General features: G+C 41.3%; 2 protein-coding genes across 3 annotated transcripts in view; one reads left to right on the top strand and one right to left on the bottom strand.

The window, feature by feature from the left end:
• Positions 1-58,470: 58,470 nt before the first annotated feature.
• On the bottom strand, positions 58,471-200,331 carry jmjd1cb (jumonji domain containing 1Cb). 2 transcript variants are annotated; one of them, XM_077625940.1, is made up of 32 exons: positions 199,854-200,331; positions 155,735-155,926; positions 147,054-147,167; positions 135,216-135,321; positions 134,978-135,102; positions 134,704-134,847; positions 128,490-128,531; positions 123,195-123,459; positions 120,684-121,214; positions 120,278-120,611; positions 111,980-112,503; positions 111,555-111,862; positions 111,273-111,470; positions 108,682-108,854; positions 108,391-108,541; positions 93,037-95,389; positions 90,504-90,705; positions 87,073-87,287; positions 83,060-83,212; positions 82,462-82,551; positions 80,868-80,992; positions 78,637-78,859; positions 78,313-78,518; positions 74,812-75,159; positions 74,567-74,735; positions 74,383-74,473; positions 74,121-74,251; positions 72,243-72,365; positions 71,804-71,943; positions 68,717-68,893; positions 68,481-68,612; positions 58,471-59,789 (listed from the first exon to the last, which is right to left on the bottom strand). In XM_077625940.1, exons 1-32 carry the CDS (start codon positions 200,007-200,009, stop codon positions 59,697-59,699), a joined length of 8,334 nt encoding a protein of 2,777 aa, XP_077482066.1. In that variant the 5' UTR covers positions 200,010-200,331; the 3' UTR covers positions 58,471-59,696. The 2 variants fall into 2 exon arrangements, with proteins under 2 accessions (XP_077482066.1, XP_077482065.1); XM_077625939.1 differs by having other exon boundaries at positions 111,555-112,503.
• A 5,415-nt stretch (positions 200,332-205,746) lies between these two features.
• The window catches only part of reep3b (receptor accessory protein 3b), a 29,116-nt gene continuing 7,516 nt past the window's right edge, over positions 205,747-227,346 (top strand). Inside the window, exons 1-6 of the mRNA XM_077625524.1 lie at positions 205,747-206,062; positions 211,019-211,091; positions 213,113-213,189; positions 214,836-214,956; positions 215,046-215,159; positions 219,672-219,837. Of these exons, the coding sequence (XP_077481650.1) occupies positions 206,031-206,062; positions 211,019-211,091; positions 213,113-213,189; positions 214,836-214,956; positions 215,046-215,159; positions 219,672-219,837 (583 nt within the window). The 5' untranslated portion in view covers positions 205,747-206,030. The remainder of the gene's footprint in view (positions 206,063-211,018; positions 211,092-213,112; positions 213,190-214,835; positions 214,957-215,045; positions 215,160-219,671; positions 219,838-227,346) is intronic.

Below are 227,346 nucleotides of genomic sequence, written 5' to 3'. Positions count from 1 at the left end.
TACTTTTGATGTAAACACTGCACTATAAATACCATTCATATCCCCTATCCAGTCTGTTTTCCATGTCTCCCCCCCACCAACACACCTGAATCAAATAATCGGGATTAGTATGAAGCTTCTGGACACCTTGCTTCCAGTTCTACGACGACTGGTTAAGTCTGGCTTCTGCACCATCGGGGATTGGGTGCATAACCTCGTTACAGTGCTCATCAGTCAGTTCTGCTGAATTCCATGCTGGCGGTGTTGCTCAGCGTGTTGGCCGGTCCGTAATTGGACTTTCCGCTTGCTATGCCTGGGAGCCCCTTCTTTTGGCCCCAGCGGTCTGCTTCTGCCCCCGCTCTCTGCTGAGGGCACCCATTCATGTCTCAGCGGCTGTCGGCTTGGGCCACATGCCTGGTGGCGAGTCTGCTATTGGGTCCCTCGTCGGGTCCCTTGGGGAGTCAGTTCGGTTGTGCAGTATTGCAGTCTATATCGGCTGTCTGACGACCTTGTAGGTGTTTGGCCCTTGGTTCAAGCACTGGCCTGCGATGTCCATTGGGCCAGGTTGTTTAGTATCACTGAACTAAGAATGTCCACGACTCTGAATGTTTCAGTTTTCAGAATGTTTTTCACGTCCCGCACGGTCTGCGAAACAGGGTTTTTCCCTGCTATGCTACCAAGGATCACAGCTGGCAGTTTAGGGTGCTCTCCTGCAGACTCTCCCTGTTTTCTAGTGATTTTTCAGTTTGTTAGGGCTGCTCTGGCTTACTGCTTAAGTCAGGCTTGTTATGTTTGTGGGCAGAGGGTCCCAAAGCGGGCACTAGGGCAGCTGATATCGTGGCAACCAATGTTCCCTCTAAGCTGCGCGCGTGCGCAATTGCGCACTACTCTCGTCTTCTCTGCGCAGCAGCAATCATATGGCGCGCAGTAAAAAAAAAAATCGGATTTTTTTTTTTTTTTTACCCCATGATGGCGCCGTTTAAGCGGCAGCCAGTGGCAGTAGCTCTGTCCACTCTTATGTTTTTCGTGTTTTACAGCATGTTTTACATGAAAGATTAGAGGGAACATTGACATGCACCTGATTGTGGCAGGTGTGATACTGGTGTGCCCATAGCGAGCAATGATGATGTCGTGACCGGATGATTCGCCCTAAAGACGTTTCGCCGACGGACGTTTGACAGACGGACAGGTCGCCGAATGAACGTTCGTTCAAAGAGCGTTTGACGATTAAATACAAATACTAGTATTTGTTAGTTTAATGATTAAATACAAATACTAGTATTTGTTAGTTTAATCATTAAACGCTGTTTTCAGCTGGATTTGACCGAATTTGAGAGCATTTTGAGCCGTTTGCCGAATGGACGTATATAGACGTTTTTTTGCCTCCATCGTGATATCATCGCGACATTTTACCGAGGAATTCACTTCCCTGGGCTCGGTTCTAATGTCCAAAGAGCTCCAGTAATTGTAAATAATCATTAAATGCTGTTTTAGGATGGATTTGACCCGATTGCTGTCATTTTACGGCTCGGTTCTGCTACATCTGCCCACCCAAGAGTGCTTATTCCTGGGCTGCCATTGATGGTAGACTAACATTGATTTTTACTATAATTTGGACAACACCGGCGGCGGGCCGGATTAAAAATCCTAACGGTCCGTATATGGCCCGCGGGCCGAGGTTGAAAAACTTGTACACACAGGATCCGGGGCCGGGGCGAGCGCGCGAATCCCGTTTCGGCGAAACCTCCGTTCGGCCGAATGAACGTTCGGCGGAACGTCCATTCGGCGACCTGCCCGTCTGTCAAACGTCCGTCGGCGAAACGTCTTTAGGCGAATCATCTGAGTACCGATGATGTCGCTCACACTGGTACTCAGTGCGCTCAGGGAGGTTGTCTTTCTGCTCAGACCAACGAAAAATTAGAGGGAACATTGGTGGCAACTTTTCTATATTGTAATGTGCCCACACAGAGCAAAGGCACAAGGGAAGGAGCATAGGCAGTTTGGTAAGGGGGTCGAGAGCCATGATTTACGTATCGAAACACGAGCCAAATGTCCAAGAGGCGTGGGCATAGACGTGGTCCTAGGACAAAAACAAGAAGTCAGAGATCAGGCAAGGAAAACAAGAAGTAATGGAAGAAGGCAATGACAGTAAACTGATAGACAAGCCATCGATGATGGTCAAGCTCTGTGTGGCTTAAGTAGGTCCTTGATGGTGAGGAGTCCCACCTGGTGTTGATCGACCCATCTGCTGCTGAACCTGTAACTGGATGACAGGCGCACCCACCTACCTATCTAGCCCTGGGGCTGACAGGGTTAGCAAAAGTGTTCTGAATACAAATAACCGCCGCGCGCTGTATGATATCAAATCAAAAGCCTTTATTGTCATCATACACAGCTGCGTATAACGAAATTGGTGGTGCTACTCCACAAAGTGTGTTTTCCCAGTAAGAAAAAAAACATAAGTAATATAAAAATATAAAAAGTCACATCCTGGCAAAGTCAATTCTAAAATATTGCATAATCTAAGATATTGCACATTGTTATTGCAGACCCCGAAGTTATTGCACAGAAGGGATTGTGTGTCGTGCTAACGCAAGTCCGGAGTCCTGATGGCTGTGTGAGAAAAATTGTCCTTGAGTCTATTTGTCCGTGTCTTGTGAGACCTGTAGCGTCTGCCAGAGGGCAGCAGCTGGAACAGGTTGTGACCAGGGTGGTCTGGGTCCCTAACAATGCTGAGGTAACGAGGGCTGGCAATGTCATCCAGTGAGGGCAGAGAGCAGCCGATGATCTTCTGGGCGGTGTTGATCACTCTCTGCATGGATTTTCTGTGTGCTGCCGTGCTTCCAGCGTACCACATTGTAATGCAGTATGCCAGGATGCTCTCCACAGTGGCTCTATAGATGGTTACCAGAAGCTTAGTGTCCAAGTTTTTCCTCCTGAGTACCCTAACGAAATGGAGTCGTTTCTGGGCCTTCTTCACCACTGCCGTGGTGTTGGTAGACCAGAGCTTGTCCGTGACGTGGACCCCCAGGAATTTGAAGGACTGAACCCTGTCTACGCATACTCTATTTATGAGTGGGGCCAGATCTGTGCTGCGTTTGCGAAAGTCCAGCATTATTTCTTTAGTTTTCATGGTGTTTAGTGTGAGATTGTTCACCGAACACCACGAAGACAGTTTGTTGACCTCATCTCTGTAGGCAGACTCATCCCCCCCTGAGATGACGGGTTGGGGGGTTTAAGGAGTTAGACTGGTGGGTCGGTGTACAGTCGTATGTGTTCAGGTGGTATAGAAGAGGACTCAGTGCACAGCCTTGAGGGGAGCCAGTGCTCAGTGTAATGGAGGAAGAGAGGTGGGGACCAAGTCTAACAGTTTGTGTACAGTTGGTTAAGAAGTTCTTAATCCAGCAGCAGATGGAAGAGGATATTCCAAGGTGGGAGAGTTTGTCAGCCAGAAAGGTATTATAGTGTTGAAAGGTGAGCTATAGTCAATGAAAAGCATCCTCACATAGTTCCCATGGTGCTTCAGGTGGCTCAGTGCTGTGTGCTTGGGCCATTGTGAGTGAAGTTTCCTCTTTTGCCCAGATGGCTCGCCTGGTCATCAAGGTCATTTTGGGGAGGTCCGTTCTGGTCCCTCTCTGACCTTCTTGTTACGGTGTGTGCTGGACCGAGCCACCCACACCCCTGTGCTAGAGCTGATGCAGTGCACAGGAAGGAGTGCTTCCCATGCCTGCAGGGAAGACATGGGATGGTGCCGATGTGCAGCTTTTCTACCACCAGTGGGGCATAAGGTCTGCTCAGCTGCTGGTGATCCTCCTGGTGTGAGCAGCCGCTCGTCTTGTTGGTCTGGTTGAGTCTTGTGGATGTCCTGTCCCACCGTCAGTTCGGCGGGTCGGGGTGGTTCCTCTGACCCGATATATTGTAAACAATTCCATGCACCGTCGACTGCCCAGCGGTCGATCCTTGGGCCTCCTGTGAGGCGTTCCCCTACCCTCTCTGGTTTTTCATGGGTATGGAAGTCCTTACAATGCTTTACTGCCGCTTGGTCGGCTCCGGCTGGCGTGGAAGAGGGACTCAGCGGGGGACCCCTTCTGAACGACTCGCCTGTACGCGTACTCATCATTAATGTGACTTAGTCCCATATCTAAATAAAACTTGATTGCGCTGAATAGAAGTGTATACGCGTACAAGTGACCTCTAGTCTAGAATTTGAGGAACACAGTCTGCGTGAGACTTTCAAGTATCTCGATAACTGCTGTTTTTTCGTTTTTTGAATTATTATTTGTCCGCTGGCGGCCAGGCTAAAAAAAAAAAAGAAACGAAAAATGAAGAAAAAAATAAAAAACAACCCCAAAAATACATTAATTTGAAATACAAAGAAGAAGAAAAAATAATAATAACCACAGAAAATAAATTAATTTGAAAAACTGATTTTTCAAAAAATAATTAATTAAATAAACAACTCCCAAAATAAATGATTTTGAAAAATGGCAAGGGCTTTTTTTAATTTTAAGGTGAATGCAATAAGCTTCCATACCAATTGCTTTTATGTCTTAGTATTATCACAACTTTTATCATTTCAAGTGGAAGGGCGAGATTGAAACGGCTGCACTAGTTTCGGCAAAATGTGGTATGAGAGCCACTTTTCAAGTGTCCCGAGGCTAGGAAAAGATCAAGAAAATCCATATAAATAACGGCCCGACTGACATTCACATTGAATTGCTTACTGCTTACTGTGCTATAACCTGTGGCAACATGGACCTGGAGGACTACCAGCTGAGTTGGGCGGACGTGTAGCAATGACATGTCAAAATCTGGACACGCGGTATTCTCACAGTGCACCGCAAGCCTTATTTATCATATGAAGAGGACATAAATGATTGTGCGCATGCATAGGTGTGGCAATGTTGACAGATTGGGCAGGTTCCCGCCGAACTGAGTGGGTTATATTTACGGTGTGATTGAATTGAATTGAAATGAATGCTACAAGTATAACGAGATTTAAAGCTTTATTACAAAGACAGACAAATAAATTATAACAATTACTAAATACAGACACTCCTCAACTTACGAACGCAATTGGTTCCGAGCGATTGTTCATAAGTTGAATTTGTTTGTAAGTTGATTTAGTGCTATATTTTGTATTATAATTTATGTTTAAGGCCTATATAAGTATATTGAAGGTTTATATAAGTGCATTTGTATGTTTAAGGCTTGTATAAGTAACACGCATTGGTTTGTACTGAAAAAAAAAAATTAATAAAATGGAGAGAATATGTACAGTACTGTAGAGAGAGAGATAGATTTATGTATTAGAAACTGGCCAAAAGAAGCGACCTAATGACGATTGCACAGTTTTCTTCTTTTTTTCATCATAAATGATGCAGTAGCACTGTATGGCATCATTCAATTGATTTGCAAACTTTGTGCAACGTTCAATATTTGGGTCCTGCTGCTCGATCTTTCTGTTTATAAATGGTACTGAATGTGCAACGCTCACCACTCTCACGCGCATCAAGCTTCGTTATTATTGCCACTCGTTTCAAATGAAATGGCTTGCCTCTTCCTTGCAACTCCCTCAATAGAAGCCTTTAGCTTTTTACCAACCATATTCAATATTGGATGCATGAGATATTTAATGATACAAATGAAAAAGGTTCTTTGCACACTGGAGATACATTCACGCACTTCCGCATTGCAACGAAGAAGAAGGTAGATGCTGGGTGAGCTGAGCTCTCACAGCGCCAGGCGTCGGTATTAGCGGCGGAAAGAAGTACTACTCTGAAAAAGACGCGAAATACAAAATTGGACTTGCGAACATTTTTGGACTTAAACGCAATTTGCAGACATGTTCGTATGTACCGTTGTTCGTAAGTTGAATGTTCGTAAGTAGGGGAGCGTCTGTAATCAATAAATAAGTAATAAAGAATAAATAAATAGTCAACACAAGTAGTCAGAATATATAAATAACAACAACAAACAAACAAACAGACAACATAAATAATAAATAAATAATAAGTAATAAACAAATTAGTAGCCAACATTGAATAAGTGGTCACAAACTAAGTTGGTCGGCGGCCCGGTGTCTAGCGTGGTTAGCGTGGTTAGCGTGTCGGCCTCACAGCTCTGGGGTTCTGGGTTCAAATCCAGGCTGCGTCCACCTGTGTGGACTTTGCATGTTCTCCTGCATGGGCTTTCTCCGGATACTTCGGTTTCCTCCCACATTCCAAAAACATACATATTAGGTTGATTGGACACTCCAAATTGCCCTAGGTATGGGTGCGAGTGTGAATGGTTGTCTGTCTCCTTGTGCCCTGCAATCAGCTGGCCACCGATTCAGGGTGTTCCCCGCCTCTGGCCCGAAGTAGCCCGAATAGGCTCCAGCACCCCCGCGACCCTAATGAGGATAAAGCGGTTCAGAAAATGAGATGAGATGAGATAAAGTAAGTCTTGATTACTAGTTTAGTATGGTGACGGCACTTGGGAAGAAACTGTCATCGAGTCTATTTGTCTGTAGCAGTTGCCAGCAGCAGGTTGAAGAGGTGGAATATGTATTTTCTTTTATGATGCTTTTTGCCCTTCCTTTGCCCACCGTAATTTGTAGATGGTGGAGAGGGGAGGTAGGGGGCAGTTGATGATCTTTTGAGCAGTGTTGATCACCCTCTGCAGTCTTTTCCTGTCGGCTTCTGTGCAGCATGAGTGTCAAACTGACACAGTGTAGGTCAGCAAGTCCGTGCACTAATGGTTGGGGAACTCTGTTGGAGTTGTTGTTGTTGTTGTTAGGTCACCTCAGACGCCTGAGGATTACCCTCAGCAGCGCTAGAGCTGCCACTGGAACGCTGATTAGTACATCCAGGGAGTTCCGGAGGTGTGGGGCAGTGCGAATATCTCCGGCTGGATGAAAAACGTAGGGTGCTACGTTCCTGGGTGGCAGCTCTGGGTGGTTTTGTTGGATTCGCAGGCCGCGACAAGCGGCCTTTCAGGAGACACCTCGTGTTGTCTTCCCTCTGTTGGAGTCGTCCAGCATTGCCTCCATGGAAGACTTCCATTTCTATTCATGACTTAATTGGTAGGTGGTAAGTCAATACAGCAGCTTTGGTTGAGACAGCTTTGACCTGGCTCGGATGGGCAGTGGAAGAAAATTGGCATGAACGATTTAGAATGGGGGCAGCCCGGTGGGGTGAGTGGTTAGCGCCTTGGCTTCACAGCTCTGGGGTCCTGGGTTCAAGTCCAGGTTGGTCCATCTGTGTGGAGTTTGCATGTTCACCCTGGGCCTGCGTGGGTTTCCTCTGGGTACTCCAGTTTCCCCCCACATTCCAAAAACATGCATGGTAGGCTGATTGGACACTCTAAATTGTACCTGAGTATAAATTGAAGTGTGAATGTGCATGATTGTCCGTCTCCTTGTGCTCTGCGATCGGCTCGTCACCAATTCAGGGTGTCCCCCGCCTCTGGCCCGGAGACAGCTGGGATTCGCTCCAGCACCCTCTGCGACCCTAATAAGGATAAAGCGCTTCAGAAAATGAGATGAGATGTAGAATGATGCACCCCTTGCATATTGTGTGATGTAAGAAGTATACTCCTGCTGCTGGCCCTGCCCACCCAAGAATAAAGCCACAGGGAGGACACCCATAATACCGGTCTTCGCACATATCCGAGTTTCTGGCACATACTCCCTGTTTTCTACAAGTGCACAAAATATATTTAGACTGGTTGGGTGAACTCCCATTCCCTGTTAAGTACTTTGCTGAGGAAGTACAGCTTGTCATGGGTTTCACCGTGTGCGGTCGTTTGTTCGCCGTGCTTTTGGTTGCCGTCTTTTGGTCGCCGGTCTTTTGGTCGCCCGGACCCAATCAACGGGCGACCAAAAGACCGGCGACAAAACAAGGTAAAACAACACGGTCTACGCATCAATAAAAGCCAACAATGGCCCTGAGCAGTTTCACTGAGCGGACGTGTGAGTGTATAAGAGTTTGTATGTACATGAGTTGTCTCCTTAGGAAGGGACGTCAGTCAGGGTCTTAACAAGTTCTCCAACAAAACACAATAAAAGTACGGGAAATTTTGAGCTTTTCTTTAGCCTAATAATTAATAGGGCATTAAGTATGACTAAATAATAATTTGCAGTTTGCATTTAGGGAATTTGAGCAACGATTTAAAAGGTAAATTATCAATAACCTTCCGGGCGACCAAAAGACCGGCGACCAAACGACCGAGTACCGGGTTCCACAATCAGGACAAAACCCACACTGCTCCTAAATCTGAGACTCAACCTCCAGACAGACCTTCCTCTCCAGTAACCACGAGTAGCCCTTACCATGGAGATTAAGGTGTGTTATCCCTATATAGTGGAACACAACCTCCAGTCCCCATTCTTACAAAAAAAGACCACCACGCCATTCAAACATACAATAGGCACTGTCCCCAAAGTGCACACATGTTGAGTGGCGTGTCAACCAAGACAACACCGCAACACCCAGAGATGTGAAAGCCTGGCTCAGACTACACAGGCTTTGATAATGGTGCACTACTTTTCCTTACTGAGACAGCGAATGACGGACGAGAATTTCTTTGAAGCCCCTTGGAAGTTGTTCTCCAAGACCTCAAAAAACTCATCCCATGCTCCAGTTTTTGCCTCACTGACCACCAAGGACCACCCATCAGCTTCTTCCAGAGGCCCACAGGTAAAAAAAGCCTCACAGGACTATTTCTTTAGCTCCACAGCACCTATTAATAGCAGCAACAGGTTCGGGTATTGCGACCATGACAGACACTCTCCAACAATCCCCCAAAAGACTGGATGGTGGGTAATCTGAATTGCTGTTTTATGTTTAAGCACAAACAACAGTCAGGACACGTCCTCCCATCCATTGGTGAAGGGGGGCTACTCTCTCCTCCACCTGAGTGAACCCCAATGTACAGGCACCTAGCTGGAGGACAATGAGTATGCCCACAACCGCTTAGCACCTGTCACTGTGGGAAAATCTTGATTGTGGGAGTATCCAACCTCTCTCAAGACGTGTAGTAACAGAGCCCAAACCGTGTGTTGAGGTGAGCCTAACTATATCCAGTCATAACTCCAGGGACATTCCAAGTTCGCAAGAGGCATCTTCTGTAGCCATGGATTGGACCGTATAGTGAGTCCATTGGAATGGGCACCTACCCACATTGCCTTTTTCATGCTTTGCAAGGGGGGGCTTTTAAACCCTATGCGCGTAAAGGATCCCTCCTTCAAGTCTGGCTTTGTATGGCGGCCCTGGTAACTGCTTTGTGGCTAACGATCTTACGAATATGACAATGACAATACGAAATCCCACACATCTTTTGGTCGAGGTACTGTTGCTTGTCATGGAGTTAACATAAGACAACCAGGCAGCATGCATGACCAAAAAATTATGCAACACATAATTTATCTTCCAATTGAATTTTTTTGTTCATATTTTCACTTTTTCTCACTGCACAAAATGTTCAGTTTTGCACACTTCCTAATATCAAGCCTGCATGCTCAATAACTTGGCGTCCTTAAAGCTATAAATGTTCCCACAGACCACTGCTATCAACAAGAATCAAAAGTGGGGCCTTTGATCCAGCTCCCAGTTTTTATTTGGCACCGATAGAGACCGCTTGACTGCTTGACTTAATAAAGATAAAGAAAAGGAGTGGCCCTAATGTGTTTAAATGGCAGTGGCGGGCCGTCAGGTCCTTCAAGGCCTTCTCTGCTGGTCTAAGAAATATCTGAATAATATATTATATTTTGTCCATCAATACTTATTAAATAATTCCAAATTGTCTGTTATCTTCCTTTCATTGCTTTTCCCCCTGGTTGCACTGCTTCCACATGTGTGTTTTCATATTGAAGCATTTAACCAATCACATTTCAGCCATTATTTGTTGCCAGGGTCAGAAATCTGCCTCAAGGCCTTCACAATCAGTTCAGCAGGCTCTGCTGCATTAAACAAGCGTCGATAAGACTGTTGCTTTAACCAATCAGATTTCGAGTTGGCAACACCACAATGCCTTGTCGCAGGCGTAGGGATACGTCATTGCCTTCTCGCAGGCGTAGGGATACGTCATCGCTTTCACCAACTATGATTGGCTAGTAATTAGCCAGAGCTACCAAACTGTATCTGGAGCTAGCTGCACAAGCAAATATATTGTTGTGTTGATTTAAAGCCATTTTCAAGACGGACTATGCCAGAAATACGACAGGACAGGCTCGACTTTCAGCATTAGCTTCGATGGCAATAGAAAAGGAGGAAGAAAGAAAGGAGGATGGATATTGTGTACAGTTAAAAAAGATTTTTGGTGAGTAAAATATGGCTATATTCCCAAATAATATTTCAATTGCGGGCCCGGTTCTGATATCCAAAAATTTACCCCATTTTAGTGCAATTTTTGCCGTTTCGCCATTGACGTCCATCGCTGTCTTTTCCCGGGAAAATCACCCCCGGCCCGGTTGTAATGTCTGAAAAGCTCCGGTATTTGTATTTAATCAATAAATGCTGCTAGGAAGTGGATTTGACCCGTTGAAGGCGCTACGAGAAAATGCACGGAACTCCACTGAGTAATACAATAGCTCATAGTGTAATAATAACAGTTCATATAGAATTATGATTTAATTGAATTAATGAAAAATTCATTTTAATTGTGCTGACAAGAATTATACTAGGCAAGATACCTCGGGCATTACAAAAACAAACTAAGAAAGCCTTTAAGGGTTAAATTAAGCAGGACGTTTTTTTTCTAGTATTTTTAAAAATATTGTATTAAAATACATTACTAAAAATCAGTGTTTTTCCCACGATGCTTATTTTACTCAAACATCTGCCTAATTAACTCACGTTTGAGTCAAATGATGAATAAAAACTCTCCATTGTTTTTTTCTTTCTCTAGACATTAAATGAGCAATGGCAGTGTGATAGCTACTGGTCATGTCCAGTTTGAAATCACACTACCACGCATGTTTTTCAGTACCAATACAAAATGCATCTTACCAGAGCATAAATATTTTACCTAGAATGCCATCAAAAAAGAAACTGAGATGCTTAATGAATTAGATGTGTTTTGGTTGTGTTTTGTATGCTTTCAAATGACCTTAAACCTTGTTTCTGTTAGATTGCCACATACCCAGGCCCACCAAAGGCATCCTCACTGGATAATGTGCTTTGGGCTTATTCTCAAGTTTTTCTTTTCTTTACGATGCCATTCTAAGTTAACACCTCCCCTCCTTCCACTCCATGACTACCTAGCATTGTCCTCTTGTCCATGGCCTATGTTTATTACGGTCCTTCTTGCAATAATTGGATCCGCAAATGTTGAACTCTTGTACTTTTGTAAGTCATTTGGATACGAGTTTCAGCCTAATGCCAAAATTGTGACTGTAAATTGCACCTGACACCTTTATGTCCTGCTATCCTATCACCGGTGATCCGGGCCTTAAACGATGCAAGTGAACTTTTCTGAACTTTGCCTCTAATTTTCTTTCTTAAGAACACCAGTTTCCTTCCATTGTTCCCTTTTGCTCGGTGAACACAAATATTTGCAGGGCATAACCAGTTTTGTCAAAAATTGTGACTATTGTCATGACTTTACAACTTAATGTGAAAGAGCATTAGGAGTATCTTTCTTTGAAATAGGTCAAGAGGCCTGGACATGGTCCAACACAAATCATTGTAAAAATTTTCTGCTGAACCACTAAGTTACTATGGGTGGTAGGACAATAGACGCAAATGAAATAAAAGAAAAACAAAATGCTCTCAGATAAATACAAACCTGGTCACACATTATTATTCAAAGGTGTCCGTATAAAGAACCAAAAATATAATGTACATGCTCAGGCATGTATCTAAAGTTCCCTTCTGATACATTAAATCTAATCTCAGGCATTTATGACATGAGAATACCTTTGAATCTACTAATCTCTGAATAACATGGTAGGTGTAGGTTATTTCTGTTGGGTATGGGTGTAAGCATACTGTTTGTTTAATGTTTAATCTCTAAAATTATTCAATTGGATATACTAAAGAAATAATATACAGTATACTGCCTAAAATCATGTTTAAATTTACCAGGAAGTTTTGCAATAATAAACTGGGATAACTATGTTGGGGATAAGTATCAATAATATGTTATGAAAAACTTTTTTGTTTATTTGTATCCTAACACAATTTCTTACAGTCTCTTTTTTTTTTTAGTTCTAGTCGAAGACCAAAATGAAATTAGCGGTGTGTGCGGACAATTTAGCAAATTGGTCTGTTTACAATTTCAGTAATTGTAGATGAACATGAAGAATTATAAAATATTTAGAATAACAGGAATCATTTCACAAAAGTTTTTAGTTTTAGTTTGTCAGCCTCAACAAAGGTAAACATTAAGTAGAGAATATGATAGCGAATCTTTGGATAAATATACCAGCTTTGCCAACGCTACAAAGTCTGGTGTCAATGTATTTTGATTCAAGGGCCTTCGATTGATTTAATGCGATATTTTGCACGGCGGCCCGCGGCAGCTGAGTGGTTAGCGCGTCGGCCTCACAGTGGGGGACCAGAGTTTAAATCCAGGTCAGTCCACCTGTGTGGAGTTTGCATGTTCTCCCCGGTCCTGCGTGTGTTTTCTCCGGGCACTCCGGTTTTCCTCCCACATTCCAAAAACATGCAACCGCTCTATCCTCACTAGGGTTGCGGGGGTTGCTGGAGCCTATCTCAGCTGACTTTGGGCCAGAGGCGGGGGGCACCCTGAATTGGTGGCCAGCCAATTGCTGGGCACAAGGAGACAGACAACCATTTACTCACACATTCATACCTAGGGGCAACTTAGAGTGTCAAATCAGCCTACCATGCATGTCTTTGGAATGTGGGAGAACATGCAAACTCCACACAGGTGGAACGAACAGGATTTGAACCCAGGTTCCCCATTGTAAGGCCGACGCGCTAACCACTCATCCGCGGGCCGCCCCGATCAAAAACTGGCTCATACTTTTTTTAAAATCGTATCGTATAGCATTTTAGGATAGAACGATAGATCTGAATGGTTTTTAATGCTGGAAAACATTTAATATGCCACAGAGAAGTTTTATAATTCAGTACTTTATATGGATGTTACCCTTTGTAGCAAATTTGTTCGTGTAAATATGTACTTTTATTTATATTATTCATTCAAAACTTAACCATTTAATAAACAGAAGAAACAAAAAAAGGCTATAAATAAATTCCATGAAAATCCTTTCACTGAAAATATCTATCTGAGAGCATTTTTAATATTTTAAGCAGTTTTTTTCCATATGTATTTTTAAAAGTAGTGTTAAAAAATAATTTTGTGGTCAATATCGCCATGATTGAATTAGTGTTTGTTTGGGTAGAAATATGTTTCACGAAAGAATATTTTCATAGAAAATGCAAAACCAATGCTTTAGGTATTAGAAAAGTAGATAAATTAAAGAAAACGTTTGCATACTAGAAGGAACTTGGCAAAGATTGTCATTTGCTTTTTTGACCATGAGGCAGTTCAATAAAGCAGAAACATGTAATACGTTAATTGTATATTAAAGATGCCCTCTTGTGGTTTCCCACAGTTTGCAGTTGACCGCTTCAGCAATGGAGTTGTTGAACATAGTCCAATCAGACACAATGTCCATCGTAGTCACCAAGAAATGGCATAAGTTCTGCCAGAGGTGGGAGTTAGAACTCCCGCTGACAGGGGAGACTGCCAAACATTCCTAGCAGGCTCTCACAACTATGTAAGTGATAACATCTAATGCATGAACGCAGGCATTGATTAAATGAAAATAACTAACGCTTGCACTCATTTGCACGTATTTTGGGGTATTTAAAGTGTGTCACACTAACCACTCTCGACCATGTTGCCGAATGGGCCATTGCCAACAATCCTGTCAATAAAACAGTGTTACTTCCAGAGTTACCAGCAACACAGCTTTGGTATAGTGCTGACTTCAATGTTTTCGAGACTGGTGGTTCTTCTCAAGCACCCACTGGCATAGATGTGGAAGATAGCCGTTCCCAAAATGTGTCAGAGAGCTGCTTCTGACCAGGCAAGCGCTTGTAACTCACCACTAGTGTCGAATCAGGAGTGGAGTGCGTGTAGAAGAAGCATCAATTGTAAGTTGTAAGAAGTAGAGGAAGTTGATCGACGAGCGTCACTGATGAACCAGCCTTTTTGCCACATGTTTGTGCCTTATTTCATATATACTCAGCTTTACATTTATTTATTCAACTTTGGTGAACTGATTACTACCAACCAATGTTCCCTCTAATTTTTTGTGTCCGGGCAGAAAGACAACCTCCCTGAGCACACTGAGTACCGGTGTGAGCAACATCATCATTGCTCGCTATGGGCACACACCAGTATCACACCTGCCATAAGCAGGTGTACCTCTACTAGACATAAATGATTTAGTAATAATAAAATGTAATGATTAATATCTATGAATGGGCGGCCCGGCGGATGAGTGGTTGGCGCGTCGGCCTTACAGCTATTTAAAAAAATGGGATTTTATTTTGTGCGCTCCATATGATTTGCTGTGCGCAGAGAAGACGAGAGTAGTGCGCAATTGCGCACACGCGCATCTTAGAGGGAACATTGCTACCAACACAATTTTCTTTTCGAGTAAATCAAAGGGTAATATTTACTTCTCTCTGATCGGACCTTTAAGTTCATAATTGATTTAAAGAAGGGAGCAAATATTTTCAGTAATATAGCACATATATGTAATTAAGGGTGATATTGTGTCTACAAGACTCACAATTTGGTGATGTCCATGTCCTTTGTAAATCAGAAATGTAATAATTGCAGAGAATTAACATTGTATTTAGTAGAACAAAAATCGAGTAAGTACAGTGGTACCTCGTCATACGACCGTTCATCATACGGAATGCTCGTCTTACGGGGGAAATTTCGATCGAATAATTCGCCCGTGATGCGGTCAAAATTTCATGATGCGACCAAGCCAGGTTGCCATGGCATTTTTTTTGGCATATCTTTCGTGTATAACAATATTTACGAGCACCGGATGAGCTATTCAGACCAGGAAACGCACAACGCGCATGCGCGGGGAAAAGAGGGCTTTCTGGGTAATGAAGTATACTCGTGCTCGCAAAAGCATCCCCGGTAGCAACTCTATCATAGGCGCCGTTCGAGGGGGTGCGAACACAGATGCTACAAGCTAAAAGGGAGCCGCTAGCCAGCGCCCCCGAAGCTCCCATGAGCAGCGGTGCGATCGCTGATAAGACTGCTGCTCGTTGGCAAGTGGTCGTGCGTTCTCCGATTGTGAGAGACATTTGTGTGCATCATTTTCGGAATATTTTTAAGGGAATAGTACGACAGCAAACAGCCCATTGATAGCGAACGTGAGGGTGGAGTGTTTGTTCTGTTTACGAGTGCGTCGTGTGGAAAACAAACCGAAGCCCCCCGCCCCTTTTGTGCGTCTCTCTCTCCCCTCGGCGAAATCCGCCCAATTTTAGTTAGATTAAACACTTTATTTCTATTAAACCACTCGTTATTTATTACTTTGTCAATATATGGCGAATTATAAGAAATAAAACATTTTTTTCAATCCAATATCCTGTTTTTGGTGTTTTTTTCAGAGAGTTGGAACGAATTAATTTGTTTCCCATTCATTTCAATGGGAAACTTTACCTCGAGTTACGAGAATCTTGTCATACGAGCTCAGTCCCGGAACGGATTAAGCTCGTATCTCGAGGTACCACTGTAAAGAGATTTGACTACTCAGAAATATCAACATTTATTATTGTTGTGGGCGTAGGCTGAGGGCCCCAAAACAGGCTATCATGTTGATGGAAATAGTTTATCAGGATAAGCCGTAAGATAGTAACCAGGTATGGAGTTTCGGAGGCCTTTTTGGTACGAGGCCGAGGTACAAGACGGGAGACGAAGGCGACATGATATGAACAGTGGTCAGTGATCCCCAAATTCAATGGTCAACAATGCAGCAAGGTACAGACAGTAAACTGAGAGATAGCTCCAACTGGCTTTAGGAAAGGAGGTGAAAATGATTGATGGCACATAACATTGCTCTATACACACCCATACATACGTCCAGCCCGGGGCCGAACAATTATACATTTACTGTGTTTAAGGGCCTGAAAAATTGTATTAATATTTTAGGATTTTGTAATAAAAAAGAAACACTTCAGGACAACCTTAAAAAATGAGTTAAAACTTTCTTAAAGTTGTTGACAAAGTTTGAACTGGCAGGATTTACACATCTACAACACATTGTAATGAGAGTTTTATGGAACAATGATAGTTCTGTCGGTCCTTACTAGAGAAATCCTCTTTGTAACTGCTTTCAGAGTCAGCAAGGATTACAGGGTGCAGATTTTCCTGACTGTCGATTGCCCTCAGACATACTCTGTCAAGTTCAAAAGTTCAGCACAAACATGAACTCATGTCAAGGGTGCCTTGAAGCTAGATGAGGAGGCCAACAGACAAATCTTGGTATAAAAGAAGTTGATATCAAGGTGAGGGCAATATGAATGAGTTGTTAAAGATGTAATTGTCAGTGGAAAAAACATTAATGCACACTGTACAAGGGAAATACATGAAGATCGTGATCTGCACATTCATGTGCAAAGTAAGATATTTCTCCATGTCTTGTGAGACGCGATATTGCTCAGGTTTTCTCAGATAATAAATAAAATTTAATGTGAGCTGTGCCAGATGGTTTAATGTTCTTACTATGTATCTTTTAAATAATTTATTTTAACTTCTATTAGGTCGAGTGGTTAGCGCGTTGACCTCACCCTCCTGGGGTTGAGGGTTTGATCACCGGTGGGTCCTCATCGTGTATTTACAATTTCTTCCCGGCCCTGCATGAGTTTTCTCCGGGTATTCCGGTTTCCTCCCACATCCCCAAAACATGCATGGCAGGCTGGTCGAACACTTTAAATTGCCCCTAGGTGTGAATGTGAGCGTGAATAGTTGTCTGTCTCCTTGTGCCCTGCAATTGGCTGGCTAATAGGTCAGGGTGGCCATAATTAGCTGGGGTAGGCTCCAGCGCCCCCTACAACCCTTCTGATGATAAGTGGTTCTTAAAATGAAAGAATGATTAATCGTAAGTAGTGCCTAAACACGTTAAATACATTTTGCGTAATCCTCCTAAAATAACACTTGCAGAGTTAAGATGTTGTACTGCATTTGTAGGAAGCTAATATAAATTAAAGGAAAATTCCTTCTCGATAGGAAACATTGTGTGTTGCTGGAAATATGTCAGAATTATCTTTTCACAGTGGTTTAAAAAACAAATGACTTGCAAATTGGCAAGAAAGATTACAAGCATTTAACCCAACTAGATTGTCACAGATGGAAATCCCTAGTGAGTTCCAGCCTTCCTGGATGATGTCTGCGTTGGTTTTCTGCAGGTACTCCGGTTTCCTCCCACATCCCAAAAACATGCAGTATTAGGCTGGTTGTAGATTCTAAATTGCACCGAGGTATGGGTGTGAATAGTTGTCTGTCTCTTTGTGCTTTGCGATTGAGTGTCTCCTGCCTGGTGCCCATAATTGGCTGGGATAGAGTCCAGCAACCCTGAGACCAGGGGTGGGAAAACTATTCCACAAAGGGCCACAGTTTCATTCCAACCCATAAAGAGGACACCTTTTTACCAATCTAGTGTCCTACAAGTGCAATCAGTGGATTGCAGTCAGGTGCTTCTTTTTTTCTGCAGAAATTTAATTGGTCAAAGTATCTGTATTGCATCGATTGGAAAAAAAACAGCACCCATAGCGGCTCTCGAGGACCGGTTTGCCCACCCCTGCCTTAGACCCTTGTGAAGACGGAAAATAAATGAATTATTATCCATATTAACATGATATTAAGTTAATTTTTCAAAATGAGCAACAGTTGAATAATGAAAGAAATATTCAAACTTTGCTGCGATCATATTAGACTTTGCTGAGCAGGTGATAAGGCCATAAGGGTCATGTCACTAAGACTTTACCAGGTTTACTCACTTTATTGTGCCTTGGAACCATCAAACATCTAAAAGACAATCAAACAGAAAAGACAGACAATTGCTGCTGTTGACGTCTCCCCAACGTCATTTACATCCAAAAAGTCACACCCTCCCTCATAAAAATTAATAGGTTAGCATTCACTCACATCTATTTTAATGTAACTCAATTTCAAAAGCACATCTCAGAATGGTCACCCAAGTGTATAAAATAAGTTTGTTTATTATTTTCCTGTATAACCCATTTCTTTGTGTGTGTATTAGAGTATGTGTACATGCAGACCCTCACATATAGCACTGTATATTATCTGGTGGTGTGCTGAGAGGCCACAGAGAGGACAGAGGATCTGACATGTCTATGTTACATTTTGATGCTTTGATGAGGATAAAAGAAGGGGAAAAGCCTTGTCAATAAGATGACCCCAATTTAATGGTCCATCAGTCTTGGTGACTGACTAAAAAAAATAAAATCTACACATACTTTTCAGGCTTTGGCCATTAACTGATTTTCATGCTTAGGTTAGATAATGTATATACTCTATACATATATACTATATGTATGTATGTATGTGTACACACACACATATATATATATATATATATATATATATATATATATATATATATATATATGTGTGTGTGTGTATATGTGTGTATATGTATATATATGTATGTGTATATATGTGTATGGGAATATATATGTGTATGTGTATATGTGTGTGTATGTGTATATGTCTATGTGTATATGTGTGTGTATGTGTATATGTGTGTGCATGTGTATATGTGTGTGTATATGTATATACAGTTGTGGTCAAAAGTTTATATACACTTGTGAAGAACATGATGTCATGGATCTCTTGAGTTTCCAGTTATTTCTACTACTCTGATTTTTCTCTGATAGAGTGATTGGAACAGATACTTCTTTGTCACAAAAACATTCATGAAGTTTGGTTCTTTTATGACTTTATTATGGGTTAACAGAAAAAGTGATCAAATCTGCTTGGTCAAAAATATACATATAGCAACACAAATTAGCAATTTTGGTGACTTAGAAAGTTGTGTCAGTGAAATGAGCTTCATAGCATGGCCTCTTAACTTCTTGTGAGTGATTATGAGTGACTACAGCTGGTGACTTCTCTGAGGCCATTTAAATAGGGCTCATTGGATGCAAACGCCCACAAACGCTACAATGGGAAAGTCAAAGGAGCTCAGCATGGATCTGAAAAAGCGAATCCTTGACTTGAACAAGTCAGGAAAGTCACTTGGAGCCATTTCAAAGCAGCTGCAGGTCCCAAGAGCAACAGTGCAAACAATTGTTTGTAAGTATAAAGTGCATGGCATGGCACTGTTTTGTCACTGCCACGATCAGGAAGAAAACGCAAGCTATCACCTGCTGCTGAGAGAAAATTGGTCAGCAGAGTGAAGATTCAAGCGAGAATCACCAAAAAGATCTGCCAAGAATTAGAAGCTGCTGGAACACAGGTGTCAGTTACCACAGTCAAGCGTGTTTTGCATCTCTATGGACTGAGAGGCTGCTGTGCAAGAAGGAAGCCCTTGCTCCAAAAGCGTCACCTTAAGGCTCGACTGAAGTTTGCTGCTGGTCACATGGACAAAGATAAGACCTTCTGGAGGAAAGTTCTGTGGTTAGACGAAACAAAAATCGAGCTGTTTGGCCACAATGGCCAGTAATATGTTTGGAGGAGAAAAGGTGAGGCCTTTAACCCCAAGTACACCATGCCTACCGTCAAGCACGGTGGTGGTACTATTATGCTGTGGGGCTGTTTCGCTGCCGCTGGAACTGGTGTTTTACAGAGAGTAAATGGGATAATGAAGAAGGAGGATTACCTTCAAATTCTTCAAGATAACCTAAAGTCATCAGCCTGAAGATTGGGTCTTGGGCGCAGATGACCCCAAACACACATCAAAAGTGGTAATGGAATGGCTAAATCAGGCTAGAATTAAGGTTTTTGAATGGCCTTCCCAAAGTCCTGACTTAAACCCCATTGAGAACTTGTGGACAATGCTGAAGAAACAAGTCCATGTCAGAAAGCCACCAAATTTAACTGAACTGCACCAATTCTGTCAAGAGGAGTGGTCAAATATTCAACCAGAAGCTTACCAGAAGCTTGTGGATGGCTACCAAAAGCGCCTAATTGAAGTGATAATGGCCAAGGGACATGTTACCAAATATTAGCGCTGCTATATGTATATGTTTGACCCAGCAGATCTGATCACTTTTTTCTGTTCACCCATAATAAAGTCATAAAAGAACCAAACTTCATGAATGTTATTTTGTGACACAGAAGTATCTGTTCCAATCACTCTATCAGAGAAAAATCTGAGTTGTAGAAATAACTGGAAACTCAAGAGAGCCATGACATTATGTTCTTCACAAGTGTATGTAAACTTTTGACCACAACTGTATATTTATGTGTGTATATGTGTGTGTATGTGTATATGTACGTGTATATGTATATGTATGTGTATGTGTATGTGTATGTGTATATGTATGTATATATATATATATATATATATATATATATATATATATATATATATATATATATATATATATATATATATATATATGTCTGTATGGGTGCATATATGCATGTGTGTATGAATATATATATTTATTTCATGCAACACACTTATTTATTTATTTATTTACTTATTTATTCCCTATTTATTTATATGTAAAATTTATTTTCCTGTGTTTGTGTTCTTACCCTCTTGCTGCTGCGACAGTGAATTTCCTGAGTACGGGATGAATAAAGTTATCTAATCTAATATTGTTTTCCAACCACTGTTCCACGGCAGGCAACCAGGCGGATGAGTGGTTAGCGCGTTGGGCTCACAGCTCTGGGGTTCTGGGTTTGAATCCAGGTCGCATATTCTCCTTTGGCCTGCGTGGGTTTTCTCCGAGTACTCTGCTTTCCTCCCACATTCCAAAAGCATGCATTGTAGGCACTAAATTGCCCCGAAGTATGAGTTTGAGCGTGAATGAGCATGAGGATAAAGCAGTTCAGAAAATGAAGGAATTAACGAATGTTCCAGGGCACACTCGTGTCGCGGGAAATTACCAGAAGTCATATAATATTCCGAAGGGAAAATCTTAATATTATGAGATTAAAATTGAACGATTACGAGGTTCAAATCAAAATATGATTAACATGTAATCATTGAACTGAACTGTACTCCGCGTTTTCACCTTGACCTCCACGGAGGTGAAAATGGACTGGGCGCCACATTTGAAATGTCGGGTTTAGTGTTTCCACACCCATGCAGAAAATTTTGAGACAGTTAATCATGCAGTAGAGTGAAAAATCTAAACGTATCACTTGCCTTAATTCCTATGAGTCGTGTTTCCCAGTCTATAAATTGAAGCATCCTTTCTCGCTACATGAAACAACAGTTTTTTTTTCATGAATAATCTTTAAAACCTTGCAATGGGTTGAATCAGCAAAACATTAACTGCAAAATAGCAAAGAATTAGAATATTGGCTTGTTGTGATGAAAAGTATATCAAATAAAACTGCTGAGCTTTGTCAGAGGCCCAGAAAAAAAGTAGGTTGGCTGGTTCAAAAGTAGATCTTGAGCAAAAAAAAGATTAAGCACCCATACTTTACTCTGTATATTAGCAATATAATGTCATTTTCATCAAAGCTTTCATCAACAGAATCTAATACCTACAAAAATAGTCATTCAAGTCCGCAGACCCTGAAAAACTTCCTATTTATGTAGCAAGTAAATTATATAATTGCTTTATATCGAGATTGGGGGTTCAATCCCAGGTGTGTGGTGACTTTAAATATAACCAAAATATTAATACAGGTGTTGATTATTTTCATTTAATCAATGCCTGAGTTAGCACATTGGATGTTAGCACATACGCTTCACAGTTCTGGGATCAAGGGTTCAGCACCCGGGGGGCTACCTGTGTGGAGTTTGTTGACTCCATATTATTATTTCTAATAACATTAGAGGTTGCCAGTTTGTTTCCCTGCCCTGGTGACCTCGCCTCAGTAACACTGAGCAAGGCACTCAATCTTTATGTTGCTCCTCATGATGTGTCATCAGTACCTGAATGACAAAATAGTATCAAAGCGCTTTGACTATACAAGTCCATTTACCATTTAACAGTGGCGGTCCGTGCATTTTCTCGTAGCGCCTTCAACGGGTAAAATCCACTTCCTAGCGGCATTTAATGATTAAATACAAATACTGGAGCTTTTCAGACATTACAACCGGGCCGGGGGGTGATTTTCCCGGGAAAAGACAGCGATGAACGTCAATGGCGTACCGGCAAACATTGCCTGAAAATGGGGTAAAATCCAGCCAAAAACAGCATTTATTGATTAAATACAAATACTGGAGCTTTTTAGACATCAGAACCGGGCCCGGAGTATCATTTCCCCGGGGAAAAAACAGCGATGAACGTTGATACGTCCATATACGTCCATACGCGAAACGGCAAAAATTGCACTAAAATGGGGTAAAATCCACTTCCTAGCAGCATTTAGTGATTAAATACAAACACTGGAGCTTAAATACAAACACTGGAGCTTTTCGGATATGAGAACTTGGCCCACAATTGAAATATTATTTAGGAATATAGCCATATTTTACTCACCAAAAATCCTTTTTAACTGTATACAATATCCATCCTCCTTTTTTTCTTCCTTCTTTTCTATCGCCATCGAAGCTAATGCTGAAAGTCGAGCCTGTCCTGTCGTATTTCTGGCATAGTCCGTCTTGAAAATGGCTTTAAATCAACACAACAATATATTTGCTTGTGCAGCTAGCTCCAGATACAGTTTGGTAGCTCTGGCTAGTTACTAGGCAATCATAGTTGGTGAAAGCGATGACGTATCCCTACGCCTGCGAGAAGGCAATGACGTATCCCTACGCCTGCGAGAAGGCAATGATGTATCCCTACGCCTGCGACAAGGCATTGTGGTGTTGCCAACTCGAAATCTGATTGGTTAAAGCAACAGTCTTATCGACGCTTGTTTAATGCAGCAGAGCCTGCTGAACTGATTGTGAAGGCCTTGAGGCAGATTTCTGACCCTGGCAACAAATAATGGCTGAAATGTGATTGGTTAAATGCTTCAATATGAAAACACACATCTGGAAGCAGTGCAACCAGAGGGAAAAGCAATGAAAGGAAGCTAAAAGACAATTTGGAATTATTTAATAAGTATTGATGGACAAAATATAATATATGATTCAGATATTTCTTAGGTCAGCAGAGAAGGCCTTGAAGGCCCTGACGGCCCGCCACTGCCATTTAAACACATTAGGGCCACTCCTTTTCTTGTTAATGTATGTGAATGCTGAAGTGAGTGAAGCAATAGATAGTCTGCCGTAATTAAGGTAACATACATACTATCTTTATGGGTAATCGCGTGAATGTGAGTCTTAAGATTTCTGGTTGACACTTTCAACATTGGCACAATATTTTTTCTTCCTCTGCTCAACATCAAATTTATACCTGGCGAGTGGCAACTACATTGGAGAAAGGGAATCCTGACCACAATCGTTCAATGAAAGCACATTCCGTTTTCACACACGCACACACGCACACACACACTTGTATCTTCCTTGTGGTGAGATGAGCCAAATTCTTGTGCAATTCAACACTTGCTAACAGGACCAAACAAGAGACATAACGTGTGCACACGCATGCACTAACACAAAGTCACATATAGGTGGAAAATCGACCGCATGCTTCTAAAAATTACCATTTGTGTAAACATGTTTTTCCTCTATTTGACTTGGTGTATTCCCACAATTTATCATAGTTACAAGTTGGCGGTTGTCACTGTCCTGATTATTTTCAGCAGTTAGATCTTGAGTAAACATTTTTCTCTCCAGCATTTAATTAATTTAGGTCACCTAGTATTTTAAAGATCATTAATGATCATACTATCAACAGACCAATGCAAATGCTTAACATTTTGAATTATTTACTTAAACCCTCAATCCAGGAACTATGACGCCAACGTGCTAACCACTCACTCACCGGGCTACTACACGGTTATCAAATTATGACATTTAGAGACATAGTGTGTGTGCATGTGTATATATACACAAGTGGGGACATGCTAAATTGGTTTCCAGCCAATGAGATGAACAACCATTCACTCCCACACTCACACCTAAGGACAATTTAGAGTGTTCAACCAGCCTAGCGTGCATGTTTTAGGATGTGGAGGGAAACTGGAGTACATGGAAAAAAACCCATGCAGGCAAGCAGAGTACATGCAAACTCCACAGAGTTGTTGGAAACTACCGGGAATTGAATCCATGATCTAAGAAACTATGGCCGTGTCAAAGGGAGGCCAAAATTTTGCACAAAGTCAATTCATTTTCACTAAAAATGAATGCTGACACTTATTGAATGGATACATTCTGAAGAAGCGATTGCATCAGTGAGCACTTCACCACCGATGTGCTAAATTTCACTTGTCAATTACTGGTTCTGTGGCTGTGGTGTTTGCCACAAACATCTATTGTGTCAACAATTTTTCCTAGCAATAAAGTGTTGCTCATCAGATAGGACACCTTAGTTAACAAGAATTACGATTTCCATCTTAGCTCATCCGCATGTTTTATGCATCAAAAAGTTGAGTGAGAGTCAACTCAGCGCCACCTCATGCCTTTCATTAGTTGGCCTGCACATGCGCATTGCTCATTTCACCATGAGGAAGCTGGATCCATCTCCATTTGTCTGTGTCGCAATAACGCTTGTTAAATTTCACCACATGCAGAATGGCTTAAGGCAGTAGTTTTTATACACCGGGATGTTGCCTCACTGCGGTTCGTGAGGCATTTGTTACTGGACCGCGCAGGAACAATCTCATCTCATTTTCTGAACCGCTTTATCTTCACTAGGGTCGCAGGGTGTGCTGGAGTCCATCCCAGCTGACTTGGGGCCAAAGGTGGGGGACACTGAATTGGTGGCCAGCCAATCACAGGTCACAAGGAGACAAACAACAATTCACGCTCACACTATATAACTAGGGGCAATTTAGAGTGTCCAATCAGCCTACCATGCATGTCTTTGGAATGTGAGAGGAAACTGGAATACCCGCAGAAAACCCACGCAGGCCCTAGGACAGGGGTAGGGAACCTATGGCTCAGGAGCCACATATGGCTCTTTTGATGTTGCATATGGCTCTCCACTAACCAGTGAGGTAAACTATGGAAACTGCCGGTGAGAAAGCGCAGGAATAGGAGCGTTACGTTGGTATTATGGCATTGACACTACCCCCAGCGCCTTATAATCATTTTTTTTTCATTACACTCTTTTGCATGGATTTTCTCATTGATACTCATTGATTAGCAACAACGTAACAATGTTGTCAAAATAATTCAGAGACTTTTTGTACTTTAAAAGTGGTGAAGTGACTAAAAAAGGCACACATTTTCATGTATGTTGACTTTTAAATTCGGAGCATGGCTCTCAAGGATTAACATTTAAAAAATATGAATTGTTTATGGTTCTTTCCATCAAAAAGGTTCCCCCTAACCCTAACCCCTGCCCTAGGAGAACATGCAAACTCCACACAGGTGGACCGACCTGGATTTGAATCCAGGTCCCCTACTGTGAGGCCGACGCACTAACCACTCAGCCGCCGGGCCGCCGCGCAGGAAAAATAAATACCTATGTATAATTCGCGTTCTACAGACTAATGCTACGATGATTTTATTTGGAAAATATTGCCTGTGCTTCCAGACACGTCCAGGTTCTGTCGTGTGATAGTTTACTCCAAAAAGAAGGCCAAAAAATACAGAGAACATTAGAAAAGTTAAAAAAAAACTGTTTTTTACGTGTATTTACAGTAGCTGTGGCTCTCCACCACAACTAAAAAGCTTATTGGAACAGTACCAAGGATCCTACTTCATATACACGTTCAAATTACAACAAGTGACAAGTCAAATGTCAAGTCGGGTGAGTTTTGCCTTAAATGTTTTTGAGGGAAAGACTAGAATGTGAGCGAGAATGAAAGCACTTTCTGAGGGCAATTAAATCAACAAATGAAAATGCAAGTTCTTCGTAATGGTTGCATCATCCTTATACTCATGGACAGTGCAACACAATTGCTGAAGAGGATTAAAACGTCATGACTATTTGAGAATTAATCCAGGTTAATGAGTCTTGTACCATAAAATCTTCCACTGATTTAGCATTATAATTACACTTTTCTGTCATACTCTAAATGCAAGCTGTGAAAATAATGCTAATATTTTTCTGGTCCATGGAGCAAAAAAAGCTGCTGGAGATTCTCTAAGAGACAGCTGACATTTGCCAATTTTAATGACAAAGCAGTGAAACTACAATTTGTCACTGTAGGGAATGCACTCAAATACAGCGATCTTTCATATTTTGTGGTTAATGAAAAAATGCAAAAGATTGACGTAAACAGCATGCATTTACATGTATTTGTACACATTGTATACACATAAACTGTACAGCAGGGTCTCCAACTTCGGTCCTCAAGGGCCCCCATCCATTCTGTTTTCCATATCTCCCTCCTCTGCCACCCCAAAATCAAATGATCAACTAATCAGCTATCTGTCCAGGACCTTGATCATGATCCTGGTTATTTGATTCAGGTGTGTTGGTGGAAGGAGACATGGAAAACAGACTGGATAGGGCCCCTTGAGGACCGGAGTTGGTGACCCCTGCTGTACAGTATAGTACAACACGCACAGGGAGTAGGACTGCACCAAACTGGTATTTCACGGGTCGTGAAGCGTAGTAGAACCCAATTACAGGGAAGCAGGCAAAGACGGAGAGGCCAGAGTTGATTTTCTTTTTTTTAACAAAAACTTCGCAATAATAACCAGGATACAAAACTCAGGACAAAGTAATAAAGTAACTATGAGGAAAAACTTAGTAGGGGAAGGAAGGAGACTTGGACATGAGCATCGCAAGCGCAGACGATCCGATAAAGGACTGACAAACACAGGGTTTAAATAGATAGACATGGGTTGATGAGACAATCAGAAACACCTGGGCCACACAAGAGGCAGCAGGGAGCTACACCAGGGGCGAGGAAACGACAGGTAAAGTCAATGGGCAATCACAGGGAAAGGTCATACAAACACTCCTGTCACGCATTAAAACTATTTGGGCAAGAGACCCAGGTATTCTATTTTCTGTGTCTCAGGAGCTGAATGGAACGGTTGAGAAGGGAAAAAATTGTAAGTCAGTGTTTTTTTTCAAAAGTTCCCCGCAGTGTCCATATATTTTGTTTCAATACTGTGAAAACCATAATACTTATGGGGTCTTTAAAAAAATGTTGCCTGTGTTCCAAAAAAAATAAAAAAATGTAGGCGATGTTTTTGTTTATAACACACACACCCCACTTTCCAAATCACATGTTCTCTTGATTCATGGTTGTGATGTTGTTAAAAGATATTAAATCAAGGGCCTAATATTTTCATTGTAGTTCTATTAATAGTAACTGAAGGGTCAACATTCTGAATCTTAGCTGCCCATTAAGTCTCCTAGGAGAGGAAACTGAACCAAAAACTGCTTCCAGTGATCGTGACAGCACCTTGCACATAGTAAGTATTGCCCACTGGTATATGTCTATGTAAAGGATTTTGGGTCAATATAAAGTGCATTGGACACTGTGATGGTGTAGATTAAAGTTATATAAATACACTCCATTTAGTCTTTAACAAGTAAAATATAAGTATAGTGAGATTTAGGAGGATAGCAAAAAGTGACAAAATGCAGGAAGTGGAAGGGAAACATTTGTATCGGGCTGTTCTAGGTGAACCCGTTTGTCACAGAGCACGTGTGTGAACTATGGAAAAACTAGTGACCTTAAATGTTTCACAGAGGTGTGTCAACAACAACAAATATTCTTTCTCAGTGCGGAGTTGCGTGACAGTCCCTGTCTTCCGTCATTTTCTTAGTCAATTTCAGCGTGAATTTTGACCTTTTTATGAACTGTTTTTAATACTTAAACTCAGAAAACACGATGCACTGAGGCCTCTAAGTGGTGAAGGATTACATATATATATATATATATATATATATATATATATATATATATATATATATATATATATTATACATATATAATATGTACACATATATACAGTTGTGGTCAAAAGTTTACATACACTTGTGAAGAACAATGTCATGGCTCTCTTGAGTTTCTAGTTATTTCTACAACTCTGATTTTTCTCTGATAGAGTGATTGGAACAGATACTTCTTTGTCACAAAAAACATTCATGAAGTTTGGTTCTTTTATGACTTTATTATGGGTGAACAGAAAAAAGTGATCAAATCTGCTGGGCCAAAAATATACATACAGCAGCACTAATATTTAGTAACATATCCCTTGGCCATTTTCACTTCAATTAGGTGCTTTTGGTAGCCATCCACAAGCTTCTGGCAAGCTTCTGGTTGAATCTTTGACCACTCCTCTTGACAGAATTGGTGCAGTTCAGTTAAATTTGATGGCTTTCTGACATGGACTTGTTTCTTCAGCATTGTCCACAAGTTCTCAATGGAGTTTAAGTCAGGACTTTGGGAAGGCCATTCAAAAACCTTAATTCTAGCCTGATTTAGCCATTCCATTACCACTTTTGATGTCTGTTTGGGGTCATTGTCCTGTTGGAACACCCAACTGCACCCAAGACCAAATCTTCTGGCTGATGACTTTAGGTTATCTTGAAGAATTTGAAGGTAATCCTCCTTATTCATTATCCCATTTACTCTCTGTAAAGCAGTTTCATTGATAGCAAAACAGCCCCACAGCATAATAGTACCACCACCGTGCTTGACGGTAGGCATGGTGTACTTGGGGCTAAAGGCCTCAACGTTTCTCCTCCAAACATATTGCTGGGCATTGTGGCTAAAAAGCTCAATTTTTGTTTCATCTGACCACAGAACTTTCCTCCATATCGTAGTCCATGTGATCAGCAGCAAACTTCAGTCGAACCTTAAGGTGCCGCTTTTGGAGCAAGAGTTTCCTTCTTGCACGGCAGCCCTCAGTCCATGGAGATGCAAAACACGCTTGACTGAGGACACTTTGACACCTGTGTTCCAGCAGCTTCTAATTCTTGGCAGATCTGCTTTTTGGTGATTCTCGGTTGAATCTTCACCCTCCTGACCAATTTTCTCTCAGCAGCAGGTGATAGCTTGCGTTTTCTTCCTGATCGTGGCAGTGACAAAACAGTGCCATGCACTTTATACTTACAAACAATTGTTTGCACTGTTGCTCCTGTGACCTGCAGCTGTTTTGAAATGGCTCCAAGTGACTTTCCTGACTTGTTCAAGTCAAGGATTCGCTTTTTCAGATCCATGCTGAGCTCCTTTGACTTTCCTATTGTTCTTCTTATTGTGGCCATGGGTCAATTGTCCGGGATATATTCGAGGGATTACTGTACGTACTTGCCTGACTAAGTGTGGGATGGAAACACGTCAGGTAACAAAATGACCTAAAAAACACGGTTGTCTGTTCTGAACAAATCAGTCAAACTATGATTTTTTTTCTTGTTTTTTAAAGCATGAGGACAGTTGAACTTGTTGATTAAAGCTGGCTTTACCATGAAGTCAGGCAGCAGCATTCCCACACAAGATGATGATGATCCACACAATCAGTTAGTCTTTGAATAAAAATGTCCGGGAAGGCAACTGCTTCCAAAAAAACTTGTTGCGGCCTGTTCCGGCCGGGTCGCAGGCAGACCTCGCTCGCCGCCAGCATCCACCGCTGGATCGCCGGCCAAAGTCGCGGGCATGCGCCGCCGTGCAACGATGTCAGTTCACTGCCCGGACTTAAATGGAATATCAACTTCCACCGCGGCGTCCCGCCATCCTTGCCGACCGGCCATCCTCGCCGGCCAAAGTGATCTGTTTTCGGATAAGGCCATCCATAAGGCCATCTGTCCAGCATAAAGTTGCCCGGGGTTCGCATTCCTCCCCAAAAAAAATCCCCCTTTGCTGGTACCCTCTGCCCCCCAATTTGCCGAGCAAGTTTTTTTCAAATAAGTAGTAAGATCGCAGGAGGCTCGCAATTCTGATAAAAATTTCACCACACATGGGCTCCCGGCCGCTCAGAAAGCTCTATTTTCAAAAAATATATATCAGTTGAGTCACTTTGGCCTTCTTCTGTCTTCTGCCATTTTTCTAGTGGCAAGCAGAAGACAGGGAAGTGGCTTCCGCCTGCGAGTTTCCGCGTGGATTTTCAAATCTTTATGAACTTTTTTTCAGGAAAAAAAATCTGCGATGTAGTGAAGCTGCGAAAGTTGAAACCGCAAAGTGAAGAAGGATCACGGTTTCATACCTGTCAACTTATACGTTTCTCCCGTATTTTATACATTTTTGGATCAATTTAAATTGTGTACGCCGTATAACAACTTTTGTACGGGAGTACGTTTTTTGTAAACCGATCTCGTTTTACCCATTTTGGCTCCAATCTGGATTGTCTCAGTCACTGGTTACAGAGTAAAATGTCCTCGTCGACTGCTAATAGTCATGCTTTAAGGATGATATGCACACGCGCACTAGGCTTTCACACGTCCGCCTTTTCACCGTCAGCAAACAATGTACCCAGACAGTCAAGCTGTCAGCATCATACAGCGACATCTACAGAATCTTGAATTTAGTGCATACTGATTGGGGACCACGACTACTTTGGAGAAAATGTTAAACTATGCGAGTAAATATGTGCCGCGTTGCATTTGTACGGGGCGGGCGGCCCGGCGGCTTGGGTGGTTAGCACGTTGGCCTCATACTCCTGGGTTCAAATCCAGGTCGGTCAATCTGTGTGGAGTTTGCATGTTCTCCCGGGCCTGCATGGGTTTTCTCTGGTACTCCGGTTTCCTCCCACATTCCAAAAACATGCATGGTAGGCTGATTGGACACTCTAAATTGCCCCTAGGTATGAGTGTGAGCGTGAATGGTTGTCTGTCTCTTCATGCCCTGCGATCGGCTGGCCACTGATTCAGGGTGTCCCCCGCCTCTGGTCCGAAGTCAGCTGGGATAGGCTTCAGCACCCCCCGCGACCCTAGTGAGGATAAAGCAGTTCAGAAAATGAGATGAGATGAGACGTATTCATCCATGTCGTAAATTGTAGCCCAGGGCATAAAGTGTGTGAGCTGTAACAACATGGTGAGGCTGAATCTACCAAATGAATCAGGCTTGTCACAGATAGAATGAACTATTGCCCTTTAATGACCACTAAATACAGATTATCAGGACAGAGGCTGACCACAGGCCTCTGTGTGTAAATGTAGCAGTGCATATATTTGAAGAACCTCATTAATACTTGAAATAAAAGCTTCGTAAAGCCCGGGATTGTGATGGCTCTGAAAATAGCCATAAAGGACTGTTTATCCATACAAATGAATTACATTCTTCAAATTGAAATTGGATCAATGTTTTTGAACTGTTAAATATGGTTCTACCTTTTTATCAATAATGCACATAGTTTAGGATATTTTTTTTCTTTGGGGTCACATTTAGTATTTTGCGTCTGATTTTCCATCTGGATCTCTCAACAGTCCATTCTTCTCTTCTCATCTGTCTGTCCTTGTCTTTGCGAGACAGCAGTCACCTTTTAGCCTGTGGAACGGCTCGAGCCTCTGTCCTACCTCCCACTGAGATGACAGGAAGTGTGTCTGGTTGGCCGTTTGACATCCACAAAAACATGCAGAAAGAAAGAAGACACCCTTTCTGGATTTTCACTTGCAAGCAGGGTGGACATTGAGGACTGCTTGTGGAAATTCCCAAAAGACATTCTGCCCTTTCTTTTCTTACCTACATCCATGTGGTAAACAAACAACCCCCAACCACAAGGATCATAAAAATATGGACTGAGGAGACCAGCATGGTACTCAGGGACTGTTTTGAGACCACCATTGGGAGGTGCTGTGTGATTCACATGGGGAGAACATTGACAGCTTGACCCACTGCATCACAGATTATATAAACTTCTGTGTTGAGAACACTCTACCCTCCAAGAAGGTCCGATGTTTCTCCAATAACCAGCTGTGGGTCAACCCGGAAACAAAGGCCCTCCTGAACAACAAGAAGACGGCTTTTACCTTACCTGGGGACAAAGAGAGGCTAAAAATGGTCCAGAAGGAGTTGAGGAGAGGGATAAGGAGGAGGGAGGACAGCTAAAAGAAGAAGGTGGAACACTAACTCCTGAGGAACAATGCCAGGGAGGTCTGGAGGGGCTTGAGGACAATCTCCAGCCATGGAAGCAACAGCGAAAGGGACCCGGAGTCTAGAGACAGTGGAGAATTTTGTTTTACAATGGTTGACCACTGTGTTAACTTAACAGTCCCCAATTTCAGATCCGTTCCTATTTAGTTCAAACAAACACAACTAACAAAAGCAAACACTGGAAAATATCGGTTTGTGGATTTTTTTTTCTATTTTCAAGGCAATTGGTTTAGTTAGCAGCACTTAGTAGGGACCTTCCCACTTTGGATCAAGTGCTTCTTCTTTATGCTGCGGATGAGTACCCAGTCTTTGGTTCTTGTTGAGGAGCACAGTCTCCCTCGAGAAGCTAAAGTTCTGTCAGGAATGGAACAGGTGAACAAAACGCAAACACTAACAGTCATCTGACCTCTGGGCCGACAGCAGGCCCAGGAACAGAGCTGGGATAGGGTCCAGCACCCTTTGCAGCCCTTGAGGAAAAGCGGTTCAGAAAATGAATGAATGAATGAATCTCGGTGGTCAGCCGATAAAAGGACACAAGGGGACTGACAACCATTAACACTCATACCCAGGCGCAATTTAGTGTTCATGTTACGTCCACGGGAGACGTCGAGGCGAGGTAGGAAGGATTAGAACCCAATCGTGGGGAAGCAGGTGAGGATGAGGAAAATTGTGCTCATAACCAAAACTTTAATAAGTTAGTAGGGACCTTACAAAATAACAAGGACTTGGGAAACGAAACATGAAACCAACATGACATAAACTCAGTGGGGTTTAAATAGGCATATCAGGGACTAATTTCGAATCACGCGCAGCTGCGGGAACACAACGGCAAGGCAGGAGGGACAAACGAGAGTCGGGAAAAACAATAGCAGGCTGCTCCTAACAGTTCAACCAGCCAAGCATGCATAATATTGGGTTGTAGGCGGGAACCGAAATACCTGGAGAAAACCCAAGAATGCTAGAGCACAACATGCATACTCCACACGCTAGAAAGTCAGAACCCAACTAGGACTGAACTCTCATAAGAACGTACATTTCACTCGCCCGGGACAGAACAGGGAATGCCTTCTGCGCACTGAAGACACTCCAAGTCTCTCCAATCCTAGCGAAATTATGTCCTTGGAGCCAATCCTAAAATGAGTTAATTCATACACAAAAACCAACTACTATTTTCCTAAATGTTTAGTACAAAATTGAATTGTCTCACGTTTCTGCTTTACCATGTTCATGTTCGATACCATTAAAACCAAAATCTTCTTCAGATTCCTCTTACTGCCCAGACAACCGCCGGACCAGCCAGAGAGCTATTTTCTCGTGGGCCAGACCAGACGAGCGTCAAATCAGCCAGCCCTTCGCTTCCTTGTGGGCTGGATCGGACAACCGCCGGACCGGCCAAGCCCCCGCTGCCTGTAGGTCGGACCAGACGACCGATGAATCAGCCAGCCTGCTGCTTCCTCGTGGACCGGACCAGACGACCGCCAGACCGGCAAGACAAGACCCTACGTGGGTCCCACCACGCTTCACGCTCTGCAAAACATAATATTTGTGAAGTTTCAACACACTTATGTATCGAAACAACACGTAAATTGAACGATAAATGGATTTGTTGCATATTGCATCAAGCTTACCTCCAGCCCGCAACAGAGAAACATCTACACCTTGAATAAACACATTAATTCCCCTTAAGCATCAAACATCCCATGATTCCTATTTAGAACACCTGGTGCCTAATTCTTTTCTGTCTCTCTCAAAAACATTCTCACAAAGTCGCATGTAGAGAGTAAAACACAAAAAGTAGAAACCTGCTCGCCTGTCATTTATCGTCTCTTACATAAAAAAACAGTAGGGGTGAGTGACCACTCGGCCCCAGCCTGTTCGCTAAACACTTCCGACAAACAATCAATTCCTATCCGGTCTCCAACAACACCACACAATTTGCCGAGACTCAATAAACTTAAAAATAATGCACAACACAAACTTATCACATAGCAAATAGCTCAATTTTTTCTGTACACGTTTGCTTCAGCAATGTTTAAAGTCAATTGTTGTATTGTTTTCAAGGAAGGGATCTGTCAATGTTTTTCTTTGAGGACTACTAAAGACTGCTTTCTACTTTCTGACACCCACATAAGCACTTGCACAGACCGTCTTTACTTTAACCTGTCAGCATCCTTGCAAGTCATATTCACATCACACGATTACCCACCGAACCACCGACACCTTAACATTTTTGAAAACACCCTTCCATTAAACACCAAACAATCCACTGCTTGTATACACTCCACAATGCTTTTTCATCATACATTTCTCTTGCTCGCTGATTAATTCAAACTTTTTCGTCTAACGCACACAATTAAGCATGGGTAAAAGAGAAAAAATGACAGGGGGTAAGGCTCAAGGCCCAGTTGTGATAGATACAAAAACATAGACTAGGATACAAAAAATCAGAAAAAAACATGGACACAGGACGGTGACCCAGAGGTTTTAGTACTTTTAACCAATCAACACAAGAGAATTAAGTTATGCCTTACTCTTTATTTTTGCTATCATACAGATTTTCTGTCTTCATAACCACTTTTATAAATTTTCTTTTCATCTCTTTCGTGCTGAATTTACTTTAACCTGCACGAGCATTTTTTTAAAGTTGGCCAGTGAAATCATATTTCATTTACTACAAATAAACAATTTTTTAGAATCTATTTTTGACATGCGTTCATTTTTTTACAACTTCTAACCTCTACATATTAGTTTGTGTTTTTTGTCATCCTAATCAACAGTTTTGCTATTTGATTTCCACATTTTTATGAGTCAGTGTCTTATTTTTTTAAGTGTCTAAACCAGGGGTGCTCATTACGTCGATCGCGATCGCCCATTCAATCTCCAAGGCACTAATGGTAGATCGCCTGAGAGTAAGGCTTCAGTATATTGAGTGTAAAAAAATTATAAAAATGTCAAAATTCACGCTGAAATCACAACCGAAAGAAGGGACATGAAAAATGGCGGAAGTCAGGGCCCCGCTTCTTCTTCGGTGCTGAATTGGGAGGCAGTCAGCACCAATGAAGAAGATATTTCATCGCAAAAGAATGACGCACCGAAGTAGAAGAATTTCATCCGGCGGTGTGTGCGCGCCACCTTGAGCGAGGTCTACCCCAGCCGGAACAGGCAGCGACACAGTACATCATCCCAACACGCGTGGGGATGCTGCTGGCTGGCTTCATGGCAAAGCCAGCCTTAATCAACAAGTTCGACCGTCCTCATGCTTTAAAAAAACAAGGACAAAGCCTTGCTGTCTGTCTACTGCATGAGCAACCAGAAAGCCTGGATCAAGAAAGCCTTCATGAACTGTTTCATCCCGAACGCAAAAGCTGTACCTCGCTGAAAGGGGATCCCCTTCAAGGACTTGGATTAAAACTCCCATTAACCTGTTGTTTCGGCTTTATATCAAGCGGAGAGGAACTATTTTCACTATAAGTAGAGTATTTACATTTTTTATACAGAAATTATTTAGATATGAATACATTCTTTTTTGGAACCATTCAGCCATGCCTACGCTGTCATACACATGGGACTAGCTGTTACAATACGCAGCAGAAGGAGCAACACCTCAATGCTGCTGGAAATTCGAAGCCGGACAAAAGCGACACTTCAGACCAACCATTCCAACATGGGATAAGATGGAAGAGCTGTCAGCGCTTACAGGCCGTAAACAGAGTCGAGGGGTTCTACTCTGCTACTGTTGATTCTTCAGCTCCAGACTACTGAGGAACTGTGCGGATAAGCTTGGAAGAGTGACTCTGCATATTCTCTACCTCGGTCACAGTCTGCAGAAGTTCCCCATCTTGGGGAAGACTTTCTGTGTGTGGTTCCAGCTTTATCCAACTCTACAATGTCTTTTTCTTGAGTCTTTATCCGTTTTTTCTACCGCAACCAAGATGGCGCCGCTCAATTGGCAGCCGGTGGCGGTAGCTCCGTCCGCTCTTGCTCGTTGTGTGTTTTTGCTGCTTTTCTGTCATAATGATTTGATTTGGTGATTCTTAATGATCCCATATACTATGCTTTGCTTTGTACTTTGTGATTTTGCTTTGTTGTTCTGCGGCCTTTGCAACTGTATTGTCTAACTTGTAACTATGTGTAACTATGCCTTTCCTGTAGTATTTGCATTCTCACCCTCTTGCTACTGTCACAATGAAATTTCCCGAATACGGGATGAACGAAGTTATCCAATCCAAATCCAATCCAATTACAGCGTTTGCATATACTTATAACTAATATTTAATAATAACACTTCTTGATAATTGTACTTGGGGGTTTCCTCCGGGTACTCCGGTTTCCTCCCACATTCCAAAAACATGCATGGTAGGCTGATTGGACACTCTAAATTGCCCTTAGGTATGGGTATGAGTGTGCATGGTTGTCTGTCTCCTTGTGCCCTGCGATCGGCTGGCCACCGATTCAGGGTGTACCCCGCCTCTGGTCCGAAGTTAGCTGGGAAAGGCTCCGGCACCCCCCGCAACCCTAATGAGGATGAAGCGGTTCAGAAAATTAGATGAGATGAGACACTCTATATACTAAAGAAAGAGCGCAAAAGAGATGTTTGTAGATGGCAGTTCATGGTACATACATTCATTTGAATAATTTCTTGGCTTACCAAACGATTCTATGTATTGACGTTGCAAAATAGGGGTGTAGTCAAGTTTATTTTGATACTTAAATTTTTCAATATGTAGGCAAAGCATTCCTAACAAGGCAACTAAAAAGTGTTAATATTGTTGATATAAAGGGAATACATTGAAATAATTTGGAAAATTGACATGTAGAGTATTGTTTAGCCTGGTTGTTGCATTGATGTCAATTCCTGGTGGGTTCTGATCTACCTGTGTGGAGTTAGCATGTTCCTCTTTTCTGCCTGTGTGGGTTTTCTTCAGGTACTCCGGTTTCCCCCCACACCCCAAAAACATGCATGATAGGTTGGTTGATCAATTGAATTCTTCTTGCTAATGCGAGCAAGAATGGTTGTTCATCTCACATATTGAAGCACATATTAATGAACATATTTATATTCATGTTAATGAGCATATATATGTAAATATGTAAGATTGTAGCCGAGGGCTAATTTCCATATTTTAGTCCCTTGTGCAGGTTGAAGATAAGCGATGACACATACTGGACACACATACGCACACGTAGCACAGTTTTAGACAGCGTTGCGATCGCAATTTTGTTCGTCTAACAACCAGGCTTCAATATGATTAGCGAAGAGGTTCAGAGATAGGAGTTCACGTATGTTAATTGGTATGTATTAAGTTCCAGGTATGTGCGGCACGGACAGAGAAGGTGCTTTGGCTCAATGCACTCTTTTTGAACGGAACTACACAGTCATCTGTAGAGCCAGCCTTTGTTGATGTGTTGGAATTTTTTGGGGATAAAATCTCGCAAAGGAGCAGGAGCTTTGTGTTGGCAAAGGTGGCGTCTGCATATTTAACAGTATTGTTCCAGTTCAGGTGTTTGTCTCATCTCATCAGTATTTTTTTACTATCTGACAGTGGTGGTGCGTTTTTGGCTATCTGTCCAATACTTTCAAAGCTTGCTTATAAATGGTTTCAATTGGTTTTAGTGTTGTTTTGCAGGCTGATGACCAACTTGTTAGGCAGTAGGTCATGTGTGATTTGATCATTCTGTCAAAATATAATTTTGCTGACTCAGGTTTTAGATTGTTTCTAATGAACCTAAAATTGGCCAAATTGAATTTAAATTTATTTTGCGTGTTTTTATCTGTCGTTTAAAGACAAGTTGAGGGTCAACAGTGATTCATAGGTATTTAAATTAACTAATTACTAACCCTAACCCATTTTAGACATAAATAGATAGGTAATAAGTAAGTTAATAAATAAATACATGAATAAATATATAAATAAATAAGCATGTCTCTGAAGTATATATATGTATATATATATATATATATATATATATATATATATATATATATATATATATACACACATACGCATACACACGTGTATACATACACCCATACATATACATACATACACATAAATGCACATGCATGCATACGGTAGGTCTTAACACTCAGCCATTTTTTTTGTTAAAGAGCCTGACAGCTGATGGGGGAAGGATCTGCGGAAGCGCTCCTTCCTGCAATGAGGGTGCCGCAGTCTATTGCTAAAGGAGCTTCGGAGGGACTCCACAGACTCATGCAGGGGGTGGGAGGTGCTGTCCATGATGGACATCATCCTGGTCAGCATTCTCCGCTCTCCCACTTCCTCCACCGAGTCCAAAGGACAGCCCAGAACAGAGCTGGCCCTTCTGACCAGCTTATTCAGCCTGTTCCTGTCCCTCTCCGTGCTTCCGCATCCCCAATAGAGCACTGCATAAAACACTGTAGATGCCACCACAGTGTCGTAGAAAGTCCTCAGCAGTGTCCTGCACACTCCAAAGGACCGTAGACTCCTCAGTAGGTAGAGGCGGCTCTGGCCCCTTTTGTACAGGGCATCTATGTTATGTGATATGTTATGATGCTATGATATGTTTAAGTGTAGGATTTTTCAAGCCAGTTATTCACGCTCATCATTGCATCTGTGAGTTCCAGAGCAGCATGTTTTTTGTCTTTCGCGTGGATGTATAGAACGGCATCATTGGCATACATTTGGCAGGTGACAGTTGAAGAACAACAGCTTGGCAGATCATTTATGTAAAGACTGAAGAGCAGTGGGCCCAGCACTGACCCTTGCAGTACCCCAAGATTGTTATTCCACGAAATAGATTTTGTGTTTTGTATCCTGACGCACTGTATGAATCAATCCAATTTAACGTGCTTGGTGAGAAATTAAAATTAGACATTTTTTTGTCAGCAGTATCTGTTGGTTGATGGTGTCAAATGCCATTTTGAGATCAATGAAGACCACACCAAAGAGCCTGCCTTTATCTAGTTTTGATTTTATTCATTCATTCATTCATCTTCCATACCGCCCATCCTCGAAAGGGTTTCGGGGGTTGCTGGAGCCTAACATAGCTGTCTTTGGATGAAAGGCAGATTACACTCTAGACTGGTCGCCGTCAGCCGTAGGGCACACAGACAAATGACCATCCGCACCCCCAATCATACCGCCACCAGCGGGAATTGAGCCCACGCCTGCCCGCACCGAAGTCTACACAACGAGGCAGCCAGTTTTGATTTTATGTTTTCTAGAAAGAAGCAAACCGCCATTTCGGTAGAATGATGTTTTCTCAAGCTTAATTACAGCTTAAATGTATCCGGGTTTTTCCTCACTAAAAACCCTGGATGACCAGTGAGACGCAGGCACTCATCAAATGCCGTAACACTGCCTTCAGGTCAGGGGACAAGTTACAATACAGCGCTGCCAGAGCAGACCTGAAGAGAGGCATTAAAAAGGCCAAGCAGCATATACAAGGAAAATAAAGGAGCACTTCACAGAAAATAACCCAAAGAAGATGTGGCAGGGAATACGACACATTATCAATTACAATGACAATAATGTGTCTGTTAACGGAGATGCCTCACTAGCAGAGGAACTGAACCGTTTCTTTGCCCGCTTTGAGACTGACAAATCGGATTCAGTCTCAACACATCCACCACCCTGCAGCAGTACACTGAAGCTTCAGGAACATGGATTGAGACAGGTACTGCGGACTGTGAACACCAGGAAGGCTGCTGGCCCTGACGGAGTACCTGGGAAGGTGCTCAAAGCCTGTGCTGACCAGCTGACTGGTGTTTTCACAAAGATTTTCAATTGTTCCCTGCAACAATCCATCATCCCATCCTGCCTGAAATCTGCCACCATTATCCCTGTCCCTAAAAAGCCAATCATTGACAGCCTGAATGACTATAGGCCTGTTGCACTTACGCCTGTGATCATGAAGTACTTTGAAAAGTTGGTCGCTCGCCACATCAGGGATACAATCCCACACTCAGTTGACCCTCACCAGTTTGCTTATAGAGCAAATAGGTCCACTGAGGACGCCATGGCCGTAGCTCTACACAGCACTGAGCCACCTGGAGTACCATGGGAACTACGTGAGGATGCTTTTCATTGACTATAGTTCAGCCTTCAACACTATAATACCGGACATTCTGGTTTACAAACTCTCCCACCTTGGACTATCCTCTTACATCTGCAGCTGGATTAAGAACTTCTTAACCAACCGTCCACAAACTGTTCGACATGGTCCTCACCTCTCTTCCTCCATTACACTGAGCACTGGCTCCCCTCAAGGATGTGTACAGAGTCCTCTTTTGTACTCCTTGTACACATACGACTGTATACCGACCCACCAGTCTAACTCCATCATCAAATTTGCCGATCACACCAATGTGGTCGGACTCATCTCAGGGGGGATGAGTCTGCCTACAGAGATGAGGTCGACAAACTGTCTTCGTGAACAATCTCACACTAAACACCACGAAAACTAAAGAAATAATCTTGGACTTTCGCAAACGCAGCACAGATCTGGCCCCACTCCTCATAAATGGAGTATGCGTAGACAGGGTGCAGTCCCTCAAATTCCTGGGGGTCCACGTCACGGACAAGCTCTCCTGATCAACCAACACCACGGCAGTGGTGAAGAAGGCCCAGACACGACTCCATTTCCTGAGGGTGCTCAGGAGGAACAACTTAGACACTAAGCTTCTGGTAACCATCTATAGAGCCACTGTGGAGAGCATCCTGGCATATTGCATTACAGTGTGGTATGCTGGAAGCACGGCAGCAGACAGAAAAGCCCTGCAGAGTGATCAACACCGCCCAAAAGATCATCGGCTGCTCTCTGCCCTCACTGGATGACATTGCCAGCCCTCGTTACCTCAGCATTGTTAGGGACCCAGACCACCCTGGTCACAACCTGTTCCAGCCGCTGCCCTCTGGCAGACGCTACAGGTCTCACAAGGCACGGACAAATAGACTTAGGGACAGTTTTTTTCCCACAGCCATCAGGAGTCTGAACTTGCGTTAGCACGACACAATCTCTTCTGTGCAATAACTTCGGGGTGTCCAATAACAATGTGCGATATCTTAGATGGTGCAATATTTTTGAATCTACCTTGCCAGGATGTGACTTTTTATATTTTTATATCACTTATTTATGTTTTTACTGGGGAGACGCACTTTGTGGAGTAGAACCACCAATTTTGTTTTATGCAGCTGTGTATGATGTCAGGTCCACATTGAACATTCAACAAGGTCAAACACAAGTAAGCACACCAAGACAGATGGAGTGAGATTTTAACGCTTCTGCAGAAGGGGATCACGGAGAGAAACAGACAGAGAGTTACTCCGGTCAATCTCTGACTGTTTCCGCCCGCCAATCTCCGACTCCCCCTTCCGTATCAATGGGTTTTATTAGAACAAGATTGCGTGACATACAAAGTCTTTATGACAATGATGCAGGGCTATGACAAGGATACAGGGCTATGACAAGGATGCAGGGCTATGACAAGGATACAGGGCTATGACAAGGATGCAGGGCTATGACAAGGATACAGGGCTAAGACAAGGATGCTTTTATAACTCGTACTGAAACATTCTTTTTGTTACACAAGAAGCATGGCAGTAAACATGTTAATACATTTCATATATGATGACAATAAAGGCTTTTGATTTTGATTTTATTTGTTAAGGGTGTATGGACTACTGGTAATGTGATCCACAATTTGCTCCGCTACTATCTTTTGCAAGACTTATAGATCTGTAGTTGGTTATTGCAGGGTTCCCTGATTTAAGGACCATTGTGATAACTTCCTGGGTTCAGGGAAGAGACTGTCATTTATGGATTTGTTTACAATAGTGGTTAATGGAGCTATGAGAGATTCTTTGTGGTATTTCAGAACTATAAATCCATATTAAATGCATCTTTTGCTTTAGAGCTTTTGACACCAGATACCACTTTCTCAACTTGTGATTGCGAAACTATGTTAAGATTAAGAATGGGTTCATTGGTGTTTAGTGGTTGTGGTGGATTATATTCTATTTGAGGGATGCTAGGTGTCAGTTCTTTAACAAAGTCTATATAATAATAATTTAAAGTTGTAGCTATGTCCCTTGGATCACAGATTTTTTCCTTCAATTGTAGTAGTCCCTTTATTTGTTTGTACTTTGAAGCATTTGCTACCATTTTTTAGAAATATTTTTCCAGAACTCTTCAATGTTCCCTTGCACTGTGCTCATTATGTTTATACAGAAATTTGATTTTGCCGTTCGAATTTCTTTTTGTTTCCCATTGTTCCCATTTCAGGGTTTACCCTGCCTACTGCCTACAGTTTGGATAAGCTCCAGCACCCCCACAACGCTTGTGAGAATAATTTCAACACAATCATTGGTGTTGATTGATTGACCTTACTGCTTTGGTTCAACGTTGGCACAGACTTCAGGAAGCAGCTGGCACATATCACTGAACATTGAGGCCCTGCCCACATTGGCCAAATGTTTTGTGTGTGTATGCGTTTGTGTGTAAGCTATTCAACAGACGGAGGATGGCAATATTTCTAGAGAATACATCTCAAAACACTGTTGTGTTCTTTCCTTTCTTCAATACATATTACCTCCTCCTGATTTCAGGCCTGTGTTATCCATCAGTCCATCTGGGCTTTCTCTGTCCTCTGGTTTACCTCTGTCCCTATGTTACCTTTGTCCAGGGCTATGTAGTATGTCAGGCATGCAGCATACATCAGCTTGTGTTTGTGTTGTGTGTGCCAGTTTACGAGAGAGTGGGAGATAGTAAACTATGATTGAAACATACCACTTAATGTGGGTTAGTTGGGTTTCTGTCTATGCATATTTAGAACATCCGTTACTTTTATTTAATTATGTGTATTTTATTGGCATATATGTGATAGCTGTTTAAGACAGCAGGATGGCAGCTCTTCACTGCTCAACCCCTGCTGTGAACCCTGATGATTATCACATCCTTTTCCATCCAGCTTTTTGTGTGCAAACATGCTCTATTTGCTATATACATAGTTGTTTTCAAGGGTTTTTCTCCATATTTTATTTTTTTCCTCTTAAATTCGGACTCCAGCTCTCAAACCTTTTTCTTAGAACATGCAAATTTCCCACAGTGAGGACCCCCCTGGATCGAACCCTCAATCCCAGAACTATGAGGCCGATGCGCTCACCACTCACACAAGTGTATATATTAAACATTACACAGTAATATGGATATGTAAATATCTCCATCTCATTTTCTGAACCGCTTTATCCTCATTAGGGTCGCCGGGGGTGTTGGAGCCTATCCCAGTTGACTCCAGGCCAGAGGTGGTGTGAATCGGTGGCTAGCCAATTGTAGGGCACAAGGAGACGGACAACCATACACACTCACACCCAAACCTAGGGGCAATTTAGAGTGTCCAATCAGCCTTCCATGCATGTTTTTGGAATGTGGGAGGAAACCGGAGTACCCGGAGGAAGCCCCCGGCCTCTGGCCCGGAGTCAGCTGGGATAGGCTGCAGCACCCCCCGCAACCCTAATGAGGATAAAGCGGTTCAGAAGATGAGATGAGATGAGATATAGACAATGGAAGCCATTAAGTGACATTAATAGGGTTGTCATTATAGTTTGTCGACCATACGCTGGCAACTCGCGCATATGGATATCTTTAGGAGAAATATAACATATCTGCTAGATGTTGCAACGTTTGCTTTGTCCATGCATACAATATGATGCATTTAAATGAATTCAGGCTGGTTACGTTGTGACTCAACAGACCACCAGGGGACTGGTGAAAATAATACTGCGCCCACACGGCATACAACTGAGATGGTGGACTCGAATACGTGAACAGGGGTCCTCCTGTGTACAATTTGCTGGACGCATTGTGCGCAAGACTTCATAGTATCTCGAAAACTGGTGCTTGCTCGTTTTTGTTTTTGTTTTTAATTATTTTTTCCCCGTTGGCAGCCAGGCTCAGGAAGAAAAAAAGAAAAACAAAGAAGATAAAAATTAATTTAAAAAACAAACTCAGGAAAATAAAAACGGAAAATGAAGAAAAAAAATTAATTCAACTAACAACCTTGAAAATAAATTACTCAGAAAAACAAAGTAAAAAAATTATTTAAAAAAACATCCTATAAATAAATTGATCAGAAAAACGGAGTTGGGAAAATATTGTTCAAAAAACAACCCCAGAAAATATTTTTTTTCAGAATATGTAATTTTCAAAAATAATTCAGAAAAAATAAATAAGTTAATTAATTTGAAAAACGGTCAGGGCTTTTTGAAAAGGGGAGTAGTTAGTTGATAACCATACTTCACCATTGATAAGCATACAATTTTGTCACTATTGTATTTTAAATACTCAACCATTCACTGAATGACCAAAACGAACGTTGGCCAGATTACATTTTGGATACCAGATCCAGGTCACATCTCAACACAACCTGATGGATCTTAATGATGCCTGGGGATTTGTTGCTGGATTTTGTCTTCTGTTCCAGACAGTTTTCAACAGGCTACAAATTGTAATAACTTTTAGGATTAGAATTCTACTGAAAACAAAATAAATAAATCGATAAAATACATTCATTTATTTTCCATATCACTGGAGCTTATCTCAGCCAACTATGGGCAGCAGGCAGGGGACACCCTGAATAGATCGCCAGCCAATTGGTGGGCACAAGGAGACAAAAAACAATCACTCATAGCTGAAGAAAATTTTGCTTACGATTAGCCTGGCATGCATGTTTTTTGAATGTAGGAGGAAACTGGAGTACCCGAGAAAACCTATGCAGGTCCGGGGGAAATAAGCAGACTCCACCCAGGAAGGTTGGTGGATTCCAACGCCACATGGAGTCCAACCCTTAATCTCAGAACTGTAAGGCGGACCTGGTAACCATTCTTCCACCGAACCGCCTAAAATATACTAATAAAGCAAAATAGAAAAAATAAAGGGACCCAAAGTGGTTTATCATGATGCATGTGTGATAGATGCCACTCGGGAGAAAAGCTCTGAATGTAACGCTTGATGGGGGTGGAGAATATGTGAAAAGAGCCCAGCTCTATAATCTTATCTAACCTATGGATACGTATATAAGAGTTTCTACTTTACATAAAATCCAACAGAAAATGTAAAGGGCCATCATTGTTTTGGTAATGCATTTCAAGGTTAATGTGTTACTCTCATAATATTTTCTTTTTTCAGTTTTTTTTAAACTATGATGGTCGTTGCAAAAGTAATATATTTAGCTCTCTTTTGCTGGGGAGCATAAATGGTGCTATTCCGTCGACTGTTTGGACTCCACCTCGTAGTCGTGACACCAGGTCTCATCACCAATGATGATATGGACCAAGATTCTGTCATCTTCGGATTAATACCGATTCAACAAGTCCTGATGGACATCCCGTCGGTGGCACTTTTGGTCCACACACTTTGCTGTATCCTTGTGCAGTAACACCAACTTTAGACTCTACTAATTTATTTAAAGTTATCCGCTGGTCAGTGCAAATGAGTTGGTCAAGGTGCACACTGTTTTGTATAGTTATGGCAGTGCATAGGCATCCAGAGTGCTTTGTCACTTTCGCCACTATGAAATCGACAAACCTATCTCCTGACTGTGCAAACATCAATTGGACTGGCTTAGTAAACATTCTGCAGGCAACGGTGAATGTTGATCGGTTAACCATGGAACTCATCCTCGACTTCAGATGGAACAAGCGTGCTTCACTCGGCTGACCTCACTTTTACTACTTATTTATTGATTTATTTGTCCGTCTGCTGTTATTTGTGCACTATGTGGTGAAAGCTTTAAATCTCATTATCAGTGGTGTGCCGTCAGGGCCTTCAAAGCCTTCTCTGCTGGCCTAAGAAATATCTGAATCATATATTATATTTTGTCCATCAATACTTATTCAATAATTCCAAATTGTCTGTTAGCTTCCTTTCATTGCTTTCCCCCTGGTTGCACTGCTTCCAGATGTGTGTTTTCATATTGAAGCATTTAACCAATCACATTTCAACCATTATTTGTTGCCAGGGTCAGAAATGTACCTCAAGGCCTTCACAATCAGTTCTGCGGGCTTTGCTGCATTAAGCAAACGTCGATAAGATTGTTGCTTTAACCAATCAGAATTCGATTTGGCGACACCAAGGCCTTCTCGCAGGCGTAGGGATACGTCATTGCCTTCTCGCAGTCGTAGGGATACGTCATTGCCTTCTCGCAGTTGTAGGGAAACGTCATCGCTTTCACCAACTATGATTGGCTAGTGATAGAGTAAGCAAGCCAAAGCCAAAGTGAGCCAGTCAGAGCTCGCAAACTCAACCCACAATGGCCGACGGAGGAAAACAAATGGATTTGGTTGCAGATTTGCTGGCAAAGCCATTTTCCAGACGGACATAAAATACTTATTGAGGGTTGGATTGATTCACACGTAGCACTACTGAAGGCCCAGGTGTGAAATGCACGGCCCGCCACTGCTCATTATACTTGTATAATCACAATAAAAGCATTCAATTAAATTCAATTCATTGAAATTGTTAGAATTATTATGGAATATTCTATATGTGTTGTAAGCATTTTTAATAAGTAATAAGGCATTTTAATTACTTTTGTATAAGACTGGGACAAACTCGAGGTCACCCTGCTGGCTCCAGCTTGTTGACATAACACCTCACCCTCCAAGGACTGTTTACTGGGAGATCTACGAAGGACTCATAAATTGTTTTGTCTGGGACACCGGCAGTTTACCTTATAAAGAAATTATTATGCTTATACTGCAAATTCTTACGCAGGTGTTTTTCTTTCAATGGCAATTGTTTAAATCAGATTACCTTTGAATGTTTTGGTTATGTGCCGCTAAATGTACCGAAGAGTATGCCGCTCGTCAGAATGCACTGGGGGCTAAGACGGTGTCACATTGCATCTCCTTGCAAGTTGTAAGCAGAGTTTGTTGAAAGATGTTTTTCCTTTTTTAATTAAATATTGCTAATAATGATTTAAAAGGTTTGAATCATTATTCCAACAGAAATGTTTTCTGGATGGAAGAATTCAATGATCTATCTCTGCTCTGACGCAAATAAATGACAGGGTTACTTTCAAAGAATCTCAAACCATCAGTATACGGAACAAATAAACATTTTCAGGTCACGAATGCACAAGTTTAGTTGTTGTAACAAAGCATACCATCTGATTGGAAGATAGAAATATAGTAATAGAAATTATTACTTTTGGAACAATCCTCGTAGTTGTAAGGCACTAGAGTTCTGAAAAGAGTAATAATATTACAGTTTCTCAAATTTTTTACTTGCGTTGTTGTTAGCGCGCCGGCTTCACAGTTGTGACCTCGAGGGTTATATCCCAGGTCCGGTCGGACCTTCCTGTGTGGAGTTTGCATGTTCTCCCCGGGCTTGCGTGGGATTTCTCCGGGTACTCTGGTTTCCTCCCACATCTAAAGAACATGTGGGAAGGAATGTTTTTTTTGCCTTATAGGGTAAAATGCTACCTAAATTTCGGACGAAGGAGATACATTAGAGGAACACTTTTTTGTTCTGTTCTATTAAACTTACCAAAGAATAAAGATATGTGAATAATTGTTAATAATAATTGTTAATAATTGTTGTCATTGCTGCACGGATATATCTCATCTCTCATTTTCTGAACCGCTTTATCCTCATTAGGGTTGCTGGGGGTGCTGGAGCCTATCCCAGCTGACTCCAGGCCAGAGGCTCAGTGTTTCCGACTGAGTGGGAGAGCACGTCCGCCTCACAGTGGTGAGAGCGAGGGTTCAATCTCCGGTGGATACCGACCTTCCTGTGTAAAGTTTCCACATTCTCCCCGTCCTACACGGGGTTTCTCCGGGTACTCCGGTTTCCTCCCACATCCCATAAACATGCATGGTAGGCTGGTTGAGCACTCTAAATTGCCCCTAGGTATCAAGGAGAGTGATAATGTTGGCTGGGATAGGCTCTAGAAGCTCCTACAAACCTTGTGAGGTTAAGCGGTATGGAAAATAAATGAATGTTTCACACTATAAAAAGCTTTTGTTACCACAATGTTTTGAAGTAGTCAAAATCAAATCTATTATATGGCAAATTACCAGCAATAAAGTTAAAATTTTAGATCCCAGTAGCACTAAACCGTCAAAAAATACAGTGTCGTGGGGTTCTCTGTTATTTTTTCTTTGCTCTGTCGCTCACTCTCTCTATCGTTCTCACACACCTACACACACTCACACAACACACGTACCTATAATAAGATGGGAGTATTGCATTCATGAGTAGAAGTGGGGGGGTGGGGTTGTTCAGAGGACAGAAACACACAGGCAGTCTCTCGTCTGCCCTTAACTTCAACCACCCCCTTCCAAACACACACATACACCACCCCTCTTTTTCCCTTCTGCCCTCAACTTAAACCCTCACCCCAATCTTACCCCAGCCATCTAAACCTTGTCTACCCCCTTCACAACATCCCAAACTAACATGTGACATAAAATGTATTGATTTATTCAATTACCTATCACCCACCTTAACACCCATGGAAGCATGCACAACCTAGACAAGCACACGCACACTCAAAGACTCGCACATTCAGCACTCGTTTTAAATTTTATGTATATCTTACAATACTTGTTCAGAGGTCACTACTGAATCTTTAGACTTTTCTTTGGTATCTTGCATCCATGACGACTGTGTGCTAATCACCAACTTTATATCCATTCTTTGGACACTGACACAATATTCGCCAACAATAAAGAGTCTCCCGCGATTTAATTCGATTCAAGGGCTTGCAATTGGTTTAGTACCATATTATGTCCACATTTAAAATAATGTAAATTTCCCCCTAAAGCAATACAAAATAAAAAAAACAATTTTGATATTCATAACATTTGTGTTGCTCTAACATTTCATCAATATTTTAATTAAAAAATAATTATTTTAACAAAGCTCACACCTAAATGATGATGATATTGATTGTTTTGCATTTTGATTTATTTAATTTGATCATTACTTAACCGATTGATGCAGTATTTTAACTCACTTTCATGATAATACGATATGTGCGGTAGGTAAATAGTCAGACACAATTCGATCAATCTATATAAGCAGATAGATGTATTGTCACACACCTAATGGTGACATAAAATGTATTGATTTATTCATTCATTTGATTGTAATAGTGAATGTTAATGACCAATACCTGGAACTCATGGATGTACACACATTCAATAGATTATACGCAAAGGTCGGCCAACTGTGATCCACTGCTCAGTAGTAGTAGTGCCCACAGTAAATGATGAAAATACCATTGCATATGGCCTGCACAGAACCTAAAGTAAAGCCTATATTCTGTCGATTTTATCAGTATTTTAAACTGTCCCTCTCCATTATCGCAGGGATCAAAACATTACATCATGTTAAAATCATTGTGTACAACAGAATTTAAGTATGGTGGTGCCTAGAGAGAGGAGTCATAGGCGGGAAGTCTTGGTCCACACGAAGAGGACGAGAGCATCCACCTTTCGTGTTTCTCCCTCTTAACCACAAGGCGGAACCCATTCAGATTAACAGGGTTACTACCAGGTGAATTATATGCAAAATAACTCCACAGTATGTTGTTTTACATGAATAAACATTTTGTTTTGTTTAAAAAAAGGCGGTCGAGTGGTTAGCACGTCAGTCTCACAGTCATGACCCTTGTGAGGATAAGCAATACAGAAAATGAATGAATGGACAATAATAGACATCAAATCCATTTCAACAAGGCCAGGGTGGAATTGAGTATTTCTTCTTTTTTTTTTTAACATCCAATCTAATTTTACTGCGGGCCTGCAAGAGACTCATAGTATTTGTTTTAAAATACAATTACTGTTATAATTGTAATTCCAAAACAGAAACTCAAAGGTATTCATTTAAACAGTGGCGCTAAATTGATCATTGGGATCTTTGCCTTGTTCTTTCATTGTGTGATTTGAGAATATGTGTACTTAAAATGAATAAGAAATGTTTGTCTATTGCAGCTTCAGCCGCCTGATGGTGTAGTGCTGTACTCGCCTGACTTTGGTGCGGGCAAGCATGGGATCCATTACCGCTTTGTGGCGGTATGATTGTGAGTGTGAATGGTGGTCTGTCTCTCTGTGTGTCCAATGGCTGACTGGCAACCAGTCCAGACTGTAGTCTGTCTGGGATAGGCTACTGTAGGCCTGGGCGATATGACAATTTAAAAAAAAAAAAGTCGATATTGATAATGATCACATTATTTTCTTTCACATCCGGAACTTCAAACTTCTGTGAATAAGTAAATAGATTACGTTCCTCGTTATTCAATTATGAAAGTACCGTATTTACTCGCATATAAGCCGCATTTGTCGGACAAAAAAATGTTGACTGAATTGAGGGTATGGCTTATATGCGCATAAAAACACGACATACACGAAACTGCAAGGTGACAACGCCGTGATGCTATGATGCCACGACGCAAGACGACACGATGCAAGACGACACGGCCAATACAGTCCTGCGGTCGATCACTAAAATATCAGCCTTGCTACCTGCGCAATGTGTACGTATCTCATGCTATTATTGCACACATCCACAGAGTGATGAAAAGTAGACCGCTACCGACACACCTCCTGTATATACCGCTGATGTGAATTCTCTTTTGATTTGAGGTTTAGCTGCATGATTGTACATTTGTGATTTTGAAATTTAAAAAAATAATCCATTTAGATTATTTTTCATTTTATTTCTTGTTCAAAAGTGAGAACTATTGCAGTAATATGAACTATCGAAAGAATTGAGATATTTTATATTTTTTCAACGTTTTCCTAACATTTGCATAAAATGGGGAAACTCCTTGATAACAAGTAAGAAAAGAATCAGAGGCTGTCCTCAAATGAGGAGTGGGTTAAAATGGGTTAAGTTTTCAATAAGGCAGCTGTTTATGAACAGGTATAAGAGACAGAAAGAAGGAAAAAAAAGCTTATAAAGGCCTCCTCATCCTCAAAACAAGATCCGCCTCCGAACTAGCCACTGGCTAACGGGTGCCCATGCCTGTACACGTGATGACGGCCGCATGCGCCTATACATGTTCAAACAGAGAGAATGTTCACACCCAAGAAAGAAAAAAAAACGACAGGGAGACTTCCTTTGGATCTTTTAGTGGGTCGGCTCAATATTGTCCTGCATCTCATAATAGCTCATTTTGGCTGTGTTATAGTCATTTTGCTTTAATGCTCTGTGTTCGCCGCTCTATTGCTAACCATGCTAAAAATACATAGCTGTTTGAAGGTTGGTCTGGAACTAGTGTTCTCATTACTGCCTCTGTCCTATGTGGTGTGCTGTGGGTATGATTGCAGTTTGAATCTATCAAATTTCACCTAAGGTTTTTATTATTATTGTTGACAAAAATTATTTGACAATTATCGGTATCATTGTATCGCCAGATCTAAGATACAGCAACCCTTGCGACGATGCACGGTATGGGTGATGAAAGAATGAATGTCAATCGCAGAAATATCAATGGGTCAGTTGGTTAGAACACCAAGCACCTGTGGTTCCCTTTTACAAGGTGCAAACATCAACCAAATGGAAGATTGCTCCACACTCACAAACAGACACCCACACCACACCACACCACACACATACACGAGCGCACACGCACACACACAAACACACACAGTAACAAAATCACTTACTTACAGCCAGCTGTTGTTAGTGAGCTCTGTGCGAGTTCATGATGGTGAAGCCACAGCAGGGGGCTGTGACCTCCACACACTGCAATCTGATAATGGAGGCATGGAGGCAGGGTGGGAGGCCTCAGCATGTGTCTGATGTTGAACTCTATTCTGGTCCTCACTTTCAGCTGAGAAAACTCAGAATATCGGTGGGAAAGGTTAAACATAAATATGAACTTTTTTGTTTGACGTGTAAAAAGGGGTATTGCAACGGGCAAATATCGAGCAATATGTGTATGATTCATAGATTCACAGGGGTATCTAAACGCTGAAGATATTTGGTCTGTATGTATTCCTCACTAGTATATTTGCATAATTCTAGAAAGCATGGTAAATATTACTGATCCATTTTCAACACCACTACATCTTCACACAGGATAGATCCAAAATAAAATGGCATTAAAAAATATAGATTAACTCACTCAAACTGCCATTACGCATGACAGTATTGCAAATCGCTCCAGTGAGAGTAAGAAATTGTAGTTTTATGAAGCATAACAAACACAATCTGCAAAAAGTAGAAAAATAAATCATACAATTAAAAAAAGGCCAACAAAGCAGACGCACACCTCAATTCCACCTAGAACCACTTTTCAGCTTCAACATTAGATGGAACATTAGATGGAACTTGTTACTTAAAGAGTGCCTCTCCATTAACAAAGGGCCAAAAACTCTCTGAAATGTTTTTAGCAGTGTAAATAGTAGTAGATATGTTTTAGAATATTTGTATACCTTTGGATTATTTTTTTGCTTGTGGCTTTTAACTCATTCATTTCATTGACAGATCTAGTTAAACTTGGAAAGCGGGTATAGAGGGTTAGGGTTAGTCAACATCGATTGAACCACTGTCATTGTCAATGGAAGCTAATGAGTTAATACAGAAAATACATTATAAATTGCATTTTTTAAAATATAATTCCAATTGTCTATTCAACAAATAAAAGTGGAAGGATTTCAAATTGGCCCTTGCACCCTTTGATTTGAGCCGTGACTGGAAGGAAATGCGCCCAGCAGTCCCTGCTCGCAGAGGATTCTGTGCTGTCATAGGGGAATGCAAAACATGACAAAACATTCAAGGGATGAACACTCATCTTGCATGCCTCAACCTATTAATCCAAAGCTTCTTTCAAGCACAGAAAATCAATGAGTGACTCAGTAGTAACTGATGGGCGAAGGAAGTCCAATCAACAATTTATTCTCAAATCCATTACTAATATGGCACTTTGCATTAAAAATATTCATTCATTTCATTCATTCATTTTCTGTATCGCTTATCCTCACAAGGGTGACAGGGGGTGCGGGAGCCTATCCTAGCTGACTTCGTGCACCAGGCGGAGGACACCCTAATTTGGTGGCCAACCAATCACAGGGAAAAAGAAGACGGACAACCATTTACGCTCACACTCATACCTGGGGGCAATTTAGAGTGTTCAACCAGCCTATTGTGCATGTTTTGGTGAGTAAATCCATTACAGCCTTGGGAGAACATGCTAACGCCACACAGTGAGGACCAACCTAAGATGGAACCCTCAATCCCAGAACTACGAGGCCGGCGCACAAACCCTTGGTCTGCCCTTATTAAAATTAACCCATTCAAATTTTCAACACATTAAACTTGAGCCATTTCACTACAACCCTGCCCTTCAATACATGCATGCCCTCATCCATGTTGTCCCCCTCCTTTTCCCTCAGAATCTCTGCCCACACTCACCTATTTGCCCCTTTTGCTTGGCTTGCCACAGATTTTGGATCTCTCTTCCTCCCAACTAAAAAACATGGAATTTATTTCCATCTTCAAATCAGCTTTCATGACACATCTTTTCAGGACTGTTTTTTTCTCTCTCATCTCATTTTCTGGACCGCTTTATCCTCAATAGGGTCACGGGGGGTGCTGGAACCTATCCCAGCTGACTCCGGGCCAGAGGCGGGGCACACCCTGAATCGTGGCCAGCCGATAGCAGGGCACAGGGAGATGGACAACCATGCACTCACACCCATACCTAGGGGCAATTTATTGTCCAATCAGGCTACCATGCATGTTTTTGGAATGTGGGAGGAAACCGGGGTACCCGAAGGAAACCCATGCAGGCCCGGGGAGAACATGCAAACTCCACACAGGTGGACGTGACCTGCATTTGAACCCAGGACCCCAGAGCTGTGAGGCCAACGCGCTAACCTCTTGATCCACCGGGGCCGCCCTATTGTTTTTTCTCTTTCATAAAATTGCTTTACATATTTTTAATGTTTTTGAAACCTGTATTTAAAAAAAGTGTCTCTATTATTTTACTAGTATTGATAGGAGCCTCGGTACGTTATTAAAGTCCAATTTTCACAACTTTCAAAAAATTTAATGACGTTACAACAGTACAGGGCCAGCAGAGTGTGTAAAAAGCAGAGAATGTAAACAAGTTCTTATTGGTTTTATCATGGAATACAAAACTGAAAGTGCGTACAGAACATGAGATTATACCGTACAAATTCAAACCGAAGGCTCAAGTCATGTCTAGTGTAAGAGACAGCACAAGAGCTAGGCTAATGTGGCACTGACTGTGGACTTAATACAAACATAAGCTAAAAACAAACAAAGATAATATGGCCTTTGAGAGCATATAAAGATTTTGTGGGCTGACTATCCACAGAGGTCCTGGAGGTCTCGAGATGTCCTCGGGGATATCGTAGGTCTGTTGTGATGGATATATCGCATCTCCTTCCGAGAGTAATAAAATCCTGGCGACTATAGAAAAAGTTTGCCTTGCAGATGTTAGTAAATAACGAACGACACCAAACTGGACAGCATTGAGCCGCTGCACCCGCCATCATGAATAAATTTGATTAAATTGACTATACTATGGCGGTGCAGGTGTATCTGTGTGGTCTGTGCCTTTCTCGATGTACCTGTGTACTGGTTGTAATTAGGCTGTCATCATAAAGTAAGATTTGGGAGCAGACAGGGAGGAGCAGGAGCAAGCTGCCCGCTGTCGACACATGCGATTTATGACACCTTGTCTTTCTTTGAAGTGCTCCTGTTTCTACACTTTTACTGAGGAAGTCCAGTCTCACTCTACCAGGCAACATCGACTGGCATTAGCCGCCATTACAAATTTCGAATGAAACGGCGGCTACCCTGTATACACACGCACACAGACATTGCGCTAATTTCTTTTTGTGAAAAGACATTTCTATCATTATTATCACACGAGCAGTGGTTCCAGAAATTTGGGGATTTGTTTATCGAGGAAATCTTCAAGTGGCTGCCTGTGCTTGGGGTGGAGTTTACATTACAAGTGACCGAAAGCTGAACCCTGAAGACTCTTAAACTCCCTGAGTTTTGGCACAAATTGCATCCCCCAAACACACATACACACGTATGCAAGAGGAGTAAAACATGCTAATGGCTTTAAAAATAAAAAGAGACATTATAATTTCAATAGTGAAAAGGATATTTTCTAAAAACCACACAAAAAAATCTTACATTTGAGTATAAGACTATACAATTGATAGAAGAGACCTAACATAAATAGGCGAGTCAAATAGAAAAAGCGACAGAAGGAATAATACGAGCAGCTAGTGAATGACCTCCGCCTGAACTCACTGATGAACTACTGCCTCCATGTACTCCAGTTAACCTACCTCTCACACACAACCGACACCCCCCCCCCCGCCTCCCCCCCACACACACCCTCCCACCCAACACACACACACACACACGCACTCATAGACACAGTTGAGAAATTTGTATATAATTGGAAGCAGTATAATATGTTTCCAGTTAAGTTTTGAAAGTATGAATGGACACTGATCCCGAAATGTCCTGTTAGCAGTGACTCCTGTGTCTTGCACATACACAATTTATACATTCATTTTCCGAACCGCTTATCTTCACAAGGGTTGCAGGGGTGCTAAAGCCTATCCCAGCCCTTAGCGCAAATAAGTTATACTGTCTTTATGTTTAGTCTAATAATGTGCCAATTTGATTATTAATTTTCTAATGATATACGTACATAATTTTTGACACAATTCTTACATGGCAAATGACTATTATATGATGGTCTTTCAAAAGAAATTCAATATAAATCAGATGATTTAGATAGAATAGATGTTTTTGTTGTTAATCCTTGTCATTTTTTTTATATATAATTACAATCTTTTTATACAATTATTATTGAGACAATTTATAAATAACACAAAGTTAATAAACTAATGTAAACTACATGAATAAAAATATGTATTACACAATGGTGAGAGCAGTAAATAACATATTTTCAAATTAGTGCATTGCATGCCATTGAAGCTGTTACGTTTTATCCATTTTCCGACACAAATGGGTGACAAGGAAGGGTTTAACACAAATAAATAAATAATAGAAATTCTAGCATGAAACGGCTAGAAGAACTTACTGTATTTTCTCACATTGTTGGAGTAATCATTATTATAAATGTGTTTGCAATGAATATAAAGCCTTATAATATACATGCTTACTATATTAATCAATATATTTGCTTATTAGGAATAGTAAAGCTCATCCTAAATGTGTAACTATATTAAACAATATATATATATATATATATATATATATATATATATATATATATATATATATGTGTGTTGATTGCTTTTAATTTAGAGTTAGAATTAATATGTGCTTTCAACGAAGACAAACGCTTACTACAAGGTCAGTCTCCAGGACAGCTGGCTCCAGCTACAGATACAAGTTCGCAATGACGTAACAATACACTGAGTCCTTGCTCCGAGGACTGATTACTGGAAGATACGCCTCAACCCTTTCCCCAGATACAAGTTTGCAATGAAGATCTGTAAAGGACGCTTAAATTGTTGTTGATTCAGCGGATGGCTATCGCTAGGTTTGACGCTAGGTTTGCTTGATTATGGAATTGTTTTGTTTCTTGCTTACGCAATTGGATCGAATCGATAACCTTGTAATTGTTTTGATTTGAGGCCTTAAATGGGCAGGACATAATGCCGCTCGACAGAATAATCTTGACCGGACGAGCGGGTGGATGTATTCTCTTCTTGCGAGAATTAAATGGTGATGTGACTACAGATGCCTTTTTTATTGAAAGCTGAATTTGGAAATACCTAAGGATAAACCTAACACACATATACGCCTTATATGTTGCTAAAAATGTTGACTGAATAGAGGGTACGGCTTATATGCGCACAAATTAGACTTGACATGCACGAAACGCCATAACGCAAGACAATGCAACCGATACGGTCATTTATTTCAAAATAGAGAAAATATAAACAGATAAAATGCTTAACAAAATTTACTTTGACGTCTATTAATGAAATATATTTTTAAAAAAGGTATCTTGCATAAAACGTGAAAAACCTCACTTGTGCCTGCCATTGCTCGCTCAGGGTGACGCCATCTTACCTAGGGATGAGAAACTAGACCGCTACGGACACACTTCCTGGTTGTACTGCTCACGTGACTTCCCTTTTGAATTTGTTTACGTGCAGGCAACACCCTTTAGGAAAGTATCTCAGAAATACGACATGCAATTTTTCTGAAGATTTTTCCTTCAAAGTAACACATTTGTACTCCCTATTAAAAGCATGAATATGGAGCAAAAAAAATTGAATCACGAGAGAAATTGTAAAATTTAACAATTTAAGGCAATTTTAAGGGTAGAGCTTATACGCAGAGGTGGCTAATATGAGAAAATACGGTAAAAATCCTTAAGTAAATTACAACAATTTCATTATCACATTAAATCCATTGAAACCCTAACTCAGAAAAGAGTAACTAATAATGAATTTTATGTACAAAGCATATTTCATAATAAAATCTCAATGAGCATAGAAAAGAGATATCTAATTCAATAATGATCAAGTATTTTAAATTTAGTGGAAAAAAGCTACATAGGAAAGTTGACCAATTTAAAAAAGTGTTTTTATTTTTTTTATTTTATTTGTTTATTTACTTTTATTATTCATTCATTTTCTGAACCACTTATCCTCACATGGGTTGCTGGAGCCTATTCCAGCTAACTACGGGATACAGGCAGGGGACACTCTGAATTGGTGGCCAGCCAATCACAGGGCACAAGGAAATAGACAACCATTCGTGCTCACAGTCATACCTAGGGGCAATTTGGAGTATTCAGCCAGCCTACCATTTATGTTTACGGGATGTCGGAATAAACCAGAGTACCTGCAAAAAACCCACGCAAGCCAAGGGAGAACATGCAAACTCCGCACGATCCAGACCTGGGATCGAACCCTTGATCTCAGAGCTGTTGGGCCGATGCGCTAACCACCCCACCCACCGGGCCGCCTGGTGTTTATTTATCAGCATTTAAAGAACGACTGAGCGGACTGAAGGAAGAGAAAACACAAGTACGTTGCCATCCAGTGGCAAAGATATAAAAGCGCAAAATATACTGAAAACTATACATGTAATCATTCACATCTAACATTTTAGGTAAAAATAACGAAATCAAAAGTTGTAGACACCATGAACATATAACTGCCAACTTGGTTGGCTGTTATAGATTAGAAAAGGCACCCAAAAACGAAAAAAATGCAAAGGAAATTATCATTGCTTCTTCTCCACTAAAAATCTATTATACTGTACTTTAGTTGAAAAGAAGGAAAATTGCATTATTTTCTTTGATAAATCGATTTTAATGGAAAATGTAAAACTCCATTTAAACTTCATTTTACAAACCATTATAACACACATTAAAATTTCCAATTGACGTAAGACATGTTTTATAAAAAATACCTCAGTCAATGTATATATGTATATATTTACATATTACAGTTATTTTTGTAAATTTTATCATTTAACTTCAGAAATTCAACAGTAAATATAAACTAAAGGAAAATTAATAATTTTCTTAAATAACTTACTTCTTTTTTGTAAATGTTGTACAAGGAATACTTTTTTCATAAAATGGAAAAATCTAAGCCATTATTTTTATCGGTACACAATGCAACTTTAGACAGTCTATACAACAGTTTGGCAGTTCATCTTTAAAAAAATGTATTTATGGCATGAGGACATTGGCATTTCCCAAAGTTACAGGCAATAGCTGGTGCATGAGTGTGTCCTCTATCACAGTAGAACCGTATAAGCACTGAAAACATAGTAAAGGAACACAAAGGAAGAAAAGAAAACAACTGTACAAGTCACATTTACATGAAAGCTCTTTTGTCTCATAAACATCACATATACAGAAAGCCAAAAAATAAATACATCTTCACAGAGAAAACCAAAATGACAGAACAACAAAAGGAACAAACAAGGGCCCTGCTGACTTACACAGCGGATGATTTTTGCTTTGCATTTCCCCCCACAGATTGTTTTTAGACAACTCCCATCCCAACAATTATAAATGATGTTACTGATGCTGCTGGTGATGCTGTTGTAATCGAGCAAAAAAAAAAAAATCAGTCCATGAAGTATACATTGTGGGCTCTTTCTGCAGTTTTCATTTGTGGCTCAGCAGTGCAGGACAGCACCCCAAACCAGCAATTCAGCTCAAATGACAGCCCCTCTTAAGAAGTCAATGGCTATGTTAAGGCTCCCGACCACCACACTGCCCATCCCATTGTTTTTCCTGTGTTAAATAATCAACAACAGTAGAGGGTTTAATGCCGGTCTTTCCAGTAAGGCTGCCTATTCTTTAGTGTTATCTCTTGGCACAAAAGGTTTAACGGGTACTATTTGTGGGTCTGTCTCTTGCCAGCTACTTGAATGCTAGCCAACTAAGGAGTATCCCGAATGTCTTGTCCGGCAAAAACAACTTTGTCCTTCTCGGTAGAAGAGGGATGTGTAAAGACGGTCTCATTGGAAAGTGAGCAAGGCAGTTATAAGTTATCCTCTTCTTCGTCATCCTCAGAGTCACTCTTTTTCAAGGAGCTCACGGCTTCCTTCACACAATGGTACAAGATGTTTTTTACCTAACAGCAAGAAGCAAAAACACTTGATTATCCTAACAAGCCTAATTGTAGACTGCAAAAAAATGACTGCATTAATGTAGTTTTACATGCAGAAAATGAACTAGCACGGCTACCATGGCTAATTGCTCCCCTTATTTATGATTGCGATTCCCCTTATTTATGATTGCGATTCCCCTTATTAATGATTGCGATTCCCCTTATTAAATGATAATAAACCGTAAAATTGCAACAAGGCACATATTTACTCACATAGGCCACACTTAAAAGTCTAAAATTCCCCCAAACTGGACGGGAAAAACGAATAAGTTGCCAGGTATGAGCTAGTCATTCACATATAGATGTACTTTACCATGTCATAGTTCCATCCAAAACAATGCATCAGGGAATATCCGATTTGTTTCAGCAATCTAAACAAAATGTATTTTGATGTCTATGAATATAGTTCAAGGAAAAGATAAACCGTATCTTGCATAAAACGTGAAAAAACTCACGTTAAACGTCCTCTGACTGGCCAGACGCGAGTACACTTACTTGTGCCTGCTATTGCTCGCTCAGGGCACAGCCATACCATAGTTTAACGTGCTCTGAGCGTAGCGTTTACCATGTAAGCACATCCCAATAGTTAAGGCTGATCAAAGGGCTTGCGGTCGATCGTAAAAATATAAACCTTGATACCTGTGTATGCTGTTATTGCACCCAGAGACTTGGTGAACACTACGTATACCGCTATGGGTATATTTCCTGGTTGTGCTTACGTCACTTTCTTTGAACTTCTTAGAACTTGTCAACGTGCAAACAATACCCTCCTTTTCAGAACACAGAAAGGAAATGATTGTACATTTGTGATTATGAAATAAAACAAAATTCCGTTATGATTTTTTTCTTTTTATTTCTTGTTCAAAAGTGACAACTATTGCAGTAATATGAACCATAAAAAAAAATCGAGATATTTCGACATTAGAAGGAATTTGGCCGTCACAACATCTTAAACTTCTGGTAAGAAAATTGTAATTTATGTCATTAAAAATCATCGGCTTCTCATCAATGTAGACGTATTTCTTTTTTTCGGTACTCGGATGATTCGCCTAAAGACGTTTCGCCGACAAACGTTTGACAGACGGACAGGTCGCCGAATGGACGTTCCACCGAACGGTCATTCGGCCGAACGGAGGTTTCGCCGAAACGGGATTCGCGCGCTCGCCCCGCCCCCGGATCGTGTGTGTACAAATTTTTCAACCTCGGCCCGTGGGCCATATACGGCCCATTAGGATTTTTAATCCGGCCCGCCGCCGGCGTTGTCCAAATTATAATAAAAATGATTCATTTCCCTTTGCCGCTCATCACTCTCAATTTATTAGTCGACCGTCAATGGCAGCCCGGGAATAAGCACTCTTGGGCGGGCAGGGCGGGCATGTCAGCCCGGGAATAAGCACTCTTGGGCGGGCAGATGTAGCAGAACCGAGCCGTGAAATGACAGCATTCAGGTTAAATACATCCTAAAACAGCATTTAATGATCAAATACTGGAGCTCTTTGGACATTAGAACCGAGCCGAGGGAAGTGAATTCCTCGGTAAAATGTCGCGATGATGTCGCGATAAGGAAAAAAAAAGTCTATATACGACCATTCGCCAAACGGGTCAAAATGCTCTCAAATTCGGTCAAATCCAGCCGAAAACAGCGTTTAATGATTAAATACAAATACTAGTATTTGTATATACAATACTAGTATTGTATTTTATACTAGTATTTTATTTAAAAGAAAACAAAGGAAATTCACATATTCTTCGTCGTTTTCCTTTTTTTTTGCTTGGTCCCATAGGTATCGTGTATACAGACTAGATATCCGATGCGCGTTGTGAGGCAACAGAGCTAGACGTCGTCGCTTGTCGGCCATTTAAGAACAGGGCCATTCGCCAAACGGCTCAAAATGCTCTCAAATTCGGTCAAATCCAGCCAAAAACAGTGTTTAATGATTAAATACAAATACTAGTATTTGTATATGCAATACTAGTATTTGTATTTAATTATTAAACACATTTTGAGCCGTTTGGCGAATGGTCGTATATAGACGTTTTTTTGCCTTATCGCGACATCATCGCGACATTTTACCGAGGATTCACTTCCCTGGGCTCGGTTCTAATGTCCAAAGAGCTCCAGTATTTGTATTTGATCATTAAATGCTGTTTTAGGATGTATTTAACCTGATTGCTGTCATTTCACGGCTCGGTTCTGCTACATCTTGCCCGCCCAAGAGTGCTTATGTCAGTCAATGGCAGCAGCCGATGTGTTAAATGAGTGCTCTTATTGATATTTTGATGTTTGATAAAAATGACCATCTAATCTAAAGTATTTCAACATTGCAAGTTCTCCCAGAGAGAATGAAGGTTCATTGGACGCCTATGACACTCAATGGCAGCAGCCGATGTGTTAAATGAGTGCTCTTATTGATGTGTTAAATGAGTGCTCTTATTGATGTGTTAAATGAGTGCTCTTATTGATATTTTGATATTAGATATTTAGATCGTTTCAACAGTATTTAGAGCAGGGGTCTCGAACTCAAATTACCTGGGGGCCGCTAGAGGCCGAGTCTGGGTGAGACTGGGCCGCATCAGGATTTCCACAAGAAAAGCACTGATAAAACATTCCAACGTTATCAAATATCTTTATTTTTTAACAAAAAATAATGAATTAAATAAATTAACTTAAAGATGAATAAAAAATAAATCAATCAGTAATACAAAACCAAATAATACTAATGAGCATACAGTAGATATACACTGGCTGGCTAAGTAGAGAAAATGAATTATTTTTATTCCGTTTCAAATGTCTGTATTAACAGCTCTTTAACCTTTAACTTTCTGAACTTGAATGGAACATTGAACATGAAATATTCTGAACACGGCTTCTCTTGCCTACTCCTTGCTGCTAGAGACCTGGCAGCGCTTCTCACATAGCTGAGTCACATTTGGCTTGAGGGAGGAAGCAGTGGAGACCCTCAGTAGAGCTTGAAGATGCTCATCAGTAAGTCTGGACCTGTACTTGGACTTATTGAAGTTCAAGGTGGAGAAGAGCTTCTCACACAAGTATGTGCTCCCAAAAAGGCACATGGTCCGCTTGAACCTTCGGGAAAGTTCAGGGAAGCTGGGGGTCAACTCTCTCAAAAATTGCCCAAGCTTGTCTGCTTCTCAACTCACCTCCCTGAACTTGGCTTTGAGTGCAGAGTTGCACTGCAGGTCAATGAGCTCCATTTGAAGCTCAGGAGGGGCATCTTGCACATCAAAGGAGAAGGGGTCCGCAAAAATTTGAAATGTGGCTTTGTGTGTCTTGAAGTCTGCAAATCTGTGATCAAATTCCTCCTGTAGCTTCGAAATGGCCTCAACATACTTCTCACCACTGAATGGTGTGCCTGCATCCACGAGAGCCTTGCATGCTGGGAAATGGCAAAGGTTTGTCTGAGAGAGCTGGGCTTTCCATAACACAAGTTTAGTGCAGAATGCTCTCACGTTGTCATAGGCAGCACTGACAAGTTGCCCCTGGCCTTGTAGCTTCTTGTTCAGTACATTAAGCTCATGTGTGATATCAACAAGAAAAGCCAAGTCCATGAGCCATTTGGGATCACTTAGCACAGGATCAATCAACTCACAAACGGTGTAGCTAGCTTTGACTGCTGCATTACTGTCTTTGGTAGCCTTCTTGAAGAGATCCTGTTGCCTCAGAAGACGTGTTTTAAGACTGGCAACCTGGTTGGCTCTCTCATCTCCCTGGTATTTTTCGTACTCCTCAGCATGTCTCGTAGTACAATTACGTTTCAAATTGTATTCCTTGTGCACCGCAACTTTTTCAGTGTAAATGAGACACGTCGGGGTGCCCCTGTGTTCAACAAAGAAATATTGCACTCCCCACTTTTCTTGAAACTGTCTGTGCTCATCACCGACCTTTCTCTTCACGGCAGGCTTTGAAAGAGACATCTCTGGGGCTCTGTAATATGTTTTTCCAGTTGGAATGAGTCTCGGGTTTATCTTTCACATTCAGTCGCGCGGGTTTGTGGCGCATGTGCACTTTCGCTCTCCGTTTCAATTGCGGAGATGGCTACAGACACTGACACAGGCTGGATCACGGATCATAGCGCCTCATTCAGTTCTATGCTGAGAGCAGCGGAGGAGTGTGCGCGCCGAGTGGAGTGATCGGCCTCACGGCTTCTCCTCCGCCCAGCTGATTGGAGGAATGAATGAGTGAGTGAGCGAGGCACTGGACAGCCCGGCCGATGTCCCGCCCTCCAGAGCCGTATACCTCACCGTGATTGGTTCATTCAGCTCCGAACCAAAGTTCCCTCTAATTTTTTGTTGGTCTGAGCAGAAAGACAACCTCCCTGAGCGCACTGAGTACCAGTGTGAGCGACATCATCGGTACTCGGATGATTCGCCTAAAGACGTTTCGCCGACGGACGTTTGACAGACGGGCAAGTCGCCGAATGGACGTTCCACCGAACGTTCATTCGGCCGAACGGAGGTTTCGCCGAAACGGGATTCGAACGCTCGCCCCGCCGGATCGTGTGTGTACAAGTTTTTCAACCTCGGCCCGCGGGCCATATACGGCCCGTTAGGATTTTTAATCCGGCCCGCCGCCGGTGTTGTCCAAATTATAGTAAAAATCAATGTTCGTCTACCATCAATGGCAGTCCGGGAGTAAGCACTCTTGGGCAGGCAGATGTAGCAGAACCGAGCCGTAAAATGACAGCAATCGGGTCAAATCCATCCTAAAACAGCATTTAATGATTAAATACAAATACTGGATGATATCGCGATGGAGGCAAAAAAACGTCTATAGACGTCCATTCGCCAAACGGCTCAAAATGCTCTCAAATTCGGTCAAATCCAGCTGAAAACAGCGTTTAATGATTAAATACAAATACTAGTATTTGTATTTAATCATTAAACTAACAAATACTAGTACGACCTGTCCGTCTGTCAAACGTCCGTCGGCGAAACGTCTTTAGGCGAATCATCCGGTCACGACATCATCATTGCTCGCTATCGGCACACCAGTATCACACCTGCCACAAGCAGGTGCATGTCAATGTTCCCTCAAATTTTTCATGTAAAACATGCTGTAAAACAAGAAAAACATGAGTGGACAGAGCTACTGCCACTGGCTGCCACTTAAACGGCGCCATCATGGGGAAAGGGGTAAAAAAAAAAAAAAAAAAAAATTAAAAAAAAAAAAATCGATCTTTCATATTAAGACGGGGGCCGCAAATTATCGTCCCGAGGGCCGCAGTTGGCCCGCGGGCCGCAAGTTTGAGACCCCTGATTTAGAGTCTAAATACTGTTGAAACGATCTAAATACTGTCTAACTAAAAGTATACTAATACTTTTATTTGTTTGATAAAAATGACCATCTAATCTAAAGTATTTCAACATTGCAAGTTCTCCAGAGAGAATGAAGGTTCATTGGACTGCTTCAATAAAAACACCATCTGCTATTTAATAAATTGACAGTAGATGGCAGTAGCCGATCAGGCGACCAAAAGACCGGCGACCCAAAAGACGACGACCAAACTTCCGGGCGACCTAAAGACCGCGACCATAAGACCGGTGACCAAAAGACCGGCGACCAATCGACCGCGTACCCCAAGCTGTCCGCCTAAGTGCCTAAACAACATAACATGAAAACTTAAGGACCCTGAGCTGCCCACTTAGGTGCCTGAACGAAAAGAAACAATATACTAGCCTGCCTTTGAATGAAAACACAACGGAAAACATAGGAAATTTATAACATTGTGAAATTGTAATTTCTGTCAATAAAAATCACCAGGTTCTCATCAAGATAGACTTAACGTATTTTCACGACTATAAGGCGCACTAAGAAGTCTTACATTTTCTCCAAAATAGACAGGGCGCTTTGTAATGCGAAGTGCCGTGTATGCGCCGAGCTCGCTCCAAAGCCTGACTGAGAGCACTTCCGGCCGACACGCTTCTTATATAGAGAAAAGGCGGATGTGGGTGGAGTCAGGCATGCGGAGGGGGTTGTGTTTAAGAAGGAAAGGAAATTATCATTGCTTCCTCTCCACTAAAAATTTATTACTTTAGTTTAGTTGAAAAGAAGGAAAATTGCATTATTTTCTTTGATGAATCGATTTTAATGGAAAATATAAAACTCAATTTAAACTTCATTTTACAAACCATTATAACACATTAAAATTTTCTATTGACGCAAGAGAAGACACTTTTACTGTTGTTCTCGGTTGCCATGCTAATGGGCAGAACCTACCACCTATGGTGATTTTTAAGCAAAAAACGTTGCAGAAAAAAAAGTTTCCAGCCGGCGTCATCGTGAAGGCAAACCAAAAGGGCTGGATGGACGAGGAGAAAATGAGAGATTGGCTACGTGAGGTGTATGTTAAGAGACCGGATGGCTCGCCGTCACTTTTGATTTGTGACTGCATGCGTGCCAATCTCACAGCAGCGGTGAAAAACCAAGTCACGAAAATGAACTATGAGCTTGCCGTCATTCACTGAGGCTTAACTTAAGAACTCCAACCGCTGGACATCGGCATCAACCGGGCGTTCAAAGCAAAGTTGCGAGCGGCATGGGAACAATGGATGATAGGTGACAAACACAGCTTAACGAAGAGTAGGAGGCAGCGCTGGGCTAGTTACGCCACTATTTTCGAATGGATTGTGGCCGCTTGGACTAACGTGTCTGCTTGCACTGTTGTTCAAGCTTTTGCCAAAGCCGACACAGTTTTACGAAGAGTAGGAGGCAGCGCCGGGCTAGTTACGACACTATTTGCGAATGGATTGTGGCTTCTTGGACTAACATGTCAGCTTGCACTGTTGTTCGAGCTTTTGCCAAATTTCTGTCGAGCCACATGGCAATGTGAGTGACTCTGACAACGAAGAGAGGGAACCCGGCGTTTTTGATGAATCATTTGGACAATTGTTCAATTCGGACACAGAAAATGAGGACTTTGATGGATTTGTGGGTGATGATTAATCAAAAAACGTGACTACATTTTAAAATGGCTAAATAAAGTACAACCGAACTCAGTTTTGCTTCCGTTGCCTTTTTAAAAACGTGTTTTCAGCATGTGTCTGTAAGTTTAAGTTGGTGTATGTTAAAGCTGGTGTTTGTTTTGCCATGCCTGGCTGCGCCTTTAAATGCGGTGCGTCTTGTGTGTGTGTCAAATACAGAAATAGCACTCGTTACTGACACTGCGCATTTAAATGTGGTGTGCCATATAGTCGTGAAAATACGGTATTTCTTTTTTCAAATTGAATAATTTGAAATTTTGCATTTACAAAGACAGGCATATTAACTCCCTTATGATATTGACCAAAATAATGTGCTTTTGATTCATACAGTATCTCAGAAATACCACCTGCAGGGATTTTTCTTAAGATTTTCCCTTCAAAGTAACACATTTGTACTCCCTATTAAAACCGTGGATATGGAGGTGAAAATTGTGAATCAGGGGACGGCTTATACGCGAGAAATTGTAAAATTCAACAATTTCAAGGGCAATCATTTCAACACTGCAGCTGGGATTACTCGTGTGTGATCAGCGCTAAACACGGTAAAAATCTGCCTTGCCATACATTGTCTCGACGTTTAAGAGAATTTGGACTGATAGCCCACTCGGCAGTGACCAAATCAGAGAATCAAAGAAGGCTCGACTAACCTTTGCTAAGGAGCATATTGTGTGGACAGAGGCGGACTGGTCCTAAATTCATTTCAGTGAAGTATAATTTGTTTGGGTCTGATGGAAAACAATGGGCTCAGTCACATAAAGTGTGTGAAGATGTCAGTGAAAGATGGAGAAGGAAGTGTCATGGTTTGGGCCATGTTTTCCACAGCAGAAGTTGGGCCTCTCATACAGTTACATGGCCAAGTAAATGCAAATGTTTAAAAGAACTTTCTTTAACAACATATGGTAGCTTTCCTGTGTTCATCACCCAATCAACTGGCTGTGTTTATGCAGGACAATGCTCCCTGTCACACAGTAAAACAGATGAAACAGTTCCTTAAAACTGAAATTATTGAAATAATGAAATGGCCTGCCCAGAGTCCTGATCTGAACCCAATGGAGAACCTCTGGAAAATCATGGTGACAAAGTTATGGCCAAGAAACCCACTACAGTCATTGAACTGTGAAAAGACTGGAAGAAGAGTGGACCAAAATCACACCAGAGCATTGTGAGAGACTAGTGATGTCCTGTGGCCGCAAATGTGCAGAACTCATTCAAAGCAAAGGGCTCTACACTTCCTTTTAATTGCTGACTGTTGTAACCTTCAGAAATTGTTTGTTATAATCTTTTCCATGCCACGGTCGTTGTTGTTCTCCAATTTTGATCATTGAGTTTTATTTTAAACAACATTTTAGTCAAATACCTAGATTATTTTTGTAAAAACTAAACTTTTTTACACGCATGGTACAGCCATAATAAAAAATATTTCAATTGTTGAGGAGTGTAGATGACTTCATTCTGGAAAAAAAAACTGTTCTTTATCATTTGTTCTCTAATTTCTATCTCCAGTGTATTTGCTTTCCTGTGTGGAGGTTGGAAATGAGCATCCATGCCATGGACTGTCCCTCCTACTTATAAAATTTGCCTTAGAAAACGGTCATTGGAAATAATGTGTGCTGTCACAAATGAGGCCACTAAAAAAATAGACCACCAGACAATCACCTGTAGTTTGTCTTCATAGTTGACTTCCTCACAGTTGGATCTGAGCTGCTGGGTAAGGTGGAATGAGTTGATCACATGCTCAGGAGACACAAAGTCATTGATGACCTGAACACAGCTGTGAAGGTTCTGGACCTGACAGACAAAGTGAGCAAAAAGGTAATGTACAGTGAAATGAACAATATAGTTACTATGATGATTTTGTCATTTTAACTAAAAACAAATAGGTGTGGAACTACCTGATGCATTGACCCAGCTGGTATTAGAACAGAATCTCCCAAGAATTGAACAACAGTCCAACCCTGAACTCCATGTTCATCTAAAAGTTGCTGCCGCTGTTTCTTGCTCAGGTACCAGCCCTGCTCTCTTATTGGATCCTGTTCCACTGATACATCCAATCCTTGCTCCTTACAAAGCTGAAAAAAAGTTTGTGGTGGCCCAATAAAATTGGGGAGAAAGGAAGAGAAAATAGGTTGCAATTTATGTTTGTTCATATATAAATTGGTGCCTTTAACTACAAATGCTTTTACAGTGGTACCTGGACATACGAGCATTTCGAGATACGTGTAAAATTTCGAGCAAATAATTATCTCTAGATACGAGAAAAATTTCGAGATATGAGAAAGCCAGGTGGCCAAGACATGAGAGGCTGTTTATGATTTTAGCTCACTGTCTTTTTTGCCGCATCTCTTTCGTGTATAACAGATATCTACGAGCACTGGCCGGAGCGTTGTATTTCTTTCAGTGTTTTTTTTCCGTCACTCAGTGCGAATGGCGGAGCGATCGCTAATACGAGGAGTATATATACAGACGCTCCCCTTCTTACGAACATTCGAGTTACGAACAACGGTACATACGAACATGTCTGCAAATTGCGTTTATGTCGAAAAATGCTCGTAAGTTCGATTTTGTATGGCGCACCTTTTTCCGAGTAGTGCTTCTTTCCGCCGCTAATACCGACGCCTGGCGCTGTGAGCGCTCAGCTCACCCAGCATCTACCTTCCTGTGCCCAGTTCGTTGCAATGCGGAAGTGCGTGAACGTATCTCCAGTGCGCAAAGAACCTTTTTCATTTGTATCATTAAATATCTCGTGCATCCATTATTGAATATTGTTGGTGAAAAGCGAAAGGTTTCTATTGAGGGAGGTGCAAGGAAGAGGCAAGCCATTTCATTTGAAATGAGTGGCAATAATAACTAAGCTTGATGCGCGTCAGAAAGTGGTGAGCGTTGCACGTGAATACAACTTGAATCGTTCGACCGTCAGTACCATTTATAAACATAAAGATCGAGCAGCAGGACCCAAATATTGAACGTTGCACAAAGTTTGCAAATCAATTGAATGATGCCATACAGTGCTACCGCATCATTTATGATGAAAAAAAGAAAACTGCAATCGTCATTAGATAGCTTCTTTCAGCCAGTTTCTAGTAAATCTCTCTCTCTAATGTATGTATACAGTACTGTATGTATTCTCTCCATGTTATTAAATGTTTTTTTCAGTACAAACCAATGCGTGTTACTTATACAAGCCTTAAACATACAAATGCACGTATATAAACCTTCAATATACTTATATAGGCCTTAAACATAAATTATAATACAAAATATAGCACTGAGCAACTTACGAACAAATTCAACTTGTGAACAATCGCTCGGAACCTAACTCGTTCGTAAGTAGGGGAGCGTCTGTATTACTTCTCGTTGGCTGCTCACAAGAACATAAGGGGCACTGTCTCTCTCCCCGCAACTCACTCGTGTAATGTCTCTGGTCGCAACTCCCTCTTTGTAATGTCTCTGCGAGCACTGGGCGGAGCGTTGCATTTTTTTTGTGTCCCCCCCTTAGCCTGTTTGCTCCCGTTGGCGGAGCGATTGCGAATACAAGACTACTTCTCTTTGGCAAGTAGTCGTGCGTTATCTTATTGTGAGGACATTTGTGTGCATCATTTGCAGATTTTTTTTTTTTCATAGCCGCGATAATCGAAAAAAAACGCGAAAAGGCTCACCCCTATTTAAAAAAAAAAATCATCAGTGCTGAGTCCTGGTAGCAAGAGTCAGCGTGGATTTTCACATTTTTATGAAATTAATTGGACATAATTATGACTTTTAGTAATCGTACTTGGAACCACGATGGAGCTGTTTATAGGCTTAAATCACAAATAAAAATTTACTGCACTTATTCAATAAGAATGATAAGAAGTGAATATTACTGTCTTGCCAACTACCCATAGTACCTTGGCAATCAACTGGTAGATCAGGATTAACATATAGAATACCCCAGCTGTAGACAATCACATGATAACCTGTGCTTAATGTACGCACCCATTGCTAATTGACATTTTAGGCCCGACCCGACCCGAATTTCGGGTCGGGTCGGGCCTAAAATGTCAATCATTACTTTGGGTTGGGCCGGGCCGGGCTTCTCTCTCGCTGAAAAAAAAAAGTATACTAAAATTATGTGTGGTCTCTCTCGCTGACTTAAAAAAAAAAAAAAATATATATATATATATATATATATATATATATATATATATATATATATATATATATATATATATATATATATATATATATATATATATATATAAATGTATACTTAAACGACGTGTGGATGCTAAACCAAGGAATACTTGTTATGAAATAAATAATTTGGAATAAAACAGGGAAGGCGCTTAATGTAATTGCAATTGGAGGCGGAGCCGCAGAGCCAGAGCATGCTCTTTGCACGTCATGCTGCACTCTTAATATCTTAATATAAATGTTCCCCTCCGCAATATGGAGAAGCAAGAAGTTAAGGATAAACTAAAGGCAGGAGAACTGAAAAGACAAACACGCAGTAAGTGCTTCAAAAAAAGCTTCAAATTGATTGTTGAATATGCTGGCAAAACTTGCGTTGGCTTCGCTGAATGTAGTCAATGTGGCGCTTTACTCTCATACGAGAGCAAAAAGACTGGCACCTTGACACTGAGCAGGCATTTAAACAGTTGAAATCGTCAAACATCTATATTATCATATAAAAGATGTAAACGTTTATACAGTCTTGTTTAACTTAGATTTCATCACAAAAGAAGGCTTTAATCTGTTATCATAAATCACGCCTCCTCCTCTTGACTCGGGAGTCCCGAGTCCTCACAAATAAATATGAAATTTGGGGTTTACTTCGGGTTTGGTCCTGCAAATCAAGTTAATTTGTCGGGCTCTAAAACCTGCGGGCCAGGTCGGGTCGGGACGAATTTGTTTGACCCCATCTTACCTCTACCTATGAGTACAGCAACGGATGTAGATCAATTGTATAGATGGTGTTGTACTCGCTCAGTGCTAGTTTTTACCTTGTACAGGAACTCCCGGATCTTGTCCATGTCTTTGTTGAGGTAGATGTGCCATAGTGCCCCTGGTGTTTCACTGGAGTCCTTTAACCTTTTCCGAACCCCCTCATCTAGACTGTCCTCTTCCAAACGCTTCAAAACTCCTACAACCACACATGTCAAGTCACATACATTTATACATCGGTATCAAGCCGCACAGCTGAAATGAAAATTATGACATCCCATAAACAAAGCCCACAACACCTGCAGACCAATATCAACATATTCACATACTTATCATCACTGTGCTAGAACTAAAACTATCCTGCCTGTATGCAAGACAGGTGAGATTACAAGTACATCATCAGTGACTTATTACTGAAGCAAAATACATCCCATGCTGTTAGTAGTAAACCATACAAAATAATCAACATGGTTTGTAACTGATAAAAAAAATGCTTACCGGTTTTGGACAAGACTCCATTGCCTTTGGCCACTCCGACATATACAAGAATAGAGACAACATCTGAGACTTCCACGTGTAGGTTGGCAGTTCCAAAATCCTGGTCCTGAGATGCAGCTACACCTACAAGCATATTAACTACTGATTCATCAAGAATAGGGAAAGTAGATATAGAGTAGTGCAGAATAATTACAACTACAAATTAACTCTTCAATAAAAAACATACCATAAGTACAATACTCCAAAAAAAGTTAGGGATGTTATGCTATATTTGAGTATGAGCCCATATGCACTAAACCTTTATACGTAAACTTGAGCCTGACCTTCTCTAAACGCCTGAATGCGCATGCCCAACGTTACAAAAACTTTCAGTACCACTTTGATCCATAACCGCCTTTTTCCCTATTTAAAACGTTTTTCTTATTTTGACATCATGATATTGCCCCTAACATTTAATCTGCAACCAGGACATTTAGGCTTCCTCCAGGGGACTCTGATCAGCCAAATGAACCCTCTAGTTTAAGAAATATTGACGTGGACCTCATTCCGTTTTAAAATCACCATTATGTAGTGAATGTAAGTGTGTATTAGAAGAGGTCAAATTGCATGAGCATCGGGAATAAATGTATTGCGTGGAAATGTAATACCTCTACTTACGAATGCTGTTACATACTAAATGTTCATTTTACGAAACAGTGGGGGACCAGAGTTTAAATCCAGGTCAGTCCACCTGTGTGGAGTTTGCATGTTCTCCCCGGTCCTGCGTGTGTTTTCTCCGGGCACTCCGGTTTTCCTCCCACATTCCAAAAACATGCAACCGCTCTATCCTCACTAGGGTTGCGGGGGTTGCTGGAGCCCATCCCAGCTGACTTCGGGCCAGCGGCGGGGGACACCCTGAATTGGTGGCCAGCCAATCGCAGGGCACAAGGAGACAAACAACCATTCACTCTCACACTAATACCTAGGGGCAATTTAAAGTGTCCAATCAGCCTACCATGCATGTCTTTGAAATGCAGGAGGAAACAGGAGTACCCGGACAGGTGGACCGACCTGGATCTGAACCTAGGTCCCCGACTGTGAGGCCGACACGCTAACCACTCAGCCGCCGGGCTGCCCCAACAACAACTCTACACGCTATTTTGTATCACAGGTTCAGCACCAGACGGGCCAAGCAACATCAGGTGTGACTCATCACCATCATTGTCCTACTTAAGCCACCAAGAGCTTGACCACGTTGCTGGATTGTCTCCATCAGTTCTCTGTTAGTACCTTCTTGTTTTTCCTGTTCTTGTTATCTGATCTACAAATTCTCTAGGACCACGTTTCTCGCCCCACACATCTTGCACCTTCGTCTTGGATTATCTCTCCGACTTCACGGCTCTCGACCCCCAACCCACATTCACCGATCTCGCTACGCTGCTTCCCTTGTGCCTTCGCTCTGTCTGGGCACATTACAATAAAGTGAAATCGCCACGATCAAAGCTGTGTTTGTACCCACTTACTGCCACTTGTGTGACCCAGGTGTTTCTGGTTGTCTCGTCAACCCATGTCTGACTATTTAACCCCTGTGTATTTGTCAGTCCTCATTGGATCGTCTGGTGTACCCATATGTTTCCTTGTGCTCTTGCCAGATCCCGTGCTCCTCGTTTCCACACGTCATCCCCATCAGGTATGATTTTGTTCATTGATTTTGAAGTTTTTCTTATTTTTTGAGAACCTTGCCTCAGTTATTAAAGTTTTTTCTAGTGCTTCTCTCACTCCCCGTCTCCGCCTGGTTCCCTGCGTTTGAGTTCTACCACGCTTCACGGTCCTCCGAGTAGTGTATGCACGCAAAACTACGCTTCAACATAGGAATATTCATTTACACTGAGGTTTTACCATAGGCACAGCAGAGTCTAGGTCCCAAGTCTGGCCTAACAAAGAAAGATGGCAGATGGGACGCTAAATTAAGACTTCCTTCTGGATCTGAGTATTCAGGCAATGGCAGGTTCTTCATTAAGTCATCATACCTTGGGAGTGGAATAAAAAGTGTTAGTTCTTATTTCTTTGTGTACATCTTATAATTTTAATAGTGACATCTATGTTTTTTCATGAAATGAAAACAAAAATAGCAATAAATAATTTAGGTGACTGCATGAACCTTGAAGGCATGAGGGCCATGAACTCCTCTCCAGAAGGCCAATCTTTCAGTCTGTAAACTACAGTTTCCCCATCCTTGGACTTGAGTCGCTCTGAAAAAGTTAAAGGATCTTTGTTAGTCTGCTTAAAGGACATTTATTATATTCTCTCTGAATACCCCATCAAAAGTCAGTGCTTAAACTCACTGGTGATGTCCTCAAATCCATCCCAAAATTCCTTGATCCCAGAGTTGGAAACCACTTGGTCTTTACAATTGAGAAGGTCTCCCTGATGGTCTGCAAACTCCTGATTGAATGAATCCGCTTTCCACAAACTGGCATTCAGTCGCTTATGGATCCCGGACACTAACACAGGCTAAACAAAACACACATTAAATAAAAAATGATACATCTAATACCAAGACTCCACAACTACTACAAATGAAATGTACCTGTCCTAGTTTCCAGCATTCTCTAAAGAGTTTCCAGTTATTCTGGTTACGGTGATCTTTGAGCCAAAGTAGTCGTCCATTATTTAGCCAGTAATGGGATATTTCTGCATACTGATTAGATGAATCCCCTGAAATTGCTAAATTAGCTGGTATTGGCTTCCTTTTGTCTTTTTTGATGTTTTCTGACATAACAGGTGTAAGGTTGTTGTTGTTGACAGGGATCACTGGCTCTTGCTTGATTGAAAGCTTTGTGGTAACTGCCTGACGACTGGCAGGAATTTTGTTTTCAACAACTGAGGCAATGATGTCATCAAGGATATTAGGCATGGTTCGTCCACCCTTTCCCGTCTTTAGAAAAACAAGAAATATGTTATTTGAAATAAAACTGATAATTCATTTTTTTTAAAATAGGTGACTTTGGCTATACAATAGTTTTACCAAGAGGTAAAATTAAGTTTGTTTCACAGTAGCATTTTGAAATTATAAAATCTGATCTAGCTTGTGTTTACTGTGAGCTAAACTGTGCTGTACATTAGAGAGGTCAGACGATGTGTTGATTACGGCATGACATAATGTTGCCTACTTACTATACATAGTTAAACCACCTACACATTGGAGAGATTTTCAAAACACTACTTGCAAATGGATCAAAGTGTAAATAACATTGAAATATATATCCATGTGTATGCACAAGTCCCAAACCCAACTTTGCTGCAGACTTTTTCATGGTTAAAAATCTACTATGTTGTAAATTATGAACTCTTTTCCTATGAGGATTAATTCTTTTCAGAATCTTGAATGGTGGAAGCAGCGAATTTGCTTTTTTCCGTATTTTAGAACCTAAAGGTTCCATGCAAAACATGTATTAAAGTACACAATTTTTTTAAATTCGATGAAATTAACCGGCCTTTTAAACAAGGTGAATCGGATAAAATTGCCAGCAGAGGGTAGTGATCCACTGTTTTTCATTGGACATCACGCCATGCACTACCACCCATTACGTAGATCGCTGAGGAACTAACTATTGGTAGATCGCCAAGGTACTATTGGTAGATCGCACGACAATAACATTTTGATCCCTCCCCTCTGTCGGTTTCCTTAGCTAGGCTCTTATGAATTTGGCATGTCTGCAGTAAGCTTTAACATGAATCGAGATTGGATTTTCACCCCCGTTTCCTGACGCTTCCGTAAATGTTGATAGCCTAATGTGAGATATATGAACATAAATAATTGCTGAGCTTTGTCGGTGGCCTGTAAAAAAGGTAGATCGTGGAAGGTTAACTCCTGGAAAAGTAGATTTCGGAGCAAAAAAGTCTGAACATCCCTGCACATCACTGTATGAAATGAAAATATCGTCGTCCAAAGGCTGGTTGTCAGTTTGCTACAAATTTAAGTGTCTTAAATGAAACAGAGAAAGTACAGTCATGTCCCTACTTATGAAATTAATTGGTTCCAGAACTTGTTCCGTAGCTTGCATTTTTCGTAAGTAGTGAGGCATTTTACGAGGAAAATTAAGAGCTAATTTTTGTCCTGAGATACGAGACAGATTTAAGATACGAGCATTGGAGACAGTTCCGGATGCGGGCGCCAGGTAGCCGAGTAAGCAAGTGGCTGCTTAGGAGAACGGCATCACTGTCTTTCTCGCCGTATCTCCCTCGCTTAAAGATACCTACAGGCATCGGCCGTACAGTTTCCATTTTTTACGTGTTTTTTTGCGTTAATGAGTGCAGAATTAAGTGAAAAAACAATGGGTCCAAAGCAAGCCAGTGCAATGGAGGGTAGTGAGAAGAAAAAGTGTAAGATGACAATCGATATTAAGCATGAAATATTAGAAAACCATGTGTGGTGTACGCATGACTGAGTTGACTCGCCAACGTAAGATTAAAACATATTTTTAAGTGTGTGTATAGTAATCTAAATTCATCTTATCTCATCTCATTTTCTGAACCGCTTTATCCTCATTAGGGTTGCGGGGGATGCTGGAGCCTATCCCAGCAGACTTCGGGCTAGAGCCGGGGGACACCCTGAATTGGTGGCCAGCCGATAATCTAAGTTCAATAAAGTTGAAATCTAAAGTTTTTGTTATGTTACGTAGTGTCACAAAAGTGTAGTGAACCGAACATGTCGCCACACACTGCTGTTTGCCGCTACCATCTGTCTCGAAGGTAAGAACTCCATACTGTACCATACATAATGATGTCACATTTTATTGAAGATCATAACCACTACATAGATATTTGTTACTTTGTGAGTGTAAATGGTGAAGTAGAACAATTAAAAACATGTTTTTTCATTGTAATATCCTATTTTTAGGGTGTTTTTTTTTTTCAGAGGGTGGGAATGGATTAATTTGCATTTAGTTATTTTACATAGGAAAATTTGATTTAATATAAGATCAAATTGACATATAAGCTCGATCTCGGAACGCCATAAGTTTGCATCTCAAGGTATTACTGTACTAGCCACTAAAAGCATATGCCAATTTTGTGAAAATATGTATCCAAATGCATGTATATGTAGAAAACAGAGCAAAAATATAGGACAACTATTTATTATCTCCCTCTCCCTCTGCCACTCCCTCTCACTTTCCCTCTCCCTCTCCCACGTCACTCACACTGAGCGGTAGGAACAACATTTAAATCAACAAGAGAACCCAATTATTTACAATATGTAAACAAATAATAGCTATAATAACTATACCAATAATTGGATCTTTTATAAGTTGGACAGTTTTGGAACAGTGATTACCATTTCAAAGTGTTTCGTAACCTTAAAATTTTGTTTGGTTCATTGTTGTGGCGTCATTTCAATGGCTTAATAAATGCTATTTCCATATTTTTCCATAAATACACACATTTGTGTGCATATTTCATACAAATTTGGAATACTCTTTGTATTTTAAAGGGTTCAGAGTGGCTAGTATTCAAGATTCTGGAACCAATTCATTTTGTGAGTAGAAGTACCACTCTACACAAAGGGGTTGCAAGTAAAGCCCCCCAAAAGCAAATCACCATCTCCAACATAAAGCTGGTGCTGCACTGTTTCCAGATTTTGATGTGCCGCTACTCCCAACTCACTCAGCTGGTCCTCTAGGTCGCGACACAGAAACCTATTCAATGTGTATGTTATTACATAAGTACATGTGTTTTCTTGCTCTTCTTCGAGCTTCTGAACGCTTGAAAGGGGGATCTAATAACGCGTTTCCGCCAAAACTAGTACAGCATTTTCAATCTTGCACACCTACTCTAAATGTAAAAAGAAATCATAATAATAAATGTTTTTGTGCTTGGGACTTGTTTCTTTTGCCGCCATGTTGCATTGTCCGCCACGATCTTCAGCCTTCATCCGTCACCCCACACTTTAGTCTTTAAATGTCCTAAACCCCTTTCATATGTAGAACACTGGCACAGTGGGTAGGTGTTGCAAATGTCTGACATTCATATGTCTGGCACGAGTTACGCTATCTCCTTAATATTGCGTTCAAATGTGCTAACTATGCACCTGTGAAGCAGCTGAGTATACTGGTGCAAATGCGATTCCAGCATCAGTAGAGCCCAGCTTCAGCTTTCCGGCAGTGGTGGTGAGCAGATCTCTGAGAGTTGAGCCTTGCTCTGTACTGTTGGCTATCAGTGATGTTGTTTTACATTGCTGCAGGACCTCCAGGCTGCCACCTTCTTTTATGGATTTACCAAGTGAGTCTTTGTTTTCTGTTTGAAAATGGATAAATCAGCCCAAGAAAATACTGTTAAGGGGAATTTTGATGCATCACAATTATTCTGAAGAAATTTGGAAGAACTTTTCTTTTCTTTTCGTTTTTCTACTTGCCTTTCTTTTCCTCTCTGGATTTCTGCTCTGCCAGGTCAGCCAGGAAATCCAAAGGTGACTGGGACTCTGGCGGAGTAACTGCACTTTCAGCACCACTGCTCAGACTTTTTCCTCCTCCATTGGTCTCTATTTTAGGTCCTCCTTGATCAGGGTTCTGTTGACTGCGTGGCTCAGTCTTCACTTGTGACAGCTTGTTGCTATGATTCAAAACATTCTGCAGTACCTGAAAGAGTGAGGTTATGATTGTTAAATGTTTAAATGACTACATCCCTCAATACAAAAACTATCAATATGAATCTGTAAAAATATCACAATAGAGTAATCCATGAATATCGCGGATAATGTATACCCGACATGCCCCGCGATAATCGGAAAACCGCAAAGTATGATCACCCCAATTATTACTGCATACCATACTACGTTTTCGCGCCTATACAAAAATAGAAGTACACAAGTACAATTATCAAGAAGTGTATTGACATTTTTATGAACTTTTTTTAATACTAATAACTCAAAAAACCTGATGCACTGAAGCCGCTAAGTGGTGAAGGATTAGTGTGTGTGTGTGTGGGTGGGTGTTATTTATTAAATATTACAGCTGTAAAATTGTCAAAAGACTAATGTATTAATATCTAAATATGATGTATATATAAAAATGTAAATACTTTAAATACTGTACTTACAGTGAAAATAGTTCCTTTCCGCTTGATATAAATCCCCCAAAACAGGTAAATTGAAGTTTTAATCCAAATCCTTTGTCTTCTTGTGGCCAAGGGTCCGTTGTGTGCGATATTCGAGGGTCTACTGTACTCGGGTCAGGTACCAAAACTACTTAAAAAACACTATTGTCTGTTATAAACGAATCGGTCAAAACATAGGCAGCAGCATTCTCACACATGATGATGATGATGATGAGCTGCACGTTCAGTTAATCTTTGAATAAAAATGTCCGGGAAGGCATCCGCTTCCAAAAAAACTTGGAACTGCCTGTTCCGACCGAGGCCGGGTCGCGGGGCAGACGTCTCTTGCCGCTGGCAAGCACCGTGGCTGCATGCAACACCGGACTGCCGGCCGAGAAATTAAAGCTGGCTTTACCATGAAGCAGGCAGCAGCATTCCCATACATGAAAAAAATCCCCTTCACTGGTGCTCTTTGCCGCCCAATTCGCCGAGCAAGTTTTCTTTTCAAATAAGCACCAACGACATCAGCCCACTGCCCGGACTCAAATGGAATCTCTCCATGTTGCTCCGCCTTGACATCCCGCCGTGCTTGCCGGCATAAGTGCTCTTTCCGGATAAGTCCGATTCCACTTTCCATGCCCGGGGCTCTCAATTCTCCAAAAAATAAAAAAATAAATATCCCCCTTCACTGATGCTCTCTGCTGTCCAATTCACCAAGAAAGTTTTATTTTCAAATAAGCGCCAACGACGTCAGCCCACTGCCTGGACTCAAATGGAATCTCTCCACGTTGCTCCGCCTAGACGTCCAACCCCATTTCAGCGCAGAAGATAAGGCGGTGCCCTGACTTCCGCCACTTTTTGCCACCATTTTCATGTCTTCCAGTTTCTACCTTTTTTTTTAAATAGTAGAAAAAAATCGTGAATCAGTCAATTCATGATAAGTGAGGTCCCAATTTTCGAGGGAACACTGTACTACCCTAGCTTGTTCTATGAGGGATCATCACAGTGAATCAGCTTTTTCCATTTCCCCCCGTCCTTGTCCTTTGCCTCATCCTTCTCTACACTAGCCAGTTTCATGTTCTTCCTCACTATATCCATGTATCGTCTACCAGGTTTAGCCCTAGACCTGTACCCTTGGCAGCCCTCAACATCCTACAAACCTCCCTCTCTTTCCTCTGCACATGTCCAAACCATCAATGTCTGGTCTCTCTGACCTTGCCTCCAAAACGTCTAACCTTCTAGTCTAGGGTGCATTCTGCCTTTCGCCTGATGTCAGCTGGGATAGCCTTCAACAACTCCCACAATCCTTACAAGGATGCGCGGTACAGATGAATTATTTTTTTGAAATCAGTTTTATACCACATCAGCCCTAAAAATGTCTCCTTAAATTAATTCATTCATTTAATTAAAATATTTTTTCTTGTCCATTGCAAAACACGTGAAGGCAACACCAATATTTAACAATTGGCTTATTCAGTCAAAGTAATTGAGACCGTTGTTTTGATAGGATGATCTGTTCTAGATATAAAAAGCTTCATACAAACACTGTACCTGTGAGACTCCATTGGTGAGTGGTAGTTTGCTGAGGATATTCTGTTTGTTGCTGCATGCACAATGAAGCTTGATACTGTGTTTTTCTTTCAGTGAATGCATTGAGGTCACTAATTCAGTCAGAACTGAAAAATGAAAGGTAGGAGAAATTGAGCAAGGTGAATTTGTAACATAGCAAGAAGAACAAAATTGTTGATAGATTTAAAAATAAACAGTTTTGTGATGTAATTTACTATGTATAATAAAAACAACACTTAACTATAAAATGAACAAGTACTGTAAACAGTTTGGTCTACTTCATTAATTCTGTACAGTTGTAACAACTTTCGAAAATCTCTAGATACGAACTATTCAGGTTATAAAACGCCTCAATGGGAAAATGTTCCCTCAGGATTTGAAAGAAATTCAATTTACAATATACACTCACTTTTGTCATTTGCCTCCTCCATCTATGCATTCGCCAGTCAACGACAATAGAAAATGTTTTTGCATGTTTTTGTTATTAATTTTAGTGGCCAGATCACCGTCCAAACGTCTTTTCATATTACCTCACCCCGAAGTTATTACACAGAAGGGATTGTGTGTTGTTACCGCAAGTTTAGAGTCCTGATGGATGTGGGGAAAAATCTGTTCTTAAGCCTATTTGTCCGTACTTTGTGGGAGCTATAGCGTCTGCCAGAGGGCAGCAGCTGGAACTGATTGTGACCAGGGTGGTATGGGTCCCCGATGATGTTCCTGGCTCTGCTGAGGTAACGAGGGCTGGCAATGTCTTCCAGTGATGGCAGAGAGCAGCCGACGATCTTCTGGGCAGTGTTAATCACTTTCTGCATGGCCTTTTTGTCTGCTGCCGTGCTTCCAGGTGTTCAGTGCGAGATTGTTCACCGAGCACCACGAAGACAGTTTGTTGACCTCATCTCTGTAGGCCGACTCATCCCCTCCTGAGATGAGTCCGACCACAGTGGTGTCATCGGCAAATTTGATGATGGAGTTAGACTGATGTGTTGGTGTACAGTCGTATGTGTACACGAAAGACAGTGAGAGGTAAGTGATCCGCTCGGGGGGTGATGCGATGTATCCATAACGGCAGAATGCCAAATTACGAGTCCAAAATTATCACTTGTTTGGGTCTTTTGCCGAGAAAACGCACCTTATGGAGAAGCACTACCAATTTCGTCATACACAGTCTCTGGGTGTGATGACAATTAGGCTTTTGTTGTTGATGATGACGACAGGGCCTATGTCCGATTATTATTATTAATACATTATTTTCTTTTTTGGGGGTGTTTCACACTTTTCATACAAAATTGCTTTTTAAAAAGTTTTTTGTTGGTAATATGGGAATGGATTAAGGCATTAACACGTATTGTATGTCTCTACAGTAAAACTAAAAATTAAGTTACGAAACCACTTCTGGAAACAATAATTTCGTATGTAGTTTCGACAATTAAATTAAATTATTAATCGGTACTGCTTTTTGCCACACCCATTGTTGTCATCCTTGTATAAAGCTGTTACTAGGTATTAGTAATTATTAGCTAGTGTAATATAATGTGTATAACTGATGTAATGTATTTGAAGAGCCAGAAGTTGTTACCTGTGCCAGGTATGATCTGTGTTGGCATTAGATGTTTATGATCATGAGGCTGGCCTTTCACGCACTTCAGCCAGCCATATAGTTCTTTATCTAATGACAAAAAGTTAGAGGTCAAAAAAAATAATTCATTCAAACCATTTTCAACACCACTTATCCTGGTCAGCCAGCGACATTGCGAGGAAAAATGGATTACTTACAGAACTGGTTACCAGTCAGTCGTAGGGAACATACTGACAAGGAAACCAGTCACACTCAGATTCATACTGTCAATGGAAATTGATCTTGCTCTGTCTGTGCTCTAGGCCAATGTTCCATTACATAAATAAATCAGAAAGATGACACAAACTTTAAATTATAATAAACTGCTGTTGTACTTTGCACAAGATGAGGATTGTAGAATTTATGTTTTAATGGATAGTTTTGCTCAAATGATGTTAAGATTTCTTATGAAAGTTTTTCAATGTGTCACATCTATGATGTGTATGTTCGTAAAGTATAAAGGAATCCGTATTGGGTTTATTCCTTGTTGACCCATTAAGTGAAAACATTGTCTTGTAAAATAATTGCAACTGTCCACCATTTACAGTATATAACTGACCGTTGCAGCTCCTTCTTTCCTTGGCCTTGTAGCAGTCCAGGCAGACAACAAAGCCACATTTCTGACAGACCCAGTGGATGTTGAAGAGGGTTGCCTCACAGGCATCACACATCTCCCTCACTCCCTTAACTGCACGCTTCCACACAAGCTTGGCTGAAACAAACACAGAAAGCAGTTCTTTCTAAAAGTGTTAAACCACTTATTATGGGTCGCCATCGAGGCATGTTGCGATGACAACTTTTACGAGGCGATATACATTCATTCATTTTCTGAACTGCTTATCCTCACAGGTGTTGCAGGGGGTTCTGTAGCCTATCCCAGCTAAATTCAGGCACCGCCTGAATCGGTGGTCAGCCAATAGCAGGCCACAAGGGAATAGAGAAGCATTCACGCTCACTCTCATACCTAAGGACAATTTAGAGTTTTCAACCAGCCTACCCTACATGTTTTGGGGATGTGGGAGAAAAACGGAGCACTCGGAGAAAACATGCAAACGCCACACAGTAGGGACCAACAAAGGATCGAACCCATGCCCGCAGAACTACTCGGCCGCCAATATATATTGCCTCATGATTTATTGCAGATATGCGATAATATTCTCAATTTTTTTAAAGCCAATTTAACCACTAATGTTACAACATATTCTAATAACCCATTCAAATGCTATTAATAAATAAAATAAATAAAACACACAAACTATATTAAAAATAATACGTGTTTTAATCAATGCATAATGTGTCATTTGAAAGCTACTTTAGGGGGAAATATGAAATAGGTGAAAGCCCTAGTTGTCATTTTTGTTCTGCCCATCAATAACAGCTGTGAATGGAACTTTAGTCTTATAAGCAATTAATGGGCAAGGTTTAAACAGGTATGTATGCCAAGAGCATACGAAACCATAAGTGTAAATTACCGTTCTCATTTTTATTTATTGTGCAATAAATGGATTTATTGCCTATCGTGACAGGCTTATGGATATCTTGATGTTAAATTTTGAGATCACAGTGCATCGACAATTATTAAATTGTACCTATCTTTATCTTACTGATATACAATGATCCCTCAAATATTGCGGATATTGGAGACCAGACATGGCTGCCATAATCGAAAAACCCTGAAGTAGGTTCACCCCTATTATAAATATTATTATTACAACATATACCATATATGTTTTCGTGCCCATACAAAAATACAAGTAAACAAGTACAGTAATCCCTCGATTATCGCAATAAACGAAAAACCGTGAAGTAGGGTCATCCCTATTTAATAAAAAAATAAAAACATGTTGCAGTGACAGAAGTCTTTTCACGTTTTATGCAAGACACGGTTTATTTTTTCCTTGAATGATATTCACAGACGTCAAAATATATTTTGTTTAGCGTTTTATCATTTCTTTATTTTGAAATAAATGACCGTATCGGCCGCATTGTCTTGTGTCATGACGCCATTTTGTTGTGACGTCAACGTGTCATGGCGTCGGCTACTTGCAGTTTCGCGCATGTCGTGTTTTTATGCGCATATAAGCTGTACCCTCGATTCAGTCATATTTTTTTCTCAGACAAAAGTGGCTTATATGCAATGTTCCCTCTAATTTTTCGTTGGTCTGAGCAGAAAGACGACCTCCCTGAGCGCACTGAGTACCAGTGTGAGCGACATCATCGGTACTCAGATGATTCGCCTAAAGACGTTTCGCCGACGGACGTTTGACAGATGGGCAGGTCGCCGAATGGACGTTCCGCCGAACGTTCATTCGGCCGAATGGAGGTTTCGCCGAAACGGGATTCGCACGCTCGCCCCGCCCCCGGATCGTGAGTGTACAAGTTTTTCAACCTCGGCCCGCGGGCCATATACGGCCCTTTAGGATTTTTAATCCGGCCCGCCGCCAGTGTTGTCCAAATTATAGTAAAAATCAATGTTAGTCTACCATCAATGGCAGCCCGGGAATAAGCACTCTTGGGGGGGCATGGCAGTCCGGGAATAAGCACTCTTGGGCGGGCAGATGTAGCAGAACCGAGCCGTAAAATGACAGCAATCGGGTCAAATCCATCCTAAAACAGCATTTAATGATTAAATACAAATACTGGAGCTCTTTGGACATTAGAACCGAGCCGAGGGAAGTGAATTCCTCGGTAAAATGTCGCGATGATGTCGCGATGGAGGCAAAAAAACGTCCATATACGTCCATTCACCAAAGGGCTCAAAATGCTCTCAAATTCGGTCAAATCCAGCTGAAAACAGCGTTTAATGATTAAATACAAATACTAGCATTTGTATTTAATCATTAAACTAACAAATACTAGTATTTGTATTTAATCATTAAACACTGTTTGAACGAACGTTCATTCGGCGACCTGTCTGTCTGTCAAACGTCCGTCGGCAAAGCGTCTTTAGGCGAATCATCCGGTCACGACATCATCATTGCTCGCTATGGGCACACCAGTATCACACCTGCCACAAGCAGGTGCATGTCAATGTTCCCTCTAATTTTTGATGTAAAACGTGCTGTAAAACACGAAAAACATAAGAGTGGACAGAGCTACTGCCACTGGCTGCCGCTTAAACGGCGCCATCATGGGGAAAGGGGTAAAAAAAAAAAAAAAAAAAAACGATTTTTTTTTCTGCGCGCCATATGATTGCTGCTGCGCAGAGAAGACGAGAGTTGTGCGCAATTGCGCACGCGCGCAGCTTAGAGGGAACATTGCTTATATGCGATTAAATACTGTAGTCTTTTCACTTTACTATTTAATAAATACAATTCTTGATAATTGTATAGTCGCTAAAACATGTAGTATGGTATGTAGTAATTAATAATAGGGGTGATCCTACTTTACGGTTTTTCGATTAGTGCGGCCATGTGTGGTCTACATTATCCGCAATATTCGACAGATTACTCTATCTATATTACATAATTTTAAAGTGTTTATTTCTCCACACAGACAACAATAAAGTGCAACCCAGGAGAACCAATAAAAAGAGAATGTTCAAAGTTGCAGAATATTAATGAAATGAATTCGAGGTGCAATAGACCTACTGCAAAGCAGAAATTTCTCGTATTGCATCTAAGGCCTAATGCAAAGATCACTAGCTATTTTGATAAGTCTTGCTAGACATTTAACAAAAGGATCACCCTTTGTCCGGAGTTATACAGGGAAGTACTTTATTTAAATGCACAGAAAAGCAGGGTACTTACTTGCCCTCCTTTTTGGAGTTTCATCAGATCACAACACACACCAGTGTGTCCCTGAGTGCTCGCTGCATTGAAAGCAGCCGCAAGTAGGCAAGGATAGTTTTATTTATTTATTTTTACTTTAACAATTGATAGATATGCTGTCAACTCAAATTGTCAAGGTCACTTGATGAGCCATTTTATTCATTGTCAAAGAGTTGTTAAAAACAGGGAATTAGTGAGTTCATTTCAATTGTTGTTTGTGTTTGCATGATAGCAATTAGCCACTTACAATGTTAGATTCAGAAATATTTGTTGGTGCTGGACTCTTTTGTCTTCTGTAAATGTTTCCTTCAATAGAAACCAGTGTCATGCTTTGTCTTGCTTAGATAAAAGTTCTCTTACGAACTGTAATGTGTATTTTTTTTCCCATCTAAAGCCAAAAATGGTCTGTCTACTTTGTGGCAATTTTTCATATTCTTTTACGGAGGCCCACATCCTGCTAAGGTACAATATATTAGAGATAAATTGTCTAGTGTTGAAGAGATGATATCCTGTATTATGATAACATTGTCATCATGTAGAAAGTGTAGAAATTGCCTCTCTGCTGTTAGGATGGCTGAGATCTCTACACAGGTGGTCAAAGATAAATAATCTTGTGCATTTTTTAATTGCTTAAGATCCTATGCTGTAGGACGAAAGAATGGTGATCCCACCTGCATCTCATTATATATCAAGTATCCAAAAAAGTGAGTAATAAAATATATAGTTGCTACTTTACTGATTTTCATCTCTAAAATACAGAATTTTAATAAAAACAAACTCGGTCATTGTTTGGACAACACACCTTCCTTTTTGACCCAGGAGGCTGCTGTATTTTCCATTGTGACCATTTGACAAAACAGGTCCCCAATGAAACTGAGAATGTACTTGGCTGCGGTCTGGTCCAAATGACTCTCCTCTATTGCTCCAGGGATCCACATGGCAAGTGCCTCATCATCAAACTGGTCTGGAGTGGAGAAGCCATCCATTCGAATTACTCCATTTTTACTGTAAGAAAGCCTGAAACAAAGTATAAAAGGACTGTAAGAAATAAATCACAGCATATATACAACTGTGTTTGTGGTTCCAGGCAATGTTCCCTCTAAGCTGCGCGCGTGCGCAATTGCGCACTACTCTCGTCTTCTCCGCCCAGCAGCAATCTTATGGCGCGCACAAAACAAAATCCAAACTTTTTCCCCCTCTTTCCTCACGATGGCTCCGTTCATGCGGCAGCCAGTGGCAGTAGCTCTGTCCGCTCTTATGTATTTCGTGTTTTACAGCCCTTCTATCTTTTTTTTAAATTACATTTTAATATTTCTTAATACATTCCTTTTTACTTTACTGTGCAAATAGAAGAACAAGCGGCGAAATCAGGTGAGAACTGTCTAAATCTGCTGTGTGTGTGGTTGCGTGCGTGTGTCTAGTATGTGTGATCGTTTGTCTTCAACCTACACAATGGACTATAAATGGAAATTAGCCCTCGGCTACAATCTTACATTCATTAACATGAATATAAATATGTTTATTAATATGTGCTATCCCTTATTAAATAAATCAAAGCAAAATCATGGAAAAATATTGCATATAAATGGAAACTTGACTATCTCAAGTGACATGTTCAGCAGAAAAGTCATTTGAACGTTGTGGAGTTCCGCAAGCGCCACCTCGAGCAACCGGTACGCTGTGGAAAAGTTCCCTAACATAACTGAAGAGAATGGTTGTCTTCTGGAGCAAATTTTTGGAAGAGGATGCCTTCCCAGACATTCTTATTAAAAGATGAACTGAAAGTGTCAGGGTTCACACGGATCACCTGATGCTCATCTATAATGTGTGGGGGATGCTGCTGAATGGCTTTAAGGTAAAGCCTGCCTTACTCTACAAGTTGGAATGTCCTCATGCTTTAAAAAAAATAAGAACAAAGCCTTGCTTCCTGTCTCCTGGATGAGCAACCGGAAATCCTGGATCACGAAAGCCTTCACAAACTGTTTCATCCCGAACACGAAGCTGTACCTCGCTGAAAGAGGCCTAGAAAGCTCCTCCCCTAAGGCGCCTCATCAAGATTCCATCGATGATCCAATGCTTCTCGAATCTGACGAAAAAGACTTGGACTAAAGCTGCCAAATAACCAGTTTTTTTAATTAAGCGGAGAAGAACTGTTTTCACCATGAGCACAGTACTTGAAGTATTTACAATTTCTTATATATAGATTATACAGTTGTACCTCTACTTACGGAATTAATTGGTTCCAGAACTTTTTTCGTAACTTGAAAATTTCGTAAGTAGAGCAGTACTTTGTATGTAAATTCTGTAATTCGTTCCACGGTCCTCACACAACTATGAACTAAACCCTTTAAAATTGGTCAAAGTGTCCCAATTTTCTATGGAAGATGTGAGAAACACAAAAATAGGAGAAAATCATAAGATATTTTTTTATTAATGTCTTAAAATGAATAACAAGCATATCAAATCTAACCCTGTTGAAGCATGATATGTGCACGCGCATTTCCCTATGACCCGATGGCGTCAGAAAGCCGTCCACTTTGTTGTACATGTTTGACTTTTACTTGTGTCCCGTGCGTGTGTGAAAATATGTGCTGCATTGCATTTGTGCGATTTTTATCGCTTAATAAGGGGAATTGGAATCAGTAAGATGGGGAATATTTAGCCGAGTTGGACAGGACATGATATGCGCATTCCCCTATGAGCCGTCGCGTCATAAAGCCGTGCATTCTCTAGTAAATTTTATTTTTAGAGTGAGGATAAAGCGGTTCAGATAATGAATGAATGAACCCTATGTGTATTAATGTGTAAATATGTACCACGATGTATTTGTACGTTTTTTCGCGCTTAATATGCGGAATTGCAATCATTAATAAGGGGAACCTTTAGCTGAGGTTGACAGGTATGTACGAGACAATCTTGAAACATGGATAGTGGTTGTTGTGAGACAGCCAAGAGAGCCCAGTAGAGTGTAGCAAGGTTCTAAAGTGAGAATCAATGCATCCGCGAAAATATTTTCAAAATAAAATTACGGATAAGGAAATGCAATTACTTTTTGGGGGATTTCCGAAGTTGGATCTTTTTCCCTATCTTGAGGCACACATTTGTATATAAAAAAACTTTCGTAACCTGAAAATTTCGTACCTAGAGGCACTCGTAAGTCTTTTCACATGCTTATAGCTGTAATATTTAATAAATGCAGTTCTTGATAATTGTACTTGTGTACTTGTATTTCCGTATAGGCGCAAAAACATGTAATATGGTTGATGCTACTTCGCGGTTTTTCGATTATCGCAGCCATGTCTGGTCTGCATTTTCCACGACATTCGAGGGATTACTGTACAGAGGTCAAACGTTTCCTGTAGTTTTTCCAAAACGTTTACACACACTGCAGGACACCCCACTCCTCCTCACAGATCTTGTCTTGATCATTCTGGTTTCAGGGTTGATGCTGAGAAACTACAAGTTTAAGCACCTTCCAAAGATTTTCTTTTGGGTCTAGGTCTGGAGACTAACTGGGCCATGCCAAAACCTTAATTTGCTTCTTAGGGACCCATTCCTTGGTTTTCCTGGTTGTGTGCTTCAGGCAATTGACATGTTGGAAGATCCAGCCACGACCCATCTTCAATGCTCTGACTGAGGGAGGAAGGTTGTTCCACAAAATCTCACAATACATGGCCCCGGTTACCCTCTCCTTATTACAGTGCAGTTTTCCTATCCCATGTGGTCTCATCTGACCATAAAACTTTCTCCCATTACTCCTCTGTATCATAAAAACGGTCAATGACAAACATGAATAAGGACATTGTTTGGAATTCTGTATGGATGAAATTTTAATTTTCCCAACGTAACTAAAATCACATCGTCAGTCACGCAGCTCCTTAAGGTCAATACCCGGACTCCCAAAGTTGTTGTTTTTTCTGCTGCCCATTTACAGTCCGGAAAACAAAAGGTCTTGTCCCGCCTTTTGCAATTCAAATCACTCACTTGGCCAGTAACATGATAGACAAAAGTAATATAATATTTAATGGTTAAGTTCATATCACACAGCATTTAAAGGAAACTGTAATTTACAGTAAATACATTAGTTGGATAAATTCCTAGTACTGCCTACAATATTATAGGCAGGATTTGTGCAAATCAATATGTGGTTGTTTTTCTTAATTATTATGAATTTATTTAAACAAATGCTACAGTATAGGTACAGTAAACTGAAATCTAAACAGCTGCCCTTACCGTCTGAAATAGTAGAAACGACAAAACACAGGGGAATGCGCTGGCTCTTCGCCTTTCTTGTTTCGGATGACCCTACACTCCCGACACTTTTGCAGATTGGGTCCGATCTCTGAACAAGAATCATCTTGAAGGAAAGACTCCCCCGTCTGCTTTAGCTTCTTCACCTTGCGCCAATCCTTTAGCACAGAACGTGGAATCCCATCTGAAAACAACAGAGGTTACCACATCACGGACTTTTTTTTACATTTGAATAAAAGAGCAGTTTGTGTAAAAAATAAATATATAAAACAAAACGGAACGACATGATAATGTAGTAGATGTTTACTACACATTAAATGCCATTGTGGCCACACAAAACATGACGATAATTCCAATGGGCATTATACATTGTAGTAATTGTGCATGATGAATGCCTTTTTTTTTGTTTTTTAAAAATTGTTTTTATAGGAATATAGCACGTAGCACATTGACAGTCCCCAGAGTGCTTTAACATTGTCAATTTAGTCCGTGAGCGGGCGATTGGTCGCCGGTCTTTTGGTTGCCCGGACCGCGACAGCAGGCGACCAAAAGACCGGCGACCAAAAGACCGACGACCAAAAGACCGGCGACAAAACAAGGTAAAACAACACGGTCTACGCATCAATAAAAGCCAACAATGGCCATGAGCAGTTTCACTGAGTCGACGTGTGAGTGTATAAGAGTTTGTATGTACGTGTTGTACCTTTAAGAAGCTACGTCAGTCAGGGTCTTAACAAGTTCTCCAACAAAAAACAATAAAAGTCCGGGAAATTTGGAGCTTTTCTTTAGGCTAATAATTACTAGGGAATTATTTAGGGAATTTAAGCAACGATTTAAATGGTAATTATCAATAACCTTCCGGGCGACCAAAAGACCGGCGACCAAAAGATCGGCGACCAAAAGACCGGCGACCAATCGACCGTGTACCATTTAGTCATACTGTAATAATTGTTGGAGATCATTCATTTTCTGAAATGGGGGTGCTGGAGCCTATCCCAGCTGAGTTCGGGCACCAGCCGGGGGCACCCTGAATTGGTTGCCACCAATCATTTTAGTTAAAAAAATCATCCAAGGAAGAGACTGAGGACTGACCTATTTACATTTGAGAAAGAGAGTAATGACTATTCACAATCTAAGTGAATGCAACAAAATGTGGTGATAAGAAGTTGAAATTGTGAATGAATTATATAAGAAATCTTTAAGCGATATGGTTCAACAAAGACATTGTTTCTACAAGCAGTACAACTCAGTTCTGTTAGCGGTGGCACATCACATTGGCGCCGAACTCTAACTCTAGCGCCGCGGCATTAACCAATGGGAGCCTCGTTTTGGCACATCTGTGTTCGTGACATAACCACGAATCCACTCCCATGACCAATGGGACCTCTGCTTTAAAATAGCACCAACATTAACTCTAGCACAGCTTTAGTTATTTAATTTTTTTCATTCGACTCCCTTGCGGATGCATTTTCTCATTGATGCTCATTGATTAGCAACAGCGTAACAATGTTATTAAAATAATTTAAGATACTTATTGTACATTAAAAGTGTTGAACTGACAAATATGAATGCATTAGTTTTACTTTTAAGTTCTGGGTATGTTCTCAAGGAATTACATGTGAAAATACGAATTGTTTATAGCTCTCTCGTTCAAAAATGTTCCGAGCCCTGTGTTACAGTATGCTATTTCTATTTTTAAATTTAGTTTCTACTGCCACAAGTCAGTAAGTGATATTTGGACTATAAAGGGTCTACATTGAACAAAAAGAAAAAGAAAACTATTTTCATTTATTTTACGTGCAGTATATGACTCCAGCTGCAAGCGTGAATGCCAAAAGTCAATTGTCACAACAACGACGCTACAAAACTTTAGAATAATGTCAAACCTGGTATTGCATCGACAATAACAAATTAGTTGTTGGCCTCATATTTTGATGTTGACCCTCGCAACATTTGTTTTACTGTGAGGTCTTTGTGGCGTTGGCTCAATAAGCTTTGCCTGCAACTGCTGTGAATCTAATGTCTCACACACAAGCATCTGGAAATCGTACAATGACACTCGTAATAAGATGGCGCTCCTTCTTGTTGGTAAACTGAGAAAAACATTATCTTGGGACGAGATACTTCAAAATTAAGCTTTGCATTAAAAAAAACTCCACTATTGCTGCCATCAAAAGTCCTTGAACATGCTATCAATTCATCAGCACCTTTCTTAGGCAGACTCAACCAATGTGGGGCGTTATTCAAAACAAATGTTTGGTAGATTTTCTTCTCAATTAGTACGGGTAACAGATTTAAATGTTTAAAACAATCACAGTCATGTAAAGCAAATGATAAATAGATGAATTCAATAAATAGCCCTTTTGAGGGTGGGGTTGTTTTTAGTTGTACCATGGCTAAGTGAATTAACTGTACTACCTGGTAAGTGGTAAAGGCCTGTCTGTAACATGGTCTCATGTTCACAAAACTGATAATTAAATAAAACAGAATAAGCTAGAGATGAAATTAAACTTACTGCTACTGGCCATTTTCAGTTTGGTCTTCTCTTTTGCAGATCTGAAGATGCTGTTGGGTTTTATGTCATCATCTTCCTTTTCATTATCTCCTCTTTTCTTTGCCATATCATTCTGTTTCTTTTTATAAGTTGGTTTGGGCTGCCGCTTCGCTCTACCCTCCATCTTGGTCTCACTACCATCAGAATCATCTCCACCACTATCCGAAGCAGACACATATGTTCGCTTGCTTCCTCGTCTTAGTGTAGAGGAGGCTTTCCTTTCTTCCCCGACTATTGTTCTACATGTCTTCTCCTCTGAAAGCTTCTCTCGATCTGCTTTGCTTAAAGTGTCCTTATTAAGCTCTACCTCACTGGGTGAGGGGGCGCTGAGATTGACGGTACAGGGTTTAATCATTTCTGTCATTGTAGTGTTGCGGATGCTGGGCAATTTGTCAGACTTAGTATCAACTGAACTTGAGGCAATTGTGTTCCTATCCTCCTCAGAGTGCCGTGTTAACCAGGCTTTTTTAAGTTTGTGGTAGTTACTGGCCTGTCCACTACTTGTTGGCGCAGCCCCAGAGGACTGTTCATTATGCAGGGGACTTGATTTTCCTGGGGTTGTTCTACCACTTGTTGAGTTGCTGCTACTGCTATCTACCAAAGATGAGGTTAGGCTAAAGGGAGGTGGAGGGGTAGAGTTGTAATTTTTTTCGGTGGGATCCAACATTGGAGATGTGTACCCAGTCGTGACAGACATGGAAGTATTACAGAGGTTGCTTTTAGATTGGGCTGCTGCCAATGCAGCTTTGTGCTTCTTGAGGTGGATGAAAGAGGGTGAGTAAGCCTGACCGGAACCAGCACAGGAGCTAAGTCTTGCGGTTTGATTAGGGCTGGGTTGTGGTGTGTCAGATTGACTATGAAGAGACAAAGATCTTCCCGGAGATGAAGTGCACAATCCAACGCCAATGTGCTGCTCTCCTGGCACATTATGAGAAGACATTGAGTAAACCAAATCAGGAGTAATTACCTCCCCTATACTCTGGATTGATGATGTAACAGCAGTCCTGTGAACAGAGTTTGTGGCGCTGGCTCCCATAGTCCCCTGCATGGTACAAAAAGAGGTCTTTTTATATTGTAGGGTTATGTCATCCAAGTTGGAGTTAGGCTGAATGACTCTATTGGCTCCATGATCTCCTGATTTTTGACCATGAAGTGTGGATAAGCACAAATTCCCCAAAGGTAATTCCTTGGCGATTACAGCACCAGATTTGTTTACAGGATTGTCAATCTTGATGGACATGGGTGGACGAACAATGATGGAAGCCATTGCAGAATGGGGCTTTGCTTTTGACACTCCTCTATCCCCAAAGACAAGCGCTCTTCTGTGATGACCACCTCTCCACCCAGCTAAAGATGCATTCTCCACACTGACAGCTGTGGCAACAATGGCAGTATTTCCATGGCCTTTGATATCCCTGAGTTCTGGCAGTAGTGTGGGAGGTTTCTGTTGCTCGACTGATGTTTTGCTACCATATGCCGCTAAGGTAACTGGTTGAATTGGTGTGAGAGTTGGTGGTGATAGGCGTCCACCATAGCAAGCTTTCTCTCTTTCCTTTTCTCGCTCTCTGTCCACTGCGTCTTTACGTTCCAACGCATGCTGAGTGGGTGGGTGGAAGACTGGTGCTCTGTGAAGAGATGGCATTGCCCTGAGGTTGTGTTGTGTCTGTTGAGGGTTGTGATGGTGGTGGTGGTGCTGATGATGGGGGTAGTGGTTAGAAGCTGAAGATGTAGATAAAGAAGGAGAAATAGCAGGGCTGCATCGCTCCAACCTTTCAACCCCTGTGTGGTGTTGGACTAGCATTGCCTGCTGGTTGAGCTGCTCAGAATTTTTTCCTGGAAGGCCCTCTCCACCCTCTGGATGGTGCTTAATTAGGGGAGGTGGCCTGGAGATGGACACTTTGGCATTATAGTTGCCTAGTGAAAGAGCACTCTGGCTTGAGACAGCTGCACCAATACTGGCAACAATCCCTTGAGTGCCAATTGAAACTTTCTTATAGTACGAGCTTAGCTCTTTAGAAGGGTACAGTCTTGGCGGCTCATTTATAACACTGTTGGACAAAGTGGTAAAATAGTTGCTCTTTTCGGGCTGTATAATATGGGGATGTATGTGGCCTGCCTTAGGGCTAAGGGAAGCCAAAGCTGGTATCCTGACAGGAAAAGTAGAATCTCGGGTTCTGTCTCGGTCCTTGTCAATTCCAAGCTCATTTGAGCGTTGAATTTTAGCAGTGAAAGGTGCCACCTCGATGCTCTCCTTCAGAATTTGATGATTCTCCTCTTTGTACTTAATGGCTCGGTCCACTGCTTGAACAACATCCTTTGGGGAAAAAAGAAACTGTGTTACGTTGCAGTTTAAATATAAATAAAACCAAAACTGCCTGTTAATTCCTAAGAGAGTCATACAAACAATTTATAAGTAAAAATAAATGCATGTATTTTTTTGTCAGTTTAACACTTTTGAAGTACAATAAGTATCTACATTATTTTAATAACATTGTTATGCTGTTGCTAATCAAGAAGTTTCAATGTGAGTACAGTGTGCATGCGCAAAGTAGTCCAACTAAAAGAAAAATTATGACTAAAGCAGCCCTAGAATTAGTGTCGGCGCTAGATAAATTGTGATGCGCCAATGCGAAGCTCCCATCGGTCAATGGAGCGCATTGGAGGTAATGTCGCCAACATGAGGGTCCCATTGGTCAATGTAGCAGCGCTCGAAGTAGTCTTGCGAACAGAGATCTGCCAACGTGACACTCCCATTGGTCAATGTAGTGGCACTAGAGTTAGTGTCGGTGCCACTGTGAGGTGCCAACGCGAGGCTCGCTTTAGTCAATATAGAGGAGCTCAAGAACACAGTGATTAAATATAAATAAAAACAAAACTGCCTGTTGCTGGGATGTAACTGCTGATATCAAGGTTAGGGAAGAGACATAAATTATTTATATTTTTAAATGTAATTCATTGAGCCATACCCCGATTTTTTTTGTAAAAATAAATGCATGCATTTTATTAAGTCTAACTTCTTTTAATGACATTGTTATGCTGTTGTCACTCAACTTAGTGCCGAAGAAGAAAAATGGCAGGCACCGACCGGGTGGACGCCGTCGGGCGGGAGCCTTGGTGAGGGTGGAATTTTTCCAGAAGTGAGAAGTCCGGGCGACCTTAGGGCGGGCGTCGTCGCTTTTATCTAAAAATAGAGTCCTCTGAGCGGACAGGACCGGAGCTGAGGGTGGATTTTTCCAGAAGTGCGAGCTCCGGGCAACCTTACGGTGAACACCATTGCCCTTATCCAGATATAGAACGCTCTTGGCGGAATGGACGGCTGTGGAACCTCAGGGAGGATCGATTTTTCCAGAACTGCCACTCTTATCCAAAAATAGAGCCCTCTGAGCGGACTGAACACCTGGGAGCGGTGGGGTAGCGGAGCTCAGGGATGATTTCCGGATACATTTTTCAAAGTGAAAATTCCGGACGACCTTACGGCAGACACCCGTCTCCATTATCCGAAAATATAGTAATCCCTCGAAATTCGCGGATAATGTAGACCAGACATGGCTGCGACCTAGGCATGCATACTCTTATTATTATTACCATACTAAAGTCATACCTCTACTTATGAATGCCTCTAGGTACGAAATTTTCAGGTTATGAAAGCTTTTTATATGCAAATGAGTGCCTAGAGATACGAAAACGATTCAAGTCACGAAATCCGCTAAAAAGTAAATGCATTTCCTCATCCGTTATTTAATTTTGAAAATATTGTCGCGGATGCATTCATTCACATTTTAGAACCTCGCTACACTCTACTGGGCTCTCATTGGCTGTCTCACAACAACCCTCCATGTTTCTTTGAAAGCCGTTGTCTGTTTAAACTTATGCTTGGAAGAAGCTCTGGCCGCTGAGTGCCTTCGACGCACTCACAGACAGCCTCAACCCGAACCGCAGCATGTGGTGGGTGAAGTTGTGTCGCGGGGGCAGGCGATGGCGCTTGTGGTCAGTAAGGAGGACGTTGAAGAGTTGGTCGAGGGGCACCTAAACGAACTCTCAACGGAGCAGGAGTAAATGCAACGCTCGGCAATACACGAGGAATTCAACCAATAGGCGTCTGAGGAGGAAGCAGCCATCATTCTAACAGCACAAATCATAAAAAAACGGGGGAGAAACAAACTTTCCGACTGGAAAAAAAATCCTGAAAAACTGTTCACGAGTTGTGCGATCGCACACTTTGACGACGTTTGTCATTTGCATTTTAGAAACATTATTAAAAGTCGTCAAAGGCAATTGTCTTTAGATCGATTTTCTCAAAACGTCTGTCAACAAGCACCGCTGAAGGGAAACTTAAATCAAAACAGGTATGAAGCAGTGGAGATGAATAAAATGGGTGGGTGAAAAATTAGATGCCAAATAAATCATAAAACGTTAATCAAAAAGATTAAAAGTTAAATGTAATATTATTTTGAATTCTTAAATTTATGTTGATTAGATGTGTGTTCGTGTATTCATTTTTTTCTGCTTTCTGTTGCCTACCATTAGCTTCCTCGTTCCCTTGCGTTTCAACACGGATAGGTTTTGTATGCTTGTTATTCATTTAAAGACATTCATAAATCAATTTCTTATAATATTCTCTCATTTTTGTTTTCTCACATCTTTCATACAAAATGGTGACACGATCAATTTCAAAGGGTTTAGTTGGTAGTTGTGTGAGGACCGTTGAACAAATTGGAGAATTTACATATAAAGTACAGCTCTACTTACGAAATTTTCAAGTTACAAAAAAAAGGTCTGGAACCAATTAATTTCGTAAGTAGAGGTACGACTGTATATGTTTTCGCGCCTATACAAAAATACAAGCACAATCATCAAAAAGTTTTCATTAAATGTTAGTTATAGGCATATGAAAACACAAATATATGTCTAAATCTTATCTATGAATCAAATGTATATTTATATATATTATATATATTTTGAATACTTAAAGTACTGTACACAAAGTGAAAATAGTTAATCTCCGCTTGATTTAAAAAAAAGCTTAAGTACAAGTCCTCTTCATCAGATTCGAGCGACATTGGATCATCGATGAAATCTTCTGGAGGTGGTGTAGGGGAGCTTTTCAGGAGGAGCTTTGCTAGAGGTTTTCAACGCACAAGGAAGATTTTAATGAGGAATTGTGACCGCTGCATCTTTGGTACAAATGTGCTTTTGTACAAGGACATGAAACTGTCAAGACGATTGGCATATTCAATGGCCATGACCATGTTGTCATCAATCCCTGGGACACCTTTTCAAACTAGGAGCCATGTTCATCTTTATTTCCGTCATTGTTGTGGGGGAAATTAAACTTCGAATTCCGCTTCAGAGTTTCAGCATGAATTTTGACATTTTTTTAATTTGGATATAATATAAAATACCACAATTGACTGAAGCCATCAATTTTGAAGCCACAAATTGGGGAAGGATGACAATAGAGTCTGGGTGGACTGGATGGCAGAGAGCGATGGTGAGCTTGGATATATCTCCAGAAGTGCGAGCTCCGGGCGACCTTATGGTGGACATTGCCCTGAACCTGAAAATAGAGCCCTCTGGGCGGACTGGACGGCAGGGGAAGTGGAGCTGAGGGTGGATTTTCCCAAAAAAATTTCAAAGGGTGAGCGCCTGGCGACCTCCCACCGTCGTTCTTACCTGAAAATAGAATCCTCTAAGCAGACTGGACGGCCGGGTGATGCGGGCTAGCGGAGCTGAGGGTGGATTTTCCCAGATGTTTTTCGAAGTGTGAGTTCCAGGCGACCTTACGGCAGACGCAGTAGACATTATCAGAAGATAGAGCGTTGTTGGCGGACTGGACGGACGAGAACACTGGTAAGGGTGGATATTTTCAGAAGTGCGATCTCCAGGCGAGCGACCTTACGGTGGACACCGTTGTTCTCATCTGAAAATAGAGCCCTCGGATTGGACAGGACAGCCCGGTGCTGCGGGGTAGCGGAAATGAGGGTGGATTTCCCTAGAAGATTTTCAGAGTGCGAGCAACGTTTACTTAACGGCAGACGCAGTCGCCTTCATCCGAAAATAGAGCGCAACAAGCGAACTGGACGGATGGGAGCCGGACTTCGAATAAATCTATCAATAACTTGCACACTAAATCATCATATTCATTATATTCAATTCACCATAATTGTACTTGAACAGGTCATTTTTTTTAAATCAAGATAAAATAGAGAAGCTATTGTCAGAGGAGGGTACAGCACTTAAAGTATTTTCACATTTATTATATATACATTCTATTTAAATATTGATACAGTACAGTCTTTTCATAAGCATATAATTGTGTAATGTTTAAAATCCACACTCCACAGAAATAATAAGGGTCATCCTTCTTCACATTTTTTTTTCGATTATTGCGACCATGTCTGGTTGAAATTCGAAGAATAGTGTAAAGATTTTTTTTTAGGAATACGATTTCTTCATTTGTTTCCAAGTATCATTTATCCTCACAGAGGTGTGGGGTACTAACTACAGGCACCAGGCAAGGGACACCCTGAATTGATGGGCAGCTAATCACAGGGCACATTTTGGGATGTGGTTAGGGTTCAAAAACCTGAGTACCCAGGGAAAACCCACGCAACAACATGCAAACTCCACACAGGAAGGGTGAAACCCACCTGGGATTGGCCCCTCGATCTCAGGACTGTGAGGCCGAGGAGCTAACCAATCACCCACATGGTCGCTCAGAATAACGTGCATCATTCTTTATTAACACATTCATTGTTCCCTGATGAGTCATCACCTTATCATGGCGGTGGGGTTTGTGTATCCCAATGATCCTTGGAGCTATGTTGACTGGGGCCTTGTGCCCCCTGGTAGAGTCAGCCATGGCAAACTGGTCCGAGGTGAGGGACAAGACAAAGCATGACTCAGGTCTCATGATGAATAACACTTTTAAATGGGACCCCACTCTGGAGCCAGGCCTGGAGGAGGAGCACGATGGCGAGCGCGTGGTGGCTGGGCCAACACCCATGGGGCCCGGGTAGGCACAGTCCAAAGAGGCTACGTGGGTTCCTCTTACCATGGGCTCAGCACCTGTGATTAGGGACAAAGAGGTCGGGTGCAACGAGAATTGGGCGGCAGCCAAAGGAGAGGTCCTTGGTGGTCCGATCCCCGGCTGCAAAATGTGGCTCCTCCTTGGACGTGGAATGTCACCGCTCTGGTTGGGAAAGAGCCTGAGCTAGTGCAAATGGTTGACAAATTCTGACTCAATGTAGTCGGGCTCACCTCTATGCACAGCTTGGGTTCTGGTACCCCTCCTCTCGAGGACACGCTTCCACGCTGGAGTTGCTCACGATGAGAGGCGCCAAGCAGGCATGTGCAAACTTATTGCCCCCCGGCTCGGTGCCTGTACATTGAGGTTCAACCCGCAGTAGGATCTCTCCGCCTTCGAGTGGGGGGATGGGACCCGACTGTTCTTTGCGCATATGCACCAATTGGCAGCTCAAAGTATCCACACTTTTTGGAGTCCCTAGAGAGGGTGCTGGAGAGTGCTCCTTTGGGGGAATCACTTGTTCTGCTGGGGGACTTCAATGGTCACGTGGTCAATGACAGTGAGACGTGGAGGGGGCATGATTGGGAAGATTGGCCTCCCTGATCGGAACCCGAGAGGTGTTCTATTGTGGAATTTCTGCGATCGCCGTGGTTTGACAATAATGAATACCATGTTCAAGCATAAGGGTGTCCATATGTGCACCACACACCGTAGGCCGCAGTTTGATGATTGACTTTGTGGTCGTGTCATCGGACTTTCAAACAACAGTCTTGGACACAAAACGTTTTGTGAGCCTCTGCTGGGAACACCTGGCAGTCCCCTGTCAGAAGGAGTTACAATTCCCACCTCCGACCATGTTTCGCTCAAGTCCGGGAAGAGGCGGGGGACATTGAGTCTGCTGAGGTGGCACACCGGAGCTGCTACCGCAAGGTGGTCGGTGCCTATCGTGGTGGCAACCCCAGAACCCGCTGGTGCACACTGGCGGTAACGAATGCCGTCAGGCTGAAGGAGTCCTGTTGGGACGTTTTGGCCCACAGGACTTCAGAGGTAGATGACGGGTACCCGCTGGCCAAGCGGCAGATGGCTCTGGTGGTCGAGAGGCAAAATCCTAGGGATGGGAGGAGCTTGGTGAGGTCATGGAGAACGACTTCCAGGAAATGGTCCACCATGCGACGTCTCAGGACTGGAAAACAGTGCACCATCAACACAGGGTATGCTGGGGATGGGGTGTTGCTGACCTTGACTCAGGATGTTGTGAATCGGTGATCCTAATACTTTGAAGACCTCCTCAACCCCACTGACAGGACTTCCCATGAGGAAGCAGAGCCCGGGGAATCTGAGGCGAATTCTCCGATCTGTGGGGTTGAAGTCACTGAGGTGGTCAAAAAGCTCCTCGGTGGCAAGGGGTAGATGAGATTCCCCCCGGTGTTTCCAAAGGCACTGGATGTGTTGGGGCTGTCTTGACAGGCCCCTGCAACATCGCATGGACATCGGGGACAGTGCCTTTGGATTGGCAGACCGAGGTGGAGGTCTCGCTTTTTAAAAAGAGGGACCAGAGGGTGTGTTCCAATTATAGGAGAACCATAGTCCTCAGCCTCCACAGGAAGGTCTATTCGGGGGTACTGGAGAGGAGGGTCTGCCGGGAGGTTGAATCTCGGATTCGGGAGGAGCAGTTTGGATTTTGTCCTGGCAGTGGAAGAGTGGATCCTTAGCAGGGTTCTCAGGGGACATGGGTCTAAAATGAGCTTTGTCAAGGGATGAGGTCCTTCCCCAAGGGGAGGAGTTCAGGTATCTTGAGGTCTTGTTAACGAGTGAGGGAAGAATGGAGCGGGAGATCGAAAGGGGGATCGGTGCAGAGTCTGCCGTGTTTTCAACAGAAGAACTAGTAGTAGTGAATCCTTTTTTAAATCTTTTTTTATGGAGTCCCTGGGCATTTTAATCAGACTCAAGACTAGGATTTGACTGTGAGGCCAATTACTTCTTTTACGGCATTTTGAACTTGACTTTCTGGTGTGTTTGGTTGTGCTTCATCTTGGGGTTACAAACTGTCAAAATATTCTCTCGGGATTTTCTTGTAAGGAGCAGGTTTCATAGGTTTACTAACTAACTAAATAGATCCTAATTCAAACTCTGTACAGTAATCTCTCAAATATCGTGGATAATGTAGACCAGACGTGGCTGCGATAATCGAAAAACCGTGAAGTAGGATCACCCCATGTTTTCTGGCCAATAAAAAAACGTAATAAGTACACAAGTACAATTATCAAGAAGTGTATTTATTAAATATTACAGTTATAGGCATATAAAAAGACTGTAATGAATTACTATCTAAATATAATCTATACATTTAAAAAATTGTAAATACTTTAAGTACTGCACTCAGTGAAAATAGTTCCGCTTGATTTAAAAAAAAAAAAGGTTATGGTGAGCTTCGGTCCAAGTCCTCTTCATCAGATTCGAAGGGCATGAGTTCATCACTGGAATCTTCAGGAGACGCCGTAGGGGCAGCAGGAGCTTCTTTCTGGAGGGGAGACTTTTGGCGCACATAGAACATGGCGACCGACGTTTATTTTCTTGTAAAAATATGTTTTTTTGTACAAGGACATGACACTGTCAAGACGATTACCAAATTCAATGGGTCCGACAATGTTGTCATCAATCTCCTGGAGACGTTGTTGCAAACTGCATTCCATATCGAAGATCTCTTGCACGTCTCGTCATGCCAGGTTCACGGCCATATCTACGGCGTAAATCCCTTAATAATGCTGGTTCTTTTTTTTTTATTCATAGTGATTACCACTCTCTTAGTTTCCACGGAAAAGGATATTGCGGCCGTCTTCCGAATGTGCGCTTCTTCTTTCTTGGTAAGCTTTTCGGTCACTGTCATCATGTTTAATTTTTTTCCTGGGCTCATTGGATGCCAGGGAGCTTAGGAGGCATTTTCAACGGCGACTCAAAATCCAAACAAATCTAGAACAGGCTCGGCGTAGTCTTTTTCCAAAGGTGATATGCGGGACGGGAAACTCACTCGCAACAAAAAAGGAGAAGGCAAGATGTCGCCCTTCTCGGCCCTTTTATATCAGCCTTCTACGATGAAATATGGTTTGTCCTTCAGCGCTGTGTGCCACCCAATTCAGCGCCGAAAAAGAAGCGAGGCCCTAACTTCTGCCATTTTTTATCCCGTCTTTCGCTTGTGAGTTTCAGTGTGAATTTTGACATTTTTATGAACTTTTTTTATCCTTACTATAAAAAAAAACGCAATGTACTGAAGCAGTGACTTTTATAGTTGATTTTAGCATTCCTTACTTTGTAAGGAATTATACAATCTTGTTTAACTTAGAGGTGCTATTAAGTGATTGTGAAGATCTTTTGAATACATGAAATCGATTTGAAAGAAGTGCTAAAAACTTAGGAGCAAGCTGAGGACAGGTGAGTACTGAACCTATGAGTTATAGGCAGAAACTCTTTTGGTCTAATTTTAGCCAGTTTTTGTTTTAGGCATATTTAATTACTAAGCCTACCATTATATATGTCAGCCAGTTTTCTATATTAAGAAGCCCCAATACCACAAAGTCTTTAATATGCACATTTCCAGAATGGCCAATCACTAAACAATATGGTGACCTCATTTAAACTCCTAAAACATTAGGAAATAAAAAAAGACAACTCCAAACAAATGAAAACCTATTTTACAGACCCCCACCACACGCGAGAACACGCACACTAATTAGAAGAGTTGTTATGGTGTGTTTGCGAAAGTGACGCGCTGTAGTACCTCTCTACGACTACCTAAAAAGAATAAACAACAACATGGTGTCAGAAGAGGGCATGTTTGTAACTGCAAAAAGACAAATGCTACTAGGTTTACATTTCTCCTCTCATCAAGCTTTAGCAATTCTGTCGTCGACTAATGAAGCTAACAAACTGTTCCGAAAATGAAGAGGTACCCCCCATCTCGACTAAAGCAATCTCTGGAACGAATGAGCATTTTATAAAAGGTAGTTTTGTGAACTGCAAGCAGAAGAAACGGGGCTTCGTGTGCTATTTTGTGCCAGTTATTGGGGCAGTATGCTCTGTCTTTCTCACCACGTCGCCACATCTTATCAGCTGCACCCCCTCACCTCGGACATCTGGACTACAATATATGTTTCATTATGAAATATTTTGTTATGTCTATTCATTGTTATGCTTAGATTTCAGCCAATTTTTTTATATATCGAACTAAAGATGGAAATTCACAGTTCAAAACGGGCAACGCAAGATGTCCAGAGACTAATGCATATTGATAATATTTGAAAGGAAAAATACTAAAAGACAGAAACATGCCATCTTCTCTTTCAGAACTGTATTCTGGCACAGATGGTGTTCAAATATGCACGGTAGTTGATTACAGTTGGCACAGACACGCCGACAGAATCTTGCACTGACAGACCATGCCCTTTTTCCTCTTTTTAAAGCCTTTCTACATACACTCATTTTTTTATTCATTAAAATTTGACAGTGGTGTTACAACAGTCTTTTCTTTCACCCAATCTATCAATTCATTCATTTGTACTTCGGGAATACCGCACCTTTAATTTATTTAAAGCTTGACTATACATAATACTATATACACTATACATACATCAGGCTCTTTAACAAAAGAAATAGCTGAATGTTAATCCAACCGTATATATGCATGTGCATGTATGTGTATGTATGTATATGCATATATATATATATATATACATATATATATGTATGTGTATATATATGTATATATATGTGTTTATATATGTATGTGTATATATATATATATATAGGTATATATATATATGTGTATATATATATATGTGTATATATATATATATATATATATTTATATATACATACAGTTGTGGTCAGAAGTTTACATACACTTGTGAAGAACATAATGTCATGGCTCTCTTGAGTTTCCACTTATTTCTACAACTCTGATTTTTCTCTGATAGAGTGATTGGAACAGATACTTCTTTGTCACAAAAAACATTCATGAAGTTTGGTTCTTTTATGACTTTATTATGGGTTAACAGAAAAAGTGATCAAATCTGCTGGGTCAAAAATATAAATACAGCAACACAAATTAGCAATTTTGGTGACTTAGAAAGTTGTGTCAGTGAAATGAGCTTCATAGCATGGCCTCTTAACTTCTTGCGAGTGATTATGACTGAGTACAGCTGGTGACTTCTCTGAGGCCATTTAAAAAGGGGTCATTGGATGCAAACGCCCACAAACGCTACAAAGGAGCTCAGCATGGATCTGAAAAAGCAAATCCTTGACTTTAACAAGTCAGGAAAGTCACTTGGAGCCATTTCAAAGCAGCTGCAGGTCCCAAGAGCAACAGTGCAAACAATTGTTTGTAAGTATAAAGTCCATGGCACTGTTTTGTCACTGTCACGATCAGGAAGAAAACGCAAGCTATCACCTGCTGCTGAGAGAAAATTGGTCAGGAGGGTGAAGATTCAACCGAGAATAACCAAAAAGCTGATCTGCCAAGAATTAGAAGCTGCTGGAACACAGGTGTCCACAGTCAAACGTGTTTAGCATCTCCATGAACTGAGAGGCTGCCGTGCAAGAAGGAATCCCTTGCTCCAAAAGCGGCACCTTAAGGCTCGACTGAAGTTTGCTGCTGATCACATGGACAAAGATAAGATCTGTGGTCAGACGAAACAAAAATCGAGCTGTTTGGCCACAATGCCCAGCAATATGTCAGCATGAGAAAAGGTGAGGCCTTTAACCCCAAGTACACCATAACTACCGTCAAGCACGGTGGTGGTAGTATTATGCTGTGGGGCTGTTTCGCTTCCAATGGAACTGGTGCGTTACAGAGAGTAAATGGGAAAATGAAGAAGGAGGATTACCTTCAAATTCTTCAAGATAACCTAAAGTCATCAGCCCGAAGATTGGGTCTTGGGTGCAGTTGGTTGTTCCAACAGGACAATGACCCCGAACACATCAAAAGTGGTTAATGGAATGGCTAAATCAGGCTAGAATTGAGGTTTTCGAATGGCCTTCCCAAAGTCCTGACTTAAACCTCATTGAGAACTTGTGGACAATGCTGAAGAAACAAGTTCATGACAGAAAGCCATCAAACTTAACTGAACTGCACCAAATTGTCAAGAGGAGTGGTCAAAGATTCAACCAGAAGCTTGCCAGAAGCTTGTGGATGGCTACCAAAAGCGCCTAATTGAAGTGAAAATGGCCAAGGGACATGTTACCAAATATTAGCGCTGCTGTATTTATATTTTTGACCCAGCAGATTCAATCACGTTTTTCTGTTCACCCATAATAAAGTCATAAAAGAACCAAACTTCATGACTGTTTTTGTGACAAAGAAGTATCGTTCCAATTACTCTATAAGTGAAAATCAGAGTTGTAGAAATAACTGGAAACTCAAAAGAGCCATGACATTATGTTCTTCACAAGTGTATGTAAACTTTTGACCACAACTGTATGTATGTGTATATATATATATATATATGTATGTATATATATATATATATATATATATATATATATATATATATATATATATATATCAGTGGCGGGCCGTCAGGGCCTTCAAGGCCTTCTCTGCTGGCCTAAGAAATATCTGAATCATATTATATTTTGTCCATCAATACGTACTTATTATTCCAAATTGTCTGTTAGCTTCCTTTCATTGCTTTTCCCCCTGGTTGCACTGCTTCCAGATGTGTGTTTTCATATTGAAGCATTTAACCAATCACATTTCAGCCATTATTTGTTGCCAGATCAGATCTGCCTCAAAGCCTTCACAATCAGTTCTTGCGGGCTCTGCTGCATTAAACTAGACTGTTGCTTTTAACCAATCAAATTTCGAGTTGGCAACCCCACAATGATTTTTCATAGGCGTTAGCATTTTGCTGGCTGGGACATGTCATTGCTTTCACAAACTATGATTGGCTAGTAGGCGGGCCAAAGCAGTACCGAGGCAGCCGAGATCGCAAACTCCACCCACTATGGCCGACAGAAGCAAAAACAAATAGATTCTGTTTGCTCACAAAGCTATTTTCTAGATGGACTTTTTCAGGAAAAAAATGGACATCATTAAGAAAGGGCGGTCAACTCCGAAGCTAGCAAGCCTGTTACAGCCGGGAAAATGGTGTGTGGGGCACTTTCAGCGCGCTAACTTAGCTCAACAAGCAAATAGTATATTGTTGTGTTGATTTAATGCCACTTTCAAAACGGACTATGCCGGAAATATGACAGGACAGGCTCGACTTTCATCATTAGCTTCGATGGCGATAGGAAAGAAGGAAGAAAGAAAGGAGGATGGATATTGTGTAAAAATGATTTTTGGTGAGTAAAATTACAAATATGGCTATATTCCTAAATAATATTTCAATTGTGGGCCAAGTTCTGATATCTAAAAAGCTCCAGTGTTTGTATTTAAGCTCCAGTGTTTGTATTTAATCACAAAATGCTGCTTTCACCATTGACGTCCATCGCTGTCTTTTCCCGGGAAAAATCACCCCCCTGGCCTGGTTGTAATGTCTCAAAAGCTCCAGTATTTGTATTCAATCAATAAATGATGCTAGGAAGTGGATTTTAACTAATTTTAGTATTTTAGTGCATTTTTTGTCATTTCACGTATGGACATATCAACGTTCATCGCTGTCTTTTTACCGGGGAAATGATACTCCGGGCCCGGTTCTGATGTCTAAAAAGCTCCAGTATTTGTATTTAATCAATAAATGCTGTTTTCGGCTGGATTTTACCCCATTTTCGGGCAATGTTTGCCCGTACGCCATTGACGTTCATCGCTGTCTTTTCCCGGGAAAATCACCCCCTGGCCTGGTTTTAATGTCTGAAAAGCTCCAGTATTTGTATTTAATCATGAAATGCTGCTAGGAAGTGGATTTTACCCAATTTTTGTGCATTAATTTATTGATTATTTTTTATGTGTCACAGCTGTAGCTGCAGTAGAGGTTTTATAGCAATAAAATAGTTTTTGAGGGTTGGATTGATACGTTGAAGGCGCTACCAGAAAATGCACCGCCTGCCACTGATATATATATATATATATATATATATATATATATATATATATATATATATATATTTATATGTATATGTATATATATATATATATATATATATATTTATATATATATATATATATGTATATATATGTATGTGTATATATATATATATATATATATATATATATATATATATATATATAAAAAATTTAATCTAACTTGTATTGTGTGGATAAGTGAAAATGCCTGAAAAGAATTGTAGCATACTTGCGCATTAGACAGGTGACCCTTGCTTTGGATGTCCAAGAAGTGCTGGGCATCTTTCGCAGTGATGATCATACTGTCTGCTGGTTCCTGTTTAAACTGGGCCAGTGTCAACGTTCTCATTGGATCCATGAAGCTTCTCTTGTCCACGTCTCTACAAACAAAACATCTATTATAAAAGCCTTTTTATGCTATTTTAAATTACCAAATATGTTTCTCAAGGCCTTAGTTTGCGCCATCAAGGCATCACAAAAGCAAAAATAGAAATAAAGAAATTTGAATGAATCCACTCACTCTTTAAGAATGTCCACAACGATCTTTGACAAAGGTGGGCTAGAATGTGTGTTGATTTTAACAGAGGGGTAGTGGGCATCAGCACTGGCTGGTCTGACAGGAACGTGACTCAGCAAACCCAAACTGTCACTTGCACTACCAACAGCTTGATGCAACCATGGGCTGGTTGTGTTCTGAATATGAAAAGGGTATTATAAAATTCTGAACAAGGGAGTTCATTCACAATCATTAATCATTCATAGTCATTTGGATGTGAGAATTATAACAAAAAAGTTTGGCATGCTAATGCAATTAATTCAATTAGTCTAAAATAGCAAACACCTAAAACAATACGACTGGTAACAGCAAGTTATACTGTTTTTATGTATTTATTGATTTTTTACAATAAACCATAGCTAACATTATTGAGTTGTTTATGATACTGTTTACAATACAGCGGTGGCATGAGATATAATTTAACTTGTCAGAAAATTAAATTCACCTTGGAGTGAGATTTAACTGTTTGAAAGATTCTCTTTTTTGATAGATGGTTTCTTATTTGCTAATTGTGAAGTCAAAGCAATGTAGTTCACTAGTACAAAGGTACCTCTATTTACAAAATTAATTGGTTTCCAAACTTGTTTCGTAAATTGAATTTTTCGTAGGAAGAGCAGCATTTTACATTTAAATTCTAGAATTTGTTGCACGGTCATTAACACAGCCATGAAATAAACCCTTTAAAATGATCAAAGCATCCCAATTTTAAATGAAAAATGTGAGAGACACAAAAATGAGAGAAAATAATCTGAAAATTATTTATTATATGTTATAAAAGGAATAAAAACATGCAAACACATTTTCTATTTGTGCAGTTGCACACACAAACATGCATCCAAATGACTTCAAATTAGACATTCAAAATAACTTAACATTAAATTAAACTTAAATGTGAAAAACAATCATACAACAGAAAAACAATGAAAACCATATAAGTCTTCATCCTTTTTATTCATTGCCACTGCATTTAAACTGTTTGGGTTCACGGTCCCCTTCAGTGCTGTTTTTTTTCGGAAATAATCGACTCTGTCACTGTATCTTCTGCAATAACTGTCTCCCCAGTCCAAAGAAAAAACTGTATCTCCATCTCGTCATTCAGTGACAACCTCATTTTTGAAATCACAGAGAGGCCATGCAAAGAAGTTGTCACTTTAATGCTTCCTTCTGCTTTAATATCGTCACAATAGTAGATGGGTTACGGCCATATTGCCTTGCGATATCAGTCAACTTAATGCCACTTTCTGATTTTTTAACATGTCCTATTTTTCTTTGATGGATAATCAGGCCGCTTCTTCATTTCATTCGCATCAGTAATTTTAAATAAAGAACAAAGCTGCTTTAACCATACGAGAAAAAGTAGGGGGGAACCCTGTTAGAACTTCGTGACAACAAACAGGGGTCAAAAGTACAAAAAATACTCTTCGAGTATGGAGAGTTGTTGTTGGGAGACAGATAATAGGATGCCAGAAAGGTGTTGGTAGACAGCCAATGGGAGGCCAGCTAAGTGTCAGTTACATAGTAAGCGGGACGCAGCTGTACTGCGACAATTTCAAAATAAAACAACGGATGCAGATAATGTATTTTTGTTTTGGGGATGTTTGATTTTATTTTGATGATCTTGTTTTCGTATATTGAAACAGTAGTCTGCATATCAACGGGTTTTGTCACCTAAAAAAATTGTATGTAGAGGTACCACTGTAGAATAAAAAGTTTGTTTGTAAATAGAAGCAAAAAAAAGTCAGATTGCCAGCTCTTATCTAAAAGGTTTGGTCACTCACATCTCATGACACACATAGTAGTTGTACCTCTATCAATTGGTTCCAGAACTTTTTTTGTAAGTTCAATTTTTGTAAGTAGAGCAGTAATTCACATGTAAATTATCTCATTTGTTCCATGGTCCTCACAAAACTTCCATATAAACCCTTTAACATTGATCAAAGTGTCGCAAATTTGTAGGAAATACGTGAGAAACATACAAAAATGAGAGAAAAGGACAATAAAATTATTTAATATACCATTAAAATGAATATAAATCATGCAACAACTATACGTGTTGAAGTGCAGGTGCACAAGTGCCAGGAAGCTAATGTTCGGCAACAGAGACAGAGAGCACACGAACGCACATCTAATAAACTTAAAATTAAGAATTCAAAGCAACATAAATTGAACTTTTAATTTTTTTCATTAACGTTTTATGATTTCTCTGGCATTTTTCACTGACTACTGGACCCCCGGACCCAATGACATAATTTCGCACACCACAGGCTGCGGTTCATGTTGAGGCTCAACTTTGAGTCCGTTGAAGGCACTCGGCCACAGCTTCCTTCAAGCAACATTAAGGGTACGGCTGGTCACCCCCTCCCAATCCATGTCAATTAAGTCCAAGCACACAACAGCGAACAGTGCTCAAAAGGACATAAGAGAATGTTGAAACATGGAGAGTTGTTGTTGTGATGCAGCCAATGTGAGCCCAGCATAGTGTAGTGAAATTGCAAAGCAAGAAGCAATGCATCCGTGACAATTTCAAAATAAAATAAGATACAGGAAATGCATACCTTCCGGAGAGATGCCTCAGAATTAACAGCAACTGGATTTTCAGAATGAACCCATTTAGCTGTGGATGGTAGGTTAAGGCCTTGTTGGTAGGAACTTGGTGCTCCATTTGGATACTGCCAAATGATTGGGTAGAGGCCCAAACCTGCTGCTCCAGTATGAGGCTGGGTGAGTATGTGTGGAGGTGGGGGTACCTGACCCTGAAAACAATCAAAGTGGTTTCAGGTGACAAATAAAATGGTATGTAGAAAAATAATGTAAAATCTCTGGCAGCTGAGGCAAACCTGGACAAATTGCTGTTGGTGTGCAGCTCCAAGGTGAGGCAGGGCAAGATGACCTAAACCTCCAGGGGAGTCCCGCTGCGGGTGCCCCCCCAGGAGAGATGCTGTGTGAGGAGGGGGCATAGTTGAGAGAACTCCATGGGGTAAAAGGTGTGGATGAGCTAAGGCAGATGTATGAGGTGGAGCTAAGAGGTGAGAGGGAGCGTGTGGGTGGGACAAAGGGGTGAGGCAAGGGGAGATAGGAGATGGCGCGTGAAGGCTGTGTAGGTGAGGATGGAGATACGCCGCCACATGGGTAGAGGAGACGGTGGCTGTGGAAGAGTTTTCATTGTCAGAACAGATCAAAGATGGGTCTCTGTAAATAGTGAAGGTCTCATTCTTATCGATAATTAGAGGACTCTTTGTGCTGCAAATAGTACTTCCCCTACCTGACTCGGTGTGAGATGGTATTGGCTTAAAACCAGATCGAGGAGGTTCATTTGTTTCTAATTTACTGGACAAACAACCTGATGGAGGGGATGAGGTATTAGAATATTTTGGGACTTTATGTTTAGAGACCTCTGGAGAGGTATTGGGTTTAGGTTTTGAGGTATCCATAAGGCCTACATGGGTCTTAGACTTGAAATGGCTTGATGGACTCGTGGTGGAGTACGGATGGCTCTGAGAGTTGTTAGAGTGATGGGATTTTTGTTTAATGGAGTCAAGGGGGTCTGGGTCAGTGTCCACTTTGGATTTTGCCAGGTCAGCGAGATGGACTCTGTTCATCTTTTCAGGGTGTGGCTGTTGCTGTTTAGTTTGGTCCTCAGATAATAATGGACTTTTGATGCCAGACTGGACATGCGTGTAGTGTTGTTGTTGCTGCATTTGCTGCTGTTGATGTGGAATAGATTCAGAAATGACTGTTTTTTCTTTGTCCACCAGCATTATGTTATCAGCCAGCGATGAAGCAGATCTGGAAAAATATAAGCAACATTTAAAATGTATTATTTTACATATACTACCTATATATCTAATATATGTACATGTATATATATATATATATATATATATATATATATATATATATATATATACACACATATATACATATATATATATACATATACATACATATATATACCATATATACATACATATATATATATATATATATATATATACACACACATACAGTTGTGGTCAAAAGTTTACATACGCTTGTGAAGAACATAATGTCATGGCTCTCTTGAGTTTCCAGTTATTTCTACAACGCTGATTTTTCGCTTATCGAGTAATTTTGGATTGGATTGGATTGGATAACTTTATTCATCCCGTATTCGCGAAATTTCGTTGTTCCAGTGGCAAGAGGGTGAGGATGCAGGAATAGGAAAGGCATTTTAGACATAAATAGATAGGTAATAAGTAGGTCAAGAAGTAAATACATGAATAAATATATAATTAAATAAGCGTGTTGCTTAGCACATATATACATACATACACATAAATGTACATGCATGCATACGGTAGGTCTTAACACTCAGCCATTTTTTTGTTAAAGAGCCTGACAGCTGATGGGAGGAAGGATCTGCGGAAGCGCTCCTTCCTGCAATGAGGGTGCCGCAGTCTATTGCTAAAGGAGCTTCGGAGGGACTCCACAGACTCATGCAGGGGGTGGGAGGTGCTGTCTATGATGGACATCATCCTGGTCAGCATTCTCCGCTCTCCGACTTCCTCCACAGAGCCCAGAGGACAGCCCAGAGGACAGCCCAGAGGACAGCCCAGAACAGAGCTGGCCCTCCTGACCAGCTTATTCAGCCTGTTCCTGTCCCTCTCCGTGCTCCCGCATCCCCAACAAAGCACTGCATAAAACACTGTAGAGGCCACCACAGTGTCGTAGAAAGTCCTCAGCAGTGTCCTGCACACTCCAAAGGACCGTAGACTCCTCAGTAGGTAGAGGCGGCTCTGGCCCCTTTTGTACAGGGCATCTGTGTTTGTGGACCAGTCTAGTTTGTTGTTGAGGTGAACACCCAGGTACTTAAAATTCTCCACGATTTCAATGTCTGTACCCTGGATGTTCACCTGAGTGGTCTGTTGAGGATTCCTCCGAAAATCGATGACCATTTCCTTTGTCTTACTGGTGTTGATGTAGAGGTGGTTTTGCCTACACCAGTCAACAAAGGCTGTGATGACTCCCCTGTACTCCAGGTCGTTCCCGTCCGTCACTCGTCCAACAATAGCGGTGTCGTCAGAGAACTTCTGGAGGTGGCAGGTGTCTGTATTATGTTTAAAGTCCGATGTGTAGAGGGAGAAGAGGAGTGGAGAGAGCACTGTGCCTTGTGGGGCCCCCGTGCTGCAAGCTACCACATCAGACGTACAGTCCTGGAGTCTCACATATTGATGTCTGTCAGTGAGGAAGTCGATGATCCATGCGGCTAGGTGGTTCCTTACTCCAGCCTCTTCCAGTTTCCCTCTCAGTAGAACCGGCTGAATGGTGTTGAACGCACTGGAGAGGTCAAAAAACATCATTCTCAGCGTGCTTCCCGCGTTCTCCAGGTGTGAAAGAGACCTGTGCATCAGGTAGGTGGTAGCATCTTCCACACCAATGCCTGGACGATAGGCGAACTGCAGAGGGTCCAGCTCTGCATTCATCAGGGGGCTGAGGTGATTGAGGATGATTCTCTCCAATGTCTTGATCAGGTGAGAGGTTAATGCTACCGGCCTGAAGTGGTTTGGCTCCCTGGGGTACGCAGTCTTAGGAACTGGGACCACGCAGGAAGTTTTCCACAAGGTGGGGACCTTCTGCAGACTGAGGCTGAGGTTGAAAATATGCAGAATCACTATACCAAGCTGATCCGAATTGGAACAGATACTTCTTTGTCACAAAAACATTCATGAAGTTTGGTTCTTTTATAACTTTATTATGGGTGAACAGAAAAAAGTGATCAAATATGCTGGGTCAAAAATATACATACAGCAGCGCTAATATTTGGTAACATGTCCCTTGGCCATTTTCACTTCCATTAGGCGCTTTTGGTAGCCATCCACAAGCTTCAGGCAAGCTTCTCGTTGAGTCTTTGACCACTCCTCTTGACAGAATTGGTGCAGTTCAGTTAAATTTGATGGCTTTCTGACAAGGACTTATTTCTTCAGCATTGTCCACAAGTTCTCAATGGGGTTTAAGTCAGAACTTTGGGAAGGCCATTTGAAAACCTTAATTCTAGCCTGATTTAGCCATTCAATTACCACTTTTATGTGTGTTTGGGGTCATTGTCCTGTTAGAACACCCAACTGCGCCCAAGAACCAATCTTCAGGCTGATGACTTTAGGTCAGGGGTCTCAAACTTGCGGCCCGCGGGCCAACTGCGGCCCTCGGGACGATAATTTGCGGCCCCCGTCTTAATATGAAAGATCGATTTTTTTTTTTTTAATTTTTTTTTTTTTTTTTTTTTTTTACCCCTTTCCCCATGATGGCGCCGTTTAAGTGGCAGCCAGTGGCAGTAGCTCTGTCCACTCATGTTTTTCTTGTTTTACAGCATGTTTTACATGAAAAATTTGAGGGAACATTGACATGCACCTGCTTGTGGCAGGTGTGATACTGGTGTGCCGATAGCGAGCAATGATGATGTCGTGACCGGATGATTCGCCTAAAGACGTTTCGCCGACGGACGTTTGACAGACGGACAGGTCGTACTAGTATTTGTTAGTTTAATGATTAAATACAAATACTAGTATTTGTATTTAATCATTAAACGCTGTTTTCAGCTGGATTTGACCGAATTTGAGAGCATTTTGAGCCGTTTGGCGAATGGACGTCTATAGACGTTTTTTTGCCTCCATCGCGATATCATCCAGTATTTGTATTTAATCATTAAATGCTGTTTTAGGATGGATTTGACCCGATTGCTGTCATTTTACGGCTCGGTTCTGCTACATCTGCCTGCCCAAGAGTGCTTACTCCCGGACTGCCATTGATGGTAGACGAACATTGATTTTTACTATAATTTGGACAACACCGGCGGCGGGCCGGATTAAAAATCCTAACGGGCCGTATATGGCCCGCGGGCCGAGGTTGAAAAACTTGTACACACACGATCCGGCGGGGCGAGCGTTCGAATCCCGTTTCGGCGAAACCTCCGTTCGGCCGAATGAACGTTCGGTGGAACGTCCATTCGGCGACTTGCCCGTCTGTCAAACGTCCGTCGGCGAAACGTCTTTAGGCGAATCATCCGAGTACCGATGATGTCGCTCACACTGGTACTCAGTGCGCTCAGGGAGGTTGTCTTTCTGCTCAGACCAACAAAAAATTAGAGGGAACTTTGGTTCGGAGCTGAATGAACCAATCACGGTGAGGTATACGGCTCTGGAGGGCGGGACATCGGCCGGGCTGTCCAGTGCCTCGCTCACTCACTCATTCATTCCTCCAATCAGCTGGGCGGAGGAGAAGCCGTGAGGCCGATCACTCCACTCGGCGCGCACACTCCTCCGCTGCTCTCAGCATAGAACTGAATGAGGCGCTATGATCCGTGATCCAGCCTGTGTCAGTGTCTGTAGCCATCTCCGCAATTGAAACGGAGAGCGAAAGTGCACATGCGCCACAAACCCGCGCGACTGAATGTGAAAGATAAACCCGAGACTCATTCCAACTGGAAAAACATATTACAGAGCCCCAGAGATGTCTCTTTCAAAGCCTGCCGTGAAGAGAAAGGTCGGTGATGAGCACAGACAGTTTCAAGAAAAGTGGGGAGTGCAATATTTCTTTGTTGAACACAGGGGCACCCCGACGTGTCTCATTTACACTGAAAAAGTTGCGGTGCACAAGGAATACAATTTGAAACGTAATTGTACTACGAGACATGCTGAGGAGTACGAAAAATACCAGGGAGATGAGAGAGCCAACCAGGTTGCCAGTCTTAAAACACGTCTTCTGAGGCAACAGGATCTCTTCAAGAAGGCTACCAAAGACAGTAATGCAGCAGTCAAAGCTAGCTACACCGTTTGTGAGTTGATTGATCCTGTGCTAAGTGATCCCAAATGGCTCATGGACTTGGCTTTTCTTGTTGATATCACACATGAGCTTAATGTACTGAACAAGAAGCTACAAGGCCAGGGGCAACTTGTCAGTGCTGCCTATGACAACGTGAGAGCATTCTGCACTAAACTTGTGTTATGGAAAGCCCAGCTCTCTCAGACAAACCTTTGCCATTTCCCAGCATGCAAGGCTCTCGTGGATGCAGGCACACCATTCAGTGGTGAGAAGTATGTTGAGGCCATTTCGAAGCTACAGGAGGAATTTGATCACAGATTTGCAGACTTCAAGACACACAAAGCCACATTTCAAATTTTTGCGGACCCCTTCTCCTTTCATGTGCAAGATGCCCCTCCTGAGCTTCAAATGGAGCTCATTGACCTGCAGTGCAACTCTGCACTCAAAGCCAAGTTCAGGGAGGTGAGTTGAGAAGCAGACAAGCTTGGGCAATTTTTGAGAGAGTTGACCCCCAGCTTCCCTGAACTTTCCCGAAGGTTCAAGCGGACCATGTGCCTTTTTGGGAGCACATACTTGTGTGAGAAGCTCTTCTCCACCTTGAACTTCAATAAGTCCAAGTACAGGTCCAGACTTACTGATGAGCATCTTCAAGCTCTACTGAGGGTCTCCACTGCTTCCTCCCTCAAGCCAAATGTGACTCAGCTATGTGAGAAGCGCTGCCAGGTCTCTAGCAGCAAGGAGTAGGCAAGAGAAGCCGTGTTCAGAATATTTCATGTTCAATGTTCCATTCAAGTTCAGAAAGTTAAAGGTTAAAGAGCTGTTAATACAGACATTTGAAACGGAATAAAAATAATTCATTTTCTCTACTTAGCCAGCCAGTGTATATCTACTGTATGCTCATTAGTATTATTTGGTTTTGTATTACTGATTGATTTATTTTTTATTCATCTTTAAGTTAATTTATTTAATTCATTATTTTTTGTTAAAAAATAAAGATATTTGATAACGTTGGAATGTTTTATCAGTGCTTTTCTTGTGGAAATCCTGATGCGGCCCAGTCTCACCCAGACTCGGCCTCTAGCGGCCCCCAGGTAATTTGAGTTCGAGACCCCTGCTTTAGGTTATCTTGAAGAATTTGAAGGTAATCCTCCTTCTTCATTATCCCATTTACTCTCTGTAAAGCACCAGTTCCATTGGTAGCAAAACAGCCCCAAAGCATAATACTACCACCACGTGCTTGACGGTAGGCATGGTGTACTTGGGGTTAAAGGCCTCACCTTTTCTCTTCCAAACATATTGCTGGGCATTGTGGCCAAACAGCGCGATTTTTGTTTCGTCTGACCACACAACTTTCCTCCAGAAGGTCTTATCTTTGTCCATGTGATCAGCACCAAACTTCAGTCCAGCCTTAAGGTGCCGCTTTTGGAGCAAGGGCTTCCTTCTTGCACGGCAGCCTCTCAGTCTATGGAGATGCAAAACACGCTTGACTATGGACACTGACACCTGTGTTCCAGCAGCTTCTAATTCTTGGCAGATCTGCTTTTTGGTGATTCTCGGTTAAATCGTCACCCTCCTGACCAATTTTCTCTCAGCAGCAGGTGATAGCTTTCGTTTTCCTCCTGATCGTGGCAGTGACAAAACAGTGCCATGCACTTTATACTAACAAACGATTGTTTGCACTGTTGCTCTTGGGACCTGCAGTTGCTTTGAAATGGCTCCAAGTGACTTTCCTGACTTGTTCAAGTCAAGGATTCGCTTTTTCAGATCCATGCTGAGCTCCTTTGACTTTCCCATTGTAGCGTTGGTGGGCATTTGCATCTAATGAGCCCTATTTAAATGGCCTTAGAGAAGTCACCAGCTGTAGTCACTCATAATCACTCACAAGAAGTTAAGATGCCATGCTATGAAGCTCATTTCACTGACACAACTTTCTAAGTCACCAAAATTGCTAATTCGTGTTGCTGTATGTATATTTTTGACCCAGCAGATTTGATCACTTTTTCTGTTAACCCATAATAAAGTCATAAAAGAACCAAACTTCATGAATGTTTTTTTGTGACAAAGAAGTATCTGTTCCAATCACTATCAGAGAAAAATCAGAGTTGTAGAAATAACTGGAAACTCAAGAGAGCCTTGACATTATGTTCTTCACAAGTGTATGTAAACTTTTGACATACCTGTCAACCTCTGCCGATAACTGCCCTTATAAATGATTATGATTCCCCTTACAACCCCCAAAAAACCTTACAAACACCGTACGAGTCGTACAGTGTTTGTAAGGTTTTTTTGGGGTTTGTAAGGGGAATCATAATCATTTATAAGGGCAGTTATCGGCAGAGGTTGCTAAGTATGTTTTGACCACAACTGTATATTTATACAGTGCTGTGAATAGGTATTTGGCCCCTTCCTGATTTTATCACACACAAAGGTTTGAGATCACCAAACCAATTTTAGTATGACATAGAAACAACCCAAGGAAATAGAAAATGCAGTTTCTAAATGATGATTATATTTACCAAGGCAGAAAAAAACAGATCATACCACAGCATTTCAATCGGATTTAAATCCAGACTTTGACCTGGCTACTCTAAAATCTTAACTTTTTTTTTGTCATTCAGAGGTGAACCTGCTGGTGTGCTTCGGATCTTTCTCATGCTCCAACAGCGCTCGTGTTCTAGCGCAAGAACTGAGGGCCGGACATTCTCCTTCAAAACTTGCTGGTAGAAAGCAGAATTCCATCAATGACAGGACTTTGTCCTGGTCCTGAGGCAGAAAAGCAGCCCCAGATCATCACACTGCCACCACCAAGCTTAACTGTTGGTATCGTGTTCTTTTGATGGAATGCCGTGCCATTTTTTCCACAAATGTAAAGGGCCGTACACCTTCCAATAAGTTCAACTTTTGACTCATCAGTCCAGAGAATGTTCTTCCAAAAGTGTGGAGGATCATCAAGATGTTTTTTGGCAAACGTAAGACGAGACTTTATATTCTTTTTGGAAAGCAATGGTTTTTGCCCTAGAGCTCTGCCATATATACCAGCTTTGGCCAGTGTTTTTCTTTTAGTAGTCATGCATATTGACCTTCACTGAGACCAGCGAGGCCTGCAGTTCTTTTGTGACCTCCAGGATGAGTCTTCGTCGCACTCTGAGTAATTTAGCTGTTCCCAGTTCTCTCCATTTGTGGATAATGACTGACAGTCGTTTGCTAGAGCCCCAAAGCCTTGGGAATGTCTTTATAACCTTTTCCAGACTGATAGATGTCCATCCCTTTTTTTCGCATGTCTTCTTGAATTTCTTTGGATCGTGGCATGATGCTCTGATCTTGTAGCCTACTTCACTTTGTCTGACACATTTTATTAAGTGTTTTCTTAATTCAACCCATGTGGTGGTAATCAGGTGTGGGTGTGGCCTGTGAAATTGAACTCAGCTTTCCTACATTTGTGATTAGTCCCAGGTATCTTGTGATTTAACAAAGGGGGGCAATTACTTTTTCATGGAGGGCCAGAAAAGTTTGTATTTTTTTCTCACAAGGGTCGTGGGGGGTGCTGGAGTCTATCCCAGCTGACATGGGAAGGCGGGGAACACCTGAATCGGCCAGCCGATCGCAGGGCACAAGGAGACGGACAATCATTCACACTCACACTCATACCTAGGGGGAATTTAGAGTGTCCAATCAGCCTATAATGCACTCAGCCGCCGGCACACGCCATTAACAGTATGATACGTTTTAAAAAGAACTAAAACATATTTCATTCTTATCTCACCTGATAATCTCTGAAGAAGCAAACTCTACTTTGTCATTTAAATTCATGCCAGCGGTCATCCCACCTCCTATTGAAGCCTGCTGCATTGCAGGATCAATATCAGTTCTTCGGCCACCTTCTGATGGTGAAGGAGGTATGGGGGGTGAGGCGACAGGGGATAGATGCAAAGTGAGGTAAGGTGAGAGGGCTGTTGACTCTGCGTTTTGGGAGGCAAGCAGAGCTGACACAGCCTCTGAACTTTCTTGATGAACGGTGGCCTGGGCATCATCTGTGACATCAATCACGCCACTGCCATGGAGATCGGACAAGGAGGGCGTCTCACATCGCGATGAGGCTATAAAAAAAAGATTAAAAGTGATCAATAGCTAATGATCATTGTGTAACTGACAGTATGAATGTAATTTACCTTTCACAGCGTTCTTGTTACTTTCCTTTATGTTAGCTTGGATAGTGTCAGAAATCAGAGGCATCTGTTGCCGTTGAGATTGGGTTATCTGCGTCACTGCCACCAATTCCTCCTCCTCCTTGGTGATTATTCTTCTTGTTTCCTTAACAGCTTTTTTGATGTCCTCTGTAGCTTGAAGCTCCGACCACAGGGAGACGCAACCGATTTGGGATGAGGAATTGTTCATTTTGGTGGCCTCGATGAGTGTCTGTTCCTCATCCTCTACTTTCAAAACATTTGACTTTACATCACTACTCCGAGTCTTTAATTCATTCTCAGAGTTTGGCTCTGAGGAGGAGGATGAAGAGGATGACGATGAGGATGAAAAAGAGGAACATGACGAATGGGGCATCCTCTTGTGTGTGTTTTCAGAGTCACTGCTCTCTGAGAAGTCAGATGTCATGTCTGTCTTCAGTCTCTTAAGACTTGCGTTATCATCATCCTCACGCTTCCTACGTTTGTTTATTGCCTGTTGGGCCTTTGACTTAGAGTCTGCAAAATAAGAAAAAAAGTTTCAGAATAATTTCATACCACTGAGCGGAGGTGGATTTTAGTTCCTCGAGGGCCATTTATTTTGTTCCAAACGATTCAACACAGACACTTTAACCAAGTCAATTTCTGCTGAAAGAAAAAGCATCTGACTGCAATCCACTGATTGATTGTACGTATATCTAACATACAAGATTGGTGGAAAAGTTTCCACTTATGGTTTGGAACGAAAACCTGCACCCACTGCGGCGCTTTGTGGAATTATTTGCCCACCCCTGGCATAGTAGAAGTGTTGAGTTACACCGGATTTTTTGTGTGCCTGATCTAACTTTAGAGTGACAAACATAAAAAAAGTACAAACAAACGAATAAGCGATTGTCAAAATGAATTGGAAGTTGACATTTCAAGGTTGGAACGGTGCATGTCCTGTCCAATGCATCAAAAAAGTGGACGGAGAAAAAAAACAATATTATTTGTTAGGAGCTTTAAATATAATAATTATCTCATCTAATTTTCTGAACCGCTTCATCCTCATTAGGATCGTGGGGGTGCTGGAGCCTATCCCAGCTGACTTCGGGCCAGAGGCAGGTGACACCCTGAATGGGTGGCCAGCCAATCGCAGCGCACAAGGAGACAAACAACCATGCAAACTCACACCCATACCTAGGTGCAATTTAGAGTGTCCAATCAGCCTACATACCTGTCAACCTCTGCCGATAACTGCCCTTATAAATGATTATGATTCCCCTTACAAACCCCCAAAAAACCTTACAAACACCGTACGAGTCGTACGGTGTTTGTAAGGTTTTTTGGGGTTTTTTAAGGGGAATCATAATCATTTATAAGGGCAGTTATCGGCAGAGGTTGACAGGTATGAGCCTACCATGTGTTTTTGGAATGTGCGAGGAAACCGGAGTACCCGAAGGAAACCCACGCAGGGAGAACATGCAAACTCCACACAGGTGGACGTGACCTGGATTTGAACCCAGGACCCCAGAGCTGTGAGGCTGACGCGCTAACCACTCGCCCCACCGGGCCGCATATAATAATTATGTAGAAAAAAACACAAACAAACAGAAAACAGGAAGAGCAATTCAAACCTAGCAGTGTTTTGAGGAAGGGATGTGTGCAAGTTGTTTTTTTATTATCTTTTTTTCTAATAAGAGCTAAGCGTCCACGATACTCAGAAGGTGCTTGAGATTTGAGATTTATGGAATGAGAGAAAATGTGCCAGTCGGGAGTGTATTACCAGCCTGCGATTGTGCAAGTAAGGCTGACAATTGAACACGTCGGTGTTTTCTTGGGTGCCATTAACTGTTCATTCTAACTATTAGTTCTTTGATAGACTATATCTTGCATGCAGAGTAGAAGAAGCTACTATATGTCTTATCTTTTCACTCTTGGAGAACGTCTTCTGAATTTGCTGAGTTTAAATGAGGATTCATTCATTCATTCATTCATTTTCTGAACCGCTTTATCCTCACTACGGTCGTGGGGGGTACTGGAGCCTATCCCAGCTGAGGTCGAGCCAGAGGCAGGGGACGCCCTGTATCAGTTGCCCGCCGATCGCAGGGCAAAAATGAGGATTTGTTTGATGAATATTTTTGGGTGCCTTTTCAGATAAACATGCATCGCACATGTGCTTTTGTTAGACATTTCAGAATAGACTTTCATATTTTGCAAGTAACGGTCCGCCCTGTATAATTTCTGATCAAATGTTTCTACATGTTTAAGGCAACGTTTGCTGTACAGAACCACCAAATGTTGTTTTATTTAAGGTATCTGTGTTGGTAACTCATATATACAACATGTGATTGACAACTAGAACTATGATCATGAGGGATTATTGGGAAAATTGATCAATCAACTAGTATTTGTTTCATCTCTGAATGTAGGGTAAAAAAAATACTATTTAATTTGGTTATTCCTTTTGATGTGCCAACAGTGACTTTAGAGGAGCAAAAAAAGTAGTCAAAGCCTTACCTTTGTTGGCAGGTTCTTCTCTCCTGTCCTCCTCTGCAATGCTGCTATCTGATCCTTTTCTCCGGGATGAACGAGAATTGCGGTGTTCTTTCTGTTCCCGCACACTGCCTGAGGGAGAATGGTGCGATTGGCTGGATATTTGCTGGCTTTGCAGTGATTGACTTTGCTGTTGGGAGGCCAGTGTCCCTTGTGAACCCTTTGGGCTGGGTCCCGATGATAACATGATTGGACGGGGGCTGTTAGCTTGGGCTCGTGTATAATGACTCTGTAGCGATGAAAAAATAGGAAACATCCTTTATTAAAAAACGCAGGACTCAGACATAATAGTACCACTAATATATCACTTAAGAAATTAATTTATTAGAAACATTAAATCTAAATAGTGGAAAGATTCATATTGGCCATGATAAGGGTATTAAATTGTGCTTGTTTAGCACATATCGCTACATCTGAAACAGAAACTAGCAAATATCTCTGCATCTATCTATCTGATAAGTGATACTGAACTACAAAAGCCCACTTAGGTTTATGTGCTTTTGGTGTTTGGTATTGGTTTAGTCTTGACTGTTTGACCGGGGAGACAGCTTGTCCATTGCGTTCACCTGTTGTCACCTCCCCTGTGTCTCAGGCTTTCAGTTTGCCTTCTGTGTCATCCAACTGTTCTCAATGTCTCGTTAACCCATGTCTGTGTACTTCAGTCCCCTTTGCTTGTTAATTTATTGTTGTGTCCTTGTCACTGTCACGTCAGTGAGGACTGGGGGTGAGGACTGCACCGCTTTGACTCCCTTCTGCGGGAAGGACTGGGTTGCTGCAGCTCCCTACGGCAGCGAGTGTCGGGCTGCTTCTGCCCCCTCCTGTGGCAAGAACTGCGCCATTTCGAGTACCTTCAGCAATAAGAACTGTGTTGCGTCAGCCCCCTCCAGCAGCGAGTGCCGAGCCCCTTCTCGCCTCTCTGGTGGCAAAGACTGTGCCACTTTCAATCCCTTTGGTGGTAAGGACTGCTTCACTTCAGCTCCCTCCGACAGCAAGTGCCGAGCAGCTTCAGACCCCTCCGGTGGCTAGGACTGGGACACTTCAACTCCCTTCAGTGGCAAGGACTGCGTTACTTGAGCTCTCTCCGTCGGCAGGAGCGTGAGTCGCTTCAGACCCCCTCGCTAGCGAGGACTGCGCCACTTTGACTCCGTACGGCACCGAGGGTGGCACCGGTTTAGCTCCCTCTGACAGTGAAACACTGTTGCTTCAGCTTCCTCTGACTTCCTCGTGGGCCGTCCTGGAGCCCATCAAGACTGGTCCCTGGTGAACTAAGTTCATGCCCTCAAGACTCCTTTCTTAGCCCCCATGCCTTGAGGCTTTTCTGATTTTGCTTTTGGGCGTGTGGTTTGGATTGGATAACTTTATTCATCCCTTATTTGGGAAATTTCATTGTGACAGTAGCAAGAAAAGGCATAGTTATAAGTTAGACAGTACAGTCGCAAACTGTTAGATTTATGTGCTTTTGGTATATGATATTGGTTTAGTTTTGCCTTTTCTGTGTAATGTATCCTGATTATCCATGGCGCTCACCTGTTCTCAATATCTTGTTAACCCATGTCTGTGTATTTAAGTGCTCTTTGTTTATTCAGTTCTTGCTGCATCCTGGTCATTGTCACATCAGTGTTAGGTGTGCGTTCCAGGTATGTATGGCTTTCGGTTCATTTTTGTCTCTGTACTTAAACCCCGTTGGGTATACCACTGTTCCTGGCATCTCTGTTTCCCTGCGTTTGGGTCCATCCTATTTTCACGTCTGCATGCCTTCACTATGTGACAAGCCCCTTTAGTCTGAACTCTCCACGTTTTCATAACAAGCAGTACTTTCTGAACTTTCTCTCAACAGAATAGCCAATCATTTACGAGGAGCAAGACATTTGTCAAAAAATCACTCACGATGTGTACCTTACATGGCAATAATTACCAGGGCTCGAAGTTAAACAGTTCCCGACTTCCCTGTGCAACTAAACATCACAGGTAAAGTACTAAAACATACAACATTCCTGGTCGACAAGCTTATGGAAATGGGTGATATATAATCCAGGGCTTGGGAACCTCTGGTTCGCAAGCCATCTATGTCTACTTTGATGGCTGCAAAATGGCTCTTCACTAACCTGTAAGCTAAAATGTGGAACCCGCAAGTAAGAGTGTTGAGTCCTGAATGCACCAATAGGAATATCACATTTCCACCTCACTGTGGCACCAACACTACCAGGTAGTGTTGGTGCCACAGTGGTGTGGAAAACAATAGGTGATATCGAGACTAACGGGCACCACAATATTCCACAATAGTATCAATGAGAATATGCATGCGCAAAGGAGTCTAACTAAAAAACAACGTTTAAAGCAGCACTAGCGGCATGGTCGGTGCCACAGTGGTGTACCAATACAACACTCTTTTTGGTGGGGCGCTACAGGTACTACAGGTAGTACCACTGAAATTTTTAGTTTCACTTTATCCGCTAGTTTGTTTTTTGAGTCATCCGTGCACACAAAAGAACACATTTGGCATCATGTGAGATAATATCATTATTCCCATGGAGCTGGTGCATGCCACTGGAATCCAAAGCTGTCAACATTGCGCTGCAACAGCGGTCTGGGTTTAGGGATTTGTTGGAATAATGATTCAAACCTTTTAAATCATTATTAGTAATATTTAATTAAAAAAGGAAAAACATCCTTCAACATAGCTGCTTACAACTTCGAAGGAGATGCCTTGTGACGTCGTCTCAGTCCACAATGCATTCTGAATTGCAGTAACTGAATCATTGTATTTAATCGCGACATTCGAAAAACATGTTTATGTAATCAGTACAATAACACCCTCGCTGGTTTAGAAAAACAACAGTCTGAGAAATGAAATGGTGTGAGAACCCCCAAAACAATGGTGTGAGGAATTGCATAATATTTTCATTATAAGGTAAACAAAGTAGTATTATAATGTAAACAAAGCATTCTAAAGTAAACCAAGCAGGATTATAATGTAAACAAAGCATTCTTAAGTAAACCAAGCAGGATTATAATGTAAACAAAGCAGTATTATAATGTAAGCAAAGCCGTATTTTCAAATCTGCTGCTGGAGTCTCGTCATAACAGTCTCATTGGGTCCTGCCGGGAGAAGTGTCCGTAACACTGTGTCCTCTTTTCTTTGGGCCTTGAGGAGTCGAATGTGGAGGAAAAAGTCCATGTTCCCATGACTTGATTTATAGCCTTACTACTTATTGAAAAATGCTTACAACACATATAGAATATTCCATAATAATTCTAACAGGATTGTTTACAGAAACACTTTTGCTTCTTCTGTGTGGAGAGAAAATAGCTCCTCCATATATTTGGTATACTGGTATACAGCACTAGCGGCATTGTCGATGCCACAGTGGTGTACCAATACAACACTCTTTTTGGTGGGGCGCTACAGGTACTACCTGTAGTACCTGTAGCGCCCCAGTACATAGTCAGGGGGAGCCGCCACTGCTTTTTTGACAAGCAAAAACAGAAAAATCAGGTACTACCTGTAGTACCTGTAGCGCCCCACCAAAAAGAGTGTTGTATTGGTACACCACTGTGGCATCGACAATGCCGCTAGTGCTGCTTTAAACGTTGTTTTTTAGTTAGACTCCTTTGCGCATGCATATTCTCATTGATACTATTGTGGAATATTGTGGTGCCCGTTAGTCTCGATATCACCTATTGTGGAATTACCAGGTGGCCGTTAGTCGCAGATAGCATCATGTGTTTATGAGCCAGGGTCGGGCTGACCTTCCAAGAAAGATATCAGACATTGCCAAAACGATGACGAAGGAGAGAAGATGTCCTCCATGTTCCCTCCCCAAAAGACGCCAAGTTGTACAATAAAGTAGCCCTTGCCTCCTGCCTGGAACCGAAGTGCATTGTGCATTTTGTTCAACTCCAATAATACTCGATTAGCTAAAGCGCAACATTGTTGTCGAAAGAATTCAGAAACTTATTGTACTTTAAAGTGTTGATATTACAAAAAATGCACACATTTACTTGGAATTTTGTCTTTTATGTTCATTAACAGCCATACCGGGGCTCAGAGTCTTAAGCTTACAAGTAGTGCTGACCAAAGAAAGCAAAACTGGACACACCCATTAATTCAAGTATTTGGGTATTTTCTCCACTTTGTGATACATTTCAATTCAGTACATAGTCAGGGGGAGCCACCACTGCTTTTTTGACAAGCAAAAACAGAAAAATCAGGGGCAACTTGCTCTGATTATCCCGTCGTCATTGCGGTGCTCTGCACTGTGTAGCAAATTTAAGCAAATTAGCATGCTGAAATGTTGAAATGACAACGATCAATGAGACCTGCGATTCAGAGTAATTTATGTTCATAAACGCACGAGCCACTAACAACAGTTCAGTGGCTTTGGGCCATCCGGCCAGCCATTCAGCAGCGGCGATACCTTGGTTTTTGCCGTAGCAAGTCATTTGGGGGCGCAGAAGGAACACAGTTATGGGCGCCTCCACAATCACAATAAACTCTGCTCCTGGCAAAAGCATCATTATGCTATATGCTAACAAGGCATGACGTTCAAAGAAGTCATTATTACAATGTGGTGGGAGTATTTTGTTACAGCTAAATCTAGAAACAGCAGCTAGTTAATCTGGAAGTCAGTTGATTGCATCAATCTGTGGAGACTGATTGTTTTTTTTTATCTCAACGTAATTAATTGCTTAAATTAATTCTGACTTTGCCTCACGATGGTCCAGTTGTCTTCCACATGAATTTGTAGCGTGCAGTATGGGTTTGATTCCCACTTGGTGGCGGTGTGATTGTGAGCATGAGTGGCTGTCCCTTTCATTCTGCCCTGTGATTGCCTGCCAACCAATTCAAGCTTCTGTGGATAAGCATTAAGGAAGATGAATGAATAAATTAATTTTAGACTTATTGTTTCCCGTAGGTTACAAGTTAGCGAGAAGGCATCTGTGTTCTTTGGTTGTTCTTTTTATATCTGGGCTGATGAGACATTTAGAGGTGTGAGCTGGGCCGCCATGGGTCATTTTGAATTTGTTTCGACAACACCACAGTAACACTCCACTGATCTCTGTTAATCAAATCAGACTACTGGATGATTCAATAAAATGGCAACAGAATCAAACTTGATCAAACCCTGACATTAAGTGGGAAGGCAGGAAAAAAATGCAATAATCTGTGATAATAGTTTAAATCCTGAATGAAGTAAAAGAGCATGCTTGTTAATGAAGGTACATTCAAATTGTTTGGGATGATTGAAGGCAAGATACCTGAGAGCAGCCAGTTGTTCCGCTGGGCCTCCCTCCCACCATCTTTGACATGTAAACAAAGTAGAAATACAGAGTGAAATCGAGAAAAAGATAACATGGGACAAGGACACATTTGTTAAGTAAGAAAAATAAGGTCATACCTCTACTTACGAATGCCTCTAGGTACGAAAGTTTCAGGTTCCGAAAATTTCTATATGCAAATGAGTGACTCGAGATACGAAAAAGATCCACGTTACGAAATCCCCCCAAAAGTAAATGCATTTCCTTATCCAATATTTTATTTTGAATTCACCTTACTAAGCGATTAAAAACTGTACAAATGCAACGTGGCACATATTTCCACGCACACACACAGCGAACACATAAAAGTCTAAAATGAACTACAAAGTGGACCGGTTTCGGCCCTGATAGAATGGGATCTTGCGGACAAACACGGGCATTACATCTATAATGGCCGTGGAGGGAGATATTTCAGCAGCGCAGGGCACATTTTCATATGCTTTATTTATTTTAAGACATTGATAAATAATTTCCTTATAATTATCTCTCATTTCTGTGTGTTTCCTCACATCTTTCATACAACATTGGGACACTTTGACCAATTTTAAAGGGTCTCTTTGGTAGTTTTGTGAGGACAGTGGAACGAACTAGAGAATTTACATATAAAGTACACCTCTACTTACGAAATTTTCAAGTTATGAAAAAATCTTGGAACCAATTAATTTTGTAAGTAGAGGTACGCCTGTATATAAGTGACTTGCAAGATGTTCAACAGAAAAGAAATGTCAGGCAAGATGCCATTTGTGATTGTGAAGTTCTGTCAGAGTAAGAGAATATTGAATTCTGGGCAATACAAGAATTAAACAGTACATTTCTGGTGAGAACCTACAACAGTAGATTAAATTAGGTTTAGTGTTTTAACTGTGATAAAAGGGTTGTGTTAGACCACTTGAGAATGAATCTACGTATAAACAGTCAAATGCCTAATTGTGGAATAGTGTAAAAATTTTATTCATTCCATTCTCGGGAAATTCACTTTGTTGCAGTAGCATGAAGGTAAAAAGACGGACAAGAAAATACATTTTAGACTTAAATACGATAAATAAACATATAGAAATAGAAGATATACAAATGAGATTTATTTCCAATGTTCATATCACAAAGACTTAAATGAAAGTGTGTATATATCAGTACAGTTACAATAAAAGGTCAATAAAGTCTTTGGAATTGTGAGGAACCTTGGTTTCCAATATCATGTTGTGACCTCGCTTGCTATGCAAAACGCTTCTTGTTCATCGAGGTAATTTTCACATTGAAGTAATTGAAAATGCAATTGCTCCCAGAACATCATTAAATCTATCCTAATTTAGACGGCTGTCATTAAGACAAATTGTCCGTAGCCCGGAGTATCACACTAAAATCATGTCTGTGCCTGAGTCAGAAGCCAGAACAATGGCATACGAGAACCATTTAATGCAACGGTGCTCAATACGTCGCTCGCGAGCTACCCGTCAATTGCTAAGATATTATTTGTAGATCGCATGACAGTAAGATTTGATCCATGGATTGGACTTGCAATAAAATTTTATAGTGGGCTTGAGGTGGGAAACACCGCCATTGCGAGTCCAAGCACGATTACTAGCTGCCTACACTATTTTGGGTCCTGCTGGCATCAGGTATATCATCAGCATACATGACTGCTGAGGTTTGTCAGGGGCCCGGAAAAAGGGGTAGAACCCGCAAAGTTCGTTACTTTAAAAGTAGATATTTGAGCACCCTTACTTTAATGTGTCTAACCTGTGCTGAAGAAACATTGAGAATTGAGAATCCTTTTGTTGTACAAATCTGTTTACATTCGCTGTGCACCTCTGCCACATCGAAAGGCGACAGCATTTTTGGAAAACTATCGACGAATGGGTAAGAATTGCATAAAAAGTGCTAGAATTCATAGCCAAAGTAGAGCTTGGCGATATGAAGAAAATGGTTATTACGATTAAAAAAAATATCGAAAGGTTTTATTATTGTCGACAAATTATTTCACGATAATTATTATTATTTTATCGCCCAGCTCTAGCCTAGAGTTTAGGGAGTTTTTTAGAAATCGTTGTGAGCTATTTTGAGGAGAATGAACATATCTGCTATGGCAAATTAAACAACATTGACATCAAAATAAGGCATTGTGAGCAGTTTTAAGGACGTTTTAGGTATTTGCAGCAATGCCTGGTCCCTAACTCCCGTGAATTTGAAGGGGCGAGTGTATATATGTATATATGTGTGTGTGTATATATGTATATGTATATATATATACATGTGTGTGTGTGTATATATGTATATGTATATATATATATTTATATATATGTATGTGTGTGTATATATATGCATATATATATGTATATATGTGTATATATATGTATGTGTATATATATATATATATGTACTATATATATACGTATATATACGTGGGTGCAAGGATATCAGTTTGACAATTGTAATTTTCTCAAAAACGACAGAAGGAAAAGGAGAAGGCATTTCCAGATTGAACAGGTACAGTAATTATTGCGTTGGGATATTTTTTGCTCACTTCATTATACCTGCATTGAGGTCTAGCAATGGCTGTGCTTTGTGTTTAACTATTGTTTTCTCCGTTGTCAGAGGTCTAGAAAAAGAAAAATTATTGTGCACGTTTTCAATTTTAGCAGGTCTAGGACATAAAGGTGTACAGTAATACCTCGACCTACGAGTGTCCCAACATACGAGAAATTTGAGATACGGGAAAAATTCCGAGCAAATTTTTGCCCTAAGACACGAGACAAATTTGAGATACGAGCATACGAGACGGTTCCCGATGCCGCCGCCAGGTAGCTGCTTATGAGAACAGCATCGCTCTGTCTTTCTCGCCGGTCTCCGTTGCGCAAAGATAACTACAAACACCGGTCGTACAGTTAGCATTTTTACGTGTTTTTTTGCATTAATCAGTGCAGAATTAAGTGAAAAAATAATGGGTCCAAAGCAAGCCGGTGCAATGAAGGTGAGAAGAAACAGCGTATGATGACAATCGATATTAAGCATGAAATTATATTAAAGAATGAGTGATGTATACGTGACTGAGCTGGCTCCTATTTTTAAGGGTGTGTATAGTAATATAAGTTGATTTAAGTTAAATTTTAAGTTTCTGTTAAAGTGTAGCAAACCGAAGGTGTTGCCGTCAAGTTTCACTCCTCCACCGCACACACCAGCATTAGCCGCTACCGTCTGTCTTGAAGGTAAGAACTCCATACAGTACTGTACATAATAATGTCACATTTTATTGCGCGCTGTCCAAAACGTGACTCAAAACCGAATGTCCATAGGAAAAAAATAAATTTCCAGGCGGGAGGGCATGGTGGGGCCTCGAAACATAGTCGTTCGGTACGGCCTGTGACGAAGCGGTAGGCTGGCCAGTCTGGCGGTCATCCGGTTCCGGCCCGTGGGGGAAGCGGCAGGCTGGCCAGTCTGGCATTCGTCCGGTCCGCCCCGTGAGGAAGCGGCAGGCTGGTCAGTCCGGAGGTCGTCTGGTCCAGCCCGTGACGAGGTGTTGGGCTGGGAGGTCCGTCGGTCATCCGGTCCAGCCTGTGAGGAGGCGTCGGGTTGGCCGGTCCGGCGGTCGACTGGTCCGGCCCTTGAGGAGGCGTTGGGCTCGCCGGTCCGGCGGTCGACCGGTCCGGCCCTTGAGGAGGTGTCGGGCTCGCCGGTCCGGCCCTTAAGGAGACGTCAGGCTGGCTGCTCTGGCCCTTAAGGAGACGTCAGGCTGGCTGCTCCGGCCCTTAAGGAGGCATCAGGCTGGCTGTTCTGGCCCTTAAAGGAGGCGTCGGGCTGGCTGCTCTGGCCCTTAAGGAGGCGTCGGGCTGGCTGCTCTGGCCCTTAAGGAGGCGTCGGGCTGGCCGGACCAGCAGTGGTCTGGTCTGTCCGGCCTGTGGAGAGTCGTTGGGCTGGCCGGTCTGGCAGGCGCCCGGTCCGGCCTATGAGGAAGCAGCGAGCTGGTCCGCCAGGGGGTCATCCCGGCCGGCCGGCGAAGAAGCGGCGAGCTGGTCCGTCAGGAGATCGTCCAAGCAGTCCCGCTAGGCGGTAGCAGTGCGTCTTGCCCTGGACAGTTCGTGGAGAGGTGACAGCGAAGTGGCGAAGCAACTCACCCAAAACAAAAGGAATTTCGCAGGATGCCTTGACCGGGAAGCCTGGAGGGTATCGCCATCAGAGTCTCCGCCAAGAGAAACTCCGCCCTCAGCCTCGTGGTATTCGGCACCGAGAGGGTCTCCGCCCTCGGCCTCGTGGTTGTCGCCGCCGACCCCCCATCCTGGTTGCTTGGTCCCAGTGAGCAGGGAGTTTGAACCGGTGCAGGTGAGCGAGAGGTAGGGAGTGGAGCTGGCGAATTTGGGGGCCCGAGCGCCAAGCCATTTTTCCTTTCTCCCTCCCCACCGTGGCGCTCGCTTCCGCCTTCGGGAGGACGGCGTAGCCTGACCATCATCCTACTCCGCGACACTGGAATGGTTTTGTCGCGCATTGACCAAAACTCCTACCTGAGCTCCCTCGCCGGCCACCACGCGGTGGGCCAATGCAGATGGCCAGACGGGAACCCAGGTAGGGTTCTGTGGGGAAAGTTTCCGGGGGAGCACCGAAATCCAGGTCGGGCGATGATGTCATTGTCCGAGTCCGAGGCTAACAGATTTACCAACCAGATCCGGACCGTCCTCATAATGCAAGGTCTGAGTCCAAATTGAGATAGCAAGGTCGATTGGCGGAGGGCGATGGACGTTGAATGTTATCTTCGGGAGAATAGGTAGGAAAGCGGGAATGGAGGTAAGGGATAATAATCTGAGGATGGGAAACTGGCAGGCTGTTGTCGGCGTGAGTGTCAACGGCTCCCCGCTAGGTCCATGACTGGTCGGATCATACTGTTACGTATCGGGTGAAACTTAGTCGGACCCAAATGCAGGGAAGCAGTTAACATTTTAATTAAGCGCAGGAATCTTCAGAAAATAACAAGGACTTCGGATCAAATAAAATCAAACCTGACATGGAAAGACCTCCGCAAACTAAACATACGGCTTTACCACTGATTTCAATAAATAAATACTTGGTGGTCCATAGTGTTAAAAAAATTCAGCATCTATCTTTCTTTTTTTAGCATCAAGCGGCATTTTGGAGGGCTTACGTTTTCGTATTGCGTCATTGTGCAAATGAAGATAACAATGACTTCAAAATAAAAGCAATGAGAGTTTAGTGCATGCGTGAGGTAAAATTAGAAATTACATTTATTTTGTAATTCCAATCAACCTTAAAACCGGTCTCAACCGACCAAAGGGCCATAGGCGGTCCAGTGGCCGTACAATGCCCAGGTCTGCCTTAGATAAATGACGCAGGACGCTTAGGAGGCATTTCAAACGGCGATTCAAAATCCTAACAATTCTGGAATACGCTCGTTGTAGTCCTGTGTGCGATGTGAAATGTAATCCAAAGAAAAGGCAAGACAACCTCCGGCTGTTTGTATCATTCGGCGCGTCGTTCTTCTAAAATGAAATTTCTCTTCTGCTTCTGCGCTGAGTGACACCCATTTAGAACGAGTGCCCTGACTTTCGCCATTTTCCATCTCCTGTCCTCCGCTCACGAGTTTCAGCGTGAATTTTGACATTTTTTATGAACATTCTTTTTTATACTTAATATAAAAAACGTGATGTACTGAAGCCGCAAAGTGGTAAAGGATCACAGTATTTCGTGACCCACACCACGCAGTGACGTGCCAAAACAGACAGACACACACAAAAACACGCAGAGATAATTGGTGGTGGTGTTAATTTGGCCCTGGTGAATTTGACTGTGTTTTAAGAGAGAGGAAAAATAAGAGAAACATTAAACGAGGCAGAGAGCCGCAGTACATACAAATATTATATGAAGCAAAGAGGCGCATTCATTTCAGCCGGGAACCGCATGCGGCTCGAGAGCCGCCTGTTCACCACCCCTGGCCTACTTAGTGTATGGGGAAAATACATACATTTCAACAACTTTTCACCAACTGAGACAGCGCCCTTTAAGTTGGTGAGCCCAATAGGCGTGAAAGTACGATATGTTTACTATTTTGTGCCTTACATATTTTGGGATTAACTATTAAACTTTAAAATATTTTTCTAAGTGTTTTCGTCGTAAAATAAAAAAAGCAGTGAATGTGGACAAGCATACTCACATGGGCTGAATTGTTATTCTGACTGGATCGCGACCTTCGTCTTGAGGTGATTCCTATATTTTCTCCTTTCAGTAGAGAGTGAACCACATCATCAAGAAAGGTCATCTGGATCATGGATGGATCCACATTCTGAGGCTCGAGCACCTAAAAATAACAATCCAAACCTAAAACGCTAGCTCAGATATTTTGTGTTTTTAATAAATTCTTGATCTCTGCTGCAAGTTGTAGGATCATAAAAATGCAACATGGTTTTAAAAAATTAATGTGTATGTACCTGGTCATTCATAACGATCATGTTTCGAGTAAAGAGGTCATGATGTGTAATGATGCCTGTGAACCACTGGGTGGCCGAGTCTTGTCTATATACACGTACACGGTAGCCATTCAATGAATAGGGACCTAAGAGAGACAAGAAATGTGATCAAATATTTTAAATAAAAAGAAAAAAATTCACAAGATAATCATATTGTGAAGCACAAAGGTTTCGATGACTACACACAGTTCACACTCACCTTGCATGAAAATTTCCTGAACTTTCTGGTCTTTAAGCCAGCCCTTCAATTCCTCGTGGAGCTGAGGATTCTCTCTTAATACTGGACTCTGACCGTCTTCCTCATCCTGAAAATGAAAAATAACATATCAGCACACACATAATGAACAGGGATCTTTATTTAAATGGTGGGGCTGTGGCGTAAACAACTTTTAGTGGGCAAAATATTTTCTCAATACGTATAGTCAATTGAAAAAAAATTCACCACCAATGTGACAGTTTATCTTAATAAACAATCCATTCAAATGCAATAAATGGCAGTTCTTAAATTAAAAACTCAAGCGATATTAAAAATAATACATTTTTTTAAATCAATGCAGAATACACCTGACTATAAGCCGTACTTCATTAACCAGCCATCCTTTGGATGGGACAATGTAATGGAGAGATGTTACACAGAAACCTATGATTAATCAAAACATCTGATGGTATAGGGCAGGGGTAGGGAACCTATGGCTCGGGAGCCATATGTGGCTCTTTTGATAGGTGCATACGGCTCTCCGCTAAAATGTGAAGTAAAATATGGTAACCGCTGTTGAGAGAGCTCAGTCCTGAATGCATCAGTAGGAGCGTTATGTGATCATTGTGGCGCCGACACTACTTCTAGTGCGGCTTTAAACATTTTTTTTCCATTAGATTCTTCTGCATGCATACTCCCATTGATTATCATTGATTAGCAACAGCGCGACAATGTTGTCAAAAGATCTCAGAGAACGTTTGTACTTTAAAAGTGGTGACATTACTACAAATAGCACACATTTTAGTGTATTTTTCCTTTTAAATTTTGAGTATGGCTCTCAAGGAATAACATTTGAAAATATGAATTGTTTATGGCTCTCTCCGTCAAAAAAGTTCCCGACCCCTGGTATAGGGGTTCATTCGCCTAACCTCAGTGCGGGCAAGCGTGGGATCGATTCCCATTCGGTGGTGGTTTATGATTAGGTGTCCAAATGGTTGTCTGACTGTGTGCCCTACTACTGACTGGTGACCAATCTAGGGTGTAGTAAGCCTTTCACTTAAAGTCCGCTGGGATAGGCTCCAGCAATTCTTGCGAGGATACACAGTACGAAAAATGAATGAAAATTGAGAAAAATGCGTTTCTGGGACATGCCCCCAAATAAGACAGAATACAGAGGTAAAAGTTAAAAAAAGTTACAAATACTCTCAGATAAACTCCCAGAAAGTAGCTTTCTCAACGTAAACTCTCTTTTCAAAACCCATGTAATTTTGTAGCAACATTTGCGACTTCAGTACATCGCAGACTTTTTATTAAGTATAAAAAAGTTTATAAAAATGTCAAAATTGACGCTGAAATCACAACCGGAAGACGAGAGATGGAAAATGGTGGATGTCAGGGCCACACTACTGCGGTGAATAGGGTGGGACTCGGCGCCAAAGAAGAAGAATGACACGCCGAAGAAGAATTTCACAGGAGAAGAATGATGACTATTCTAAAAAGCTGAGTTGGCAGCGTTTTGCCTTCTCCTGCTTTGTTGCGAGTGCATTTCCCATCGCGCACATTACCACTTGGATAAAGACTTCACCGAGCCTTTTCCATCCTACTGGATGAGCAACCGGAAAGCCTGGAACACGAAAGCCTTCATAAATGGTTTCATACCAAAGGTGAAGCTGTATCTCACTGCAAGGGGGCTGGCTCCCCTTCAAGGACTTGGACAAAAACTCCCATTAACCTGTTTTTTTAATTTATTTATATGAAGTGGAAAGGAACTATTTTCACTGAGTACAGTATTTAAAGTGTTTACATTTTTTTCATATGTAAATATATTTTTAGATATTAATACATCACAGTCTTGATGTGCTTATAACTGTAATATTTAATGAATACACTTCTTGATAATTGTACAGTGGTACCTCGAGATACGAGCTTAATCCGTTCCGGAACTGAGCTCGTATGACGAGGTTCTCGTAACTCGAACGAACGTTTCCCATTGAAATGAATGGGAAACAAATTAATTCGTTCCAACTATCTGAAGAAAACACCAAAAACAGGATATTGGATTGGAAAACATGTTTTATTTCTTATAATTCACCATCTATTAACAAAGTAATAAATAACGAGTGGTTTGATAGTAATAATGTGTTTAATAGGAGTAAAATTAGACACATTTCGCGGAGGGGAGAGAACAACACACACGGAGGCGGAGGGGGGGGGGGGGGGGGGGGACTGTTCGGGGTGACTTTCTCCACGGCAACATTGCACTCTTAAACGAACAAACAAATTTAAATTAACTTGGATAACTAAAAAAACAGACACTCAACCTTTAATGTAACTTCAAACAAAACTAAATTCTAAATTAGTTGTAATCTTTTTTACCTTACTTAGTTCTACGGGTTGACACCACCTGGCCGCTCCGCCGAAGTCTTCAAAACAAACGCATCAAGCGTTGTTTGGTTTTGTCTACCCTTCAAAATATTTCGATAATGTCGAATACAAATGTCATCATAATACGATGATGCGCGACCACTTGCCAGTTTGTCAGGGTGAGTCTTTTCAACAAAATCCGAAAGCTCTTGCCACTTCGCGAGCATGTTTTTGATATCTTTTGTAGCCGCCTCTTCCACCGCCTCCTCGCTACTAAGTTCCGGCAACAAATGTTCACGCTCCTGTAGGTCGATTAAATCCTGTCCGCCTGGGCATTTTTTTCCAAAAAAGACCAGTTTCATCGCAGTTGAAAACTTGCTGGGGGGTGTAATTTTCCTGGGCGATAATCAAGGCAAATGTCTTAATAAATTCCACCGCAGCTTTTGAATTGCAACTCGCCGCTTCTCCGTGTCGGATTACAGAGTGTATTCCAGATCGTTTTTTAAATTTTTCGAACCAGCCATGACTCGCTTTAAATGTTTGTGAAGTTGTTGAAGGCTCTCCTTTCGTTGATATCAAATCTATGTAAATTCGGCTGGCTTTTTCACAAATGGTAGACTCGGCCAGGCTATCTCCTGCTAATTGTTTATCTTTTATCCACAATAAAAGAAGGTTCTCCATCTCGTCGTGAATGTCACTGCGCCGGTGGGAAATGATAGATAGTCCTTTGGTCGGCCTCTTCTCCTTAATTGCGTCCCTCTGCTTAAGGATGGAGGATATGGTTGACGTATTCCTCTCGTATTGCCGAGCGAGCTCGGTAACACGTACCCCACGCTCATGTTTTTCAATTATTTCGCGTTTCATGTCCATTGTCAACGGTCGCCTTTTCTTAGCAAAACTTTGCCGATCCATTGTAATACGTATTGTTTACCTGGTATGTAAATGTAGACCAAGTGGGGGGAAAACGGGTGTGGAAATGCAAAGTCCGCCCACCAGTGCTCGTAGACATATTTTTTACACGAAAGAGATGCAAAAACAAAAAAATGCCATGGCGACCTGGCTTGGTCGCATCATGAAATTTTGACCGCATCACGGGCGAATTATTCGATCGAAATTTCCCCCGTAAGACGAGCATTCCGTAAGACGAGCATTCCGTATGACGAACGGTCGTATGACGAGGTACCACTGTACTTGTATTTTTGTATAGGCGCAAAAACATGTAGTATGGTAGTATTAATAAGGGTTATCCTACTTTGCATTTTTTCGATTATCGTGGCCATGTCTGGTCAACAATATCTGCGAAAATCAAGGGATTAGTGTATAGAGTTTTGATTAATCAAAGGTTTCTGTGTAACATCTCTCCATTGCATTGTCCCAGCCGAAGAATGGCTGGTCAATGAAGTAAGGCTTATAGTCAGGTGTATTCTGTAGTGCAGTAATTAAGGAAATGAGCCCTGATACAAAAAAAGTCAAATGTCGGCTGCAAGGATTGATAGATACTGGCCCATGCTTCATAGCTTTTAAGTTTCAAGACAATGTGTTAATGAATTAAAGATGGATTCCACAAGAAAAAGAACAACTACTTGAGTAGGCTTGTCAAGTCCTTTAGCCTTTTAACAACGGAGTAATACACAAAAAGATGCAGTACTGGAGTGGGATGAATGTAGACATACTGGTTTTTCAACTATGCCGGGCATAGAACTACATAAATTTAATCAAACAGCTCCATTTTGTTAAATATTACAAATGTATGCTCAATTATACATAAGTGTCACTTTGCAGCTGGATGCGAGTAATGTTTACTTTGGTGTCTTGGTCAGCGTGAAATGATATTTCAGAGCAGACACTCATTCATCTTCAATATTGCTTAGCCTCACGAGAGTCAGTTAGGAGCAATGTTCCCTCCAAATTGCCCGCGTGCACAATAGCGCACTACTCTCGTTCTCCACACACAGCAAACATATGCAGTGCACAAAAAAAGAAATCCAATCTGAATTGTAAAAAAAAAAACACATTGTGTTATAAGAGAGCCAAGAGGCGGAGTTTGGCTCAGTCAATTGTGGTTTTACAACGAAACTCAGGGTGGCAGCCTGTCACTGACAAACGACAAGAAACGGTAATTACGAAAGAGAGTGAGAGTGAGTGGGGGGGGGGAGGGAGACAATTCATGCCGATACGGTCATTTATTTCAAAATAGAGAACAGATCAACAGAAAAAACGCTAAACAAAATTTATTTTGACGTCTATGAATTAAATTCAAGAAAAGAATGCACACATCTTGCATAAAACGTGAAAAAAAACATTCCCGTCACTGCTCGCTCGGGGCACGGGCATCTTACCTAGGTCGGGGCGTGGCCATCTGACCTAGGTCGGGGCACGGCCATCTTACCTAGGGCGCTGCCGTCTAAACCTAATAAAACGTGCTATGATTGGCCAGAGGCGAGTAGCCTTGGTTTTGAAATAAAACAAAATTCCTCTTTGATGTTTTTTGTTGTATTTACGTATTATTAAATTATTAAATACCATGTGCGATTATTTTTCTTAAAATTTTCCCTTCAAAGTAACACATTTGTACTCCCTATTGAAACCATGAATATGGAGGTGAAAATTGGGAATCAGGGGGTGGCTTATGCTCGAGAAATTGTAAAATTCTACAATTTTAAGGGTGTGGCTTACACGTGCGGGCGGCATACATGCGAGTAAATATGGTATATATCCCAGCATGCACCGCACACTACTTCTACGGGGTAATTGGAGTCGGCGGCTGCTTGCCGTAGTTGCGAACTTGCGAGACCTGTGGCGGCTCAACCTTGATCAACATATAATAAATAGGTGGTTCGCAGTCACTACTTCTACGGGGTAACTGGAGTCGGCGGCTGCTTGCCGTAGTTGCGAAATTGCGAGACCTGTGGCGGCTCAACCTTGATCAACATATAATAAATAGGTGGTTCGCAGTCATTCCGGGTGGATTGACAAAAGAACAACATATCCCAACACTATATATCCCAGCATGCACCGCGCACTACTTCTACGGGGGAAAAGGAGTCAGGGCCTGCGTACCGTAGTTGCGGTTCAATATTGATCTATATATACGCTGTACGCCCAGTGCTTGTAGATATCTTTACGTGAGGGAGATGCAGCGAGAAAGACACTGGGCTGTTATCATAACCTCCTGACTACCAGGAAAAAAAATTGTCCAATCATATTTATTTTGAAATTCCCCAATCTGTGTGAAGTAATTGGAATACTGCAAAAGAATTTGGTATCATTGAAAGGCTCTGAATGTCCTCGATAGAGCACAAAAGGAGTTAATGTGATTGGAGGCACTGGGTGGGAGATGTTTAGGTTTACAAATGTCCTCTCCCGGGGACAAATTTGAACTAATGGTAGTCAGGAGGATAAGCAGCATCTCACGTACTCGGCAACCTGGCTGCCTCATATGCTTGCATCTCAAATTTGTCTCGTATCTCAAGGCAAATATTTGATCAGAATTTTACTCGTATCTCAAATTTCTCACATGTTGAGGCACTTGTATGTCAAGATCTTTATGTAATTCTTACAAGATGGGAACTACGTCCTCCCGTAGTGAGGATGACTTACAATAAACCTGCTTCCAAAGGTACTGGAAGCATTCAAAATTGCCTGTTTGAATTGTTAATTTAGGAAACGTCATGGTATCAAAACAGATCTTTCTGTCAGAAGTTCTAAAATATTTTTTATTTAAAAAAAAAAAAAGTCTGTGAACGTAGACATGAAGTAATATTTGGAAAACAATGTTTTATTCTATATAGATAATGATCATAACGCAAAGCTGAAGGACTCAAAAAAGGGCCAAGCCATGAGGATGCAACTAGCAGGAAGAACAGATTAAGCAACGTATGGCTTTCATTTGAGCCTTTGTGCTTTTCGCTCTGCAGTGTTCTACTTTCTCAGCTTTGTTCAACTCTAAATTAAAACCAGCATACACACTTAAAATAGCACACTGGAATGCAGCTTTGTGGAGTTCAATATCCTTTACATAGTGTGCATTTGTACATTGTGTTGTTGTAAAAGAATCCCAGCCATAAAAATAACTGTGTGCCTGACTTGTTTCACAAGATGAACGTTTATTGGTCAGAAAATGGTGAGGAAAAAACTGTCTGTTATATTTATTGTACAAAAAGATGCTTTTCCTTGTTGATTTGTTAGGCAGAGCTATGTCATGACACAGGACGATCACTCAAAGTCAATTCGTAATTATCTCACTTTATAATCAATCCTGACAATGTGAAAATCACCTTTGCTTCATGGTTTAGCAATATTTCATTTTGAAACATAACAAACCATTGCTTTTGAATTTGTGGCACCTCGTTTACAAAAAAATTAAAATAGGTCATATCATTGAAAAATGTCACACGGTTGATAAAATTTACAGGCACAAACAATCCCACTAATGAGTCCAATACAAATAAATGTCTTGCCATTTTTACACTCCAATTAAGATGAACTTTAAAACTTAAGACACAGAAGAAAATTAAATAGATTGGGCATTATCATTGTTACAAATATAATATGTATAATATCTAATAATATTACAGATTGACCGATACAGATTATTAATAGTTAGAAGAGGATAGATAGTAACCGATATTTGGAGACAATATTCCTTTGCGTTAATGATCCGTGTTAGCCTCTATTGCTAACATGCTAAAAACACGTTTTCTTATCATCCTTGTCTCTTTAGCGTTGGTCTGGAACTAGCGTTCATCTCGTAACAGCGCCCCCGCTCTCGGTGGGGGTCAGGTCGTGTAATTGCAGTTGTAATTTTTATCGTTTTCATGATTGTTGACAAAAAATATTTCAGGGTAATTATCGTTATCGTTTTAGTGGCCAGCTCTATGTATGTATATGTACAGTAATACCGTGACATACGAGTGTCCCAACATATGAGAATTTTAAGATACGAGGAAAATTTCAAGCAAATTTTTGCCTTGAGATACGAGACAAATACTCCGGCTTCCTTCCACATTCCAAAAACATGCATGGTAGGCTTATTGGACACTCTAAATTGCCCCTAGGTATGGGTGTGAGTGGACATGGTTGTCCGTCTCCTTGTGCCCTGCGATCGGCTGGCCACCGATTCAGGGTGCCCTCCGCCTGTGGCCCGGAGTCAGCTGGGATTGGCTCCAGCACACCCCGCTACCCTGATGATAAAGCGGTTCATAAATGGAGATGAGATACGAGACAAATTTGAGACACGAGCATACGAGACGGTTCCCGATGCGGCCGCCAAGTGGCCGAGTATGCGAGAGTCTGCTAATGAGAACAGCATCGCTCTGTCTTTCTCACCGCATCTCCCTCACGTAAAGATATCTACGAGCTTGGCCGTACAGGTTGCATTTTTTTAATTAATCAGTGAAAGATTAAGGGAAAAACAATGGGTCCAAAGCAAGCCAGTGCAACGAAGGGCTAACTATAATTTCCAAGCTGCGCAGTGACATTCATAACGAGATGGGGAGCCTTCGTTTAACATGGTTAAAAGGTAATCTGCGAAAAAGTCAGCGGAATTTAAATGGACTTCAAAGCAAAGCAAGCATCTGAAGAAGACACCAGCTGAACCTTTAAAAGCAAGTCGTGGCTGATTCGATAATTTTAAAAAGGCTGGGCGGGCCGGTGGCGGGAGTGGTTAGTGCGTCGGCATTACAGCTCTGTGGTGCTGGGTTCAAATCCAGGTCGGTCCACCTGTGTGGAGTTTGCATGTTCTCCTGCGTGGGTTTCCTCCGGGTACTCTGGTTTCCTCCCACATTCCAAAAACATGAATGGTGGGCTGATTGGACAATCTAAATTGCCGCTAGGTATGGGTGTGAGTGTGCATGGTTGTCCATCACCTTGTGCCCTGCGATTGGCTGGCCACCGATTCAGGGTATTCCCCGCTTCTGGCCCAGAGTCAGCTGGGATAGGCTCCAGCATTCCCCACGACTCTAATGAGGATAAAGTGGTTCAGAAAATGAGATGAGATGAACACTCGGTTCTGAGGCATGCAAGCAGCAAGTTCTGTCTCGAAAGCCGCGGTGGAATACATTAACATCTATGTCTTGGTTATTGCACAAAAAGGTTTAAATTTAGTGTAACCTAAGAGGGAAGCCGTGAAAGTTGAAGAAGCGAAGTGAAGAAGGATCACAGTAGTTGGTTAAAATATTGAGTCAGCAGTAAGGGTTTATATTTTCTACCCTCTGTCCTTTTGCTCACTCTCACTTCACATGCAGGGATAAACGAACACACCCAGACAATCTTCTATTGCTAAATCACCCATGCCTACTATACAAAGCTCCCGATTCAGGAAACCTTTGAACCCCTCCGAGCTGTAAAAACAGTGCTTTTCTCACTCACTCTTTTTCACAAACACACACACACACAAAGCAATGAAACTGGCCACTCCTCTGTTTTTTCAATTGGTCATAAAGACCCAAGTAAGGAACTATGAGGGAGGCGTCTACAGTCTGTTTGGCATAACCTGTACAATGAAGTCAGTGTTGAAAGGATGAATCCATTCAGCTGTTTTAGTGAATGTCTGTAAGCTTGAAAGTGTCAAGAAGAATGTGAGACTACCACTTTCCTTTATTTCAGATTGGTACAGTTATTGCTAATAGGATTAACTGGAAGTATAGGATGTTGCATTGTGGTGGCTATTGATTTTACTAATATCTAGAACAGTGGTTCTTAACCTTGTTGGAGCTACCGAACTCCACCAGTTTCATATGCACATTCACCGAACCCTACTCTAGTGTAAAATACAATTTTAAAAAATTCAAATTCAAGATGTAGAAATTCCTTGCAGCACTGATTGGCCAGGGACTGTCACATGATCGTCTGCAGCCAGTCAAGCGGGGCATGTTATCGTGTAAAGACATGATGAGTCAATGTGTCTTGACCGCCGTGGCAAAGGCTCCACCGTACCCAGGTTAACCCTAGAATGGTAACCCTCTATTTCAGGGGTTACCTTTCACGCTTTTGAAATAGAGGGTTACCATGGTTACCGGGGGGGGGGGGGGGGAATGGATCCTAAGCAAGATGAAGAGTACCCATTTTTCCCCTGGTAACCATGGTAACCCTCTATTTCAGAAGCGTAAAAGGTAACCCCTGAAATAGAGGGTTACCATTCTAGGGTTAAGAACCACTGAGCTAGAAGGTATATATACACATATACAATAGCTACTGAAAATAATAATAAAAAGCAATTTAAAAAATTGAGTAGGTGCTACTGTATTTTTCAGACTATAAGTCTCTGGTTTTTTATAGTTTGGCCAGGGAGTGTGACTTATACTCCAGTCCAACTTGTGTGATTTCATTCACACAAATTCCACCTGTTCTTTTTACACTGAAGGGCAAGAGGGAGTTCTAGTTTTGTAGTGATCATTTCAATATGGTGGTGACCTATCCCCTCAGGGGTCGCCATAGCGAACCCATATACCATATTTTCACGACTATAAGGCGCACATAAAAGTCTTAAATTTTCTCCAAAATCGACAGGGCGCCTAATAATCCAGTACGCTTTATATATGGACTAATACTAAAATTGTTATCACGATAAAATAAAATGAATCAGTTGATAGGGTACAACGACTCTACTATTTTCCCGTAGACAAAGTACTGCGCAGTGACTGCTGGGATATGTAGTAGTTCTTTTGTCAATACACCCAATGGACTGTGGCCTGTATACATCGGCATCAATACAGCTTGACAAAGCATGGAAAGCACTGTTGGAAAAGTTACGCTAGCTACCAGCTAGCTACTATTTACGAATGGATTGTGGCCTGTATACATCGACATCAATACAGCTTGACAAAGCATGGAAAGCACTGTTGGAAAAGTTACGCTAGCTACCAGCTAGCTACTATTTACGAATGGATTGTGGCCTGTATACATCGACATCAATACAGCTTGACAAAGCATGGAAAGCACTGTTGGAAAAGTTACGCTAGCTACCAGCTAGCTACTATTTACGAATGGATTGTGGCCTGTATACATCGACATCAATACAGCTTGACAAAGCATGGGAAGCACCCTTGGAAAAGTTACGCTAGCTACCAGCTAGCTACTATTTGTGAATGGATTGTGGCCTGTATACATCGACATCAATACAGCTTGACAAAGCATGGAAAGCACCAGTGGAAAAGTTACGCTAACTACCAGCTAGCTACTATTTGTGAATGGATTGTGGCCTGTATACATCGACATCAATACAGCTTGACAAAGCATGGAAAGCACCATTGGAAAGGTTACGCTAGCTACCAGCGAGCTACTATTGGCGAATGGATTGTGGCCGCCTGGACGAACGTATAAAACTCAGCGTTTTTGATGACTAATTTGGACAATTGTTCAATTCAGACACACAAAACGAGGACTTTGATGGATTTGTGGGTGATGATGACGTGAGTACGTTGTAAAATGCTTAAATAAAGTACAACCGAACTCAGTTTTGCTTCCGTTGCCTTTTTAAAAACGTGTTTTTAGCGTGTGTGTGTAGCATGCAAGAACTATGTATCCCAGCAGTCACTGCGCACCGGAAACCGGAAAAAGAGCCTGGGGCTGCTTCTGGTAGCCAGCGCTATTGTGGTTAGATATTCATATATAATATATAACATATATGCGTCTAAAAAAACGGTGCGTCCTTTATGTGTTTAAAATACAGAAATAGCACTCGTTACTGACACTGCGGCTAAAAATACGATGCGCCATATTGTCGTGAAAATACGGTAATCGCCTGTAACTTCTAAAAACAACTGAGAATGGCTTAAGAAATAACATGTAATATTAAATAAAAATAAAGATTGTACTGTTCTTTTTTGTGATATTTGTAAAACTAGGTTTTTCTTTGGGCAGTGCTATCCATATGGCCAAAGTAGCTTCCACATAGACAATAGTCTTATTATGAGATGTAGCAACCCTCTTTGCCGTCTTATTAAAAAGTGATGGAAGGCATCTTCATGTTAGCCTCGTCCTTTATTCTAAAATTGAGCGAGATGGGAACCTAATTTTTCCCCTTCCTTTAGCATATGGAAAACTTGCACCTTCCCAACGATTGTTAACATTTTCCATTGCCATTTAGACTTAGTAACATCCTTAGAAAAAGAAAACATGCTTGTGAGGCATGGCAGGAGTTAATGCAATCACTAAAAAAAGAGAGAAACCACAAAGTACACCGTGTGAAACAATCCAAACTGTGTGATAGGGGACATTAACTGAGCACAGAAAGGAGGCAGGGATGATGCTGTAAAATATATTGTAACATCGATGAAGTCGTAAGCTTTACCTGACTAGCCTATATCTGTGACCTGACACTTCAGAGAAAATAAAATTTGTGACCACAAAATTTTTCCACGGTACCAAGCAGAGCAAGCAGCAAATAAACTGGACATCCCACAACTTCTACACAACACTTAACCTGTAATTCATTTGTATTGATGAGTTCCATCATCATCATAATGCATTAATTACCTGGTATGGCTGGTAGCTGGAATGGTCTGACAGAAAGTCCAGATGTCGATCTAGCAAGAATTCCACCGCTGTTACTGATGACAACCGACTCTTCCCCACCACTGGTTTAAACGCCTGAAACCGCCAGAAAAACAAACGTATATGGACCAAATGTCAGTTTTCAATAATGTGGTTTAAAGATCATAGCCATAATCAGAATTAAAAGACCCACACCCTCATAAAATAATGGAATAAATAGATAAATAACAAAACATAAATAAAATGTGAAAAGCACAAATGAAGACATGATGAAGAGTCACAGTAAGAAAAATGGATTGAAACAGAGAAAAGAAGCTTCAGAATGATGAATAAATCAATAAAATGAGGAAGTCTGACAGTTCAAAGGAAGTACACCCGACTTTGATGTTGCATATTTAATACACGCATTCCATTAAACAGAAAGAACACAACACCAGCATCTCCCTCCTTCCAAAAGACTAGTCGCTGCTTGTTCCGCCCGGGGCCAGTTCGTGGGGCAGACCTCGCTCGCCGCCAGCATGCCCCACCGGATCACCGGTCGACGCCGCCGGAACACCATAGCTACGCTTTTGAGCCGTGTTGTCGCTCTGCAATGGCTTGCTGTGGTTTTGCTCAGAGGTGCCAACCTTGGCTCGCTGTGGCTTAGACAACACTGGACGCATTTTCGGAGGCGATGTAAAATCCAAAAAAGCTGGAATTTACCCGAAGTATTTACTCTCCATGAGGTATAACATACGCGATGCAAAACGCAACCTGTTGGAAACAAGAAAAGGCAAGGCAGGGTGTTTCACAGCTATTTATAGTTTTCGCCACGCCCATTTTCTTCTATGGTATAGTGCTTCTTCTCTGGCGCTTAGAGCCAACCATTTCAGGTCCGAAGAAGCGGGGCCCTGACCTCTGCCATTTTTCATTTGTCTTCCAGTTGCAAGTTTAACCATGGATTTTGAAATTTTTATTAACTTGTTGAAGCCGTGAAAGTTGAAGCCGCAAAGTAAAGAAGGATCACAGTACAAAACTTTGAATTTAGTGTATACACAAGGCGAACAGGCTGATTGGGTGCAGCTTCCATTTTAGAGAAAATTTTAAGTGCGCCCTATAGTTGTGAAAATATGGTAACTGTGTAATATTTAATAAATACACTTCTTGATATTGTACAGACGGGAAAACATGTAAGTAATGTAGATATAATGGAGTGATCGTACTTTGCGGCTTTTCAATTATCAGTTATATCTGGTCTAGATAATCCGCGAAATTGGAGGGAAGGCAGTAACTCATTTTCCAATCATTATTATGGAAAAACAAAGCATCCCTGATTTAAAAATCATTCTTTAATATAAAACATACTTAATAGATATTATATTTTAAGGCCCGGTGAGGCGAGTGGTTGGTGCGTCGGCCTCACAGCCCTGGGGTCTGGGGTTCAAATCCAGGTCACGTCCATCTGTGGGGAGTTTGCATGTTCTCCCCGGGGCCTGCGTGGGTTTCCTCCGGGTACTCCGGTTTCCTCCCACATTCCAAAAACATGCATGGTAGGCTGATTGGACACTCTAAATTGCCCCTAGGTGTGGGTGTGAGTGTGCATGGTTGTCCGTCTCCTTTTGCCCTGCGATTGGCTGTCCACTGATTAGGGGTGTCCCCCGCCTCTGGCCCGGAGACAGCTGGGATTGGCTCCAGCACCCACCGCGACCCTAATGAGGATAAAGCGGTTCAGAAAATTAGATGATATATTTTTAAGCACCAGCTAATAATTTATCAAATCAATTGATAAACATATATGTAAAACCATTTGTAAACAACAACTCGCAAGTTCCTTTTCCTTAATTTACATGGAATGGAATGACTTTGGCTTTAACTGTGGCAACTCACTGTAAAATCTATTTACGTATGATAAATGAAAGCACCACACACTATCCATTAACTTAAAAAAAAAGACAGTGAATATTTTGTTATTCGTACTATTTGTGCGCGGCCCTTGTGAGGATAAGCCGTGACCGGACATTTCGTCGACGGACGCTTCGTCCCCGGACGCTTTGTCGAACGGATGCTTCGTCGAACGGACGCTTCATCGGCGGACAGTTCGTCGACAGACAATTCGTCGACGGACACTTCGTCGCCAGACAGTTCGCCTAACCTTAACCACTATTAAAGAAGACAAAGGAAATTCACATATTCTTTATTAAAGAAAATAAAACACCAAAAACACATTAATATTTGGGCGTGTGCAAGTACTAGATGTGCTCGTCTCTAAACACACTACGCACGAAACGGTTCCTACGTTGAGCGCTCCATTTTTAAAATAAAAGGCAATAATTAAAATTATTTTATCAAAAAAATTATTAAAAAGAAATTCACATATTCTTCGTCGTCTTCCTTTTTTTTGCTTGGTATTCCCATAGGTATCGTGTATACAGACTAGATTTCCGATGCGCGTCGTGAGGAGCGAATGGGCCTGTTCTTAAAATGGCCGACAAGCGACGTCGTCTAGCTCCGTTGCCTCATAACGTGCACGTTACTTGCACACGCCCAAATATTAATGTGTTTGTGTTGTTGAGCCAGGTTTTGCTGTTTTATTTTCTTTAATAAAGAATGTGAATTTCCTTTGTCTTCTCTAATAGTGGTTAAGGTTAGGCCAACTGTCTGGCGACGAAGTGTACGGCGACGAATTGTCCGTCGACGAAGTGTCCGGTCGACGAACTGTCCGGCGACGAAGCGTCCGTTCGACGAGGCGTCCGCGGACGAAGCGTCCGTCGACGAAAAGTCCGGGTACCAGGATAAGCGGTTCATAAAATGAATGAATGAATAGCATTATTACTTTAAAAATAAGCACACAATGTTCTGGTTTAAACAAAACACAACAATATATTTTAGGGGATATTTGTTGCCAGACAAGGGTCCAATACATCAAGTTTGTAAATTTAATGGGAAACATATTAGCAAGGAAAATACCGCTTGTACAACTTCAGAATTTGATGTTGTGTAAAGTGCAATGCACATAGAACAAAAACAACCAGACTACTACTCTACTCGCTCTACACACGCGACTGCAGACCCACACACCCTGAGAACATCATTGTGAAATTTGTGGACGATACAGTAATCCCTGAGTGAAGACGCGATAATCGAGGGTTTACTGTACTACGGTAGTGGGGATGATCACAGAGGGGAATGAGACGGACTACAGAGATGAGATCCTGTGACTCAGCGAGCGGTCGGGTCTCAACAACTTGGCACTGAACATCTCCAAAACCAGACAACTCATCCTGGATTTACGACAGAACAAGGCCGCCCCATGCCCACTGTATATCAACGGTGAATGTGTGGAGCATGTGGAGACTTTTGAATTTCTGGGGAGCCATATCTCTGCTAATCTCACTTGGGCAGTAAACATCAGAGCACTAGTCAAGAAGGCGCAGCAGAGGCTCCATTTCCTGAGAGTGCTCAGAAAGGAGCAACTAAACACCAACCTGCTGGTGACCATCTACCGGTCAGCCATTGAGAGCATGCTGACCTAGGCTGTGTCAGTGTGACACTCAAGTTGCACAGAAGTCAACAGGAAAAGACTACAAAGCAAGGGTGTCAAACTCGGGTTGGTTCACGGGCCGCAATAACATCAACTCGATTTCATGTGGGCCGGACCATTTTAGATTTTTTTTTTTTTTAAATTTTTATTGGATTATAAGAACTGGATCAAAAGCCCTAAATATTCAGTTTTTTTATAGATATAAAACTGTTTATTTGAACTTTTTTTCTTAGTAAGGGAAAACATCTAATAATCATTTGTTTTTCATTTCAAATGGAAACAATTTTTCTTAAATTATATTCAATATTGAAGTGGAAAAACGAAAATATTTTTATATATTTATTTTTAGATTTTACAAAATGCTTTTTGACCTAAAACACCAAAAGAAAAAATGGATAAAAAATGCAATTATTGATTTAAAAAGGGAAAAATCAGGAAATATAATATACATCTATAATCTTCATTAGGAATTTGATCCTAAAACAGAAAGGTGTAACTCATCGTGGCCGGATGATTCGCCTAAAGACGTTTCGCCGACGGACGTTTGACAGACAGACAGGTCGCCGAATGGACGTTCCACCGAACGGTCATTCGGCCGAACGGAGGTTTCGCTGAAACGGGATTCGCACGCTCGCCCCGCCCCCGGATTGTGTGTGTGCAAGTTTTGCAACCTCGGCCCGCGGGCCATATACGGCCCGTTAGGATTTTTAATCCGGCCCGCCGAGTAGTTAAATCATATCCCTACGGTCATCGGAGGGGTTTCTTTCCGGGAACAGTGCTTTGTGGGCGGATTTTAATGACACATGCTGAGTTTCATTATCAAGCTCCATATATTTCCTGAGTTTGAGCACTTTAAAAATCGGCGGGGGTTCCCCCCGAGCCTATCTGAGAATAGTGTGCCGTGAGCGGACTGGGTTGGACGACGCCCTGCTGAATTTCTGCAGCTCCAGAAATTTTTCAAAATCCATCTTAAAACGGCGTTTAATAAATCCATGCGCAGTGCGCTTCAAGCTTCCGGCAGCCCTCCGCGCCCATCCCACCTTTCACGTCTCATAGATCAAGCCAGTCAAGACGAGCTCGTTGTCCCCCTCTATCCATCCCCCACTGCCTCCGCTGATGATCGGCGGAGGTGTGGCCTTCAGGGTGGAGCGCCTTCTGGACGTCCGCCACCGGGGCCATGGCCTTCAGTACCCCACCGACTGGAAGGGGTACGGTCCGGAGGAACGCAGTTGAATCCCAGCTTGCCAGATCCTCTGCCGGTCCCTCATTCGAGATTTCTGCTGGGCTCACCCATAGGCTCTAAGTTGCGTGCCAGTTGGCCCACATAGAGGGGGGACTGTCAGGCCCAGGGCCAGACAGGTGAGTGGATGCGCCATTCAGCCAATCACAGGTCCAGCACCAGAAGGGTCAAGCAACACCAGGTGTGGCTCTTCACAATCATAGAGCTATTTAAGACAGCCAGCGCTTGACCACGTCTTAATCAGTTTACTGTTAAGTACTTTCTCACGCTACCTCCTTTTTCGTCTTGCCTGATTCCCGACCTCTTGTTTTTGCCATAGGACCACAACCACGCACCTTGTGCTTTCACTTTGGACCCCTCTGCAGACCTCTAGACGATCGACCACCACACTACGAAAACTGACTTTTCTATGCTGATTCCTTTGTAACCTACACCCGGCCCCGGGACAATGACAATAAATAGAAAATGCCACGTCAGACTTGTGTGTGCTTGCCTGCGAAAAGCAGCTGGGAGAAGCAAAGTTGTGAATGGCTTGGGAGCATTGTTATAAAAAGACTAGCAGGCATGCATGCTAGCGTATGTTTCATGCTAACATTATCATATTAATAAATGAATGGAGCGCCTTGTGTATAGGCTAAATACAGAAATTGCACTCGGAACTGAGACAGTGTCCTCTAAGTCAGGTAAATAAGGTACTTTTTGATGAATGTTGTTGTACAACCATTCAATTATTTCTCCTCGATGTGGATATGGAAATGTCTCAATACATTAATTGCAATGACATAAATTCACAGTATAAAAAAATAGTTGTGAAAATGTACCTGGCCCCCAAATAAATGGAACAACTCGTGTGTATCAAAGCACCATTGTGAGAATAAGCGGTACAGAAAATGAATAAATGAAAGATATTCAAATCATTATTCTACTTATTTTTATGCTACCTGATGTACCATGATGACCACGGGTCCACGGACTTCAACTTTTGGCAATTGTGTGTGTGTGTCTGGGTGTGTGGAGCTGAGACAGTACCCATCCCATCACATGAAGTGTCTAAATGCGCTACAAGTATCCAAGATCAATGTAGAACTTAATGAGCACCTCTCACCGCTCGTTTACGTTAGGCAAGACACCCTTTAAAAGTTAGTGCCTGAAGCGCTCAATAAAAGAGCCAGATATGTCTCCCAAGCAATGACCTCTAATAATAAAAGTACCACACGTCCAGCGATGCGAGTATTGCACGTGCACATCGTGATGGTGCGTTTGAAACAAAACATTGTTCAGGCGTAGTAGATACAGTGCATCAATTTACTGTATAATATTTGATTGCCACACAAGTTAGACACAATGAGCAAAAAAAAGAGCCAAACCACGCAGTGACCTGCCAAAACAGACAGAAATGATTGGTGGTCCCTTATGTCAGAAGCACCACAAAAAAATCAAATCTGCCAAATTATTTTTTGAATATATCTTTCTTTGGACTTCGTCGTTTAAAATGCCTACTAAGCATCCTAAGGAAGAATCATTACCGGAGCCACCGCCGCCTCCCCGTTGCAGAGCGGAGACTTGGTGAAAAGCGTGACCTGGGTGAAAAGCAGAGCTTCAGCGAGCTGAGGGCGGCGCATGTGCGAGCAGCCGGTCGGCCGGCGATCAGGCAGTGCGAGCCAGTGCCACTGATGTTCTTATGAGCAGCGGAGCGATCGCTAATACTACAAGACTACTTCTCGTTGGCAAGTTGTCGTGCGTTATCCTATTGTGAGGACATTTGTGTGCATCATTTTCGGAATATTTTGAAGGGAATACGTAGTACAACAGCAAACAGCCCATCGATAGCGAACGTCAGGGTGGAGGCGTGGCAAACAACTAACCCGGCCAGAACGAAGGTAAAAAAAAAAGATTAAAATAAAATTTGAATTCAGTTTTGTGTGAAGTTACATTAAACGTGTTTGAGTGTGTCTGTATATATTAATCCAAGTTAATTTAAATTAGTTTGTTCCGTTCACGAGTGCGTTGTCGTGGAAAAAAGTTACGAAAATCTTGACATACGATCTCAGTCTCGGAACGGATTACGATCGTATGTCGCGGTACCACTGTATATTATATTTAGGTATTAATACATTAGTCGTTTCATATGATTATAACTGGTAATATTTAATAAATACACTTTATAACTGTACTTGTGTTTTTGCATGTGCTTGACAACATGAAGTATGGTTGTAATAAGAGTCGTGATCCGACTGCGGTTTTTCGATTATCGCAGCCATGTGATACGGGAACGACCTGGAGTACAGGGGAGTCATCACAGCCTTTGTTGACTGGTGTGGGCAAAACTACCTCTACATCAACACCAGTAAGACAAAGGAAATGGTCATCGATTTTCGGAGGAATCCTCAACAGACCACTCAGGTGAACATCCAGGGTACAGACATTGAAATCGTGGAGAATTTTAAGTACCTGGGTGTTCACCTCAACAACAAACCAGATTGGTCCACAAACATAGATGCCCTGTACAAAAGGGGCCAGAGCCGCCTCTACCTACTGAGGAGTCTACGGTCCTTTGGAGTGTGCAGGACACTGCTGAGGACTTTCTACGACACTGTGGTGGCATCTACAGTGTTTTATGCAGTGCTCTGTTGGGGATGCGGGAGCACGGAGAGGGACAGGAACAGGCTGAATAAGCTAGTCAGGAGGGCCAGCTCTTTTCTGGGCTGTCCTCTGGACTCTGTGGAGGAAGTGGGAGAGCGGAGAATGCTGACCAGGATGATGTCCATCATAGACAGCACCTCCCACCCCCTGCATGAGTCTGTGGAGTCCCTCCGAAGCTCCTTTAGCAATAGACTGCGGCACCCTCATTGCAGGAAGGAGCGCTTCCGCAGATCCTTCCTCCCATCAGCAGTGAGGCTCTTTAACAAAAAATGGCTGAGTGTTAAGACCTACCGTATGCATGCATGTACATTTATGTGTATGTATGTATATATGTGCTAAGCAACACACTTATTTATTTATATATTTATTCATGTATTTATTTTATTCATGTATTTATTAATTAACTTACTTATTACCTATCTATTTATGTCTAAAATGCCTTTCCTATTCCTGCATCCTCAGCCTCTTGCTACTGTGACAACGAAATTTCCCGAATACGGGATGAATAAAGTTATCCAATCCAATCCAATGTCTGGTCTACATTATCCGTGGAAATTGAGGGATTAGTGTACATACATATCTAAGAACCATGTATAAAAAGCAAATAAACATTTACTATGGCCGGGAGCCGCATGCTGCTCGTGAGCTGTATGTTCACCTTCCCTGGTATAATATATAGGCCTACTGAATTTATAACTTACTGAATATTGCGAAATATATGTAGTTTTGGGGAGAAGATCTTTTACACAAGGACAAGCATCTGCATCCCTACAAAAAAACTCCAAAAATCTTTTTTAAAATGTTGTCTATACTGAAAATTTTATTTTTAACTCCAAGTACTTTCACTGTATTCGAGAAACTGACAGCAATGATAAATGCTTTACTTAGAATAATGTTTTTTAATTCTCCCAGTGCTCGTTTTAATGTTTATTGCCCATTTATAAGATAAATGTAAAAAAAATTGTTGAAATTGCCAGATAAAACAACCATAAGCATTCCTTAACAAGACCAAAGAAACCAGCTATCAATCATGCCATTAACAAACAATAGAGAACAATACTTAGCTCCACTCACTAAGTAGACATACAATGCAGAAACAATGCAACTCTCCAAGAAAAGTTATGAAATTGAAAAATTGCCCCTGGAAATTGAATTTACACAATTTAAAATAGCCTTCAATGCTACAAGGCCAGGAAGATATATGGTTATAAGACCAACAGTTGTGGTGACTGTCATTTCTATCAATAACAAATTTCTTACCAGGGCAGGCCACTGTATGTGTTTAGCCTTGATTCCCAGCAGCAGGCCACCTACTTCTCCACCTGCTCCTTCAGGTCCTTGCTTCCTCTTTGCCCAGACCAGCTGGTGCTCAAGGAGAAACAGCTGGAAATCATCATAAACCTTCACCCACTCTCTTTTCTCCCACTCCTGATCATCAAACTCTACATATACCTGCAACACACAACACAAATGGATCAACATCACAAACCTAAGAACATTTAAATTACAATAATCTTAACCAAGTCAACAAATATTATGGGGATTTCGTTATACATCCACAAGATGGAACTGTAGTAGCAGTAGTGGTGGTAAGGAATTGGGTTATACATCAACTAGATGGAGTTGTGCTAAAGGGAATTTCATTAACCCACATTGATCCATATTTAAGGTGCATCGGATTATGTGGCACAATGCCGGCTTTTGAGAAAATTGTCTTTTAGTTGCGCCTTATAATGCGGGAGATACGGTTGACTTCAGGGAGGGGGATAGCATTCGCTTAAAATATGCCATATAAACAACCACTTATTAATTCTTCAAGGGCGCTTTCTCACTTGCGAGTGCAATTTCAGTATTGAGCCCATACACAAGGTGCTCCGGGTCAATGGGCGTAACATATGGTAATTCTAGCATTAAACAGACGTTGGCATGCATACTAACCTATGTTTAAAAGGAAACAGGAGCAAAACTCAGTTTGATTGTGCTTTATTGACAGTGTATTTGCATTAATATAAGTCAAAGCATTCAAACATTCACTAATCCGTTCAAGTCCTCATCTTCCGTATCCGACATAAAGAGTTCGACCAAGTGGGCGAGTTCGCCGTCCAACACGCTGGGTTCCATTTCACTGTCACCGTGTGCTTTCGTAAAAGTGATGCCGACCGGCTTAGGCGAAAGCTTGCCTTGCTCGCCGACACTTTAGCCCAAGCCTTCACACTCCATTCCATTGCGATGCTGCCTGCCAGTCTTTGTATAACTATGCATGTTAACCATCCGACATACATTGATCCCGAACCGTTCGCAACGTCGCTTCTCCCGGCTGATCTTTCGTGTTCGATCCATGGTCCTTCTTTCAAGTTATCACATCTGCATCCCGTTGTTATTCACTTCAGGCCTTTCCTCTGTATACTGTCATCATTATTTACCACTTCGCAGCTTCAACATTCACGGCTTCACTACATCACATTATTTTATATTAAGTATCCAAATGAAAAATGTTTTAAAAAATTGACAAATTTTTGGCAGAAAATCACAAGCAGAAGACACGTCTCTGTCTCCCGCTTGCCACTGAGAAAAATGGAAAGACACCGGGGAATATCACTTAACACAACTCCGAAGCAAAAAAATGGCAGGCAACAGGCGGTGGCCGTCCCTTTTATCCGGAAATAGAGCTTTCTGAGCGGACTGGACGGTCGGGAGCCTCGGGGTCACGTAGTTGTTGGTGGAATTTTTCTACTGTCTACTGGATGAGCAAATGCAAAGCCTGGATGACAAAAGTCTTCACAAACTGTTTCGTCCCAAATGCGAAGGTGAACCTCCCTGAAAAGGGGCTGCCATTCAAAATCTGGACTGTGTAGGAGGACTTGAATTGAAGTGAATGCCTTTATTGTCTTTATACAAGTATAAAAGACTTACACTAAAACTCGTATTAACCTGTTTTTTTATTTATATCAAGCAGGGAGGAACTATTTTGGCAGTGAGTACTGTATTTAAAGTAGTAACAACTTTTTTTATATATAGATTATATTTAGATATTAATAAATTCATCTTTTTATATGCTATAGCTGTAGTAATTGATGAATACACTTCATGATAAATATGCTTATGTATTTGTATTTTTGTATAGGCACAAAAACATGTAGTATGGTAGTAATAATAGGGGTGATCCTACTTTTTCGATTATCGCGATCATGTCTGGATTACATTAACCGCAAAATTCGAGGGATTACTGTATATCAGTGAGTTTTTTTCAAAATTCAAGTGTCACCCATTAACCACGCCACCAGATGGTGTAGTGGTTCACTCGCCTGAATTCGGTGTGGACAGGCGCCGGTTCGATTCCCGCTGATGGCAGTATGATTGTGAGTGTGAATGGTCATTTGTGTCTCTGTGTGCCCTACAGCCAGGGCCAGGAAAAAATAATAATCTTTGTGCCAAAAATAAATTTTGCTCGCCAAGTAAATCAATTTTAATTTTGGCTGCAGAAAAATAATGAATGTAATTTTAACCATAAAAACAACAATTGAAAATTAATGTAAGATATTTCAACTCCTGCTATTAAATCTTTTGCACGTTTACAAAAGAAAATCTTTTCAAAATGTGGATTTACAAGATAAAATCAGTAATTGTATTGTAGTTTTACTCAGCCATTCCCTATTGCGCGATAGAAATTTGCAAATGCATGCCCGCAGAAAAAGGATAAAATCAATTGCAAATCGCATCCATAAAGAGCCCCTGAATTTCGATCATAAAAGAAAAAAAAAAGGGGTGCCTTCCGAAGCAGCATTTGATTAAATGATACGGGAGACAAACTCACCATCCCAAAAACGGTGATTATCGTGTAAAAAAAACGTTGCATTTTCAAGCACTCGGATGAGATGCTGTGCCTACGGTCGTCAAAAACAAGTGAAGCCACGCTGAAAAAATGTTAGACGATATTTGAAGCGGACAAAATGAGCGACATGTCCATAAATTGGGCACGACTGGGCTTCTCCATACCGAGGCGACGTCTCTTTAGTAGGCTTTGGTCATAACATCTCGGACTTTCCAGACGCTTTGGGATCACTCGGATTACGCATGTGTGTGCATGCACTGCAGACACTGCAGACACTGCAAACACTCACAGCATTTGACCTTGAACGCATAGAGAAATGCTCGCAATGAGCGTGCAAGTGTGCGTGTCTTGCATGTTTTTTCTGCGCCCATGCATTTGCAAATTTCTCACGTACTGCGGCGAATGGCTGAGGAAAATTACAGCAAATAATTTTTGTTCATTTTTCAGCATAAAAATATATTTATATCGGAAAAGCTCAACTGAAAATATATTTATGGAAATGTATTGCAATAATTTTCTAACATTTATTTATTGACGACCACTGCCCATGGCTGACTGGCAACCAGTCTAGAGTAGTCTGCTTTTCGCCCGAACTTAGTTAGGATAGGCTCCGGTAACCCCCGCAACCCTTACAAGGAGGATGCACGGTAAGGAAGATGAATGGATGAATGAATGTAACTTCAAACCGCGAAGATTGCGTTTTGGAGAAAATTACCGTAAGTTCATAGAAAGCTAAAGTTAGTACATTGTCTTTCATCGTTAGCCTCAAAATAGTAATTCTAACGCTCACTACTGTGTATATGTGGATGTTTTTTGTATGTCTGAATTTTAAACATGTACCGTATTTACTCGGATATAAGCCACCCCCGCGTATAAGCCGCTCCCTTAAAATCGTTTAATTTTACAATTTCTCGCGTATAAGCCGCCCCCTGATTCACAATTTTCACCTCCATATTCATGGTTTTAATAGGGAGTCCAAATGTGGTACTTTGAAGGGAAAATCTTAGAAAAATAATCACATGTGGTATTTCTGAGATACTGTATAAATCAAAAGCACATTATTAGGGTCAATATCATAAGGAATTAATTCATCCAGTAATGGTTGTTTTCTTACTGCAAAACAGAAAATAACCCATAAATAGTAAATGTTATTTTGCTGACATCTACTGGTGAAAAGGAGTGTAGCAAGTCTTGTGCGCATCCAAGACATACCATTGATTCAGTCATCATTTTTTTAGTTCCAAATATGGCTTATATGCGAGAAAGTACGGTATGTGTGCCCAGACCACACCCCGCGGCGATAATTGCGTAGGTGAAAATCCCTGATTTTTATTTATTGAGTGATAAATTGATTTATTTACACTCGGTACCCAAAGTGGACATCGCGACAGGCTTAGCTTTCCATTTTCACTGTCAACATTAGAAAGAGAGGCCCATCCGCGACACAATCTTTGAGATTTGTTAGAGGAGCTTCACCGCCTACAGCCTACTAGTCGCTATGGGTAAAGCAAGAAAACATTCACTGTATGGCCACCATTATCCACCATCCTCAACCTTGTTAATAACTTGTGGTTCAGCAAATACTATAACACTGGCATTATGGAGCCTTTTTTTGATGAAGAGCATAAAGTAAAAACACAACCCTACATATCCAAATTTCTCACTGCAAATCCCATAAACTATTCAGACATATCCAAATTTCTCACTGCAAATCCCATAAACTATTCAGTAAAATTAAAACACACCACATTTCTTCAGTTTCATTAGTGGGTGTCCTGTAAGACACATTGTCGTCATTGTACAAATTATAAACGAAGTCTAAAGGCATGCAAGCATCCTCTCCTTATTGTACACATCATGTTCTTTCAATCTTATTCCTTGGCCTATAAAACTCCCCCTCCCCCATCCATAGCCAGAGAGTGCATCCAACAGATCAGCAAGTGCACCTCTCCTCAGTCACCCTCCCCCTATGCTGATTTGCAATACTGCAGTCAAACGAGTAATCACTCATAAGATAGCAAACAGCAGTTAGATCAGTATGTCCTTTGTTCACTGTTGCCTCCCCATTTAAATCATTACTTTAATGTGAATTTAAAAATACTAGAATTTAAAAACATAAATGTTCTGTTTAATTTAAAAATATATAATTTAAGCCTTACGGCCCTGGGACACTGTTTGTCAGTTTTTTTAATTTATTTTTTATTTTGGCCCTTTACAGCATGTAAATATTATTAATATGCCTTAAGTATCTTGCTTGGTATATTTCTTTTCAGCACAACAACATCTACATAAACTGTTATTATTACACCATAAATTATTATATTACCATAGTACATACCTATCAACATATGTTTGTCCTGTGTTTCTTTTGTATGGGAAAAAAATTAAAAAGTACATTTTTTGTAAAACCGATCTCGTTTTAGCCGTTTCGGCTCAAATCCGGATCGCCTCGGTCACTGGTCGCAGAGGAAAACAGTCTTCGATTGCTGATATTGTCATGCTTTAAGCATGATGTGCGCACGCACATCCGTCATGTCTGCCTTTTCACTATATAGCGCGAACTGAGACAGTCAAGCTGTCAGCGTCATACAGCGACATCTACAGAATCTTGAATTTAGTACATTCAAAAGGCTGGTGGCACCCCGTTCACTTTAGGGAAAATTATGTACTTTAAAGTACGCCCCATGTGAGTAAATATGTGCCGCGTTGAGATTGTACGGTTTATTATCGCTTAATACGGGGATCCAATCATTAATAAGGGAAGCAATTGGCCGAGATTGACAAGTATGATAGTAGACAAAGAAATACATGAAAATACAGGCAGTCGTCGATTTACGACCCATGAAAGTTAAGTCTGTTCAACTATATGACTGCAGAAGTCATGATGCATGATTCATGACAGTGCAACGCGAGTGTTGCGTACGACAGCTGGCAGTGCGAGCATCTTAAAAGGCCAATCATTACATGATGCAGCTTCACTTTCTAACTGTTCAGAGCAGCGTTAATGGCTCTAGGGAAGAAAGTTTCAGGTTACGAATTTTTTATATGCAAATGAGTGACTCGAGATACGAAAAAGATCTAAGTTACGAAATGCCCCAAAATGTAAATGCATTCCCTTATCAATTATTTTATTTTAAAAAGTCACGGATGCATTGATTCTTACTTTAGAACATCGCTACCCTCTAATGGCCTTTCATTTCATCGCTCTCATTCTATCTCGTATAATGACAATAAAAGCATTCAATTCAATAGGCTGTCTCACAACAACCACTATCCATGTTTTAAGATTCTCTCTTACACACCTGTCCACCTCGGTTAAATGCTCCCCTTATTAAATGATTGCAATTCCCCTTATTAAGCGATTAAAAACTGTACAAATCTGTCATTCTCCAATGTGGTCATAAGTCGATTGCTGCTTGTACGTATTTATTAAGTGAAGCGGTTAATCCCAAGAGTATGATTGCCCTCTAGTGTCTGGTGCCCACACGTGACTGGCAAAAGACAATCTACCATCAAATTAAAACAATCATATCTCTGGTTTTCTGGTGTCTATTGCTCCCAAATAAAAAAAAACTGGGAGCGAGTTTCACGGCCTCATTTTCGGTTCTTGTTGACAGCAGCGAACTATGGGGAAGATTGTATTTTTCATAGCCCTTTATAGCCAAAGCGTGAATTATTGATAATAGAACATGTGACGGTTAATATACAAAATGTTGTCGTTTTTTTAAATTATTTTTATTATTTTAAATAACATTTTGTGTGGTAAGAAAAAGACCAAACATAAACTGGGGTCAACTTGTAAACAAAATTTTGTGAAAAACTAATCTAAAATGCATCACACAAGACAAGAAAATGAGAGAAAAAAACCTTCAAAAGTCTGGAATGGCACTGGAATGCCTGTGGGCCCAATGATATTGGAAGTGATAAAGGCCTTGAATTGTGTTCTATACTGCCACCATCAAATCTATACAGGTTCACGTATTCACTTCTGAAGAACTCTACCAACTCTGAATGGAGAGGAGATGCTTCAGGGCATTTCCCACGATTGTCAGTTTCTTTTTTAAACATCAGTTGCCATGAAGTCAAAACCCTAGCAAATTTACTGAAATAAAAACTATATTAAAAAAGTGCAACTTATAGTCCAGAAAATACAATATTTAGATTGACTTAGACAAGTATTACCACCCCTTGAACTTTGCGTGCATAATTGCAATGCTTTTGTATTGTGCCATTCTAAAATGTGAAGTCTTTGTCTAAATTAGTGGGTTTCCATCCTTTTCAACAGAGTACAGCGCCCCAAAAAATAAATATCACAAAAGGGTACAAGATTAAAATATACGAATACAAGTTGTGACCCATATTGTATTCGATGAAATGGCCTGTTATGAGAGGAGAGTGATGACATCCTATTCATTTTCACATTTTCAATATTCATTGTTTCCGACTATTTATTATACGATTTATTATGTACTGATTTCTAAGCATTCCAGACACCCTTTTCGGCACATATAATGAAATCATTATCAGCAAACGCTGACATGCTGCTGCTCTCTTTTGAGTGTGTGCAGACATAAACAAACAATAATGAGAATGAACTTGTGAGACGTTATTTTCAAACATACTGTTGAGTGCAGTTCTTTCTTATTTCATTTCTATATTTGTATTACTGACTTACTTTATGTAGGCTAATTCACTTTAGTTCACATGTTAATAAATAAAAAGTTGCCTAACTCTGTGGTTTGAGTTTTCAGAACAATCAGTAAACCAATATAATAATTTAGTAAAAATAAAACATTCATTCATACATTTTCCGAACCACTTGGCCTCACAAGAGTTGCGCTGGGAGCTGGACCCTATCCCAGCTACAGGGACCAGGAAGGGGGTCACCCTGAATCAGTAGCCAGCCAATCGATTGCAGGGGACAAGTAGACAGACAACATTTCACACTCACACTCATACCCAGGGGCAATTTAGCGTGTTCAACCAGCCCCGTATGCTTTCTGGATGTGGGAGGAAACAGGAGTACCCGAAGAAACCCCACGCAAGCTCAGGGAGAACACACAAACTCCACACAGTGAGGAACTAGTGAGGATCAACCATAGAACAAGCTAACCACTTGGCTACCAGGCCGCCTAAAGAACAAATATTTAAAATATAATTGCAATTTGAAGATCTCCCTATATCATCCAGCATACAAACTCCACACAGTGAGGAACTAGTGGGGATCAACCCTAGAACGAGCTAACCATTTGGCTACCATGCCACCTAAAGAAAAAATATTTAAAATATAATTGCAATTTGAAGATCTCCTTATATCATCCAATTACAATTATTAAATTGATCAAGTTATCTTTTGTTTCCAAGAGGTTCCAGTTTTTGTCCAACTTTGCAACGTCTTTTTGAGTCTGTGTCCGTCTTTGCTACCGCGGCCGGGATGGCGCCGTTCAAGTGGCAGCCGGTGGTGGTGGCTCCGTCCACTCTTGCTCGTTTTGTGTTTTTGCTGCTTTTCTGTCTTGATGATTTGACTTGGTGATTCTTAATGATCCCATTTACTATGATTTGTTTTTAGTACTTTTTTCTTTTGCTTTGTTATTCTGCAGCCTTTGCGACTGTACTGTCTAACTTATAACTATGCCTTTTCTTGCTACTGTCACAATGAAATTTCCCGAATACAGGATGAATAAAGTTATCCAATCCAATCCAAGATCACACAGCCCTTGTTTGCATGCATGTATATCATATACACCAAAAGTGACAATTAAAGGTAACATACATTTACAATTTTGTCTTAAAGTTTGTGAATGAAAAACATTTTAAATTAATCACGAGCCCCCATGAAGACAACTGTCACACAGGAACAATAGAACAACCTGCCCTGTGAGTAAATTGAACAACTTTTACATACATTGGAACATACAGTGGCGCTTCTAGTTGAAGAAATTATTTTAGTTCTGGAACTTGTCTCATAACTTGGATGTTTTTGTAAGTAGATTATTATTTGATGGTAAATTCTATCATTCGTTCCACGGTAATTTAAAAAAAACTAACCCTAACCCTTGACAAACGAGTGTCCCAAACATACGAGAAATTTGAGATACAAGGAAAGTTCCGAGCAAATTCTTGACTTGAGATACCAGAAGATTTGAAATACGAGAATACCAGATGGTCCCTGATGCGGCCGACCGGGTGGCCGAGTATGCGAGAGGCTGCTTATGAGAACAGCATCGCTCTTACTTTCTCTCCGAACCTCTCTCGCATAAGGATGTCTATAAGCACCAGGCCGTACAGGTTGCATTTTTTACTGAAGATAACGAAAAAGCCAGCGGAATCTACATGGATTTGAAAGCAAACCAAGCATCTGAAAAAGACACCAGCTGAACCCTTCAAAGCGATTTGTGGCTGGTTCGATAATTTTTTAAAAAGGAACTTGGAACTTGGTACTAAGGCATGGGGAAGCAAGTTCCGACTTGAAAGCCGTGGTGGAATACATTAACATCTTTGCCTCGGTAATCGCACCAGGTTTAAATTTAGTGTAACATATGATTTAAACTTATTAAAACAGACTCTGTCTGTGCTGAGTAATGTCACATTTTAGTATTGAAGATCATAACTACTAGATAAGTATTAGTTACTTTGTGAATAGGTGGTGAATTAGAACAAATAAAAAGATGTTTTTCCATTGTAATATCCATTTTTTGGTGTTTTTTCAGCGGTTGAGAACAAATTAATTTGTATTTAGTTATATTCTATGGGAAAAATTTATTTGAGATACATGTACCGTAATTACTCGAATATAACACGCAGATTTTTGCTATATAATTAATTCCAATAGATGGGGGTGCGTGTTATAATCAATAACTAAAATAAATTACAAATTTTCGATCGAAAAAAGCATTGTCAAACTCACTTTGACGCACGGATTTTACGTCATCTCGTAAAGCCGACGCACGGATTTTACGTCATCTCGTAAAGCCGACGCACGGATTTTACGTCATCTCGTAAAGCCGACGCACGGATTTTACGTCATCTCGTAAATGTCCGGCGACCAAATGTTCGGCGACCAAACGTCCGGTCACGGTCATAGCCGACTAGAGAGGTCTATTTTTGGGTGAGGGCGACGGCGTCCCCCGTAACGTCGCTTGGGAGCTCACGTGTGTGGAAAAATGGACTCTCACAAAGGCTCCTGGCCGCCCAGTCCGCACAGAGAGGTCTATTTCTTTAGAAGGCCGACGGCGTCTGCTGTAAGGTTGCCCAGGACTTGCGTTTTTGCAAAAAAATAAAAAATAAATCCAGGCTCACCGAGTCTCCCGGCCATCCAGTCCGCTCAGAGAGCTCTATTTTCTGATAGGAGCAAAGGCCCTGCCATTTTTCTTCTTTGGAATTGAGTTGAGTGACCCTCCCCTGTAGTCCACCATTTTTCTGGGTGGGAAGCGAAAGACAGGGAAGTATCTTCCACTTGCGATTTCAACGTGAACTTTGACAATTTTATTAACATGTTTTATTTGGATACTTAATACAAAATACCACGATTGAGTGAGGCCGCTAAGTGGTGGAGTATTTTGAATTTTAAAAAAAGACACCGAACCAAATGTGTGGAAGGACACCAAAAATCCATACTGTCTAACATACACAAACTAGTGACTCACATCCTGCTCCATCTGTGTATCCGAGTAACAATTGGCAATTGGCCATGCGAATGACCCTCGTGTCCTGGCGAGCGTTTCTAATGTTCTGTCTACATGCACATGCATGGTCCAAAACACATTTTTTGGAGCTACAAAACATACATGTGACAAGAATGATAAAAATGTCTGTTGCTATAGTAACTGGAGGCAGCAGCGCTGCACGGACACATTTTTACACACGCACACACACACACACAGACACTTCTGTTTGTACTTTCTGTCCACAGTAAAAAGGAAAGGAAAGGGAAAGTGAGAAATTAGAAGAATGGAATTTTGCCAATGATTTATATAATATGATCAAAAGTGTGGGTTTGTTGTAAAAGAGTGAGAATACTAGGCTAACCTGCTAATAGGAAAAGACCCGTCTCCCATTGAAAATACAGTATATGGCAAAATATAAAGCACGCAATGGAACAACAAGGGCCTGGATTGGAAACTAGAGTTGTAGATCAAGCAAGAATGGGAAAGAGTTCCAAGTACAATGTTTCACTAATTACAGTAGTGTCCTCACTTCCCCTAATACACATTAAGTGCCGTTTGAAGCAAAGGTGAAGTAAGACTGTGGTAACCATGCCATGATTCTTATAACGCAACTTTCTTCACATTTAAATTTAGTAAATATTTGCAACAGCAGTGGTAAACAATAAAGCTTAACAGCGTGTTCCAATGGAAAAAATAGAAAACCCAAACCATTCCTTAAAGCATGTGCAAACTATGCGCTACAAAAATGGAAGATGATCTTGTGAAAGTGGCCACCATCTGGCAAGTATTAAGTTTGCAGTTTTGCCACACCCCTGTCACGCCTGTCAAGGAGTGACCAAGACATTCAAAGTGTGAGTATGCCGAGTATGTTCCAGTTTTACTGTCAGTTTATTTTTTAAATTTTGTGAAAGAACTACTGCACCATCAAGTGGCCTGTAATAAGTTATACCGTGTTTAATTTGACTGAAACCATTTCAAGAAGCGTTTGTATTTTTAACAGTATCTAATCAAATTTAAACAAATTTTATTCACAGCTGCAACATGTACAGGCACTATAAAATATCTATACAGTAATCCCTCGAATATCGCGGATAATCAGAAAATCAGTAACAAGCACTGTCGTAGGTCGACGACTACCTTTACTACATATAGATATTCAAATAAGCTTTTGAATTTGAAATACTGCTGTTAGGATTAGTTGGAGCTTCTAGTCCTTTGCCGTGTGTTTTTATCCTATTTCTTTGTGACACTCGAACCTGCTTAACCTTAAACCAGCCTAACTACTAGTTCTTGACTGCTATCTGCTACATGTACATCGAATGCCATTGGCAAGCGGTTATTTAAACTACTACATTTTGAGGGTTTTAGAAAAACGTATTTTCATGCAGCTCTTTAGCACTGCCCTAGTGGCTCCCTGGAGCTTTTCAAAAATGTTTGAAAATGGAAAATGGGGGGCATCCTCATTCTTTAAAAAAAACGAACAAAGCCTATGTTTTGACTGATTCGTTTATAACAGACAATAGTGATCATGAGCCAATGGTGCCCTATCAACAAATGATCAAATACTTGGGACGTGCACTGGTGAAAAACACATTTCAGTTCATGGTAGAGGCAAGAGAACATCTTTCAGCACCCCCACCAAAATGGCTCTAGGGCGGGCATGTTATACAGGACGACAATACCAAAAATCAAAATAGATTAAACATTCACACTCATATTTCTCATCTGACTTTTATCTCAACGCATCTGCGATTTATCCAGTGGTTGGGAGGGATATTTATGAAGGGAAATAATATTTAAAACCCAGTATTAATGTTTAAAAAGGAAACATTGAAATATGTCCAATAAAAAGAGCAGTCTGTTTTTCTAGAGCAGGGAATTCCTTGGTAACACCACTGATGCATAGAGGAGAGGCCATAAAACAGATGAAAATAAAGGAAGAAAAAAGGCCCGTTTACAGAATACCTCAAAAGAGGCACCAAGGAAGCTCCCTTATGTTATCAGATGAATGGACATATGGAAAACCAAAATCCCCCACACCTCATGGACAGCAGGTACAAGTTAATGAATGAAACTGGTGACCGATCAGAGAAAGACAACTCTTTGCTTTTTACCAGCACGCTGTTTGTGACTCCTTTGTCAGGTTAATAAATTATTTGGCTTAGAACAAGTGGGTTTTACTGGAGTTCTTATATGAATGAACACGCACGGAACCTTACGAAATAAAGTGAAAACCAGGGGTGTCAAACATACGGCCCGTAGGCCGAAACCAGCCTGCGAGGAGGTTCGATCAGGCCCGCACGATAATTTGAAAGTGAAAAAAAAATGCATATAATAAAGACATGGATTAAATTATTTGAATTAAATGCAAGAATTATCCGCTAGAGCAGGGGTCTCAAACTTGCGGCCCGCGGGCCAACTGCGGCCCGCGGGACGATAATTTGCGGCCCCCGTCTTAATATGAAAGATCGATTTTTTTTTATTTTTTTTACCCCTTTCCCCATGATGGTGCCGTTTAAGTGGCAGCCAGTGGCAGTAGCTCTGTCCACTCATGTTTTTCTTGTTTTACAGCATGTTTTACATGAAAAATTAGAGGGAACATTGACATGCACCTGCTTGTGGCAGGTGTGATACTGGTGTGCCGATAGCGAGCAATGATGATGTCGTGACCGGATGATTCGCCTAAAGACGTTTCGCCGACGGACGTTTGACAGACGGACTGGTCGTACTAGTATTTGTTAGTTTAATGATTAAATACAAATACTAGTATTTGTATTTAATCATTAAACGCTGTTTTCAGCTGGATTTGACCGAATTTGAGAGCATTTTGAGCCGTTTGGCGAATGGACGTCTATAGACGTTTTTTTGCCTCCATCGCGATATCATCCAGTATTTGTATTTAATCATTAAATGCTGTTTTAGGATGGATTTGACCCGATTGCTGTCATTTTACGGCTCGGTTCTGCTACATCTGCCTGCCCAAGAGTGCTTATTCCCGGACTGCCATTGATGGTAGACGAACATTGATTTTTACTATAATTTGGACAACACCGGCGGCGGGCCGGATTAAAAATCCTAACGGGCCGTATATGGCCCGCGGGCCGAGGTTGAAAAACTTGTACACACACGATCCGGCGGGGCGAACGTTCGAATCCCGTTTCGGCGAAACCTCCGTTCGGCCGAATGAACGTTCGGTGGAACGTCCATTCGGCGACCTGCCCGTCTGTCAAACGTCCGTCGGCGAAACGTCTTTAGGCGAATCATCCGAGTACCGATGATGTCGCTCACACTGGTACTCAGTGCGCTCAGGGAGGTTGTCTTTCTGCTCAGACCAACAAAAAATTAGAGGGAACTTTGGTTCGGAGCTGAATGAACCAATCACGGTGAGGTATACGGCTCTGGAGGGCGGGACATCGGCCGGGCTGTCCAGTGCCTCGCTCACTCACTCATTCATTCCTCCAATCAGCTGGGCGGAGGAGAAGCCGTGAGGCCAATCACTCCGCTCGGCGCGCACACTCCTCCGCTGCTCTCAGCATAGAACTGAATGAGGCGCTATGATCCGTGATCCAGCCTGTGTCAGTGTCTGTAGCCATCTCCGCGATTGAAACGGAGAGCGAAAGTGCACATGCGCCACAAACCCGCGCGACTGAATGTGAAAGATCAACCCGAGACTCATTCCAAGTGGAAAAACATATTACAGAGCCCCAGAGATGTCTCTTTCAAAGCCTGCCGTGAAGAGAAAGGTCGGTGATGAGCACAGACAGTTTCAAGAAAAGTGGGGAGTGCAATATTTCTTTGTTGAACACAGGGGCACCCCGACGTGTCTCATTTACACTGAAAAAGTTGCGGTGCACAAGGAATACAATTTGAAACGTAATTGTACTATGAGACATGCTGAGGAGTACGAAAAATACCAGGGAGATGAGAGAGCCAACCAGGTTGCCAGTCTTAAAACACGTCTTCTGAGGCAACAGGATCTCTTCAAGAAGGCTACCAAAGACAGTAATGCAGCAGTCAAAGCTAGCTACGCCGTTTGTGAGTTGATTTATCCTGTGCTAAGTGATCCCAAATGGCTCATGGACTTGGCTTTTCTTGTTGATATCACACATGAGCTTAATGTACTGAACAAGAAGCTACAAGGCCAGGGACAACTTGTCAGTGCTGCCTATGACAACGTGAGAGCATTCTGCACTAAACTTGTGTTATGGAAAGCCCAGCTCTCTCAGACAAACCTTTGCCATTTCCCAGCATGCAAGGCTCTCGTGGATGCAGGCACACCATTCAGTGGTGAGAAGTATGTTGAGGCCATTTCGAAGCTACAGGAGGAATTTGATCACAGATTTGCAGACTTCAAGACACACAAAGCCACATTTCAAATTTTTGCGGACCCCTTCTCCTTTGATGTGCAAGATGCCCCTCCTGAGCTTCAAATGGAGCTCATTGAACTGCAGTGCAACTCTGCACTCAAAGCCAAGTTCAGGGAGGTGAGTGGAGAAGCAGACAAGCTTGGGCAATTTTTGAGAGAGTTGACCCCCAGCTTCCCTGAACTTTCCCGAAGGTTCAAGCGGACCATGTGCCCTTTTGGGAGCACATACTTGTGTGAGAAGCTCTTCTCCACCTTGAACTTCAATAAGTCCAAGTACAGGTCCAGACTTACTGATGAGCATCTTCAAGCTCTACTGAGGGTCTCCACTGCTTCCTCCCTCAAGCCAAATGTGACTATGTGAGAAGAAGCGCTGCCAGGTCTCTAGCAGCAAGGAGTAGGCAAAAGAAGCCGTGTTCAGAATATTTCATGTTCAATGTTCCATTCAAGTTCAGAAAGTTAAAGGTTAAAGAGCTGTTAATACAGACATTTGAAACGGAATAAAAATAATTCATTTTCTCTACTTAGCCAGCCAGTGTATATCTACTGTATGCTCATTAGTATTATTTGGTTTTATATTACTGATTGATTGATTTTTTATTCATCTTTAAGTTAATTTATTTAATTCATTATTTTTTGTTAAAAAATAAAGATATTTGATAACGTTGGAAAGTTTTATCAGTGCTTTTCTTATGGAAATCCTGATGCGGCCCAGTCTCACCCAGACTCGGCCTCTAGCGGCCCCCAGGTAAATTGAGTTCGAGACCCCTGCGCTAGAGGCACACTGTTTTGAGCCAGCTGCTGCTTCTTATGACGTTATTTCTACCCAGTTCTCTACCTGCCCGCTACACCATCATAAGCAGAAATGGCTTTATCAAAAAAGAGTAAGGTAGATGGAGTGTAGAATTTTCCAAGAAAAATGGACCACATCCTATTTATATACGAAAACGCACGGTAAACCTTTGTACTTGATGTGTTTGCAACAAGTTTCAGTATTTAAGGAATACGTATAATATTCGGCAACACTACGAGACTCGCCACAGTGCAAAATGTGACAGCTTACAAGGACAGCTGAGAACAGATAAGGTCAATGAATTGCTGACAGGTCTGAGGAAACAGCAGTCAACTTTCACTTAGAGCCGAGAAGTCATTGAAGCTGTGGTAAAAGCCAGCTACTTAATTGCTAGTGAAATAGCATTACCATCAAAGCCGTATTTCGACGGTGACTTTGTTTAAAGATGGATGATGAAGGCAGCTGAACTCGATCTATGTCTCGAAAAGCTTTTGCCAATATTAGCCTGACGAGGAACATTATAGCAGAGAGGAATTCGGAACTATCGGCAGATTTGGACAGCCAATTGAAACAGAAACTCATGTCATTTATTGCATTTTCCGTTGCAATTGATGAGAGCACTGACATCACGGACGTGCCTCAACTGGCCATATTTATTTGTGGAGTTGATGAGACATTGACTGTTACTGAAGAGTTTGTTGAGTTGGTGCCTATGATGGACACCACAACAGCCGAGGACATGCCAACCTATGTGGACAGATTTTCTCAGTAGTGAATATCAATAAAACAAAAATGAATTCAAGGCTCACCCACAAGCACTTAAATGACATTCTGAAAGTGACAGCTAGTCAGGACATGACACCTGATGTTGATGCACTTGTACAGGCCAAAAGATGCCAAGTTTAAGGAACAAAAACAATTCCAGACTAGACTAACGTCTTTAAAAATGAAACCTTGCATTTTATTTACAAAACAACCTAAAAAACACAATTGTCTGTTCTGGACGAATCAATCAAAAATAGGCTTTGTTCTTGTTTTTAAAGCACGAGGACGGTCAAACTTGTTGATTGAAGCTGGCTTTACCTTGAAGGCAAGGAACAGCATTCCCACATATGATGATGATGATCCACACGTTCAGTTAAATCTTTGAATAAAAATGTCCGAGAAGTCATCCGCTTCCCAAAAACTTGTTGCGGCCTGTTCCGTCCGGCCAGGGCCGGATTGCAGGGCAGACCTCGCTCGCCGCCGGAATGCACCACCAGATCGGCGACTGAGAAATGAAACTTCCACTTCGCTCCTCTGCACCATCCAACCGTCAATTAGCCGTCCAAGGAGCTCTATTGTCGGATAGAGTCCAGACGTAAATGGAATCTCCACTTCCACGTTGTTCCACATCTACAACCCACCCTCCTCGCCGGCCAAAGTGATCTGTTTTCGGACAAGGCCGATTCCATCCAGCGTAACATCGCCCGGGGATCGCATTTCTAAAAAAAAAACTTGAAAAAATAAAAAAAACACGGGTTCCCGGCCGCCCAAAAATCGCAATTCTCGGTTAAAAGTGACGGCCACCCCCCTTTGCCCACCATTTTTTCCCCTCAGTTGAGGGACTTTGACCTTCTTCTTCTGTCTTCCGCAATTTTCCGAGTGGCAAGCGGAAGGGGGGGTGGGGGGGGGGGGGGGGCGGGGGGTATGTGGCTATCCGATTGCGAGTTTCAGCGTGGATTTTCACATTTTTAAGAACTTTTTTTAGTCAATGACATTCCCTTTCCTGCAAGGTCATAACGGGGAGAGAAGGGAAGAATGAGGAAATAGAAGAGAAAGACCAAGTATACACGATATACAGAAGAGGGATGAATACAACAAGGGCGAGAGAAAGAGTCTTCACATCCCACTTTCAGCACAGAGATGTGAAACTGCCCCAACACCCCCCCTTTACTCCTCTTTGTGTCTTCATCCTAAGGATGTGTGAGCCCAGGAGAGAAGAGGGAGGGTGAGGAAGAGGGAATGAAAAGGCACATCCATAAATAGCACAAGGTTGTTTCTGACAAATTCCTGAGGAAAAAAAACTGGCTGAAACATGCAGCTCCATCCATTTTCATGCAGATATAGTTTAAGGTTTATATTTTCTCAATTTTCCACAACCCATGTATGGTAATACCTCGAAATACGAGCTTAATGCGTTCAGGGACCCGAGCTCGTGTGTCAATTCACTCGAATCTCAAATGAATTTTTCCCATATTAAAATAAGTAAGTACAGTAAAACCTTGAGATATGATCTTAATGCGTTCCAGGTCTGAGCTCGTATGTCAATTTACTAGTATCTTAAATCAATTTTTCCCATATAAAAAAACTAACTCACTCAAAAAAATGATTACTGAATCCACGGTACGGCTTATATGCTCACAAGTTAGACTTGACATGCACGAAAGAGTTCGCTACACTTTTGTGACACTAGGTAAACAAACTTTAAATCATATGCTCGTGTGTCACATTTGTCGCGTATCACAGGGCAAATTTGCTCGGAATTTCCCTTGTATGTCAAATTTCTCGTATGTTGGGACACTCGTATGTCAAGGTATCACTGTACAAATTAATCTGTTCCAATCATCTGGAAAAATACCTAAAACAGGATATTAAAATGGAAAAATGTTCCAATTCACCACCTATGCTTACAAAGTAACAAATACCTATTAAGTGGTTAACATCTGCAATAATATGTGACAATATTATGTACAGTTCTGTATGGAGACAGACGTTAGTGGCTAATGGCAGTGTGTGCGGAGGAGGAGGGAGAGAGAGAGAGAGAGAGAGAGAGAGAGAGAGAGAGAGAGAGAGAGAGAGAGAGAGAGAGAGAGAGAGAGAGAGAGAGAGAGAGAGAGAGGGCAAGAGAGAGACTTGACAGCAAGACATTTGGTATGCTACAATTTTGTAACACTACATGACATAAACTTTAAATCTAACTTAAATGTACACACTTAAAATTGATGTAACATTGTTGTGCTAAAACCAAGGAATGTATTCCGCCGCGGCTTTCGAGTTGGAACTTGCTGGTATCCTTAACCCACACAACTGATTGAAGCATAACTTCAGCCTCGTTCCTGAGCTGCAAGTGAACCTTGTGGTTTTATTGCAAGCAAGGGCTGGTTTGAAAAGTTTAAGAACAGGTATGGTCTACAAATTGTTTCGCTGTATGAGGAAGCCTCCTAGGCAGACTAAGAAGCAACAAAAAAGGTACATCGAGGAATAGTTCCCTCGTTTAATTCAAGAGAATGGTTGGTCATCTTCCGGAGTGAGCTTTTAACATGGATGACACTGAACTTTTTGGGAAGAGAATGCCTTCTATTCATTCACATTCTTACATTCTTATTCAAAGATGAACTGAAAGTGCGGATCATCATCATGTGTGGGAATGCTGCTGGCTTCATGATAAAGCAAGCGTTAATCTACAAGTTCGACCATCCTCATGCTCTAAAAAACAAGAACAAAGCTGCCTGTCTACTGGATGAGCAAGATGAAAGATAACACAAGTCTTTTTTCATATGCTTGTAATATTTAATAAATACACTCCATAACTGTAAGAGTATAGTTGTATTTTTGTATAGGCGCGAAAACATGCAGTATGGTAGTAATAATAGGGGGATCCTTCTTTGCGGTTTTTCAGTTAACATGGCCATGTCTGGTCTACCTTACTATATAAGTATATAAGTATATAAGTATATAAGTATATAAGTATATAAGTATATAAGTATATAAGTATATAAGTATATAAGTATATAAGTATATAAGTATATAAGTATATAAGTATATAAGTATATAAGTATATAAGTATATAAGTATATAAGTATATAAGTATATAAGTATATAAGTATATAAGTATATAAGTATATAAGTATATAAGTATATAAGTATATAAGTATATAAGTATATAAGTATATAAGTATATAAGTATATAAGTATATAAGTATATAAGTATATAAGTATATAAGTATATAAGTATATAAGTATATAAGTATATAAGTATATAAGTATATATGTATATATGTATATATGTATATATGTATATATGTATATATGTATATATGTATATATATATATATATATATATATATATCAGAGCTGCCAACTATTCCGGAATTTCCAGAGTTTATCCGGAAATGTAACGCAAACCCCGGAACTCCGGACAACCTCCCTAAACTCTGAAAATCCCCAAAAATTGTCACTTACATTTTTTTGAAGCAATCATTTCGGATAAGTACCAAATTTCCAAATTAATTGCCTCGAAATTCACACCATCTCTACGGCTTCTGCCATCTTGATTCAACTGCACTGTAAACCGAAAGAATTCGGTAACACGAGTGCATTGTGTATCATTCGAGTTAAGAGTTCTGACGAATGATTCGTCTTGTGTGACTTCAGCATGGCAATCGATTCGGAATCGATTGCATAGGTAGCCTCTATCGTTTTAACATTTTTGTTTTTGGTTGTTCTAAAGGAAGTAGGCATACACAGTACTGGTAAGTCAATATGCCTCCTCGGATTAAGCGCAAAATGGATCACAATTTGGATGAAACTCGGGACACTCGCAGAACTTTATTGCTTTTCATTTGACGAAATATCCCATGTTGACCCGTTGGACCAGCTGAAAAATGTATGTTAATGTTGTGGAAATTTTAATTTGCCAATAAATGATCAACAAATTAAACTTTGTTCACTTTTTATACTTATTTTCATTATGCTGTACTTTTTCAATAGTTTGTAAAAACACAATATTTCAATTGATGTGTAAACATGATAATAACAGTTTGATTTAAATTGTCCTACACTTATTTTTTTTCCATTTTATATCGATTTTGCGTGAATCGCATTCACTCCCGAAATACTCTGGAAATGGGACAAGGGTAGTCCGGAAATGGGGTCGACGGAGGTTGGCAGCTCTGATATATGTATATAATATTTAATGAGAAACAGGTAGCATACCATAGAAAGCGACAGAAAAGTAGTGCAATACAGCAGTCTCTCTCCCTCCCCCTTCCTCTCTCTCCAACTGGCTCACCACTTTAAGTGGGCTGGAAAGTCCAGTATTCCACTGTTTCAAATTCCATATTTCCTGGCTCGTAAAAAGAGCACACGCGCACACACACCGTCTGTTACTGACACATACACAAACACAGTACAGATGTTTCATATATGTACAAATGAAATAGTTCAAAACCACATCATGTCTTCAATTTCAAAATGTATACTAGGTACAACATTCGGAATACGTACTTCTTTCTATACATCTACGGACAGACAGCAAGCAGTCAAGTAACTTTACTTATATACACCCCAAGGGGCTGATCCTTCTGCCATCCAAGGCGGTGTCAGAGCTACTGGGTGCAACTGGGACTAAGTGTTAAAGGCAGGGCCTGGAAAGTTTTATTTTTGTGCTAAAAATGTATTTGTCTCGCCAATGAAATCAATTTTAACTTTGGCTGCAAAAAAAATAATTATTTTTAATTTTGTTTCGCCGAGTAAAAATTGAAACTTGTTGCAATATATTTCAACTCCCGCTATTATATCTTTTGCACGCTTACAAACGAAAATCGGTGTTTGACTCGATAAGTTAAAAAAAAGAAGTTATTTTGCAAATATAAAATGCATGTTTAGCGCTTTTGACTCGTTTACAATCTGAATTTTTGAGGGAAAATTGACATAGTCTGCCTACTAACCATTACATGATTCCCACACCACGTCCAAGAGGTCAGGATTGCAGTCCCAAAGTTCCCATCAGAAATCAAGAAGAAAATTGAGTTTGGGATTTGCGATTGTGGATTGAGATCAATCAATTCACTCATTAAAAAAATAACTATGAGGAACCTTCTGAAGGGGCATTTTATGAAACGATACGGGACACCAACTCACGATCCCGAAAACGGTGATTGGTGTGTAAAAAAAAAGTTGCATTTCCAAGCACTCGGGGGAGATGCTGTGCAAAACAAGTGAAGTCCCGCTGAAAAAACGTTCAACGATATTTGAAGTCAGCAAAATGAACTTAGTGTCCATAAATTGGGTGTGACTGGGCTTCTCCATGCAAAGGTGATGTCTCTTTAGTAGGCTTTGGGCATAGGACATCTCAGACTCTCCAGACGCTTTAGGATCACACGGATTACGAATGCAGGCGTATGCGTGTACTGCACGCACTCGCAGCATTTGACCTTGAACGCATGGAGAAATGCTCGCAATATGCTTCGAAACGTGCAGGTGCGTGTCTTGGGTGTTTTTCTGCGCGCATGCATTGCAAGTGGTCAGCGAGGAGGACATTGAGGAGTTGCTCGAGGGGCTCAGGAGTTGCTCGAGGGGCACAAAAATGAACTTTCAACGTTAGATCTAAATGAACTAGAGTTAATGAGACATTTGGCGATATAGGAAGAATATAACGAGAAGGCGGACGAGGAGGAAGCAGCTAGCATTCCAACAGCAAAAATCAAAGAAATCCTGGAGAATTTCACGAACTTTCTGTCTTCGTCGAAATAACACATCCCAAAAAGTGTACACAAGTTGTGCCCACATTGACGATGTTTGTTTGTTGCATTATAGAAACATTACTAAAAGTCGTCAAAGGCTATCATCTTTGGATAGTTTTTTTTTTAAACGTCCGTCAACCGGCATTGCAGAAGGGCAAGTTAAATACAAACAGGTAAGAAACCGTAAAAAAATGGGTGAAAAATTAAATTCCAAAGAAATCATAAAAAAATGTTTTTGTTGTTGATTAATGTGGTTAATGTTGTTGTTGGAATTCTTAATCTCTGCTCTCCGGTACGACTAGGCAATTTTAAGATCAGAATTGTAAAACAATGTAAATTTGATTTTGGGTAGGCTGGTTGAACATTCTAATTTGCCCTTAGGTATGATTGTGAGCATGAATGGTTGTCCTATGTCCCCTGCGACTGGCTGGCCACCAATTCAGGTTGCCCCCTGCCTGATGCCCGTAATTAGCGGTGATAGGCTCCAGCACCGCCCGCGACACTGGTGAGGATGAGTGATTCAGAAAACTAATTAATTAATGAATTAGGTTAAAACGAAATTGAGGAAAAATCCAGATCACATAGTGATCCTTTACCTCATCATGATACAATAATTGGTAAGAGAAGGAAACACTTGTTAAAAACACACTGTATAGTAACAAACACACGACAAGTTTAAGTGTGCTGGATGCTGTTCATTTCAATCAAATTATATTTATTTACCGTATTTTCACGACTATAAGGCGCACTAAAAAGTCTTAAATTTTCTCCAAAATAGACAGGGCGCCTTATAATGTGGAGCGCTGTGTGTAAGCTCTGAAGCCTGATTGAGAACACTTCTTGCCGACACGCTTCTTATATAGAGAGAAGGCGGATGTGGGTGGGGTCAGACGCTAAAGGCACGCCCCGACAAGGTACCCGTATACAGTGGTACCTCGTCACACGACCGCTCTTAATACAATGTTCTCGTTTTACGACGGAAATTTCGATCGAATAATTCGCCCGTCATGCAATCAAAATTTCGTGATGCGACCAAGCCAGGTGGCCATGGCACTGTCTTTTTTGCATATCTTTCGTGTATAACAATACTACGAGCACCGAATGAGTTCTTCAGACGAGTTGCGACCAGGAAACGCACAACGCGCATGCGCGGGAAAAAGAGGGCTTTCTGGGTAATGAAGTATACTCGTGCACACAACGCCGATAGGCAATGGCACTCTTTCTCAGAATAAAACTTCATTACCCACAATCAATACGTGGGTAAGCTCAGCTGTTGAATTTCCTGTTATTCTTATCTAATACGAGGAGTTTTATACAGTGGTACCTCGACATACGATCTTAATCCGTTCCGGGACTGAGATCGTATGACGAGATTCTCGTAACTCGAGCGGATGTTTCCCATTGAAATGAATGGGAAACAAATTAATTCATTCCAACTCTCTGAAAAAACACCAAAAACAGGATATTGGATTGGAAAAAATGTTTTATTTCTTCTAATTCGCCATCTATTAACAAAGTAACACATAACTAGTGGTTTAATAGTAATAAAATGTGTTTAATCAAACTAAAATTTGGCAGATTTCGCCGACGGGAGACATAGACGTTTGGGGGTGTGGGGGGGGGGACTTATATATCCCACGACAACGCACTCGTAAACGGAACAAACAAATTTAAATTAACTTGGATTAATATATACAGACACTCAAACATATGTTTAATGTAACTTTACACAAAACTGAATTCTAATTTTATTTTAATCTTTTTTTTAACCTTCGTTCTGGCCGGGTTAGTTGTTTGCCACGCCTCCACCCTGACGTTCGCTATCGATGGGCTGTTTGCTGTTGTACTACGTATTCCCTTCAAAATATTCCGAAAATGATGCACACAAATGTCCTCACAATAGGATAACCCACAACCACTTGCCAACGAGAAATAGTCTTGTAGTACATTTTAGCGATCGCTCCGCTGCTCGTGGGGACATCGGGGGCACCGACTCGCAACTCCCTCGTTGTAATGGATCTGGTCGCAACCGCTTTGAACAGCGCCTATGAGAGAGAGTTGCGACCGGAAATATTGCGAGGAGGGAATTGCGGGCCGGTGCCGCTGGATGTTATGAGCAGCGAACGAGAAGTAATATAAAACTCCTCGTATTAGAGAAGAATAACAGGAAATCAACAGCTGAGCTTACCCACGTATTGATTGTGGGTAATGAAGTTTTATTCTGAGAAAGAGTGCCATTGCCTATTGGCGTTGTGTGCACGAGTATACTTCATTACCCAGAAAGCCCTCTTTTTCCCGCGCATGCGCGTTGTGCGTTTCCTGGTCGCAACTCGTCTGAAGAACTCATTCGGTGCTCGTAGTATTGTTACACGAAAGATATGCAAAAAAGAGTGCCATGGCCACCTGGCTTGGTCGCATCACGAAATTTTGATCGCATGACGGGCGAATTATTCGATCGAAATTTCCGTCGTAAGACGAGAATATTGTATTACGAGCGGTTGTGTGACGAGGTACCACTGTATTACTTCTCGTTCGCTACGTTCGTTCGCTTCGTTCGCTACGTTCCATAAGTAAACTCCACACAGGTGGACCGAACTGGATTTGAACCCAGGATCCCAGAGCTGTTAGGCCGACGCGCTAACCACTCATCCCACCAGGCCGCTTAAGCACTCAATATTGAACATTTATTTTTTTTAAATGGCAGTTTAAAACGTTGACTTAAACATTCCAGATATACTAACCACCACAGGGCCAAAAGACAAAAATAACTTATTCAAGTGAGGTACACTCGTTTTTGTTTGGCCATTGCTGTACATTTATGGAATATTTTTTTCTTCTCTCATTCATTTTCTGAACCGCTTTATCCCCACTAGGGTCACGGGAGTGTCCTGGAACCTATCCCATCTGACTTGGGGCCAGAGGCGGGGGACAACACCCGGAATCGGTGGCCAGCCGATCACAGAGCACGGGAAGATGGACAACCATTCATACGCACTCTCATACCTGGGGCCAATTAAGAGTGTGCAATCAGCCTACCGTGCATGTTTCTGGAATGTGGGAGGAAATCTGCAATATCACAGATTCAATTATTTTAACACAACTTTACTAAGTGTAATAGGAATAATCCTCCACTTCTTAAATTATTTTTTGCCTTCTTTTAATTCATAGAATAAATCATAAAATTCCTTCAATTTGTCCCTAAAAAGTCTACTTGCATACCCTTAATTTTCATTGGGCTTATCGATTTTATGATTTAGATCAGGGGTAGGGAACCTGTGGCTCGGGAGCCATATGTGGCTCTTTCCATGGGTGCATATGGCTCTCCACTAACCTGTGATATAAAATATGGAATTCACTGGTGAAATGGCTGAGTCCTAAACCCACTAATAGGAATGTCATGTCATGTTGACACTACCTCTACCACCACTTTAATCATAATTTTGTTTGATGATCTCATCGATACTGATTTATTAGCAACAGCATAACAATGTTAAAAGAATTCAGAGACTTTTTGCACTTTAAAAGTGGTGAAATGACAAAAAAACATGACACATTTTCATGTATTTTTACCTTTCAATTCTGAAAATGGCTCTCAAGAAATAACATTAGAAAATATGAATTGTTTATGGCTCTCTCTGTCAAAAAGGTTCCCGACCCCTGATTTAGATTGTAGATCAAAAACATATTCGAGATTGATCTTGGTGACTAGCAGTGACAAATTTCATCAATCAATAAGTGTGGAAATGCAAATTTACTATAGTTTGAGATATAGTTAACATTTTTTTAAAAACTGAATTAGTCCAGACATGTTGATGATAATAAAACTTAAAGCACTGGTGTAGAGCAAACCTTTTTGCAACTGTTTTAATTAGTAACGATGAGTCAGGAGGTGCACCTGAAGTTAATTATTTTATGACGGCAAGAGAGAGATGTGAGTGAAAGGCAGAGTAAGAACTGAAAATGCGTTCTTAGCTACACTCTTACCTCGATTATTGCGACTTCACTTATCGCACATTTCTTTCTGCTATTAATTATTTATTATATTTTTTTAAGTTCATAAAAATGTGAAAATCCACGCTGAAACTCATAAGCGGAAGCCACTCTTGCTACTAGGACTCAGCACTTTAGAAAAAAAATGGTTATAATAGGGGTGACCCTGCTTCACGATTTTTCGATTACCACGGCCATGTCTGGTCTACATTAACCACAATATACGAGGGATTACTGTATTTGTATCAAGAATTGGCGTGTTTATTTGTGGTTGGTATTCCAGCAGAGGCATGTCAAATACCAAGTTTACTCATGTTTTGAGCAACATGAGCTTCTGGGGGCCAGTGTCCAAAGTATGTTTCGGCATTCCAAGCACTTTTATCCCCTAAAGTACAAAGCATTTATTTTTTTAGAAAGGGTTTTACGACCATTAATTCAATAATTATTGTGGCATAAATTAACAATTTCTATAACATTTAAGTTTTTTACTGACACCAATGATTTATATTCAGGGATGAACCTGATATCATTAGATGTAAAACATATTTGAATTTATGTTAAAAAAAAATAACTATAGGTAGTCAGTGTGAAGACATGTCTTGACAACACTGTTATGGGAATTAAGCCAGAGTAATGAACTTGGTGGTATATAAGGAGAAAAAAATGGAATTTTTCCAGTGCGTATTGGCAGGCATCAGCAAGTGACAGTACTGCAAGACACCGGCCTTGAGAAAATAAACACGCCACCATTTTAATAACCATGGTAAAATTAGGATGAAATCAACAGTATCCCAGTTGAGAAGTTGCAGCGGTCAAAGAGGAATCTGAACAGCAGATTTTAAGAATGCATTAATTTAACAATATGCTATCTGAAAGACTGGATGAAAGTTTACATTTACTATGGACAAAATGTTTCTTCCATTACTATTGGTTTAATTGGATTGTTAAAAAGTTCCCGTTTTTTGTTACCCTGTATATGTCGCCAATGTAAATTTTACTCAGTCATAGTAAACTCAAGGTTCTATGCGACAAAGGTGGTTGGTAAACAAATAGCCTCACGCAAAAACTTTGAAGACGAATGATTGTTTTTAATACAGGGCATTTGGCCGTTTGCCAAATCAACACGTGGAGTCACGGGCCAGTGTATTTCTAGTCTTAGTCCCATGAGAGTGTGTCTCATGAAAGTCCCACGGCATAAAACATAATTTAAAAAAATGTGCATCACAAATGTGGCTCCTTTACTAGATGTATTTGGGTCCAGAACTGCTGGAGAGCGGTAAACTACAGAGAACTGGTTTCAATTGTTTTTAGTGTTGTTTTGAAGGCCGATGACCAAATTGTTAGGGAGTAGGTCATATGTGATATGATTATTGTGTCAAAATATAATTTTGCTGATTTAGGTGTTAGATTGTTTCTAGTGAATCTAAAATTGGACAAATTGAATTTAATTTTATTTAGAGTGTTTTTTATCTGTCATTCGATTGGCTAATTGAAAGTCAAGAGTGATTCCTAGGTATTTAAATTCTTGGACAACATTGATTGTTTTTCCTTGGACAAAAATGTTGGGGTCGCTGTTATTTGTTGCTCTTTTCGAGAAGTACATAAGACAGTCTTAGGTATGTTTAAATGTAGTCGAGATTTTTCAAGTTATTGACACCCGTAATTGCATCTGTGAGTTCCTGTGCAGCATGTTTTTGGTCTTTCGCGTGGACATAAAGGATGGCATCATTGGCATACATTTGGCAGGTGACAGTTGAAGGACAGGAACTTGGCAGATCATTTATGTAGAGACTGAACTGGGCCTAGAACTGACCCCTGCGGTACCCTGACTGTTATTCCACAAAGTAGATTTTGTGTTTTGTATCCTGACGCACTGTGATCTTACAGATGTGTGTTTAATTTGTTATCGTAAAAATAATAAATATAAATAAATAATAACATCATAATAATGTGTTTAAACTTCGCCCATTACATGCATATTGGACTAAAATTCTGTTCACACGTTTAATGGTAATCAAAACAGTGAAGAAGTAAAATACAGCCACTCATCGAAGTCTACCGAGCCTTGATGTGTCTGGACGCCACTAAAAGCCATGGTCCGGATGGTATTCACCAGAGGGTCCTCCAGGCACTCGCTCCGACCATAGCACTTCCCCTGGCACATCTCTTCACACTGTCCCTGCAATCAGGTGAAGTCCCCGAAGACTGGAGACGGGCCGTCATCTGCCCTATCTACAAGAAAGGAGACCGAGAGGACCCGTTGAATTACCGACCGGTCTCCCTCACTTCAGTAATCTGCAAAATGTTAGAATCAATTATCAAAACGTCCATGATGGCCCATCTCCAGATCACAGCGGCGATCTCCGATAGTCAGCATGGATTCGTGTCCAACAGATCCTGCCTCACCAACTTGCTGATGATGGAAGAATGGGTCACTCAATTAATGGACGATCGACAAATTGCCGACCTGGTCTTCCTGGACTTCGCCAAGGCGTTTGACTCGGTCAACCATCGCTTGCTACTCCGCAAGTTGGAAGCGTATGCGATTCACCCAGCGGTCGTGAGGTGGATTGATGCGTTTTTGGCTGGCCGCACCTTTCAAGTACAAGTCAATGGCATACTTTCAGAGACTCACAACGCCCCCAGCGGTGTCCCCCAAGGCTCCGTTCTTGGACCACTGCTGTTCGTGGTGTTTGTAAACGACCTGCCAGAGCACATCTCCCAGCGGGTTCTCCTCTTCGCCGATGATGTGAAGCTCGTTGCTCCCCGGAGCGACTACGAGGACCTGCGTAGGTGCCTTCATCATGTGTGGAGTTGGTCGAACCTGTGGGACCTGCGGCTCAATATCACGAAATGCAGTCATCTGGCTATTGGGGCTCCTCCTGATTCACCTCTTGACTTTGAACCGGGACGCCTGGAACTGGAACGAACTCAACGGTGCAAAGATCTGGGCATCATTGTCGACGACACGTTCAAACCAACGGCCCAATGCATCCAAGCAGCCAACAAAGCTCGCGGAGTTCTGTTCCTAATGTTCCGGTCCTTTGCCGTCATCACAGCAGACATCTTCCTTCCGTTGTATGTTTCCCTGGTGAGGCCCATTCTCGAGTATGGGATCCAAGCCGCATCACCGTACCTCGCCAAGGACATCCAGCATCTGGAGCGGGTCCAGAGGCTTGCAACGAGGATGGTCCGCGGCCTCAGGCTATTGTCCTACGAGGAAAGATGCCAGCAACTCAACCTGCCGACCCTTGAGGCTAGGCGTCTGCGAGGGGACCTAATACTGGCCTACAACATCCTCCACGGCATCTACAGCGTGCCCCGCGACCTCTTCTTCACGCCCGCACCTGATCGTGGTCTGAGGGGTCATCCGTGGAAGCTGTACCCTCGCGGGTTCCGGTTGAATCGGCGGAAGGCGGCTTTTTCAGTGCGCATCGCCGGTCCTTGGAACCGGCTTCCGCAGGGTGTGGTCGAGAAGCCGACGGTCGCCCAGTTCAAGCGGGCTCTGGATGACTTCTTGGCCGTGAACCAGTGACTACACCGCGTTTGTTGCACATTTCTTGTGTCTTGTTACATGGCCCTTAGCCTAGTGCTTTTTTTATTGCCAAATAAATTGAATTGAATTGAATTGAATTGTGGTGCATTAACATTCCTAACTTCAAGCTAATTGTGAAATGCAGGGTGCTAACCAAACATTCAGTAAATGTAGGTAACTGTTATGAGTCTCGCGTTGATGAAGCGGGGTTGGAGACAAACGCAGGTCATCAAGCGGGCACCGGCGAGTGCGGGTGAACTAACATAAAATTCAATGGCAAGGTGCTTCATAAAATAAAGCGTTAAGTACAAAAAACTGGGAAAAAAGTAACAATAGAACAAAACTAATTTCTCATCTCATTTTCTGAACCGCATTATGCTCATTATAGTCGCGGGGTGTGATGGAGCCTATCCCAGCTGTCTCTGGGCCAGAGGCAGGGGACACCCTGTATCGGTGACCAGCCGATCCCAGGATACAAGGAGACAGGCAACCATGCACACTCACACCCATACCCATAGCTAGGGTCAATTTAGAGTGTGCAATCAGCCTACAATGCATGTTTTTTGGAATGTGGGAGGAAACCAGAGTACCCAAAGGAAACCCACGCAGGCCTGGGGATAACATGCAAACTCCACACAGGTTGACCGACCTGGAATTGAACCCAGGACCCCACAGCTGTGAGGCCGATGCACTAACCACTCATCCCACCGGGGCGCCCATGACACTAACTTAATGGGGGAAAACATAAAAATAAACATAAAACCCCCAAAAACATGACACTGGGGGGAGACATCTGCGTACAGAAGTTGCATTATCCACAATAACAAAGCGCGTCGTGCGTCAGCTGGTCGGGATGGCTTTTGTTGGGGGCATTAGAGTTCTAGATTTTCATTAAAAATCAGAAGAAGAAAATTTGGAACAAACCGATTTGTTTGTAGCCTGGGACATTCAAAACCGAGGCTCCACTAGTTTCTGTGTTATATTCAATAATGGCCGTTTATTGCAATGAATGGGTGGTTTAGAATATACTGTCACATTAGTGGTTAAATTAGTTTTATTTCAAATAAGCAGGGGGGGCCGGCGAAGCTTGTTTAGAACCAAAACACAATTGTTGCGCTATTAAAAAAAATTCTCTTTTGAAAAAATTTTTTTAACAAATAAAAGATTGAGTTTACACACAGAGAAGGTGAAGAAATTCAATCACTCGTCTATTAGAATCCGACAGCCGTTTCTGGCCACCATTAAAATTTTCAGCTCTCTAAGAATCTTAACATACACACACTCTCCATTTATTAATTATTAATTTATTACTGTTATTAGCACCAAATATCTTCAATAGCTCCTAAGCAATTTGACGCATTGGCACCAAATTTACAGAAAAGATAGGTAATTACCTTCTGTTTAATGAACACCTTTTGTTTTTTCAATAACAAGAGAGCGGCATACATCAATTCTACTTTCAGCTGTAACAAATAAAAGTTGAGTTTACACGCTTAGAGAAGGTGAAGAAATTCAATCACACGTCTATTAGGATCTGACAGCAGTTTCTGGCCACCATAAATTTCAACTCTACGTTGCACGGTTTGACAAACGTAGCGAGAGAATCTTAATAAACACACACACTAGCGTTTTCTTCCTGATCGTGGCAGTGACAAAACAGTGCCATGCACTTTATACTTACAAACAATTGTTTGCACTGTTGCTCTTGGGACCTGCAGCTGCTTTGAAATGGCTCCAAGTGACTTTCCTGACTTGTTCTCAGAGAAGTCACCAGCTGTAGTCACTCATAATCACTCACAAGAAGTTAAGAGGCCATGCTATGAAGCTCAATTCACTGACACGACTTTCTAAGTCACCAAAATTGCTAATTCGTGTTGTTGTATGTATATTTTTGACCCAGCAGATTTGATCACTTTTTTTCTGTTCACCCATAATAAAGTCATAAAAGAACCAACTTCATGAATGTTTTTTGTGAATAAGAAGTATCTGTTCCAATCACTCGATCAGAGAAAAATCTGAGTTGTAGAAATAACTGGAAACTCAAGGGAGCCATGACATTATGTTCTTCTTCAGTGTATGTAAACTTTTGACCACAACTGTACCTACAGTGACATGCTCTGGATTCCTAACGTTTGCACGGGGTGCTGAGAGTAAGCCTGTCGCGATAGGCAATAAGTCAATTTATCAAACGATAAATTAAATTGGGGTCAGTAATTTTAACGGCTGCTATTTTTTGTTATGTGCTTGTGTGCCTGAACTCTTGGCACACATGCGTGTTTAAACTGTACAGTTCTGTTCAAAGATCTTTATTTGTCATTAAAACACTGCACTGCACTAATACTCAGACATACAATAATAAAAACTAAATACAATAATAAAAACTAAATACAAAAAAAAAAACTAGATTACACATTGTGAAGTGTTAATCTTGCTACATTGAAGCTAATGGTGAATAACAATGTACAAACCACATTAACTTGGTATGAAATAATTGTAGTCTTTAAAACACAAACACTGACACTTCAAATATGAAAGCTCGCTTGTTGAGGGCATTTATAAACAATAAAAAAACAGAAAATGTTCTCAAGAAAGTTTCCTAAAATTTCACTTATGCGCTCAGAAAACCAGAGCATAACAGAGCAAATGAGAGTATGAAAAAGGGAGATGCCAAATTTGACACAGGCGCCAAAAATATCAATAAGGACGATTATCTCTGCCATAATCATGCTAATGACAGCCCTGATATTTTCATGACTGTGATCCAAGACAAAATGTCTGCATTTCCAAGAAAAATTAAAGCAAAACCATCAAAAAAGAATCACCTCCCATGGTTAAATGAAGCCATACAGGCATTAATGAAAAAAATGAGACCATGCTCTCAATATATCACCTAAAACAAAAAGGGTTCATGACAGACGGACATTTACTTCTCTAACAAATAAAATAACAAAAGAAATGCAACCTGCAAAATTAAATTTCTTCATACACACACCATATTTTCACACCTATCGGGCGCACTTAAAAGTCTTAAATTTTCTCCGAAATGGTCGATGCGCCCAATCGGTCGGTGCTTCTTGTCTGTCCACTAAATTACATTTTTGTATGGGCCTAACCGCTTGAGTGACTTGTTTTATTTCTTGCCGGCACGCTACTTATTGCGATCAACCCAGCGGACGTTCACCCTAAAAATAGCCTCCCCACGCGTTCCAAGCATTACGGTAAACCCATTCAAAACATCCCAGGGGAGTGGCAAGGCATTTAACTTCCGTGTGCTTGCAGCGCTTTTAACCCTAAAAAACACACCCAATGTTCAAAGAAACAGCATATTAGAGCTATACAGAGGAAATGCCTGATGTGAATGGCAACACAATGCGGGTGTGAACAATTGGAAAATGGACTGAAGCCATGTATCGAACACAATTTAACAGCTTTGCTAACGGATTGCTAACAGATTGCTAACGGATGGCCAACATACACTAGCAGCTAGCGTAACATACGCTAGCCTAGTGTCATGCTCGCGCCTTATCGGACGAAACGTCCAATGTATTGACAAAAAACAGAAAATATACCCGCAAATGATACTGCGCCCTATCACACGGTGCATTTTATAGGTGTAAAAATATGGTAATTAGTACTGCGAAAAAGAACACTAAAGAGATCCAAGACAATTAAATATGGTGGAATAATCATGTCCAATTCTCTATGCAATGACACATTGTGGTGTAATCCAGCAGCAAGGGGGTTAAATTGTGTGCAGTGGGTGAACTCAAAGGAACTGGACTTCACGTGACTAAATCACTGTTGCTATGGGAGAGAGGCCAGTCAGAGCAGAAAGAACTCTCTCACGTTCCAATTTTCTGTCTCGTTTACTCTCCTTGCTGCACTGTAATCCTTAAAGGGGGCTAGTAATGATGATGACAGTAATCCCTCGAATATCGCAGATAATGTAGACAACACATGGCTGCGACAATAGAAAAACCGCAAAGTAGGATCACCTCTATTATTAATACAGTAATACCTTGAAATACGAGTGCCTCAACGTATGATAAATTTGAGATACGAGGAACATTTCGAACAAATATTTGCCTTGAGATACGGGCATACGAGACAGCCTGGTGGCCGAATCCACGAGAGGATGCTTATGATAACAGTGCATTGTCTTTCTCGCCGCATCTCTTTGGCGTAAAGATATCTACAAGCACCGGCCATAGAGGTTGCATTTTTTGCATTAATCAGTGAAAAATTAAGGGGGAAAACAATGGGTCCAATCCTGGTCAGAGCAAATAAGGGCTAACCATTTCCAAGCTGTGCAGTGACATTCATTACGAGATGGAGAATCTTTGTTTAATATGGTTAAAAGATAAACAGTTAGCGGGAGATGGGGTGACTGAGTCGACAATCTGCGAAAAAGCCAGCAAAATCTCCATGGAGTTAAAAGCAAAGCAAGCATATGAAAAAGACACCAGCAAAACCCTTATAAGCAAGTAGTGGCTTGTTCGATAATTTTAGAAAACTAACTGGACCTAACAAACACTCGATTCTGAGGCATGGAGAAGCAGGAAGTTCCGCCTCAAAAGCCACGGTGGAATACATTAACATCTTTGCCTCGGTTATAGCACAAAAAGGTTTAAATTTAGCATAACATAAGATAAAAAAAATATTTTTAGTGTGTATAGTAATCTAATTTCATTTAAGTTAAATTTCAAGTTTATGTTATGTTACAATCATGTCCGTCAAGTCTGAAGATCGTAACCACTAGATACTTTCTGAGTAGGTGGTGAATCAGAATCAATAAAAAGATATTTTTCCATTATAATATCCTGTAACTGTTGTTATTTGCATTTCAAATGTCTGCTGTCATAGACCATCTGTGCAAAATTCTCAAGCACTGCGTGCATTATTACAAATTCATCAAGATATTTAGGCAATTTCTTTCTACATCAGTGTTTCCCAAACTTTTTTTGAGCTGCGGCACACTTTATGCATTGAAAAAATCTCAAGGCACACTACTAGCTGAAAATCTTCTAATTTAAAACTATGTTCCCTAAATTAACATGGTAAAGTCGTTCTCATAAAAGTTTTTCTAACAGGAATTAAATAATCCCCCCAAATTATTCCAAAATCATTTTTTTTCACACAGATCTAACATCATCAAAGTTGATGTCCGCAGACCCCGAACCGCTTTCAGTTCGACTAATGTTAAAATAATTAATGCAACGTTTTAACCTTGTTTTAATTGTTTATTTTTTCTCCGTGGACCGTCAGGGCCTGCAAGGCCTTCTCTGCTGGCCTAAAAATATCGGAATCACAGACTGATGTTAATTATATTTTGTAAATGAATAATTATCAAATAATTCCAAATTGTCTGTCAGCTTCTTTTCATTGGTTTTCCCCTGGTTGCGCTGCTTCCAGATGTGTGTTTTCATATTTAGGCATTTAACCAATCACATTTCAGCCATTATTTGGATTGGATAACTTTATTCATCCCGTATTCGGGAAATTTCGTAATCACAGTAGCAAGAGGGTGAGGATGCAGACATTCTGCCAAGGTCAGAAATCTACCTGGAGGCCTTCACAATCAGTTCTGCAGGCCCTGTAGCATAAAATAAGCGTTGATAAAACTGTTGCTTCAACCAATCAGATTTCGAGTTTGCGACACCAAGGCCTTCTCGCAGGCGTAGGGAAACGTCATCGCTTTCACAAACAATGATCGGCTAGTGATAGTCTACTAGCCAGAGCTAGCAAACTGTACCTGTAGTGAGCTGCACAAGCAAATATATTGTTGTGTTGATTTAATAGCGGTTTTGTCAACCCACAATGGCTGAAGGAGAAGAAATGGATTTGGTTGCAAATTTAATGTCAAAGTCATTTTCAAGAAAGACTTTTTTTTTAAAAGCTGCACATAAGAAATGTCGGACAACTCCGAAGCTACAGTGGAGAGTGGAGCTACAGCTCAGCCAGCAAGTGCGCAGAGAAACGGAGCTCCACAAAGAAAATCTAAAGAAAAACAGAAATCTTAAAAAGAGTGATAGACTGTGTGATTTTTTTGGGCAAGCAGGAACTTTATTTCGGGGAAACGATGAAAGCGCTGGATCCAAAAATAAAGGAAAGTATGTGGAGCTTCTTTCTCTCATTGCTGAGAGAAACGCGGATTTACATTACCACCTGTCCACTAATAAAGTGTTTAGTGGGATGTCGGGCAAAATACAAAATGACCTGATCACTGCTATTGCTGAAGTGATGGGGGAAGAGATCAGAAGGGAAGTTAATAAATTACTGTGTGATGTTAACTAACGTATGTCAACTGTTTCACATGTGTTACTACTGCATTAGCTGCTAATTTAAGTTGCTTATTTATGTTTGCAGTGAATGTATCTGTATGTATATCATTGAAGACCTGTTGATTAGTGTTTTCAGTTCTGTTTCACTCTGGTAAGTGTGATGTCTCAATTGCTCATTTAAAGCAACAAATCACACAATGACACCTTTAATCATCTTTCAGAGTTTAGCTCATTGTGTTAGCTTAGAATAAGCACAATGTTTTACAGTAGACAGAAGATAGCAGCCTTTTTATTCTATGTTATGTACGCTGAACTCCACAGACCGAGTCTAAAAACAGAAGTTGTGATGGACCTGAAAATACAAAACATACAGTATATTTGTGCATAAAATTGAAAACATTCCATGTAAGGTCCTACCAATCAAAAGTTGCAAAAACACTTTTTGCCCATTCCTACCATTGATCCAACTCCCAAATCACTTTAAATATACACAAGATTTGCAACGCGTGTTTCACCTACATTATACTTATGGTCCCATGTGTTTGTTCTCTAAACGAAGATGTTATTCACTAGCCATGCTCAAGTTCAGCATAGCCATGGCTTGTTTTCTACAACACTGAACTACAACACCATGCATGGATGCTGTATGTGAAAGGTTCTCTAGTCAGTCCTAGTCATTTTCTGATGATTAGCCACAGAGGAAATATCATGCCACGAAAGCAAATTAGAGGTGGAGCCACTATACACACGCAAACAAACAATGGAGACTGTGACTAGAAAACAAAGGATCCTCCAGGCAATGGTACAGACAATCTTCTCTTTCCTTTCACTGTCAAACAAGACGATTACAGCAGTTATACAATATGGCAGGTTTGCATGTGGGTGAATGTTTTACTTTGATGTATTTGTCAATTTGTTGAAATTATAAATATTTGAAAATTTACCTTGCCTCTATAATTATCTATCATTATAGATTATATTGGTAAAGAACAATTCAACCCATAGTAATTTAAAGTGCTTTAGGTTACATAGAAAACAACTAGACTTAATTAAGAAATTGAAAATGTGTTTTATATTAAAATGTAAAACAAAAATATAATAAAACAATATAAAACAAAATGTAAGAAAAACAATTGAAACGGGAAATCAAAAAATATATATATTACGTTTTACTGTTTGAAAATTATATATTGCAGTTCCCAAACTAGCTTTTGAACTACATTACCAATGGCGAATGGAAACAAATGTTGTGAGGTGAATATTTCCCACACTATCTATTGTGGTGAAAGCCAATGAGCCTGGGTATGATTGTATGAGAGGCAGACAATCATCCGCACCAGGGTTCTACATAAACTTTTTAACCCATCTATCTTACCTGCTAGAGGTGGCAATCTACCTGCCATAATTTATAATGTAATACTAAACACAGATATGATGAAATATTTTATGAGTAGACGAAATCCCAAACGGAACATGATTGATGTATAGGTGTGAAATTACGGTACTTGGCTGCCGTGGGCATTCGGCCAGTAGGTTAATGTCGAGCCATGATAATTGAAGAATGGCCCATCTAAATGCTTTGTCCAGAAAATATTGAAATACCGTATTTTCACACCTATAAAACTCACCACTCCCCTGGGATGTTTTGAATGGATTTACCGTAATGCTTGGAATGCGCGGGGAGGCTATTTTTAGGATGAACATCTGCTTGGTTGATTGCAATAAGTAGCGTGCCAGCAAGAAATAAAACCGGTCACTCAAGCGGTCAGGGCCAAACAAACAAAAATATTTAGTGCACAGACAAGGCGCACCGACCGATTGGGCGCATCGACCATTTTTGAGAAAATGTTAGACTTTTAAGTGCGCTCTATAGGTGTGAAAATACGGTAGGTTATTTCAGGTACCGTCAGATATTTCCAGAACACAGCAAATGTTAATGAGTTTACCACTCAAGATGTTTGCCTGAAAATTGTACATTAACACGATTCTTGACAGAGAAGTGCTGTGTGCATAAAAAAATTAATCCAAGAAAAACAGAGCTTCTGTCCAAATTTGGCAATACCGATATACCTGCATTTAGGAGGTAAACAGTGATGGGAGTACTCTAGTCCCAATTGCGAATGCATTTATTTGTTTAATGCTGCAAAATTCTACCGTAGTTTCAGCATGAACATGGACAGTTTAGCGTCGTTCATGAACTACAGTTTCTCTTCTAGAAAACAGTTAGGCTTAAGAGGCAGAAGTTTGAAAGACTAATTTCAATTGTCCCAAATCCCATGAAATTTGAATAAAGTGCATCTGCGTCGTCGTTCTCTATGATGACATCTAATCATACTCTCTCCAAATAGCTTGATACCCTCCTCTGGCTCTGCTTCAATTGGATTTTTTTTTCTATACAGCAGAACGGCTATCCTCTGGATTAGAACGCGTTTCTATTTGTGGCTCCACCCCTTACCGGGAAATTCACTCACGTCGTGCTGGGCTACATCACTCAGAAGACCACTGAAGCTCCTTTGCATGAGCAACTCCACCTCACAACATAAATAATAAATTAGTTTGTACAAGAGAAACTGGGGCCTGCTTGCTCGTGTGAATTGGCCTTAACCCTGCTTACGGATGTGTTACATTACACAAAGCTGTTCATTTTTTATTTTGTTAACTCTTTGTTTTGTACTTTCCAATGTAGCTTTTCATTTCCTATGTTTTCCTACATGGCCTCAAGAACTTTTCGACCCAGTTTTTTTTGTTGGCGCACTAATTGACTTGCCATGTTTCTTGAACACATGAAAACTAAATAAACATACCAATCAGTCAGAAGTTCACGCTCTATGACTATGTGAGAGTGTAGAGCTAGAGAGCATAGGGATATCTTCCCTGAATTCTATTTTCAAGGCACTGTCCCAAAAAAGGCACCATCTGGAAAGTCTGTTTTAAAAGCCCAAACCAATTATTGCTGTATGAATGTACCATGTTTGCCACATCTTCTCCATGATCTAATTTCCTGATTTGTTTCTATGTGGATTGGTTGCCAATTTTAAGCACGACTATTCTCATATTTTTCCATATGTTTGCCATTAACCATGATGGATATGAAGGGCTCTAGAGTAGGACCACTTCAGTCACATGTGCAAGCTAATTTCTCCATGGTGCAGCAAAAAAATGTATGCATGCACCATTGTGAACAACCCTTCAAAGAGCAAAAAGGCTACACATCTCAAAAACCCTCAATTTGCTTCAACAACAGACAACAAGATTATGCTAATGTTCTGGTCCAGATAGAGAAGGCTTGCAACTGCCTCTGATTGGACATGGTTTAGATAATGCTGTCTGTTTTTTTATTATTAATAATATTTTGTTGAACACTTAAGAGATTTCTCACCGTATTTTCTCCCATTTACACCGTATTTGTCGCTCAAAAAAGGGTACAGCTCATATGTGAACAAATTAGACTTGACATGCACGAAACTGCAAGGTAACAAAGAAAAACGCCATAACGGAAGACTATGCGGTCCATACGGTATTTTATTTCAAAATAGAGAAAAGATAATTAGATAAAACGAGAAATAAAATTTATTTTGATGTCTATGAATGAAATTCAAGGAAAAAAACGTATCTTGCATAAAATGTGAAAAAAACTCACTTATTTGTGCCTGCCATTGCTCGCTCAGGGCGCCGCCATCTTAGCATAGTTAAATGTGCTCTGACTGGCCAGATGCGAGTAGCCTTGATACAAGTGTTCGTAGTGTTTACCATGTCAGCACATCCCAACAGTTGTTAAAGCTGATCGAAGGTCTTGGGGTCGATCATTAAAATATCCAGCCTTGATACCTGCATAATGTGTATCTCATGCTATTATTGCACCCAGAGACTTGGTGAAAACTAGACCACTACGGACAGACATACTTCCTGTTTGTACTGCTCACGTGACTACCTTTGTGAATTTGTCTTCGAGCAGGCAACACCCTTTCGGAGTGTGCAATCCAGAAGACGATCCTATCGATTAATACAGGATCTCAAAAATACGTGTGATGATTTTTCTAAAGATTTTCCCTTCAAAGTAACACACTTGTACTCCGTATTAAAACCATGAATATAAGGTGAAAATTGTGAATCAGGTACGGCTTATACGCGGAGGCCGCTAATTAGCGAGAAAAGACGGTATTTCAAATACTTGCGTATTCCGGTCAGCTAGAGAAAAGCAAGTGGCTGCCTTAGGCAGGTCAGATTGAAAGTGTAAATAGCCAGGGATGGTAAAATGAAGACAACAATTGACAGCTTCTTCATAAAATAATATTAGGTTCATTTTAATTCATCCAAAAGTCACAAAAGACGCTCTGACAGAGAACTATAAAGTTCCCAGGTTATGCTCAGCCATAGTCTGAAAACATTATCAATTTATGAACTCGGTAATAAAAGTTGCCAAGTGCGACATGTGACAAATGCACTACCTATGTTTCTCCTTCCCACACTTCCCTTCAACGGTGGGGGTGTGCAAAGAGGTCATCACACAAAAACGAGATTAGCTAGGTTTTTTTCTCCACATAACAGAGGGAATGCATAGAATGTGGGTGCATCCTACTTGTATGCTCGTGCACCTAGCAAAAAAAGTTTAGTGCACTCGTGCAACTTGTATGTAAAGTTAGTTAAGTATGAGTGTGAATAGTTGTCCGTCTACTTGTGCCCTGCGATTGGCTGGCCACCAATTCAGGGTGTCTGTCCCCCGCCTGATGCCTGTAGTTGGTATACATAGGACTCTACATTGCTGTGAACATGAGTGGGCACATAGATGTTTATATTTGCCCTATGATCGATAGCACGGTGTAACACACCTGGGATTTCAGTTTGGAAAGGCTTCATTTGTTGCATTTAGGCTCATTATTGAAAACACATACCAATGTGGACAGAAGTGATAAATGATACATCACCTGGAAGATTAGAGACAAGATAGAACTCTTTGTCTTTACTTTACTTTATGTCTAAAACGTATTTTTCTGTGTCTCTATTCTCACTCTCGACTACATGTCTCAAACCTATTCCACTGAGGGCCGCAGTGGGTCCTGGTCTTTGTTCCAACCGATCCAGTACCGACATTTTAACCAATCAGGTGTCTTCTAAAATAAGTAGCACCTGACTTTAATTAACTGATTACACTTGCAAAAGGTATCCTCTTGTTGAGTTGGAATGAAAACCTGCACCCACTGCGGCCGTTTGAGGAACAGTTTGACACCCCTGCTCTTGACAGTGAATTTCCCGAAAACGGAATGAATAAAGTTATCTAATCTAATCTAATATTATTATAAAAGCAACTAAGGTATAAATAAAATAAAACGGAAATATATCAACTATGTATGTGATGACAAATAATGAAATTAGCATGTTTAAGTTACTTATTAACCTGACGATTGACCATTCAGCGTGCCCATGCTACTGAACTTCAGTGTCCCACAAACAAGCTAGAACTCCCGCTGACACACGACAGCAGACTTCAAAACGCACAAATGCATACCTAACAATATATTACTGGCAAAAAAATTTAAATGGCCACAAAACTTTTTTTTGCTGTTGTCGACAGGTAACAAAAGCCTCAGAGGTGGAACAATCATTTGAGCAACACAGGCAATTAAAAGCATTAATCAACGTGTCAAGGCTGCCACAAGATAATTGTCTCATATGCTCACGCATCAAGTGGATGTAAAGAAAGGGGAAAAAAAAGCAACTATTTCAGGTACACACATGCACATCACGCAAACTAAACCAGTGAGTACAGACACTCCTCAACTTACGAACGCAATTGGTTCCGAGCGATTGTTCATAAGTTGAATTTGTTTGTAAGTTGATTTAGTGCTATATTTTGTATTATAATTTATGTTTAAGGCCTATATAAGTATATTGAAGGTTTATATAAGTGCATTTGTATGTTTAAGGCTTGTATAAGTAACACGCATTGGTTTGTACTGAAAAAAAAAACATTTAATAAAATGGAGAGAATATGTACAGTACTGTAGAGAGAGAGATAGATTTATGTATTAGAAACTGGCCAAAAGAAGCGACCTAATGACGATTGCACAGTTTTCTTCTTTTTTTCATCATAAATGATGCAGTAGCACTGTATGGCATCATTCAATTGATTTGCAAACTTTGTGCAACGTTCAATATTTGGGTCCTGCTGCTCGATCTTTCTGTTTATAAATGGTACTGAATGTGCAACGCTCACCACTTTCTGACGCGCATCAAGCTTCGTTATTATTGCCACTCGTTTCAAATGAAATGGCTTGCCTCTTCATTGCAACTCCCTCAATAGAAGCCTTTAGCTTTTTACCAACCATATTCAATATTGGATGCATGAGATATTTAATGATACAAATGAAAAAGGTTCTTTGCACACTGGAGATACATTCACGCACTTCCGCATTGCAACGAAGAAGGTAGATGCTGGGTGAGCTGAGCTCTCACAGCGCCAGGCGTCGGTATTAGCGGCGGAAAGAAGTACTACTCCGAAAAAGACGCGAAATACAAAATTGGACTTGCGAACATTTTTGGACTTAAACGCAATTTGCAGACATGTTCGTATGTACCGTTGTTCGTAAGTTGAATGTTCGTAAGTAGGGGAGCGTCTGTATATGCAAATCACTGACCTTTTCCCATGGGGATACACCATATACTTTGACTTAGCAATACATAGACTAGAACACTGCATATAACATACAGCAATGACAGTTATATGATAATTTTCTGGCACTGTTGCATCCAAATAACATACGCAATGACGTTGTCAACATAAGGTAAGAACAGACATGCAAGTATGTTGGTCTAGTCCAGGGGTGGCGAACAAGTTAGACACAAAGAGCCAAAATTTGAAACTGTTAAACTCAAAGAGCCAGAACTTGAGTCAGAAGCAGCATTAAAAAAATCCAATCTCAGATTTATTTGTAAACATTTTTTTTTTGTTTTCAGAGAGAACAAAAATAAGAGAAACATGAAACAAGGCAAAGAGCCACAGTATATACAAAATGTGATAAAACGTAAAGAGCCACATGTGGCTCAAGAGCCACCTGTTCGCCACCCCTGGCCTAGTCAATCTTATTCACGCCTAATTTGGCTAATATAACTATAGAAATTAGAAACCAGAATAACTCCAACATAATGTTAAATGAAAAAGCCATGGAGGAACAACTTGCAATCAAAGCAAAACATTATATTCACATCACTAAAACTCAGACAGGACATTGAAAGATAACAACTAAACCCTTGCTAATGACAATATATTTTCCTCGGCATATGCCTGCATCAAGCACATTACAATAATCATTTGCAAATGCACAGACAACCGCATGTACAAGAACATAAAAATAAACATAAATTTGGCCAAAGCACTGTATACATAAGCACTGTTTATAGATCAGAACAAAAAGAAAGAAAATAAACACGTAGTACCCTTTGTGGATTAGGCAGTAGAGGGCTTGGTTGGGCAAATAATTTTAGACTTTTACTAACAATACATTGGTGCTGGGTATTGCCTGTTAAAATATCTTATTTTAGAGGTACACCATTTTATAGCCAAAATTTCCCGTTTCAATGAATAATCATACATGATGTATACTACAAACACTCATAGAAAATTTCATCGCCCATTGTTCGGCCGCCAGCGAGACAGTTTTAAGACAATGAGTCTAGCTAGGCATTCCTATGGACCCTTGTAAATCAAGGGAATTTTTTCGTCCCTCGAAAAAAACAGTTTAAACGTAAGGTCTCATCAAACCTTCACGTTTATATACTGCACATTGCATGTACAAATAAAAAATAGAGCAAGGATTCAGTAATGTCTGATTCGAAAAAGCTCACCTTACTACACCAGTCAGCTGATTTGTAGCATAAAGGAGATTAAAGCGTTCAGCTGCTTGGTAGTCAAATTCCTTAACACCCTTTGCAATTGGAGCTGCTAACTAAAATTAATAAATACAGCGTACATTTCAAGTGTTTTTGTTTGTTTGTATAGTACTTCATCTTGTTTACCTCTAAATATAATGCAGGTAGATTTAAATTAATGAATGACAGTTTTTGGACGTCATGCATTTACTTTTAATGTACATACACATACAGTACACAGATGTATGCGTTGTTGTTTTAATACTCATAACGTAGTAATTCTGTCTGGACTATCGTTTATTTAAATTTATGAAAGGTAAAGTTCCACATCACACACCACTAAAATTACAATGCTTTAACTACCAAACGATTTATAGCCTTTGCAAAGATTTTTAATACATTGAGGAGTAGCGCGCGCACCAACAAAAATAATGTCCGCCTTACTGCATTGCCTGGCTGGCCAACCAACAACCACAGACATTTCTCCCTATGCCTTAGCATGTAACAGTCAAGCAAGCGGGTAGACCAAGTCGGCGTTTTCCTTACCGTCAGGTCGGGATTGTCACTATCTCGATGGTTCACTGCTCGTACGACACCGGACCTCCACGGCCATCGAGCTATGTCCCCGATTTCTGGCAGCTGGTCTCCGCTAACACAGAGGAACCTCTTCCCGACTAGCTCCGGCCGAGCCTCGAATGCCATGGCCCTTCGCTAGCCGAAAACCCTCCCTTGGAAAAAACTTCCCAACTATGACGCCCTTGCAGATCGGCCTCTTACGACATTAAAACGGTCTGAAGGACGCCAACGATAGAATGAACATTTAAAAAATAAAATTAAAACGAACGCAATTCGTTGCTAAATGGGTAAACAACCCGTGGGATTTAAATCTAGTAGTATCCACCAGCTCGAACGTCAGTCCTTTTTCTCCTTGCTTGAAAAATAAACCGTGGAACATTGAACCGCATTACAACTACATTTTAGACTAGTGTTTCTCCGCATGACCCGAGAGCACTCAATAGTATCTATCCGCACACAGACCGCAGCACGATGGTGTCCCTCCGCTCAAATCCGTGCTATTTCCCCCGAAACCTCGAGTGGCTTGTTATCAATGTTCCCACGTTTTTATTCTACTGTAATAGAACAATCGTAATCGCTCGCGCAGTGCATACACTGTAAAAGATATAAGAAGACTATTTTTTCTTTGTGCTGAGAAACAACATTCAACAAACCGATTAGGTGACAAGCCACAAAATATTGATGTGTCTGTGTTAATATAATATACAGTGTATACATTAGTGTGTGCAATGTTTAATACTAAGAAAAAAATATGCAATCTCTCTTTTTATGGCGGCTTTATTGTAAGAGTAATGGAAAAAAATATTTTAGCGTCACTGATGGATGCAAACAGGATGCTTCGATTGGAGCATCCACGGGCGCAAGGGCTCATCAGTACTGCGGCGACAACACGACTGGACAAGGCTCCCGGCCAAAATGAATGCGGCTCTTTGCTTCTTATCATATTTTGTATACTTTGCCTCGTTTTTTTGTTTCTTTTATTTTTAATCTCTCTCAAAACCCACTCAGATTCATCAGGACCCATTAAAAACAAATAATAAATTATATATTAAAAATAATTTGGCATTAAGCGAATGGTTAGCGCGTCGGCCTCACAGTGGGGGACCTGAGTTCAAATCCAGGTCGGTCCATCTGCGCGGAGTTTGCATGTTCTCCCCGGGACTGAGTGGGTCCGATTTCCTCCCACATTCCAAAGACATGCATGGTAGGCTGATTGGACACTCTTAATTGCCCCTAGGTATGTGTCAGTGTGAATGGTTGTTTGTCTCCTAGTGCCCTGTGATTGGCTGTCCACCAATTCAGTGTGTCCCCCGCCTCTGGCCCGAAGTCTGCTGGGATAGGCTCCAGCACCCCCTATGACTGTAGTGAGGAAAAAGCGGTTCAGAAAATGAGATGATGAGAATTTGGCATTATGGACTTTTTTATGCTGCTTCTGATGTAAGGTGTGGCTCACGGTTTAAAATGTTGACTCTTTGAGTCTAACTTGTTCACCACCCCTGGTATATACTATAGTTGGGCAGTTGTTTGGGGGTTAGAATAGAAGTGGTTAAATAGTAAGTCTGTTTGTCGTGATTAATTCGGAACGAGAATTGTCACAACCACAATACTTGGATCAAGAGGAGATGGCAATTACTCGTAAAGTTTTCAGTACAGCAGCTCAGAGACTTAGACAAGTTTTCTTATCGAAGAACTAAAGATATTTTTACACGCAACTTAACAAATTTAAATTTTATTACGTTTGGTGAAATATCGATCCAGCGACAATTGGCTTTGTTGAGCTGGGCAATAGCAAGACTCGTGAACACTGATAAAAGCATGCTTCTTCTTTTAACTTGCACCCTAAATTTGTTGAGCCCATAAATAAATGCAAAGAATAAAGCTCCATGAAGCACACCAAGAACAACTGAAGAAAAAAACGAGTTTGAACGCCAAACGAGGGTCAAAGGCCGTGACCGGACGTTTGGTCGCCAAACTTTTGGTCGCCGGACCCAAACAACCGGCGACCAAACGTCCGGTGACCAAAAGTCCGGCGACCTAAAGTCCGGCGACAAAACAGGGTAAAACAACACGGTCTACGCATTAATCAAAGCCAACAATGGCCCTGAGCAGTTTCACTGAGCGGACGTGAGTGTATAAGAGTTTGTATGAACATGAGTTGTCCCCCTTAGGAAGGGACGTCAGTCAGGGTCTTAACAAGTTCTCCAACAAAACACAATAAAAGTACAGGAAATTTGGAGCTTTTCTTTAGCCTAATAATTAATAGGGCATTAAGTATGACTAAATAATAATTCACAGTTTGTATTTAGGGAATTTGAGCAACAATTTTAAATGGTAATTATCAATAACCTTCCGGGCGACCAAACGTCCGGCGACCAAAAGTCTGGCGACCAAAAGTCCGGCGACTAAACGGCCGAGTACCGTCAAAGGCACACGAATCAGGAGCTTATTGGCAGCGCTACGGTCCGGAAAAGGATGAAAAAAAATGCTGGATCGGTTCGAACAAAAACCTAAACCCACAGCAGCCCCCGAGGAACTGTTTCCCCACCCTGATCTACAAGCATAAGATCATTGATTGGTTCATCTTTGAATACATATATTCATTCATTTTTCATTCCGCTTATCTTCACATCGGTCACGGGGGCAATGAGTAGTAGACGGGTCTGAATTGGTTACCATCCAATTGCAAGCCACAAGGAAACAGACATCCATTAACACTCCCATTCATATCTAGGGGCAATTTAGAGTGCCCAAACAGCCTTTGATACCAGTTTTGGGGGGGTGCGAGGAAACCGAAGAACGCAGAGTTAAAAATTTCTCAATAAAATAGATATTTGCTAGACTTTGATTCTTCCATGTCATGATCAGCCATGTTATGTGACCAGGGATGCTCCACTGTGAATCTCCCCTACACTGCTGTAGACTGCAGCAACTGCCCTCATGAATAACAAGTAGCTATGAATCCATCACTCACACCATGCACACTCTCATTCCACACAAGGTACGCACATATCTTCATGGAGTCACAAACTCTCACCCATATGTAAAGGTTCAAACCAGACATGACAGTTCAACTCTAATTATCAAAAGACAAAGCCACACTGAAGCTTAGTGATGGACTTTTTGTCATCCAGAAAGAAAGAATTGTTCTTGTCAAGCCATTATTTCAAACGTGTGTGCTAACACAAATCTTTAAGTTAGGAAATTTCTCAAATAACTCACTTTTTTTTAAATTCACAGCCACTTAATGGTGCAGTGGTTCTTTTGCCTGACTTTGGAGCAAGGAGTGTTGGGTCAATTCCCACTTTGCGATGGTGTGATTGTTAGTAAACTATTCCTATACAGTAATCCCTTGAATATCGCGGCTTCAACTTTCGCGGTTTCACTACATCGCAGATTTTTTTCTGGGGGAATTTTTTATTGTTTTTATTTTTTGGTTTTGGTTTATTGCGGCCATGTCTGGTCTACATTAACCGCGATAATCAAGGGATTACTGTAGAGAGAGACATTCATAAGCAGAGGTTCTTGATATTTTTGCAATTTAAAAAAAAAAAATATTTTCACTTGCAACCCTGTCTTGCCTCCCCACTTCCCTGCTCTTAGATCTACTGTTGCCTCACTCCGGCGGTCGTCCGGTCCGGCCGGCCCGTGAGGAAGCGTGGGGCTGGCCGGTCTGGCGGTCGTCCGGCCCGGCCCATAAGGATTCGTCGGGCTGGCTGGTCCAGCGGTCATCCAGTCCGGCCGCGAGGAGATGGCCGGGCGCCCTGCCCTGAACAGACTCCAGAGCATGAGAAGGATCATCGGCCGGCTAACCCAGGATGCTCGGAGGGGCGGCCGACCGCCTTGTCCTGAGAGCCGGCCACCTCGTCCTGAGGGCCACGTCGTCGAGCGGGGCGAGCAGGAGCGGGGAGCGTTGGAGCGGGGCGCCGGGATGGGAACACTTTGATGGCTAGCCGGAAAGGGAACACGGAAATAGGGCATCGGAACGGGAACACTTGGGTGGGTAGCTGGAACAGGAACACGAGAACGGGGGGCCGGAACGGGAAGACTTGGGTGGATATGTGGAACAAGAACAGACCATGGGAATTCGTGCACGCAGCGCCAGCACGGGCGCTCGCACACGGGGCGTCAGTACGGGGCGTCGGCACGGACACTTGCACACGGGGCGTTGGCATGGGCCTGAGAGCCGGCCGCCATGTCCTGAGACCCGGCCGCCATGTCCTGAGAGCCGGCCGCCAAGTCCTGAGAGCCGGCTGCCATGTCCTGAGAGCCGACCGCCATGTCCTGAGAGTAAGCCACCTTGTCCTGATCGAGGCCCCCTGATCGAGTCGCCGCAATCAAGGCCCCCGCCGGGAGGTTCGCCGCCTTCAGGCTCTCATTATTAGTATCCTACACACCATGAACTGATTTTCAGTAGGGGTCGACAATAAATAATTGGTAGAAAATTATTATTGCAATACATTTCCATAAATGTATATTGAGTTGGTCGCTGAACCAAAATTATTTGCAGCTTTTTTCCTCAGCCATTCTCCGTAGCGCGCGGGGAAATTTGCAAATTAGGGTCGGGGGGTGCTGGAGCCAATCCCAGCTGTCTCCGGGCCAGAGGCGGTGGACACCCTGAATTGGTGGCCAGCCGATCGCAGGGCACAAGGAGAAGGACAACCATGCACACTCACACCCATACCCAGGGGCAATATAAAGTGTCCAATTAGCCTACCATGCATGTTTTATGAATTTGGGAGGAAACCAGAGAACCCAGAGAAGATCCACGCAGGCCCGGCAGGGGAGAACATGCATACTCCACACAGATGCACATGACCTGGATTTGAACCAATGACCCCAGAGCTGTGAGGCCGACCACTTGCTCCACCGGGCTGCCCTGCATTGCGCACCACTAAGCACAAATTTGAACCCAGGTCTCCCAGTGTGAGGCCGAGGCGCTAACCACTCAGCCCCTAGGCCACCCTATTTTCTTTGGAGCCTATCCCAGCTGACTCCGGGCCAGAGGCGGGGGACACCCTGAATCGGTGGCCAGCCGATCGCAGGGCACAAGGCGACGGACAACCATGCACACTCGTACCTAGGGGTAATTTAGAGTACAGACGCTCCCCTACTTACGAACATTCAACTTACGAACAACGGTACATACGAACATGTCTGCAAATTGCATTTTATGATGAAAAAAAGAAGAAAACTGTGCAATCGTCGTTAGATCGCTTCTTTCGGCCAGTTTCTAACACATAAATCTCTCTCTCTCTCTCTCTCTCTCTCTCTCTCTCTCTCTATACAGTACTGTACATATTCTCTCCATTTTATTAAATGTTTTTTCAGTACAAACCAATGCGTGTTACTTATACAAGCCTTAAACATACAAATGCACTTATATCAACCTTCAATATACTTATATAGGCCTTAAACATAAATTATAATACAAAATATAACACTGAATCAACTTACGAACAATCGCTCGGAACCTAACTCGTTCGTAAGTAGGTGAGCGTCTGTATTAAAAGGAAAAAACGCAAATTACCTGCAATTGGCTGGCCACCAATTCAGGGTGTCCCCCGCCTTGTGCCCGAAGGCAGCTGTGATAGGGTGCCGGACAATAACCCGACATCCCCCCCCCCCCCCCCTCCCGATTCATGCCACAGAATGAATCAGTTGTAATGTTATCGTTCACTCTACAGACCAATTTATAAACACTTCGTCGATTTAAAAAAGGTCTCATGTCGGGCAGACTAACCCTCCCCAACCAATGGAAATAGTTTTTGTAGATGAACTGGCCAATAGAAGATTTAGATTTTGACCAATAGGAGTTGTAAACAAGCCTTCTTTCTTCGTGACGTAAACGTTTGAGTGTCGTCCAGCGAGTTGCCAGAAACCAAGAAGCAGCGAACTATCAAAGGAGGTACAATAATTACCCATGGAAAAAAGATAGCGCCTTCAACCAAAATAGCTGGTGAATGTCAATATTCTCATGAAATTCTATCGGTCATGACCACGTGAAAAAACCCAATCAAGAACAGATTTTGGGACAAATCGAGTGGCTACAGCAAAGCTTCCTACCTCGCAAGTCGTGTGGAAGTTTGGGCAAGTTTACTCGTTCACTTCGTCTTTTACCTTCACGGATCACTTCAGAGACTTAAGAACATGGTATCCTGGATAATTTCAAGAAGCGTCGTGTGAGTATAAAATAGCAGACAGTGGTTATAGTGTAATTAATTGTATTTTGAATGCTTGGTAGAATATGGCGAGTTCCTGAAAATTAGCTTCTTAGCATGTTTGGCTAACTAGTTATCGTTCTTTCTGAGACAGTTATCGTACTTAATTTGGTAGATACAATAGAATAAATGTCATGCCTTTAGCACGTAATAAATATAATTTTCAGTAATATTTTGTTATCTGTCTTGTGATTTACTCTTGAGCCTCGATTGTTTTTAAATGCTCCTATTTTCCGAATTAAATAGTCCCTGTTGTCAGTGAGTCATACATCCATCATCCAGCTACTTTCATTGGCTTAATTATAACCTTAAATTTTGCAACATGTCTATCTATTGAGGAGTGCCAGCATTAGTTCTGCATAACAGAGGCCAATCCTGTTGAACTTGACATTCCACATTTAAATACACTATGAACTCCAAGTTAAAATGAATACATTGTTGGACTGGGCGAAAGTAATGACTTGTTAAGACAAATGGCAGTGGCTCCGTAGCCGGTAACCGGCCGGTCAAATAGTCCCAGGGGCTATTTAGCCGGTAACCGGCCAAATAGCCTATATGGCTATTAAGCCGGTGTGACAGTATATCTTATTTATTTAAATAGTAAACCCTTACCCTCCTTTCATATTTTCACAACCTTTATCAAATAACAGTACACTATCTCAGCATTATATTAATATTGCTCTGATTTGTCTTTGAGTCATCAAAACACAGGGATACTACTTTAATGTAGACTACAGTGGTACCTCGAGATACAAGCTTAATCCGTTCCGGAACTGAGCTCGTATGACGAGATTCTCGTAACTCGAGCGGACGTTTTCCATTGAAATGAATGGAAAAAGAATTAATTCGTTCCAGCCCTCTGAAAAAACACCAAAAACAGGATATTGGATTGGAAAAAATGTTTTATTTCTTCTAATTCACCATCTATTAACAAAGTAACACATAACTAGTGGTTTAATAGTAATAAAATGTGTTTAATCTAACTAAAATTGGGCAGATTTCGCCGACAGGAGACAGAGACGTTTGGGGGCGTGGGGTTCGTTTTTTTCCCACGACAACGCACTCGTAAACGGAACAAACAAATTTAAATTAACTTGGATTAATATATACAGACACTCAAACATACGTTTAATGTAACTTTACACAAAACTGAATTCTAATTTTGTTTTCATTTTTTTTTACCTTCGTTCTGGCCGGGTTAGCTGTTCTGCCCTCACGTTCGCTATCGATGGAATGTTTGCTGTTGTATTGCCTTCAAAATATTCCCAAAATGATGCACACAAATGTCCTCAAAATAGGATAAAGCACGACCACTTGCCAACGAGAAATAGTCTTTAAGGAACGAACGCGGTACCTTTCCTAAGAAAGAATAACAGAAAATGACATAGCTGAGCTTCCCACGTATTGATTGTGGGTAATGAAGTTTTATTCTGAGAAAGGTATGGGTGTTGTTTGCAGGAGTATACTTCATTACCCAGAAAGCCTTCTTTTTGCATGCGCGTTGTGCGTTTCCTGGTCCGAGGAGGAACTCGTTTTAATTATTCGTTCCGTGCTCGTAAATATTGTTATACACGAAAGATATGCAAAAAAGACCTGGCTTGGTCGCATCACAAAATTTTGACCGCATAACGGGCGAATTATTCGATCGAAATTTCCCCGTAAGACGAGCATTTTGTATGACGAGCGGTCGTATGACGAGGTACCACTGTATAGGCAAAGTCAATCCATTATGAGAATTGAAATTTGGCAATATTTCTCCCATTTCTAAAGCAATACTCACAATAATTGGCAGTTATTGTTTATTTTATAAGTGGCAATAACACATCAAATTTCAATAAGATTGGTTGAATGGTTTAGAAAATCCCATATTCACTGAATGTTAAATAATAGTCATTAAATCCCTATTCACCTAATGTTAAAATCTTTCATGCCAATTGGGTGAACAGGAAAAAAAATTAACTGTCCATCTGATCTTTATCAAATTTGGTGGGAAGTTTACCTCTTATAAAATAAATAATAACTGCCAAATATTGTGAGTATTTGTTAAAAATTATTGCCAAATTTCAATTCCCAAAATGGATTGACTTTGCCAATAGCTGTTTCTACTCACACTGTACTAACACTTTTATTACTATCAGTATCATCACACTGTACTAACACTTTTATTACTATCAGTATCATTGGAATTGTATGTAACACTTGTCTTAAAACACCATCCGCGCAGTGCTCGCAGAGATCTTTGCTCAAGGGAGTTGCGGCCAGAAAGACAGTGTGGCTGAAATCATAAGCAGCCTCTCGCGTCTCGGCCACCTGATATTCTCGTATGCACGTATCTTAAAAATTGTCTCGTATCTCAAGGCAATTATTTGCTCAGAATTTACTCATACCTCAAATTCATCCTATGTCGCGGCACTTGTATGTCGAGGTATTACTGTAATACCTTGACATACGAGTGCCCCGACATACGAGCAATTTGAGATACGAGTAAAATTTTGAGCAAATATTTATCTTGAGATACGAGACAAATTTTCATATACGAGCATACAGCGGACGCAAGAGGCTGCTCATAAGAATATCATGGGCACCGTTTTTCTGATTGCAACTCCTTTGTGTAATGTCTTTACGAGCGTTGCATTTTTTTCAGTGTTTTTTCCCCCGTTAGTCAGTGCGAATGGCGGAGCTTGTTCGCTAATACGAGAGTAGTATATACTACTTTTCGCTGGCAAGTGGTCGTGCGTTATCCTATTGTGAGGACAATTAAATGTGTGCATCATTTTGGGAATATTTTGAAGGGAAGACAAAAGCAAACAACCCTCGATAGGTTGCAGCTGAAAGTCAGGGTGGAGGCGGGGAAAATAGAGCCAAAGGTATAAAAATTTAAAACAAAATTAGAATTAAGTTTAGTGTAAGGTTAGATTAAACTTATTTTTGAGTGTCTGCATGGTAATCCAAGTTCATTTAAATTTGTTCATGTTATGTTACGAGCGCATTGCCGTGCAAAAAGTCTTCCCCCTCTCCCCTCGCCCTCTGTCCCTTTCTCTCCCCTCCGCGAAATCCGTCTAATTTTAGTACTATTAAACACATTTTAGTACTATTCAACCACTAGTTATTTGTTACTTTGTTAATACATGGCGAATTAGAACAAATAAAAATGTTTTTCCAATCCAATATCCTGTTTTTGGTGTTTTTTCAGAGGTTTGGAACAAATTAATTTGTTTTCAGTTCACTTCTATGGGAAATGTTCGCTTGAGTTACGAGCAAATCGACATACCAGCTCAGTCCCGGAAGCTCGTATCTCGAGGTACCACTGTACTGTAATGTGAACCCGAAGTTGTTTGGTTTCATGGCGACGTAGTCTTTGTCAGCACGAAACTGCTAATGTTAGGAGATTGAAGTAATATAGGGAGGAAAAAGAGTCATAATATTACGTTTTGTTCTTTTAGGTACATGAACCAGAAGTTGTTTAGTTTCAAGGACATGAATGTGTTAATATTAGAAAATATTAGGACATTTAAGTACCGTATTTTCACGACTATTTGGCGCATCGTATTTTACGCCGCAGTGTCAGTAACGAGTGCTATTTCTGTATTTTAGACACAAAGCACGCACCATTTCATTAGACGCATATATATTATATATTATATATGGATGAAAATCGAAACGCAATAGCGCTGGCTACCGGAAGCAGCCTATTTCCGGGTTCCGGTGCGCAGTGACTGCTGGGAAATATAGTTCTTGCACGCTACACCCACACGCTAAAAACATGTTTTAAAAAGGCAACGGAAGCAAAACTGAGTTCGGTTGTACTTTATTTAGACATTTTACAACTCACTCACGTCATCATCACCCACAAATCCCTCAAAGTCCTCATTTTCTGTGTCCGAATTAAACTATTGCCCAAACAAGCATTCCAAAAAGCCGGGCGGGTCCCCTCTCTTCGTTCTCAGAGTCACCGTCATTTCCATCAATCCATTCACAAATTGTAGCGTAAGAAGCCCGGCGCTGCCTGCCACTTTTCGTGAAGCCAGACATGGCATATATATATTATTTATGGATGATTATCGAACCGTAATAGCGCTGTCTACGAAAGCAGCCACAGACACTATTTCCGGTGCGCAGTGACTGCTGGGAAATATAGTTCTTGCACGCTACACCCACACGCTAAAAACACGTTTTTAAAAAGGCAGCGGAAGCAAAACTGAGTTCGGTTGTACTTTATTTAGACATTTTACAACTTACTCACGTCATCATCACCCACAAATCCATCAAAGTCCTCATTTTCTGTTTCCGAATTAAACAATTGCCCAAATGAGTCTTCCAAAACGCCGGGTCCAGCGTTTGTAGTTCTCAAGCCTCCGGGAATGACGGCAAGCTCCGAGTTTATTTATATATATATATATATATATATATATATATATATCTATCTATCTATCTATATCTATATATATCTATATCTATATCTATATCTATATCTATATATATATATATATATATATATATATATCTATATCTATATCTATATCTATATATATATATATCTATATATCTATATCTATATATATCTATATCTATATCTATATCTATATCTATATCTATATCTATATATATATATATATATATATATATATATACATATATATATATAGGTATATATACATATATATATATAGGTATATATACATATATATATATATTTTACGATTTTAAGGGAATTTTAAGGGTGCGGCTAATACGTGGAGGCGGTCAATATGCGAGAAAATTCAGTAACAGAGACGACAGTTTTAAATTTGAAGCTTTTCAGCTGCTGGTGTGCCCTGTGATTTTTTTCTCAATGCAATAAGTGCCATAGCTTAAAAAAAAGTTTGAAAAACAACTGCGTACAATATTATACATATGCTGTATGTTGTTTCCTTGCAGGCTCATTTTTGGAACCCTGTATCCTGCATACTACTCCTACAAAGCTGTGAAGACGAAAAATGTCAAGGAATATGTAAGACCATATTTGTACACGAAACACACACTAGCTACAATGCACATACATGAATACTTTGAGATACGAGCTTAATGCATTCCGTGTCCGAGCTCGTATGTAAATTTACCAGTATCTCAATTCAATTTTTCCCATATAAAATACAGTCGTACCTCTATTTACGAAATTAATTGGTTCCAGAACTTCTTTCGTAACTTAAAAAATTTGTAAGTAGAGCAGTACTATATATGTAAATTTTCAATTTCATTCCACGGTTCTCACACAACTACAAACTAAACCCTTTAAAATTTTGTATGAAAGATGTGAGAAACACAAAAAGGAAAGAAAATGATAGGAAAATGATTTATTAATGTCTTAAAATTAATAACAATCATACAAAATCTATCTAGTTGAAACAGATGGGAACAAGAGGAAGCTAACGGTAGGCAACAAAGAGAGAGCAGACAAAAACAAACATAAACACACATCTAATGAACATAAACTTAAGAATTCAAAACAATATTACATTGAACTTTTATTTTCATTAACGTTTTATGATTTCTTTGGCATCTAATTTTTTACCCATTTTATTTATCGCCACTGCTTCTTACCTGTTTGGATTGAAGTTCCCCTACGGTGGTGCTTGCTGATAGACGTTTTGAGAAAAATCCATCTCAAGACAATTGCCTTTGACGACTTTTAATAACATTTCTAAATTGCAGAAGACAAACGTCAAAGTGGGCGATTGCACCACTTGTGAACACTTTTTCAGGATGTTTTTTCCACAAAGTCGAAAAGTTCATTACTCCCCCGTTTTTTTTCTTCTGATTTGTGCTGTTGAATTGGTGGCTGCTTCCTCCTCAGCCGCCTTTTTGTTGAATTCCTTGTGTATTGCTGAGCATTGCATTTGGTCCTGCTCCGTTGAGAGTTCGTTTTGGTGCCCCCCACCAACTCATCAACGCCTTTATATGCTAAAGGAGTAGCACGCCATTGTGGCATAAAAGAATTCAGCTGGTAGGTAACTTTTAACGTTAATGTGCTCTGCCATGCGGTTAAAAGTGACACAGAGGAAGTGAACACTTTTCCCCTCTGGAGATGCATGCATGTTGTGGTGATCTGTTTGCTGAAAATAAATAAAAATACATTCTCGTGAGGTGCAGAGCTCCGAGGTGTAGTGGCTGGTCTCTCCGCCCAGGTTTTATCAGAAATGCAAGCGCCGTTCAACCTTACGCCGTGGTTCTTATTTGAAAATAATACTTGCTCGGCGAATTGGACGGCAGAGAGCATCAGCGAAGGGGAATTTTTTATTATTTTTGTTTTTATTTTTTTTAGAAATGAAAGTGAAGTTTAGTTTCCTGGCCAGTCGGCCGACGATTCTATGGCCCACGCCCGCGGTGGCGGCCGGGGCTTCGGCGGCCTATGCTGCTGGCTGGCTTCCTGGAAAAGCTAGCCTTAATCAACAAGTTCAACCGTCCTCACGGTTTAAAAAAAAAAAAACAAAGCCTGTGTTTTGACAGATTCATTTATAACAGACAGTGGTGTTTTTGAGTCGTTTTGTTACCTGACATGTTTAGTCAGGCAAGTATAGTAATCCCGCGAATATCGCAGACAATGGGTCCATGGCCACAAGAAGAAGGACTTGGACTAAAACTCCCATTTACCTATTTTTTTGGATTTATATCAAGTGGAGAGGAACTATTTTCACTGTGAGTACAGTATTTAAAGTAGTTACATTTTAAAACATATACATTATATTTATATATTAATACATTAGTCGTTTGACATGTATATAGCTGTAATATTTAATAAATATACACTGATAATTGTACTTGTATTTCTGTAATGGCGCCAAAACATGTACAGTAAAACCTTGACATACGAGTTCCCCAACATATGAGAAACTTGAGAATCTAGAAAAACATCGAAACAACTGCAGGCCTCGCTGGCCTCAGTTAAAACATTATCGTTCTTGGATGGTCACTTTTTGTATTTGAAAGCAGAAATTGCAGTGTTTGTTTTATTTTTCTACTGTGTGTTTGTAGGTCAGGTGGATGATGTACTGGATAGTTTTTGCCCTATATACTGTGGCGGAGACAATCACTGACCTGACACTGGCATGGTGAGTTAACAAGAACATCTATTGGTTTAGTAAAGTCTGACATGATGACAGTTGGACCTTAAAGATCCCTTTTTATGTACTTAATCATCAAAATAAACTTTCAGAGTTTAGAAAGTGTACGTGGCACCCAAAAACCCCAAGCTTTATCTCAAAACTACTTTTGGGCTTGGAGGCTAAAACAGGGGTCACCAAGTCCGGTCCTCGAGAGGACTTATCATATCTTTTTTTCATATCTCCCTTCTCCAAAACACCTGACTCCATAACCAGGATCGTTACTAGGCTTCTGGAGAGATTGCTGAGGAGTTGATTATTTGAATCAGGTGAGTTTGGGAAGGGAGACATGGGAAAACATACTGGATAGGTGGCCTTGAGGACTGGAGTTGGTAACCCTTGGGCTAAAATTTGGGATACTTCTGACATAATCAGAAATCAGGTACCATATTTTCTCGCATATAAGCCGTATTTGTCGCAAAAAAAAAAAGATGACTGAATCCAGGTTACGGCTTAAATGCGCACATAGACTTAACATGCACGAAACTGCAAGGTGACAAAGATGAAACGCCATAACGCAAGATAGTGCGGCCAATACGGTCATTTATTTCAAAATAGAGAAAAGATAAACAGATAAAACGATAAACAAAATTTATTTTGACGTCTATGAATGAAATTCAAGAAAAGAAAAACGTATCTTGCATAAAAAGTGAAAAAACTCACTTATATATTGATACATGTGTTCGTAGTGTTTACCATGTCAGCACATCCCAATAGTTGTTAAGGCTGATTAAAGGTCTTGCGGTCGATCATTAACATATCAGCTTTGATACCTGCGAAATGTGTATCTCATGCTATTATTGCACCCAGAGACTTGGTGAAAACTATAGCGATATGGGCACACTTCCTGGATGTACTGCTCACCTGACTTCCTTTTCAAATTTGTCTATGTACAGGCGATACGATTTTGGAATACAGAAAGAAAATATTTTGAAGGTTTAGCTGCATGATTGTATTTGTGATTATGAAATAAAACAAAATTCCGCTTTGATTTTTTTTTTTTAATTTCTTGTTCAAAAGTGACAACTATTGCAGTAATATGAACCATCGAAAGTATCGATATATGTCGACATTAGAAGGAATATGGCCACCACAACACCTTAAACGTCTGATAAGAAAATTGTAATTTCTGTCATCAAAAAGCATCATGTTCTTGTCAAGATAGACTTATTTATTTTTTCAAATTGAATAATCTGATATTTTGCATTTACTAAGACAGGCATATTCACTTCCTTACGATATTGACCCAAATAATGTGCAATCCAGCAGACGAGTCTTTCAATTCATACAGTATCTCAGAAATACCACGTGCAATATTTTTTCTTAAGATATTCCCTTCAAAGTAACACATTTGTACTCCCTATTAAAACCATGAATATGGAGGTGAAAATTGTGAATCAGGGGACGTCTTATACGAGAGAAATTTTAAAATTCAACAATTTTAAGGCAATTTTAAGTGTACGTCTTATATGCGAGAAAATATGGTACTAATAGAAAATCAGTCAAATTATAAAAATGTTATTGTAACTGATGTGGAATGACAGTTTGGATAGGCACATTTTATTTGTGTGTCAGTATGTGTTGTCTCTTTCCAGGTTTCCTTTGTACTATGAACTGAAGGTAGCATTTGTAATTTGGCTCCTTTCCCCCTACACCAGAGGAGCAGGTCTCATTTACAGGAAATGTTTGCACCCGCTACTGTCTTCCAGAGAGAGGGTGAGTTCCATTGTAACTGAGGCCTGCAAAAGTTTCGGTGACTTTTACTTGATTATCCGCAATAAATGGTTTGCTCATTCTTTGACTAGGAAATAGATGACTATATTGTGCAGGCCAAGGAAAAAAGTTATGAAACAATGGTGAACTTCGGCAAGCAGGGGCTCAGCATTGCAGCCACTGCTGCTGTCACTGCTGCTGTCAAGGCAAGTATTAAAATAAAATCTTAATTATTAATAGTATTTTATATTTAGATCCTGATCACACTTTGGCGCGAATGGTCCAATTGTATTTTTGCAAAGAGCTCTATTGTCATTCTAAGGATTATTATTTTATCTGCGGGGCAGATATTAGCTGCCTTTATGTAGGCCTAAACAATTTCAAATGTTGACCAAATTTACTGTATCTATAGATTTTGGGTGAAATTTTTATATTTTCCCTCTACTTCAACCTACAACCTATGAAATTTGGAGGGTCGATACTTTGTGCCAAACTGTACAAAAATGTCTCTGGGTGCCATATCTTAAACCGAACATGAAGTCGGCCATCTTGGCTCAAAGTCTGTAAAAATGAATGATTTTGGCCGCCGGCAGGGTGCGCATTTAAACAAACTCGTCCTAGTGCGTTTCACTGATCACCCTCAAAATTGGTGGGTGTTGATGAGACTTGTGGAAGTCCAAGGTGGTTTAGGCAACGTGCCAAACTCACTAAATGGTTAATAACAGCCAAGGCCAACAATTCTTCAACTCTTCTGATATTTGACAGGCTTGCCAAGTGTCCCGCCCTCAAAATGTCTCTGTTGAAATTTTTCTGATCGGATACAGCACCACCTAGTTATAGAAAAAATAACTTAGTTTTACCGGCCTGGATCCTCCTCCAAGCCCAAATGACCTTGTGTCTAGGTGGCCCATCTACAAAATAGCATTTTTGGCAAAGAGGAGAGATCTTAATAGGAAGTTGAAAAAGACCTTCGCCATTTTTTACCCCTAACTGCAATAGCTGCCTAACAGTACGTCCAAGTATGTGTACCAAACTTGTACTTGATGATTGTACCACCTTTAAGTGTTTACTAGGAGTCTTTTGCCAAAACTTGACAGCCCCAACTCGTGGTGACAAAAAGTATTTCTCTTTACTTTTTTCTTTCCTGTTCTTAGGGATGGGTATTTTGACATCACTTCAGTCTGTATATTTATAAGACTTTGCAATTTTTTTATATGCAAATGAGTGACTCAAGATCAAATCAAAATCAATCAAATCAAAAGCCTTTATTGTCGTCATACACAGCTGCGTATAACGAAATTGGTGGTGCTACTCCACAAAGTGCGTTTTCCCAGTAAAAAAAACATAAATAGTAATATAAAAGTATAAAAAGTCACATCCCGGCTAGGTAAATTCTAAAATATTACACAATCTAAGATATTGCACATTGTTATTGCACACCCCGAAGTTATTGCACAGAAGGGATTGTGTGTTGTGCTAACTCAAGTTCAGAGTCCTGATGGCTGTGGGGAAAAAACTGTCCTTAAGTCTATTTGTCCGTGCTTTGTGAGACCTGTAGCGTCTGCCAGAGGGCAGCAGCTGGAACAGGTTCTGACCAGGGTGGTATTGGTCCCTGACAATGTTCCTGGCTCTGCTGAGGTAACGAAGGCTGGCAATGTCTACCAGTGAGGGCAGAGAGCAGCCGACGACTTTCCATGACAACGCACTCGTAACCGAACAAACAAATTTAAATTAACTTGGATTAATATATACAGACACACTCAAACATACGTTTAATGTAACTTTACACAAAACTGAATTCTAATTTTGTTTTACATTTTTATACCTTCTGGCCGGGTTAGCTGTTCGTTCACATTCGCTATTGATAGGCTGTTTGCTGTTGTATTCCCTTCAAAATATTCCGAAAATGATGCACACAAATGTCCTCACAATAGGATAACGCACGACTACTTGCCAACGAGAAGTATTCTTGAATGAGCAATTGCAGGAGCTAACAGGCTAAGGAAGGAAAAACAGGAAATGCAACAGCTCAGCCTACCCACGTATTGATTGTGGGTAATGAAGTTTTATTCTGAGAAAGGGGGCCATTGGCTATCGGTGTTGTGTGCACGAGTATACAGACGCTCCCCTACTTACGAACGCAATTGGTTCCGAGCGATTGTTCATAAGTTGAATTTGTTTGTAAGTTGATTCAGTGCTATATTTTGTATTATAATTTATGTTTAAGGCCGATATAAGTATATTGAAGGTTTATATAAGTGCATTTGTATGTTTAAGGCTTGTATAAGTAACACGCATTGGTTTGTACTGAAAAAAAAAAAATAATAATAAAATGGAGAGAATATGTACAGTACTGTAGAGAGAGAGAGAGAGAGAGAGAGAGAGCGAGAGAGAGAGAGAGAGAGAGAGAGAGAGAGAGAGAGAGAGAGATTTATGTATTAGAAACTGGCCAAAAGAAGCGACCTAATGACGATTGCACAGTTTTCTTCTTTTTTTCATCATAAATGATGCGGTGGCACTGTATGGCATCATTCAATTGATTTGCAAACTTTGTGCAACGTTCAATATTTGGGTCCTGCTGCTCGATCTTTCTGTTTATAAATGGTACTGACGGTCGAACGATTCAATGCCCGTGAAACGCTTACCACTCTCACGCGCATCAAGCTTCGTTATTATTGCCACTCGTTTCAGAAGAAATGGCTTGCCTCTTCCTTGCAACTCCCTCAATAGAAGCCTTTAGCTTTTTACCAACCATATTCAATATTGGATGCATGAGATATTTAATGATACAAATGAAAAAGGTTCTTTGCACACTGGAGATACATTCACGCACTTCCGCATTGCAACGAAGAAGGTAGATGCTGGGTGAGCTGAGCTCTCACAGCGCCAGGCGTCGGTATTAGCGGCGGAAAGAAGTACTACTCCGAAAAAGGCGTGAAATACAAAATTGGACTTGCGAACATTTTTGGACTTAAACGCAATTTGCAGACATGTTTGTATGTACCGTTGTTCGTAAGTTGAATGTTCGTAAGTAGGGGAGCGTCTGTACTTCATTACCCAGAAAGCCCTCTTTTTGCCCGCGAATGCACGTTGTGCGTTTTCTGGTCCATGTGTAGGAGAAACTCGTGTGAAGAATCGTTCAGTGCTCGTAGATATCTGTTATACACGAAAGAGATGCGTCAAAAAAGACAGTGCGCTACAATGACAAACAGCCTCTCATGTCATGGCCACCTGGCTTTCTCGCATCTCTAAATTTTTCTCGTATCTAGAGCTAATTATTTGCTCGAAATTTTCCTCGTATCGCGAGCATCTCGTAGGTAGAGCTGCTCGTATGTAGAGGTACCACTGTATATATTTATATATTGATACATTACTGGCTTTTGATATGCTTATAACTCTAATATTTAATAAATAGACTTGATAATTGTACTTGCATTTTTGTATAGGTGCGAAAACATGTAATATGGTAATAATAACATGTTTTATGGTAGTAATGATCCTACTTGGCAGTTTTTCGATTATTGCGGCCATGTCTGGTCTACATTTTCCCCGAAATTCGAGGGATTACTGTACCCCTAGGAGTTGCCATTGTCATAGTAATTCAACTTTTAGTTCTTAAAAAGGAACATAAACAGCAATTGTCGGTTAAAAAGTCTGCGATCCTGGGATTGATGAATGGTTTGAATTTGCGGCAGATCTGATCAAAGCTGCCATAAAGGCTCATTTCTTCAACGCCTTCCCATGAAATGATGAAGTAACACATTTACAAAAATGTGAGAGAAAACCTCTTTCACGTAAGATAATGTGGCTAACCCTCTCGTGGCTGAGTTTCTTCTATTTTCTTTACTGACCTGCTTCTTTTCTTAGGGCATTTGTTCTTCACCAGGCTTCTTTCTCTAGGAGGTAAAAATATAAATCTTGGTTGCATGAGCCAGACTTTTTCACCATTTCATACAGGTGTTGTTCTAATGTCCTCATTTAAGTTTTCTTCATTGTTCTTCACAGTTCTCACTGCATTGATACAATGTTTGTTGTGAACATGCACACATCAAGTGTAAATCCAGAGACATTTTTGTTTTAACCCAAAAGGCAAAAACTTTTAATTGCAAAATCAGTATGATTTGTACTCTCCTTTAAATTTGAGACCAAACCACAATTTTTGGCAAGTGAGCAATTTGAAGTGGAGAGTGGTTGAATTAGTGTTCTCAAGATGGTTTGCACCAGTTAAAGGCTTGACCAATGTTTTAGGTTCATATTCTAATGTTCCTATTAATGTTGATTGATACCTTCACCATAATGTGCACTATATTATAGAATTTATAAAGGTTCTTTATTGTATTTCAGGCAGCATTTGACCAGAAAATTAAGACTTTTGAGATTGCAATGTCTACACGATTTTCTTTTTCATTGAATTTATATTCACCAAAGCCAAATGGAAACAATGATCATAGAGTTACAACTGTCAAAGATTGGGCAATCGGCAAAATGAAACGTGCCCCAAATTTTTTTTGATGCACCAATAGGCACATTATCGAAAATGACAAACCATGTTTCAATTCATTCCCAATTAGGATTTGCAATGTATGCTAATAGGAAAACCATAATATCAGTTGTGGAAAGGCAACTGACACTAACTTCATCATTGTGGTAGTTTTGTGATAAACCCTTGTGGCTGACACAATATTAATTATGTCGGTCTGTGGGATTTTCTGTCACAGGGTCAAGGTGCCATCACAGACAAGCTGCGGAGCTTGAGCATGCACGATCTGACACAGATCAGTCAGCAAGATGGTAGAGGTGACAACCGGATGTATCAGTACAGTTCCCATGTTGCCAACCCATCCATTCGACGAGCTCAGAGTGCTGATGTACCTGATGATTCAGGTATGGATACCCACACACGGCGGCCCGGTAGCAGAGTCATTAGCGCGTCGGCCTCACAGGATCGGGCCTTTCCTGTGTGGTGTTTCCATGTATTCCCTGGGCTTGTGTGGGTTTTTTCCAGTTACTCCAGTTTCCAACCACGTGTGTGGATTGGAGTGGAGTGTGAGTAAGGAGGTTTGTCCGTCAACTTGTTTCTGCCGATTGGCTGGGCACCAATTCAGGGTTTCCCTCACGTTATAGCTGGACCAATTATCGGCACTGATATTTGGACATTTCACATATATTGGTATCGGCATTTTTGGCCGATATGAAAAAATCTATTTAAAACTAGGTTATTTAGGCTCTGTTGACTTTCCGAAATACCTCTCATCTCATTTTCTGAACCGCTTTATCCTCATTAGGATTGCGGGGCGTGCTGGAGCCTATCCCAGCTGACTTCGGTCCAGAGGCAGGGGACACCCTGAATCGGTGGCCAGCCGATCGCAGGGCACAAGGAGACGGACAACCATGCCCCCACACACCCATACCTAGGAGCTATTTAAAGTGTCCAATCAGCCTACCATACTTGTTTTTGGAATGTGGGAGGAAACCGGACTTCCCGGAGAAAACCCACGCAGGCCCTGGCAGAACATGCAAACTCCACGCAGATGGACTGACCTGGATTTGAACCCAGGACCCCCACTTAGAGGTCGACGCGCTAACCCCTCAGCTGCCGGGCCTGCCTGTATACAAATAGTTTAATTGTACATTCAATAACATACATCAAGATAAGTTGTAAGAATCCTCAATACAGTCATATGAAACTGTTTGGGCACCCCTGATCCTTTTCAAGCTTTTCCTTTCTACATCTTTTGTTGTTTGGATCAGCAATTTCAGTTAAATATATCATATAGCAGATAAACAGTAATATTTGAGAAGTAAAATGAAATTTATAGGATTTACAAAAAGTGTGCAATAATTACTTTAATAAAAGTAGGCAGGTGCATAAATTTGGGCACCCTAACAGAAAAATTACATCAATATTAAGTAGCTCATCCTTTTGGAGAAATAACAGCCTCTAAATCAGGGGTCTCAAACTTGCGGCCCGCGGGCCAACTGCGGCCCTCGGGACGATAATTTGCGGCCCCCGTCTTAATATGAAAGATCGATTTTTTTTTTTTTTTAATTTTTTTTTTAATTTTTATTTTATTTTATTTTTTTTACCCCTTTCCCCATGATGGCGCCGTTTAAGTGGCAGCAGCTCTGTCCACTCATGTTTTTCTTGTTTTAAAGCATGTTTTACATGAAAAATTAGAGGGAACATTGACATGCACCTGCTTGTGGCAGGTGTGATACTGGTGTGCCGATAGCGAGCAATGATGATGTCGTGACCGGATGATTCGCCTAAAGACGTTTCGCCGACGGACGTTTGACAGACGGACAGGTCGTACTAGTATTTGTTAGTTTAATGATTAAATACAAATACTAGTATTTGTATTTAATCATTAAACGCTGTTTTCAGCTGGATTTGACCGAATTTGAGAGCATTTTGAGCCGTTTGGCGAATGGACGTCTATAGACGTTTTTTTGCCTCCATCGCGATATCATCCAGTATTTGTATTTAATCATTAAATGCTGTTTTAGGATGGATTTGACCCGATTGCTGTCATTTTACGGCTCGGTTCTGCTACATCTGCCTGCCCAAGAGTGCTTATTCCCGGACTGCCATTGATGGTAGACGAACATTGATTTTTACTATAATTTGGACAACACCGGCGGCGGGCCGGATTAAAAATCCTAACGGGCCGTATATGGCCCGCGGGCCGAGGTTGAAAAACTTGTACACACACGATCCGGCGGGGCGAGCGTTCGAATCCCGTTTCGGCGAAACCTCCGTTCGGCCGAATGAACGTTCGGTGGAACGTCCATTCGGCGACCTGCCCGTCTGTCAAACGTCCGTCGGCGAAACGTCTTTAGGCGAATCATCCGAGTACCGATGATGTCGCTCACACTGGTACTCAGTGCGCTCAGGGAGGTTGTCTTTCTGCTCAGACCAACAAAAAATTAGAGGGAACTTTGGTTCGGAGCTGAATGAACCAATCACGGTGAGGTATACGGCTCTGGAGGGCGGGACATCGGCCGGGCTGTCCAGTGCCTCGCTCACTCACTCATTCATTCCTCCAATCAGCTGGGCGGATGAGAAGCCGTGAGGCCGATCCCTCCGCTCGGCGCGCACACTCCTCCGCTGCTCTCAGCATAGAACTGAATGAGGCGCTATGATCCGTGATCCAGCCTGTGTCAGTGTCTGTAGCCATCTCCGCGATTGAAACGGAGAGCGAAAGTGCACATGCGCCACAAACCCGCGCGACTGAATGTGAAAGATCAACCCGAGACTCATTCCAAGTGGAAAAACATATTACAGAGCCCCAGAGATGTCTCTTTCAAAGCCTGCCGTGAAGAGAAAGGTCGGTGATGAGCACAGACAGTTTCAAGAAAAGTGGGGAGTGCAATATTTCTTTGTTGAACACAGGGGCACCCCGACATGTCTCATTTACACTGAAAAAGTTGCGGTGCACAAGGAATACAATTTGAAACGTAATTGTACTACGAGCAATGCTGAGGAGTACGAAAAATACCAGGGAGATGAGAGAGCCAACCAGGTTGCCAGTCTTAAAACACGTCTTCTGAGGCAACAGGATCTCTTCAAGAAGGCTACCAAAGACAGTAATGCAGCAGTCAAAGCTAGCTACGCCGTTTGTGAGTTGATTGATCCTATGCTAAGTGATCCCAAATGGCTCATGGACTTGGCTTTTCTTGTTGATATCACACATGAGCTTAATGTACTGAACAAGAAGCTACAAGGCCAGGGGCAACTTGTCAGTGCTGCCTATGACAACATGAGAGCATTCTGCACTAAACTTGTGTTATGGAAAGCCCAGCTCTCTCAGACAAACCTTTGCCATTTCCCAGCATGCAAGGCTCTCGTGGATGCAGGCACACCATTCAGTGGTGAGAAGTATGTTGAGGCCATTTCGAAGCTACAGGAGGAATTTGATCACAGATTTGCAGACTTCAAGACACACAAAGCCACATTTCAAATGTTTGCGGACCCCTTCTCCTTTGATGTGCAAGATGCCCCTCCTGAGCTTCAAATGGAGCTCATTGACCTGCAGTGCAACTCTGCACTCAAAGCCAAGTTCAGGGAGGTGAGTGGAGAAGCAGACAAGCTTGGGCAATTTTTGAGAGAGTTGACCCCCAGCTTCCCTGAACTTTCCCGAAGGTTCAAGCGGACCATGTGCCTTTTTGGGAGCACATACTTGTGTGAGAAGCTCTTCTCCACCTTGAACTTCAATAAGTCCAAGTACAGGTCCAAACTTACTGATGAGCATCTTCAAGCTCTACTGAGGGTCTCCACTGCTTCCTCCCTCAAGCCAAATGTGACTATGTGAGAAGAAGCGCTGCCAGGTCTCTAGCAGCAAGGAGTAGGCAAGAGAAGCCGTGTTCAGAATATTTCATGTTCAATGTTCCATTCAAGTTCAGAAAGTTAAAGGTTAAAGAGCTGTTAATACAGACATTTGAAACGGAATAAAAATAATTCATTTTCTCTACTTAGCCAGCCAGTGTATATCTACTGTATGCTCATTAGTATTATTTGGTTTTGTATTACTGATTGATTTATTTTTTATTCATCTTTAAGTTAATTTATTTAATTCATTATTTTTTGTTAAAAAATAAAGATATTTGATAACGTTGGAATGTTTTATCAGTGCTTTTCTTGTGGAAATCCTGATGCGGCCCAGTCTCACCCAGACTCGGCCTCTAGCGGCCCCCAGGTAAATTGAGTTCGAGACCCCTGCTCTAAATGCTTCCTATAGCTTCCAATGAGGGTGTGGATTCTGATTGAAGGTATTTCTGACCATTCTTCTTTACAAAACATCTCCAGTTCAGTCAGGTTTGCTGGTTTCCAAACATGGACAGCACACTTTAAATCATGCCACAGATTTTCAATAATATTCAGGTCTGGGAACTGAGATGGCCTTTCCAGAACGTTGTACTTGTTTCTCTGCATGAATCCCTTAGTAGAATTTCAGCAGTGCTTAGTTAGGGTCGTTATCTTTTTGAAGTATCCAGCCCCGGCGCAACTTAAACTTTGTCACTGATTCTTGAACATTGTTCTTCTGTGTTCTTCTTTCGCCATGCACACTGGCTATAGTTATGTCCAAATAACTCAATTTTAGTTTCATCAGTTCCCACAGCACCCAATTCCGAAATTAAGCTTGTCCTAATGTGCTTTAGCGTACCGTATTTTCCCGACTATATGGCATTTAAAGGCGCAGTGTCAGTAACGAGTGCTATTTCTGTATTTGACACGCACAGGACGCACACTTTAAAAATGCAGCCAGGCATGGCAAAACATATACCAGCTTAAACATACGGACACAGCAACGGAAGCAAAACTGAGTTCGGTTGTACTTTATTTAGCCATTTTACAATGTACTTATGTCATCAACACCCACAAATCCATCAAAGTCCTCATTTTCTGTGTCCGAATTGAACAATTGTCCAAATGAGTCATCGAAAACGCTAAGTTTTATACATTCGTCCAGGCAGCCACAATCCATTCGCAAATAGTAGGTAGCGTAACTAGCCCGGCGCTGCCTGCCTCCCTTCGTAAAGCTGTGTTGATGTCGATGTCCAGGCCACAATCCATTCGCAAATAGTAGCTAGCGTAACTAGCCCGGCGCTGCCTGCCACCCTTCGTAAAGCTGTGTTGATGTCGATGTCCAGGCCACAATCCATTCGCAAATATTAGCTAGCGTAACTAGCCCGGCGCTGCCTGCCACCCTTCGTAAAGCTGTGTTGATGCCGATGTCCAGCGGTTTTCAAGCATCTGTTGTTAGTGCCTTTAACAACAGTGCAAGCAGACACGTTCATCCCGGCAGCCACAATCATTCGCAAATAGTGGCGTAACTAGCCCGGCGCTTAAGTTAAGCCTCCGGGAATGACGGCAAGCTCAGAGTTCATTTTCGTGACTTGGTTTTTCACCGCTACTTCGGGGGGCCTTGGAAACCAAACCGATTTTTTTAAATAATAAACACATGCCCACACTATATACGGGTACCTTGTAGGGGCGTGCCTTTAGCGTCTGACCCCACCCATATCCACCTTCTCTCTATATAAGAAGCGTGTCGGCAAGAAGTGTTCTCAGTCAGGCTTCCGAGCTTACACATGGCGCTCCCCATTATAAAGCGCCCTGTCTATTTTGGAGAAAATTTAAGACGTTTTAGTGCGCCTTATAGTCGTGAAAATACGGTACCTCAAGCAACTCTGTTTGTGGCATGTGGACAAAAAAGGCTTCTGCGCCACATGACTCTCTCGCACAGCATCTCCCTGTGCAAAGTGCGCTGAATAGTTGAATAATGCACAGTAACACATCTGTAGTAGGATCATGTTGTAGGTCTTTGGAGCTGGTATGTGGGTTGAGTTTGACACTTTTCACCGTCCTTCTTTTCCGGGCCTTACCTTGAACTGTGCCTCTGGTCTTACATTTCTTCACTATTTTTCTCTCACAGTGGAAACTGACATCTGAAATGTCTGAGCTAACTTTTTGTATCCTTCCCCTAGACCAGGGGTAGGGAATCTATGGCTTGGGGGCCACATGTGGCTCTTTTGATGGGTCCATCTGGCTCTTCGCTAACCTGTGTGCTAAATAACATATGGAAACAGAGAGCCGAGATAGTACGTCTAGATAATAATAATAATAACAATAATCGGACATAGGCTTTGTCATCATCATTGACTCGACAAAAGCCTAATAGTCATACCCTGCTGCGTATGACGAAATTGGTAGTGCTTCTCCACAAGGTGCACTTTCCTGGCCCAAATAAAGGCCCAAATAAGTGATAATTTCAGACTCGTTGGCATTCTGCCGTGATGGATAGATCGCATCACCCCCGAGCGCAACCAAATCTCGGCAACTGCAGAAAAAGCTTGTCTCGCAGATGCCAACAAAGAAAAAAAAACAGATCACTTACCTCTCACTGTCTCCTCACTTACCTTCAGTCAGCCAGTAGACAGAGACAGATCACCGCCCAAGGTCTTTCATGTTACCTCACCCCAAAGTTATTACACAGAAGGGATTGTGTGTCGTGCTACCGCAAGTTCAGAGTCCTGACGGCAGAGGGAAAAAATGTCCTTAAGCCTATTTGTCCGTACTTTGTGAGACCTGTAGCGTCTGCCAGAGGGCAGCAGCTGGAACAGGTTGTGACCAGGGTGGTCCAGGTCCCCAACAATGTTCCCGGCTCTGCTGAGGTAACGAAGGCTGGCAATGTCTACCAGTGAGGGCAGAGAGCAGCCGACGATCTTCTGGGCAGTGTTAATCACTCTTTGCATGGCCTTTTTGTCTGCTGCCATGCTTCCAGTGTACCACACTGTAATGCAGTATGCCAGGATGCTCTCCACAGTGGCTCTATAGAAGGTTACCAGAAGCTTAGTGTCCAAGTTGTTCCTCCTGAGTACCCTGAGGAAATTGAGTCGTTTCTTGGCCTTCTTCACTACTGTCATGGTGTTTGTGGATCAGGAGAGCTTATCCGTGACGTGGACCCCCAGGAATTTAAAGGACTGGACCCTGTCTACACATACTCCATTTATGAGGAGTGGGGCCAGATCTGTGCTGTGTTTGGAAAAGTCCAGGATTATTTCTTTAGTTTTCGTGGTGTTCAGTGAGATTGTTCACCGAGCACCACTAAGACAGTTTGTTGACCTCATCTCTGTAGGCCGACTCATCCCCTCCTGAGATGAGTCCGACCACAGTGGTGTCATCGGCAAATTTGATGATGGAGTTCGACTGGTGGGTCGTTGTACAGTTGTATGTGTACAGAAGAGGACTCAGTACACAGCCTTGAGGGGAGCCAGTGCTCAGTGTAATGGAGGAAGAGAGGTGGGGACCAAGTCTAACAGTTTGTGGTCGGTTGGTTAAGAAGTTCTTTATCCAGCAGCAGATGGAAGAGGATAGTCTAAGGTGGGAGAGTATTATATTGTTGAAGGCTGAGCTATAGTCAATGAAAAGCATCCTCACATAAGTCCCATGGTGCTCCAGGTGGCTCAGTGCTGTATAGAGCTATGGCTATCTGTCCTCAGTGGACCTGTTTTCTCTATAAGCAAACTGGTGAGGGTCAACTGAGAGAGAGATTGTATTCCTGATATGGCGGGCGACCAACTTTTCAAAGCACTTAATGATCTCAGGCGTGAGTGCAACAGGCCTGTAGTCATTCAGGCTGTCAATGGTTGGCTTTTTAGGGACAATGATAATGGTGGTAGATTTCAGGCAGGATGGAATGATGGATTGTTGCAGGGAACAATTGAATTTTTTTGTGAAAACACCAACCAGCACCTTCCCAGGCACTCTGTCAGGGCCAGCAGCCTTCCTTGTGTTCACAGTCCACAGTACCTGTCTCACTACATGTTCCTGAAGCTCCAGTGTACTGCTACAGGGTGGATGTGTTGAGACTGGGTCTGATTTGTCAGTCT

This window comes from Stigmatopora argus, chromosome 18, assembly GCF_051989625.1.
Source record: "Stigmatopora argus isolate UIUO_Sarg chromosome 18, RoL_Sarg_1.0, whole genome shotgun sequence".
NCBI lineage: Eukaryota > Metazoa > Chordata > Actinopteri > Syngnathiformes > Syngnathidae > Stigmatopora > Stigmatopora argus.
This window is presented reverse-complemented; position numbering and strand designations above follow the sequence as displayed.

Bases quoted from the DNA above. Each gene is read 5' to 3' on its own strand.
- jmjd1cb (XM_077625939.1), bottom strand. From the start codon at position 200,009: ATGGCATTCGAGGCTCGGCCGGAGCTAGTCGGGAAGAGGTTCCTCTGT. The intron at 78,860-80,867 runs GTACAGTGTTTG...TCACTCTTTCAG, and splicing joins TCACCAATGGAGTCTCACAG to GTACTGCAGAATGTTTTGAA. The intron at 68,613-68,716 runs GTAGTTCCACAC...TTTGTCTGTCAG, and splicing joins CAGCTGGGTCAATGCATCAG to GTCCAGAACCTTCACAGCTG.